General features: G+C 53.2%; 16 protein-coding genes, 1 long non-coding RNA gene and 1 pseudogene across 51 annotated transcripts; 6 read left to right on the top strand and 12 right to left on the bottom strand.

Moving 5' to 3' along the window:
- Positions 1–15547: 15547 nt before the first annotated feature.
- TSPAN16 (tetraspanin 16) lies at positions 15548–30631 on the top strand. Its single transcript, XM_045902232.1, is given in 10 exon segments — positions 15548–15613; positions 15833–15835; positions 18547–18744; positions 21293–21367; positions 23860–23894; positions 23896–23953; positions 26704–26817; positions 28227–28251; positions 28254–28297; positions 30536–30631. Coding segments are annotated over 10 exon segments (714 nt in total).
- Positions 30632–31567: 936 nt separating this feature from the next.
- RAB3D (RAB3D, member RAS oncogene family) lies at positions 31568–44589 on the bottom strand. Of its 2 annotated transcripts, none has more exons than XM_045862960.3 (5): positions 44391–44589; positions 42766–43041; positions 41979–42097; positions 41766–41890; positions 31568–32845 (listed from the first exon to the last, which is right to left on the bottom strand). In XM_045862960.3, the coding sequence occupies exons 2-5, from the start codon at positions 42991–42993 to the stop codon at positions 32691–32693; spliced, it is 627 nt and encodes a 208-aa protein (XP_045718916.1). In that variant the 5' UTR covers positions 42994–43041; positions 44391–44589; the 3' UTR covers positions 31568–32690. The 2 variants fall into 2 exon arrangements, with proteins under 2 accessions (XP_045718916.1, XP_045718915.1); XM_045862959.3 differs by lacking the exon at positions 31568–32845 and adding an exon at positions 34739–37633 and having other exon boundaries at positions 44391–44585.
- A 1048-nt stretch (positions 44590–45637) lies between these two features.
- TMEM205 (transmembrane protein 205) lies at positions 45638–48165 on the bottom strand. Of its 2 annotated transcripts, none has more exons than XM_045863882.3 (4): positions 47954–48165; positions 47282–47390; positions 47012–47175; positions 45638–46004 (listed from the first exon to the last, which is right to left on the bottom strand). In XM_045863882.3, exons 2-4 carry the CDS (start codon positions 47379–47381, stop codon positions 45699–45701), a joined length of 570 nt encoding a protein of 189 aa, XP_045719838.1. In that variant the 5' UTR covers positions 47382–47390; positions 47954–48165; the 3' UTR covers positions 45638–45698. The 2 variants fall into 2 exon arrangements, with proteins under 2 accessions (XP_045719838.1, XP_045719837.1); XM_045863881.3 differs by having other exon boundaries at positions 47855–47985.
- On the top strand, positions 48154–54638 carry CCDC159 (coiled-coil domain containing 159). Of its 3 annotated transcripts, none has more exons than XM_064570677.1 (13): positions 48154–48364; positions 49892–50010; positions 50132–50358; positions 51311–51344; positions 51647–51735; positions 51813–51894; positions 52086–52281; positions 52895–52980; positions 53057–53133; positions 53487–53608; positions 53842–53921; positions 54263–54370; positions 54542–54638. In XM_064570677.1, the coding sequence occupies exons 1-13, from the start codon at positions 48354–48356 to the stop codon at positions 54544–54546; spliced, it is 1236 nt and encodes a 411-aa protein (XP_064426747.1). In that variant the 5' UTR covers positions 48154–48353; the 3' UTR covers positions 54547–54638. The 3 variants fall into 3 exon arrangements, with proteins under 3 accessions (XP_064426747.1, XP_054360006.1, XP_064426740.1); XM_054504031.2 differs by lacking the exon at positions 48154–48364 and adding an exon at positions 48549–49306 and having other exon boundaries at positions 52913–52980; XM_064570670.1 differs by lacking the exon at positions 48154–48364 and adding an exon at positions 48549–49306.
- Positions 54639–55090: 452 nt separating this feature from the next.
- PLPPR2 (phospholipid phosphatase related 2) lies at positions 55091–63594 on the top strand. Of its 4 annotated transcripts, none has more exons than XM_064570662.1 (10): positions 55091–55276; positions 56537–56711; positions 57486–57565; positions 58269–58457; positions 58569–58704; positions 59565–59783; positions 60717–60893; positions 61679–61785; positions 62098–62149; positions 62283–63594. In XM_064570662.1, the coding sequence occupies exons 3-10, from the start codon at positions 57500–57502 to the stop codon at positions 62624–62626; spliced, it is 1290 nt and encodes a 429-aa protein (XP_064426732.1). In that variant the 5' UTR covers positions 55091–55276; positions 56537–56711; positions 57486–57499; the 3' UTR covers positions 62627–63594. The 4 variants fall into 4 exon arrangements, with proteins under 4 accessions (XP_064426732.1, XP_064426720.1, XP_064426724.1 ...); XM_064570650.1 differs by having other exon boundaries at positions 59512–59783; positions 61679–61801; XM_064570654.1 differs by having other exon boundaries at positions 57446–57565; positions 59512–59783; positions 61679–61801.
- A 2244-nt stretch (positions 63595–65838) lies between these two features.
- LOC135361583 (uncharacterized) lies at positions 65839–68228 on the bottom strand. The gene is made up of 3 exons (XR_010405047.1): positions 67783–68228; positions 67402–67484; positions 65839–66240 (listed from the first exon to the last, which is right to left on the bottom strand). It is a non-coding gene; the product is annotated as an uncharacterized LOC135361583 (long non-coding RNA).
- SWSAP1 (SWIM-type zinc finger 7 associated protein 1) lies at positions 68225–69936 on the top strand. The gene is made up of 2 exons (XM_045863875.3): positions 68225–68486; positions 69222–69936. Exons 1-2 carry the CDS (start codon positions 68229–68231, stop codon positions 69723–69725), a joined length of 762 nt encoding a protein of 253 aa, XP_045719831.3. The 5' UTR covers positions 68225–68228; the 3' UTR covers positions 69726–69936.
- Positions 69937–70918: 982 nt separating this feature from the next.
- On the bottom strand, positions 70919–76242 carry EPOR (erythropoietin receptor). Of its 2 annotated transcripts, none has more exons than XM_045863874.2 (8): positions 75990–76242; positions 75006–75141; positions 74427–74605; positions 74191–74348; positions 73533–73686; positions 73365–73452; positions 72038–72125; positions 70919–71944 (listed from the first exon to the last, which is right to left on the bottom strand). In XM_045863874.2, the coding sequence occupies exons 1-8, from the start codon at positions 76102–76104 to the stop codon at positions 71333–71335; spliced, it is 1530 nt and encodes a 509-aa protein (XP_045719830.1). In that variant the 5' UTR covers positions 76105–76242; the 3' UTR covers positions 70919–71332. The 2 variants fall into 2 exon arrangements, with proteins under 2 accessions (XP_045719830.1, XP_064426698.1); XM_064570628.1 differs by having other exon boundaries at positions 71420–71886.
- Positions 76243–77974: 1732 nt separating this feature from the next.
- On the bottom strand, positions 77975–91061 carry RGL3 (ral guanine nucleotide dissociation stimulator like 3). Of its 9 annotated transcripts, none has more exons than XM_064570534.1 (19): positions 90782–91058; positions 90205–90318; positions 89336–89559; positions 89152–89205; positions 88822–89030; positions 85428–85570; positions 85121–85177; positions 84286–84389; positions 84089–84173; positions 82952–83008; positions 82757–82843; positions 82522–82554; positions 82328–82449; positions 81490–81585; positions 81320–81388; positions 81135–81231; positions 80340–80492; positions 80136–80250; positions 77975–79118 (listed from the first exon to the last, which is right to left on the bottom strand). In XM_064570534.1, exons 1-19 carry the CDS (start codon positions 90812–90814, stop codon positions 79000–79002), a joined length of 1971 nt encoding a protein of 656 aa, XP_064426604.1. In that variant the 5' UTR covers positions 90815–91058; the 3' UTR covers positions 77975–78999. The 9 variants fall into 9 exon arrangements, with proteins under 9 accessions (XP_064426604.1, XP_045719829.1, XP_064426608.1 ...); XM_045863873.3 differs by having other exon boundaries at positions 85121–85336; positions 90782–91053; XM_064570538.1 differs by lacking the exon at positions 80340–80492 and having other exon boundaries at positions 81494–81585; positions 85121–85336; positions 90782–91059.
- A 488-nt stretch (positions 91062–91549) lies between these two features.
- Positions 91550–100291, bottom strand: ODAD3 (outer dynein arm docking complex subunit 3). Of its 3 annotated transcripts, XM_064570576.1 has the most exons (14): positions 100165–100291; positions 99307–99496; positions 98145–98266; positions 97947–98024; positions 95961–96131; positions 95764–95865; positions 95532–95657; positions 95201–95323; positions 94522–94674; positions 93412–93572; positions 93171–93327; positions 92446–92601; positions 91882–91966; positions 91550–91702 (listed from the first exon to the last, which is right to left on the bottom strand). In XM_064570576.1, exons 3-14 carry the CDS (start codon positions 98175–98177, stop codon positions 91584–91586), a joined length of 1464 nt encoding a protein of 487 aa, XP_064426646.1. In that variant the 5' UTR covers positions 98178–98266; positions 99307–99496; positions 100165–100291; the 3' UTR covers positions 91550–91583. The 3 variants fall into 3 exon arrangements, with proteins under 3 accessions (XP_064426646.1, XP_045718913.1, XP_064426637.1); XM_045862957.3 differs by having other exon boundaries at positions 99307–100274; XM_064570567.1 differs by lacking the exon at positions 91882–91966 and having other exon boundaries at positions 99307–100279.
- On the top strand, positions 98013–112049 carry PRKCSH (PRKCSH beta subunit of glucosidase II). Of its 3 annotated transcripts, none has more exons than XM_064570588.1 (18): positions 98013–98153; positions 100850–101002; positions 101207–101323; positions 101854–101949; positions 102044–102101; positions 103020–103137; positions 104610–104739; positions 107176–107260; positions 107875–107953; positions 108628–108714; positions 109006–109167; positions 109270–109369; positions 109861–109930; positions 110210–110299; positions 111107–111181; positions 111270–111369; positions 111456–111619; positions 111739–112049. In XM_064570588.1, exons 2-17 carry the CDS (start codon positions 100927–100929, stop codon positions 111600–111602), a joined length of 1590 nt encoding a protein of 529 aa, XP_064426658.1. In that variant the 5' UTR covers positions 98013–98153; positions 100850–100926; the 3' UTR covers positions 111603–111619; positions 111739–112049. The 3 variants fall into 3 exon arrangements, with proteins under 3 accessions (XP_064426658.1, XP_064426661.1, XP_064426655.1); XM_064570585.1 differs by lacking the exon at positions 98013–98153 and adding an exon at positions 100360–100469; XM_064570591.1 differs by lacking the exons at positions 98013–98153; positions 101207–101323 and adding an exon at positions 100359–100469.
- Positions 112050–115313: 3264 nt separating this feature from the next.
- Positions 115314–130660, bottom strand: ELAVL3 (ELAV like RNA binding protein 3). 4 transcript variants are annotated; one of them, XM_064570601.1, is made up of 8 exons: positions 130279–130660; positions 127086–127309; positions 123250–123573; positions 122819–122922; positions 119177–119330; positions 118807–119032; positions 117605–117643; positions 115314–116187 (listed from the first exon to the last, which is right to left on the bottom strand). In XM_064570601.1, the coding sequence occupies exons 3-8, from the start codon at positions 123452–123454 to the stop codon at positions 115836–115838; spliced, it is 1080 nt and encodes a 359-aa protein (XP_064426671.1). In that variant the 5' UTR covers positions 123455–123573; positions 127086–127309; positions 130279–130660; the 3' UTR covers positions 115314–115835. The 4 variants fall into 4 exon arrangements, with proteins under 4 accessions (XP_064426671.1, XP_064426679.1, XP_045719828.1 ...); XM_064570609.1 differs by lacking the exon at positions 127086–127309; XM_045863872.3 differs by lacking the exon at positions 127086–127309 and having other exon boundaries at positions 123250–123469.
- A 65-nt stretch (positions 130661–130725) lies between these two features.
- Positions 130726–149530, bottom strand: ZNF653 (zinc finger protein 653). 2 transcript variants are annotated; one of them, XM_045862956.3, is made up of 9 exons: positions 149220–149530; positions 142989–143032; positions 140743–140958; positions 136244–136849; positions 135914–136094; positions 135699–135810; positions 134485–134599; positions 133835–133934; positions 130726–133623 (listed from the first exon to the last, which is right to left on the bottom strand). In XM_045862956.3, the coding sequence occupies exons 1-9, from the start codon at positions 149516–149518 to the stop codon at positions 133446–133448; spliced, it is 1851 nt and encodes a 616-aa protein (XP_045718912.1). In that variant the 5' UTR covers positions 149519–149530; the 3' UTR covers positions 130726–133445. The 2 variants fall into 2 exon arrangements, with proteins under 2 accessions (XP_045718912.1, XP_064426573.1); XM_064570503.1 differs by lacking the exon at positions 130726–133623 and having other exon boundaries at positions 133925–134061.
- Positions 149531–149814: 284 nt separating this feature from the next.
- On the bottom strand, positions 149815–167500 carry ECSIT (ECSIT signaling integrator). Of its 5 annotated transcripts, none has more exons than XM_054504904.2 (9): positions 167360–167500; positions 167008–167148; positions 159114–159232; positions 154978–155395; positions 154365–154588; positions 151512–151611; positions 151247–151395; positions 150945–151050; positions 150010–150354 (listed from the first exon to the last, which is right to left on the bottom strand). In XM_054504904.2, the coding sequence occupies exons 3-9, from the start codon at positions 159207–159209 to the stop codon at positions 150098–150100; spliced, it is 1350 nt and encodes a 449-aa protein (XP_054360879.1). In that variant the 5' UTR covers positions 159210–159232; positions 167008–167148; positions 167360–167500; the 3' UTR covers positions 150010–150097. The 5 variants fall into 5 exon arrangements, with proteins under 5 accessions (XP_064426584.1, XP_064426587.1, XP_064426585.1 ...); XM_045862955.3 differs by having other exon boundaries at positions 151512–151569; XM_064570514.1 differs by lacking the exon at positions 151512–151611 and having other exon boundaries at positions 149815–150354.
- Positions 167501–181494: 13994 nt separating this feature from the next.
- Positions 181495–188258, top strand: CNN1 (calponin 1). 3 transcript variants are annotated; one of them, XM_045863869.3, is made up of 7 exons: positions 181499–181663; positions 183724–183845; positions 186168–186234; positions 186337–186474; positions 186650–186760; positions 187255–187401; positions 187484–188258. In XM_045863869.3, exons 1-7 carry the CDS (start codon positions 181601–181603, stop codon positions 187727–187729), a joined length of 894 nt encoding a protein of 297 aa, XP_045719825.1. In that variant the 5' UTR covers positions 181499–181600; the 3' UTR covers positions 187730–188258. The 3 variants fall into 3 exon arrangements, with proteins under 3 accessions (XP_064426564.1, XP_045719825.1, XP_064426567.1); XM_064570497.1 differs by lacking the exon at positions 181499–181663 and adding an exon at positions 182921–183065; XM_064570494.1 differs by lacking the exon at positions 186650–186760 and having other exon boundaries at positions 181495–181663.
- Positions 188259–191409: 3151 nt separating this feature from the next.
- ELOF1 (elongation factor 1) lies at positions 191410–196567 on the bottom strand. Of its 5 annotated transcripts, none has more exons than XM_045862953.3 (4): positions 196448–196567; positions 192573–192706; positions 192342–192412; positions 191410–192066 (listed from the first exon to the last, which is right to left on the bottom strand). In XM_045862953.3, exons 2-4 carry the CDS (start codon positions 192686–192688, stop codon positions 192002–192004), a joined length of 252 nt encoding a protein of 83 aa, XP_045718909.1. In that variant the 5' UTR covers positions 192689–192706; positions 196448–196567; the 3' UTR covers positions 191410–192001. The 5 variants fall into 5 exon arrangements, with proteins under 5 accessions (XP_045718909.1, XP_064426550.1, XP_064426548.1 ...); XM_064570480.1 differs by having other exon boundaries at positions 196444–196507; XM_064570478.1 differs by having other exon boundaries at positions 196195–196497.
- A 5621-nt stretch (positions 196568–202188) lies between these two features.
- ACP5 (acid phosphatase 5, tartrate resistant) lies at positions 202189–205775 on the bottom strand. Its single transcript, XM_045863868.3, has 6 exons — positions 205482–205775; positions 204494–204581; positions 203974–204234; positions 203642–203769; positions 203191–203536; positions 202189–202793 (listed from the first exon to the last, which is right to left on the bottom strand). Exons 3-6 carry the CDS (start codon positions 204232–204234, stop codon positions 202521–202523), a joined length of 1008 nt encoding a protein of 335 aa, XP_045719824.1. The 5' UTR covers positions 204494–204581; positions 205482–205775; the 3' UTR covers positions 202189–202520.
- A 22281-nt stretch (positions 205776–228056) lies between these two features.
- LOC123834839 (large ribosomal subunit protein eL39-like) lies at positions 228057–228212 on the bottom strand (annotated as a pseudogene).
- Between the last annotated feature and the right edge of the window lie 978 nt (positions 228213–229190).

Genomic DNA, 229190 nt, shown 5'->3' with positions numbered 1-229190 from the left:
ACACCTCCCCTGACCCTTCTCCATCCCGTAAATCTCAGCTTGGCCATCTCTGCCTCCTACAGCTGCTTGGGCATCCCCCGTTACAACTACAATCGCACTGTGTCTAACCAGCCAGTTATCCGTCTCCCCGAGGTCCCCAGCACCTGGCACATAGTTGGCCACTCCATGAATATCTATTTCCAGCCTCTCTCAACTCCGTTCCCTTGAGCTGCTGCTCAGTGCTTGTTCCAGAACCTCACTGTCCGCGTCCGTGCAGCATTATCGTGTGCTTGCCTGTCTATGTGGGGGCAGGGGGCGACTGCTCCAACCCTTGGCACAGGCTGTACCCTCGGCCCAGAACGCTGGTTCTCCTGCTCTTTACCCGAACAAACTTCTATTCGTTCTTAGGTCTCATGCTTCTTGGAAGCCTTCCTTGACCCCCTCCCTTCCCTGCTCAAGCCAGCTCAGGGGCTCCTCTGGGTCCTCCTGCCTCCAGCCCCTGGGGTTCCCCCATCACAGCCCCGATGACCCTCAGTTGTAACTGCCTGGTTCCCTGGTGTCCATCTCTCCCACTCAAATGTCAGCTCCATGAGGGCAAGGATTTTTCTCTGCCTTATTCACGGCTGTGTCCCCAATGCCCGGCATAGGGCTTTGCATATAATAGGTGCTCAATAAGAGAATGAATGATACCTCCCTGTCCCCTAGTGCCTACTACGTCCACCGTCAGTGTGGTGTGAGAAGCCAGCCTGACGGCAGGAGGATCAATGTCTCAGCTTCCCCACCTGAGTGAGGGGTGCTGGGGGCAGGTAGAGGAAAGCTGACTGGGCACCCACTGCCCCCTGGTGCCGATGCCAGGAATGGCAGGATCAGCCAGCTCAGGACCGCGCCCTGCCCTCAGCCCTCCTGCCCACAGGCAGGGAACCCTCCTGCCACAGGGAGAGGTAAGTGGGGTGAGGGTAGTGCGCAGGTAAGGTCGGGTGGTGGGAGCAGGATGCAAAGGCCATCTGTTCAACAGGCATCTTCTGAGCACCTGCTGTGTGTAAGCTCCAACTAACCCCACCCCCCCCACGGGGGCGGGGTGGTCTCATCACCCCAGGTCATCAACCTATGGGGGCAGGAAACTGAGGCTGAGGGAAGCAGCCACCCACCTCAAAGCACACATTTGAGTCGTAAAACACGAAACTGGGTCTGTTGCGTTTAGGGAAATCTCTCCCCTGGATCGTCAGATGATTTTGGCAACTTGGTGAATCACTTGATAAACGAATGAGGAATGAATGAATGAGTAGGTGTCTTGAGGTAGGTGGTGAACTCAGAGCAGGAATGGCCACAGGCAGGACTTAGCATCCAAAGAGACCCGAATTCCTGTCCCAGCTTGGCCACAGCCAGGCTGGGTGACCTGGGGCCTCTCTGGCCCTCTGTCTCTTCATCTCTGAAATGAGTTGTTACCCTCAGAGCTGGCCCTATGGGGCTGTGATTGGGGAACCATGAAGTGTTGTCAGGAGAGCACAGAACCTGGGTGACGCCGCCTTGTCAGGCTGTTTTTCCTGCTGCTTCCGGAGCTGGGAAGGAAGCTGGAAGCCGACTCACAGGCTCCTGGCCTGCCTTTGGAAGTTAAAGTCACAAAGACAAAGGCTGGGCCCAGAGAGGCCAGAGGGGCAGAGTGCAGTCTTCCTGTTTTTCTTTGAACAGATGGCCGAGCCGCCGGATGCTTGTCTGTCTGGATGCTTGTCCATCATCCCTGCAAATCACTCCTGTCCCTCTTAGTGACACCGCTGTGAAGTTTGCTCACCTTCCGGGTGCTCTTACCACATCCCAAGATCTGGGGGGTTTTCACCAGGGTCCCCAGACACCCAAGGGGTTTGCAAGCAGAATTTAGGAGCTCTTCCTTAGAAGGAAAAACTTGCATCACTCACGCTCCCCCTGCTTCTACTGATGACAGTCATTGGAGGTGCCCTGGGCCATCTTATTTAATGTATTAAGAAAGATGCCCACATTCCATCACAATTAAAACAGATTTTGGTAACAGTATCGAATGTAATGGGTTTCTAATGGGTTTCCTTCACCATCCTAGGTGTTTGATTTTATGAACTTACAAACTTCCGCTAATAAGGGCCCACGGCACAAAAAGGTGCCCCTGCAAATAAGAGAAATTTTTCAACATGCCTGTCCTCTGCTCAAAGCCTGCTCTGGCTCCCCATTGCCCCCGGAGGGAGCCATGCTCCTCCCTATGGCCTATAGACCCCCTCCCCTTTCCCACTTCATTCCTTCATCCATTCATTTGCTCCAGCAGCATTGCCAGGCCTGGGGGACTTCTGGAAGGAGGTGATGTCAGCTGGAAGGGATGTCAAGTGGGTGTTGGCCAGACTGAGTTAGGGAGGGAGGGGACCAGCAAAGCAGGGACTGAGGGGAGAAGTAGAAGTCACCTGTGTGGAGGGCAAGGGGGAGAGGGTGGTGGGTTTCCAAGGCCTCCCAGTGGGAGCCTGGGCATAGCCCTTTGGGCAGTGGGGAGCTACGGAGGGGCGCAGAGCATGGCAGGGACACCCTGGGGTTTATTTCAGGAAGAGCCAACTCTCCCGTCCATCACTGGCCCAGGTGTCTTTAAGTAAATGTCAAATGGAGGACAAATCGGCTGGGTATTTCAAAACTACAAACCTGCGAACCCTTAGACTCAGCAAGTCCCTTTCTAGAAATCCAGTCTTTACATGGAAAATGATGAAGACATTCGTGACAAACAGGGTTGACCGAACAGCCAAGGGTGGAAATAACGACCCACAAGGGGCTGGCTTCATTGCCCATGCGTAGCGGAATACTGCACAGCTGTGCAAAGAGGAAGAATTCTCTTTCAATAAAAGAAACAATGAGGACGGCATCTATGCAGTGCATGGAATGGCCTGGAATGAGAAAAGCAAGGTGCAGATCAGGGTGTATAGAAAGCCACGTTTGGTGTCAAATATTAAGGAAAAATGTATATATCCATCTTTACTTGATTTTCTAGATATTCTCTTCAAAAAATTCCAAGAAACAGCTGGGGCCGGGGTAGAGGGCAGGAAAGACACTTTCCTTTTTTTAAACTAATAGACTTATTTATTTATTTATTTATTTATTGGGGGGGGAGGGGCAGAGGGAGAGGGTGAGAGAGACTCACGCAGGCTCCAGCCCAGCGTAGAGCCCTACACGGGGCTCGATAATGACCTCAACCGTTTAACCGACTGAGCCACTCAGGCGCCTCAATAGATTTTATTTTTAAAATTGGTTTCAAGGGCGCCTGGGTGGCTCAGTTGGTTGGGCGACTGCCTTCGGCTCAGGTCGTGGTCCTGGAGTCTCGGGATCAAGTCCCCCTTCGGGCTCCCTGCTCGGTGGTGAGCCGGCTTCTCCCTCTGACCCTCCTCCCTCTCATGCTTTCTCTCATTCTCACTCTCTCAAAAAAATAAATAAATAAAATCTTAAAAAAAATAAAAAACAAAAGCGGTTTCAGTTCGCAGAAAACTGAGCGGATAGTACAGTTTCCGTATATTCCCCGCGCCCCATCTAGTTTCCTCTATTACTAACATCTCGCTTTAGTGACGGACGTTTCTTATAACCGGTAGGTCGTTATTCACTGAAGTCGGTAGTCCCCATGAGGACACACCCTGTGTGTTGTACAATCTCTGGGTCTGGATTGACAGAATGACACGTATCCACCATAACAGTATCATACGGAATGGTTCCACTGCCCTGAAAATCCTCTGTGCTCTGCAGCTCATCCCTCCCCACCCCCGCAATCACTGATCTTTTTAGCGTCTCCATAGTTTTGCCTTTTCCAGAATGTCACATGGCTGGAATCATAGAATACATGGTCTTTTCAGTCTGGCTTCTTCCACTTAGTCACATGCATTTAAGCCTCCTCCCTGTCTTTTTGTGGTTTGAGACCTCATTTCTTTTTCTTGCTAAATAATATTCCGGGGAGGTTATCAGAAAAAAAAAAAAATTCCAGGGAGGGACAATTTTGCATCATATCCATCATTATTCCAACTGCAGGATGGGCTCATATTCTCGATCCCTTTAGTAGTTGGGGACACTGAGGCTGAGTGAGCTGTCCCAAGTCCCCAGAGCCCTCAGGCTGTCTGGTTTTCCCTGGACTGGCCCCTAAAGGACTTTTTCTCCGCCCTAATTTCCTGTGCCATCTCTTCCACTATCGAAGCACAAGTGTGAGTCCCCTGTGGGGGACTCGTCCCCCTAGGACGAACTCTGCAGGAACTTTCTCCCTGACTGCCAGGGCTCCGGGGGACATCTCGCCTCTGTGACATGGGACCTCCGAGATGCATGCACCAGATGACACAACCAGGGCTCTGAGAGGTTCTGGCGACCCAGCTGACAAGTGGGAGACAATGGGTTTGAACCCAGAGCCCCCTCTTGCACCCAAACCTTGCTCCCCTACCTCATTAGCACATTTCCTCCTTAGCACAACCTCTTGAACAATGTTGGTGGCAATGACTCCGACAAAGCTCCGTCTTCTAGATGGACCAGATTGTCTCAGCCCAGACTTTTCCTTTATCTTTGAAAAACAGCTGTGCCAAGAAAAGGAGGTTAGACGCTCACACGCTCGGGTTCGAATCCTGCACTCCCACTCGGCGCCAGCCTTAAGAGACTTTTGTTTCATGCTTATGAGAACAACTAAACTAAGAATACCAACAATACCTGGGGCACCTGGGTGGCTCAGTCGTTAAGCGTCTGCCTTCGGCTCAGGTCATGATCCCAGGGTCCTGGGATCAAGCCCCGCATCGGGCTCCCTGCTCTGCGGGAAGCCTGCTTCTCCCTCTCCCACTCCCCCTGCTTGTGTTCCTGCTCTCGCTGTGTCTGTCTCTGTCAAATAAATAAATAAAATCTTAAAAAAAAAAAACTTTAAAAATACCAACAATACCAAATGCTGACAAGGATGCAGAGAAACTGGACGTCTCAGACTCTGCTGGTGACGACGCCAAATGGTGCAGCCATTCTGGAAAAGTCTGGTAGCTCTTAAACCATGAACCATGCTGCCACTATATGACCCAACAATCCCACTGCCACATATTTAAATTTAGAGGCACCTGGCTGGCTCAGTCGGTCAAGCATCCAGCTCTTGGTTTCAGCTCAAGTCATGATCTCAGGGTATGGGATCAAGCCCTGCATCGGGCTCCGAGCTCAGCATGGAGTCTGCTTGAGAGTCTCTCCCTCTTCCTCTCATCTCCCGCTCTGCCCCTCTCCCCACTCTCTCTCTCTCTTTCTCTCTCAAATAAATGAATTAAATCTTTAAAAAATATTTAAAAAGTAAAGGGTGCCTGGGTGGCTCAGTTGGTTAGGCGACTGCCTTCGGCTCAGGTCATGATCCTGGAGTCCCGGGATCGAGTCCCGCATCGGGCTCCCTGCTCGGCGGGGAGTCTGCTTCTCCCTCTGACCCTCCTCCCTCTCGTGCTCTCTGTCTCTCATTCTCTCTGTCTCAAATAAATAAATAAAATCTTTAAAAAAAAAAACTTTAAAAATACCAACAATACCAAATGCTGACAAGGATGCAGAGAAACGACGTCTCAGACTCTGCTGGTGACGATGCCAAATGGTGCAGCCATTCTGGAAAAGTCTGGTAGCTCTTAAAACATGAACCATGCTGCCACTATATGACCCAACAATCCCACTGCCACATATTTAAATTTAGAGGCACCTGGCTGGCTCAGTCGGTCAAGCATCCAGCTCTTGGTTTCAGCTCAAGTCACGATCTCAGGGTATGGGATCAAGCCCTGCATCGGGCTCCGAGCTCAGCATGGAGTCTGCTTGAGAGTCTCTCCCTCTTCCTCTCACCTCCCGCTCTGCCCCTCTCCTCACTCTCTCTCTCTCAAATAAATTAATTAAATCTTTAAAAAATATTTAAAAAGTAAAAAATAAAAATGAAAATTTGGGGAGCGCCTGGCTGGCTCTGTAAGTGGAGCACATGATTCTTGATCTTGGGGTTGTGGGTTCGAGCCCCATGTTGGGTGTAGATGACTTAAAAATAAAATCTTTAAAAATAATAAAATACAAGTGAAAATTTATGCTCACATAAAAACCTGTACATGATTATTTATAGAAGCTTTATTCATGATTACCAATAGCTGGCAACAACCCAATTGTTCTTCAATGGTTGAATGTGGAACAAACTGGCATCCGTGGGTACAATGGAATATTCTTCAGTAACAAAAAGGAACAAACTATTGATAGAGGCCACCAAGCTTTAGGCTCAAATGCTTTATGCTGCTCAGTGAAGGAGGCCAGACTCAAAAAGCTACATATTGTATGAGTCCATGTATAGAACAATCTCAGAAAGATAGAACTCTAGTGTGGGAGAGCCGATCAGCGTTGGGCTGGGGATGGGGGGAGGGGCTGACACAAAGGGGCAGCGGGAGGGAGTTTAGGGGTGTTGTGGAGTTTTGAGCCCACCAGCAGGACAGCAGATGATGACAACCCAGTAATCAGGCCATCATGGGGACTCCTGGGCACTGGGGGAGCCCTGAGGCCATGCCTGACCCAGCCAGAGGGCATCTCAGAGGAGCGGGCATTGAAGCTGAGACCTAAAAGCTGTGTTGGCAGCAGGCAGGTGAACAGCCTTGCAGGCAGTGGGAACAGAATGAGCAGAAGCCCAGTGGAGAGACACTCAGGAAACCAGGGCATTTATCTGACTGGAGTACACGGGGTGTTTTTTGTTTGGTTTTTGGTTTGGATTCATCCACTTTTGAGATGAAAACCGGGAACTCGGCAGCGGATGGCAGGATTGACTTGGGATCCCATGCAGGCAGCTCCAGGCCAGGTTCAGCCCTGTGCTGTGAACTTAGCCCAGCATCATTCTCTCACTGGTCTGGCATGCCCATTTTGCAGACCAGGAAACCGAGGCTTAGAGAAGAGTCCCTTTACTACTTGATGTGACCGTGAGGACAACGTTTGCACAGGATTAAGCACTCAGGCCTGGGTTTGATGAGCACATAAAAAGGGTGGGGAAATCAGGGAAGACTGCCTGTGGAGGTGACACTGAAGGCTGAGGGATGAATAGGAGCATGGTAGACGTGGACCTTGCTTTTGAGATCCTAGCAAACACTACTCCAACATCTAGATGCCTTTGTTGGAGAGTTTTCTCTGGAGGCTGCACAGAACCAGGGAGAAGTGTCTAAGAATTAACTCCCCCTGGGAGTAGCCTTCAGCCAATGGGGGTGGAAGATAAACACCCCAGCTCCCTTGCCTGCTTAAAGAGGTAATTAAGTTAAAAGAAGGTCACATTAAGACAAAACCATCTGAGGGTACAAAAGATGGCATGGGTGGAGAATTTTGGGCAACTGGGATGAATGGGCCCGCATCAGCCGGGCAGAGAGGAGACAGGGTCCTCTGCCGGTTGGGGCCAGAGCTCAGAAGCCACAGAAGCCACAGGGTTTGGCCCCAAAAACCCATGAGGAGAAGTTTCCGATGTGGGAGGGGAGATCTCACCACAGGAACCTCCTCTGCGGTTTCAGGCCACAAAGTAAGGTCGCAGCCCATTTCTTCTCGGCCACAAAATAAATGGTTACTAGGTCAGGGCTGGGCTGGCCCGATCTCAGCCATTTGGGCTGAGCTGCAGGCACTAAGCGCCTTGGGGCGTCTCCTCCTTCGTGGGTTTTTCTCATTTATTCCCACAGATGGACAGCTAGCTGACCTTGGCCGTCTTCAGCCTGCAGCCTCTCCTCACCTCCAGCTCAGAAGCAAAACCTTTTAAAAATAACTTGATTGAGGGGCGCCTGGGTGGCTTAGTTGGTTAAGCGTCTGCCTTTGGCTCAGGTCATGACCTCAGGGTCCTGGGATCGAGCCCCATGCCGGGCTCCCCCGTGCTCAGTGGGGATCTGCTTCTCCCTCTCCATCGGCCCCTCCCCACTGCTCGTGTTCTCTCTCTCAAAGAAATAAATAAAATCTTTTTAAAAATAGCCTTATTGAGATATAATTCACATACCATAAATGTCCATTTAAAGTGTACCATTCAGTGGTTTTTCATATATTCACAGATGCATGCAATCTTTGTCGTAGTCAATTGGCAAACATTTTCATGTTTGGAAAAATGCCCTGCACCCATTAGCTGTCATTCCCCTGTCCCCTATCCCCTGAGCCCTAAGCAACCACTAGCCCACTATTCTGGACTTTTGTATGACTAGAATCATGTAATACATGGTCTGACTCCTTTCACTTAGTGTAATGTTTTCAAGACTCAACATCACTGTACATGTGTTAGAGCTTCATTCCTTATTGTGGCTAAATCATGTTCCATCATATTTATCTACCACAATTTGTTTATTCGCTCATCCATGGAGGGACATTTGGGCTGTTTCCACCTTTTTATTTTTTTAAGATTTATTTATTAATTTATTTATTTGAGAGAGAGTTCGCGAGAGTGGAGGTGGGGGTGGGTGGGGGAGGAGCAGAGGGGGAGAATTTCAAGCAGACTCTCTGCTGAGCTCAGAGCCCAATGTGGGGCTCCATCTCATGACCCTGATACCATGACCAGAGCCAAAATCAAGAGTCGGACGCTTAACCCACTGAGCCACCCAGGCGCCCCTGGATTGTTTCCACCTTTGGCGATTATGAACAATGCTGCTCTGAATATTCAAGTACAAGTATTTGTGTGGATGTATGTTTCCATTTCTCTTGGGTGCATATCCAGATGGGTCCTATGGTATTTCTATGCTTAACCCTTTGAGGAACCACAGGACTGTTTTTCCCAGGGGCTGCCCCCTGCTACACTCCCGCCAGCAGTGAATGCAGGAATTTCTCCACACCCTCGTGTGAAAACACTTCTTGAACTCACTTTGCAGGTAAGACTCAGGTATCCTGAGGCCAAGCAATGGATCAGGGTCCCACAGCCAGCAAGGGGCAGAACCAGGGTAGGCACCAGCCTGCAAACACAAGGGTTTTTTCACTCCATGGATGCTCGAATAAACAGTCATTGGGTCTTTTTTGAGCTCCTACTGTGTACCAAGCACTGAACAAAGCAGACAGGAAAACTTGTGATTGTGGGTGGGGCATGGAGAGGACCCAGATTGGTCAAAATAATAAGTTATAAAGCTTAATGTAAGGTAGAAAAATCTGGAGGAATATGTGGGACATATTAACAGGGACTCTTACTAGGTTGCGATCAGTTTTTACAACATCTGGATGTTTTTACACTAAGCATGGTGACTTTTAATGCTCTTTTAAAATCGTGGTAAAATATATATAAAATAAAACTGGCCATTATGGGCGCCTGGGTGGCTCAGTTGGTTGGGCGACTGCCTTCGGCTCAGGTCATGATCCTGGAGTCCCGGGATCGAGTCCTGCATCGGGCTCCCTGCTCGGCAGGGAGCCTGCTTCTCCCTCTGACCCTCCCCACTCTCATGTGCTCTCTCTCTCATTCTCTCTCTGTCAAATAAATAAATAAAATCTTAAAAAAAAAATAAAACTGGCCATTTTAACTAATTTTAAGTGTGTGATTCAGCGGCGTTAAACATGTTCACAATGCCGTGCCACCACACCCCTATTTCCAAAATTTTTCATTGCCCTAAGCAGAAGTTCTGCTCCCCTGTAGCAGTGACTTCCCATTCTCTGTACTCCCCCCTACCCCGTAAACTCTATTCTATCCCCGTCTCTGTAAACCTGCCTCTTCTAGGTATTTCATATCAGTGACATCATAGCACAGCCTATTTCGTGATGAAAAATGGCCAGACTTCATTTTGTTTTTAAAATTCTTTTTCGGGCGCCTGGGTGGCTCAGTTGGTTGAGCGATTGCCTTCAGCTCAGGTCGTGATCCCAGGGTCCTGGGATCGAGTCCCGCGTCGGGCTCCCGGCTCAGTGGGAAGCCTGCTTCTCCCTCTCCCACTCCCCCTGCTTGTGTTCCTGCTCTCGCTGTCTCTGTCTCTGTCAAATAAAAATAAATAAAATCTTTGAAAAGAAAAAAAAATTTTTTTTTCTTTTTTAGAGAGAGAGTGCAAGCAAGCGGGGGAGGGGGAAAGGGAGAGGGAGAGAGAGAATCCCAAGCAGGTTCCACACTCAGCAGCATGGTGCCTGATGTGGGGCTCGATCCCTGGACCCCGAGATCATGACCTGAGCTGAGACCAAGAGTAGGACGCTTAACCGACTGAGCCACCCGGGCGCCCCTTCATTTTGTTTTTTAATAAGAGAAGCTGGGCATTGGTGCCAATTGCTACATCTGCCCACATTAAACACATAAAGGTGTCAGGTGGGGGCGCCTGGGTGGCTCAGTTGGTTATGCGTCTGCCTTCGGCTCAGGTCATGATCCCAGGGTCCTGGGATCAAGCCCCACATCTGGCTCCCTGCTCAGCGGGAAGCCTGCTTCTCCCTCTCCCTCTGCCCCTGCCCCTGCTTGTGCTCTCTCTCTCCCAAATACATAAATAAAATCTAACAACAAAAAAAAAAGTTGTCAGGTGATGCCTTGACTGTCTTCATGTGTTAGAAGGGCCGAGGATGAAGGTCAGAGGCCACCCCTGGCAGACTCCAGAAGCCAGGCCCAGGAGGAGGAGACAGCAATGCAGATAAAAGGCCAGACTTCCAAATGGGACAGCTGCAGGGTCTGAGTCCCCTTTGGCTCATGGACACCTGAGCACTTCCAGGCCCAAGGAATAAGGGGCTCACACTGGGGTCCACCAATAATGGACCAGGTTGCTTTGTCAGGTAGTGAGATCCCCCTCATCCCAGATCCAATGTTGTAATTGTCTGTTTACACATCTGGGTCCCTCGAGTATCTGAGTTTGTGATGGGAGGGACAGCGACTGTTTTGTTTGGTACAGCGGTTGGTATCCACTGGGCGCTCAATGGATGCTCATTGAATGAAAAGTTGCATGCATTAGTGAACAGGCAGATGCCACCCACACAAAGAAGCCCTGGATTCGGACTCAGAAGGCAGCATTCAAATCTCAGTAGTGTGACCTGAACACAAGGCTTCCCCCATCATGCCCCCAGATTGTTGACTGTAAAATGGGAAGAACAAGAGCTCCTACCTCCAGAGACGGAAGAGGAGATCCCAGACTGTTAAACACTGGCGCAGGGTAAGGGCGCCAAGAAACAGACACACCAACTCTCTTGGATCTTTTAAGAGAGAACAACAGAAAAACAGTTGGCATGCAGCCTGCAGAGGGAATTCCAACACTGGGTGGGATTGTTTTCCAGGATCCCTGAGATCATGGAGAAGTTTCGGGCCAGAGCTGTTTTTGTTTGTTTGTTTGTTTGTTTTGTGTTTGTTTCTGAACATTCTCTCTCATTCCTGTGGTCAAAGATGAGGTCGTGGTTTCCGATATCACGAAATCCCCACCAGACTCAGCAAGGAGCATCAGCTGAGATGGCAAGAAAACCCTTTCAAGCATGCAGAGGTCCTGGTTAAGACAGCACCTGTCATTCAGCCGGGGCACATGTCCTTGGGTCCTCTGGGTTCTCCTTTTACAATCACAGCATCCCTCCATTTTCTTAAAAACAGTTTTTTCCTGGGGCACCTGGGTGGTGCAGTCAGTCAAGTGACCAACTCTTGGTTTTGGCTCAGGTCTTGATCTCAGGGTTGTGGGGTTGAGCCCCAAGTTGCTCAAAAGCTCACCAACGCTGGTGTTTTTATGGCTTTCATTCTGGTCATTTTTCTCTACAGAATAGGTATCTGCTCTTTTTCAAAAGTTATGATTGTTCTGAAAACCCAGCTTGGAATCTGCTGTGTTGGGATAGTTTTTCCACACCATTGAATTTCCAAGGCTGTGATGGATTCTATATTTTAACATAAGAAAGACTATGTATATATACTCATGGGCAGAGAGCTGGACAGCTGTCCTGCAACCAAAACATCTATGTGGTGGGGCGCCTGGGTGGCTCAGTCGGTTAAGCGTCTGCCTTCGGCTCAGGTCATGATCCCGGGGTCCTGATCGAGCCCCGCATCAGGCTCCTTGCTCTGCGGGAAGCCTGCTTCTCCCTCTCCCTCTGCTGTTCCCCGTGCTTGTGTTCCCTCTCTCTCTCTCTGTCAAATAAATAAATAAAATCTTTAAAAAAAAAAATCTATGTGGTGATTAAGATTGAGACCCTGGGATCAAAGTCTGAGTTTCACCATCTTCTATCTGTGATGTCGGCCAGGTGTTTTAACTTTCATGCCTCAGTTTATCCACCTGTAAAATGGGGATTTATTATTTCATTTATCTCAAAACAACCCTGGGCCCCCCAGTGAATAAATAGCAGAGAAGAGATTTCCATGTCCTTCTTAAAAGATTTTATTTATTTATTTGAGCGAGAGAGCAAGCACTAGCGGGGGGAGGGGCAGAGGGAGAAGGAGAAGCAGACTCCCCGCTGAGCATGGGGCCCCACATGAGGCTGGATCCCAGGACCCTGGGATCATGATGGGGGGCAGCAGGGGGAGAGAATCTCAAGCAGACTCTCTGCTAAGCACGGAGTCCAACACGGGGCTCCATCTCCTGACCCTGATACCTGACAGGAGCCAAAATCAAGAGTCGGATGCTTAATCGACTGAGCCACCCAGGTACCCTGAGATTTCCATGTTCTTAAGGAACAAACCACACTGCCTTCCCAGCAAGTTATAAAAATCACACCTATGGCACTATATTTTTTATGTAAAGTTACAAAACATGCTTGCAGTGTTGTTTGCTTTGTCGTGATTCATTTGTCGCATTTAGCAGGCATATGTGTTTTACGTAGTTTTCTGCATTTGTGTTCTATTTCCTCATTTTAAAAAAGACTTAAAAAATAAATGTCAGATTGTGCAAATGAGTTTGGAGCAAAAAACAGATGCCACCACCAGTGTTTTCTTTTTTAAAAAATATTGTTTATGTATGTATTTATTTATTTATTTTGGGGGATAGGAGCAGAGGGAGAAGGAGAGAGAGAATCCCAAGCAGACTCCCTGCTGAGCATGGATCCAGGTGCAGGGCTCGATCTCACGACCCATGAGATCATGAACCAAGCCAAAATCACGAGTGAGACACTTAACTGACTGAGCTACCCTGGCACCCCTTCTTTTTTTTTTTTTAATTAATAGAGTTTTTTTTTTTAAGTTTTAGGCTTGAAGAATTGAATGTAAAGTACAGAGAGTTACCATATATCTCCTCTCCCTTCCACCTACAGCTTGCCCTATTATTAACATCTTGCATTTGTGATCAATTTGTTACAACTGATAGACCAATATTGATAAATGAAGGTAAAACGATGTCCCTGTGAATGGACCCTGATCCAACATGACTGGTGTCTTTATCAGAATGATTAAGAGGAGCCCGTGAATGGTTCAGTTGATTAGGTGTCTCACTTCGGTTCAGGTGATGATCTCAGGGTCTTGGGATCATGCCCCAAGTCCTGCTCTCCGCTCAGCAGGGAGTCTCCTGGTCCCTCTCCCTCTAACCCTCCCCCCACTCATGCTCTCTCCTTCTCTCTCAAATAAATAAATAAAATCTTAAAAACAACCCACCACACATCTTCTAAAATATAAGGAAGGAGACCAGGCAGGGGAGAAATGAATTAGGACTATCTTAACACACCCTAAGCTCTATTATTAGGCAAATATTGGAGTAGTTCTCCTATTTCTACAATAATATTTAAAAGTTTTCCTAATGGCTCTGTAGCTTCCCTTCAAGAGCGGCTTTTCACTGTTTTCTAGAACCTCTGAACTATTACTGATAGATTGCACGAGTTTTCTCTATTTTTGGGGGGGGGCAAATATCTGACATTTTTTTTTTTTAAGATTTTATTTATTTATTTGAGAGTGAGAGAGCATGAGAGGGGGAGGGTCAGAGGGAGAAGCAGGCTCCCCGCCGAGCAGGGAGCTCGATGCGGGACTCGATCCCGGGACTCCGGGATCATGACCTGAGCTGAAGGCAGTCGCTCAACCAACTGAGCCACCCAGGCGCCCCAAATATCTGACATTTTTAATTCGCCAGATGCCTGCACAATTCTATTTCTTCGCACCGATTCAGTCGGTGTGGGTTAGGGGGACTTGGAGGCTGCGTCACGGACCCACTCCATTTCCTCCCACTGACGGTCAGAGCGGCCGTCCCGGGCACCGAGGCTCAGTTGGCCTTGGCTGGCTGGGAAACTCGAATAGAGGCCCACGTAGGGCCGCGCTTCCACTGATGGCCGCCAGGGGGTGCGAGAGGCCGAGACCGTGCCTGGTCCCCGCAGAGAAGCCGGGACGGGGGCGGGGCTGCCGCGGGGCGGGGCTGCTGCGGGGGCGGGGCTTGGAGGAGGTACCTCACGCCTCAGTCAAAGGGTCCTGAGTTCCTCTGGCCATCATGGGGTGTGCTCTCCTTCAGCCTCCACTGGGCCTCCCATCCTCCCCGCCCTTGTTTGCCTTCATTTTCCCGCCCTCTTTGAGCCACACTTCCCCCGTCCTCCCTTGCGCCAACACTCTCCTGTCCACCTTTGCCCACATTTTCACACCCTCATTGGCATCCCTGCATTTTCCCATGCTCCCTTGCACCCCCATTTTCTCACCCTCCTGTGCTTCCCCATTGTGAGGCCCTCTGCCCCTGGCTCTTAGGCTCCTTACTTCAAATGACCTTTTGGAGAAAGTCATGGAAGGATACACTCCTGGATGTGAATGTGACCCGCAGTCCAGGGAGTAGATGGTCACTCCTATGTGAACATTTTTAGTTCCACATGTTTCAAGAAGCAATTTGACAAACATTCCTTAAATTAATTCAAATGTGTGTGTGGGGGGGGGTCTCTATGCCCTCGTGCACAATTTTTGCTCTGAAATGCCTGCTATGCCCGTCAAGCCTGCTGATCAGTGGCACATGGGCTCAAGGAAAATTCCTTCACCTGCTATGGCTGAGCAGACCTCAGAGGGAGAAAGAAAAGGTTTTGGTGGGAGTGGGAGTGGGGCTGGAGTGGGGAGGGTGGAGGGCTGTCAGAGGTTCCCACCTTCACGTCACTCTTGGAGCTTCAAAGCCCAGCCTCGACCTTGCTTCCTGTGTCACCCTGGGCAGTTACCTTGGCCTCTGAGCCCTGTGAGAAGGATGAGGATGAGTCAAATGAGCTAATGTGGAGGCAGAGGCTTGGGGGACCTGATGGCTTGTAGCTAGATCCTGCTTCCTGGAGCTTCTTCATTCATTCATTCCACATCAGTTTCTTGAGCACCTACTGTGTGCCAGGCTTTGGGAACAGGACGAGGACAGCCCAGGACCGTGCCCACTCGGAGCTCCCAGTCTAGCAGGGCCAGAGCGGTCAGTGCTGAACACTATGCCCAGAAGGCCCAGGTGTCATCTAGGGGTGTACCAGGGCAGGACATCATGCCTTCTCTCCATCCCTGGTGCAGCCTATTTGGAGGATGAGGAGCCAGCAGGGGTAGCTCGGGGCACCTGCTTCCTGGGCATGGGGAGCCTTGCTCCGGCATCCGATTGTGATGTGATGGAGGCTTATGATTGAGGAGGGGTGGCTGCTGGGGCCCCTCCCTGGCAGATATCAGACAGCCAGGAGAGAGAGGGGCAAGTCAGCCTTGGTGCCCCCGACCCTAGACCTATACCATCTGGGGAAACAGTAGCCCTGAAGTTTATTTAGGAAGATGCTGACTAAAACGTCCAGAGCACCCAGTCCGGCTGACATGGATGAAATGCACACTCCGTATTCTTCCCTGAAGAGACTGTTATCTTTCTTCAATGGCTTCGTGGTTGGAAGTATGTCACCACCCAGGCCCTGGGGCTTTGCAGCCCTTCCTCCATAGCTGGCTCCCTCAAAGACAGAAATAAGTTGATCCAAATTCACTGGCATCCAGATCGGTCGTCCCCAGGGAAGCAGGAAGGATGTAGGGCAGACTGACGAGGAGGAGGACACATTGGGAACAGGTGTAGGCTCTATCGACTCAGAGTAGGTGAAATCAAACACAGAGGCTGTGATGGGGGGGCTGGGGAGGGGGGGGTTGGGGCCTGGGTTGGTGGCGGAAGAGCTTGACTCTAAGTCAAATCCTGCAGAACACTAAGTTGTTTGGGAAGGATAAAAGGGAGTGGTTATTTTTCTGGGTCCTTTAAATTCTTCAAAACACTTTTTTTTCTTACTATAAAAGTGACCCAAAATGTGCATCTTTAAGAAGCAATTGTTTTGGGGCGCCTGGGTGGCGCAGTCGGTTAAGCAGCCAACTCTTGGCTTTGGCTTGATCTCCAGGTGGTGAGATTGAGCGCCCCCCTCCCCCCGTTGGGCTCAGTGCAGAGTCTGCCTGGGATTCTCTTTCTCTCCCTCTGCCCCTCCCCCTCTCTCAAAATAAAATAAATCTCTTTTTTTTCTTTTTAAAAGATTTTATTGGGGGGCGCCTGGATGGCTCAGACTGTTAAGCGTCTGCCTTCAGCTCAGGTCATAATCCCAGCGTCCTGGGATCCAGCCCCGCATCGGGCTCCCTGCTCAGTGGGAAACCTTCTTCTCCCTCTCCCACTCCCCCTGTTTGTGCCCTCTCCCTCGCTGTCTCTCTATCAAATAAATAAATAAAATCTTTTAAAAAATAAAAATAAAAAAATAAGCAATTGTTTTGATAGCCGAATGACATTAAGAAAAGGTTGCCAGGAAAAAGAAGGATATTAAATATCACTCCTCATCTTGTTATCTGTGTTGTAACATTTTCATGGAAATTAAATGATACAGAACATTTAAAGAGCTTATACCTATCATGGGAACATTGCTCAATAAATACCATCCCCATTTTTATATCCTTCCAGATTTTCCTGTTTACCTTTTAAAAACAGCAAAACAAACATAGAAAAGCTATTGCTTTACAATCCACTTTCCCCCTTTTTAAAAATGTAACTTCCCCTCCTTTTGGATAGACTATTATTATTTTTTAAAGATTTTATTTATTTATTTGACGGAGAGAGACACAGCAAGAGAAGGAATACAAGCAGGGGGAGCAGGAGAGGGAGAAGCAGGCTTCCTGCTGAGCAGGGAGCCCGATGTGGGGCTTGATCCCAGGACCCTGGGATCGTGACCTGAGCCGAAAGCAGACGCTTAACTGACTGAGCCACCCAGGTGCCCCGGATAGACTTTATTTTTTAGAGCAGTTTTAGGTTCACAGCAAAGTTGAGCAGAAGGTACTGAGATTTCCCATATACCCCTGCTCCACACACACACAGCGTTCCTCATCAGAACATTCCCAGCGGAGCAGTATATTTGCTACAATTGATGAATTTACATGGACATTATCATCACCCAGAATGCATAGTTTACATTAGGGTTCACTCTTGGTGTTGTACATTCTATGGCTTTTGACAATGTATCCACCATTTTAGTATTATTATAGGGAGTAGTTTCACCGCCCTAAAAATCCCTGTGCTCCACCTGTCTTCTCTACCTCCCCACTAACCCCTGGCGACCACTGGTCCTTCTACTGTCTCCATAGTTTTGCCTTTTACAGGATGACATATACTTGGAATCATACACTGTGTAGCCTTTTCAAATTGGCTTCTTTCACTCAGCAATATGATTGCGAGTTTCCTTCATATCTTTTCATGGCTTAATGGCTCATTTTTTTTTAGTGCTAATCTTCCATTGAATGTCCCACAGTTTATCCATTCACCTGCTGAAGGCTATCTTGGTTGCTTTCAAGTTTTGGCAACTATGAGCTTCTAGAAACATCCATGTGCAGAAAACATTAGTTTTCAGCTCAGTTGTATAAATACCAAAGAACATGACTGCCATATCAATAAACATTCTCCTCCTACAATAAGGATCAGCCAACTACAGCCTTGTAAATAGATAGATAGATATTATTTATTTGTAAATAAAATATATTTGTTTATGAATTGCACATGGCTGCTTTTGAGCTACACTGACAGAGCTGAATTGTTTCAGCAGGGGCCTTATGGCCTAACAAAGCTCACAATATCTGGGGCTTTTCACATACACAAAAATTGCCAACCCTTGTCCTAGAGCATTATTTAAAAGAACTGTCTAGAGTCCCATTGCATGGCTGTCCCATGATTTACCTACCCAATCTGTATTATTGATTGCTTCAGGTAGTGTCATCCCTGAGCATTCTGATATTGAGGTATGTATGTGCATGTCTATTAGGATATCAGATATTAGGCTGAATAACTACAAATGTAATTTCTAGGTAAAGGGTTTTACTGTAAAACCTTTAAGATTTTAAATATGGGGGCGCCTGGGTGGCTCAGATGGTTAAGCATCTGCCTTCGGCTCAGGTCATGATCCCAGCGTCCTGGGATCGAGCCCCGCATCAGGCTTCCTGCTCAGCGGGGAACCTGCTTCTCCCTCTCCCTCTGCCTCTCTCCCTGCTCATGCTCTCTCTCTCTCTCTCTCTCTCTGTATCTCTGTGTCTCAAATGAATAAATAAAAAAATCTTAAAAAAAAAGATTTTAAATATGAATTGCAAAGTGTCCTTCTGCACACCGTCCCCCTCAAAAAAGCTTGTTGCCTGGCAACAATATGTGAGAATGTCTCTCCACATCCTCACTAACTCTGGGTATTAACATTTTTAATGTTTTTGCTGATTTTATTTGCCTTTGCTCTTCCCCTCCCACCCCCATTCCCACCCCCAGCGAGAGTTCTATTTGTATACAACTAACAGACTTTTTTTCCTGTCTGATTTCTGTCCTAAAGATGTCTGGTGTGATCCCCATTGGCCTGAGCATCTATGTCAAGTTCAGAGGGGCTGTCCTCATAAGGGTCCTTGGGCTGGCCTCTGCATATCTCCTTCACATTGGCTACCTGTGCCTGGCAATGGGCTGCATCACAGTGCTGCTCAGCTTTGCTGGGTGGTATAGAGCAACCAAAGAAAGCAGAGGTACTCTCTTGTTTGTAAGTTGGATCTGCATACATCCCCCAAAACTCCCACCCCACCACCATGTGAATCCTTCCTTGCACATTTTACAAACCCCTGCCATCAGCACCCCCTATTTTTCAGTGTTTATGGTGTCTCATATGATGGCATGAGATGCATCTATCTTTTCCTTTATGATATATCTCCGTTAGAACTCCTCTCCTACCAGGCCATACATTCTAGTCTCCTAGGTTTTCTTCCCATCATTTTAAGTTCTTGAGTTCTCACTTTTAGCTCTTTGGCTTTTGGCAGTTGGATTAGGTGTGTGTGGTGTGAGGTAGGGGTCAGTCCTCTTCTGCCTACACTAATTGCCATTATGCCTGGGTCTTTCCTGGGCACACTGCTCTGTTCCATCAGCCCATGTGTATGTTCCCACTAACACAATACAGTTGTTATCCTCATGTCTGCACAAGTACATGTTCGAGTACATGAGGTGGGAAAGTTTTAAGCATGATCATGCATACGGCATGTTGTAGATTTTACATGTCTTGCTCATTCTCACATAGCCTTGGCCAACTCCCCAAAGGCCAGCTCCCATCTTCCCCACTCCCATTTCCCTTAGAATCTTGTCTGAGTGGATTATCCCACCTTAGGTAAAATTTGTCTCCAGCATTTTTTGTTTTCCTTCCTTCACTGTGTTGTTGCAAAACTCTGGTTATTTCAATTTGGGGGTTTCAGGGAGATCCTTAGTAGGGTCATCTTTCAGAGCATAAACAATCTCCATTGTCAAAAAGCACCCCGCCCCCACCCTCCTCCTCCCTGAAACTCTATTATCTCGTTTTCTTTCTTGATTACTACATTCAGCAAATATTTATTGGACAGGTCCTGTTCCTGAAATAGTCCATTTTATTTTCAGTATGATGTATATGCTATTTTATTCATAGCTTAGCTTGGAGGAATCAAAGAGCCCACACACCCTACATCCAACCCATCAGCAAATCAGATTAACTTTACCCTTCGCGTCTGTCCCTCCAAAGCCTCTGAGACCTCACTCAGAAAAGCAAAATCGTTTTTTATGGTGTTGGGAGCCACAGAGGATTCTGAGCAGAGGAAGGATGTGCCTTGACTCGGGTGCTCACAAGCGCCCTCTCGTGGTCATTAGGGGAACAGAGGGTGGGGGACGAGGGCCTGACTGAGAGACCAGGGTGAAGGGACTGTGCTGGTCCAGGTGGGAGACAGTGGGGGCTGGGCCGGGTGAGGGTGTGGAGGGGGGGAGAAGTGGGCAGATTAGGGATAGATCCTGAAGATGGAACCTGTAGGACGTACGGACGCCTGGATATCTATCCTCCAGCCACCTCAGTCACCCAGAGGCAGGGAGGTAGTAATATTAATATTAATCCTCACAATCCGTTACATGAGCCACTTGTCTGGGGTCCCACAACCACTAATCCCTGCTCCCGTGTTTGTCCTTGTGGGTTCTGGGGTCCCTGGGTGTGTATCCACTGCGTTTTCCTGACTTTCCATATCAGGACTAGATAAGCCCAGCCATGGGCCAGTCTGGCAACTCAAAGCCTCAGTTAGCAAACAGATTTTAGTAATCATAATCAAATAGATGAAAGGAGAGCCAGGAGCTGACCTACTTTGCCCCCATCTGGCTTCCAGAAGCTCTCCAGAACTTACAGCACCCCTTGAGCTGGTCCCATGCCCACATTGTATCTATGGGGAAACTGAGGCCTCGACTGAGCAGCAGTTTCTCCTTGATGGGTGACTTCAAGACATCCCCTCTGCTTGCTGTCTTTCTCATCGTTTTCCATTGGGCTTGTGAATTTTGTCACAAGGCCAAGGGCTGTCTGTGGCATCTCAGCCACAGGGGCCAGCATAGGCCAGCAAACATAAGCCCCCCACCACTACCACCGACCCCGCAGCCACCGACCTATCACCCTGCGTCTTCCCTACAGCCCCCTCCCCCCATTTGCAAGAGTTCTCAGCCTGCTTCTCCTCCCCGCCTCCTGCCTCCGTTCTGTGTTCTGTCCTTCCCACCATCCCTCCTGATTCCCCACAGGCTCCTGCTGTCGAGGCACAGAGCCTTTACTGACCTGGAGGTCCCCTCACAGGTCTCCCTGGTGCCCAGAAAGTGCTGGGCTCCAGCTACTAGCTCCAAGAATACCTCCGTGCCAACATCCTGGATGACATGCAAGAACACGCCACGTGGAAGAAAGAAGCCCTACACCCCACCCAAGGCTGAGTTCTTTCTTTCTTTCTTTCTTTCTTTTTTAAAGATTTTATTTATTTATTTGAGAGAGAGAGAATGAGAGAGAGAGAACACCTGAGAGGGGATAGGGTCAGAGGACAAAGCAGACTCCCCGCAGAGCAGGAAGCCCGATGTGGGACTCGATCCCGGGACTCCAGGATCATGACCCGAGCCGAAGGCAGTCGCTTAACCAACTGAGCCACCCAGGCGCCCCGGCTGAGTTCTTTCAAACTGAAGAGGTCCCATGGCCCGGGGGTTGGAGGGATAGTCCCCACCCCTGCAGGGACACGGCTGAGCAGGCTCCCAGCCCCCTCCGACCCCTCTGTGTCTTCCAGTGTTTCCTGTCCGCGGTTATCATCCTCATCGCTGAAATCATAGTCACCGCAGTGGTCCTTGCCTTATTCCACATTGTAAGTACTATGCTGTTGCTCCCACTCCACATTAGATTAGAAAGAAATTGAAATCGTGAGAAGCGGGCGCCTGGGTGGCTCAGTCGGTTGAGCGACTGCCTTCGGCTCAGGTCATGATCCCAGGGTCCTGGAATTGAGCCCTGGTACAGGGCTCCCTGCTCAGTGGGGAGCCTGCTTCTCCCTCTGCCTGCCTGTGCAAGCTCTCTCTCTCAAATAGATAAAATCTTTTTTTTTTTAAGATTTTATTTATTTATTTGACAGAACATAAGTAGGTAGAGTGGTAGGCAGAGGGAGAGGGAGAAGCAGGCTCTCCGCCGAGCAGGGAGCCGAATGTGGGGCTCGATCCCAGGACCCCAGGATCATGACCCGAGCTGAAGGCAGCCGCTTAACGGACTGAGCCACCCAGGCGCCCCTATAAAATCTTTTTTTTGTTGTTAAAAAGGAGAGAGAGATTGGGACACAGGCATGAGCAGAGCAAAGACCCTAGGAGGACCCAGGGAGAAGATGACCATCTACAAGCAAAGGAGAGGCCTCAGAAGAAAACTCTTGTGCGGCCAAGCCCTTTGTCTTGGACTCCTAGGTGCCCGAACTGTAAGAAAATAAATTTCTGGGGGCGCCTGGGTGGCTCAGCCAGTTAAGCGTCTGCCTTCAGCTCAGATCATGATCCCAGGGTCCTGGGATGGAGCCCCACATCGGGCTCCCTGCTCTGCGGGGAGCCTGCTTCTCCTTCTCCCACTCCCCCTGCTTGTGTTCCCTCTCTCGCTGTGTCTCTCTCTGTCAAATAAATAAATAAAATCTTAAAAAAAAAAAAAAGAAATCGTGAGAAGCAACGCCCCTCCCCCCGGGAGCCGCCCACGCGGTGATACACCTGGCCCATGGGTCCCTGGGGCTGGAGATGGGGTCTCCAGAAATGGAGTGAAGAGCCAAAAACCTCTGCCGTCCCCTCGAAGGCCTCAAGAGACTTGCCGAGTTAATTTCATTCACCATCTCCCTTGCGTTTTTGGTGGTGAGGTGTTAAGAAGTAATGGGCAAAGCTGCAAAAGCTGTTGGGGTTTTGAAATGTGTCAGAGACAGAGGGCTATTTAGCCAAATCCGTCAAAATGACAAAGCATGGATGCTTTGACCCAGCTATCCCATCCCTAGGAATCATCCAAGGATTTGCTTGCTCGGGTGCAGAAGGACGTATAGTATACACCGAGGTGTGCAAAAGATTGTAAGCATCAGTAGGAGGGTGGTTCATTTATAATAATGCTCACCGTTTATTTGAGAGGGGATCCCAAGAGGGACCTGGAGGGGACAGGGGGAAAGGGCGACCCTGCAGGCAGCTGGGCTCAGTCCTGGGGGGGGGGTGCATCTGGGAGCAGGATCAAATGTGTGTCTGTTTTTCCACTCGAGGGGCAAGGGAGCTGCGATATTGATCCCCCTCCCATCAATATTGCTTGAGGGCTGCTCGCAGGGCACATGTGGGCTGAGATGCCACAGAGAGCCCTCGGTTGCTGGCAGTGGGAAGCCAGGCCAGTGGACACAGAAATGACAAATGCCACTGGGATGTGCGCCGGGCACCAAGAGCAACTGTTACTCTTGCTAACAACAGCCATATGCAGAACAATGAGAATAGTATAAAGCAGGGAGAAGAATAATGAGACTATGCTTTGCTTTGACACACATCGAATATCTCTTTTGGGACACAGGAAACAGTCACCGTCACCGTAGCGGAGTGGGAGGAACTTGGCTGGGAGAAAAAGGTGGGAGGGAGACTTTTCATGGTCTACCCCTTCTGTGCTTTGTGAATTTTGAACCGTGTGACTATTTCACCTCAGCCAGAAAACTTTTTTATTTAGACCTTGATTTAAAAAATAGAAAATGAAATTTGCCCCTTTTGTGCAGTGATTGATTCAGTTGCTAAAGATGATATTCAAATCTTTAATCGAGTTCCAGCCAAATCGGGGGTGTAGCAGGCATGTGGGCTATTCAAAAGAGCAGATGATTCAAGTTTGTGGTGGGTACAACCAGATGCACTGAGCTCGAGACCCACGCTCTTCCTATGTCCCTCTCGGGGGTGATGGCAGCCAGAAATTGTCCTCCTCCAGTGCAGATGCATAGCTGGCCGGGGGGTGGGGTGGGGGTAGGGGGGGTTGGGGAGGGGTACTGTCAAGGAAGTAAAAGAAAGCAGAAAGGAGGGCGCCTGGGTGGCTCAGTTGGTTAAGCAGTTAAGTGTCCGCCTTTGGCTCAGGTCATGATCTCAGTGTCCTGGGATCCAGCTCCATGTTAGGCTCTCTGCTCAGCAGGGAGTCTGCTGGTCCCTCTCCCTCTGCCTCTCCCCCCCACTCATTCTCTCTCTCTCTCAAATAAATAAATAAATAAATAAACTCTTAAAAAAAAGAAAGAAAGCAGAAGGGGCGCCCCACCTCCCTGCTCTGTCCCCAGGAAACCTCCCCATGTGGGGCACTTTGCTGTTTTGTGTGCCTGTCACTTCCAGTTTCATCTTTGAGGTTCAAGAAGTGGCCTTGGAACACATCTTCATGACCCCGAGGTTACGATGAGCCAGATGACTATTCCACAGAATGGGACTTGGTCATGGAGAAGGTGAGCTCCACATCCTGGGTGTGTTATTGTGGTAGAAGACACATAACATAAACTTGTCATCTTAACCATTTTTAAGAGTCCAGTTCACGGGTATTAAGTACATTCATGTGGTTATGCAACCATCGCCACCATCCATCACCTGCCACCACACCATTCTACTTCCTGTCCCTGGGAATGTCACTCCTCTAAGGATCTCACGGAAGTGGAATCCTACAATATTTGTCCTCTTGTGATTGGCTTATCTCACTGAACATAATGTCCTCCAGGTTGTAAGCATGGGTCAGAATCTCCTTTCTTTTTAATGTGGAATCATCTGTACATCATCATTGTACAGATACACCACGTTTGATTTATTCATTCCCCTATCGATGGACACTTTGGTTACTCCCTCCTTTTATCTCTTGTGAATAATGTTGCATGAACATGGGCATATGCGTATCTCTTCAAGTCTCTGTGTTTAGTTCTTTTAGGTATATATACGGAAATGAAATTGCTGGATCATCTGCTAATTCTTTTTTTTTTTTTTTAAGATTGTATTTGACAGAAACACAGTGAGAGAGGGAACACAAGCAGAGGGCAGTGGGAGAGGGAGAAGCAGGCTTCCCACAGAGCAGGGAGCCCGATGCGGGGCTCGATCCCAGGACCCTGCGATCATGACCCGAACCGAAGGCAGACGCTTAACGACTGAGCCACCCAGGCACCCCTCATCTGCTAATTCTATGTTTAATTTTTTTGAGGAATTTCCATCCTGTTTTCCACCACAGCTGAACCATTTCACATTCTCATCAGCAATGCACAAGGGTATTAGTTTCTCTACAACTTTGCCAACATTTGTTATTTTCTCTCTCTCTTTTTTTTTTTTTTAAGATTTTATTTATTTATTTGACAGAGAGAGAGACAGCGAGAGCAGGAACACAAGCAGGGGGAGAGGGAGAGGGAGAAGCAGGCTTCCCGCTGAGCAGGGAGCCCGATGTGGGACTCGATCCCAGGACCCTGGGATCATGACCTGAGCCGAAGGCAGATGCTTAACGACTGAGCCACCCAGGCACCCAATTTTCTCTCTTTCTTAAAAACTAATCCCCCGGGGTGGGAGGCGGTGGCCTTTACTTCTTGAGTCTTGGTGTTTAAGGAGCAGGACCAGCCTGCGTAAGTCACCGGAAGATCTTGGGGCAGGTAGTTTAGAAGGGCCCCTGAAACCAGGGCGGGTTTGGAAGGAAAAAGCATTGCCTGTTTCTAGGAGTGTTTCACATCTGAGTTTTGGGCGCAGGAACTGCTGTGGGGTCACGTGCAGGCTTGGGGGGCAGCACATGATGGGTAGGGGGCTTCCTGCCTCCCAGTTTTGGCTGCTGAGGCTTGACGTGGTAGAGAACATCTCTCATTCATTCATGCAGCCCTTCTGTTAATCCTTATTGAGCACCTACTGTGTGCTGGGCACTGTTCAGGGCTCTGGGGACACAGCAGTGCACAAAACAAGATCCTTGCCCTGTGTTACTGACGCTTAAGTGGGGACATGGACAAGAAACCGCTAAGTAAATATTAGTGTCAGATGTATGAATGCTATGAAGGGAAACAATGCAGGGTAAGGGCACAGAGAGTAAGGGTTTGTTTACTCGAAGGTGCTATTTGTCACCTATTGTCACCACACAATGGGATGATCTGTCCTAGCCCCTTTGGGGGGGTGTCATGTGATGAGTTCTGCCTAATGAGCTATGAGAAGTCATGCGTGTTATTTCTGGTCCAAATTATTTCATTGCCAGCACAGGGCTCTCAAGAGCACTCTTTCCTCCTGCCACGATAGTGGAACCACCCGGATGGTGGCTGCTCCATCAGCTTGAGTCCTTGAGTGATTTCAAGAAACAGAGTCCCCCTGCCAAGCTGTGAGGGGCATGTAGTGTGAGTGAGAAATGAACTGCTGAGTTTGAGGGGTCCTTTGTTATGCAGATCCCTGAACCCAGCCTGACTGATACAGGTGCTGTGCCTAACTTGGAAGGAGGGGTCAGGGCAGGCCTTCCCAAGGAGGGACATTTGAATAGACACCTGAATGAAGTGAGTGAGGGAAGCGTGCAGATATTTGAGGGAACAGCATTCCAGAAGGAGGGAACAGCCTGCAGAAAGGCCTTGAGGCTGGAGCCTGTGAAGTGTGTTTGAGGAACAGTGAGGGGACCAGTGTGGCTGGAGCTGAGTGAATAAGAGGAAGAATGGGGGCAGATGAGGGCCCAGGGGTGACTGGGCAGATCATGCCAGGCTTTGGGGGCCGTGGTGAGGCGTTCAGCTTTTACCCCAAGTAAGATGAGAGCCACGGAGGGTTCTGAGCCACGATGGACTGGAGTAAGGGAGGCATTCAGCACAAGCCCCAGAATAGCATGACTGCTCTAGACAGTAGCCATGGTGACCGTGATTTCTTTTTTTTTTTTTAATTTTTTAATTTTTAATTTTTTTATTTTTTTTAAGTTTTTTTTTTTTTTAAAGATTTTATTTATTTATTTGAGAGAGAGAATGAGATAGAGAGCATGAGAGGGGGGAGGGTCAGAGAGAGAGGCAGACTCCCTGCTGAGCAGGGAGCCCGACGTGGGACTCGATCCTGGGACTCCAGGATCATGACCTGAGCCGAAGGCAGTCGCTCAACCAACTGAGCCACCCAGGCGCCCGGTGACCATGATTTCTATTGGGTTTTTTAAAATTATTATTTTGACATCTGAAAGGGAGTCTTCAAGTGATTATTCTCCTCTCTGCAGCTAAAGTGCTGTTAGGTGAAGAACTACACAGATTTTTCTGGTTACTGCTACCCCAGGAGCGGCTGTAAATCCATCGGGACCGCAGCCTGCAATGGGCGTGACGTGTCCACAGACATCATCCACCAGGGGGTAACTCGAGACTGTGTTGGGGGTCACCTACGTACACCCCAAGGGTGGGTGATTTTTAGAAAAGTTGTGTATTTGCCAGAACCCCAGTGAGAGTGGTCAAGGGCAAAAGAAAGCAACTGTCATTGGGTGTTCAGCTCATTTTGGCTACACAGCCTTGGGGGCTTAGGGTTCCCATCCTCATTTCTCATATGGGGAAACTGAGGTTCAGGGAGGGGACAGTTCAAGGTCAGTTCAAGTGGCTTTGGTGGAGCTGGGTTTGGCCTGAGTCCATTCCCTGGGCTACGTTGCCTACCTTACAGAGGGCTTACAATATAGCAGTAATGATGAACAATGATCATTCTAGGAGAGTGTCAGCTCCCCAGGGGGCCGGGCACTCACTTTGTGAATTCCGTCCTCATCCCACGCCATGATGAGGTGGGGAGTGCTTTTCTCCAATTTTATAGATGAGGAGACTGAGGCACAGAAAGTTGCCCAGCACTCACTCACCACCTGACAGTGTTATTGCTGTATTGATTACCTGTGTTCACCACTCAGATGTTGGCCCCACCAAGGCAGGAATTATGTCTGTTTTGTACATCGCTGGGTTCCCAGTGCTTAGCTCACAGTAGACACTTAATCACTGCATAGTGAGTAAAGGGGGCACTGAATCCTGTCAGGAGCAAGCTCAAGGCAACTCAAGCTTCTGGAAGCAAGAATTGCCAGGGGCCTAGAAAGGAGAGCATCTCCGTGACTGCAGGAGGGGAAGTGGGTAGCTACTCTACCCACACCCTGTGTCTGGTCTCTTAATTTCTCTGAACCTGCTTCTTCACCTACAAAACAGAAAAAAGAATAGTACCCACCTTTTGAGGTTACAGTGATAAATAAGTGAGAAAACACATGTAAATGGCTGAGAAGATGTTGGATACATGTTAGCCCTTCTGTTCACATGTAAAGAGCACCCAGAAATAACTAACAGTTACTGAATACTGGCTGTCAGGCCGCTGTTATGTACTTCATGTAGATTTTTTTTCTCTTAATCCTCACAAAAACTTGGGCAGCAGATCCAGTTGGTCCCATTTACAGTTGGGGAAACTGAGGCACAGAGTGGTGTGCGACTTCTCAGGGTCACACAACTAGCAAAATAACTTGGGACATCTGGTCATACTCTTATTCACCACACTTGGGGGTCACTACAGATAGATCCTGGGGGATATGTGGTATGTTCTGGGTGAGGTGAGGGAACAAGGAGGCCAGGGGAGACGCTGGGATAGGGGAAGCAGTCAAGTGAGGAGTCAAGGTCCTTGTGGCTTTGTCCCCTTCTCCTCCCTGAATCTGAGAGGAACATCATTGGCCCAAGGGGTGGGGCCAACGGGAACTTGGAGTCCAGAAGCCCTTAACGAGGTTCTTTGGTTTGATATTTGTATCCTCAGGGCTGTTTCCCCAAGCTCTTGAAAATAACTTCAACTTGAGTGGGGGCTTACTGGGGGCAGCAGTGATACAGGTAAGGCCTAGGCCCTATGGAACAGAGTGAGCTCTTTTATTGAGCACCTACTGTGTGCCAAGCACTGTTCTGGGCACTGGGGATCCCTGCTATGGTGGAGCTGACATTCAAGTGGGGGTGGGGGATGGATGATCATTTCAGTTAAAGATCCCTTCTAGGAAGGGAGTAAAGCAGGGTGACAGGATCGGGAAAGGAATCAGGGATGACTTCCCTGCAGAGGTGACATTTGACCAGTGACCCGAGGAGATGAGGGATAACCATGTGTGTGTATGGGAGAATCCGGAGGAAACAGCTGGTGCAAAGGCCATGAGGTAGCAATAGGCTTGGCTTATTCACAGACCAGCAGGGAGGCCACTGTGGCTGGAGCAGGGTGAGTGAGAAGAGGGGTAGGGAGAGATGCGGGCAGGGAACTGATGGTAGATCATACAAGACCTTGTAGGCTGCAGAGAGGGGTTTGACCTTTATTCTGAGAATGATGGAAAGCCATTAGAAGAGTTTTAATGTTCACTTTTTCAGTCCACAAAACTTACTGAGCACCTCTTTGGACCAGGCATTGTTGTAGGCACTGTGGATACAACAATGAACTCCACAGGCAAAAATCTCTGCCCTCGTGGGCATTCTAATCAGCAGCGGGAGACAAGAAGTATGATTTTTTCAATTGGACAATTTATTGTATGGTATTGATAAGTGCGTGGTTGTTTTTGTTTTTGTTTTGAGACAGTTAGAGAGCATGAGCAGGGGGAGGGGCAGAGGGAGAGGAAGAACCCCAAGCTGACTTCCACTGAGTGCAGAGCCCAAGGCGGGGCTTGATCCCAGGACTGAATTTTCTTTTCCTACCTCATTTAAAAGACAACTGCATGAGGCAATACCTATAAAACTGTGTTTACAGGCTGATATTAAGATGTAATTCATATGACAATAGTAGCACAAGGGAGGGTGGAAAGAAAAGAGATATATAGGAGTAGAGTTTTTGTATGCTACTGAAATTCATTTAGTGTTAATCCAAACTAGGTTGTAAACAGTTAAGATATTAATTGTAATCCCAAGGGCAACCGCTAAGAAAAGAACTTTAAAATACAACAAAAGAAACAAGGGAATTAAAATGCTGCACTAGAAAATATTTAACACCAAAGAAAGTTGAGGTGAGCAAATAGAACAAGGACAAAACACAAATGGAAAACAAATAGCGAAATGGCATATAGAAATCTTACCTTCTCAGTAGTAACATTAAAGATAAAGGGATTACACCACTTAACTGTACACTTTAGAAAAGTGAATTGTATGATATATGAATTTTCTCAATAAAGCTCTTATTTTAAAAAAAAAAATAGCCTCCATCCCTCTGGGCCCCCACGAAGTTTTTGTTTTTTTTCACTCAGGCGCTTCCCTCAGATTGATTTTCAAGATGCAGTAGTGTTTCTCTGCAGATCACTGCCAGTTGAGAGATGAATGAGTCTCATCCATCTGATCTGTATTTTAAAAATGGGTATTTTTTTTCATTGTACAAATTTATATCGAATATATGTTTGCAAACTATACCACACCCTCTTCCCCAGGGAGGTCATAATAGTCAAGATCCCAGCAGGAAACAGAATGCAGCCCCCAGGTGGTCCTTTTAAGAAATTTTCAGAGGCTTCCTTGCTGAGGTGTGGACAGGGTTAAGAAAAACGGAGGGATGAGGTGCTGAGGGGCGAGCAACACGGGAGCTTTTACTTCTGGGCCTGAAGGGGTGGGGAAAGCAAGAGTCAAGGAAGAGGCGCCATCTGCCCACAGCTGCAGTCTTGAAGAGCTCAGGGTGGGCCGGAGAGAGGAGGCAGTGGGGAAGAAATACTCCAACTTTTCCTCCAGCCTTCCCATCTCCTGCAGGTAGGTGTCTCCTATTGGGCGGTTGCGGTTCCATAACCGGAAGTGAAGGGCAGGAGGTTCTGGGAAATGTAGTTCGCAGGACCCAGGGTAGGGCCAAAAGAGGGTGGAGCTAAGATCTGTGGGAAACAAAGGGAAAATGACCCAGGTGCATCGCAAAAGGCCTCCATCTTCGGCTCACGACTGAGACTGATTGTGGAAACAGGTTCAAAGCGGCTCCAGACTGACCATCCGGGGCCTTCCGCTCTCTATAAAACCCTGCCCTTCACCTTACAGGAAGAAGATACTCCTCTCCCCCTGTCAGTGTATCCAATTTGCTTTGGGTTCCAGAGGTCCCTTAAGTTGGTTCAATATTTCTTTCTTCTCCCATTTCAGCTGCTAGGAATTCTTGCCACTTTGCTGCTATTCATCAAAGGAGACAGACGGAGCTGGGGGGAGGACAGGACATCTGATCCACCTGGCTGCTGGTGATTTTGTCTCATTATTTCTCTGTGGCCCTCACTGCTTTTGGAAGAGAGATTGGTAATAAAAGATTTTGGAAAGCACCGTTATCCTGATCCTTTTTCCTTCATTTTATTTTTTATGGCAGCTAGCAATGGTTTTAGCCCTAAGTACCTAAATGGGATGACATGGCCTCCCTTCTCATGCAGTTGTCTTGTTTTGTAAATTATTTTGTGAAAAAATAAATCTAAAATGTCCACAAAAAGAACCAAAAGAACTTTTCCAAAGAAACTCCTATATACCCATCACCCAGATTCAACAATCACCTCTAGTCTGACATGTTTGTTTCATGATCCCTTTTTCCCCTTGATGAAGTATTTAGAAACGAATCCCAGACAATGTCATTTCTCCCCTCATACTTCAGTACACAGAGATCTCTAAAAATGTATACATCTGCGTCAGCCCTAAGGCTATCATCACACCTGACTAAATGTTTGTGTGTCCGGCCCCCCCCCCCCCATTCCTATGTTGGAACCAAATTCCCAATGTGATGGTCTTGGGAGGTGGGGCCTCTGCGAGGTGACTAGGTCATGAAGGCTGAGCCCTCACGAATGGGATTAGTACCTTATAAAACAGACACCAGAGAGCTCCTTTGCTTCTTCCACAAGAGGACACACGAAAAAAAAAAAAAAATCCAGCCATCAATGACCAGGACACTGGTCTTCCTTCACCAGACACTGAATCTCCTGGCACCTTGATCTTGAACTTCCCAGCCTACAGAACTGGGAGAAAGAAATGTCTTTTGTTTATAAGCCACACAGTCTGTGGTATTCTGTTAGTAGCAGCCCAAATGGACCAAGGCAACATCTAAGACAATTAGCAACCATTCCTTGTTATCACTCAACACCCAGGCCACAATCGGAATTTTCCTGATTGGCTCAAAAATGTCTTTTTACATTGATTTCTTGGCATCTTGTTTGTTTTTTATTGAGATATAATTGACATGTAACATATTTGTTTCAGGTGTACAACATGATTTGATATTAGTATACACTGCAGAATGATGGCCACAGTAAGTCTAATGAACATTGCCATACATAGTTACAAACTTTTTTCTTGTGATGAGAACTTTTAAGATCTACTCTCTTAGTAACTTCCAAATATGTAATACAGTGTTATTAACTCTAGTCACCATGCTGTACTTTACATCCCCCAGCACTTACACATTTGGTTTCTTTGCAATGGATCCAAATAAGGTCCACATATCACGTTTACTTGTCATGTCTCCTAAATCCCTTTTATTCTAATCCAGCTGTTCTCAAATTAGAGCGTGCATTAGAATCCTCTGAATGTTCTGTTAAAGCACAAATGCTGGGGGAACCACTGCTCTGGGTTCGTCCTCCTCTTCTCCCACCCCACCAACCTTTGATTTGTTGCAGAAAGAGTATGGGGGCCCCTGGGTGGCTCCGACGGTTAAGTATCTGCCTTGGCTCAGGTCATGATCCTGGGGTTCTGGGATCGAGCCCTACATGGGGCTCCTTGCTCAGCCGGGAGTCTGCTTCTCCTTCCACTGCTGCTCCCCCGTTTTGTCCTCTCTCTCTCTCAAATAAATAAATAAATAAGATCTTAAAAAAAAAAAAGAGCATGATTTATTCCTTGCTTCTACTGTGAACCCTTGATCTTCTTCCTCCCTCCCCCATATTTTCCTGTAAGTCACTGGTTCTCAGCCCTCTGGGAACTTTCACAAAATACCCAAGCCTGCACCCCGACTTCCACCTTCTGATTTAATTGGATGGGGCCTGGGTGTGGGGACTCTGACATTCACCCAGAATCTAAGGGTGGGCCATGGTCACTGCTGAGAAATAATCCAAGGGCTTCATCCAATGACTGCAACTACCTGAATCAGTTCTTTCATTGGGGATTGCAGAATGGCGGTTTATCTGATCTTTCCATCTTTCTTTGGGGGGGCTGATTTTGAGGAAGCTAAAATGAGCACATGTTGTATTTGTTATTGCTGCAATCGCCTCCTGCTTCGGGAAAGAACACACCAGTTTCCTTTGGAGTCAGCCCACCTCTCCGAGGTCTGTCCCTAAGTAGGGCCGTCACGTGGTCTCAGCCAGCCAATCAGCACGTTCCATCTCTCGGCCCGACGTTCGGGTTCAGGTGGCCGCGGGTACTCGTTTGGGGGACTTGGGATAAGATGACCAGTTCCCCTGAAGCTCACCTCACCTCGCGAGGGCAAGGCTGCAGAGCAAAGGCACAGAGAGCAGTTGAGAAGCCTGGGACAGTATGTGAGTCCGTGGATCTAGCTCCCACTTGAGCTCTGCAGTTCATACATTCACTCAACAAACGTCTAGGGTGCGCCGGCTCTAAGTCATAAATGAACTATTTTTACTGACGACACTTCTGACATCAAATGTGTGTGTGTGTGTGTGTGTGTGTGTGTGTGGAGGGGTTTCACACCAAACGATTCTCTCCGGGCACCAACTGGGTGTCCTAGAGTTCAACTCTGACATTACCCGGTGTTTGAGGCAGATACCACAAACTTTAGGGCTCCGTCCGACTAGACGGCCCCCACTTCAGATGCCAGGGGACCCATACTTCTGACTGACTTGGCTCCAAAATCAGGGGGCCCCAACAAGTCTTGATAGATTGTCAGGCTTGATAATTAGAATCTCACAGAGCTCAGGAAGCACTTTAGTTACTATTATTAGTTGATTATGAAAGGATATATAAATCAGGAACAGCCAAACGTGCAGGTAAGGTATGGAGGAGGCGTGCAGAGCTTCCATGTCCTCTCCTGGCATGCCACCCTCCCAGCACCTTGATGTGTTTCTAATCCAGAAGCTCTCTGCCTTTTGAGCGGGGAGGGGGCAGGGAGCAGACTCCCGGCTGAGCAGGGAGCCAACGTGGGGCTGATCCCAGGACCCTGAGATCATGACCTGAGCCAAAGGCACTTAACCAACTGAGCCGGCCAGGTGCTCCTTGTTTTTTAGGCTTTTTATGGAAGTTTCATCACTCAGGTATGATGGATAAAATCATTGGCCATTGGTGATTAACTCCATCTCCAGCTTGTCTCCCCTCCACTTTAAGGTCAGGGGGCTGGGTTCATTGTTCCCACCCTCTAGTCGTGGTGTGGTCTTTCTGGAGACCAGCCCCCCTCCTGAAGCTACCTAGAGACTCCCCGCCACCAGGCCTCTCATTAGCATACAAAAGACGCTCTTATCACTCCAGAAATCCCAAGGGTTTTAGGAGCTGTGTGCCAGGAACCAGGGACAAAAACCAAATATTTCTTTTTTATTCTAACAAACAGGAACTGAGCTGGGTGTGGTGGTGAAAAATAAAACATCCCTGCATTTGAGGGACTGGTATTATATTGAAAGAGACACTTGTTTAAGTTAAACAAGTAAATATCTATATATCTATATAATATCTATATATAATTATATATATAAATATATAATAACAAGTATATAGTAGTTTTGATTCTAGGGGCTATGGGGAGGAGGACACAGGGAAGGGGACATCAGAAATGGCTGTGGAGAGGTTGCAGTACTAAACAGGGAGGGGAGAGGAGGGAAAGGGGGCCAATGGGAAGGTGAGATTTGCACAAAGACCTGAAAGAGGGGGTGAGTGAGAAGGCCATTTGACTTCAGGCAGATGGACCAGCCAGTGCAAAGGCCCTGAGGCAGGGGCCTGGTGTGTTCAAATAGCGGCAAGGTCAATGTGACTGCAGCAGAGCAAATGTGGGGGGCAAGTGGGGAGAATTGAGGGAAGTGACAGGTCAGATCACACAGGACCTTGTGAGCTGCAGGGAAGACTCAGGCATTTACTCTGAGTGGGAGCCACAGAGGGCTCTGAGCAGAGGAGCAATGGGAAGACTTGGGTATTCACAGGCTCCCTCTGGCTGTTGTGGGGAGGACAGATCATCCTCCCTACCACACAGCAAACTTTCCAGGGCCAAGGTGGTGGACATGAGGCCTGGCTAGAGGCAGCCCCAGACCTGAGCCTCCTCCCTAGCCTGATCCAGATTCTGCTGCATTACATAGCCCTCGACCAACCATCTACGTGGCTGTAAATCAACCACCCTCTTCCTGGAAACCACGTTTTACTAATGGCAATAAAAGAACAACTGCATCGGGGCATAACGGCTTTATTTTCTCTTGTGGATAAAAGTGCTCGTCTTTCCGAGTGGACATCAAGGAATCGCTTACACAGGAGAACCACATCCAGTACATAAATGACTGAGTCGAGAGCTCACTCCGTAGTGTTTTGGGATCGCAGGGGAGAAGCCAGTTCATGGAATTAGCGCTTCAACACCGAGACCAAATTTCACCCCTTACTTACAAGAACATGATCTCTGGGGAGGCCAAAGAAAGAAAGAAAAGGAAAAAGCAGAACCCCAAACCCCCAACCCCAAACCGTGGTCATGGCAGTGGAAAGATGAGCTGCTAAAAGCAAATGGTGAGAATATAGGACCCAGCCTCAGGCTCCCTTCCCAGACCCCGGTCTCCCTGGAGTTGAGAAGTGGTTTTCCCGCAACAAATCTCCATCCCTCTGACCAGGTACCACCACCCCCACCCACATGATCTCCCAGGACAGTGGTTTTGGTTCCCCAGAGACCATCATGAGTGAAGCCTCCCACCCAAAATTATAAAATAAAAACTTGCATTATTTTTAGAAAAAAAAACAACAAAAAACCCTCTCCTACATTATTCCCAATTTTGAGAAAACCCAGAGGCAAGCTACCTGTCCCAGTTGCTACTTAAAGCTCAACTGTTCAAAAATCATGTGTAAACACAAGGCTTACTTCACGTCAGGTACAGGGCACAGCCAAAGCTATTTTTTATCATGTGGGCTATGACAAGTTGGCTCATCCCTTAGGTAATGGCACTTTGAACCACCATTTTTTTTTTTTTTTTTTTTTTTTTGGCAAGCAGCTTAAGGAAAATGGGGTGGCCTACAGAATCTTGACAGCCTATGGTGCATCTTAACAGGTTTTGGGTTTTTTTTAATAGCTCCTTTAATTTCCCCTTTATGTTAAAGCAACTAACATTTTTGACTCCTGCCCCCAAACATTCCCCAAACTCACTGTATGTTTCCAGAAACTTGTCCATTTCACCAGTCATCTGTCTTGCTGGCTTACAGATACCCTCTCTTTGAAGCTCTAAGGGCAGCCCTTGGCAAGGGATGTATGGGGCCCTCTAGAAATAAATTCGAAGTAGAGCTTCTATAAAGGCTAAGAGTGAAGTTCCACTTGAACCAGATCTTCCTCACTTGCAGGAGGAGGAAGCTGAGATCTTTAAGGCTATAGCAAGTCATTTTGGTGGCAGGGGCCGGGGGCGTACACAAACCATCTGTTTAGACCATCTTCACAGTGTCTGTCAAATTATGGGATGTTAGTTGGTATTCCGGGGCAAAAATGGGTGCCATGCCACTGGAGTTTGGCCTTGGGTGGGCAGGAAGGACACTGAGCTGGGGTGGGGTCGGGGGGAGAGCAAGATGGAGATCCCCACACTGCACATAATCTCCCAGCAGGAGCCCCCACCAGCTAGGGAGCCCAGCCTTGTGGGCTCCCTGATCGTGTGTCAACCAGGGAGACTGGTTCCCAGCCCATCCCCATCAGCCTGCCACTCCCAAGCTGTGTCCGTGAAGCACATGTAGCAACAGTAATTACCCAATCCTGCCTTCTTGCTCCTTCAGCCCAACCCTATAGCCTCGCTTAGAGTCACTCCTCCATTAGTAGGAAACATCACCTCTCTGGGCCCCACCAATGACATGGCTCAGGAAATAGGACTCTGGGTCTTCAAGGGTCCTTGAGGGGGAGGAGCCCGAGTCCTTCTATCGGCAAGTCGCCAGCAAGAGCAGGTGATAGGAACATTGCTCAATTTCCTTTTCTAGCAGGATGGAAGATGTGGAAAGACCTTGCTTAAAACATCACCAGCTAAATGGGGCCTGGGAGAGGCAGGAAGGGGCGGGAGGTCCGGGGCTCCCGGCTCTGAGGTTAACTCCCTGCAAAAAGTCCCGAGCAGGAACGCCACAGCTTGGGCCATTCTCTGCCCAGTCTGATGCGGCCCATGGTTCCAGAATTCAATCCAGGGATCAGAGATGCTGCAGTGGATAAGCCAAAACAGTGGCGGGGGCGTGGGTGATGTGAAATCCTGGGGAAGCTCAGAAGGCACTTCTGGAGTCCCTGAAGCCGGTGGGGGGGTGGGCCTCTGACTTCCTGCCCCTTTACTAAGGGAAAACCTGCTTTAATACTGCTTTCATAGACAGAGGATCTGCAGGCCAGTAGGCAAGGGTCTGCAAGGGCTAAAATCACCTTCCCGCCTTGGAAGCTTGAGGTCCAAGGAGGTTCACGGGTGGGCCTGGGATCACACCAGGGGACCCTGAGAAAGGACTCACCTTCCACCTCCCCAGGAATGAACTCTGAGGACCCACACTGCAGGAGGAAGACGACGAAGCATCTTTGACCAGCTTGTGAATGCCAGGCAATAACCCCAACACAGAATGGATGAGGACAAGAGTTCTAACCCCAGAAGGCACTGTGGAGGCCCCTCCACCAGACGGGGTGGGACATGCTGCCCATGCTCCCTCCATTAGAATTCCTGAAAAGCGGCAAGCTCGTGCATGTCAACGCACCCAGACTCTGCCCACAGTGCAGAATCCCCAGGGTCTGGAGCTTGCGATAAGGCTGCTCGGGCAAGTCGGAGGTCATGCGGGAGCCGGGGCAGCTGACAGAGGGAAGGGGGCGCCCTGAGCTTGGAAACAGCCCTTGTGGCTCATGCCTCAGTCACAGTCCCTGCCAAGGCTGGAAGGGGTGGGCAGGGGTTGGGGACCATCTCTAGCAGCTGCAGCTGCTAGGCTCAGGGGGTGGGGCATCCCCCAAGGCCGGGCCTTTCCCATTGCTCCCCGGGCTGGAGCTGGGTTCTAGGGACTCATTCATCTTCTCACAGATGATGTCCACCAGGCGCTCAAAGACCTGCTTCACGTTCATGTTCTCCTTGGCGCTGGCCTCAAAGAACTCAAAACCTGGACGGACAAAAGGTGGGAACACTAGTGACCCCAGGAGGGCAGAGCCTGGGCATCACCCAAACCTGGTTTCCAAGCCCAGGTCTGCCCTTCATGCAGTTGTGGGACCTTGGCTGAGTGCCGAAGTCTCTCGAAGCCTCAGCTGGCTCATCTGTAAAAAGGGAATGAGGCTCATGCTGATAAAAATCTGCCCCGGTTTGGACTATTGCAGGAATCTCTGTCACAAAGCAATGGCTGCAAGAGTCCAGCAAGTAATGTTCTGGTGCCCAGCAGGCATTTAACAAACAGCGGTTTCCCAGCGTCTGTGGGGCATATGCGATGCCCACAGTCTTGACCTACAGAACATACTAAAGGTTGTAATAATGAGGGGCGCCTGGGTGGCTCAGTTGGTTAAGCATCTGCCTTTGGCTTAGGTCATGATCCCGAGGTCCTGGGATCGATCCCTGCATTGGGCTCCGTGCTCAGCAGGGAAGTCTGCTTCTCCCTCTCCCCCTGCCCCTCCTCCTCTGTCCCTCCCTTGTGTGCGCCCTCGCTCGCTCTCTCTAATAAATAGATAAAATCTTTTTCTTTTTTTAAGTGGTAATAATGATAGTAATAAATAAGAAGAAGCAAACACCCAGGCGGCCCTAACTTGTCTCTCATTTAAAAACAAAAAGCTTGTCCTGGGCGCCTGGGTGGCTCAGTTGGTTAAGCATCAGACTCTCAATTTTAGCTCAGGACATGATCTCAGGGTCCTAGGATCGAGCCCAGCTCCTTCTCCCTCCCCGCCCCCCCCGCCAAAACTAAAATTAAAAAATTAAAAAAAATTTTTCATTTAAAAAAGCTTGTCCTTCCAAAGGTGGAAGGTAGTACAAAGGCTTTGGGGACTTGCCCATGATCCCTCAGCTGCAGAAAGTGGGGGCTGTCGACCTAACAATAAGGGTGTACATGACAATCCTTCCTGCACCCCTAAAAGGTTGGCTCAGGCTCTCCCTACAGGGAGCTACCCCGAATGGTTCCTGATAGGTCCACCCCCACCACACCCACCAAGTTGGGCCAGAAATTCAGACAAACGCCCGCCATATTACACACAGCATACGGTAAAGAGGGCCCTATCCCAGCACTTGTCATGCTGTACTATAAAAATGTAATTACCCATTTACTCTCCATCTCTGCTCCTGGAATGCCAGCTCTGGGAGGGCAGGACTGCCGTCTGCCTTGTCTTGTGCCTGGCACAGAGTAGGTGCTCAGGAACTACTTGCTGAGTGATTGATTGATTGATTGATTGACTGAATGAATGATGGAGGCAGGCCATGAATTCAGATCTCTTACTCCGAGCCTAGTGCTCATCAATGTCACTCCACTGTCTTCCTAGGCAAGGCTGGCATATCCTTATCTGTGTGTGGCTCTGCCTCAATCTGAGTTCTTTTTATATTTTTTATTTTTTTTAAGATTTTATTTATTTATTTGACAGAGAGAGACACAGCGAGAGAGGGAACACAAGCAGGGGGAGTGGGAGAGGGAGAAGCAGGCTTCCTGCTGAGCAGGGAGCCCGATGCGGGGCTCGATCCCAGAACCCTGGGACCATGACCTGAGCCGAAGGAGGACGCTTAACCGACTGAGCCACCCAAGCGCCCCTGAGTTCTTTTTTTAATACTTTTTTCTCCTGATTATCAATATTCAGTGGAGAAATTCACTGAAGTTAGAAACTACTGAAAAATATCAAGACGGATATAAAAGCTATTTGTAAGCTCATCATCCAGAAACAACCACTATTGGTGTTTTGATATTTTGCTTTCCACTTTTTTTTTTAATATAAATACACAATTATTGGGGTTGGGTCTGTAGGGAGTATGTGCGTGTGTGCGCGCATGCATGCGTGTGTTGTTTTTTTCCTACAAAACTGGCGTCAAATTCTGTCTCCTGCTCTGTATGCCAGTATTTTAAACTTAATGACAGAGTAGGAAGCCCCCTCACCCCCATTCACTAGATGTTCTCTGCAAGGTGGGGGCAACATCCACAAGTATTCCAGCCCATGGCTGGAAACCATAGCTGATTTCGCCACTCTAGGCAAATTGGAGATCTAGGCCCCAGCTGCAAAGGCTGACTCCCCATCATACCTGGAAATGAGACCCAACCTGGAGTTCCCAGAAAACACAGGGAACAGAGGAACAGGTTAAATGACACCACCAGGGAGCAAAGAGCCAGATCTCAAATGGGAGATATTCCATCGAACAAAGACCCAGTTTGTCCAACAAATAGATGGTAAGAAAAAAAGAGAAAGAAGACTATGTATAGTCCAGGATCCCTGAACTTTCTCCGTAAAGGGCCAGATAATAAATATCTGAGGATTTGTGGGCCATTATGGGGTGCCTAGAGTTTCGTGGGCAAGCATCAACAACAGTTCACAATCATGCTCGCTAACACTTAGCTACAACTGCGTGTGTACCAGACGGTGTGATATGGGCCTCATATGTCATAACTCATTTAGGCCCCATGACAGCTTGATGAGCTGGGGCTGTTACAATCTTCATTTCACACAGGAGGAAGTGCAGGCCCAGACGGCTGAAGTTACCAATACAAGATCACAAAGTGATAGAGAAAGAATATGCGTTAATGTTCAATCAGGGCCAGTGTTGGCTTATTTCATCTTTCTAACAGCATTCTGAAGGAGACACGGTTTTCACTCTGTTTTCCAGATGGAGAAATGGAAGCACAGAGAGGGGAGGTGATGTGCCCACGGTCACACAGCTAATGGGTTGCAGAATGGGATTCGAGCTCCTGAGTCTGGGTCCTTAACCCACCCTCCCCTATGGTGGTGGTTACAATGCCTCCTGCAAGGAAAGTTCTATGGAGGGCTTAGAATACTAGAATACTCCAGGCAAGATTTCCTTTTAGCTTAGGGGTGCCTGGATGGCTCAGTCAGTTAAAGCGTCTGCCTTCAGTTCAGGTCATGATCCTGGGGTCCTGGGATGGAGCCCTGCTTTGGGCTCCCTGCTCAGTGGGGAGTCTGCTTCTGACTCCGCCCCTCCCCCCAACTTGTGCTCGTGCGCGCACTCTCTCTCTTTCTCAGATAAATAAATAAAATGTTAAAAAACAAAAAAAAAGATTTCCTTTTAGCCTAAATTTCCATTTATGTGATTCAAAAAGGTAGCCTGAAAACTCCTCCTCCCATCCCGGTGCCCTGGTCCCCAGTTCTCGGCCACACACACGGGTCACCACTGTTACTAGATCCTTCTGTATCCTTCCAGAGTTTTCTCGGGCACTCCTGCAGGGGCCAACAAACTTCGAGGCACAGGCCAGATCTCGCCTATTGCCTACTTTTGTAAACCAAGTTTACTGACAGTCACATTCATTCCTGTCAGCTCTCTGGCTGCTTTCAGGCAGAGCTAAGTGTGTGACAGAAATTCTATGACCTTCAATATTTCCTATCTGGGGGCACCTGGGTGGCTCAGTCCTTAAGCGTCTGCCTTCGGCTCAGGTCATGATCCCAGGGTCCTGGGATCGAGCCCCACATTGGGCTCCCTGCTCCGCGGGAAGCCTGCTTCTCCCTCTCCCACTTCCCCTGCTTGTGTTCCCTCTCTCGCTGTGTCTCTCTCTGTCAAATAAAAAATAAATAAATAAAAAATATTTCCGATCTGGCCCTTTAAGAAAACATTTGCTGAGCTACGGACTAAAGGAAGCAGTCAAGCCCACCTCTCTGCAATTTGCTTTTCCCACTTAGCCCTATATCCCACAGACCTTGCCATAGCAGAACATAAAGACCGTGTCCACCCCTTTTCACAGCTGTGTAGTATTCTACCGTGTGGCTGTGCTTTATGCTTCGAGGCTTCCCCCATGGTGAGATATTTAGTGCTGTGATTTGATACACTCGCCACTTCCCACGTGGGTGGGATGTTTGGAGGATACATTTCTGGCCATGTTTTTGCCCGATCTGGGTTCCCAGGGCAGCGGGGAGGCGGGCAGTATCTGTCACTGAGTTCTCTGAAATTAAATGCAGAAGGTGGCACACCTGTGGCTCTTTTCCTGAGTGGAGCCTCAAAGGGCAGAGGGTTGATGACTGCGGTTGGACCCGGGACCCAAGGGTGGGGGTAGGGGGATTGGGGTTTAGTTCTGGGAGGTCCAGGGCTCGGGGCCCAGGCTGGGCACTAACCAAGGTCATCGGCGAGCTTCCGGCCATCCTCAGTAGGCACGACCCGCTCATCTTCCAGGTCACACTTGTTCCCCACAAGGATCACCTGAGCATTGTCCCAGGAGTAGGTCTTGATCTGTGTGGCCCTGTGGAGTTTGAGGGCCATGAGGCTAGAAATGGAGAGTCAGGGGGAGAGGGCGATGGTCAGGGTGTCACTGGTCCACGAGCACTCACCAGTCCTGCACGGCGGCGAAGGACTCCTGGTTGGCAACGTCATACATGAGCAGGAAGCCCATGGCTCCGCGGTAGTAGGCCGTGGTGATCGTGCGGTAGCGCTCCTGGCCCGCCGTGTCCTAGGCACACCGCAGGGTCAGACCACCAGAAGCTACCCTGTTCCCCACCCAACCCCCGCAGGGCCCTAAGCGGGCCACCCCCCTGTGCTCACAGCCCCAGTCTGACGGGAGGCATGGCCCTGCCTCTGAGGAGTTCCCAGTCTCAGGGGTCAGTGGCCTCTCACAGACTTGTACCTCATCTCCAAGAACAGACTTAGTGACCCCATGCAAGAGCCACCTGGGCCAGAGAGTACCATCTCGGGGCGGACACCCTGGTGTGCAATACCATGATAATCGCTATCGGCGGCCATGTTGGGAGTGAGAGCCTCTGAGGAGCCCACAGGCTCTGTGGGGGATCCTGGGATGGTACCCAAACCTCTTCCCCACTGGTCACCAGGACTTCTAACCCGCCTCGGGTTAGCACTCTCTGCCCCTCAGACCCTATAGGGCAGGGCATATCCTCATCCTGATGAATTCACCTCATAGATAACTCCCCCCACCCCCTCTGCCACCTTTCACATCTACCCCAAGCCTCCTCCCTCACTTTGGCCCACTCTCGCTCACCCGGGGCCCCTCTGTACAGCCCTCCACCCTATCATGGACTTCCTTGGAGGAACCCCAGCCCCCTCCTGGGCCAGCACGCAGAGCCCTGTCCCTTGCCCCAGATCCACAGTCGCCGCCTGGCCCACCCAGATCTGCAGCTTGATCCTCTTGTCATGGCGATAGACCGTCTTGACCTTGAAGTCGATGCCCACGGTGCTGACGAAGGCAGGCGTGAAGGAGTCGTCCGCATAGCGGAACAGGAAGGACGTCTTGCCCACACTGCTGTTGCCAATGAGCAGCAGTTTGAACATGTAGTCGAAGTTCTGGTCGGCTGCATCCCGCGGGCCTGTTGGGGGGTCTCCGGCTGATGCCATCTTGGCACAGAGCCTCTGGGGGACGGGGGGGGGGGGGCAGCTGGAGCCCTGCAGAAAAATAAAACACCAGGAATGGCTCCAGTGCACACACCAGACCCAGATTCAAATCCTGACTCTGCCACTTGGAGGCCCAGTGACCTCAGAGGCATCACTTGCTCTCTCTGGCCTTCAGGGTCCTCCTCTGGAAAATGGGGAGGCTTATTCAATGCCAGGGCTCAAGTTGTGGGGGGCATATGGAGTGCCTCCTCTGGCCACTGAGGAGCCAGACCCTGCAAAACGTACAGGTGTGGACTTTGCCCCAGAGTGAGCGGCTGGCTTGGCCCAGGTGTGGGCCGAGGGGAGGGGGGCCTGCCAGCTGGATAGAGGCCCCCCTCAGGGCCTGGGTGTTGACTTTGGCAGGGACACCTGCCCTGACACCCCCCCGCCCCCGCCAACGCTGAGTTTAACTCCATCCCTGGCCTCCACGGGGAAGGGAGTTTTAGTGGATACGGCCCAGGTTTAAAGCCCAGCTCTAGCCCCAAATGGGTCCTGCCACCTTCTGTTTGTCAAAGGGGTGGGCCCCGTCTCCTTCGGGTTAGGGCTGACTCACCCCAGCCCCAGCCCAGAGGCTGCAGTGACAGTCCTCAACTCTAAGGAAGCCACATAATAAGAACCCCACCACCACCACTCCTCTCTACCCCGATCCTTCCTTTCTTGGCAATCTGTCCCCACAGCTGGGTTGCTTCATCTGGGCCCCGACACCCCCCTTAGGCTTCACGGCCTCCCGAGGCCTCAGTTTCCTCAGCTGCCTATGGCTACTCCTTGAGCTGCGCAGGGGGGCTCCAGGAGGCCTGGGTGAATGGAAGGCACGCAGGCAGAGGAACCCTTAGCAAAGCTATTTCTCAACCGCCTGTGGGGCTTTTTTCCATTTTAAAAGAGGACCGAACCTGCCCGCTTTCCTGCCCAGCCCTCGGCCCCACCCGGTGTTCCGGGAGAACGAGTTCGAGGAGGGGAAGACGAGAGGCAGGAAACCTTTCCCCATGCTGGGCAGGGCTGCCAGGCTGGAGCCCTTACCCCACCCGCAGCCCCAGCCCACCTGTCAGCCGGTCCCACCTCTTCCTGACCCTCAGCACCCCCTCCCTCATGCCTGGCACTAGATCAGGGTCCCCGGAGGGCTCGGCCCTGTTCCCCTGATGGATTTTGGGCGCCCCCGCCGGTGCAGGGGGGCTCAGGAGCTTCCTCCCATCACCATATGGTCCCATCTCCTGTTCCCAGCTGGGCTCTCTGCCCCGCCCGCGCCCCATTAACGCCGCTCGAGGAGCCCAGCTGGGTGGGGGCGAGGGAAGAGGCGTTTCCCCCACCGCCTGCCTTTGTTCCCCGGGCCCCGGGCCCTCCCTCTAGCCCCCGGCCCCCCAAACCTGCTGGGACGCGGAGGTGCGGGGCGGGGTGCGCTCCCTCGGAAGGGGTCACCTCGCGTCGGGGGGGGCGCTGCCCACGGGCGTTCCTCCTCCGAACTCGCTGCGGCCTGGCCTCAGCCGCGACGCCGACCCCGCAGCCGCCGCCGCTGCCACCGCCGCTGCCCGCAGCCGCCGGGATCCCGCGCCGGCTCCGCCCAGACGGGGGAGGAGGGGCCGCTCCCGGGAGAGGGCGGGGCGGGGCCGAGTCCGGGGCGGGGCTTGCGAAAGCCGGGGAGGGGGGAAGGGCTGGAAGCGGCACCAAGCTCCGAGCAGCCTAGGGCCCGCTCCCCAACAATAAACTTTTCACTTTTCCTAACTATATTGTCGAGCTCCTACTCTTTGCATGGAAGTGAAGCGCGTGGATTCTGGAGTCAGGTTCGAATCCCAGCTCCCTCACTTTCTAGCTCGGTTTAACTTTGGACGTGTTACTGAACCTCGCGGGCCTGTTGCGCCCGTCGTCCAGGGGTCCATAACAAGAATCCCTACCTCACAGGGCTGTGTGAGGGCTCTGATCTGAGCTAGTGCCTCGAGAAAGTGCGATGCCTGACCCTAAAGTGGGCTGGTCCCTGCGAAAGACTCTGAAGGGCCCTTAGAATCAAACCTTTTCCACATAAGGAAATGGGAGCCTCTGAGAAGGGTACCTCTGTGCCTGAGGCCACACAATGAGGAAACTTGGCATCCGGGCTCAGGTGAGGCCCCAGAATTTTCAAGCCATGAGAAGATCTGCAGGCTTTGCTGGAGTCAAATCCCAGCAACTACATCTGAAGCCACCTGCTGAACTTCTCTGAGTCCCCATTGCTTCGTGGGAACGATAATAGCTCCCACCAAGGGCCACGTGGATGAAGGAAAAATGTAGCTAATCATGCACTGCCTTGTACACATCTCTTTGCAAGTGACTCTCTTCACACGTCCTTGGCCAAAGCTAGTCATGTGGCCATCCCCAAAGTCGACGGGTTGGGAAATCTGATTGTCCCCTGGGGCTCGGAGTCAGCTATTGTTACAATAATACACGGTATGTGCGATGGTTAGTACCGCGCCTTGCACACAGCAGGTGCTCAATAAATGAGCACCATTATAGGAAGAGCTTCAGGCCAGTTAATAGCTAACACTCGAAATCCAGCCACATGAATGTGGTAATGAAGGCCCTCAGCTCTACCTTTGTCCACCCCTGCGCCTGCTTTCCAGTTGGAGAAAAATGACAGCAGGCATTTCCAAAGAAGTGTTTTATTAACATTTGGGGCCTCAGCAGGGCCAGAGCGGAAGTGGGTGCTAGAGGCTCCTGAGACCCAGGGCAAGGCCTGCAAGGCAGAGCCCATTGCTCAGGAGGCAGCCCAGATTGCAAATGGAGGACAGACCATGGTAGCGGAAAAAGGTCTGGCGGAGGACACTGTACTTGGGGTCCTGCTCCCGCAGCTGGCGGTAGGGGTCGGGGCCCTGGTGGCTTCCAGGCACCTCCCCGCCCAGACCCCGCTCCTTCTCCACCCTGTGCAGGGCCCACATGGCAGCTGTGGTGCGGGGCTCCAGCCAGCGGGCGTTGACGGTGGACAGCGTGAAGCTCAGAAGCAGTAGGCCGAGCTGGTAGGGTGGTGGAAGGAGGACAAGCTGAGTCACGCCTGGGCGGTGGGAGGGCTCCTAGGGAGGGTCCTCCTGCATCCTCAAAGCCCAGAGCGGGGTGGAAGACTGCATTCGGTCAAAGCTAGGCCTCCCTGTCCTTCCCAAACCCCGTCCAAACAGAGCTCCAGCTTTCATACCCTGAAACCAGCAGCTCCCAAGGAAAGGCTCCATCACTGTCTCCTCTGTTCACCTCCCCCCACCCCCAAAAAACCCTGAGCCTCTCCTCCTCTGATACCCAGACTGGAATTTCCACAACGCAGCCTTGTCTCCTCCCCACCCCCTGCTCCCCAGAAGTGGGGGTATCTCTGGGCAGAACCTCTCTTTCCCAAATTGGGACAAAGAACCGTAACTGTTCCCCCAAAAGAGAGCCTAAGACAGGGCCCATCTCCTCTATGGTCCCTGCCCAGACCCCAGAAGCTGAGATTGGGTCCACAGGGAGTGAACAGAAAGTCCTTGAAGTTCTAGTTACCCCAAATCCTCTCCTGTATCTTTGGGATTATTCTTGAAACCCTTGTCAGGCCTTACCTGCCCACATCTGAGGAACATAATGGGGGCAGGGGGAGGGCAGGATAGAGAAATACGAGATGCAGAGATGGTTCCCTTCCTCATGGGTGAGAAAATGTGTGGATAGGAGTGGGGGACTGTAAATTCCCAGTCAGGCTGGTTTTTAAACAATGAGCTGGGGTCACTACCCCAACCCAGCTGAGTCACCACAACTTGGCAGCAGGCCCAGTCAGGGGAAAGAGAGGGAGCAGGAGCCAGCAGGGAGACACTGAGGGATAGATAGGGCTGCTAGGGATGGTTGTGCAGGCTGTGCACTGCTCAAGGGTATTCAGAGCCCAGCTTCGTATCCACCAGGAAGGTGCAGTTGCTTGTTTGTTTTAATTCTCACGAAGGTGTAGCCATAGGTGCTCAGTGGGGTCCTGGGAACGAGTCTCCAGAGGACAGTGGAGCCCAAGCCCGCATACCTGGCTGGCCTCCCAGAATGTGAGCTGAGCCCAGGCATGTTGTGGAGCCAAGATGCAGAGGTTGATGAAAGCACAGCCCATGGAGATGTGAAAGTAGAAAGGGAAGAGTTTGCTCTGCACGAAGCCGAAGGTATGTCGGGGAAGGCTTCGGAAAAGCAGGAAGCCTGTGGGGTACAGGGGACCACACGCCTGTTAGGACACTTCCAGGCCCCCCTTCTCATTCTTGTCTCCGCCCTGGGTACCCATGATGTCCAGGTGGAGGGTCCCTACCTGAGATGAAGGTCACCCACATTTGCATGCCCCAGGCCCCCGACAAGACCAGTAGATGGACCATCTTAGTCAGGCTTCCTGGATTCCCACCTTCCTCCATCTTGCAGGCCTGGGAAAGAGGCACCGGGTGTTTCAGAGTTTTACCTTTGCCCCATGGTCTTCAGCCTGTGAGCCTGCTCAAGGCCAGGATCACGGCCAACCCATGAGAGAGAGAGATCAAGGGATACCAGCCCGGGATTGCGGGTGGGGGAAGACCCAGAACAATCCTGAGACAACCTCCAACCCCATCTCTCCAAATGTCAGCCCTCAAGATCTCATGCTCTCTGGACCCCAGCATCCACGCTGCCTCCGAGACCTGAAATTTCAGTTAGCCCCAGCAGCTCAAACTCGCAGCCCTGGGTATTCAGATATCCCCCCAGTGACTCCCAAGAATTAGCCGAGGACCTAATTCTAACAGTAAAGACTCCGGCTCTCATCTCAGGATCCCAAATATCACCAGGAAGAACCCCAAAGCACCCCCGGAAACCCCATCTAATCCCAGGAAACCCCAAATTTCATTCTGAGGACACCGACCCTATCATTGCACCCAGACCTCAACCCTTAGCACCCAGGAGTCCGAGAACAGTACTGCCGGGGCCAGATGTCGGGGCCCGGGTGGGCTGAGCTCGCTACCTCACTCCTGTGCTCCCAGGCGGCCCGCGGACCTCTTCAGTCACCTCCCAAGAATTCTCCCCGCCTCCCAACTAAACCCGAAGCCAATTGGATCGTAGATCTGCCGCCTTCCGTACCACCCTCTTAGATATTGACTAATCGATTAGCGGAAACCAGCTGGAATCCCGCCCCCTAGTCTGGCTTTTATCCAATTACACCGCGGCTCCTAAGATCTGCGGAGGCAGGAAGGCGCCAATAAGACCTTCGGCTGCATCGGCGGGGGCGGAGCTAAAATGTCAGCCCCACCCCTCTCTGTGACTCTGCCTTTAGGCTTTGCGCGTTTTAATGCGATGGTGTCCCCACGGGATCAAATTTCAGCGTCACAGCTGGGGACTGGCTTCGCGGTCCTTGAGGGGAGAGCATGAGCAGGTGGTATGTGGTAGGTGGGGGTGGAAGGGGGTCTGGAGCCCGGCGGGCGCAGGATTCTCGCCCCGGGGGGGCGGGGCTCAGGCTAATGACCCCGCCCCCTTCCTCCCAAGAATTCTCCCGGAGACAGCGGGAGAAACAGTTGATGTGGGAGGGGAAGGGGGAAGGTTAAGGGGAAGGGAGGGGGGCTCGACTGGGGACCTACCTGCAGTTGGCACTCAGAAATGCATCTTCTCTTTTCCCTTTCAAGCCTCACAGGGCTCCTTTGGTCCGGTTTCCCAGGTTCTCAGTGTGACGTTCGAGGACAGTGTCCCACTACTGTATGTCAGGCGCTGGCACAGATTAATTTACTTAATCACAACTACCCAGTAAGGTGGATAGTATGGCATCCCATTTTTATAGTTGGGGACACTGAGGCATGGTGAGGTTCGGTAACACTCCAACATCACACAGCCGGGAAGGGGCAGAGCTAGGATTCGAACCCAGGCCACCCAGCTGGAGAGTCCCCTGGCTTACTTATCATGCTGTACTGCCTCTGAAAGTGCGGGCCTCCTGAGACAGTGATTCTGGAAGGGGTAGCCCAGAACATTTCAGGCAGAAGAAAAGCTCCTATATCATAAAACGGGTGTGAAGTGAGTGCTTAGGATGGTCCCTAGCACTCAGTGAGGTGCTCAGAAAATATGAGCTTAAAAAAAGGATTAAGGATTTTTTACAGAGGAAATGTTGAGTAGAGTTTTGAAGGGTGTATAGCCGACTTCCAGGAGGACTGGGCCAGAGGAAGGACACCAGACAGCCCAGCAAGGGCAGAAGAGAAAGCCCTAGAGAGTGGGCTTTCTGGCTGAGTGTGACTCAGGACAAAATGCTCTTCACCTGGAAGTTTTTCCAGACAGACCTGCCCCAGGTCTCCATCTGGGCCAGCTCTGACAACACTGGAATGTTGAACAGTGGGTATGAATGTGAGACCCAGAGCTGAATTTTTCTCCCATTCCCAGCCTCACCTAGCACAGGCCTTCGGCCCCAATTCTGCTAACATCTACTGAATAGATATGCCCTGCCTCTCCTGCTCATACTCCATGGCTCCCACTTACCTTGGGAGCCAGATATAAACTTCCCTGCTTGGCTTGCAATGCCTTGCTTGAGCTGCCTTGCTAACCTCCTCCTGCTTCCTCTTGGACCCTACCTTCAGCCATCCTGAATTTACCAGCACAGAGCATGTGGTTCCACACCTCCAAGCTTTTGTCCATGCTGTTTCCTGCCAGGAATGCCCTTCCATTAGTGCCCAATGTTAAGATCCTTTCTTGCTTTTAGGCTCTTCTGAGGCTTCACTCTCTCCTGTGGGGGTCTTCTGGATTCTTCTCACTACCCAGCCCAATGCCTGGGGCTGGGATCATCTCTCATCCAGGTTCTGCTCCTGCCGTAACTGGGAGGCCCTGTGTTCGGGGCTGAGGCCTCTCTGGGCTATTAGGGAAGGTCTGGGCGTGTCAGGACATGGGCGCTGGTCTCAGTGCAGCCCCCTGTTCCCCCTTGTTGAAGCGACCCTCTTCTGGCTGGCCTACCCCAGGATCCTGACTACTCTGTGCCCTGCTACTGCTCATCTCCCTTGCCCTCCAACGGGTGTTTGCCTGCTAACGGGAAGTGTGACAAGTACTGGGGTTTGTTGAGGGGCTTCCCTGGGGCTGGGGAGCTGGGAGGGCTGGAGTGCTCTGGGTTGGTCCTCAGAAAGCCCTCACCCCTTCATTTCCCCAACCCCCCGTCCCCCCGCCCCCCGTTCAGGTTCTTCCTCAGACAAGACCTTGGATTATACGATTCACTGGTCCAGGGCCCCAGAGCCAGAGATCGTGGGGCCAGCTGCTTCTGAGAACACAGTGCCGATTATAGACTGGAGGCTAGAGAGGGACTTGGAGCCTCAGTCATATGGGTCTTCCATCTTCCTGAACCCAGACTCAGAGGAGCAGTGTAATGACCAGGACCTTCTGAAGAGGCATCATAACACTGCTAAGGTCACCCCCACCCGGGGAAACCCACACCACAATCTACTGCTGTGGGGCTTAGGGAGGGGGCCTTGGGGGGGTCTTTCTCAGGAACCTTCACATTGTGTGACTTCAGCACCCAGAACAGCACCCAATGCTCAGCCAACCCACACTAAAAATGTCTTAAATGAATGGATGAAGGGATGAATGGAGAGGATGTGTGATTGTGTTTCTTTCTTTTTTTTAAAGATTATTTATTTATTTATTTATTTATTTGACAGAGAGAGACACAGCGAGAGAGGGAACACAAGCAGGGGGAGTGGGGAGAAGGAGAAGCAGACTCCCCATTGAGCAGGAAGCCCGATGCGGGGCTCGATCCCAGGACCCTGGGATCATGACTTGAGCCGAATGACCTGAGCTGAAGGCGTCTAGACACTTAACCACTGAGCCACCAGGCGCCCCTGTGATTGTGTTTCTTAGTGAAGTCTTGTCTGTGATAGTTTCTGGGTATGACGGCCTGCGTGTCTGGTTGTGCTTGTGTGTCCGAGTTGGGTGTGAGTGGACGCCCTGAAGGTCTTAAGCACCTGGTGTGTGTGGCTGTGTCTGAGCTTGTGTGGCTGTAGTTATGTTTCAAAGATCGTGTGCGGTTGTGCTTCGGGGCTGTTGGAGCTCCCTGGAGACATTGTCTATGTCGTTTGCCCTTAAGGAGGAGGGCCATTACCTGAGCCCTGGACAGAGACAGGGCTCTGCAGGGGTGCTTTCGGGGACAGGGGACAAACCACACAAGTACGCTTCTGACCATATGTGGGCTGGTGGGGGAAGGGTGCACACACGCATGGAGGCAGCTTTGCCAGCACTCGGGGTCTGGTACACCCAGCACTCAGCTGACCCAACTCATACCCAACCCCCACACAATGGGTTGGGGTGTGCAAAGAGAAGCACAGGGATGAATTTCTACTACCCTCATGTCCCCCTTTCCTAGAAGCCCTTGGAGACCAACTCTTCCAAAGTCAAAGGTGAGAACCCTCCCTCCCGACAAGACTATGTGCGGAAGACCTGCCAGTTCTTACCTCTACCCTCTGCCCTAGCCTGAGAGGAACCACACCACCGCTACCCACTTAGCCCTGCCCCAGCCTCAGCTGAGTCTTGCCCCTGACCTTGTCCCCCACTCCTGCCTCTACCTCAGCCTCAACAGACCCCAGCTCTTTACTTGAGCCCCTGCCCCTTGCCCTCCCCTGAGCTTCTGCTGACCTCTGACCTGACCTTGCCCCTGCCCCCACTCCTCCTAGCCTCGTCTGACCCTTAACTCTGCTCATAGTTAAGTCCACCATGATGATTCCTGACTCCCAGAAGCTCCTGCACTGCGAACTGGAGTCACTCAAGAGCCAGCTACAGGCCCAGACCAAGGTGAGGCTCCTCTGCCCCGTCCTCGGAGACCTCTGGCCCTGTTCCCCTGCTCCCTGCTCCTGACCTCTTCCCCACAGGCTTTCGAGTTCCTAAACCACTCAGTGACCATGTTGGAGAAGGAGAGCTGCCTGCAGCAAATCAAGATCCAACAGCTTGAAGGTGAGGACTGGCCAAGGGTCAAAGTCAGGCTGGAGGCTGGTCCTGTTGGGGTCAGCTGGGTTAGCCCAGGGTGAAAGAAGTTGGGTGACTCTAGGGTCAGGGTCAGGGTCTGGCTAGGGTTGGGGCCAGCTGGATTCGAAGCTGGGCTCAGGTGTGGTTGGGGCTCAGTCATGATCCCATCTAATCTGCAGAGGTTCTGAGTCCTATGAGCCGCCAGACAGAGAAGGAGGGACACAAGTGGGGCATGGAGCAGGGACGGCAGGAGCTGTATGGGGCCCTAGCTCAAGGCCTGCAGGGACTACAGAAGACCCTGCGTGACAGCGAGGAGGTGCAGAGGGCCCGCACCACTCGCTGCCTGCAGCTGCTGGCCCAGGAGATCCGGGACAGGTGGGCATCACCAGGAGGGCAGCCTGGAAGCTGGGGGAGGGAAGGGAGGGAAGGGAGCGGGAGCCAGAGGTGGGATGTGGGATGAGGCAAATGGGAGAGGCCTGGATAAGGGGACCTAGGGGCCATGGAAGGTTTGAGGGACAAGATGGGGGGAGGAGGAGGCAGTGAGAAGGTGTGGGAAGCTGGGAGGCCAGAAGGCAGGAGGAAGGAAGAGGAAGACAGGAAGCTGGAGATGGGATGGGGAGGGAGGCCAGGAGATCAGGAAACTGGACATGATATGGGAAGCTGGAGGGAGGAGAGATTGAGAGTGGCAGAGGCTGGGGAGTATGGGAGGTCAGAGGGGCAGAAGGTGGGGAGACGGAGGCCAGGCAATGAGAGGCTGAGAGAATGGGAGGCTGGAGGTCAGGAGGAGGGCACAAGGGGCTGGGGGATTGGAGGTGGGGGAGTAGAGGTAGGAAGGGCAAGGTGGGCAGGGAGGTTGGGGGAGGGGACAGATCCTGGGGGGGATGGGAACATGAGAGTTGGAGGAGGCTTGAGGAGGCAGGTGGGCAAATGGGAGGCCAGAAGGCCAGGAAATAGGAGGTCAAAGGCTGAGCAGGGAATGTGGGTCTAGGCTGCACTGTCCCCTCAGCAAGAAGTTCCTGTGGGAGGAGCTGGAGCTGGTGCGGGAGGAGGTGACCTTCATCTATCAGAAGCTCCGTGAGTGCCTGGAGCCCACGGCCAGAAGGGGGGTCCTTCTGCTGCTCTGGCCCCCCTGAGTCCCCTCCCCCCACAGAGGCTCAGGAGGACGAGATCACAGAGAACCTGGTGAACATCCAGAAGATGCAGAAGACACAGGTGAAGTGCCGCAAGGTGAGCAAAGAGGGTGGGACCCTGTGTGAGATCTGGGGACGTGGGAATCTCTGCCGGCCTCCGCCGTCACACTGGGGTCCCCACAGAAGGAGCCAGAAGGACTGGGTTCAAATCTCAGCTCTGCCACTTAACTGCTGTGTGACTGTGGTCTAGTCAGTTGACCTCTCTGGGCCTCAGTGTCCTCATCCGTATAATGGGTATGACACGGTATCCCTACCTGAAGGAGCAGCTGCATGAACTGCATACTAAACACTTTGAGGGCAGCCTGACATATCATCAGTGAAGGGTCACTTTTCACCATTTCTGTTATTACCATTGTTGTCTCATACACACTTGCCACCCCCTGGCCTCAGGTCCTGACCAAGATGAAGCAGCAGGGGTATGAGACATCCAACTGGCCGGCCACTGAGGAGATGCCACCAGGAGGCAGAGGCTCCTGGAGGGATGACCTCCAAAAGGAGCTGAGTGACATATGGTGATGCCCTGCTCCCACCCTAACCTCTGACTCCTGACTTTCATCTGCCTTGCCCTCCCACCAATCAGTTCAAGCAGCGACTACCAGAACCTGGAACCCACCTGAGTCCAGGCCTCCCTCTCCTCCCAGGACGCACCTCTACCCCTGGCCCCTGGTCCCCACCGTGGCCCCCCTGCCCCAGCCCTGACCAATCGGGAGCCTCCCAGCGCCCCCAGGCCCCCATCTCCCCGCAGGTCTGCTGTGCACTTGCTGCAGAACTCCTTTGATGGCTTCACCATGTCCTCAGGCCTCCCCAGGGCCTTGAACCTCGGGGGTAAGGGGGGATGAGGTGCACTCTGGGGTGTGTGTGTGGGGGGGTCATTCTCCAGTTTCACACATGGAGGTCATGTTCAGAGGCCATATTTGGGGATCACCTCTTTTGGGGCTTCTTCTAGGGTCCCATTAAGGATTTCCATCCTGGGGTCACTCAAGGTCACTGGGATCTTTTTAAAGGATCCGTGGGGTATTCAAGGATCACTGAGGTCATACTTTGGTATCACGTTGGGTCACATTTAAGTGACAAAAGGAACACTGGCCCTGGATCACAATGTCACTCAAGGGTCACATTCAGGGTTTGTGGGTGAAAGGCCAGAATTGCACCTGTCGCTCCCGCAGGCAACAAAGGGCGCCGAGGCCTGAGCCCTCTGTTCCTCTCCTGGGACTCAGACTCAGACCAGGATCCTTCCCAGCCACCATTCAGCAAGAGCCGCTCCCTCCCATCTGGTACGGAAGCTCCCCTGCTCTACCCGACCCTTCCTCTCCTGGCCTGCCCTCCAGTGCCACAGTATGGACCCTCGCAGCTCACAACCTGGGCATCTGCTCCCTGATTTCCAGCCCTGAGGTCCTCTGGACTAAGCTGGGCCCTGACCGCCCTGACCCACTCTCTCTCCACAGCCTGAGCAGCCGGGACTGCTCTCCCTGAAGACCCCTCCAGAGAGAAAATAAACTAGCCAAGACCCTCTTCCACCTGTGGACTGTGTTGCTCCTGTTGCTTCCTGTGCCTGAGAATGACCGCACCCACACCCAGTTTACTTTCCAGTGTTGGGGAGGGTGTGGGGCAGAGGCTGTTCAGGATGTGCAGGCTTAGGATCAGGGGACATTGTGAGGCCAAATGTAATATATAACAAGGTCAGTCTGTCCAGATATGAGTATCCAGACAGGCTCTTTCACACTAGCCACCAGAGCTCCTTTCTGGGGGGCCCTGGCGCTCTAGTCTACTGCCCCAAAGGAGAAACTGAGGCACAGGGAGGGAGGGTCGAGGTCCAGGGTCACGCTCTCACCTTGCCCTCCTCTTCCCCTCAGCGCCCCCACCGCCTAGTTCTCCCTCAACCTGCATCCTTCATTCCCTCCCACATTTGTCTTAACCCTCTCGGGCCCCCAAGAGCAACAGAGGCCCCGCCCCGGACCATGCTAATGAGACGCCGCGAGTCCCCGCCCCGCGGGGTTATGCAAATAAAGCACCCGGAGGCCCCGCCCCTCGCCCCTTCGCTGAGCCTGCGCGGCGCTGCCAGGCCGCCGGCGTCTCCCGTCTCCGTGTCCCCCGCGGGGCCTGCCGTCCCGTTCGTTCGTCCTGCCGCCCTGGTGACGTCTAAGCGGAGCGGGGGCTCAGACCGTGACAGCCTCGACCCGGTGAGGGAGAGGGGCCTGGGGCGCTCCCGGCACCCCCTCTCGCGGGCTACCGACCCTCGGTCTGTCTGTCCGGCCAGGGTTCAGCTCCCGAGGGGTCGGGTCCCCTGTGGGTCCGGCGCAGGGAGGGGGAGGGGAGGCAGTGAGCTGGGGCTTGAGAACCGGGCTCCGGGAGGGGAGCGTGGAGAGGGGACCCCGGGCCGGAGAAGCCAAGCGGCAGGTGGTGAGGGTGACTGTGATTGTGCGGTTGTCTTTTTGTGTCAGCGTGTGGTTGTGTAACTGTAATTGTGTGGCTTTGGGGATGCCTGTGTGGTCTGTGTGGTGTATGTGTGACTCTCCTGTGGCTGTCATTGTGGGGCTGGCATCACGGGTGTCACGCTGAGGGTGTGTATGGCTGTGCTGTTGTGACGGCTATCACCGACTGTGCGGGCCGGCTCCGTGGCTGTACGGTTGTGTGCCTATGACTGCCATTGTGTGTTCCTTCTGAGGGTGTGGGGGCCCATTTTTATGTCTCAGTGTGGGGCTCTGATCATGCGCCTTTCTTGTGTGGCTCGGTGTGCAAGTCCGTGTCGTGGTCCATGTATGTGCCCTTGCGTGGCCATGTGGCTGAGCTTGTGGATGACATCGTCTTTCCTGTGAGTGTCGGTGTGGATGAGACAGAGACTGTTAATGTGTGTGGCTGTCACTGAGTGCCTGGTAATTGGGGGTGTGACGCCGTGACCGGTTTATGACCCCCAGTGTGTGTGGTGACTCTTTTTGATGTAACTCGCAGTGTGGTGGCAGCCCTGAGGCTATGTCCCTGATGCGGGTGGGGTGAGTGCTTGTGTGGGGCTGTGTGCGGGGCTGTGAAGTGGATGAAGGACCCCCCCCTTGTGTCCCTATGACTGTGTGTGCGTGTGGGGGGGGAGTGGTTTGATCTGCGTGGGTGTCTGTGACAGGCTGTGTGCACCCTGGGCCATGTGTGTGAGTGTGCAGTTGTGTGTAGTGGGTGCTGGGCACCTGTCTGAATGAGCAGGCCTGTCTTGTTCACCACAGGCAAAGTGCCTAGAACCCAGCAGGCACTGGATCCTTGTTGGTGGAATGGACAAGTGCTATACCGTGTGTGTGTGTGTGTGTGTGTGGTGTTTGGGCTGGAGGCTGTGGCTGAGTTGTGTACTCTAGGGATGCCAGCATGTGTGATTGTGTCTCTGGAAGGGTGAGGGGCCCTGGCCACATGGGCATCTGAGATCTCTGGTGACCCTCACCCCACATGTCACACTGCAGAGCAAGCTGCGTGGATGGGGCACTGGACCCAGAGTGCCTACCCTCACCTTCCTGGGCCTCAGTTTCCACATCTGTGCAATGGGGTTGACCATCCCTGCCCTGCTGGCCGCCAGGAGCGGCTGTGAGTCTGTGGGTGTGGCGGAGGCCTGTGGGAAGCCATAGGGCCCTTTCACAGGTGAGGTCAGCCTGGGAGAATGGGTCGAGCAGATGTGGCTCTGTTGGCCCCTCAGTGCTGGGGACCGAGGTTAGATTGGGGGGAGAGGGGGCTTGTTGGGAGAAGATAACCCCCTCACGACACAGACAGGCAGACAGGCTGGGAGGAGGGGAAAGGGGGAGGCAGCTGGGATAGAAGGAGGGCCTGGCCATCAGCCCGAGAATCAGTCAGGCACAGCCCATGGGGACAGGAGAGAGAGGCCCCTGTGGGCCATGGGGGAAGGGACTCAGAGGAGGAACCTGGTGGATGTGGGGGACACAGAGCATGGGGTCCATTATAAAGCACATGGGGAAAGAGAATGGGGTCTCCTAAAAACCAGTGGGGGTGAGGACCCTTCTCTGTGGGGGAGGGGTCCCGTTAAGCTGGAGAAGTCTCTTCCAAGGGCTATGGGGAGGTGACCTGTATGGTAAGGAGGAGAGACCCTCCTAAAAAGCTTGGGGTCCGAATCTCCTATGTGGGCTGTTGGGGGAGAAGACCACTATAGAATCTCTGGGATCCCTGGCAGAGGATGAGCTGGGCTGGTTGTGTCAGGGGAGGCCTCCAATGGGCAGAATCCTGGATATTCAGAGTCATGGCCAGAAGGCTCAGTGGGTGGAGCCAGGGCTCCTTTGTAGTAGTTCTGGGGTCTGGGGCCAGGGGGAGGGGGGTCATGGTGTGGCCAGAGACTCAGGCGGGTGACCAGAGCCTCCCCCTAGGCCCCACCCTGGCCGTCCCATTCCCTCCCCACCTCCACAGGGCCGGTATTCACCATGGCAGGAGGGAGACCCCAGTCGAAGAGGAGTTTCTCCATCATTCCTTGCTTTGTCTTCGTGGAGGTGAGGAACCCAGTAACTCTCACCCCGCCAGTCCACCCCCCCAGACTCGCTCCCAGACCCTCAGCGGGGAGGAGGGGTGTTCAAAAGTGACACTCCCAGAGTTCCAAGCCCACCCTTACCACAGAACTCTGGGTACCTCACATACCCTCTTGAGCTTCAGTTTCCTTGGCTGTCAAATAGGCGTAATCAGAGTCCCTTTCTCCTAGGGCAGTTATGAAGGTAAGATGTATTAATTCACGGAAGAGGTTCAGTATGATGTCCTGCCCCCAGTAACAGTTGTACTTCTGGAAGCTGCTAGAACTTCTACTAGCAGTTTTATCTTTTCCCCTCTTGGTCTATGTCCCCGGCCCCCACTGACCCCTCTCTCTGGTCTGAGCCCTGGCCCAGTCCTCACTCGCTCTCCCCCATCCTGTCTCCTCTCTCCTTTCCATTCTACTAGTCCCTTCTCTTTCTCTTCTCCTCCTCTGCCCTCCCCTCCCCTCCTGTCTTCTCTTTCTGTTTCTGTCCCTTTGTGTCTCCCAGGCCCCGACCATTCCCAGCTTCTCTCTGTGTCTCCTACCCTTTGTATCTCCCTCAGGCTTGATCTGTCTGTCTCTCCTCCCCATCTCGGTCTCTCTCCATCTCTGTGTCTCTCGGCATGGCCCCAGCTTGGACCTGACCCTGTCTCTTCTCTCTCTGTCTCCCTGCCATGACTGGGTGGCAGTCAGTGCTTCTGGGCATCGTGGTCCTGCTTGCTTACCGCCTGGAGTTCACGGACACCTTCCCCGTACACACCCAGGGGTTCTTCTGCTATGACAATACCTATGCCAAGCCTTACCCAGGGCCTGAGGCTGCCAGCCGAGTGCCTCCTGCACTGATCTATGCCCTGGTCACTGCTGGGCCCACCCTCACGGTGAGACTGGGGGTAGCCTTGGTCAGACCCAGGCGGCAGGAGGGGCAGGTGGAGGTGGGTGGAGGGTTGGATTTGAAGGCCAGGAAGACCCTGCCTTGATCTTGCCCACAGATCCTGCTGGGGGAGCTGGCGCGTGCCTTTTTCCCCGCGCCACCCTCAGCCATCCCCATCATCGGGGAGAGCACCATCGTGTCTGGGGCCTGCTGCCGCTTCAGCCCCCCACTGCGGAGGCTGGTCCGCTTCCTGGGTGAGTGATGTGGCCAGGGGGTCAGCTATGCAAAGGAGATCTGGGCCAGATTCAGCCATAATCATTTTATGGGGAAAGAGCCTAGAACTGCCATGATGGTGCCTCATGAGGTGAAGAGGGATGTGGCTAAGGCCAGGCACAACAGAGGTTCTAGGCACAATGGTGGGGCCTAATCCAACCATGGTGGCAATGGTCAGGGCCCCAGATTGCTACGAGGAGAGTCTCAATGCAGAAGAGGGGGACACAGGCCCAGGCCAAACACCAGTCCACCCCACCCACCCCAAGCAGGAAGATGAGACCCCACTGTGTGGTTCCAGCCACAGTCGGTGGCCATGGTATAGAAGGGCAGAGCTCATCCAAAATGGTGGTCCCTATGACAGAGGGCTGGAGAGATCTAGCTCTGGCTGACTGTTGAGCCAGGAAAAAAGTGATCAACTCAGTAACAGTGAGTCCAGGGCAGGTGTAAAGTGGCCCAGAAATGCCATCAGGCATGGGCCCAATCCTGATGTCATGCTGTTGAGGTGTCCTAGCCCAACTATTTTGGGGTTCCAGGGGAGGACCCGCTCCTGACATGGTAGTAATCCAAGGGGGACAGAAGCAAGAGGCTCAGAGTATCCTCATAGTGGTCCCAAGGGGAGAGAACCTTGGCCCAGCGATAATGGGATATGGCTTTAGGGGGATTCCCAGCTGTGCTTTAATGATGGTCACAGGAACAAGGCGCCCAGATGAGCCATAGGGGCTCACAGGAGGAGGGCCCCTGGGGTATCAGGGGCCCAGCATGAACTCCCTCTCCCACCCCACCGCCAGGGGTCTACTCCTTCGGCCTCTTCACCACCACCATCTTCGCTAATGCGGGGCAGGTGGTGACTGGCAACCCTACGCCGCACTTCCTGTCCGTGTGCCGCCCCAACTACACGGCCCTGGGCTGCCCACCGCCCTCGCCCGACAGGCCAGGACCCGACCGCTTCGTCACCGACCAGGGTGCTTGTGCCGGCAGCCCCAGCCTGGTGGCCGCTGCGCGCCGTGCCTTCCCCTGCAAGGATGCTGCCCTATGCGCCTATGCAGTCACCTACACAGCGGTGAGCCCCAGAAGAGAGGCACAAAGATGGGGGGCGGCCAGTGGGCAAGGAGGCCACTCTGGGCTGGAACCTCTGATTCCTTTCCGGGGTAAAGTCACACCCCGGTGCTGGGGCACTGTCCCTGGGGTGGCCCCACTCCTCGGGCCGGCGGGCCAGAGTTCATTGCCCTGTTCTTGACTGCCTCTTTTGGGTCTGGCCACGCCCCTGGCCCAGGAATGCCACACCCAAAGGAGGCTGTTGGCTCCACCCCGTGGGACCAAACACTGTTCCTGGAGCACTGCACTCCATTCCCTGGAGCCTCGCCATGTCCCCATGATGCTATAGGTCCCTAAATATTGGCTGGGACACTGGGTGGGTGGGCTTTCAACTCGGGTCCCCTGGAGCCTGGGAGGGAGGACCCCTCCCTTTGTCCTTGCCCTTTCTTGATCTGGCCACGTCCCCGACTTGACCCACTGGGACTTCCTCTGTCCCCAGCTTTTCCTTGGTTCCCACCTCCTGTTGCTTTGACTCCTTTATCTAACGTCCAGGACTAGTTTCTATTCTTGTCAGTGGATCCCTGGGGTTTGGGGATTCCACCTCCTGGAGTTCCCGGACCTGCCCCCTTGGGCCTTGACTCCACCCTCTGGTTCTGAAGCTGTGCACTAACCTAGCAAGGATCTTTCCCAATCTGTGATTGGTCCTGGGGAGACCTGGGCCCCAGACTCCGTCCACTGCTCTTTGGTGCCCTGGCCACGCCCCCATCCCTGCAAGGGCCTGCTGGGAGTTCACGACTCCATCCCTGAACTCCTGTCCCCCTTGCTCTGTTGCCTGGAGCCTCCGGCCCCAATGCCATTCCTAGGGATTCTGGCCACGCCCTCTGGCCCGGAAGGCAGGATCCACTTGGGTTCGGCAGCTGTGCTGCCATGCGTCCCCTGACTGCTCTGGCTCCCACAGATGTACGTGACTCTCGTGTTCCGCGTGAAGGGCTCCCGCCTGGTCAAACCCTCGCTCTGCCTGGCCCTGCTGTGCCCCGCCTTCCTGGTGGGCGTGGTCCGCGTGGCCGAGTACCGCAACCACTGGTCCGACGTGCTGGCGGGCTTCCTGACAGGCGCAGCCATCGCAACTTTTCTGGTGAGCCACCTTGCCAGCCATTCCAGTATGGGAGACCCTCTATCAGCTCTCTGACCCAAGAAGCTGGACCACACGATACTGAAGGGTGTGGACTCTGTGTGACCTTGGGCGAGTCCCTTACCTTACCCTGCCTGGATGTTCTCATCTGTGAAATGGGATGACAGGACCAGGACCAGGGTAAGTAGAGTGAGGTCCTTGCTTTGAGTGCAGAATTTAAAGGGCCACCAAGGCACTCAGTAATCAAGATAAGTAATGTTTTAATGAGATATCTTTAAAAACCAAAATTAATGCGGGGCGCCTGGGTGGCTCAGTTGGTTAAGCGACTGCCTTCGGCTCAGGTCATGATCCTGGAGTCCCTGGATCGAGTCCCGCATCGGGCTCCCTGCTCGGCGGGGAGTCTGCTTCTCCCTCTGACCCTCCTCCCTCTCATGCTCTCTGTCTCTCATTCTCTCTCTCTCAAATAAATAAATAAAATTTAAAAAAAAATTGATGCAAAAACATATGATGTCCAAAATATCAAAAACTTAGAAGACAGGATCAGATCCTGCCTTTGCACCACTCGGCTTTACTTGCCTCACCCTAGTCACGGCGCTTTGGAATAAATAATAATAGTACCTACCTCTTAGTAAGGTGGAAAGAATGGTGCCTGGCACATAAATGTACTGGAAAAATGTTAACTGAATACCTGAGCCTCAGTTTCCTTATCTGAAAAATGGGGATGGTATTTATGCCATTCTTATATTATTGGCTTCAGGCCTCAACATGCCCCTCTCACTCTGTCCCAGGTCACCTGTGTCGTACACAACTTCCAGAGCCGGCGGCCCTCTGGCCGAAGGCTCTCCCCCTGGGAGGACCTGGGCCAAGCCCCCACCATGGACAGCCCCCTCGAAAAGTTAAGTGTTGCCCAGGTAAGGGGGGCCGGGGGTCTGCTCCCGGCTGGAGAGGGTGGTGGGTGGAGGGGGACCAAGGAGGCAGGAAGTCAGGCAAGAGGTGGGGTCTCCAGGCCATGGGGAGGTAGAGGGATTGCTCGTCTCTGTAGACCTTGGTCCTGGGGGACAGTCACACAAAATAGAAGGGTGTGTTATGGTTATGTTGGGCCCTTCTAGTTGTCTTTTCCACTGGCTCTGCCTGATGAACCCCTCATGGCTGTGGCCAGCGGGGCCCAGGGGGCCGCTAGCCCCTTCCTTCTGCCTCTTTGTCTTAGGAACCTGAAGCCTGCAGGCCGCATTCGACACCGGCACGGCTCACCCCATCCAGTGAGTGTCGAGGGAGTGGGGGGAAAACCGGGGGGACTTCCAGGTCACAGTCACTGCCACAGAGGTCTCGCCTATGCTCTCGTGGCCCCCTCCCAAGCTTTCTGATCCCCTGACCTCTGACCCTGACCCCCAGAGTCGCAGAACTGTGCCCGCCGTGGCCACCTGATCCCCAGCTGCGTGTCCTCCAGGGCTCCAGCCATGTGTTCGTCGCCCCGTGTGCCCCGTCCTCGATTGAGGTCTGAGCCGACGCCCCTGCCCCTGCCCCTACCCCTGCCAGCACCAACCCCCAGCCAGGGCCCCTCACCCTCCTCCCCTGGGCCTGGGGGGCCGGGTGGGGGTGGCGGACGTGGTCGGAAGTTGCTCCTGCCCACGCCCCTGCTTCGGGACCTGTACACCCTTAGTGGACTCTATCCCTCCCCCTTCCACCGGGACAACTTCAGCCCTTACCTGTTTGCCAGCCGTGACCACCTGTTGTGAGGCCCCACCGCCCTCCCAGAATCTGCCAGGTCCCCATTCCTTCCCTGCCACACGTGTGTGTGCGTGTGCCATGTGAGTGCCAGAGCCCTCAGTGCACAAACCAGCCCGGCCTAGGCATTAGAGGCTGGCTGGGAGGACATTTGGGGAGCCCCCTGCCTCTCTTGCCCTCTGGGATACCCAAGTGGGCATAACTGGGAGGGCCCTTGCCCCTAGCATTGCTCTTTTAAGAGCCAAAACCTGACCCCATTGGCCATTGTTCAGCCAATGGGAGCCCCCAGTTCTAAAATTTCTACCTAAAAGGAGTTTACTCCAGCCAATGGGAGCCTCCCCTCATGTCTTTGACATCTCAGGCAAGAGGGTAACTCCAGTTAGTGTTCAGCGTCTGAACAACCAATAGAAGTCCTTGGTTTTCAGAATTTCTAGGATGGGTGGGTATGATTCCAGTCAATGGGGGACCGCCAATGTCTAAGAACGAGCAAGGGAGGAGAGGGAGATGGGGTCATCCCTTGTCATCGGGTCCTCTCTCAGATTCCAGAGAGTCCAGCTAGAGCATGGGGGGCAGGCTCCCCCATGGCAGGGTCCTTGGGGCACCCCTTCCTCTCTCAGGCCCTCCCCCATGTGCAATCCCTCACTCAGTCCCTCCTAACTCCCAACTTATGCAGGGCTTGCCCCAGTTCAGAGGTTTTGGGGTTCAGGGTGCTGTGTCTCCCCTTGTCTGTTCCCAGGTCACTCCAAACCCTCCTGTTATTAGGGCTATGGGAAGGGACTTTTTTTTGCCTTGGAATCTGCCCTTGTTCTTTCCAGTGCCCCCCATCCTGGGCCCCAGCCTCCTGCAGACGTGCCATCATGCGGGGGCATGAGTGGAGCAGAGAGGGCTCCCCTGCCCCAGGCAGCCAAAGGCAGTGGGCAGAGGAGACACTGCCCCCCTTTCCTGCCCCCTCCTTATCTTTAATAAAGACCTGTTTGTAACAGAAGTTTGGCCACCTGCCTTCCTCCTCCCCCAGGTGTTGGGGTGTGGAAGAATTTAATCACTGGTATGTGCGTTTATTGTCACAGTGGATCTGAGAGTGATTATGGAAAAGCAGTGTGGGGTCATTGAGCCAGCGACTTGGATTTAAATCCTGGCTCAGCATTTCCTGGTTGCATGACCTCAGGAAAGTTAACCTCTCTGTTCTGTTGTTTCTTCAGTCCCACAAGCTACATGTAAGGCACACAAACACATGGTGAGGGGCCTCACATGACTCCTCCAGACAGCTAGCCTGTTTCTGACTATGGCCAGGGTGCAGAGGACACAGGGAATAGGACGAGGGCACTAGGAACCTCCATGCCAACCCCCTGGCTGCGTTGATAGGGGCAAGGGTTCTGAATGATATTGTGCTGAGACCCAACCCTTGAGGACCCAGTGGAAACCAGGATAGGAAGGGCATGGAGGCACAGACCTCCCCACAGCCCACTGTGGCTCTGGCTTCAGACAGGCCATTCGGGGCATGGAGTCATTCAGGAACCAGCGAAGGGTTATCTGCTCCCCCCCTTCTATTCATTCATTCATTCATTCATTCATTCATTCATTCAACAAACACTGTGGATCACCTACTGTGTGCCAGGGGCTGTAGCAGTGAACAGGTCGGACACAAATCTCTGCCTCAGGGAGCTAACATTCTAATATGTGAGAGACAGACAACAAGATAAATAAGCTAGATACAGAGTCACAGTGCCAAATTCCAAAAAGGTCTGAAAACCAAAATTTTTTCATAACCCACTTGTGGCAAAACCTGACCTTTACTGACATAAGGTTATTATACCTTTTATTTATTGAACTTGATGTAAATATTGTTGTTTCATTGCAGATAAAGGAAAGTGTTTGATTTTGAGATGTCATCCCAGGCCCCACTAGGGATGTTATGCAATACATAGTCTTATACCATAGTACTTTTTAAAAATCTGAAAAGTTCTGAATTCCAAACTCTAGGATCAAGGGTTTAGGTCAGGGTTTGGGATCTCTGATATATTAGATATTGATAAGTGATAGGAGAAAATTAAAGCTAGAGAAGACAATGGGACAACTTTAGGATGGGGACACGGTTTGCAATTTAAAGAGGCATGAAGGAGGGAGGAGAGAGCTATGTAAATATGGCAGGGGGGAAGGAACGTTCGAGGCAGAGGGAAGAGCAAGCACGAAAGCCCTGAGGTGGGAACCAGTCTGCTGTGTTCAGGGAACAGTGAGGAGGCCTGTGTGGCTCAGGTGAGCCAGGGAAGAGGCAGATAGAGGGAGAGGAGGTGGCATAGGTGGTGGGGCTGATTGTGGGCCATGGGAAATGATATGAGAGCATGAGAGGGCTTAAGGCAGAGGAGGGATAGAATCACGGAGCCCCCTTCTTCACCAAACAGAGCTCCTATTTCCAGGGATCGCACCCCTGAGAGCCATGGTTCCTTCTGTCCCACAGCTACCTCCATGCGGGCCAGGACAGAAGCAAAACTTCAGCACAGCGGACAGCACTCCAGGCAAACCAGCTGGCGCTGTCCGCGGTTCTGAAATTAAGTGCTGGCCAAGAAAGGGTAAAGTGGGGATTGCCAGACACAAAGAAGCGTTCGGGCCTGCTAGAGAGGGTGGAGACAGCTGGTCTCGCTGTGTCCACACCCTCATCCCAGGATGGATAATTTTAGGTATAAAATCCAGACTAGGGCATATGTACATATTCAAAAGATTCCTCAACATGCCCCCGTAGGTCCCACAGAATTTCTAACTCAACTAAAACCTAGTTCTGGTTTATAATGTAAGTAAGACCACAACCATCCTCTGCTCAAAGCCTCTTGTGGCTGGCTCCCCATGCATGCTGGTAAAAGCCAAAGTTCTCCCAGTGCCTCAGAGCCTTTGCACTTAGAGGTGCCACCGCTTGGAATGCTCTTCCGCACCCCGCCTCCCCCCCTCCCCCCATATACATGGTTCACTCCCTCACCTCCTTCAGGCCTTTATTCAAATGTCACCTTCTCAGTGAAGCCTCCCCCTTCCACTCTATTTCAAATTGCAAAATCAAACAACTGGTCTTTCCAGCTCTTGTTTACCCTGTGCAAATTTTTTTGGCATACACTTGTCATCCACTCACAGACTACTTAAACTCCTCGTTATGCTTAGTGGCCATTATCTTCTCCCTCACTAGGATGTCAGCTCCACAAGGACAGAGACTTAGTTGTCTTTTTTTTTTTTTAAAGATTTTATTTATTTATTCATTTATTTGAGAGAGAGAGCATGAATGGGGAGAAGGGGCAAAGAGAGGGAGAAGCAGACTCCTTGCTGAGTAGGGAGCCTGACACAGGGCTTGATCCCAGGACCTCGAGATCACGACCTGAGCCGAAGGCAGATGCTCAACTGACTAAGCCACTCTTAATTGTCTTTTCACTGCTGAAGCCCTGGTGCCTAGAACAGTGCCTGGCACTAGGTGCTCAATAAAATTTTATTAAATGAATGAATTAATCACTTGATGCTGAAATATGAGGGAGAAACACAGACTGACTCTGGGCTGTCCACTCCCCTGTCCCTTCACACTTTGGTCCTCCCTCCTCCTGGGAGCTTCTTTACAGTAAGGGTCCTTCCACCAGGACATGAAGACAGGCATCTGAGAAGTGAGAGAAAGAAGTACTATGTGTACAAGAAATATGCCAAACATTTGCATCTCTGCCAACGTACTCAGTCTACATTTACAAGCACCTGCTGTGTTCTGGGTGCTGTTCTAGGAAGTGGGGGCCGAGCAATGAACAAAAGAAAGAACCTCCCTGGTGGAGTTGACATTCTAGTGACAAGAGAGGCAATAAGTAGATAACATTGGAAATGATAAGTTATTTGAAAAGAAAGATGGATAAAGAGTGTAGGGCATGCATTTTTACACAGGTGACCAGGGAAAGCCTCTCTGAGTAGGTGATATTTGACCAAGACCTTAATGGAGTGGGTGTGAGCCACAGGGATATTTGGGAGCTGAGTGCTCTCAGCAAGGGAATACGGAGTGCAGTGGGGCTGTGTTCGGCATGCTCCCGTGTATGTATGTAACTGCACGACTATGTGATACTGTGTGTCACCCAGTATGTCACTACTGGGTGCTTGTGCATTTGGAGGGTTGCAAAGTGAGGTGAATCATGGGTTGTGCATCTGTTGGGGGGGGGGTTGAGGTGGTACGTTTGACAAGGAGTGTAACAGTGTGCTTCGTGTGTTTGTGTGTAGAAAGAGCTGCAGGCACATTAACTGAAATGAAATGTATCTATGTGTGTGCACGTGTGTGTGTGTGTGTAATAGCAATAGTATGGTTGTATCAGAGTGTGTTTTAGTGTGTGTGCAAGGGAAATGGTGTGGGGACGTAAATGTGGGAGAAAGTGTATGGGATGGTTTGTGTCAGGATAGGGCTATGAACATGTGGGTGATGGGAGTTCTGGAAGTAGAATATATGCAGAGATGCCATGGTGTGTGTGTGTGTGTGTGTGTGTGTGAGCGCGTGTGTGTAGAGGGGTGTGGAGGTGACTGGCTGTGTGGGTGGGTGTATTGGGGGATGCTGTGGATCTGTTTTCTGGCCCCAGAGGGAGAGAAAAAGCCCAGGAAATATCAGTTCCGCCCCGCCCCTGGGTCTCCTGGCAACAGCACCACTTTGAAGTTACCAGGAGACAGAGTTGCCAGGGCAACAGGGGTGAGTGGCAGCTGTGGGGCGAAGTCTGGGTGAGGAGACCCAGCCAGCCATCACTTAGCCACTTATCTTGTTCCCCCTCCTTTCCCAGTTTCTCATCAATCCTACCTTCCTTTCTTCATTCATTCGTTTAACAAGCATATATTGGGAATTTACAATGATCCAGTCACTGTTCTGGGCGCTGGAGACACCTAAGTGAACAAGACAACGTCTCTGCCTTGGCTGTCCCTTAGTCTCCCACCCCGTGTGCGTCTTTGTCTCTCCTGGCACCTTCTTTGGTCTATGGTCATGCCCGCCCCCTCACCCCAAGAAAACCCAAGGAGCCCCCAGGACAAAGAGGAAGTCAGCTGAGACTCCTCTTCTCACAGATTCTCAGAGATGGCTGCTGCTTTTTGCCCACGAATGTTTCTGAGCCTGCAGCCTCCAACACAAGCTTGTGCCAATACTAAGGTGCGGAGAAAGAAGCACACAAGCTCCTCCATCACTCACCTTCTCAGCTGTCATTGGGTGACATCAGCAGAAACACACACAGACACATTCATCATAATATTCCTCTGATCATGAGCTCCATTTTACAGGTGAGCAGACTGAGGCTAGGAGACTTTAAGTAATGTGTCAGTGATTAGGACCTGTTTCCTTCAACTCTCGATCCTTATATTTGTCTGATTAGCTGATTAGTTCACAATAATAATATTCGTGCTGCTTTCCTAAGCCAACTTGCGCAAAGGAAGGGCCTTTTCTCCCTCAAACGCCTCCATTCCTGCTCCCTCAAACTTAAGTTATTTGCCCCTTCACCGGGGGGAGGAGCTAGTAAAGGCCAATCTAACTTTGATGGCAGATCCATGAACCAATGGAGAAGCTAATGCATTGTAACCAATGAGACCTCGGCTTGGGCGGGATTAAGGGCAGGAACGGGCCGCTGATTGGACAGAAGTATGTTGCGAATGGCGGAGGTGCTGAGGCGGGTGCTAAACCTGGGCAGCTCGGCAGAGTCCGAGGAGGAGAACACGGCTGAAGCTGGACCGCCCTTGCTGCTCCTCGGCGGTCCAGGGTCTGGAAAGACGGCGCTGCTATTCGCGGCGGCCCTGGAAGCGGCAGGAGAGGGCCGAGGCCCCGTCCTCTTCCTCACCCGGAGGCCTCTTCAAAGCCTGCCCCGCGGGAGAGGAGCAGCGCTCGACCCCCTGCGGCTACAGGTAACCGAGGGATGGGACCGAAGGCGGACTAGTTAGTACCTGAGTCTGTTGAGGATTGAATGACAGGTAGACAGGCCAATGGAGGGGACGGAGGGAGAGCGAGCCGGAGCGGCCATTGTGGGGCGGACTCATTAATGAGCGGAAGGGGGGGGCGGGACCATAGGAAGCTTTGTTACGATTGGGAAACTGTCCCGGGGGGGCGGAGTTAGCGAGAGGAGACGCCCAAAAGGTGGAGTCAAGGGGGTGGGTAAGAGGTGGGGCTAAACCAGCGTCTTGTTTGGACACCGGCTTTTCTTTCGGGACCAATCAGTAGGTCCCACTGAGAACCTACCTACCAGCGGGTTTTCCGTGGAAAGATTGACTTAGAGACCTGGCGAAAAAACTTACCTGTTCTCAGCTAATAGGGGCAGTGGTAAATGCAGGATAAAAAAAAGAAGGTGGGGGTGCCTGGCTGGCTCAGTTGGTAGAGCATGCGACTCTTAATCTCAGGTTTTTAAGTTCCATCCCCACCCACCTTCGGTGTAGAGATTACTTAAAAATAAAATATTTTTATATAAAAAAAGGGGAGGTGGGTACTAGTAGAAGAGTATTCGACCACTCTGAGCGGCTTCACTCTGGAACCAGTTGAGGCCTGAGAGCCTAGTGCAGGAAAGTATACAGGGCAGCAGGGCAGCTAAAGCTGGGAGCCTGGCTTCCTGAGCTGAATCTGGTCTTTTCCTTTTTTCCTCCCTCTAGAAGATCCGCTTTCAGTACCCACCGTCAACCCATGAACTCCTTCAGCTTCTGTGCTCTGCCCATGAGGCCCGAGGCCCAACGCCCTCCCTCGTGCTGCTGGATGGCCTGGAGGAGTACCTAGTGGAAGACTGGGGGCCCCAGGAAGCGGCTTACTTGGCTGCCCTGCTTCTAGACACAGCTGCCCACTTCAGCCACCAGATTGGGCCTGGCCAGGGCTGTGGGCTCATTGTGGCCCTCCAGATCCGGGGAGAGGGAGACAGTGGGGATGCCCTGCAGCTGTCGCTGCTCCAGCGGTATTTCCCTGCCCAGTGCTGGCTGCAGGTGGATGCACCAGGCCCCGGACAACGCTGCCTCCGAGCCTGCCTGGATCCAGGTGGGCTGGGCCCTAGAGCAGAGTGGTGGGTGGCTTTCCAACCAGATGGAGAGATGACAATCACGCCATGGCCTGCCCAGGCTGGTAACCCCAGCTCAGACAAAGGTTCAAGTTCTGAAGGCCAGCCTTGAGTTTTGGTGTGTGACAGTCTCTCTGCCTCAGTTTCCCATGGCTGGAATACTTACTTCAGGAACACGTGCAAGTTCAAAGACCTAAAGAATCTAAAGTGCTTTTTCTTTTTTGAAAAATAGCATTATCATGTACCTTTTATGCCCAATCAACATATTGTTTTGTTGTTTTGAACTTTATAAAAAGTTTCATGATAAATGTAATCTTCTGAGACTTCCTTCTTCTCCCACTCAACATTGTTATTAAGATTAAGCCAGGGGCACCGGAGTGGCTCAGTGGGTTAAGTGTCTGACTTCAGCTCAGGTCATGATCTCCAGGTCCTGGCATCAAGCCATGGGTCAGGCTCCCCTGCTGAGTGGGGAGTCTGCTTGTCCCTCTCCCTCTGCCTACAACCCCCCCCCCCCCCCCGCCTGCCTGGCTCCGGCTCGTGCTCTCTCTCTCTCTCAAATAACTAAATAAAATCTTAAAAAAGAAAAGATTAGGCCATATTGTTTAGTTCAGTCCTTTTTCCCTACTGCATATAATTCCATGGGTGACTATACCCCCATTTTATTCATCAGATTGACTTATTTACTGCTTATGAACATTCTTGCACACATATCCTGGTTCATGTCTGTGAGGCCTTTTAGGGTATATACCTCGAAGTGGAATTGGTAGAGTAGGTCTGCATATGTTCATCTTTCGTCGGTTATGTCAAACTTACAAAAAGTGGTTAAACCAGAACTCCCAATGAGCCACCTGATGACACTGGTCACATCAGAGTACTTTCTTAGAACAGGGCCTGATTTAAAACAAAGCCTTATGAAACAGTGTCATCATTATTAGTGGCAGAGGCTAGCTAGAGGCTCATTCAACAACCTTCCTCTCCCGGGGTGTACAGCTAAACTACATTTCCCCCCAGCTGTCTGTGGTTCTAGCTGGGGTCCTGTGACTATTTCTGGCCAATGGGATTTGTGAAGAAGAGATGATTACTACTTCTTAGGCTAACTCCCTAAAATGGCCCACCAAATCTTGTGCTGTTTGTTTTGCTTATTGGTTGGCAAGACGCAGAGGACCCATCTAAAGACCTCAGGGTGGCCCCAGGGGATGGGGAAGCTACAGACCAGAAGGGTCGGGGCTTCTGACTCATCCCAGAGATGACTGCTCACCTAAAGGTTTGCACTGAAATACGAGAGAGAAAGCATATTCATGTGTAAAGCCACTCATATTTAGGGGTTGTTTGTTACGGCACCTAGTATAACATATACTGACCAATTAGGTTTATTATGATTATTATTCAGGTTGCCAGATCCAGAATTTCAGATGGAGCTCAAGGCCTTTTTCTGCTGCCCCTATGGCCTGGGCCCAGGGAAAGATGGGGTTTACAGGATGTTTGTAGAAGTCATGATAGGAAAAAAAATACACACACATTCATGCATACACACACACACAACTCTACATTTTAAAATACTGCAAGGATGGGACTGAGCAGGATGGACTGGGCAGAAAGCCGAGGTTAGCAATGCCCCTAGTCCTGAGGGAAGGCCTCACCAGCCCTGCTCAATAAGTCTTAGGCCTGGACTAGCACTTGAGGTCATGCTGGATCTCCAAACATCTGAGGGCTGGAGTCCTAGGAGCAGGCCACATAGCTGGGAGGTGAAGGCTCAGGGGCTGGGATGAGGCTGTTCTCATAAGGGTTCGAGAAGGGGCCATTCGATGAGTCCCCCTGGGCTCCCTGGGAGCCCCCTGAGCTGTAGTCAGTTGAGATGCCAGAGTCAGACACCATGAGGTACAGGTACTTTATGTGGGGTGGGGTGGGGGGCAGCTCAGGGGGCAGTGCCCTTGGGCGCAAGAGCTGGGAGCTGGGATCCAGGATGGTATACTCAAAGCTGGTAGCCAAGGCCCCCTCTGGCCCAGGCTTCAGGGACAAAGCAGATGAGTAGGAGGATGCTTCTGAGCCTTTATCCATGGCTACTATGTCCAAACCGCCATCAGGCCGTGGGAGATCCTCACTGGGTGGGTTCCGGGGCAGCAACCACTTGTCCAGCACCAGGTAGGTGTCCTGGGTATGTTCACTGCCCACTGGCTCCAGCAGGGGTCCCTCATCCTCTGCCCCTGGCTCCACCGCCTGTGTCGCCCCCCAGCAGCGCTCAGAGAGGACTTCCAGGGGGGCGGGTGGGTCCTCTGCAAAGGGAGTGCAGGGGCTCCACCAAAGACAGCCCTCATTCTGGTAGAGCCACAGCTGGGGAAACAGCACCAGCCTGCTCAGAGACCTGGGGTTCAGCCGTAGGAGCAGGGAAGCCCCAGGCCCTGAGGAGACAACCATGCCACCTACCTGGAAGTTACCCTTGTGGGTGGTGAAGAGGCCCTCAAACTCACTCTCAGGGCTTGGGATGCCAGGCCAGATCTTCTGCTTCAGAGTCCTGGTGAAGCCAAAAGAACCAAGAACATGGGTATGTGTCACTGAATACCCACCACTACCCTGTTAGGAGCAGTCACAAGGGCACAGATAGTCCTGGCCCCTTGTGACCACAGTGGAGGCAGAAGAATGCATAGGGGCAGAGGAACAGAGGCTCTGGCTTGCACCTGCAAAGGTCTATAGGTGGTTGACTGGAACAGGGTTTTGAAGGATGCATAGGGGTTCAGCATGCACTGTTGTTACTTCCCTTCTCACTCCTTTCCATAATATTCCCCCAATGTACTCAGAATAAAATTCAAACTCCTCCCCACAGCCCTGCAGACAGCCTGGCATGTTCTGACCCCCTGTCACCTCCCTCACCTCATCATTTAACCACTCTCTCCTAACACATTCTGCTCTAGCCAGAGAGCCCTTCTTGGCAGCTGCTTCAATGTTCCAAGCTCATTCCCACCTCAGGGCTTTTGCACTTGCTGTTTCTTTTCAATTTTCATGTGACTGCCTTCTTCCAACCTTCAGGTTTCCATTCTGATGTCACCTCCCAGAGGTCTTTCCTGATCATCCTGTCATGTCCCCAGGCCCCACTTGTTTCTGTGATATCACAATGCATAATCAAATATCTGTTGGTTCCCTTGTTATTTGACTCAACTATGAGATCCACAAGGTGAGGGACATGTTTGTTTTCCACTTTCTCCCCAGTGCTTAGCACACAGTTGGCACTCCATACGTATTTTTCAACCAAGTAAATAAACAAGGCCTTGAAAGACACCTAGGAGACTGCTTGGCAGACAAGGCAGGAAGGGCATTCCGGGCAGACAGAATAGCATGTGCCTAGGCTTGAGGGTGTGAAACCACATGTTATGTGCTGGGAATTCCAAAAACCTCAGGATGGCTGGTCCTACCGTAAAGAATCTAAGGAGCTTCACCACAGAGGCAGGAGGCACTCAGGGTGTTAAATCTTTCCATTAAGCCCATCCAGGGATTTTACAAAAGTGGATAAAATTGGGAAAAGGAACGAGCAAAGGAATTCAAGAAGGAGCAGCCACTGAGGTTGAAGGAAAACCAGGTTAATGTTCCCAGGGAATTTTAACTAAGGGTCTGGGTCTGGTCTGGCTTGCTCCAGCCCTGCCACTGACCCCTCACTGTGTGTCCCTGGGCAAATGCCTGCCTGTCTCTGAGCCTAGCTTTCCACAGCAAAAGAACGGTGGGGAGGAGTCTGGGCTAGGTGCCCGAATGGGGCGCTCACCTGCGGTGGGAGAGCAGGGCGAGCACGGCCAGCAGTATCAGGATGAGCACGAGGATGAGGGAGAGCGTCAGGATGAGGGGGTCCAAGTCTGAGGAGCAGGAAGTCAGGGTGGTGGGAATGCCCCATGTTCCGCCCTAGCCCCTCCTACGCCCCTACCTGGGGCCTCACCACTAGCTGTCAGCAGCGACGCAGGCTCGGACCAGGCGCTCCAGAAGCCACCGAAGCTCGGCTCGGCCATACGCGCGCGTACCATGAAGGTGTAACGCGTTCCGCCCCGAAGGTTGCTCAGCACGCACTCAGTGCGGCCATCCAGGATCTCCACCTGGGGGCGGGGCCTGGGTGAGAGGCGTGGCCAGAGGGGGCGGGGCGAGCAAAGAAAAGCCTGGGTGGCGGCACTGAGCCAATCAAAGAAAGGAAGGACAGCTTCCCAAGCGCTGCCGTGAGGTGGAAGGGCACTGAAAGCAAGAAGCGGCTTCCAGGAAGGCTCGGGGCCAATCAGGACGGGGCCCCAGGGAGCAGAGGGCGGACTCGGGCTATTTAGGGGCGGGGCCAGAGCCCAGCGGGTCGGGACCTTGAAGGGGTCTAGTATTTGGGACACTGGGGTAAGTGGGATTGGGTCCAGGTGGGCTGGGGAGGCACTGGGAAAGAAGACATGTCAGTGGGCGTGGAGGTGTCTCGGGCAGGGAGATGACGGGCGTCAGAGGCGGGGCCTGGAGGGGCGCGGCCAGGGGGCGGGGCCGCGGTGACCATCTGGGCGGGGTTTGGAGGGAGGAGGCGGGGCTGTCCACCATGGAGCCTTTGGGGCTGGCGGTAGAGGCAGCCTCACCTTCTGTGCGCCCCCCGCGACGTTGCCAGAGGAGATGTTCACTTCGTAGCGGATGAGGCTGGCCACGGGGGCCCCGGGAGGCGGGAGCCAACGCAGTACCACGTGGCCGCCCTCGTCGGCCCGCCGCGCCAGCAGCCCCGCTGGGGGGTCCAGGAGCACTGAGGAGAGGGGTTGATCAGGCGGGCGGTGACCGTGACTCCCTCACCCGACAAGGTCCCCATTCCCTGCGCACTTACCTACTTCGTTGATGTGGATGATACGGTGGTAGCGTGGAGCGCCCGAGGATACCGCTGTGACGCGCAACTCTAAGGGCACGAAGCTCGACGTGTCGGCCGTGGGCAGCGAGCACCAGAAACGCACAGCGCCGCGAGCCGTGGGCGCCTGGTGCAGGCTGCATGGCTTCCATGGCTCACCCCTGTGCGCCAAGGGGCCAGAGAGGCGAGGGGGCAAGTTGGGGGTGGGGGTGCGACAGGTTGTTATTGCCTGGACCGTGCGCGCATTTTGGGCACCACCACCAAGGGGCGTCCCAGCCCCGACGCACGCGACGCCTTAGTCCTATCGGAGGGGTGCCGTCCCTGCCCTACAGTTTGGGATCGCCCTCCAACAGAGATCGCGGGAGTGTTCCAACCCCAGCCACTAGGGGGCCGTGTCAGCCCTGACCCCGCGGGCTTCCCACCAGTGACCAGCTGGGCAGGTGCCCTCCGGCCCCGATCCCAGCAGATGTCCCAAAGCGTGAGCTCCGGGGCGAGCTCTGTCCTGCCCACCCGCCCCGTCCTCAGAGCGTGGGGGCGCTCCACCTGCCCCGCTGCACTCACTCGAGCTGGTAGAAGAAGCTGTAGTTGTCGGGGCCGACCCCGGCGCTTGCCGCTTCCTCCCAGAAACACACCAGGTCCTCCAACCGTTCGGTGAAGCACAGGAGCTCTTCGGGCCCGCGGGCAGCCAGCAGGGCCGCTGCGGGTGGGAACAAGGGGAGGGGGTCGGGGGAACCCTGTCTTAGGGCCACCGCGTCCTCCCCCCTCCCTCCTGCCGCCTGTGCCAACCGATAAGAAAAAAGCCCCGCCTCGCTCTCTACCCCAAGCGGGGCCCCTCGAAGGGTCCCCAGAGGTGGTGCCCCCCGAACTCCCAAGCACAGGTTGCTCGCCTTACTGTTCCCACACACATCCCCGCCCACCGCACAACGCGCTGGACTGCGCGCACCTAGCCAGGCCTCCGCCTCCCGCTGCCGGCCCCGCCCCAGGCCAGGGCAGGCGTGCCGCTGGATGTGTGCGGAGGTGGCGGGCTCCCCTATCGGCCCCGGCAGGCTGCCAGCGGCCCGATAACGCCAACCGTGGCCCCCTCCCCCGCCCCTCCCCTCAAGCTGGCAGGCCGAGGGATCTGGCGCCCGCATACAAACCATGTTTACAGTCGCCAGCGGCCCCGGGCCCTCTGCCTCGACCCGGGCTTTGTCCTCCCTCCCTCCCTCCAGTGAAGGGTCGGCTAGGTCCCTCTCTCCTCAGGGACTCTAGACGTCGAGGCCTAGACCCAGCACCGCCCCTGTCCCATTAGGATATATCATGTCCCAGTCTCCCTGGAAAGATAAAACGGGAACCTTATGTCCCCCTCCAGACCCAGTCTGGAGTCTTAGAACCCAGTATGCTACACCAGGTCCCAGTCCAAGAGATTCAGAGACCAGCTTGGCCCTGAGGACCTAAACTGGAGGTTCGGAACGCGATATGGCCCCCAGGACCCAGGCTGGAAGTTCAGGCCTGAGCTTTGCCCCCAGGACCTGGTGCGGGGGTCCCACACCGATCCACCCTTACCTTTACTTTCAAACTTGGGGTCCAGGGGTTTGGGTGGGGAAGCCCAGGCGGCCCCAGCGAGCAAGAGACAGAGAGAGCGGACTCCAGGCCAGAGGTACGCCCAGAGGTGATCCATGATGCAACCCCCCGCGACGGGGGGCCCAGGGCCCCTGCCCCCCTTCCGCCCCTGGCACAATCCACAGCTGGGTCAGCAGCTGCCTCCGCCGGACACAGCTGACCAGGCCCTTCCCGGCCAGGCGCCTCCAAGTGGCAGCTCCCCCGAGGGGGCGGGACCACACGCAGCCTGGGCTGAGATAAGCGGGAGGAGGCCGCCCTGCTGGTCCCGCGGGAGGCCCCAGGGGCCCTCAGGCCCCCCACCCCACCCCGCGGCCACTTGGGGGTCAGGAACAGTGCCGGTTTCCGCGGCAGACACACTTTCTTACTGTGTGACCCTGGGCAGGTGACTTATCTGAGCTTCAGCCTTCTTGTCTGTAAAACCCGGCTTGGCACATAGCAAACATTCCCAAAATGTAAGATACTGGTATTATCGTGCTAATCAACATCTCTTCCCAGTCTGGGTGGGAATAAATAATCATAAGAGTGACTGGCGGTTGAGTGTTTGCACGGTGGTAGGCAGTGTGGCCAGACAGTATGTACCATATGATCCTGTATTGGTAAAATAACATACATTCTGGAGGTTGAGATTTGTGATTTCTTTGGAAAAGTTTTACTCTTGGGATATTTTTACTGTTGGGATTTTATTTTACGAGGAATGGGCAGCTCTTTTATTTTTTTTTAAGATTTTACTTATTTATTTGAGAGAGAAAGAGCACGAGAGGGGGGAGGGTCAATGGGAGAAGCAGACTCCCCGCCGAGCAAGGAGCCCGATGCGGGACTCGATCCCGGGACTCCAGGATCACGGCCCGAGCCGAAGGCAGTCGCTTAACCAACTGAGCCACCCAAGCGCCCGGGCAGCTCTTTTAATCTGTAAAGTAATTATAGTACACACGGTGAAAGCTATTCACTTGGGCTGAGCTTCTCAAACTAGGGTAAACACCCCCACAGGGGTACACCTGCCCGGGGCGCTTTGGCGCCTGCCCTCCCTCGACTAGCCAGTCAGAACACTCCATTTCCTGGAGTACCGTGATTGGCTCAGGGTGGGCATGTGACCCCAATGGATCCAATGAGCCTCCATCCTGGGGCTTTACCCCAAGTTCCTGGGGGAAAAGAATTTGCCCACATCCCATTGGCCAAGACTTAGTCACATGGCCACATTTTGCTGCAAGGGAGACTGGAAATGTTTTCTATTTTGGGTGGCCAGCTGAAAATCAGGGGTTGTTCTGTTGCCACAGAGGGTGATTGGATTTGGCAAGGTGTAGGGTGGGGGGTGGACACAGTCTCATTCTCAGGGCAAAGCAGAGCCCAGAGACCGCAACATAATCCTGGTGACATCTTTTGAATCCCTGGATCCAACTGTGATAGAAGCTGGGCCCCCTGAACTTTTCATTTACAAGAGCCATTTGTTTCCTTTTTTTTTTTTTTTAAGATTTTATTTATTTAACAAAGAGAGAGCGACAACGAGAGGGAACACAGCAGGGGGAGTGGGAGAGGGAGAAGCAGGCTTCCTGCTAAGCAGGGAGCCCGATATGGGGCTCGATCCCAGGACCCTGGGATCGTGGCCTGATTCAAAGGCAGACGCTTAACGACTGAGCCACCCGGGCGCCCCAGGACTGGGTTTTTGAACACCTGAAGCACAAAGACCCCTGATCAACAGTGAGATATAAAGATATAAAGGGGCACCTGCATGGCTTAGTCAGTTAAGCTGACTTTGGCTTGGGTCATGATCCCAGAGTCCTGGGAACGAGTCCCGCGACAGGCTCCCTGCTCAGTGGGGAGTCTGTTTCTCCCTCTCCCTCCCGCTTGTGCTCTCTCTCTCAAATAAACAGATAAAAATCTTTTAAATAATTTTTAAAAATTTAAAAAATAGTGAGCTTTTTTTTTTAAGATTTTATTTATTTATTTGAGAGAGAGAATGAGAGAGAGAGAGCAGGAGAGGGGGGAGGGTCAGAGGGAGAAGCAGACTCCCCACCGAGCAGGGAGCCCAATGCGGGACTCGATCCTGGGACTCCAGGATCATGACCTGAGCCGAAGGCAGTCGCTTAACCAACTGAGCCACCCAGGCGCCCAAAACAGTGAGCTATAAAGCTGCTAGTTGATGTTCGGCACAGAGTAGAAGTTCCTCAGTGAACACATTATTGTTGATTGTGGTTGTTGCTGGTTATGACTGGGTCCTAGGTGGCCCTATGGCTCCCTTTGTCTCTGCCTTCTCTGTTTCCTCTCCCTACCCCAGTATAGGGAGACCGTGCCCCCCTCTCCTTTCATCTTCACACCCTGTTGACTTATGGGTGATGGTATTTATCTCTGATCCCAATGGATTTTCATTTCTTCACTCTCCCATATACATGGCAGAAAAGAAGCATAACGCCCCCCAAATGCGGATAGTCCCCCGACCCTCCGCATCTGGTCGTGTCTCACCTGAACCCTTTCACAAGACTCTTAGATTTTTTTCAGTTTTTGGTTTTGGTTTTTAATTTCTATCAAGATAGAGAATATAAGGCCCAGGCTCAGAACAGACAAGACAGACCTGTTTCATAACTTCGGTCACTATTTTCATCCACTTCTGTCAGTTCTGATGTGTTTCCACCAGTTACAAGATTTCTCTGGGGAAGGGCCTGCCCCCCCCCCCACACACACACCCTACCAGCCTTCTATGTTTACGGGATGAAGCTCTTTACCCGGCTGCCCGTGGGCTGATGGCTCTGGAATAAGGATCTGGTGCCAAGAGGGTCAGAGAGATGGTGTCCAATGGGCTAAAGTTGGAGGTGGGGGGTCATGGGGTACAGAGTACAGTGGGCTTTACTGGAGAATGGGACCTCTCTGGGAGAGGAACCCTCTCCCTACTTCCATGGTGACAGAAGCTAGGCCTCAAGCTGCCCTGGGGCTTGTGACCCAGAGGGAGAAGGGGGCCCCCTCAGGTTGAGGAGACTGTGGTTGTGAGCCGGGCCCTCTCCTTCCGCCGCAGCACAAAGTCTCCAGGGATGGCTGGACTCATTGCGTAGAAGACATTGGCGTTGTCAGGAATCAGGAGCTCTGGCCAGGGCGGACATGATGGTCAAAGGCCTGCACAACCTCATACTTTCCCCACAAAAGACCTAGGTAACCTTTTGCCATTCACCTGTCTGTTCTGCAGAACCTTGGGTCCCTTCAGCCAGCACTAAGCCAACCTTATTCTCCTCTCACTGGGAACGCTGACAACTTCCCACTCAAAGCCTGCACAACCTCATGTCCCTCCCACCTTGCACCTGGGCAACCTCCTGCTATTTCCCTCTGGAGTCTAGACAACCCGCACTGCAAGGTGGGACAAACTCAGGTCACCCATCCCAAATGACTTCCTGCTCGCCCACCCTTCCCCCAGCTAATTCCGAGCCAAATTCATGCTGCTCCCACCACGAACCTGGACAACTTCTGACTTCCTACGTCCAGCCTATACAATCTGTGGCCCTCACTCTCGACAGCTGAAGCCAAACAGCCTCCTATATTCCTTCCTCATGTCCCACCAACCTCATGTCACCCTCTTGCCTCTCCTTCTTGAGAACGGGGTGACCTCCTACCTGTGTCTGTATTGAATGACATCGTGCTCCCCTACCCTGAATTTCAATACCATGTGGCCCTCTCCCATGACAAGTGCAGATAACTTCGGAGTCCCCATGCTGAGCCAGGGCAAGCTCATCTCCTCACAGATTCAAGCCCAGACCCCCTTTAGACTCCTACCCCACCAGGCTGAGCCTGAATGACCTCATGATCCTACAAATTTAAGCCAAGACAACCTCCTTTCCTCCCTCTCCCATTTGACCCTGGACAATTTCATTTCCCCATAAATCCTAAGAAGACACCTTTATTGCCCCTTTCACTCACACAGCCAGGGCAACCTCATGACCCTGCAAAATCGAGGCACAAATTTTTCCTGCCTCTTACCTGCACCCTGCTTCATCCTCCCCCTACTCTGTCAGAGCCACCTCCTGGCCCCATTAGGCCAGCCTTGACCCTAGTCAGTCTACTGCCCTCCGAGCTAACCCCCAGCCCAGCCTGCATGCAGTCCCTGCTCACCCCTGTCCCCAGGAAGAACTTGGAAGAGCTGGTAGTCCCGGGCCCAGGGCTGAGCCACATTGTGCTTTTCCAGGGCTCGTTGCACCACGCTGGGGGCCTTGTCCTGACTAGTGAGCTGGGAAAAGAAGGTGGGTGGTGAGGTGTGACCGCCAAGCCCCAAGGGGCAGGGCTGCCCCAGCAGGTTCCTGGCTCCGCCCCCCTCACCAAGATGCTCCGATACAGGTTCCCGTGGTCATTGTCAATGCTGACGCGGATGACTCGAGCCTCCGATCCCTGCTGCCCCGGTAAGGAGATGTGAGAGCTGCTCAGGGGCAAAGTCAAGGGCCGGGAGCCCGGCAGGTCCGGGCTCAAGGGCAGCTGTGGGCAGTGTGGGGGGGTGGGGGGGCTGAGTGGTGGGAGAGTTACATGTCCCCCTACAAAAGCAGAGCTTGGGGACAGGCAATTAGGGTGCACTCACAAGCCCGCATCTATGCAATCCCACCACATACAGACCTTCGTGCCCTGTGACGAAAACAAATTTACACATGACCGTAAACATAGCACAAAGCTGTGTTTACACACAAGAAATCCTGTGTGCACAGACAGCAGCGAGTATACACATACGCTTGTAACTGTTGTACACCCACAAGTCCGTGAACAGTCCCACTCAGGGTCCCATGGGTATTGTGGATATTTATGCCCATGTGTCCCCTTTAGGTATGCCAATTCCTGGGGACATGCATATCCTTGCAAAAGTATAATCACACCCTGGAGTGCCCTGTGGGTGAGCTGACTCATCCAGATCTGTGCATAAGCCAGACTGAGGGACAGTCCCTCAAATAGGGCCATGAGATGCACATGGTCTCCTGGACAGATACGCCGAGTGCTCAGCCAATCATGTGTACAGTCTCTTATGTACATGCCTGGCTGTGAAATCCCATGGACACACGCACACATGCGCACACACACACACAGCCCTGGGTGCCCACAGTCCCACATGCACCCAGGCAGGGCTAATACCTTGGTGCTGGGGCCCTGGGACCCTGGAGAGGCCGGGGGACTGCCAGGAGGAGGGTCTCTGGTTCTAGGACTAGATGGGGGGGACCCTGGGGACAGACTGGGGGAGATGCAGAGCCTGAGGTCGAGTGGCTGCCCTGACCTCTGACCCTGCCATCTCCAGTCCTTTTACTAACTGGGATGCTCACCTGGAGGTGGGGGAGGAGGGATCCCCAGGACTCCCACCAGGGGATGAGCCCCTCTCTCGGGACAGCTTTCTAAAGACAGAGACAAGGGATGAGGATGAGCCCAGACCCAGTCCCAGGAGCAGCCTCCCGTCTCTGCCCACATCACTCCCCAGGCACACCCCAAGACTCACGCACTGAGGCGCTTGGTGAGGCTAATTCGCCGCCGGATGCGTGGGGAGCTGGGACAGGAAGCAGCAGGTGGCTCAATGACACGGGAGACTCGGTAGCTGAGGAGTCAAAGTGCACATTGGGGTGGGTTGGGGCCAGGAAGCGGCAAGGAATGAGATGAAAGCTAGGATCAGTTGGGAGCTGCGTTGCGGGTATGGAGTGGGGAGCAGCGGAAGGTGGGCACCAAATGTCAGGGTCAAGGTAGCAAATGGGGGGTTATTATGGCATCAGGGTCTTATTAGGGATGAGACGGGATGGCTTGGTCGGCAGGTCACACAGGGATTCGCAGAGTGGGATTGAGGAGTAAAATTTGGTCAAAGATAGAGTTCAAGGTCAAGTAATCATTGGGGTCAATGATTAGGGTAAAGGATTCAACAGAATGAAAAGAAACAAATGGGACAGTGGAGTTGGATGGTCAAATATACATCTAGTTGGAGTCAGTTATTCAGAACTGGGGAAAAATGATTAGGCTCAGAGATTCAGACTGGGGTTACAAATGGGGTCATAGGACAAATAGGGTCAGGACCGGGGGAAGAGAACAGATGGGACGGGTGAGTGGAATGGCCAGCCATACATGAAAGACTGAAGTCAGAAAGTCAGATGGGGTCAGAATTTGAGGTCAGAGGTGAACTGGGGCCCTCACTTGCGCTGGAGAAAATGCAAGGTCATAGGATGGGGGTCAGGGCTCAGGAGGGTGTCTGAGGAGTTGGAGATGTACATGGGGTAAGTGGGTCCAGTGTGCCATCCGGAATCAGCCAGGGTGGGGGCTGGGCCGGGCCTTGGGGGGGCAGGGGGGGTCACCTCTGCTCCTCGCTGAGCTGGCGCTGGGTGCGCAGGGCAGCCAGGACAGGTGCACGGGGGCTCAAGCAGTAGCTCCGACATCGCTTCTGCAGTTGCTGGATGTGGGCCAGGATCTCCCACTCCTGAGGGGGCGGCCTCTCAGAACCTGCCCCTGTCCCACCCCCAGCCCCCATGCCCACCCCAGTGTCACTCACCTTCCTCCTCTTCTCAAAGTTGATGAGATCCCCCTGGGGGCAAACTCTGTCTGAACTGGAGCCTCCAGAATCAAGGACTGAGGGTCAAGGTCAGGGGCTAGATGTCAGGAGCCCCACTGCCCTAAGGGGGCTGGGGTAGGGAGTGCGGGCAGGGGTCAAGGGTGGGATGTCAGGAGGCCCACTGTGCTGAGGATAAGTGGTGCTGGGGTCAGGAGTCAAGGGTCAGGGGTCAGACCTCCAGCATGTCCGGCAGGGCTGTGTCCAGCATAACCAGGTCCGTGAGAAAGGTGCCAAGGTAGGGGACAAGGCCCGGGGGCAGTTTCTGTGGTCCCCAGAACTTCAGTCACTTTCAGCCGTCACTGACCCCATCACGTACCACCCCATTCTGTGAGGATCCTGCTTGGCCCCCATCCCAAACCACCTCACTCACTGGGGGCAGGCTTCCTGGGAGGGTGTCCTCCTCTTGGGAGCCCTCGGTGGCCTCCTCCTGTGGGGAGGGAAGAAGTGAGCAGTCCTGGAGTCTCTCTGACCCTTCCCTCAGGGAAGATGCCTCAAGACCCAGCATATTTGCCTGTTTTGCTTTCAGCAACTACCAGCGGCTTGTAAAGGCCAAACCCAAGGAATATTGAACAAGGCACAGGCCTGTCATCCATCCCCTGGAAATGCCCTGCACCTTGTCTTCATAACATCGCTCTGTCTGGTATTTAATTATATAATTGCTAGGCAGTTGTTAATGCACGGTGTGTTTCCCTATTTACAGCCTGATTTCCCGCCTGGGCAGGAACTCTGTCCGTCTGGTTCATGGTGGGGTCTCCTGGCACACAGTAGGTGCTGAATTCAAAGCTCCCTCTTCCTTGACCTCTTATCCTTACTTGAGACATTCATTCGTTCGCAGATATTTACTGAGCAGCTATTCTGGGCCAGGCACTGTTCTGAGTGCTGGGGAGACAGCAGTGAGCAAGAGACAAAAATCCTGGCCTCCTGGAGCCGACATTAGCGAGAGAGAGACAGCAACAACCAAGCTCCACATGTAGCAGGCAGAGGTAAGGGCAATGAAGGGGCAAGCGGAGTGAAACCTGCAGAAGGTCAATGTAAGGAACGTTCTGGGCCGAAGGAACAGGCTTCACATTCCATCTATTCTAGATTCACCCTAAGAACCAGCACCTAATTACAATTAGAATCTCAGTCTTGCCTACAATAAGTCCGACTTGTTGGCAGACAATTTTCAGTTTTGCTTATCAAAGTCGAGTCCTAGTGCTTTTTTTTTTTTTTTTTTTTTTACACTTTACTCTTTGCTGTGACTCTGGCCCTCTGGCCTCAAGTGACCTTTTCCATGTAACTTCTGGTATTTGTTGAATGAATAAATAAGGCAGTCACTGAGTGTGAGCTATCGTGAGGGCAAGATGAGGCAGTAAAAAGGGGTGCTGCCCACAAACAAGGGGAAGGTCATCACTGAGGTGGAGTGAAAGGACACTGAATGTTTTGACAATGACAAGCGGTGCCCGGCCCCACGTCTCCTTTTTCCCTTTTTGGGCCTGGGATCCTCGGGGTCCACACCCATCTTTACCTGGGAAAGAATCTCTCTACTACTGAGGTGGTTGTTCTCATCGGAGAAAATCTGCGAAAGTTTTCTGAAAGTGGATAAGCATTCCCTGGGGGGTCAGGACAGGGGTTGGTGTCAGGGACTGGGAAAGTCAGAGCTGCGCTGGGGAGGACTTCCGCCTCAGCGACAAGCCCCCTTCCCAGTCCCCCCCTCAACCTCACCTGCTGACAGCACCCCAGCTGCGCTTGAGCCTGTATATGGGGTTAGACTGTAGGGCAGACAGTATGGCCCGCAGCGAGGAAAAGTTCCGCAGTTCCCGGCAGCGCTGCGGGGGGTAGGGGGAGGGAAGCTGGTGACACCCCACGCCTGACCCCCAGCTATGATTCACCTTTGATCCGAGACTTCTGACCCCAGGTCAGACCCCTAGGACTGGCCGACAAGCTCCCAGGAATCAGTCTCGCCCCTCAGGACCCGGACCCTCCCCCACCTGCAGCCCCAGCCCCTCCCCCAGCTGCCCCTCCGTTCCCTACCTCTCACCCTGGCTTCCTTTGTCCCCACTCCTTACTTCTACTCGAGCCCTAGACGTGCCCACAGTATCCCTCCTGGACCCAGACCTCGTCTCCCCGACCCTGTTTCACCCTGGGTATCAACCATCTACCCCCTTCCCCTCCTCCCTTACCACTCCCCCACTCTCCTGGGCCCCCCCGTTTCTTTCTCTTCTTCAGCCTTGAGGCTCTTGACCCGCCCCCACCCAGTCTCTCTCGGGACCACCGCCACCTTCTCTGGGCATTGGTTCCTCCTCCAATCCACCCTCCCCATTACCCCCATCCCCCATCCCATCCTCTTATCCCTAGACCCACCCAGCGTCCCTCAGCACCTCGCCCCCAGCCCTGGGCCCCTCCTAGGCTTTCCCTTAGGGGCACCTCCTAACCCCAATCCTCCCCTCATTCCCAGACCCTTGTCTTCTGCCTTCCACCTCCTGTCCCCTGCCTCTCACCAGGCCTCGTCCCCACCCCCATGCCCCGCCCCCACGTCTCCTTCCTTGCTGAGGCGCACCTGGGCGACGCGGATCCACTTCTCCAGCCGCTGCGCCCTCTGTGGGGCTGCCAGGCCCTGCTCTCCCAGCACGGAGCCCAGCACGCAACCGATCACCATGTTGAACTGGGTCACGGTGGCGCGCACCGTGGGGGCAGCGCTTGTGGCCCCCGGACGGTCCCGCTGTGACCACACGGAGCCCAGGCACTCGCAGGGCCGCACGCGCGAAAAGAGCTCCTGGGTGGAGGGAGGTGGGGAGGGTGGGGAGGTGGGTAGGATGGTGCTCAACGGAATCTGCCCCACAACCGCGTCCCGCCCCAGTGCTCACCGCGTCCAGCAGCGTCAGCTGTTCGGCCACTTCATCTACACCGAAGTCTAGGAGCTCAGGGCCTTCACGCACCAGTCCTCCCTCCTCTTCTGAACAGCCTTCCGGGGAATCTGGGCGGGGGGTCTGGGTAGCTCCAGGAGGTCCTGAGGGAGTATTAGAGGGGGGTTAAAAACTCTCAAGTTTGAATCCAGGACTGGCTGTGTGACCTTGGACAGGTTCCTTAGTGTCTCTGAGTCTCACTTTCCTTATCTGCAAAACGGAAACTTCCCCGGGTATCTTTAAGGGTGTCAGAGCAATGGTAACGTTCATTTAGCACCTAAGGTGATAATCCACCCTAACCCAGTGAGGGAAGTACTATTATCCACCTCCCACGGATGGGGAAACTGGGGCAGGAACAGTTTACCCTAAGTCACACCTTCAGGAAATGGCAGGGCAGGGATTTGAAGCCAGGTGCTTAAAGGCTAGAGGAGAAATTAGGTGTTTTTGGTTTTGAACCTATATTAAAGTAAGCTCTGTCTGCCCTATTGCTGTGGTGAGAGGTGGTATAACTTTGTAGTTAAGGGAAGGCTATTGTCAGTTCCAGGTTCAAATCCAAACTTGTCCCCTGGGCTTGCTATGTGAACTAAAGCAAACTCTTTAACCACTGTGTGCCTTGATTTCTTCATCTGGGTTTTTTAAAAAATCAGAGATCATACATACTAGACAGCTATAAAGTACTCAGTAATAGGAATGATTTTTCCATAGTGGGATTCTATGGTGGCGCCCCCTAGGGGACATTTTGAAGTTGAAATCTGCCACAAGGGGGCCGACCTGCACAGTGAATTTGTGCCTCGCTCAGCCTCCAAGCGTCCCTCCAAGACACTTGTGTCCTTGGAAAACCTGTTTACCATAATCTGCACCTAGAACCCAACTATCTTGCTCATAAACACTCATTAGTTTGGCTCCAGGAATGCAAGAACTGCCAAAGTCTGGGCTCTGTTTTGTTTGGAAATTACGAGCGTTGTTCACCAACATGAAACGTGTCACCATGAGACAGCAAACAGGTAAACGGAGAAGGTGAGACACTCCTCTGGACAAATGATCCATTTTTTTTTCCCCTTAATGACATTAAACAAAAGACAAAGAGGGGCGCCTGGGTGGCTCAGTTGGTTGAGCGACTGCCTTCGGCTCAGGTCATGATCCTGGAGTCCCTAGATCGAGTCCCACATCGGGCTCCCTGCTCGGCAGGGAGTCTGCTTCTCCCTCTGACCCTCTTCCCTCTCATGCTCTCTGTATCTCATTCTCTCTGTCTCAAATAAATAAATAAAATCTTAAAAAAAAAAAAAAGACAAAGGGAGACTGTCATAGAATAAAAGAGACCTAAGAAATGAAAGACCAAGTGCCTTGAATAGATGTTTGGATTTCGAAGAAACCACTGTAAAAAAGACAATTTAGGGACAATGGGGGGATTTGAATCTGGATTGGGTTTTGGGTTTTTTTGTTTTTGTTTTTGTTTTTTTGAGAGAGAGCAGGGTGGAGAGGGGCAGAGGGAGAGGGAGAGAGAGAGAATCTTAAGTAGGCTCCACACCCAGTGTGCAGAGCCTGACTCGGGGCTCGATCTCATGACCCTGAGATCATGACCTGAGCCAAAATCAAGAGTTGGACGCTTAACTCACTGAGCCACCCAGGCACTCCAGGACTGGGTAATTTTTGATATTAAGTAATTATTGCTGATTTTTTGGAAATGATTGTGCACACGAGGTTATGTTAAAAAAAAAAGTTGTTAATTAAGGTGGGTAGCAAAGTATTTACATGTGAAGTGACGTAAGTTGGGGATTTGTCTTCAAATCATCCTGAAAAAAAATTTTTGTGTCAAATTCATAATTGTTGAAAATGAGCAATGGGTGTCTGAGTATTCTTTATACTATTCTCTCTACTTTTCTGTATGTCTGCAATTTTTCATAGTAAAAAGTAATCCCAAAATAAAGATGTTAAAATAAAAGTATATTCCAGAGCAGGGCACACAGTAGGTGTCCAGTGAATGTTCATGTACTCGTCTGACCTCAAGAACTCATATCCTAGGCTGGTACTTTCGACAGAATTTTCTGCAGTGGTGGAAATATTTTCTACCCGTGCTGTCCAATGTGGCTACTGAGCACTAGAAATGTGGCTAGTGTGACCAAGGAACTGAAATTTTTACTTTGAGTTCAATTTCAATAATGCGGCTAGCAGCTACCCCATTGGACTGAGTGGCTCTAGCGACTTGGAATCAGCTGGTGAAATCCTGCAGGCAGAGGAAGAAAGAACGTTAAAAACCAAGGGGGAAGACAGAGGGATAAAATATATATAAATAACTGAGATTTTGTCACCAGGGAGAAAGAAGTGGCTGCTGCTTTGTAAAGCAGAGAGGAATGTGGCCACTTTAATCTGAGGATTAAAGGATGGGGATTAGGGATTTAGATGCTTTTGAGATCGGGATCAGGTCAAACACAGATGGATGAAAGATGATACCTTATAAGCAGGATGCAATTATTCAATCAACAAATCTTGGTTTGTCCCTGGGGACAGAGTCAGGGACAAGGCCAATGAGTGCTATGCAGAAAAATAAGGCAGGCAAAGATGCAGAGTGGGAGGATTTATTTGCTTGGAGATCAGAGAAACGGATAAGTTGAACAGAGACCTGAATGAAGTACGTACATATTTTTCCCTCTCCCCAAAAGCTCTCTGCAACAGAGGTTGGCAAAGTCTATAAAGGACCAGATAGTTTGCTGATACTTTACAGGAAAATATCAGTATGGGTTCTTATGTCTTTTCACTTTAAGTGGTAGATTCGAATAAGTAAGAATCAGTGATAACAATGATGAAAATAATACTATTTGCCAAGCCCTCATTGTTTACTTATTTACTGGTTTACTGTCGTCTTCCCTAGGGAACTGGGAGCTCCTGTCCAGTTATATGCCAAGAGCCAATAGCTAACTATTTGTTGAATGAATAAAGAGGTCCATGAGGGAAATACTATTATCACCCCCAATTCACAGATAAGGAAACAGAGGCTCAGAGAGTGAAGTGACTTATCCAAGGTCACACAGTCAGCACAAATGGCAGAACTGGGATTTGAACCCAGGTCTCTGTGGCTCCTGAGGTAAGTAGCAATGGAATGAGTTGTAGCTAGAAACAGAGCATCCTGACCCAATGGCAGAGTATTTTTGTAGTTAGAATGGAGGTGTAGGGGGGAGTGCAAGACAAATGCTGATATGTTAGACAAAGGGTCAATACCCCCATTATACAGGTGGGGAAACTAAGGCTCAGATGGGGTTAAGAACTTTGCCCAAGCTCTGTCACTGTGTGAGGGGAGAAGGCCCCTGGAGGACAGATCAGGCAGGGAAAGGCCCGCTCCAGATCCCCTGCCCCTCACCTGCCCATGCCTCAGGCTGCTCCTCTTCCTGCTTTCGCTCAGCCTCCAGGAAATCTCCCAGCAGCTTCTCTGCTTCCTGGGCCTCGGGCCCTGCTGGGGCCGCCCAGCCCAGAAAGGTGCGGACGCTGCCTAGGTCCGAGTGGGCAGGGGGATCCCGGAAATCCTGAGGGTGATCCCGCAGCCAGGAGCCCAGCACGGACACCACAGCCCTGGCCAGAGTGGGGCGGGGGGCTCAGAGACCAGCCCGGAGCTCTGGACCTTGGGAGCCCCTACACCTCAGACGTGACCTTGGACCTCTAGGACCCCCAACCTCACCTATGGGAGACCAACCTTAAATTCTTGTTGACACGCAGACCTCCTCCCTCTGTCTTCTTGATCTCTATCCTGGGAAAAGCAACTCCCCCATCAGGTGAAGAGGGAGGCTAGGGGGGTGCTTAGGGGAAGGGAATGCCTGATCGAGCACCCAGGTGAGAGTCTGGGGGTGGGAACACGGAGATTTCCGGTGGGTACTGACCCTGGAGGCAGGGGCGGTGGTGGTGGTGGCAGGAGAAGGCCCAGCACACGGGCGGTGGACACAAAGGCCCTGTGGGTGGCCAGGAAGGCAGGCACAAAGCCCGGGTCCTGCTCGTGGTCTCCAGACACCAATTCCCGCACCAGCTGCTCCAGCCTCGCCGCCCTCAGCGCCCGCACCTTGCTCGTGCGGTAATGGAGGAAGGCATCTGCAGCGGGGCTGGGGGCCTGCCGGGCAAGGGGGCGGCAAAGAGACACCCGGAGCGGCCCCCAGAGCACCCCCTTTCCAATCACGCCCATCGCTAAGTACCGCTCTTGCATCTGATCTTGCCCATTTCTCTGAACCCCGCCTCCTGGATTCAAGATTCTGCTCCATACCCGAATGACCCTCGCAATCCGCCCTGGACACCGTTGTCCCCCCAGGCCCCGCCCCGTGCCCTCGCTCACTCGGCCCTCCCAGGCTGCTCCCAGCTCCCCAGCCGCGCTTCGCTAGTCACTCCCAGTCCCAGGTTGCTCCCAGCCCTCCACCCCAGCCGGCTCTCACCCGGCGGCTTCTAAAGACCACCCCTCCCCTCCAGCTCCGCCCCACTAAACCTGGCCGACCTGGGCCCTGCCGTCCAGTTTAGTCCCCAGGTCCCGCTGCGGAACCGGGCGGCCCGCGGGCAGCCTCATTCATCGACCCCCCATTCACCTGGCCGCCCCCAGGGGCTTTTCGACCCTTACCTGGGCGCTTGTAAGCCCCGCCCTTCCCTCGGGCCTCAGCTCCGCCCCTCGGCTTTGCCCTCTCCTCTTTACCTCCAGGCCCCTCCACTCCAGGCCCCGCCTTCACCTGGTCGCCTCCCGCCCCGCTCCACCCTCCAACCCTGGCCTCACCTGGCTGCCCCCGGGCCCTGCCCCGGGGCTCAAGCGCTGACTGAGCTGCCGACGCAGGGAGACGCTGTACACCGCTCCGTCCTCGGTCTCCTCGCCCCAGTCTTGCAGTGGCGCCTGGACGCGGAGACCGGCTCAGGGCGCCGCGGGGGGACGGGCCCCGGGACATCGGCCCCCCCTCTCCCGCACGGACTCAAGCCGGTCCTTCTAGCACTAGCCCCCCTTCCCAGACTCAGCGAGACTCGGGGCGGGGTCCCGGGCTAGGGCAGTCCCCTCGGCGCCGCGGGCACCTCCGCCCTGGTCCTGAGAGGATGGAAGGGCATTTGGGGACGTCCCAGGGTCCAGGCTCACGGAGTCTGTCTCTGTCCCCTCCCGTAGATGAGCTCAGAGACGCCCCCCATCCTTAAGCGGTATCAGCCACTTCATTGGGAGCAGGGGCCGGGAGGTCCAAGGTTGGGACTCCGGGGCCGGTAGGAAGGGTCCCATTTGCGGGGAGATAGGGTCCGGAAGGCGGGGACCTGGGGTTTTAGGACCTCAGGGTCGCTAGGGATGTGGGGTCCGGGACCCCTGGTCCCCTTACCAGGGCGAGCTCCTTGCCCGCTGTCCGATCCATGGCCTGTGCCCGTCCCGCTCCTCGGCGCGGCTGAGTGAGGCGGAAGGGCCAACGGGCGGCGGGCAGTGGCCGGGAGTTGGGGCCCGCGAGGCAGGGCGGGGCCACCGGGCCGTGCAGGGGCGGGGCGGGCCCCGTGGCTCTCGGACGCCCCCAGCTGGGGACCCCAGCGCCCAGCCCAGGCCCACGGAGGTGTATATCAATCTGTGCCCAGGAGAAAGGACACCTCTCTCCCCCAGGGAAGGGTTCTTTTCTGTGTCTCCAGGTGGAGGTGAGCTAGTGTGTGTAGCTAAGTGCGGGGCCAGTCTGCGTCCCCGGGGAGAAGAGTACCCTGTCCTCAAATGGGGAGGGCTGTTTCACTCCAGGTGTGGGAGTATCTCTTATTATCCTGGAGGTGGGGGTGTTCAATCTGTGTCCGCAGCTGATGGGGAGTCCTTACTCCCCAGGTCAGAGAAGGTGGAGTCTGGGCCCTGGAATTTAGGGGCAGCTGTCTTTGCAGAGGTGCAGGGTCAAGGAGAGGCAAATACCCAGGGGGCTGGTTGGTGACCTTTATTGCGCGATTCTGAGGCCAGCACAGGCTCGCCTTGGTAGATTTACCGTGGGAACATCCGGTGGCCTGGCCCCCTTCTCTACTCCGGGCGCCACCGCCCGTTCTGCTCCCTTGTCCCGCCTGCATTTAGCCCTTGAAGGGGCCCGTGGGCCTGAGGCTGGACCCAGAGAGGTTGGGAGCTCCGCAGCGGCCCGGAAGCGCCAGGTGGACGCAAGGGTGAGTCTAGGTCTTCTTCGAGCGACTGCGTTTCTTGCTGCGGGATTCGATTAATTTCTGGGAACGAATCTTAAGCGCCGCACGGCTCACCACGTCGTTGTCTTCGTCCTCACTCTCCTCTTCGTCTGCGCAGGGCAATGAGGGGATCCGGGTTCCCATTCTTGGCTCAGATTTCCCTTCCCAGCCTTTACCACCCTCCCAACTCGGCCCCACCCCCCAAATTGGCCCCATGCCAGGCCTCGGACCACTTTCTGTCGGTTGGCTTGGGCCCCCAGCCCCGCCTCTTCTCTCTGACCGTACTGACCGAAGAACTTGTCCTTGAGACTGGCAAGGGGCAGGGCGATGCGGGTGTTGTGCACGGGCAGCTTGCCCTCCAGGGTGGAGTAGAACTGAGGGAGGGAGTGAGGGAGCGGGAGACAAGAGAGTGGGTGGGGTAGAGGCTGCAGGGAAGTCCTGTATCCCCTCCTCCTTACCCCATTCTAGGATATACCCTGACTCCACATGACACCTCTGCCCACTCCTCCAGTTTAGTTTTTCTCGAGCCCAGCTGAATTACTCGTTCTTAGAGCGCACCCGGATACCCAACCCCGCCCCTCTGACCCGTAAGACCGCCCCTGATCTCTGGGGTCCCGCCCCTTGATTCCCCCCGCCCCCCACCCCCGCGCGCGCACACACACTCCCCAGCCCTGCCCACTGGCCTTGCGGACCGTCTGGAAGCTCTCCTGGCTCCTCAAACCTCACACGTTGTCCCAAAGCTCATTTCCCACCCATAGGCCGCCTCCCTGGTCTCCCAAGGGGTGCCCCCGGCTCCCCGGTTTTCTGCCCCAGCCCCTGCATCCTCAGCCCCGTCCTCTGGCTGTACTCGCACCTCCTGGTCGGCGAGATGGCGCAGCATCGCTGGCACGTCGTGGCTTTCGAGTTGTGCCTGCAGCTTCAGCAGCTTTTCTTCCACGAGGCCCAGCAGGTCTGGCAGATAGTCAGCTGCCTGGGGATCCAGCACCTTTCCGGCGAAGCGGCCGTCCACCTGCGGTGGGGGCGGAGCCGAGTCAGCCCGGAGGGGGCGGGCCCCTGGGGCGTGTTCCACTGGGGGCGGGACTTTACCCCCTCCCCCCTCCCGTGAGCTAGGCTTTTGAAGGTGAGGGACCATCAACAGGGTTGGTGCTATCCCCTGTGGGGCGGGGCCTCTGAACTCTAGAGACAAACGACACTGGGCGGAACGAAGGGTTTTAGTGGGGGAAGGGGATAATAACTCATTTCGGGGATTACTTTCGGAAGAAATGGGACTCTGAGGCGCTCAGGGTGGGGCTCCCCCTGTCTCAGGCTGCCCAAGTACTGCAGTGGGGTCTCTGAGGTTTGGAGTGGGGAGGCAAGGTGGGACTTTCCCGTGAAGATGGAAAAGGGTCTCTGAAGTCCTGAGCCTTTTGAGAAGTAACGGGGTTTCCCCGCAGGGACATGGGGTGGAGAGGAGTGTAGGCGGGCCTCTGACATCCTGGACAGGGCAGAGGGTCGGTCTCCTTGAGTTGGGCCAGGAACCCCCCACCCTCCTTGGGCTGCGGGAGGCTCTGGGCTCAGCTTCCTGGGGGTGAGGCCTACCAGTGTGACGTGGTTCAGCTTGCCCGCCAGGTGTTCAAGGCCCTCCTTGGTCATTTGTATCGCCCGCGTGGCACGTTCCAGCTGATCCTGTGCCTCAATACGCCGCTGCTCTTCCGCCTTAAGGCGCTCCTGCAACTCAGCTTGCAGCTTCTGCTGACTACAGGCAGTGGGGGGGGTCACCACTGGAGCGCCTCGGAGCAGGCGGTGGGCGGAATCTCTCCCTTGGGCACTGGGGCCTCACCTCACAATCGTGGCCTCCCCTGAGTACTTGAGGTCTTCCAGCTCTCGCTGCAACCGCTGCTTCTCTTGCTTCAGCCTGAGCAGCGACTGCTCGTTAGCGCTCTTGAGCGTCTCCAAATGCGTGAAGGTGTCGCCCTGTGCCAGGAACCGCCTCACCACCGCCTGCAGGCCCCCCAGCCCCAGTCAGAGGGAGGCCTGGGCAGGCCTGTGTGCACCCCCTCTTCCTTTCCCCTGGGCACGCGGGACAGATGGCCTAAGCTGGTTGGCTTCTGCGCAGCGATGATGTTTAGGGACGCTGTGAGTCAGACTCAGAGCTGCCTCAAGGATGTGCAGCCCCCGACTTAATTTTTGCAGGGCCCTTGTCCATATAAGGAATTTCAATCAGCCCAAATCGTCATGTGGTGCAGGGTAGCAGTGAGCATCGTTGCTTTCCGAAATCAACCTGCCCTCCACATTGTGACGGTGAATCTCGCCCAATCCACTGAGGAAATATGGCCAATCTCGGGAGCTATCTGCCCACCAGGCCAATTTCAGGAAAGGTGCTGGGCCACAGTGCCCCAGATGACCCCATAGCCCGGAGTCCCAGAACCCGTCCGGGGTTACCCTGTGGGAGAAGTAGCAGTGGGAGAGTGCCCAGAGGGGAGAAACTGGACTGGGGTCCAGTGGGATCAGCATCTGCCAGCGGGAAACATGAGGGTCTTAGCAAATTGCAAGGAAAATGCTGCAAAGCGCAGGACCCAGGGCAGGGGCCGCGCCTGTCAGGGTCTGAGAGCAGCACTGGGCAGTCCACTGTGCCCCAGACCATGTTACAGGGACTGGAGACACAGGAGAGACCAAACTCGCAGTTCTCACAGAGCTGACACGCCAAGGAAGTTAGCGCCCGCATAACAGCGAACAGGAGAGGGACTGACGGCGAGGGTAGACAGCTCGTGTGGGTTTTGCTGTGAGGAGCAGCAGAAAACCGGGGCAATAACTGGAGGAGGGAGGAGTGTCTTCTACGAATAGAGCAGGTTTGTGTGCTGAGGAACTGAGCCAGCAGAAAGGGGAGGCTGGGTGTGTTGGCTTCACTGGCCCGGACTCAGTTTGAGCGGAACTAGAGGGCAGCACTCACGTGGGTTTCGGCAACGCCGGTGGCGTCCTTGACCTTGCCAAAAAGCATCTCAGTCTGGTACATGCTCCAGCGCCGCCTCAGCTCCTCCTCTTTGGCGCGCAGGTTGTCCTGGGTCGAATCTTCGGACTGCAGCAGCACGTGCTCACGCTGGGTCTGCTCACAGGGTGAGGTCGGGGCGGGAGTCAGCTCTCAGGCAAGGATTTAGGGTAGAGGCCAGAGAAGGGTAACGGGACAGGGGGCCGGGAGGGGGCGGGGCCCGACTGGGGAGCCAGGGTAAAGGCTTGGGGTCAGGAGAGCAGGAAAGGGTTGGTCAGCGATGGGCAGCCTCAGAGGCGGGGGTCAAGGGAGGGGGCGGGGCCTCGAGTAAGGGGCGGGCTAGAGGCAGGATCAGATTTAGGAGGGGGGGTGGTCATCAGGTGGGGATGGATGGCGACGACCGGTGAGTGAGGGGCGGTCTGGAGGCTCCTCCAAACAAGGAAATCTGAGGGCGGGAGGGCGGGGTCAGGGAAGTGGGAGGAGCCCTGGGCCTCAAGTGGAGGTGGGGGCGGAGTCCAGAGAAATGTCAAAAGCGGGGAAGGTCTAGGGTATTGCTCGACGCAAGGGTGTGGCCGGACCGGCAGGGCCAGGTCTAGGCTGGGGCGGGCTGGAGTTGCACCCCGGCACCCCTGGGTACGCCCACCTTGCGCTCCATGCGTTCGTTCTGCAGCTTCCTCTCTTCCGCGCGCTTCTTGCACTCGGTTATGTAGCGCTCACGCTTCTTGCGCTCTCGGAACACGGTCTCCTCCAGATACTGCAGCTGGTTCTGGAGGAAGGGCCGGGAGGACAGCAGGACCAGCTGGTACCTACCGAGGCTCAGGGCCGGAGCGGCCAGCCCAACTTCAGACAGCTGGGCCAGGCTGCAGGGTCCTGGGAGATAGGCGGGAGGAGCTCGGGGACAGCTGGGGTTCAGATTCTGGGGCCAGGAGACCACGGCGTCTGGGCAGGAACCCCAGGGCCTGGCAGGCTGGCACCTTGGCGATATCCTGGGCGTTTAACGCCTCCTGGTTCACCACTTGCAGCTCCTCTAGCTCGCGTTTTGCCCTCACCACCTCAGCCTCCATGAAGTCCAGCCGGTTTTCCAAGTGAAGGCTCTCCTCCTGGGGGGTGGGGATGGGGGGTGGGACAGGCCTGTGACCGATGTCCCTCGGCAGGCTGGCGCTCCCACTTGCTTCCACCCCACCCCCAAGCCGCCCTGGTCCCTACCTGGAGATAGGCCTTGAGCTGCAGGTACACGTTGGTAATGTGTTCGGCCTCTTCCGCCTTCATCCGGGCCTTCTCCAGGCGGTTCTCCAGGTTCCGCATGGTCTAGAGGGAAGCAAGGCTGGGCTGGGTCCCCTCCCCTCTCAAATTCTCCCCAGGATCTCCACCCCCCAGCCCCCACCCCTCCTCAACGGCCTCACCTTGGCCACCTCTGTGTTGCCATTTCGCGCTTCGGCCATCTCCAGCTCGCGGAGGCTGTGCTGCAGCTGGAGCTCATCCAGCCACTTCCGCCGCACCCCCACCTGGTGCCGCAGCAAATTCAGCTGCTTCACCTTCTCACTCAGCCGGTGGTCCAGGTGCTGCAGGGCCTGCTGGAGGGAGGTGAGCCCAAGCGGCAGCCTGAACCCTCCCACCTAAGCCTTCCTCCCTTTCTTCTCCCATATCTTGTTTCTCATCTCCCTGGGCTCAGCAGCATCTGACCCGGCTGATCCCCTGCTCCTGCAGATCGTCAACTTTGGTAGCTTCCAGGACACCCCCCCCCCAGTCCCCAATTTTCCACCCTGGCTGCCCCTTCTCCATTTTCTTGGCCAGCCTCAGGCGCTTCTCACCTCTGTTCACACCCACCCCCTTGATGGACCTATCTAGGCTCAGGATTTGAAAACTCACCAGAGCTGAAAACATCCAAATTTACCCCCCCACCACCCCACCCCAACGCCCGGAACTACAGGCTCATATACCCATATCTACACCACCTTCCAGGCGTCTCCACAGGCACCACAAAACCATCATGTGCAAAACTGAGTACATGATCTTTCCCCAAGTCTGCCCTCCTTGAATCTTCTCCATGTCAGCGCACGGCAGCTTGGTCCTTCCTGATGCTCAAGTCCAAAAGCTCGATGTCCTCCTCACCTTCTCTTCTTCCATCCCACCTACATTCAATTCGTTAGCAATGCTTTGTTCTGTTTCAAAGTTTTTCCTGGAGCTACCTCGTTCTTCCTATTTCCACCACTTTTGTCTAAGTGCGGCCAACACCATCTTCACCTGGAGGACCTCCACCTGACTTCCCACTTCTTCCTCACACTTCACGTCATAAAATCTGAACTCTTCGTCTTGGCCAGTTAAGCCTGCTGGAAGGTTCAGCCGCTGCTGACCCTCTTTTTTTTTTTTTTAATTAAAGATTTTATTTTTTTATTTGAGAGAGAGAGCATGAGTGGGAGCGGCAGAGGGACAAGCAGACTCCAGGGCTCGACACAGAGCTCAACTCTAGGACCCCGAGATCCTGACCTGAACTGTAGTCAGAGGCTTAACCCACTGAGCCACCCAAGTGCCCCCTTGCTGACCCTCTTGACCTCATCTCCTACAGAGCCCCACTCATGCACTCCCATCCAGCCACACTGGCCAGGCTGTGTCTCCAATGCTCTACTCCCTTGTTTCTACCTCAGGGACTTTGCACTTGCTGTTCCCTCTGCCTGGATAGCTTTTCCCCAAATCATTTCCTGCCTGTCTCATTCTCAGCTCAAATATCAACTTTTTAGAGAGAGGGGGCTTTGCTGACTCCCCACTCCCACCCCAATCTAAAGTGCAAACTCCTTGGGGTGCCTGGGTGGCTCAGTTGGTTGAGTGTCTGCCTTCAGCTCAGGTCATGATCTCGGGGTCCTGGGATGGAGCCCCACATCGGGTTCCCTGCCCAGTGAGGTGTCTGCTTCCCCTCTCCCTCTGCACCTCCCCCCCCCCCCCGCTCGTGCTTGTGTACTCTCTCTCTCAAATAAGTTAATAAACCTTTAAAAAAAAATAAGGTGCAAACCTCTGCCCTTATCTACTTTATTCATTTCTTGTCACTACTGGAAATTACTTTGTTTCTGCATTTGTTCTTGGTGTTTTTGTTGTTTTGTTTTGTTTTGTTTTCCTGCATTCCCTTTTCCCCACTAGGATATGAAGTTTGGGCAGTGGAGATTGGTCTGTTTTTGTTTTTTTTTTTCTTTTCTTTTTTTGACTACATAGTCACCAATACCGAATACCATGCCTAACACAGTCAGTGTTTGATAAAGATTAGTTGAGTGAATAAGTGAATGCCAGCTGGTGGGGAGAAAGGATTGGAGACAGTGAGATGAGACAGGGAGTCCAGCGGGGAGCGGACACAAGCTGGAAATGAAAGGAGAGGGTCAGTGGAGTGGGGTGGTGCAAACCTGTCCTGTCCTGTTCTTCAGGTATGGCTTCTCTGACTTCCACTCCCGAATCACTGCCTGGACCACTTTCTCATCTCCCTGCAAGGAGAGGAGCCCAGTCACCGCTCACCCAGACCATCTGGACCTGAGGCAGCGCCCTGCCCCCTGGGGATGCTACCCTGACTCCTGGAAACCCTTCGCCCACTTCAGCACCCTCACCTGGAGCAGGTTTGTCAGCTGTACTTGCAGCATCCTGGTCTCCTCATGGAGCTGGTTGATGGTCTCCTGATTCTTCTTGATGTTCCACTGGGTGCTCTCGTAAAAGGCCTTCCGGTCACCCTCTGAGGTCATGCGAGGTACACAAGCAGAGTGTCAGGGGGTTGGGGGCTTTCCAGAGGGAAGCTGTTTTTGTTATCATTGACTTCATATTATAACAATACTTCAGTTTGAACATTTATTATATACTCGATGCTGGACAAAGAACTTTCCAGGTCTCAAATACCATATGTCAACAGGTACATATCCATATCATACCCATTTACAGATGAGAAGAATGAGGCTCAGGCTTATTAGATTGTTCAAGATCACAAGAAGTCTGATTCCTGAGCCCATACCTTCAACTACTGCGCAAGATTACCTTCTAGTAATAACGAAACAGTTCTCATAATGGTTCACATCAGAATTTCCCAACCTTGGCACGACTGATATTTGGGATGGATAATTATTTGTTTGGAGCTGTCCCATGAATTGTCAGATGTTGAGCAGCATCCCTGGCCTCTGCCCACTAGATGACCAGTATCACACCCCTCCCTCCCCAACAAGGTTACCATCAAAAATGTCTCCAGGCATTGCCAAATGTCCACTGGGGAGCAAAATGGCCCTCTTCCATTGAGAAACATCAGTTTGCACTTTATAGTGCTTTACTATGTGCCCGTCACTGTTCTAAGCACTTTATACATTTCAACTACCTATGGGGTTGTTCTCTTATTATCCCCATTTTACGAATAGAGAAACTGAGAGCAACTGGGCTACTCATAGTCCCCTAAGATCAAACAGTTTATGCAGAGCAGAGCCAAGATTTGAACCCAGAAAATCTGGCTCTAGAATCTATGCTCTTTACCACCCCCCCCCCCCCGCCCCCATGCGTGGTAGAAGAGTTGAAATTACACAAAAGTATGAAACACAGTTTAGTTGGTTCTGAGCCCAGGAAAGATTTCATAAGAGAGATGAGGAAAACCACAAACAAGTATGAGTTTTTGCCTCCAGAAACTGGTCACCTGGATGAAGGCCGGTGGAAGGCCCTTGTCACACCGTGCGTGGTCGGAGGGCTGGGTGGACACTGTTGACTCCTGATTCTTTGTGCCCTTTCAAGCCATCTTACCTAACAGTTGTATCTTCCTTTGTAACTCCGCCACCTGCGTGTGCACAGCGGACTTCCCCTTTTGAGCATGGAGGTGTCCAGCCTTGGAATGCAGTGGGAGCCAGGCCTGGGCCACACCCTTCACTTGGGAGTGGTGGTGCTGAGCCTTAGTCTGACTGCCTTTGACCTTGGCGGAGGTCGAAACCTGGTCCTGAGAAGTCGGGATGTTGGTGGAGGCCGCCCAGCACAGGGGAGAAGTCATGACTGGGTTGGGGCCTAGGGTCCCTGGGGATTAGGGTGTAAAATTGCTCCTGTCCTGGATCCTTCAGCGCGGGTTCCCCGGGTTCTGGGAGAATGCACTTTCCGACCGCTTGGCGGGGCCTCGCAGCATCTCCCGGTTGCTGGGTAACCTCTGCCCCCTCCTTCTTCCAGCGCTCCCATGGAAACCGCCCGCGTTCCACACCACCGCTCTCACTGGCTAACGCTGTGCAGAGGGGCGGCCCAATGGCGGGCTGGCCAAGCCTCTCTGCTGGATATTGGGAGGATGGCACTTTGGGGTCACGTGCTCATCTTTTAAAACCTTTTAAATTTTTAAATTTTTGAGTAACCTCTACACCCAAGGTGGGGTTGGAACCCACAATACTGAGATCAGGAGTCACACGGTCTAAGTCGGAACCAGCCAGGCGCCCCAACTTTTTTTTTTTAAGATTTTATTTTTTGAGTAACCTCTACACCCAATATGGGGCTCGAACCCACAACCCCAAGCTCAAGAGTCCGCTCCTGGACTGAGCCAGCCAGGCACCCCCTACTTTTTTTTTTTTAAAGCCCCCCCCAACACCACCACCACTCCGCTGGGTTTCCAGGGCATTTTTCAGGAACCTTCTTTTCCGGCGGCTGAAGCTGCCACTCCCAAGATGGAGGAACCGCGCGCCGCCATTAAGCGCGAACCCTCAGAACGATCCCCTCTAGGCGTCACAGTCCTATCCAAGATGGCCGTCTGGGTTCCAGCCCACCCCGCCCCCATTTGCCACTCCCAACATGGCACCCTCGGGTCGCCGCTCCGCACGCGCGGCGTGATGCCGGAAGTGACGGATCCCAAATAGTTCCGCTTTCTTTTTTCTGGAGGAGCGGTTGGCTGCTGGGCTTGGGGGCGCGGTGGATAGTGACCTTTGCCCCGGCCTCGTGTAGGTGGTGAATTAATGCGCGGGGGGGGTCACCCCAATTTCTTATTGGGGGCAGCTGAAGGGTGTTCGTCGGTAGAATGGGAGACTGTTAACCCCTTCGGCCAATTGGCGGGAATTGCATAGCTCACCACCCCACCCCCACCCCGGCAGGGAGCGGAGGTTTTGAGCTTCCCGCTATTGATATGAGCAGAGTGAGACTCCCTCTGGGCAAGCCTGGGGCGAGCCCCCCCATCCGCCGCCCACCCCCCCGGGGTCGGAAGCAGAGTGAGCCCCCATTGCCCGGAAGCGGTGGAGGAGTCCAGTTGGCTGGAGGAAGAGGTGACTTCCTTTGGCTGGAAGTAGCCCTCTCCCACTGACCCGCCGCCCCTTTCTTGGCGCAGCGTGGGTGCACAGCCCTTCTCCCCGCAGCCGGCTTCCTCCCCCCAGAACCTGTTTCCGGCCTGCGAGCTTCTGCGGGATGTTACTGTTCGCGGTGCTGCTGCCCCTGTGCTGGGCCGTGGAGGTCAAGAGGCCCCGGGGCGTCTCCCTCACCAGTGAGTCCGCCGCTGGAGGTGGCTGAAGGTGGGGGTAGGGTGTGGGAGGGGCCGACTTGGCCCCTGGGATAGGTACTTTGAGTCTTCGGCCTCAGGCTTCAGTTTCGGGGCCTCTGGGTAGGGAAGGTGGCAATGCACGGCTGCTGGGTGAGGGCTGCGAGGGTCTCTTCCTGCCTTGGGCTGAGCCCCTTACCTCCGTCCCAGACCATCACTTCTATGATGAGTCCAAGCCTTTCACTTGTCTGGACGGCTCTGCCACCATCCCTTTTGATCATGTCAATGATGACTACTGTGACTGCAAGGATGGCTCAGATGAGCCAGGTGAGTCTCGGTTCATTCATTCATTCATTCGAGGTTTTTTGAGTGCCTGGGAAATGCCAGCCCGTGTGGTGGTGGGTGACCAAGACAGACCCACTCCTGCCCTCACATGGCTCCCTGTTGAGTGGGGGGGAAGCCAGTGGTTTGGTGAGGAGGGCTCGCCAGCTGCTGGGGGAGCCCAGCCTGGGGGTCAGGAAGTGAGGGCTCCGCTGAACCCTGAAGTGTGCTGAAAATGGAGGTGCCCCCAGAGATGGGAGAGAAGGTGCGGTCGAAGGGCAGGCAAAGACAGAAGTGGAGGCAAGGGATGGAACAGTCAGCCGGGCCCTGTTCCGAGGGCCTGGGTGTGGAGAGGCAGGAGAGAACGTTGGAGAAATTTATTTCAGGCCCTGAGTGTGCAGCTGCCCTTCCTTCCCTTTCTCCGCATTGGTGGTCCTCACGGGCTGTCTATGTGCACGCGTGTCGGGGGGATCTGTCTATGGGTGAGTGTGTGTGATGGGTTAGCCTGAGGTCACCCCGAAAACTCCCTCCCGCAGGTACAGCCGCCTGTCCTAACGGCAGCTTCCACTGCACCAACACTGGCTACAAACCCCTATACATCTCCTCCAGATGGGTCAATGATGGAGTTTGTGGTGAGTGAGATCACACCGCGGGTGGCGAAGTAGGCGGTGGGGGGAGTAGGGAGGAGCCCCACCGGGTCTGATCCATCCCTGCTTCTGCTCTCAGACTGCTGTGATGGGACCGATGAGTACAACAGCGGGATCGTCTGTGAGAACACCTGCAAGTATGTGGCTGCCCACCGCCGCCCCGCTCCCCCCCCCCCCCCCCCGCGCCCCTGACCTTGCCTCTCCCCACCCAGTGAACCACGCCCCTCTCTTCTCTGCTTTTGTCCGTCGAGTGCGCTCACTCTGCCAGTGCCTTGTGAACAAACACCACATTGCCACTCCATCGCTGGCCCAGAAGCAGGCACCGTTGTTTCCCAATTCAGCAGACGAGGAAAGTCAAGTTTAGAATAAAAAGTGACTTTCCCCAAGGTTCCCCCAGCTAGGACAGAGCAGAGCCAGGGCTTGAACCCAGGCCCGTCTAATTTGAGACTCCGATCTTTGAATCGCTCCTATCTTTGAATCGCTCCGCCCTTGCAGCAGGACCTGAAAACTGAAATGCCCCCAGGCAGGTGGTATAAACAGGAGAAGGCAGCCGAGCGTGAGGCAGTAGGGAGTGGTGGGCACTGTGGCATCTAAAGGAACACCTGTCCCTTGACTCCAGGCAGTTGAAGACAAGTGGCCAAGCTAGATTTGTTTTTCAGAGAAACTGAAAATCCTAGTATTTTGTAAACTCACCTGATGGGAGATCTTTTAGGTACAGGGCGGGTCAAGGGCAACACAGTTATCCATCAGATGGCCTTCTCGTCTAGGAGTCTGTGATTTCTGTGCTTTTCTTTCTCCTTTGGGAGGCAACTTCTAGCCCCACGTCCGAGCATTCCCTAGCCCCTCTCCTAGATCCCTACAGTGAGTGAACTCTGACTGCTGCCCCTTCTCTCAGGGACAGGGATGAAGGGCTCTGAGGAAGTGGGGGGAGGGGGGTTTGCGCCATGCTTCCCCACATGGGGTGGGCAGCAGGTAGGTTGAGCCCTTTTGGAGGAGGCAGAGCTGTGAGCCCTAAGGGCTTCCCCGGTGGTGCTTGTGTGTTCCTTCCACCCCAGGGAGAAGGGCCGTAAGGAGAGAGAGACACTGCAGCAGATGGCAGAGGTCACGCGAGAGGGGTTCCGCCTAAAGAAGATCCTCATCGAGGACTGGAAGAAGGCTCGGGAGGAGAAGCAGGTGAGGGACCCCGTGGGGCCGGCCCCGGACAGTCTGGGCCCTGAGGCCTGGAGTCATAGGCTGGTGAGGCTGGGTGGGATTGACACCTGCCCCTGACTAGTGGAGTCCTGGGGCCAGTTACCATCTGTGTGTGCCTTGGTTCACCCATTCGTCAGCTGGCTGTTTGGTCATTGGTTAAGCCGTTACCAGCTGGTGGTCAGCACAGGTCTTGCACAAGGCCTTGGTGGCAGGCTGAAGTGGGCTTAGAGGAGTGTCCTCCTGCATCCCAGAACAGGAGGGACGCCTCTCTGCATCCTGGTGGCATCATCTGTAAGATGAGGCTGATGACCATGTGACCTCCCCGTTCTGGGGGCGGACTCAAGACATTGTCAGAGCAGCCGGGTTAGTTCCATAGGGTGAGTGCTGCAGGGGCTGGAAGAAATCGTGTGCCCAGGCATGTGTCTCTTCCTCCCCTGCCCACCACCCCCTTGGGCTGTTAGACGGGTCAGAGTCCTCAGCACTGCCCCTGGACTTCTGCCAGACTCTCCGCATGAGGGCTTCAGCTCTATGTTTCTGCCCAGGGAAGGTTCTGGGTCTCTCTCCCCTCCATGCCCTGGCTGGTGAGGCCCCTCTTGAGGTCGGTGGGGAGGGGCAGTGAAGTCCTTTCTGAATTCAGAAGATCGTGAGGGAGCCATGCAGCGAAGTTGGCTCCAAGTGAGTTTTGCCCTCCTGGGGGCGGTAGGAGGCTCCTGGGAGCAGGCCAGGCTGAGATGTGGGCCAGGGTCTTAGGAGGAAAATGATCCCGTGGCGGGCCTTGGTCTAAGACCCTTCAGCTGGGGGCCCCATCCACACAGCACACTCGTTCCTTCTTGAAATATCCACAGAGGCCCAGAATGTGCTGTGGTGTAGCGGGCATGAGACTGGAAACAGACCTGGAATTGCCTCAAGGGCGCACTGTCCACTGAGAGGGACAGATGCCAAAGGGACAGCCAGGGCCCCTGGAAAAAGGGTCATTTGGGTTGGGGCTATAAGGCAGAGAGGAGACTCGTGCCCAGTCTCCCTCCTCCTCCCACCTGTTGTGGGGGCAGGAAGCAGGGACGGCTTCTGGAGGAGAAGGCCTCTATCTAAGTTGAAATCTGTGGGCTAATTCGGAGTTAGCCATGCAGAGTGTTCTAGGCAGAGGGAAAGCATGTGTGAAGAACGGGAGGCAGAGAGCCTTTGGGGAATCTAAATGTTGTCGGGGTAGTTGGAGCCTACAGGTCAAGATAGTGGTGGGACAGCTGGGGCTGGAGCAGTGGGCCTGGTTATGCAGGACTGGGGGGGCTACATCGAGGTGTTCAGGGTTCTCTCTGGTGAGCTCCGGGGAACCACAGGGAAGGGTGTGCTTTGGGAAGGTCACCTGTGGCCACCCTGTGGCGTAGAGGCAGGGAGATGGCGCTCAGGAAGAAGGCAGAACAGAAGGAGAGGTGGCATCTTGCCTTTTGCCCACCCAGGAAAAGCTCGCTGAGCTACAGGCTGGAAAGAAGTCCCTGGAGGACCAGGTGGAGATGCTGCGCATGGTGAAGGAGGAGGCCGAGAAACCAGAGAAGGAGGCCAAAGAGCAGCACCAGAAGCGGTGGGAGGGTACGTCATGGGGTGGCCAGGGCTGGCCCTTGTCTTCTGGCTGGGCAGCGCCTGGCCCCGGGAGCGATGCTCATACCTGTTGGCTCTCGTGTCCGCTGACTTTCGATCGTGCTGCCTCAGTCCTCCGTGCGCCTCATTGTCTTCGCCTGTGCGTTGGTCATTGTATTCGAAAGTCATTCGTAGGAATAATCTGCAGCCTAGCAGAAGTGATTGTTTTTCTGAGAGGAGGTGCTGTTCTTTCTGCCAGCCACATGGAAACACTACCATTGGGGGATCCCCTGAATCCAGAATGAAGGCTGGAGGCCCCTCCAACCTGTCAGGCAGTGGGAGCGGAGGTGTGAGAACAGGCAGGGTGATTTCTGGTCCAGCTTCTCCTTAAGGGGGCCACCCTGGGGTGAGGTCACAGCTTAGTTGGGCGGGGGGTCTTTCCCATTCTCCCCACCTGGGGCTTTGATTCCCTCTCTGTTGTCTCACAAATTCTCATCAACACAGACCTCCGGATTTGCCGGGAGCTTCCATGTCCTTTAACCTTCCTGAATTGCTCTTTGGCCTGGCAATTTATGTCACTTTGGTTGGTTGAAGATGGTTTCTTATGCTCTGTCCAGCATTTTCTTGCTTTTGGCAGGTTGTGCTGCCATTCTGGAAAATCGGGAGCCTTGGCAGTCTGGCCGGTGGGGGTCACGCTGTGGAAGCAGGCTAGATGGGCGAGGTGGGGCAGAAATCTCCTCCAGACTAGTTAAAGGTCCAGGCATTGCAGGAAGGATTTGGAAGTGTGGCCCTGGCTACTCCCTGGGCTGGTGACCGGGAGTCGGGCAGCCTGTCTCCAAGTCCACCCTGCTGATCTCTTCCATCTCCCTGGGCCCCTGCTGCATTCTTTGTCCCTTTCTCTGTCTGCCTTGGTTTCTCATAAAATCGGTAATCCAGTAGCTCATGCAGCGCTCGTGGGGTTTCTGCTGTGTGCCAGGCACATCCCAGGTACCAGTGGTTCAGCACTGACCGAAGTGGAGATAGCCCCTGCCTGCTGAGAAAAGGAGGGAGCCAAGCAGAGGACACAGCTGCAAAGGCCCTGAGGCAGCCTCATGTCTGGTTTTTAAGGGCCAGCAAGGAGGCCGTGTGGCAGGAGGGAGGGAGTGAGGAGAATCGGAGGGGTGTGGGAGAGAGACCAGGGCAGGGCCTTGGGGACCGCGGGGAGGACTTAGGCTTTTACCCCTGGTGAGGTGGGAGCCATAGAGGATTCTGAACAGAGGAGGAACAGAAGCCAGGAAACCAGGGAGGAGCTGACCACATTGGTCCAGGCAAGCGATGGGCTGGGGGGGGACCAGGGTGGGGGGGGGCACAGGGATGGAGAGAAGTGGGCCTGAAGGCAGGCTGAAGCTGTTTGTGACCCCGGGGGCAGGTGAGCAGGAACCCCAGTGGCATCTGCAGCCTCCCCTCCTTCCCTCAGCAGAGACTGTTTCTGCCCCTAGACCCTGGCTTCCACCCTCCACTGCTTTTGGGAGACCCTGGACTTTGTTATCTTCCCCCTTTCTGGGGCGGCGTCCAGCTGGTACCTCTCCTCCACCGAGAAGCACACTCGGGCCCCACCACTCAGACAGCTGTCCCCAAGCTCTGCCTTCCCCCCCAGTGCTGGGAAATCGGGAGGTCTCTTCTCTCTGTTCATCCTGATGGAAGCCAGCTTCCTAACCCATCCTGTGGCTCTGCCCCTGGCCCTGCTCTTCGCCAGCCGGGGAACTGTGGGCAGGTCCCTTCGGCCAGCCAGCCTCACGCCCTCACCTGGGAGAGGGACGGTGCCAGCCTGGTCTGCTGGGGCGTGGCGGGCTCTCGGGGTGAAGCACAGCGTGGCAGAGGGAACCCTGCTTGTCCCATTGGAGACGGCTGAGCGGAGGCCCCGTGCACACCAGGAGCTCAGTCACTGTGGCTGCTTTCTCGTCCAGCCCGATGAGGTGGGGGTGAGGCCAGCGGAGGAGGCACCGCCCTGGGCCTCCAGGAAGCCTTCCTGGCTTGGCCACACCCCACCCCAGTCTCCATCCTGACCTTCGTGTTGGAGAGCGGGCCTGGGGTGCACGGGCTGCTTCACATGGGGGCCTCCCAGATGTGGCCGACCTCTGCGTGATCTCCCGCTCACCCTTGCACAGTTGCTGCGAGCCCCTGCTTGTTCAAACCCAAAGTCCCAGGGTGTCCTCAAGCCCCAGCCCCCATGTCTGCAGACCTCTCAACTCCCTGCTTCGGGGTCTCCCCACTATCTGGCACTTCTCACCTCCTCCTTGGCCCCCACCCTGGCCAGCCTTTGGCAGCTCCTGGCTCCCGTCCCTGGTCTGTGCTCTTCAGTGGCCCGACTCGGCACCCAGGGCAGGGCCAAGCACACGGTGGGACACATGGGGTGTTCGGGCAGGGCAGTTCTCAGGGTGGTGGGTGACGGAGCCGGGTCCTCCACAGAGCGGCAGGCCGCCTCCAAGGCCCAGCGGGAACAGGAGCTGGCGGCCAACGCCTTCCAGGAGCTGGACGACGATATGGATGGGGCGTGAGTCTACCCATCCTGCCCTGGGCCTGAGGTTCCCTCCTCCCACCTCCCCCTACCCTGTGCCTGAGCCCCACCTCCTCAGCATGGGTCCTTAGCTGGTCCCAAACCATATCTGGTTGGGACTAGCTTGCTGTCCCCTTACTGAGCCCCTGCTTACTCAGGTATAAAGTAGGTCCAGAAAAACCCTGAAGGTAGATGAGGGAACCCCCCACATGCAAGGAGTCAGGTGAGGTAGCTGGGGGGTTCCATTACCTTTCCCAAGCCTATTCTGTGGCTTGGGTCACTTTGACAAAAGCCAGACCCCTATTAATCCCACTGTGCCCCTGACCTTGCTGGCTGATCCAGGCTAATGGCCGAGTGGAGGGTGAGCTGTCGGGAACATGGAATCTCTGTTTCTCCTTCGAGCCCCTTCTGGGCTGTGGAGTCCTCAGGACAGGGGAGAAGATGGGACTGGGTCCCCTCTGACCCCAACCCCAGAGTTCACCTTCTCCCAACTTCTGCCTCCCCTCCCACTTTGAGTCTGGACAGGGGCCCTGACAAGGGGGGGGAGCAGGTAGCGGGCCCAGAGCCAGTGGGCTTCACCGCCCTGCTGGCCTCTCCCTATGCCCCTGCAGGGTCTCGGTCACCGAGCTGCAGACCCATCCGGAACTGGACACCGACGGTGACGGGGCACTATCAGAAGGGGAAGCTCAGGTACCCCATCCTTCTCCTTGCCCTGGGACTCGTAGAGGGCCAGGGGGCAGGGGACAGGCTGGCCCTGGGCTGCTGGGGTGCCCAGGATGGCTGATGCCACTGGGCCTTGCCTGGGTGAGGCGAGAGGGTAGCAGCCCAGCTCTCCTCCCTGCCCTTTGGGACCTGGGCACACCACACGGGTGCCGTGGGGGCACCTGGTTAGGAACGCGCCAGATTTCCCACCCACCTGGCCCCTCGTGCTCCCCCGAGTGTGGGCCCCCCACCCTGCTCTGGCCTCCTCGCGGGCGGCCTTGGCTCTCTGGCCTAGCTGCGGCTGGCTCCCTGCTGCTGGCTCCTTCCCTGTCCCGCCTGGGCCTCTGCCTCTTCCCAAGGGCCCAGCGACCTCTGGTGCTTGTGCTCTGGAGCTCCCTCTGCCTCTCTGTCTCTCCGTTTCTCTCCCTGGCCGCTCAGGCCCTCACCCCTACCTGCTCCCCTGCTTCTCCCCTCCTCTGGGGCCCGCCCTCTCTCCCACAGGCCTGTGCTGCCCGCTTCGGGCCGCTCCGCCTCAGCGCCCAGGCCTGGCTGGGGGGGGTCAGGGCACCCCCCGCTAGAGCGTGCCTGGGGCACACGGCCGGGGGGGAGGGCGGGGGGCGTGGAGGCCCCGATCTTGACACTGCTTGCCAACACGCACACAGGCCCTGCTCGGGGGAGATGTGCAGACTGACGCTCCCGCCTTCTATGACCGCGTGTGGGCCGCCATCAGGGACAAGTACCGCTCCGAGGTCAGCAGGGGTAGGAGAGGACATGCAGTACCCCTCCCTGCCCTCCCCCCGCCAGATGCCTCACAAAGAAACTGCCTTTGCTTCTGGCACAGGGCCATCCTGGCCAGCGGGGTCATCCAGGCCCCCTCCAGGGAGGGCCCCCCCATCAGCTGTCTGTCCCTCCAGGCCCTGTGGGAGGGGCCGAGACACTGAGGCTGCCCGCTGGGTGATGGTGTGAGCTTGGACTTGAGCCCCGGGGAGGTGGGGGTGGACCACCGGGCCTGTGGCACCGAGTGCCCGCACACCCACCAGGTGCTGCCCACCAGCCCTCCACCTGTGCCTTCTGAGCCTGACCTGACAGAGCCCAAGGAGGAGCAGTCTCCAGTGCCCTCGCCGCCCGTGGACGACGAGGAGGAGGAGGAGGAAGAGGAAGAGACGGAAGAGGAGGAGGAGGAGGAGGAAGAAGATTCCCAGGTGCAGGGGGAGCAGCCCAACGTGTGTGTTTGCAGGGGTGGGGGGGGGAAATGACTGGGTGGGGGCTGGGGCACTTGCTGACTCTGCCCCTCCACCCCCCAGGAGGCCCCGCCCCCACTGGCCCCCCCCCAGCCTGCCCCCAGCCCCACTGAAGAGGACAAAATGCCGCCCTACGATGAGCAGACTCAGGCCTTCATTGACGGTGAGGGCCAGGCGGAGGGGGGGGGACCCCGCCCGAATTCATGCTCCCCGTCATCCACACCTGCAGGGATCCTCGAAATGGGTCTCACTTGCTTCCCGAGATGGGCTTGCGTTGGCCCTGAGCGAGCCTGGGGAGTTGGGGCCGTCCCGGTGGGGGCGGTGGGTAGCATCTGAGGCCTGGAGAAACCATCACCACCCCGGTCGGCCCCCAGGGACCCTCCTGCCGCCTCCGGCTGCTGCTTGTTTGTGTCACCCCAGCAGGCGAGGAGCCCGCTAGGCCCCAAGAGTCCTGGTCCTCCTCCCTCCGGAGTGGAGAGCCTGGGCAGCTGGGCGGGGGTCTGCCCTGGGGCCTTCGGGGGCCTTTGGGGCCGGTCCTCACTCAGAGCAGGGGAGCCAGGGGAAGTGAGTGTATCCGTGGCGGCCCCTCCCTCTCCTTCCCGGATGGGGGTTGGGGCGCCTCTGACCTCCTCCCACCCTGCCCACCCCCTCCAGCCGCCCAGGAGGCCCGCAACAAGTTTGAGGAGGCTGAGCGATCCTTGAGGGACATGGAGGAGTCCATCAGGTAGGGGGGCGGGTATGCGGCCACAGCAGGGCCACGTTCCCACCTGCCACGCCGGCTGCCCGCTGCGGAGCTAGCTCCCTAGGGGAGGTGGTGACGGGGCATTGCCGAGGGGGCCCCTGTAAGGCAGGGTGGCTCCTGCAGGGAGGGGCCCCACATGGTGGGGAGCCTGAGCCCAGTCCCCGAGTGGCCCTCCGTGGCCGGAGTGGGCCTCCCTGTGTTGTCCTGAATGAGGCTGTGGCGTCCCCAGCTGCCCCTTCACGGCTCGGCCTCCCCTTCCAGGAACCTGGAGCAGGAGATTTCGTTTGACTTTGGCCCCGGCGGAGAGTTTGCCTATCTGTACAACCAGTGCTACGAGCTCACGACCAACGAGTGCGCGCGCAGCGGCCAGCAGGGCGGGGCCATGGAGGGGACGCGGGGCAGTGAGGGAGCGGGCTCAGGGGCCGCCAGCGCAGTTCCCGGGTGGGGAGGGGTCATGGGGCAGTGAGGGGGCGGGCTCACGGGCCGCCAGCGCAGTTCCCAGGCCGGGGAGGGGTCTTGGGGCGGGGAGGGGTCTTGGGGCAGTGAGGGGGCGGGCTCACGGGCAGCCAGCGCAGTTCCCGGGTGGGGGAGGGGTCTTGGGGCAGTGAGGGGGCGGGCTCACGGGCAGCCAGCGCAGTTCCCGGGTGGGGGAGGGGACGCGGGGCAGTGAGGGGGCGGGCTCACGGGCAGCCAGCGCAGTTCCCGGGCGGGGGAGGGGTCTTGGGGCAGTGAGGGGGCGGGCTCACGGGCAGCCAGCGCAGTTCCCGGGTGGGGGAGGGGACGCGGGGCAGTGAGGGGGCGGGCTCACGGGCAGCCAGCGCAGTTCCCGGGCGGGGGAGGGGTCTTGGGGCAGTGAGGGGGCGGGCTCACGGGCCGCCAGCGCAGTTCCCGGGCGGGGGAGGGGTCATGGGGCAGTGAGGGGGCGGGCTCACGGGCCGCCAGCGCAGTTCCCGGGCAGAGGAGGGGACGCGGGGAAGTGAGGGGGCGGGTTCACGGGCCGCCAGCGCAGTTCCCGGGTGGGGGAGGGGACGCGGGGCGGTGAGGGGGCGGGCTCACGGGCAGCCAGCGCAGTTCGAGGTGCCTGGGGGCCCTGTGTGTGGGCGCACGGGGGAGCCTGCGGTCCCGTGTCCCCTGCCCACCGTCTCCATCCTGTGACAGGTACATCTACCGGCTCTGCCCCTTCAAGCTCGTCTCTCAGAAACCCAAGCTCGGCGGCTCCCCCACCAGCCTTGGGTGAGTGGGCTCAGACTGAACCCCCCTCCCCCAGCTGCCCAGTCCCCGCCAGCACCGCCCCCCACCCTAAGCACCCTGTCTGCCGCAGCACCTGGGGTTCGTGGGCTGGCCCTGAGCACGACAAGTTCAGCGCCATGAAGTACGAGCAGGGAACGGGCTGCTGGCAGGGCCCGAACCGCTCCACCACCGTGAGTGCCAGGGGGTGCGGGGGGCAGGGGGTGCGGGGGCCCGGGCCCACCCGAGCCTGCCTGAGCCCCTGCCTTGCCCATCCCAGGTGCGCCTGCTGTGTGGCAAGGAGACCGTGGTGACCAGCACCACGGAGCCCAGTCGCTGCGAGTACCTCATGGAGCTGATGACGCCGGCCGCCTGCCCTGAGCCGCCGCCCGACGCGCCTGCCGACGGCGACCACGACGAGCTCTAGCCCGGCTGGGCGCCGAGGTGGGCAGGGGGCTGAGGCTGCCTCGACTCGGGGCTGCAGCGGGGTCTGCGGAACACTTCTGTCCCCACCCGTCCGCCTCCATCTCCGTCTTTCTCATGTGGTCTTTCTCTGGCTCCAGAACCTCAAGGCACGGAGATGTCCCCGGTGGGGCCGCCCGCCCGCCCGCCCGCCCCACCCTGTGGCCCGAGGCCCGCCCCCCCGGTGTGCTCAGCCTCCCCACAGGGGCAGGAGCCGTGTGGAGCCCCGTGCCCTGCCGGGGGTGGCGCGGCTGCGTCCCCAGGCCCCCGCGGTCTCCAAAGGTGGAACACAGGAGTTCGCCCGCCCCCGGCGCCCGGCCCCCCGCCCCCGCCCACGGTGTCTGCCTCCCTTCCTGGTGGGGATGAGTGACTTGATCTGTGACCTCAAAACAATAAACACCATCCCCCCCAACCAGGCTGTGTCTGCCTTGCTTTGCTCAGGTGTCCACGGGGCCAGGGATGGGCTGAGGGGGGAATTCAGGAGAAGCGGCTTTCTGCAGATGGTGCCCAGACCTTGTCCCCCATCAGGCTGGCTCCACAGCTGGGGTCTTACCAGAGCCTGATTCACATCTGAGCTGCCCCACGGGCGGTGGAGAGAAATCCAGCACCACAGGGCAGACGGACCCCAGGCCCCTTCCATCTGGGCTTCTGCCCGTACCAGTTGCCCACCCATCCTGAGTCCCAGGTGCGTTGTGGGGAGGCCCCGGGGCTCCAGATGAGAGCCAGGCCCAGGGAGGGACGGCAGCCTAGGCGTGGCCGCACAGCTCGGGTCAATGACACACACTCCCAACGCTCCCCACCTGCCGGCACGGACAGCGGAGACCATAAGATTCTGAACTTTTATTTTCTGGCATGAAAAGTACAAATAATTAAACAATTCCATGTAAAAGTCTGTTACCGCGGCCAGGCCTGTAATCCCGGTAATAAATAGTCTAAACGCAACGCAAAGTGTTCTTGTTGGGTTTTGGGTTTTTGTGATTTTTTTTGTCTTTTTCTTTCTTTTTTTTTTTTTCTTTTTTCTTTTTTTTTTTTTTACAGTTCTTTATCACCTCCAACATGGACTCTGTCGTGATTTGAAACCTTCTGAATAAATAACAGGATGAAGGGAGGGCTGGAGGGGCTGAGCCCCCATCCCACGGGCCCTGCCCCTGACCCCCAGGGATGTGGAAGACCCCAGGCCCTCCCCCGCAACCGGCCCCTGGGGTGAGGGGATGGCTTCTGGGGAGGGGGCCTGGCTGGGCTGAGTTCCGTGTTTTAGAAAAAGGAGTCCCCTCCCAGACTTGGGGGTGTCAGGGGCCTAGGCCTCAGTGGGGGGGAGGGTGTGTGTGGGGAGGTGCCCCCTCTGCAGAGCCCGGCTGCCCCAGGGTAGGGGACAAACCCAGCCCTTATTGCTCACAGACGCCTCCTGCACGCTGCCCACGTGTGCCCACGTGTCCCTGCGCTCGGAGGGCGGAGGGGAGAGAGCCCCAAGACACAGCAGAGGGAGAGGGGTGGACCCACTGGGGGTGCCTGCCCTGCTGGAGGGGAGCTGGGAGGTTGGGAAGGACTTAAAAACCACAAGAATAAATAGGTTCGTGTATCAAGAACAAGCTAGGGTTTTTCACCAGCTAAATAGGACTGAAAAAATTCTCAAGACGAGCAAAAAGAATCCCATTAAGACCCCGGACGTCGCTGGCCGCGGGGACCGCCCCACAGAGCACGCGCCCCCCGGGCGCCGCTCGGCTACCATTACTGTTATTAATAATTATTATTACTTTAATGATTCCATTTCCCCTTTTATAAATAAATTAGGCATAACCACGTCTCAGCAAAACTTAAAGAAACAAAGAGAACATCGTGGTTCCTTTAAACTTGCAAACTGGATGAAGTAACAGAAATATACACAAATGTCCTTACAGGGCAACAAGGAGAATAAATAGTTAACATAGCAATAAGTTAAAACTACAAGAAGCTAAATTCGGCAAAAAAGTACAAGAAAGTTAACTGGTGCCAGTTTATGTCTTTTTTTTTTTTCCTTTTTTTTTTAAATCTCTTCTGTGTGTTTTTTTTCTTCCTTTTTTTTGTCGCTTTTTTCTCTTCTGTTTGTGTTTTTTTGTCGCTTTTTTGATTTTTTTTTTTTTCTTTTTGTTCCTTGCAGCAGAAGCTCCACAGACGTTTACTAACAAACACCGGGAGGGGTGGGGGAGAGAGAGCTGGGCAGTCAGATGGGGCCATGGCCGGACACCAAACGCAGGGACACCGGAGGAAGGGCGACTGAAGCTGAACTCGGGGTTTGTAATTCTCAGTTCCTACTGGGCCCGCTGCGGGGGGTGGGGGGCTGCGAGGGCTCCCAGGGGCTCCGGCCTTCGGCTTCTGTTGGAATTTTTTCTTTCTTTTTCTTTTTACTTTTTTTCTTTTTTTCTTTTGTTTTTTTTTTTTTTTTTTTTACAAAGAATGAAAACTAGGGGAATGGAGAGCGTCTGGACTTTCCAGACAGAAGCCGGGGCTGGGGCTCGGGATGGGGGCTGCTTCCACGGCCCTCAGGAGTTTGGAAAGACAGAAAAACCCAACAAACTGAAAAGGGGTGACAAGTGGGGGGAGAAGGAATTTGGGGCTGGGCCTCTGGGCTCATCCACCCCAGGGTGCGGGGGGGGGGGGGCGGGCTGGAGGGAACAGCGGGTACTTCCTGCTGGGGAGGCCTTGGGGGAGGGGGAAAGCTCAGGGCCCAGCCTCCCCCCTCAGCCTCTGGGCCAGGGCCTCGGCCCAGGGAGGTTCAGCCCCGGGGACAGGGGGTCCTTTGGCCTCAAGTGTTGGGGGGGGCTGCCTCCAGCCCACCATGACGCCAAAAGTGAGACGAGGTATCGTGTGTTTGGATGCATGGATGCTCTGTGTGTGCACGCCTGTGTTCGTGGGCGGCAGGGACCACTCATGAGCCAGGAGAGAGCTCTGCAGAGAACCTGGGGCCGGGCTGAGTGGGGCCACGCATCCGCAGGAGACCCGGGCGGCCTAGCTGGAGGAAGTGGACTGGGCCAGGGTCTGGGCTACCACCTCTCGCCTGGGCCTAAGGGATGCTATGGGCATGTCGTTGTCTCCTGGGGTTGTCTCTCTGCTTCTCCATGACCGGGTGTCTATAGATTTGTGTGTCCAAATGTCTGTCTCTGCTCTGACGTGTCCACGTGGAAATGTTCACATTCCGCATCCACCTGCGGCTGCATCTGCCCACGTCGGTGTTTGCCCGTGGCCACATTTGCTAGCCCCCCTTGCTTCGGTCTCCTGTGATTATCCACGTGTGTGTCTGCATGTCTGGGTCTGGCCCACGAGCTCCTGAAGGTGTCCGGGGCATGTCTCTGGGTCTGTCAGTGCTTCTGTGTGTCCCTGTGGGTGTGTATGTGTGTGTGTGTGTGTGTGTATGCGCAGGTGCGCACATGCCCCCGCGTGTCTTCGCGTGGCTGTGTTTCTCTGTGTGGCCCCGTGGACCCCCGGCCCCCAAGCCCTGCTCCCTGCCCCTGCCCCAGTTGGTAAACATAACCTGCCAAAATATTTTCTTTTTTTTTTGTCTTTTTTTGTGTTTTTTTTTTCAAGTTCAAGAATCCCCAGTAAAAATTCTCCACGAGGTCTTTTTTCCCTTTTTACAAAAATAGAGTTTTTCTTCCCCTCCCACCCCCCCTTTTTTTTTCATTTTGTTTCTGTTTCCAGCCCCTCCCCCTGCTCCTCACACTCCATCCAGGGGCTCTGGGCCAGGGATGCCCACACCCCTCCTCCGTTTCGCTTTTTTGGGGATTTTTAAACCTGTTCCCCCTCCCCTCAGGCTTATCTAGGTGTTGGGGAGGCCTGGGCAAGGGGGTCTGGGAGGGCACCCCCAGTGTCCCCGCAAAGCCATCCCGTGGAGGGTGGTTGAAGGTGGGGTGGGGGCACATCTCTGCTTTCTTTTCAGCCGAAAAAAGAAACAAAAACCATCGCCATGAACAAAACCAAGACGAGAGAGTGAACAGCCCAGCCTGGGGTGGGGGCAGGAGGACGGGGTGGGGGACCCCCAGGCACCCCCCATTCCCTGCAGACTCTCCCACCCCGAGTGCTCACCCTGTGGCTTCCGCAGGGATGCGGGGCCCTCGTGCCGTCGGTGGTCTGCCTGCGCTGTCTCTCTCAGGGCCCCTCTCTCTCTCTTTCTCTCTCTCTCTGCTGCCCGGGGAGGGTGGGGAGGGCGGGCGGCGGCGGCGGCTCAGGCCTTGTGCTGTTTGCTGGTCTTGAAGGACACCTGCAGCACACGCTCGCCCAGGCGGTAGCCGTTGAGGCTGGCGATGGCCATGGCCGCTTCGTCGTAGTTGGTCATCGTGACGAAGCCAAAGCCCTTGCACTTGTTGGTGGTGAAGTCGCGGATGACCTTGACATTGGTGACCGCCCCGAAGGGCCCGAACAGCTGCCACAGCACGCTCTCGTCCGCCTCCGGCGACAGGTTGTACACGAAGATACACCAGCCGGCGCCCGCCGCACCCCCCGACAGGCCCACGCCCGCCAGGCCGCTCATGCCATCAATGGCGATGGGGGAGAACCTGGCGATGAGCGACAGGGGACTACTTTGGGGGTCACGCGGGCTCTGCCCTGACCCCCGGCACACCCCTGAGCCCCTGGGACCCCTGACGCCGGCCGTGCCGTGACCCCTGCGTTGTCCTGACCCTGCCATGGCCTCATGACCTCCGCCTCTGACCCCAACTGAATCTCCATCCCCACCTGTAGCCCTGGCCTGACTTCTGACCTGCCCTGAAGGTCAGGCCCTCCCCCACAAGGCCTGCTGGGAGCCCCCATCTACACCCTGACCCCCTAACCTCTGAGCCTACGGGAGCCTGGCTCCTTCCCCACTCCTGGCCAACTACCCCTCCCTTGGCATACTTTCCCCCCACCACCCCCACCCTGCCACTCCTCCTCGGCTAGAGGCCCACCAGGCGGGGAGTGCGGCTGGGGAAGCACCACCCTCCATGATAACGCAGTCCGCTGCCTTCCTCTGCCCCTTACCAGCTTTTTCCTGCTCGGATTGTGTATTTAGGATCCGCTCCCCTTTCCCTGCAAGGTTTGCTCCCTGCGGTGCCCCAGCCCAGAACAGCCCCCGAGCGCCACCGCGACCCGGAAGGTTTGTTGACTGACTGACGGAGGGACCGAGTGAATGAACAGGATTGGCTCCACCCTCGTTCCTCACTGCCTCCCTACCTTCCCAGGCCTCGTTCCGCTCAGGGCGAGCCTCAGTGGGGAGGAACGCTTGCTCACTGGCACCTTGGTCGTGTCAGCGGTCTCACCGGGGTCCCCGTCACCCCTTCCCCCTTCACAGCCCTGTTCGCTGTTCCTGTCTCCTTCCCCACTAGACTGAGATAATGAATAACAGTAACAATAATCACAAGAGTGGCTACCTTTTATTGAGCGCTCACTACGTGCCAAGCACTGTGCTCAATGTCCTTTCGTCTCCATGAGAGACCAAGTCTGGCTGAGCCACCTTGGGTCTCCAGCCCCGAGCCCAGCGCCCGGCACTCAGTGTGTGCTCAACAACTCTCGATGCAGTAAACACAGGGAGCCCTCCCAGGGTCAGGGGTGTGGACAACGTTGTGCGGGCCTCGAGATCCATCCCAGACCAGGGGCTAAAAGGGGGGGTACTCTGTGACCCTCAGCAAAGACCATCAACAGTGGCAGATGGAACGCAGACTTCGCGTGGGAACCCAGGAGCATGGCCGTGAGCAGACCCATGACTGTGACCCCTTCCCTGGGCTGGAGAGCGCCCCGGCCAGGCCCTCCCAGGCCCAAATTCCGTAGTAGCTCTTTCTAGGCACTTACTAGGCTCCATAGCCCCTCTCTTAATGGACACGCTACTCCCAGACACCAGACAGGGGGGCAGACGCAGCTAAGCTGGCTGTCCCGGGGGGAGGTGGGGGAGGGGAGCACTGGGGCAAGAGTCCAAGGAGGGACAGTGGGGAGCTGGGGGCAGCGGGGCGGGGGCACTGTTACCTCTTGACTCCGTAGGCCATGTTGAGCAAATTATCCAGCCTGTGGAAGCAAAAAGGGTGGTCACCCGTGGCCTCCGGGCACACCCCCAGCTGTGACGCTGGCCGGGCCCAGCCTGACTGCCCTCCCTGCCCCCACCCAGCAGGCCAGCAGCCCGGCCCTGCCCCCACCCGCCTGCTCCCCGCCCGGCTGGACACCGCCTGGCACGGAACCGTGCTCACTCGGGCACTGCCTCTCGCCTGCCCTGCCGCTGCCTGGCCTGCACCCGTGTCCTGTCCCGCCCAGCCCCACTCGCCTGCCCCCACCCTGCGGGGCTCAGGTCCCCAGAAGGGGAGGTTCAAGTCTCTTTGGGGCAGTGTCTCATCTGGGCAAGTACCTCAGGGTCCCTGTTCCTAAAATACAGGCAAGACAAGCTCCGTTCTCATGAGTATAGATACCTGGGGGCACACAGCACGGGAGGCCCATCCCCAAGAGAGGGGGGCCCCAATCAGGTGACTGTAAAATGCTTTTTTTGACTCAAAATTCTTTTTTTTTTTTTTTTAAGATTTTATTTATTTTTTTGACAGAGACACAGCGAGAGAGGGAACACAAGCAGGGGGAGTGGGACAGGGAGAAGCAGGCTTCCCACGGAGCAGGGAGCCCGATGTGGGGCTCGATCCCAGGACCCTGGGATCATGACCTGAGCTGAAGGCAGACGCTTAACGACTGAGCCACCCAGGCGCCCCGATTTTTGACTCTAAAATTCTTAACACCGAGGGTGCCTGCGTGGCTCAGTCGGTTAAGCATCTGCCTTCGGTTCAGGTCGTAATCCCGGGGTCCTGGGATCGACCCCCGCCATTGAGCGCCCTGCTCAGCTGGGAGTCTGCTTCTCCTTCTCCCTCTGCCTCTCCCCACTCCTGGCTTGCACTCTCTCCCTCTCTCTCTCTAATAGATCTTTACAAAAAATAAATAAAACTCTTCACACCGATAGTGCCCCTCATATGCCCTGCATACATTGAGTGCCTGCTGTGTACAAGGGCTTGGCCTCAGCATCTGACTGACCCACACATTTCCCCTTTGCTGCCCTCAGTGGCCCCAGCATGTGGACACCCTCCCAGCGTCCTTCTGCGCTGCAGGAATGGGGTTCAGGGAGGGTGGCTGCAGGCTTGGGCCCCCAGCATGGGGGGGGTCTAGGGTGCCTGGGGGCGGGGTTGCAGGGGGTTTACCGGAAGCGCTGCGTCTGATGGTGCAGGGGGCCTGCGTAGCGCCGGGCTGACGACTGGTAGAGGTGAGTGAGCAGGGCCTGCCCAGTCTTCTGACTCGGGTTATTGGCGAACTTGACCGTGATGGGCTCTGCCGCGCCCAGCGGCTTCTGCCCGTTCAGTCCTTTGATGGCCTCCTCAGCCTCAATCCTCTTGTCGAAGCGGATGAATCCCACACCCCGAGAGACGCCTGCCAGGGAGTGAGGGCGTCATGAGGACCCTGCCCCGTCCCGTGACCCCCTTGCCCGTTTCTCTCCCCGCCATCTCCATTTTGGTCCCACCTCCATGCCTTTGCCCAGGGCCCTGCCAAGTTAATCGTCCCCGGCGGCCTGACCTGTGACCTGGTCCACCAGGATGCGAGAAGTGATGATGCGGCCATACTGGGAGAAGAGCTGCTCCATTTCTTTCTGGCTCATGGTCTTGGGGAGTCCACTGACATACAGGTTAGCATCTCGGATGGATGCAGAACTGGGTCGGGCATAGGACACCTGGGGGGGACGGGCAGGTGGACAGAGGTGAGGGGAAGACCCATTTCACAGATGGGGAGAGTGAGGCCACGTCCTGACCACCAACGAGCGGCAGAAGTGCCTCATCTGTTCACTCAATAAATCTCTCTCAAGTAGTCTCCGTGGGTGGCGCCGGCCAGGGCTTGAGGGAGGGGACACGGCTGTGGCCGATAATGTGGCCCGGCCTACATAAAGGGGGGAGGGAAACCTGTCGCTGGGCCCCCGGGGGGCAGATGTCACCTTGAGGACCTTGAGTCCCTAGCTCCTGCTCTCACACCATACATTCCGTCAACATGACATTTCCCGCTCCTTTGGAAAGTGAGCTTGGGACTCTGGCCCTTCTCTTTCTGACCACATTGGGGCCCTCAGGGTCACTCAGGTCTTTAGCCGCCAGCTCGATGCTGATGACTCCCAAATGTCTGTCCCCAGTGTGGGCCTGAACCCCAAGCTGCATACCTGTGCGAAAGCTGCCTCTGGGTGCCCCCCGAGGTTTCACAGGGGATCACAGTGAAGCTGCATCCAGCTCCCAACTGTCCCCCAGCTTGCTCCAGTTCAGTAACAGTAGCTTCGTCCTCCTGGGTGCTCAGGTCCCCAGCCTCCGTTGTCCCTGATGCCCATCTTTCACACCCACATCTAATCCACCATGGATCCTTCCTCATTACCCGGAATCCACACACTTTCCCCCACTTCCACTGCTGCATCCTGGCCCACCTCCCACCCTTGCTCACCCAGACCAGTACAACAGCCTCTACCCCACTCCCACCCTAACCTCCCCAGGCTCTTTCCTCCATGGCTGCCAGAGGGCGCCTGTGAGCAACTGAGTCAGGGCACATCTTTCCTCTGCTCAGAACCTTCTGTGGCTCTCACCTTCCCCAGAGTAAAAGTCCTTCTCACAGCCCACAAGGCCCTGCACAACCTGCCCGTCACCCCACCCCCTCACCCTCCTCTCTGCCCAGAACTGCTCTGTTTCAGCCACACCAGTCTCCTCCGTGTTCCCCAGACACACCAGGCACACCCTAGCCTCAGGACCTTTGCTCTGGCTGTTCCCCTCAGCCTGGAACACCTTTCCTCTCCTTTCTTCTTCCAGTCGCAACTGAAATGTCCTCCCTGTCCTCTTCCATCTGAATTTGGTCCTCCGCCCCTACCCGCCCCCGACCCTCAATTCTCTCCAAGCACTTTTCTCAGTGGTGAATTAGACACGTTTTAGTACGATCATTGGATTTGTGTCATTAATTACGGTCCAGCCCAACAATGAAACTCTCTGCAGCTGTTTAAAAAATGGTGGACGTGTATATTTATTTCCCAGAAACAGTGGTGAGTATTGTAAACTGGGGGAAAGAAAAGTCCATTTACAGAGCACCCGGTTGTGTGACCCCATCTCATTGTGTGCTTATCCGTGTCCTGGAAACACAGTCTGGAGGGGCCGCCCCCAGATGCTAACAGGTTGACCTATAGCTGGTGAGGTACCGGGGGGCACGAGCTTCTCTTCCCACTCATTTCTGCTACGGTCTATTTTTAGTATCCTTCTAAATTAACCTCTGGGTAGATAAGGGTCATTGTCAAAGGTCTGTCTTTTGTTTGGTGTGGTGCGTTGTGGGGGCAGAGCACTTCATTAGAAACACTAATTAAAAAACTAACAAAAGGGGCGCCTGGGTGGCTCAGATGGTTGGGCGTCTGCCTTCGGCTCAGGTCATGATCCCGGGGTCCTGGGATCGAGTCCCGCATCGGGCTCCCTGCTCCTTGGGAGCCTGCTTCTCTCTCTCTCTGTCTCTCATGAATAAATAAATAAAAATCTAAAAAAAAAAAAAGATTAAAAAAAAAAAACTAACAAAAGGAGTACACGGGGCCAGGGGTGGCTCATGGTGAGGGCACTCCTGGGCCGGAGGTAGAGGGGTCCTAATTCATGCAATTGTGCGCACCTGGGGTCCTCCAAGGAAACAAACACAAACACAGCAGCTGCTCTTCTTCCCGGGTAATATTAATTCAAAATCATGGCCACATACTCCATGGTTTCCACTCTCCCACGGGGCTGTGAGTTTTGAGGGGTGAGGGCTTGTTGATGAATCAGAGTTAGGGGTGAGGGCAAAACAAGCCTCAGCTCCTGGGTGGGCGTTTGGGGTAATCGGGGGTCATTTGAGGCACTGAGTAGGTCTTTGGGGGTCTTTCCCATCTCCCCCAGGATGGGGGCTGACCCAGGTCCCTCAGCTGGCTGTGGGCTCGGCCACACGCCCTCACCGGGACACGACGTGGGCAAGGTCTGCCAGAGCACCCGGTTGGGACCAACCATACAACGGTGCCGCCCAGGCGGACACACAAACACAGCCACGAGGCCGCCCCGTGCCACCGACTGCACAGCCCGGGTGCCTACACCAGCCAAAGGGTGACTCAAGGCTGCGAAGACATTCCTAGAGGCTCTGGGGGTCTCGGATAATTACAGTGAGAGTCGCAGAGGCACACACCTGTCACCACCGCACAAGCCCCCATCCTGATTTGGGCACAGGTAGACCCACCCACACAGCCCCACCAGGTCACAGTTGTCACAAAGCACCAGTGCAATAAAAACAGCGTCCCACAAACACAATGGCTCACAGCCCAGGGTATCTCTCACACACACACACACACACACACACACACACACACACGGCATGCATACAGTGGCCCTCTGGATTTGTCACTCTCATGCCCCAGGGCTTCTGAGTCTAGTTGGCCATGGAGGGACCCATTAGGTCATGACCTCATCCTCCCCAACAACGCACAATGGGAAGAGGAAGAGATTCCTGCACCTCTGTTCCCAGAGAGAACGGGGGCCAGATGGGCACCCCTAGCTCAGCCTCCCCCAAGGTTCCAGAGCAGATTTGTGGGGCGGAGTCCAGACACCCCCAGGCGAACCTAGAGAGGGGGGTTTCCATGGCGATCCCCCCCAGGGAATCTGGGCTAGCAGAGTCCCAGCTGCAGCTGCTTAGAGGGGAGGTCATGGGGGGAGGGGCGTTGCACAAAGGTGGGGGAGGGCTCGCCCCTAATCCCGCCCTCCCAGACCCTAATTAGGCTCCAGATGGCAGATGGGCCCCCACCCCTCCCCCATTTCCATGACAAAGGCAAGGGGGACTGCCCACCAGACCCTGGTCACTCTTCTACTGCCAAAGGCATGGCTACCTCCCTGAGCCACCAGAGAATGCGGAGCTGATAGTCTCACTGACAAATAAGGAAACTGAGTTTCAGAGAGGCAGAGCCACTGGGCCCCGGGTGCCCAGCTAGGAACTCTTGGGGGAGAGTTTGAACCACTCAGGGGATGAGCCATGGAGAAGGACGGGTGGCAGTGGGGAAAAGGGTGTGTGGGAAGGGTGGGTGGCTGTAGGGTTTGAGTAGCCATGAAGGGGGCAGTCCAAGAGGGCGGTAATAAGGGAGATAGGGGACAGTTGCAGATGGGCAGCCATGGGGGACGGGCAGCAGAGGGAAATGAAGGCACTAACCTTGATGGTCTTCGTCTGCAGTTTGAGGCCGTTGAGGGTGTTGATGGCTTTGTCTGCATCGTTGGGATCAGAGTAGTTCACAAACCCATAACCGAGGCTCTGCCCTGTGGGCAGGACCAGGATGATGACCTCCCCAGACCTACCAGTGTCCTCCCAGACCCAGTCCTGAGAGGCTGATTGCCATCACTCAAGGTTATGAGAATCAAGAGCCTCACCTTACTGTTCCCCGAGAGTACTACCTTGTCCCCAGGACACCTCAGATCCCCCAGAGTCCTGCCTACCCCCCATCACCCCTGAGATACCCTACCAGGGGTCACACCTGTCTCCCCATCACACCTCAGATCCCCCAGGGTGCTACCTGCCCCCGTCACACCTGTACTCCTGGGACTACCACCTCTGTCCCCTCCCTCCCCACCTGCCAACAGCCACACCTGTGATCTTATCCCGAACCAACTTGCAGGATTCGATGTCACCAATGCTGCCGAAGAGACTCTTGAACTCGTCCTGGGTCATGTTCTGGGGCAGGTAGTTGACGATGAGGTTGGTCTTGCTGTCATCAGTGGCTCCGTTTGTACCAAGGAGTGGCCCGTTGGGCAGGGCCGGGCCGGCCGGGCCCCCCGCCACCTGAGACTCCATGGCCCCGAGTATCTGCTGGAGACAACAGGCCACACCTGCTCACGGCCCAGTCCCTACACAGGCATCAGTGGGAGTGAGGGGGCGCTCAGTGGTGATGGATTAGCCACGTCTGACATGGGCTTAAACATGGAGAGAGGACAAGTATTATTCTAATAATCCCTTCCACTCCTTCAGCATCAAGCAAGCACCTTATGTGTGATTTTACTGTGAAAAATTCCATATACAGATGCCATATATGTCTGTTCGCTATGTTTGCCTGTTTGTCTAAAATCAGTCTGTGCATTTGTAGAATAATAAGATGAACACTTTTGTCTTCAGAATAAGAAATGTAATATTTTTATTAGCTTTGAAGTCCTCATAAGCTCCTCCCTGACCATGTACTGCCCTTCTCCCACCAAAGGGAATTCCTATCCCAAATGTGTTAATATTTCTTTTGCTTTATGCATAATTTTCCCACTAGGCATTTACACCCCCCTCAGTTTTTCCACTGAGCTATTTTTTATTATTTTTCAAAAATGTATTTATTTGAGAGAGAGAGAAGAGGGGCAGAGGAAGAGGAAGAGAGAGAATCTCAAGCAGACTCCCCCCCACCCAGCACTGAGCCTGATGTGGGGCTCGATCCCATGACCCTGAGATCACAACCTGAGCTGAAATCAGGAGTTAGATGCCCAACCCACTGAGCCACCCAGGAGCCCCTATTATTTTTTTTTAAAGATTTTATTTTTAAGGGGCAACTGGGTGGCTCAGTTGGTTAAGCATCTTCCTTTGGCTCAGGTCATGGTCCTGGGGTCCTGGGATTGAGCCCCGCATCCGACACCCTGCTCAGCAGGGAGTATGCTTCTCCCTCTGCTTCTCCCCCAGCTTGTGCTCTCTCTCTCGAATAAAAAATAAGGGCGCCTGGGTGGTTCAGTTGGTTAAGCGTCTGCCTTCGGCTTGGGTCGTGGTCCCAGGGTCCTGGGATCGAGCCCCACGTTGGGGCTCCCTGCTCGGCGGGGAGTCTGCTTCTGCTTCTCCCTCTCCCTCTGCCCTTCCCCCTGCTTGTACTCTCTCTCTCTCTCTCTCCAATAAATGAATAGAATCTTTAAAAAATAACAATAACAATAACAATAAATAAAATCTTTAAAAAATATATTTTATGTTTAAGTTATCTCTACACCAAATGTGGGGCTCAACTCATAATACTGAGATCAAGAGGTGCATGCTCTACTGATGGAGCCAGCTAGGTGTCCCTGAGCTATTTAAATGTATAACATAATAACACCAGCAAATAATGACAGTTTTATTTGTCTCCAATCTATACCTGTTATTTATTTTTCTTGTCTTATTGCAGGGGATACAGTGTGATAGTGGCTTTTTTATTCATGATGTTAAAGGAAATGTTTTAAAATATTTCACAGCTAAATTTGATTCTTGCTGTGGGTTTTCACTTATGAATGTTTAATTTTATTCTTAGTATCCTAACAAGATTTTTTTTTTAAAGAATGGATGTTGAGTTTTATTTAACGTTTTTTTCCTACATCCATTTTTTAATAATTGACATATAATATTACATTAGCTTCAGGTGTATAACATAATGACTCAATATTTGTATATATTGCAAAATTATCTGCACAATAAGTCTAGTTAACAACCATTATCAAATATACTTATAATTTTTTTTCCTGTGATGAGAAATTCTAAGATCTACTTCCTTAGCAATTTTCAAATATATTCTACATCTATTTTATGTATAAGGACCACACAGAGAAGAATTTTAAAGCCACATCTGGGCTCAGCAGGAAACAGTGCTGGGATTATCTGTCATGGGCCTGGGAAGGTAAAGTAGCCAGCATTTCCTTCGGTATTCTTCAATGGCATGGTTGGCAGATGGGTTGCCCTCACTTGAACAATCAAATCGATTGGTAGGGTTTTCCAAAAGGGATGAATTAGGAAGGATTAGAAGCCATATTCAGTTTCAGCAGGAGAGATCACTGTGATTGATTAGCAATGTCTTTGAGGCTACAGCATTAGAAAGAGTCAGCAGTACACTTCATCTCAGCCATCCCTGACCCAAAATACGATACCATACTTGTTCCCAAATATTGGGCCTACTGTGTGCCAGGCACAGTGCAAAACCCACTACATGCAATGTTTTGTTTTGTTTTTTCTTATTCACAACCACCCTGAAAAGAGAGCTTAATTTCCCCTGCTTAACAGATGCTATGAACTGGATGCCTGTGTCCCCTCAAATTCATATGTTGAAAACTTAATCCCCAATGTGATGGTATTTGGATGTGGAGCCTTTGGGAGGTAATTAGGTCATGAGGATGGAGCCCTCATGAATGGGATTCATGTCCTTACAAAAAGGGACAAGAGAGGGGTGCCTGAGGGGCTCAGTCAGTTACGCGTCTGCCTTAGGCTCAGGTCATGATTCCAGGGTCCTGGGATGGAGTCCAACATCGGGCTCCTTGCTTCTCTCTCTTCCTCTGCCCCTCCCCCCAGCTCATTTTCTCTCTCTCTCTCTCAAATAAATAAAATAAAATCTTAAAAAAAAAAAGGGACAGGAGAGAGATGATCTCTCTTTCCACCATGTGAGGACACAGCAAGAAGACGTCCATCTGCAAAGCAGGGAGCAAGTCCTTACTAGGAACCAACTCAGCTGGCACCTTGATCTTGGACTTCCCAGCCTCCAGAAGATTTATGAGAAATAACTGTTGTTTAAGCCCCCCAGTTTATGGTATTTTGTTAGAGCAGCCCGAGCTGACTAAGACAGATGAGGAAAGTGAAGTTCAGCAATGTTTTAAAAATTACTAAAGCTCATGCAGCTTATAAACGGCAAAACGGATTTGCACAGGAGCTTTTCTGATCCAGAGTCTGTATTTTCAACTTCCACTGCCAACGGAAGAATAGTGCTAGCTCTAACATTTCTCAGCTGTGTGTCCTCGGGTAGGCTCCATAATGCTTCTGGGCCTCTGCTCCGCTTTGCTGCAAACTCCGAGTTATTGGCACAGTGACCCCAGGGAAGGATCTAAAGCCACACATGGGTGCAGCTGGAATGCATTCTGGGATCAGGTCTGCCATGGGCACGATCACAGGAAGCAGCTTGTCATGTCTGCCAAGCCTCGTAATACCTGCTATTAATACTGGTCCTGCCCCATTGACATCTTCTGTGTGCTTCCAGGCATCATTTCACTTATTTCTCCCAATCATCTTTAGAGACAGCAACACATTCTCCATTTTATAAGGGAGGCAACCGAGCTCAGAGATGTTGAGCAATATCAATAGGGAATTCGATTTCAAACCTGGCTATGTTGGACTTCAGAACTGCTTTTAATGACAGTGACCAATGCATGGGGGAGCTCTGCCACCTTATAGGTATGTGTCCTCAGGGATGATCTTAGCTCTTCTTTGAGCCTCTGTTTCCTTTCCATGTATTCTTATTATAGGGATGGCACGGAGGAGGGTCAACTCCCCTGCATTTCCAGTTGGCTGAGAGTGGATGTCCAGGGGCTTCCGGAAGAGTTATTCCGAAACCTCATCCAGACTGAGCAGGAACACTGGGTTGATTAACAATGTCTGCCTCAGGCACCTGCCATAAAGCGAGAATGCTCGCTACAGATCTGTATCCAGTTTCATAAGGTTAATACTTTACCGATGGCCATGTATCAAGGCCCTGCTGTGTGCCAGACAAAATCCTTTATGTGAAAATTTCCGGGCAATTCTTCCAACACTGAACATTATGGGACTCTTTTCTTCATTTACCAGAAGAGGAAACTGAACCTCAGTGAAGGGGTAGGGATTTACACAAGGCTGGATAGCATGCAAATGGTGGATCAAGAATTCAAATCCGGAGCTTGGACGTCAGAGCCCACTTTACTACGAAAAAAAGCCAATAATAGTAAAAAATAACAGCAAAGTGAAACTGAGCTCCTACTCTACACCTAGCCCAGGCATCACTACCTTTAAGCCTACTCTGTTGGCTGAGTCTACCCATTCAATTCAACAAACATTTACTGGGTGCCACCATGTGCTGGCTTCTGGCTCCAACCTCCTCACTGTGTATCCTCTAACACTCACACTGCCTCTCTGGGCCTCGGTCCCTCCACTAAAGATATGGCACCGAGGCTCCCCACGCGCAAAGATGGATTCTGAATTCCCTTCTGGGCTCGGAAAACTAGAGTTCTGTGACTGGTTGGTGATATCTGCAACAGGAGAGCCCCCCCAAATAATTAGCAGTACACAAAACATTGTTTCAGGACACAGCAGGTTTCAGCTTTGGAACCCCTACTATGTGCCAGGCCCTGTGCAGGTGCAAAGGTTTCACTGACTTCCCACAACTACACTGAAAGCTGGAGATCATCTTCTCCATTTCTCAGGTAAAGAAACTGAGGGTCAGAGGGACCTGTGATTTGCCTGGGAGTGACCGGTGGCAGAGGTGGTGATGAAGTCTGACTACTGATCTGATTATCCCAGAGACTACAGAGCCACCCCAAATGTCCTCAACTTGGATGGGGTTAAAAGGTAATTGGGATCTTGAGGCCCAGCCTACTAATCTCCCCAGCACCCCATCTCCCTCCCATCTGTGCCAGAGCTTAGCAGGATCAGTGTCGCGTTTCCTCTGCAGCTCAGCCGGCTGAGCCGCTAATAGGGATCGGATTGGTGGAGACCACACCCGCCCGGCCCCAGCCCACAGCAAATGCGTGGCCTGGGATGACTCACGGATCACAGGGACCTTGGAGGGCTGTCCCAGGTCAGGAGTGGAGGGGTGAAGTCAGAGGGGAGGAGGGTAGACCCAAGACGGGGAGGCAGAGACCAACTGGGAGCAATGGAACCTTCCCTCCCAGTCTCTCCAGTTCTTCCTCTGGATCTCTCTCTCTTTCTATTTCTCTCTTCCTCTTTTCCCTGCTTCTCTGTCCTTCTCTCCCCTCTGAACCCATCTGTCTCCCCCTCCTTCTCTCTGCCACTCTTTCTTCAACTCTTTTGCACCATTGCACATACATGACATGGATTTTGCAGGGAACACACCAGAGGTCACTTGCTCTGTAGACCCTCCTGTGACTGACCCCTTTGGCCCCAGTCACAGTGATAGATGCCTGGGTACTGGCCACAATAGGGCATTGAGTGGCTATGCGTGGTCAGGCTAGGCTACCACGTGGTGCTAACTAGGCCTCCCCCTTCTGGGCCCTTCTCCCTCCATGTAGGGCCCTCACAGTCTCAATTTATCCCCTCACTTCCTCCCAGCCTGTCCCCATGGTGGACTTCTGCCTGAGTGTCCTCCAGGGGAGTAACCAGGCCTTCCAGGGCTTCAAGGCCCTTGTGTGACCTCTGACCACACCCTCGCCCCTTTGTGCATCAGTTTCCTTCTTTCAAATGAAGGAACAGATCAGAGGAATGGATGCTGGACTGCTGTGGGGGTTCTGAGGGTCGTCAGGAGGCTGCACTCACGTTCCTGCCCCTGGGTTAGCAGCCTGAGGCCCAGAGAGGGGAGGGAGCCTGCCTAAGGTCACACAGCAGGGAAGCATGGCCTCTCCGGCCTCCTTTCTCCAAGCCAGGTGGGCGGGTCCCAGGGTCCCACGCAGGGAGGGAGTGCTGAGCATCCCTCCACCCACTGCGCTCGCCACGACTCCAAGAGAGACACCACTCCAAGAAGAGGCCCAGAAAGAGACACGGTGCACAGAGGCACACACATACACACACACAGACCGGAAAGACAGTAAGTACAGAAGAAGGAGGCCTGGGCGCTGGGACCAGACAAAGGACGCGCGGCGGCGCGGGGAACGGAGTCGCGCGGCGGGGGCGGGGGTGGAGCCGGGGTGGGGCTAGGACTGGCCAGCCCCGCCCCCGGGATACGCCCGGGTTGCCGAGTGGAAATCCGAGGGCTCGGGCGAGGCCGGGCCCTGGGGGCCCCAGGGGGCGGGGTCCAGATGGGCGGGGCAGGGGCGTGGTTATACAGGGCGTGGCCGGGCGTGGCCGCGGGCTCGGGAGCTGACCAGCTCAGTGGTTGCTGAAAGCACCGGGAGTGGGGCGAGCGGCGCGGGCGGGCGGGCGCTCTCAAGGTCACCCCGAGGCCCAGAGCCTTGGCGGGGTGGGGCGCCTGGACCTGGCCTAGGAGACATCCCTGAGCTCCTTACCCCATCCCCCGTGGGGCGGGGGCCCAGGAGTCAGGAAGCACCCCCCCCCTCGCGGGCCCTCCTTTCCCCTCCCCCTCCCCGAAGCCTGAGGCGCCCGCGCGAGGCTACGGCCCGCTAAGAAGCTCCGAGAAACAAAGGGACGCGGCAGCAGCGGCGGCGGGCCCGCGGGGCCTCCGGGCGCGCCCCCTCCTCTCCCCTCCCCGCTTGCCGCAAGGTCGACGGGCTCGAGGACGAGACGCCCGGCTCCCCGGGCGCGGTCAGGGCCCGGGGAGCGGATCCGACGCCACCCGATTTCCCGGGGTTCTCGGGGACGGCTTGCCGCCTTGTCCTGGCCCAGCACCAGTGATGGGGGCCCTGCGTTTGCCTGGGCGGCCTGCGGGGTCCGGGCCTGGATGGAGAAGGCATCCTCCGCTGCTGCGGCCCCTCCCCCATCAGGCCTGCTGGAGGGGGGCTATCCCGCCCCCAGGGCGCCATAGGACGCCTCCCCGAACCAGAGTTCGGCTCCCTAAGGCCTCTCAGGCCAGACTCTATGCGCCCCCAGCACTCTGGGTGCGGCCCAACCCACTCTCAGGCCCCGAGGCTCGGTCCTACTCCCCCACCGGGGCCTAGCTAGGCCTGGTCCTACCCCCCCACCCCCCAACCCGCCATCTCCGCGGAACCTGTGCCTAACCGCTCCCCAACCAGTTTCCATCTCAGCGATAAGGGAATACCTACAGTGACCATTCTTGTGTGCCCGGCGGGCGCGGTCCGTGTTGAGGGCGGCTCCGGGGGTCGTGCACTCCTTGGGGGGCGCTCGATGCTCACGCCGGGGTCCTGCCCGGGCGGCCTCTGACGCGGCCGCTGCAGAGGTGTAGATGAAGGCGGCGGCTCCCTCGAGGGCCGGGGACGGGCCCGAGCCCGAGGACGCGCGCGCGGATAGCCGGGCCCCGGGGTGGCCTGCGGGCGGCAGGGGATGGAAAGAGGGAACGGGCGCGGGATTGAGAACGCCCCCTGCGCGGCCCCGCGGGGCCCGGGGAGGTTGAGCTTCCTGACAGAGATCGCGGCGCTCTGCCTTTCGCGGCCTCCCCCCGGCCGGGCTTGTCCGGTCGTGGATGCTCAGTCCTCTCCCCTCGCCCGCCCTCCCTCCCACCCTCCAGCCCGCGCTGCGCGCTCCGCGCTCTGGGCCGCGACGCCGCCGCCCCCAGCCCTTTATAGGAGCAGCTGCCAGAGCCGGCGTCGCTTATTGGCTGCGGCAGCTGAGCCCCGCCTCCTCCCGGCGCCCGACGGCGCGGCAGGTGGAAGCGAGCACGCGCTGGCTGGGACTCCGCACCCCCAGAAAGCACGCCCTGGGGGCTCGGGTTGTCAGATTCGGGCCCCCTTCCCCCCGTGGACCCTGCTTCCTGCATTGCCGCCCCTTCTTGGGCGGGCTTTCTGCCGGAAAGACAGGGACGGCTCCCCTCCTGGGTCCAACACCCTGAGCTCTTAGAGCGAAGAGAGCGAGGAGATATCGGTGGCCTTCCGGAGTTGTTGACCACCAAGAAAACTGGAAAGGGACGAGGAACCAAGATTTCTATAAGCAGAGACCCAGGTCCCCAGATTTGGGGGCAGCAGGTGTAGCCTCCCAAGACCAATGGAGAAAGGTGGGGGTGGCAGGGCCTCTCGTCTGCCTGCAGAAGGAACTGGGACCGTGCGGCTTTTGAGTGGGCTAGGTTCAAAAGGTTCGTTAGAAAGGTGGGGACTGGCACCCCACAGTGCAAGCGCACTCAGCACTTATCCAAGGCGGGGGGTGAAGAAGTTTGGGGCTTAGAATTCCAGGCCAAACCCACTGGCGCCCTGCTGTTCCGGGAAACCACCGGGCCTTCTCAGACGCCATAAATTTTGGGTGGGTGGATCTGTTGTATAAATGTCCTGGCTTTCCAGGCTCGGGATTGGCCTGCCTGTGGAGTCACGCTTCTTCTCAGCTAGGGGGAATCTGGCTTCTCTCTTAGGCAATAGCGGTTGGTGCAGCCTCCTTTGGTGCGCGAGCTCAAGGGCACGTTTACGTCGGGACCGCTATCAGGCGGGAGGAAATGTTCTCACTAGGGCAGGGTCGCTTTCGACTGAGACTTCAGCACCACAGACAGCGGCCCGACGGTCTGGCCGAGGGCGCTGCAGGCTGGGTAGCACCGGGCCCTTCGTCCGGGAGTCGCAGCCTCCACCGTATCCTCGTCCCTGTACGCCCTTTTAGGTTCCAGACTGTCCGAGAATGCCATCAAACAGAGTGAGGAGAGCCTTATTTGACCAATCAGAGACTGCCCTCGAGAGAACCAATTGCGGGAGGATGCCCTCGAGATTGAGCCAATGAGAGAGCGCGCAGCAGATAGCGCTGCCACGCTGATGGAGAGAACAGGCCAATCACAGTGGCCCGCGCAATCAGGGCGGTGGCGTTGTAGGTCCCCGGGTGGCCCCTCTTGGGTTTGCCGGGGCGACCTGGCTGTCGAACCTAGAGACCCCGAGCGAGGGCTTCTTCCCCACCCCGTGTTCCTCCCGGCTCCTATCGGATTGCAAATTGTGCCTGTGCCGGGAGGGGAGCGCCTCCTGGGCGCGCAGACCCGGATGCGGTTTCCATGGAAACTGCTGGCTCTGGATGTGCGGGGATAGAGAAGGGGACTGAGCCCTGGGAGATTTAGGGAGCTCGCGTGGGTGGCCCCAGCGGCCGGACTTGCTCATCCTCGCCGACATGTCCGTCCCTGGTTGGGACAACCCCTGGTCCAAAGTGTAAAATGAAGCCTAGCTGCGGCCCCGCCCCCACGAGCTGGTGAGGAGCTAAGGGGCCAATCTGCGCGTGGCGCCACAGGGCTCCCTCGGGCACGTGCCCAGGCTCGCGGCTGCGGTCCCCAGGGTCACGTGGCTGCAGCCACCAGGGCCCACGCAGCTTGCGCGCCACCTGGCGGCCGACGGCCTTGTATCGCTCCCCGCCTCTCTTGCTGGCGGCCGGCAGGAGGCGGCGGCGACCTCAGCATCCTCCTCCGGGAAATGGGGCCAGGGCAGCCGCCCCATCGCTGCCAACTCCCCTCCCCACCGCGGCTTCCTGTTCCAGGAACACGCCGAGCCGTTCTACCTCTGGGCTTTGGCACTGGCTGTTCCTTCGGCCTGGGATTTGCCTCCTCCAGCTTTCTTCAGGGACGGAACCTCTTTGTCATTCTGGTCTATGTTCAAATGCCACCATCTCAGAGAGGACCTCCTTGACCACCGATTTAAACAGCCAGAAACTAACATCACTCTATTTCCTGCACGGGGCCTGTCACAGCTGTAAATGTCTTACTTAGGGCTCTACTGAACATCTCCCCAACCGGTCCCTGAGCTCTCTAACGGTGGGGAATGCGTGTTCTGTGAGGGATTTGGGAGCGGGCATCAGGATCCTGAGTCTTGGGAGATGTCCAGTGGCCTTCCAGGCTCCCAACCTCCCAACCCTGGGCCTGCGGCAAGGGAGTGTTCGGAGCTGCCAGGCCCAGATAGCTGAGGCAGCGCAGAGGCTGTGAGGGAAAGGGCAGTGTCCGGCATGTAGGGACACCACCGCCTGCCTTGACCTTGATCAGGAAGGGACCAGGATGGAGACAAAGAGGGGCCCGGCCCCCCAAATCATCCAGGCCTAGGGGGAGGGCGTCTCCTTTCTCACTCTTTAATCTCGCTCTGCTCTCTTGACACAGTTCTAGCAGTGCGGCCCCAGGCGCCACCTCCAGAGATAGGGCGGGGTTGGGGGGGACCAGCCCCGGGGGAGGGGGGCCCAGCCCTGGGGCAGGGCAGGGGCGCCTCCTTCCGGCCCGCGGTCCGGGAGGCCCCCGCGGCTGTCCGGGCCCCGGCAAGCCCGGGCGTCGTGTCCGAGCGGATGAATAAATAGGGGCGGTCAGTGGTTGGATGGGTCAGGCTGGCTTGTGGTCCGGGTGGCTTTTGAGCGTGTGGAACTTGACGCTGTCCAGCTTCTCGAAGCGCTTCCCACAGCGCTCGCACGTGAAGTTGTACTGCACCTCGGCCGTGTGCTTCTTCATGTGCCAGTTGAGCGACGCGCGCTGTCGGCACTGGTAGCCACAGATCTCGCACCTGCCGGGAGCCGGCGGGCGACACCAGGGGCGGGGTCAGACTGGGGTGGGGCCGCATTGGGGGCGGGGCCCAAGCTACGAGGACCCAGCCGCCCCTCCCCCCCGCCCCGGAACCCGAGGGGTGGACCCGCCCTCTGCCGGTCCAGGCCCAGCCACCCTCCCTCTCAGCCCCCCCCCCCGCCCCCAGGCCCGCGGGGAAGCCTGTCACTCACTGCAGGGGCGTCTCGCCGGTGTGCGTGCGTCGGTGTACCTCCAGATGGTTCTTCCTCTTGAAGGACTTGCCGCAGGTTTCGCAGGTAAATTCACGGACACCTGGGGGAGATGCGGGGCTGAGCACGCCGCCGTCGGGGGCGGGGGCTGTGGGACGTCTACCCCGCGGTCTCCCGGACCTCCGGGCGCAGGGACACCAGGTCCCGCAGCCTCTGGGAGCCACTGCTGACTATAATAACGAGGGCGGTTAATACCGAGGGCAGCTCACAGCCCCGTATGAGGCTCAGAGGCTGCCCGGGAAGGCGCTGGGGCAGAGCTGATATGTGAGCTCGGCTCCCCGGGAAGCACGGAGTACAAACTGTCAAGCCAAAGTGGGTCTGAATTTGACCCCAGTATTTCAACTTCGGGGCGATTTCACATAAGAATCCAAGGTTCCCGCCACTTGAAATATCTGAAGCCGTGCCCTCCCGCGGGACACAGCTCCACAGCTACCCACTGAGTCAGCAGCCCTGGGTGGCAGTCCAGGGCGCGGGGGCAGTCCTATGCCTGTGGACCCAGTGCTCCCTGGGGGTTTTCAGCCCGCCTGCCCCCGCCCTAGATCCAAGGCCCATGACCCTATGCCCCGCGCTGCCAGCCCCACCCTGGGCCTGACCTGAATGGATGATCATGTGCCGCCGCAGGTGGTTGGATAAATAGAACTTCTTGCCGCAGCCAGGGTGTGGACACACTTTGGTCTTCCCTTTCCGATGCACAAGATTGACATGGTTCTGTAGGCAAGAGGGGCAGGCGTGGGGGAGTGGGACTGTGGGTGTCATGGGCCCACCTCCAGGGCTCTCCACAGTGGGGACAGATAAGGGTAGCTGGGAGGCAGGCTGGGGCCAGCCTTTCTGGAGGAAGGAAGCAGGGTGTCCGTGCCCATGCCCTTGCCCTTGCGAGGGCCTCCCAGCTCCGAGCAAAGGCCCAGGGGCACAACTGGGATCAACCGCAGCTTTCCTGTGCACCCACGCCAGCCAGGGCCTGGGCTGGGGCATCAGTCAGCCTTGTCATAACCTTGTGGTGGGGCCTTGCTATTGGCCGTTTATGGATCGGGAGATGAGGCTCCAGAGGCTTAGGGTTTGGCCCATGTCTCACGGGTGGGCAGTGGCAGGGCTGGCCTGGATTCCAGGGCTCCAAGTCCCACAGCAGGCTTTGCCATGGAGCTGTGCTGCCCCCTCGGTCTGGAGCAGGCAGCCCCTCAGTCATTCCTTTGTGCTTTTAGTCTTTAACTCACCAGCACACCTGTAGCTCCAGGGCCCAGCACTAGGCCTGGCACCCGAAAGGTGCTCAACACACGCTGGAAAATGAGACTCGGCAAATTCAAAGGCCTACCGGTGCCGCCTCCTGCCACAGGTGGGAAGGTGACAGGACCCTGTCTCTGCCCTTGGGGCATCCCATCCAGGCTCCAGAGGACACACTACAGGGATGTCGGGGTGGTGCAGTAACCCGGGGCTCGCAGGCCCCACCAGCCCTGGGGAACTAGGGTGGGCTTCCTGGTGGAGGGGCATCCCGAGCCGAGCCTGGAGAAGAGGCATCTGGAGCCAAGAAGGTGGCCGGGGCAAAAAGCAGGCTGAGTTCAGGCCGACTGAGAAGGCAGGACAAGGGCACTGGAGAGCTGGAAGGGGAGGCAGCGCGAGGTGACGCCTGGTGTCCTGCGGCCGAGGCAGGGTCGGTGAGAAGCTACTGAGAGGTGGGCGTGTGGGAGGCAGGCCAGTGGCACCCAGTGGGGCCAAGTGGGGCCCTCCGTGAGCTGCACTGCGCAGAGGCCAGCACACAGGCGGCAGGAAACGGACGCAGGCCCCGCTCAGGCTGCTTGGGTGGTGGCCTCACCTGGAAACTGCTGAGGGCCACATAGACCTGGCTGCAGCCCTCGTAGGGGCAGTGGAACATCTCTAGCAGGCCATCGGCATCCGTCACCCGAGTCCGCTTGCTCCGCCGCCTCCTGGAGGGGAAGGGGCCCATGGCGTCGGGGCTCTCACACCAGGCCGGCTGTGGGCCCGTGGGCTGCTCCTTGTCCCAGCCCCCCCGGCTGCCCAGGCACCCACTTCTCGGGCTCCTTGGGGATCTCGTAGATGATGGCTGACATGTCACTGCCGTCCAGCTCCTCCCCGTCCGCCTCTGCTTCGGGCTCTGTGCTCTTGGGCCCTGTCGCTGCCAGCTCTGCCAGCTCTGGGGCCACGGGCTCCTCCTTCTCCTCCTTCTTAAGCAGGTACAGGTCCTCCTTCTCTACGGGGGTAGACACAGGGCGGGTGTCCGCAGGGGGACTCGTGTGGTTGAGGAGCTGGCTCCGGGGCCACCCTTCCACCCTCCCTCCTCCTCCCAGGTCCCGCCCCAACCCCTGCCAGCGACCACAGCAGCCCCCCCACCCCCCACACCTTTCTTGGTCTCGATGCCGGCCATGGCGGCGGGGTCCAGGGTGCTGGGCTGGCCGCCCTCGGGCTCCGTCTGGGTGTAGGCCGCTACACCCTCCATCATGGCGCAGGGCACCTCGTCCCCCAGGCCCCCAGCGGGGCCACCGCTGCCTGCTGCCACGTTGAGGTGGATGCCCTCGGCCGTGAGGGCATCGTAGCCGGGGCCGGCGATGATGATCACCTGCGAGCCAGGCACCATGCCCGGCATGGGACAGCTGGCCACCACCTCGCCCAGCGCCTCCTGGGGCATGTTCTCAAAGAGGGTGCTGGGGCCCGGGCCCACTTGCACGGGCATTGGCACGCACACCACCGTCTCCAGGGCCTCAGGCCCGCTGCCTGCCGGGTTGGGGCACAGTGGGGTGCCCTGCTCAGGCAGGCTCTCCATGTGGTGGACGTCGAAGGGGATGTGCATGCCCTCCTGCGTGATGAGCCCGCTGCTGCCCGCCGGGCTGCTGGGGGTAACCGCTGCCGCCGCTCCCTTGGCCGGCTGGCCCTCAGGGGGCTCCTCGGAGTCAGAGCCCGAGCCGGCGCTGGAAGAGTCGGAGCTGCCAGCCGCCAGGCCATTGCCCACTGCGGTGACAGAGGAAAGGGGACAGTCACAATAGCAACAGTGGCGGCAACGGTATCTGTCGAGGGCTCACGGGGGGCTGGGCACGGTAACCCCCTCAGTGCCACAAACATCGGTCATTTCTCGGTCCCCCTTGTGCCCCGACCACCCCTGCTCCTCAAGACGCTCTCCTCCCTCAGCTTCCAGACCCGAATTCTGCCTTTCTGGGCCCTCTCTGAGGGCCCCTTCTTAGCCTCGTTAGCCTTTACAGGTCTGGAAGGTTCTAGCCAGGGCTCTCAGTGCTCCACTCACCCCAGGGCCTCAGCTAGCCTGATGGTGGTAAATACAGCCCTCACTCTTGACACTAACTGGGTGTCTGACAAGTCAATTCAGATGCCATGGGGTAAGGGCTCAGGTCCCACAAGACTGCCTGCCCCCAACTTGGACACCGGCTACAAGACCCTGGCCGTTGTAATTCTGGTTATAAATTGTGGGTTTCTACGACGCTCTCTTCAGGTTTGATAATTTGCTAGAACAACTCGCAGAACTCAGGAGAGTGCTTTACTGATGACTACAGTTTTATCACAAAAGATGCAACTCAGGGGTGCCTGGGTGGCTCAGATGGTTAAGCATCTGCCTTCGGCTCAGGTCATGATCCCAGGGTCCTGGGATCGAGTCCCGCATCGGGCTCCCCGCTCAGCGGGGAGCCTGCCTCTCTCTCTCTCTGTCTCTTATGAATAAATAAATAAATAAATCTTTAAAAAAAAAACAAAAGATGCAACTCAGCGATAGTCAGATGGAAGACGTGCCCAGGGCAAGGTGTGGGGGCTGGGGCGGGAGCTGTCACGCCCGCTCCAGACGCGCCACCCTCCTAGCACCTCGAGGTGTTCACCAAGCCGCAAGCTCTCTGGACCTCCTTATTTAGAGAGTTTTTGCAACCCAGTCTCCAGCCCCAGTCTGCTCCTTGGGGGTCAGGGATGGGGTTGAGAGATTCCCCCATCTAATCATGTGTCTGGTCTTTGGTGACCAGCCCCCATCCTGAAGCTATCTAGGGGACCCTGCCTGAGTCACCCCGAATAGCACAGACTCGGGTGTGTTCCAAAGGGGCCCCTTATGAAAAGGGCGCATGATGAACAATGAAGAACATTCCCATCACTCAGGAAATTCCAAGGATTTTAGGAGCTCTGTGCCAGGAACCAGGGACAAAGACTGACTATTGGTTTTTATTATCCTGCCACCACCCATACTCCGATGCCTCTGTAGGGACAGCTCCCGCCTGGACCTCCTGTGGGCCTGGGGCTCTTACCTCCCACTGACTTCTCTGCTGCCCCCAGGGCGGGTCTCACAGGCACCTCAGAATCTGCTCAGCAATTCTGGGCTCTCAATCTTCCCTAAGAAAAAGCCCATACCCTCCCCAGACATCCCCGTCTCCGGGGATGATGGCAGCTCTGTCCTTCCAGTTGCTCAGGCCAAACAAAGTCCTAGGGCTGCCCCTGACTTCTCTTTCTCTCATACCCACTTCCAGTCTGTCAGCAAAACCCACTGGCACTACATCCACGTATTTAGGGATAGTGGGCGGGTTCCTGCCTCAGGGCCTTTGCATTTGCTGTTTGCTCTGCCTCAACACTCTTCTCTCAGATACCCACAGGGGCTCCCTCCCTCGTCTCCATCAGACCCTTTCCTAAAATGCTATTTATTCAGGGAAGCCTCTGACCACCTTATCTCAAATCGCATTCTTTTCTCTCCTTAATTTTCCTCCAAAATACTACCTTCCACTGTACTCTAGATACTGTTTATCCTGTTTCCTCTCTGCTTCCCCTCTAGATCATAATCTCCACAAGGATGGGGGACCCTGTGCACAGGTCCCAGTGCCCAGAAGGCCGCCTGGCACCCACTGAGCACACAGTTCTAAAGACAAATGAATCTCAGCCCAACGTTGTGATGAAAGTCAAGGAGACCAACATTTTGCCCAGGTATTTCGTGCTAAAGTCTACACACATAGGGAGAAATGGGGGACAGAAAAATCAAGAACTGACCCTCAGTTACACACTCATGACAGAGTTGGGGCGCACTGTCTGGGGACCATGTGTCTACCCTCCCATAAGGTCACATGGAGCACGCAGGCTCTGGAGCCAGACTTCGGGGTGGGATCTCGGTGCTCCCCGCTCCAGCTGTGTGAATGGGCGGGCCTTAAGTAACTTCTCTGGGCCTGGGGATAAATTGGCACCTACCCCAGGGGGTGTTTGGGATAATGAGGAAATCTATGTAAAGCGCCTCAGACAGTACCAGGCTCTGAGTAAGCACCCTATCAATGTTTTCTATGATCATTCTTATCATAATGCCCCATCCCTGACTCAATGCCCCCAGACAGCAGCAGGAGTGGGGTAGGGGGATCGGCCCCTCCTTGTAACACCCTGTAATCTGCAGGGTGAGCTGAGTCCCTGGGCTCCACCCTGAAGCAGGGGGCAGTCACCTAGTGAGTTGGGGGCATGGCCTGGGTGTGCGCCTGCCTCCCCAGCTGCAGCGTCTAGCTGTGAAGGCCAGACTGCGCTTCTTTCCAGGTGATCATAACATTAATCGCAGAAATGGCTGCGCATCCCCTGGCCTCTCACAGTCCCGGCAGGAGGTGCTCCTACTTAGTGAGAAGCAGCCCGGGCCACCCCAGGCAGAGAGCTGGTAAGGGAGCTGCTGAGGGAACAGGGCTGGGCTAGGGACACAGCCCCTCCCCGCTCCCTACAGCCACAGGCGACCCGCCAGCCCGTCATCTCAGCATTCATTCCTGAGAGCCAGATCGGGCAGCCACTGGTGTCAAAGTTGGGTGGGGGTGCGGACCCGTCACCAAAGGGGTCAGTCACAATTAGTTTCCTCCACTGCCAAGTGGGGCTAATGAAGAGCTGTAGGGTGGTTGGGTGGGGGTGCACCTGGAGCGGGGAGAGGACTGCCGAGGGGCCGGCTGCATGCTGGGATCTGGCTGGCGCACAGGGGACAGCCGTTGGCCAGGGGGCCCACCTGGAACACCTCTCGCCCACGGCTTCCCCTTGGCCAGCTGGGATGCCACCTGCTCTGAGGCCCCTGCCAGCGCGCACTCAGCCCTGGCGACTGACCTCACCCTCCGCCCTGGCAGGGCACCTGGCGGTGGGCCCTGGGCTCCTTCTCGCAGCTGAAGCTGAGCCCCTGAGGCTGGCAGGCAGGTGGGCAGCCCCTCGCCACCCACAGCGTCTCCTCTGCCCGCCCCCCCAACCAGGGCCAACTGGGCCTCGGTAATGGAGTCCCTCCCAGTCCTGCTGCGTGCTCACGACACGTGACCCACATGGGCCGGCAGAGGGGGGGCAGGGGCAGTGGGGGGAGAGACTGATGGGGGGAAGGGAGTGGGGGTGTGGGGGAGACAGGGAGAGACTGGGGGAGACAGGGAGAAGGCAGGAGACAGAAGGGAGAGGAAGAAACAGAAGAGTGAGAGAGGGAGGGGGAACGAGAGCTCAAGAACAGAGAATGGGGAGGAAGGAGGAGACCCGGGCAGAGAGGGCAAGAGGATGAGGCTGGGAGAGAGCCCAGAACGGAAAGGGAAAGGGCCAGGGAAAACAGAGGAGGAGGTAGAGGCCCGGAGAGCAGCCCAGCCTGAGGAGGCCCAGCACCCACCCCTCCCTCCAGCCGCTGAGCCAGGTTTCCCGACCCCCAGCCCAGTTGGCCTCGGGCACAGCTGTCCCTCTGGAAAATGGGGGCTGCCGCCTCTCAGCTCCAGGACTTGGAAGACTGCAGCTCAGCCTGCCGGGTCTGGGCGCCATCCCGGAGGCCAGCGCCAGCCTCCTTGCTCTGATGTTTCCAGTGCTGGCCCGAGGCCGACAAGACCCATGAGGGCAGGGAGTCCAGGGCGGCCCAGCCCATGAGGAGCCGTAGAGCCCTCAGCCCTCGGACCCACCTTTGTCGCTGTCGGGGTCTGAATCGCTGAGGGGCTTCAGGGGCGAGTGCAGGTCTTGGAAGTAGCGGTGGCCGGCCTCGCACTGCCACACGGCCGTGGTGTACAGACCGAAGGTGGGGTCCAGCTCAGCCAGGCGCGGCTCGTACGGGCAGCGGTGCTTGTGGTCCTCGTACCAGATGACCACATTCTTCAGGCAGTTCACGTTGCGCCGCCTCCCTACACACACAGGGCGGGGTCCGGAGTCAGGGGTAGTGCTCGCTCCCCAGGGCCCCAGGACGCCCCAGGCAGTGAGACACCTTCCTGCACCCTGTCCAGGCCCGTCCCCAGTTTGCAGATGAAGAAACAGGCTCTGAGAGGTGAGGCCCACGCTGGTGATAACGGACACCGGCCAGACTGTCCTCAATGAATAAGTTAAACCACATAAACTATGGAGCCTGGCACATGATAGGTGTGCAGTGGTTAGTAGCTGCTTGTTGTTAATGGACTCATCCTCATCAACATCTCAACGTCTCTGGCCTGGACCAGCTGAGTCCCCTCTGCCCTGGTCTCTCTGCTCCCACATTTGTCCCACTACAGTCTACTCGGCCTACAGCCAACAGACGGGGCCTGCTGCAAACACTTGAGTCAGGCCATGCCCCGCCTCTGCCCAGAATCCACCAGGGCTCCCACCTGGCTGGTGGTAAAAGCCAAAGTCCTTCCCAGAGCCACCAGGCCCTGCATGTTCTGCCCCATCACCAGCCCTTCTCCTTGATCACTTCATCCCAGCCTCATGGCCTCCTCCCTGTTCCTGAAATGAGCAGAGTATGGCCCTGCCTCAGGGCCTTTGCACAGACTGTGTCTCCTTCCAGATGACTACCGTGCCCTTCCCCCTTCACTCAGGTCTTTCCCTCAGTCTGCCACCCCCTCCCCACTGTCCTTCTAGCCGACCTGACTTGCTGTTCTTTCTCTCCAGGTAGCACCTAGATACCATTTGTGGTTATCTCTGTCCGTGTTTCTGTCTTCCCTACTACAATGCCAGCTCCCCAAGGGCAGGGACCCCTGTTTGCTGCTCCTCTTGTATCCCCAGTGCCTACACAGGGCCTGGCACATAGTACGCTTGCTGGATGAGTAGATGCTTTAAGGAGGTGGGCCCAGTGGAGCCAGCCTGTGGGATTCAAATCCCAACTGCCACTTTGTAGCTGGGTGGCTCCAGGCAAGTGACTTGGCTTCTCTGAACCTCTTCTGGGCCAGGGGAAAATGACAGTCCCCGTTCCTTGAGGGCTGCCAGAGAGGAGGGAGGGAAGACATTGACAGGGCACAGAACAGGGCTGGATACACTTTGAATGCCCAAGAAATGGAACCTGCCATATGTCTAATGATGCTGGTCCTGCAGCCAAGGGGGAGGAAACTGTCCTCCCGATCTTCCAGGCTGGGAGATGAGGAGGGTGCCCAGAAGGGTCTTGGGCCTAGGGATGTTGTCTGGAGCCTCCAACCCGGTGACGACCGTGGAGACAACAGGGACCCCACCCCTAGCCGCCCCTCCAGTCTGGCACTTGCCTCCTTATTTCCCTCCTCATCCCTTTGGGATTTGGAGGTCACAGACTTAGCTCGGCCCTTGCCTTTGACAACTGTGAGAAGGGGTGGGACTCGCCGCCACCAGACGGCTGTTCCTGGGCCAGTGGCCCTCACCCTGCTGGACAAGGCCCGAGACTCACAGTGCCAGGGCTCAGAGGTTCACGGCCGAGGGGTGGGAGGGACGCACTGCAGGCCTCCACTCCGACTGCTCCCCTCAGCTGTTCCCTCTGCCCTGTCAGCTCTCCCCTGGGTGACTCCCCTGCACCAGGCAGGACAGTGCAGGAGCTAAGGGGACTGCTCGGTGACATGGGTTTGTGGTCTGGCCTGGCCCCTTGCCAGCTTGCGGCGTGCGGTGGTGACTTGGCCTTTTATGTGTGAGATGGGGGTGGTGGGGGCACCCCCACTGGGCACAGCACAGGTGCCAGTCCCCTTTCTGCCCCCGCCCCCAGGCCCAGCTGGGTCAGACCCTTCCTCTGGGCCCCCACTCCCCTGCCACGGCCCTGCTGGGCCTGTCCCGTCTTCCCCTGAGACCATGGGCTCTGTGAGGGCAGGGCTGGATCTGTGCAGGTCCACACAGCCCCGGCCCGTGCAGGCCCTCCACAAATGGGGCCTGAGGATGAGTGAGGGAACGAACAGCAAAGCCACTTACTCCCAACACCCATCCCCTCCCCGCTGGCTGTAGCCCCACTTACTTTTCTTCCGCTTTGGCTTTTTGGGGACCTGCTCCCAAGGCTTCCTGTAACACAGAGAGGCAGGGGGAGTGAACACAGGGCCTGCTGATGCTGAGCTAGTGACAGCACGCTGCTGCAAGGCCTAACTGTAGCTGCTGTTCTATTTCCCAGGGGACTCTCTCCTCCACTGACACCAGCCCTGGGACCGTGGTCTAGCATCACCGCCCGTTTCACCAAGTGGGAAAATGAGGCTGAGGAGTGAGGCTGCCTGCCCAGGGGCCTGTGGCCAGGGAGTGGAGAACTCAGAAAAGGGGTAACAGAAAGTCAGTGTGGCAGGCAGAATTCTACACTGGCCCCACGATTCCCAACCCCGGGTCACACGCCCTCTATAATCCTCTCCCCATGAGTGGGGCGGCCTGAGAATATGATGGGATACCACGCCTGTGCCTAGGTGACTTGAATGAATCAGGAGGGAGCTTTCCAAGGTGGGCCTGGCCTAATCAGGGGAGCCCATAAGGCCGAGGATATGAGAGGCTTATGAGGGGACAGGACCTGAGAACGGCCTCTGGGAGCTGAGAGCAATCCCAGTTGACAGCCTCAAGGCTGTGGGGACCTCAGCTGTACAACCCAGGAGGGAATGAATTCTGCCAACGCTCCGAGGGAGTCTGGAAGCAGCTCCTTCCCTAGTCGAGCCTCCAGATGAAGACGCAGCCAGCTGAAACCCTTGTTTCAGCCCTGTGTGACCTTAAGCAGAAGACCCTGCCCCTGCCCCTACCTGCCTGCTCTATGTGGGCCCCAGCCCAAGGTGCTGCCCCTCCATCAGTCCTGCCCCTGCAGCCAGCTCGGGTCCACGTGCCCTGGCCATCATGCCCACCTGCCTCTGGGGCCTTCCCCACTTTGGCTGGAGCCCAACATTCTGACTGTGTGCCCCTGTGGCAAGGCCTCAGGGTGCCCAGGGCAAGGCTGGGCCCAAACACTGGGGCCCCCCAAGGCTTCCCAAACCCGGATGGCCACCAGAACTGCCAGGTGGGATCCTGACCCCATACAGGCCGCTCAGCTGTGACCAGTACTGACTGTACACGTGCTGAGGGCAGGTGCTTTGGAGTCACCTCTCCTGCACCCACTAGGGGCCTCCCTCTGCCTTCCTGATGCCATGCTTCTGGGTCTGCCTGCCCGCTCTGGCTGCTTCCTCATGCTTTTTTTTTTTTTTTTTTAATTTATTTATTTAAGTAATCTCTACACCCAGGGTACCTGGGTGGCTCAGTTGGTTAAGCATCTGACTCTTGATTTTGTCTCCAGTTTCAGGATTGTGAAATCAAGCCCTGAGTCGGGATCTGCACTCAGCGGGGAGTCTGCTTGAGATTCTCTTTCCTCTCCCTCTGCCCCTCCCCCCACTCGCACTCTCTTTCTCTCTCTCCCTCAAATAAATAGATAAATCTTAAAAAAAAAAAAAAAAAATCTCTACACCCAATGTGGGGCTTGAACTCATGACCCCAAGATGAAGAGCTGCATGCTCTTCTGAGTGAGCCAGCCAAGTGCCCCTCATCCTTCCTTTTCTACACTGCAGCAGAAGGCCCTGAGACTCTGGATGACCTTGACTCCCCATGCCTCAGTTCCCCATCTGTAGCATGGGATCATAACCATGCTTCCTTGTGGGACTGCTGCATAACCTTGAGGTTATGTGCATTGAAAGAGCTTGGTATGGCCCCTGGCACTTAGTAACCACTCAGCAAGTGGTAGATATGATCACTGTGATTATCAATGTTCTCACAGAGCCTGGCCCTGGAACCCTAGCCCCCCTGCTATGGCCCAGACCATGCTCTCACCACAAATTATCCAGAGGCAGTCCAGGTGTCTTGTCAGCTTCACCATCTACTCCACCTGACCCGTCCAGCCTGATAACAATTCACAGCCCCCACACCCCACGTCTGGTCCCAGGACAGCTCCCCCAGGTTCCTCTGCCTCTCCTGCCCCTGGCTCACCCCCTGTCCAGGTCTCTGCCCCCCCACCTCATTCCAGATGCCTCCATCCCCTCCCACGGCTCTCCCCTCCCCTCCAAGGGGGCAGGCTGGCTGCCCAGATCCTCGTCCAAATGCCCATGGCCACCTCTGCGCACTCACAGTGTTGCCATGACTGGGGTACTGGGAACACTACTTAGTGTTTGGTGCCAGTCAGATCCGAGTTCAAGTCTCCTCTGTACCACTGACTACCTGTGTGACCTCAAGCAGGTCTCGTCCCCTCTGAGCCTCAATGTCCTCATCTGGTAAGTGGGGAAAACAGTGCCCCCCACACAGCATCACTGTGGCGATTGAATGAGGCCAGACCTCAAACTGCCTTCCCTCCCCTTGCCCATTTCTCTGAGTTCCACCCCTTACACGTCGCCGTTTGAGGACAGCAGCTGCTGGGGCTTCTCTGCGGCTCGGCTTTCCTCGCAGTGGCCAGCCCCCAAACGGTGCCCAGCAGCTCTCCTTCGCTCTCCTCTGCCATTTGCTTTCAAGCTCAACTCCATCATCCCCTCCAACTGACCAACACACCATCAGTTCTTCTACCCTGGGTTTAAATAATCTGGAGCCCCTTCCCTGCCAACTCCCACCCATTCCTCTGCCCCCCCCCCTTTGAGCCATCTATATGCGTGTGCAGTCTTCCTGTCTTCTCCTCTGTCTCCCTTGAGGCCCTCAAGTCAGGGTTTTCTCTAGTATGCCACACACTGCCCCGTTCTGGGCCCCGGGGGTGGCCGCCTCACTCAGCCCAGCAGTGTTCATTGGCAGACCCTTCCCTTGGCCTCCAGGACGCCGCCCCGGCGGGTTCTCCACCAGCCTCCCGGCTGCTGCTGCTGCTTCATCTCCCTGACTCCTCTAAGCACAGACAGCGAGCGCCGGGCTCAGACCTGTGTGTCTACCCACGCCCCCCTGGCAACTTCCGGCACCATACCATCACTGGCCTGGTGACCCCCAAATCCGGGTCTCCCACCTGGCCCTCTCCTGACCACGCCTCCCCAACACTACATGTAGGGGTCTCGCAGACATCTCACACTTGAGTTGTCATATTGCCCCTTGACCTGTCCCTTCTCTGTTAACGGCACCTGCAACTTTCCAGGTGCTCAGGTCCAAACCTGGGGGCGTTTCTCATATCCATACCGATCAGCAAACCCTGTTGGCCCTAATTTGAACCACTTCTCCCCACTTCTGCACGGCCCCGCCTCACTCACCTGGACCAGTGCAGTCAGCTCCTTCCTGGTCTGCCATCTCTGGCCCTCCCCTCCCACAGCCTCAACATCGGAGTCCGTGTGCTTCTTTTCATTTTCTTGTTAACTTTTTAAGATGTAAAAAGAAAAATTCAAACACATACAAAGCTAGAGAGAAGAGTGAACCTCCTGGAGACCATCACCAGCATAAAAGACTGCCAACTCTTAGCCAACCTTGTTTCAGTGCATCCCCTGCCCAATCCTCCTGCCACACACACCCTGGAGAGTGCTTCTGTTAAAATATAAGCCAGGTATGGGACCTCTCTGTCCAAAATTCTGTACTTTAAAAAAGCAAAACAAAACAAAACCCAAAAGACCCTATCAGGCCTCCCATTTCACTGGGAGAAAAAAACAGAGCCCTCCATGCAGTCCACAAGGCCCTGTCACCTTCCTGTCCTTGCCTTTTCCCACTCTTCATCCTCATTGCGGTCCAGCCACATGGGTCTCCTCGCTACCCCATGTTCACACCAGGCTGGGTCCTGCCTCAGGGCCTTTGCTCCTGCCATTCCTTCTTCCTCAAACATTCTTCCCCCAGATATCTGCAGGGCTCTCCCTGGCCTCCTTCAGGTCTGTACCCCAGATGCTATCCTCACTGTGGCCCACCCTAACACCCTACCTAAACCTCCAGCACCCCCTCCTGATTCCTCTTTCCCTATCTCACTTTTTTTCTTTACATAGCCCCTATCAATCTCTCACACACTACATAATTTATTCATTATGGTAAATAATAGTAAATGTATAGTAATGCAGTAGACAAGCCTTTGCACAGTGGACAAGTCTCTGCCCTCTAAATGGCATCTCCATAAAGCATTTTGTCGTTCACTGCTGCACCATCAGCACGTATACGAGTGCCCAGCACATAAAAGGTGCTGATTAAGCGCTCCTTAAACAAATGGACACTGGAGACTCCACTATTGACCACTGTTTCCCTTTTCCCACTGGCTGCTAGGATGGCTCTGAGGCAAATTCATGGCCCATTCTCCATTCCCACTTCTTCATGTCTTTTGAACCCCTCTGGTCAGGTTTTTAACTCACCATGCCACAAAACTGCCCTTGTCATGTCCCCTGTGACTTATGCCTTAATCTAATAGCACCGATCCTGGCCCCGCTGTGCCCCTCCTTTTCCTTTCTCTTTGCTTTTTTTTTTTTTTTAATTTTATTTTATTTATTTATTTGAGAGAGAGAGCACACAAGTGGTGGGGAGGGGCAGAGGCAGAGGGAGAAGGAGACTCCCTGCGAAGCGGAGAGCTCGACGTGGGCATGATCCCGGGACCCCGAGATGAAAACCGGAGCCAAAGACAGATGCCCAACTTACTGAGCCACCCAGGCATCCCTCCTTTCTCTTTTCATCCCACTTTTCATTTCTGTCTTCTGGTCCATGTTGTGCATAGTCTTGAACTGAAATCTTTCCAGGTACAAGACAGTTACAAATAATTGAAGAGTTGAAATAAGTGACCCCCTATCTCTGGTCATGTCCATTTCCCACAGGAGATGCCTCACTCAGGGTAGTGTATTTTCCCAACTACCCATGTGTCCCGGGGCCTGGTTATTGCCATGCACGGCCTGGGTTGTCTCAGTGTCCTGGCCCCAGTTCTGCAGGACTACACAAACCAAGCTTCTGCAAATACCACTTTCAGCTTAGGGACCTCCAGGGGCTCCCTCTGGCCAGTGGTTCTCAACTCCAGCTGCATATATCTCCTGGTAGCTTTGTAGAAAAAAAGCACAAGGTCTGCAACTCTACCCAGATTAACTGAATCAGTAACTCCAATAAGGGGGGCGGGGGCCTCCTGGGTGGCTCAGTCAGTTAAGCGACAGTTAAGGTCGAGCTCCGTGATGGGTTGAGCTGTGCTGGGCATGGAGCCTGCTTAAGATTCTCTCTCCTTCTTACTTTGCTCCCCCTCCACCTCCACCCCCTGTCCCCACTTGTACTCTCTGTCTAAAAAATATATAATAAAGAAAGAAACTCCAATAATGGAACACTAGCTTGAGCATTTCCTGTTCCACTCGGGCATATAAGCCAGCCTGCCACCCCAGGGAGGCTGTGGGTGCAATTCCGAAGGATCTGGTTGATCCTTGACCCTTAGACTCTCACCCCAGAGAAACATGCCAATGTGTGCAAATAAAAACCAGGGCCCAGCAAGGATTCTGTCGCAGCATTGCTTGTGACAGAGAACAAATATCATCATTAACAACTAATACCTGGAGGGCTCACTATGTGCCAACCATGTTCTAAGCCTTTTGCTGTATTTTAACTCATTTAATTGTCACACCAACCTATTAGGCAGGAAGGGAAAAATTGCATCCACACTCCTCGTTCTCAAGACTGAGACTCTGCAAAGGCCTCTGCCCTCTACCTGAGCAGTTAACTTGGGACTTCCTCTTCACCCGAGTCTCCATGGGCTAAGGTGATCCCCAGGAGCCAACAAGAGGTTAAAGGGAATGCGATCTGGATTGTGAGGAGTCTTCCTGTGTCTGGGTCGAGGGTTGTGGGAATGGGGCCACATACAGCCCCAGATGGAGTGCCAGAACCTCACGAGGGACAGGGCTGGGTGGCCCAGTGTATCCAGCTCACAGCCCCAGGCTACACAGTAGGGGTTTTAGAGGATGAGGCATGTGAGATCCCAAGGACCAGCAAGGAAGGGGCATTAAGGCCTCCGGAGGCTGGGCCGCCCCTCCAGGGACTAGGCAGTTAGAACGCTTGGAAGTGGGGCCCGTGCTAGGATTGGGCAGCCAGAAATCTAGCGGGCGGGGCCAAGTGCTAAGAGGCGGGTCGAGAGGCTGGGCGCATCCTAGGATTGGGCAGTCGAAAAGACGGGAGGCGGGGCCGCGAGCCAGGCGCGTCCCAGGACCGGCGGCAGAAGACCCAGGCCAGCGGGCGGGCCACTGGGCGGGGCTCACAGGTGTCGGGGGCGGGGCCGTGGGCAGAGGGGCGGGGCCAGGCTCGGCGGGGAATGGGGGCGTCTCCTCCCTCGTTCGCTCCCTCCCTCCCTCGGGCCGGGCCCCCTCACCCGTGGCGGCCGCTACGCTGGCCGCGCTCCAGCGAGATGAGATAGGCTGCGAGCTTGGCGTCGCTCCAGCCGCTGCGGCGCCGCAGGTCCACCCAGGGCCCGTGCGCCTCGCCCAGGTACACACGCCGCACGTCGTACTTCTTCCGGGACTCGAGCCGCCGCCGGGCTCGGTCGGACTCCGTGAGCCGCGGCCGACCCCGCGCCTTGCGGCCCGCCGCGCCCTCCTCGGCCGCCGCCTCCCCGCCTGCGCCCGCCTCAGCCTCCGCCTCCGCCTCGGGCTCCGGCACCCGCTCCGCCATCCCCCCCTCCCTGGTTACCAACCTCCCCCGTTGTTAGGAGCCCGGCCGGAAGTGGCGCGCATATTCCGCGCCGACGGGAAATTTCTCACGGACTTTCACTGCCCCACGGCGCCAAGAGGAGACCGAGAGCAGAAACTGCGCATGCGCGCCACAAGCGCTAGCAACAACCCATTCTTCTCTTACTCCTTTTCTCTGTTAAACTTTCTAACTTCGCAGAGACCGAGGGAGGGGCTGAGTTGAGGCCAGCCGCGGGAAAAAAGACCTAGATGAGCCCGTAGACCCTGGGAGGTAGGGGCTCCTCCCTCCACGCCTCATCCTGAATGCATCCTGGAGATGACAAGGGAAGGGGACGAGCTGTCAGGTGAAGGGAGAGGGAAAGCCTGGAGTCCAATCTGTCCGTCCCGGATGCTGCAGATCCCTTGAAAAGCCAGGCCACCAAGCATTAAAGGGAAAGAAACGCCACACTGCCAGAGAAGAGAGAGGGCAGCCCCAAGACGCAAAACTTTTATTTGCTGTACACTCAAAAGGCATCTCACGCTATCACACCAGTCCACAGCTTGTGCGGGTGATCGCTCAAGCTCAGCTCTGGCCCTGCTGCTGTCGCTGCTGACTGTCCTCCTCTTCTTCCTGGCCCTCTGGTGGGGGCGGGGGTGGGGGCGGCTCCTCCAGCCCGGAGGAGGACGCCAGGAGCTCCCCGGTGGACCCCGCCAGGCGGAAGACCACGGGGATCTGGGCCAGGGCTGGGTTGGTCTCCTGCAAGCCCTGGATCCACCTGGCCAGTGTAGCTTGGTCGTGGGCACCCGCCATGCATATGGCGAAGACAGGGCCTTCCTCCACTGTTGGGGAAACAGGTGCTCAGAGTTTGTGCAGTGGGGACTGGAGGAGCACCTCCCATGCCTGCACCCCTTCCAGGCCACAGGTGGGATGTTTCTTGTGCACCCAAGCCTTTGCACAAGATAGCCCATCCACCTAGATTGCTAATCCCATGCTTCACCTGAGTGATGCCTCCTGGGTCTTCAACATTCCACCAGGAAGTCTCCCCACATCCCACCCATGCTAGATGGTGTGCTCCTCCCTTGAGACCCCAAGAATATAACTTAACTTGCCTGTTCCCCCACTGCCCAGAGCTGCTCAAGGGGAGGAGCTTGGCTTATCGGGGTCACACTCAGTAGCCAGCACAGAGATGCTCCATGACCAAGGGCTGACAGGCCTGGAGCCACTGGGAGTACGTGTGTGTGTGTGTGTGTGTGTACTTGGACATCCCCTGGGAGTGTGTGTGTGTGTGTGTGTGTGTGTGTGTGTGTACTTGGACATCTACTGGGTCTGCATGTGGGGTAACTGGGCTGGGTCTCAGCCTGAGTGCCACCCTTCCACCCCAGAGGCCTCATTATGTCGGTGTTTGGAAACCTGCCCATCCCAGTTTTACCTTTATGGATGTCAAACTCATAGTCATCCCAGCTGCTCCTCCCGTAATCCAGGTCCAGCTGCATCGGGTAGTGGAGATTCCATTCCTCTGGAATTTCTTCCACTTCCTACCCCAGGGAGGCGGGTACAGCAGGGTCAGAGGCCCAGAATCTTGCAGCCAGCTACAGCCTACCTCCCGAAACCAGGAGCTATCCCTTCCCCTTCTGCCTGCCCCTCTGAGACCTAACATGAGCCCTCAGGCTGGTGCCAACAACCCCCCAAACACACCCATACCCCCCCCCCACTCATGCTTTGGGTCCTTACCCTCTCCTCAGGGGGCAGCAAGTCAGCTCTGAGGATGTGATAATAGACACATTTGTCTCGGAGCCACAGGGAAAAGGGGCCCTCGACGAAGATAGGCCGGGCTGGGTTGTGGTGGGCCAAGGCAGCCTGCTGTTCAGGAGTCTGGATTCCTGGTGTGGAGACACACATGCCCAGGGGGCCCTGGCTGATGGACTCTGGCCAAAGGCCCAGGGAGCCCACCCAGCAGGCCTGGTGGGAATCCAGCACCCCCATGCCAGAGCCTTACCTACAATGTGGGGCTCGGTGGGATCTGCTGTACCTGTGGAGTCTTTGGAAGAAGGCATCTGCAAGGAGGAGTAGGGGTGGAAGCTTGTGGCCCCCAGCCCCTATAGAAGAGCTGGGGAGAAAAATGGGGGAAGGGGATCCCAGCGAATTCAGGGCTCCTCTTGGTCTACCCATCACTCAAGCCCATCCCTTCCTTACTTCTATCCAATTTGGCACTAGCTGCTGTCATTTAAAATGTGTACACAGAGGGAACCTTAGAGCCTGCCTGTGTTAAAATCTGGGATCTGCCACACAGGCTGTGTGACTGTGGTCAAGTCGATGTACCTGTGTGCCTCAGTTTCTCCAGATGCAAAATGGAGATAACACCACTTAATTCAGATGGTTCTAAAATGCCGAGAACAGTGCCTGGCACATAGTAAATGCTCTGTGCTTGTGAAGTTTTAAAAAGAAAAATAATTTCACGTGCACAGTATACTCCAAGAAGGAGACACAAGAAGCAAATCAGCAAACTCACGACCCTGAGATCAAGACCTGAGCTGAGATCAAGAGTCGTACACTTAACTGACTGAGCCACCCAGGCACCCCAATACTGATTTTTCATTTTAAATTTCACACTATGGATTTCTTTTACATCTGTTTGTATATTTTTCTCTCTCTTTTTCTCACACTAAAAATCTTGGTTCCTATCAATAGTAATACACTTACTCATCCATCAAACTATAGAAATAGTTTTGATATTACTGCTAACCATACTGCTATGGGATTAAGTTTAGGATTTCCCTACAGGTATGTTTGTTCTTAGAATAGATGCCACTAAGGATGGGCAGTTGGACAACTGACTCGGAAGAACTTTTTCTCTCACTGATTATACTATCAATTTGATATTTAGCCATATCCATTTGTTTCTGTTTGTTTTCAATTTTAGGGGAGTTACCCCCCCCTTTGAATTAAAAAATACATGTAAACATTTTCATAGTTTAAAAGTCAATCCATATTAAATAGCTGTCTCTCTTCCACTCCTGTTCTCTCTACCCCATCTCCTCCGCCTGCCCAGAGATAATCGTTTCTATCCATTTCAGATTCATCTTTGCATTATTTATTTTTGTGAAAATAGGCAAATAGGTACATGCACTTTTATTTCCCCTACTTCTCACACTGAAGGGAGCTTACTGTACCACTGAAAATACTTCAACTTTTCACTTGCCCCCCCCTTTTTTTAACCAATCTGACTGAAGTGTTAGAATCTACGTAGACAATGCCCTCTTGATGGAGTCTTGAATTGTTCTATTCTAAATCTAAGTAGTGTTGGTGATCATTTTACCATGTTTTCAACCTTTCTGTACGTACTTTTCATAATGAGGGGAAACAAGAATACATACAAAGGATATATCTGCTTGCAAATGCATAGGATCTCTTTGGAAGGAGACACAGATGTGGTCACCTCTGGGGAAGGAGCCTGGGGACTGAAGGGCCAGGCTAGGAGAGGAGAACTCTTCATTGTGTGTACTTGAGGACTATGTGGCTTCTAATGCTTTACTTTCCAAAATGAAGAAATGAGTTAAAGACTACCGTTCCTCTGCGATGTGCTCCAGGCCAAGTCTCTGTCCTTTCTCACCCGAACACCCCATTACCTACTGTCCTAACCCCTCGGTCCTCTGCCCGCCCGCATTCAGTACCATCCACATGGCCAACGGAGGGTGCTTTTGAAACAGAAACTCCCTCCAGAAACATGACTCCCACCCCATCCTTCCTCTTCTTAAAACTTCCTGGTGGCTCCCTCCCCACCAACCAGTTCAAACCACACTCTTTAGCTTGATGCCTCTGTGCCCCTTCTCCCCCAGCCTGACCCCCTGCACTGACCAGAAGCCCTTTCTGCATCTCCCAGCTGCCCTCTGAACCCCAGCCCATGCTGCTCCCTCTGTCTAGAATACTCTCCTTACCTGTCTTGTCCCACCTGAGTGCAGCTCACCCTCACCTCCTCCAGGAAGCCCTCCCTTCCTCTTGCCCCTTCTGGGCTCCCACAGCCCCCAGTGCTTCTCCATCTCAGAACCAGCAGCTCTGAGAGAAACTGTTACCTGGGGTCAGCCTCCAGGACCACAGGATCCTCCATGTGGTCTGGCATGAGTGGGCCCCTAGGACACCGGGGCGTGTGTGTGTGTGTGCGTGTGTGGACTGTTTCATTCAGTCATTCAACAAACAACTGCTGAGCTCAGCTTTGTGCCAGACCCTGTGCTGAACCTTGGGAGACACAGGGGAAACTGAGTCATGGTAAATAAGCAACCAAGCCAGGCACCCCGTGCCTGAGCCAGGGTGGTCAGGAAGGGGATCCTGAGGAAGGGACAGCATAGATGAGATCGGAAGAACATGAACTCCCAGGGAGGAGTGGTCCTGGCAGAGGGAGCAGTAAGCACAAAGGCCTTAGAAGTAAACTGGCATAGAATGCTTGGGAACTGGGGCACTTGGGTGGCTTAGCCGGCTGAGCGTCCAACTCTTGATTTCGGCTCAGGTCATGATCTCAGGGTCCGGGATCAAGCCCTGCATTGGGCTCTAAGCTCAGCGTGGAGTCTGCCTTGAGATTCTCCCTCTCCCTCTACCCCTCCCCCACCCCCTCAAATAAATAAATAAAATCTTAAAAAAAAAAAAAAAAGGAAGGCTCAAGCTCCAGAAAGGAAGACAAATCCCAGAATACAGTGTGGGGAGAGGGGCAGGAGGAGAGGTCAGAGGTCAAGCTGCAGTGAGGAGTGAGGGCCACGGGAACCTAGTGAGGGCTCAGCCTGTCTCAGCACAATCACTCAAGGTGAGTGAGGGGGCCCAGGCTGGGGTTGCAGCTGAGGGTGTGGACAGGGGTGGATACCTGGTAAATGGTGACCGTGGCGCTGAGGTTGGGCTCCATGTGCCGCAGGCCCAACTTGGCCAGGTCCACAGGGTCCTGGGGCAGGTCCCGGGGCACAGGGAAGGGGTTGATATTCTTGAAGCGGGAGAACCACAGCTTCATGCGCACGTACTTGAGCATGGGGTAACTTTTCCGTCCAAATATCTGAATCAGTAGGAACTCAGTCTCCTTGTTGGGCATCACGCCTATGTCAGGCAGAAGGAGGCAGAGCCTCAGGCAGGGGGCCGCAGGGGGAAGGGGAGACAGAGACATGGGAGACAGAGAGGGGCAGGGGAGCCGGGATCAAGAGGGAATCAGGAGGAGGCCCAGATGGAAAGAACCAGAGACAGGAAGAATTGAAGTCAGGGGATTGATGACAGAGAGGGAGAACAGAATTAGAACTGAAAGGAACAGTCCGAGGGAGAGAGGAAAGAGAAGGGAGACAGAGGAGAGATTGAGGTGGGTAGGGGAGCAAGCCAGCCAAACAGACAGACAGGCAGAGAAAAGACAAGTCAGAGCTGTGGAGCAGTGGAGGGGCCCAAGACCAGGGAGAAGGAAGAAACCCACTCCCCACCCCTGAGCCTGATGGCCTCACCGTGGCTCTCCATCTGTTCCAGGACGGCGATCCCACACTCCTGCTGCCGTGGGTAGTGGATGAACATGCTCTGGAAGATGCTTCGAGGCCGGAAGACCTCCTTGGGAAAGATGTCAAGCAGCAGGTTGTAGACAGCCAGGTCCCTCTCGACACCGTACTCCTGCATCTTGCGCAGGGCCAGGTAGATGAAGTCCACGTGGCCCCGCTTGTGCACATTGTGCTGCCCGAAGTTCTGCACCACGCGCACGAAGTTCGCCTTGTCCCGCGCCCCTTCCGGTGCCTGCTGGAACAGCTCCTCATGGAGGGTCAGGGCCTTCGTGGGTCCCTTCCGGGGCTCAGGCCCGGGCGGGACCAGCCACGAGTCAGAGTTATGGGCAGCTGCGCTGCAGTGGAGGCCCCGTGGGACCCGGAGAGGCACCTGGGGACAGAGAACCGTTACCGGAATCTGGCACCTCCCAGGGCCCCTGGGGGGACTGCTGGGCTGGCTCTTTCCTGGGAAAGGTGCCAGTGGGCATCCCAAAGGGCCCCTGAGGAGGTGTGGTGCTGTGGTGACAAGCCCAAGATCAGGCACCGTTACAAAGTGTGAGAACACAACAGTGAAACCCCCATGGAGGCTGCTTGGCCACATTCACCATGGCAAACACACCCTCTGATGGAGGGATCCTGTATCGGGTTTGCAAATCCAACAGCTATAAACAAAACCTGGGCCAAATGCTGTCTGCGTGTCCACTGTAGTGGTGGAAATGGCCACAATGTGCATCCGCAAGGAAATGGTTAAGCACCTGGCTGTGAACGTGAACTGGGAGCACCTGCATCTCTGAGAGCACTGAGGAGGGTCTTGTGTGACCCAGAACGAGCTCCCAGGTATATTATGAAGCGAAAAAAAGCAACGTGTGCAATGGTGTAGAGTAAGTTCCCAGAGGTGTAAAATAACCTCACCAACTCCTATATAATAGATCTTCATTATTTGTGGATTCCCTAGTTGCATATTTGCCTACTTGCTAAAACTGATTTGTAATCTCAAAGTCAATACTCTTAACACTTTCCTGATCATTCACAGACACATGCAGTGCGGTGAACAATTGGAGTCGTCCAAGTCTGTTCATTCCCAGCTGAGTTCGAACAAGGCGACACTCGGCCTTCTTGTTTCGGCTCGCACGCTGTCAACAAGTGTCCTCTTAGAGATGTTTTTTTAGTGCACGGTTTTCACATCTTTTTTTTTTTTTAAGATTTTATTTATTTGACAGAGAGAAACACAGCAAGAGAGGGAACACAAGCAGGGGGAGTGGGAGAGGGAGAAGCAGGCTTCCCACTGAGCAGGGAGCCTGATGCGGGGCTCAATCCCAGGACCCTGGAACCATGACCTGAGCCAAAGGCAGACGCTTAACGACTGAGCCACTCAGGTGCCCCATGGTTTTCACATCTTCTTATTGGTGATTTTGCTGTGGAAAATGGCCCCCAAGCATAGTGCTGAAGGGCTGTCTAGTGTTCCTCCCTGCAAGAAGGCTCTGCTGCTCCTTACAGAGAAAATAGCATGTGGTAGCGGAGCTTCATTCAGGCGTGAGTTATAGTGCTGGTGGCTGGGAGTTTAGTGTTCACGAATCAACAATATACAGCCAATAAGATGTCTTTAAACAGAAACACACATACAACAAGGTATGTATTGACTGGTTGATGAAAATGTGAGCAGAGGTTCACAGGAACCTACCCCATATTTCCCTGGAAGCGATGGTTTAGTATTCACTAACTAATTCGGTGTAGGCAGCCACTTTATAAAACGTAACTACTGTGGATAATGAGAATTGACTGTACGCATATACGTTTTTTGCTCCTGTAAAGTATGTCTGGGAAGAAATGCATTAAGTGGGTAACACCTCTTGCCTCTAGAGAGGGGAGCTAAGTGGTGGCCAAGCAAAAGAGGGACAGACCCTTGTCTGGTGTAGCCCCAGAACTATTTGAATTGCCCACTGGAACTAACAGTATTATCTGTTCAAAAGATACATCTCAACGACTGAGTTTAAAAAAGAAAATGCAGATTTTGGAATCAGAAGGAATCTTGGCTTGACTGTCCTCTGCTAGGTGATGCCCACATCCCACTTTACTGCTCAGGCCTCAGTTTCCCCATCTGTTATGATGGTGTTTCCCTTGGGTCAAGCAGACCTTGTTCCCCAGAGTGGGGAGTGGAGGCTGCTGGGGGCAAACCTGAGGGGCAACTATGGCCAGCTGTCTACTTTTGTCAATAAAGTCATATTCAAATATAGCCAGGCACATTCATGATGTCTAGTCTGGGGCTGTATTTGCATTACATTGGCAGAGGTGAGTAGTTGTAACTGAGATTGTGTGGGTTGCAAAGCCAAAAATACTTAGTATCTGACTCTTTACGAAAATGTTTGCTCACCCCTGTATGGATAGTATACTACCAAATTTCTTATTTTAAGTGAAACTGAATGTTTAAATTAGAATGGCTATATACAAGGCATCTTTAAAAATACATGGCGGGGGCGCCTGGGTGGCTCAGTCGTTAAGCGTCTGCCTTCGGCTCAGGTCGTGATCCCAGGACCCTGGGATCGAGCCCCACATTGGGCTCCCTGCTCTGCGGGAAGCCTGCTTCTCCCTTTCCCACTCCCCCTGCTTGTGTTCCCTCTCTCATTCTGTCAAATAAATAAATAAAATCTTTAAAAAATAAATAAATAAATAAATAAATAAATAAAAATACATGGTGAGGGGCTCCTGGCTGGCTCAGTTGGTAGAGCATGCGACTCTTGATCTCAGGGTCATGAGTTCAAGCCCCATATTGGGCATGGAGCCTACTTAAAAAAAAAAAAATATATATATATATATATATATATATATATATATATATATATATGTATGAGAGAGAGAGAGATGTATCTATCTATTTGGCATATAAGAGCTAATAGTTAAGTTACTCAATATTCTTCCAGGTATTGTTGACCACTTTCTGAGTGTGAAGCTCATTTAATCTTTCCAATTGCCCATTGAGAGAGAGTGTGCTCTTAGTGTACCCATTTTACAGAGGAGGAAACTGAGGCCCAGAGAGGTGAAATGGGATGTCTGGTGTCCCATAGCTGCAAAGTGACAGAGCTGAGATCAGAGTCCCTGCCCTTAGTCCCTCTGCTCTGCTGCCCCAACAGCCATCCCAATGTCCTATTTATGTAAGGTGACCTTAAAAAAAAAAGTGTCCATTTAAAGTGAAATCGTAGGCAACTAATTCTGCAGGTGGTATGTGCATAGGTCAAAAATCAGAAAGGAAGCTCTAGAATGCCCAAAAGAAGGGGAGACACCACAAAGGAGATAATGTAAACAAAAAGCATAGCACAGGGCCTGGCACAGAGGATGTGCTCAAAAAGGGAAGCACAGGCATACCCCCGAGATATTGAGGGTTCAGTTTCAGACCCCCACAGTAAAGCAGATGTCACAATAAAGTGTGCCAAATGAATTTTTGGCTTCCCAATGCATAGGAACGTTAGGTTTACATTATACTGTAGTCTATAAAGTGAAAAATAACATTATGTCTAAAGAAATGTACGTACCTTAATTAAAAAATACTTTCTTGTTAAAAATGCTAACCAGCATCTAAGCTTTCAGAGGGTCATAATCGCTGCTCACGGATCACCATAACATGCATGATAATAATGAGTAAGTTTGAAATATTGCAAGAATTACCAAAATGTGACACAGAGACAGGAAATGAGCAAATGTTGTTGGGAAATGGCACCACCAGACTTGCTCGACAGAGGGTTGCCACAAACCCTCAACTTGTAAAAACCAAAAAAACCCCGCATTATCTGTGAAGCACAATAAAACAAGGTATGCCTGATTATTATTATCATCACTGTTACTGCTGTCTGTGCCCGTTGATTGGCTTAGGCCATCTGGTCACTCTGGGAAGGGACAGAAGTTCAATGTTCTGCCCACATCTTTACAAATGGATGCAGGAGTTACCCACAAGTCACCACCCAAATCTACTTAGCTCCTCTATCCTCATTTCCAAATTCAACCCCCCTACCCACATGGACCGCAGTGCTTCTTAAAATGAGTAAGGCCCATTCAGCTGACCCTCAGAGCAGATAGGCCAGCTGGTGTGAGCGGACAACTGTTCGGCTGATGGTTACCTGAGAGAAGGGGCCTCCCATGAGGGCGGCCCCGCAGATGCCTCCCCAGCCCCGAGAGAGGCCCCGGGCCAGCAGGATGGCTTGGGCCCAGCTCATGCCGCGGCTCGTCAGATGACCACCTGGCCGAGAAAGAAAAAAAAGACAGCATCAGCCTGGCACCCCACCTGCTAACAGAGATGAGACCCCTCATGGGCAGAGACCATGTTCCCGGTTGGCATGGCTAACTGACCAGCCCCCCTGGTCTCCTCATCCACAGAATGGACTTAAAATGGGTGTTGCAACCAAGGATCCCTACGTTGTTGGGCTAAACCCTCCACTAACTGGAGGAATTTGCTCCTGCCATGGTCTCCCTCCCTACTGGATCTTTTTTTTTTTTTTCTTAAGATTTATTTATGGGGCGCCTCGGTGGCTCAGTTGGTTAAGCATCTGCCTTCGGCTCAGGTCATGGTCTCAGGGGCCTGGGATCAAGTCTCCCGTTGGGCTCCCTGCTCAGTGGGGATTCTGCTTCTCCCTCTGCCCCTCCCCCTGTTCTCTCTCTCTCTCTCAAATAAAAAATATGAGAGAGTACACATGAGAGGGGGAGGGGCAGAGGGAGAGAGAGAATCTTAAGCAGGTTCCATGCCCAGTGAGGAGCCCGACACAGGGCTCAATCTCACAACCCTGAGATCATAACCTGAACCGAAACCGAGTCAGATGCTTAACCAACTGAGCCACCCAGGCACTTCTGGATCTTTTTTTTTTTTTTAATCAATTTTATTCACATATCATATAGTTCACCCTTTTCAAGTGTAAAATTCAATGGTTTTTTAGTATATTCACAGTCGTGCAACCATCACTACAATCTTATTTTAGAACATTCTCGTCACCCCAAGAAGAAAACCTATACCCATCAGCAGTCCCTCTCATTTTCCCTCAGGCAATCACTAACCCACTGTCTCTATAATTTGCCTACTCTGGGTAGTTCGTATAAAAGGAGCCATACCACACGTACTCTTGTGCAACTAGCTTCTTTCGCTTAGCAGGTGTTTCAGGTTTATCCATATTGTAGCAGTGTCAGACTTCATTCATTTTAATTGCCAAAAAATTCCATTATACGGATATAACCATGCTTTGTTTATCCATTCATCAATTGATGGACATTTGGCATTACCACTTTCTGACTATTATGACTAACGCTGCAATGAACACTTATGTGAAGTTTTGTGTGAACAGGTGCTTACATGCCTCTTAGGTATATACATAGAAGTCAAATTGTTGAGACATATGGTAATTCTATGTCTAACATTTTGAGGAACTGCCAAACTGTTTTTTTTATTGTAAGTAGGCTCCATGCGCAACGTGGAGTTTGAACTCACGACCCCCAGATCAAGAGTCACATGCTCTACCAACTGACACAGCCCAGCGCCCTCTGCCAACTAAAGTGGCCACACCATTTTACATTCTCACCAGCAATATATAAGGGTTCCAATTTCTCCACATACTTGCCAATTCTTGTGGGCTTTTTGATTAGACACACTAGTGTATGTGAAGTGATATCTCATGGTTGGATTTGCACCTCCCTAAAAATTGATGCTGAGTATCTTCTCATGTCCTTAATGGCCATTGTGTATCTTTTTTGGAGAAATGTGTATTTAGATCCTTTGAACATTTAAAAAATTGGGCTACTTATCTTTTTATCACTGAGTTGTAAGGGTTCTTTATATATTCAGGATACTAACCCTTGTGATTTACAAATACTTTCTCCCATTCTTTGGGTCATCTTTTCACTTTCTTGATGTTACTGTTTGCAGCACAAGTCTTATTTTGATGACATCCAATTTATGTTTTTTATAGCTGTGAGGTTGATGTTGTATCTAAAAAACCACGGCCGAGGCCAAGGTCATAAAGATTTATTCCTATGTTGGGGCGCCTGGGTGGCGCAGTTTGTTAGGCATCTGACTCTTGGTTTCAGCTCAGGTCATGATCTCAGGGTTGTGAGACTGAGCCCCTGCATTGGGCTCTACGTTCAGCGTGGAGTCTGTTTGGGACTCCTCTCCCTCTCTCTCTCAAATAATATAAATCTTAAAAAAAAAAAAGAGAGAGATTTATTCCTATTTTCTTCTAAGAGTTTAATAGCTTTAGCTCTTACATTCAGTCCTATGATCCACCTTGAATTAATTTTTGTGTATGGTGTGAGAAAGGGATTCATTTCAAATGGATATCCAGTTGTCTTGGTACTATCTGTTGAAGAGACCATTCTTCCCCATTTGTCTTGGCATCCTTTTTTTTTTTTAATTAAGTTTTAAAATTTTAATTTCAGTATAGTTAACATAGTTATATTAGTTTCAGCTGTACAATAAAGTGATTCAACAGTTCTATATATTACTCAGTGCTCATCATGATAAGTGTACTCTTTTGTCTTGGCATTCTTCCTGAAAATCAACTGACCATAAATATAAGAGTTTAATTCTGGGCTCCCAATTCCATTGATCTATATGTTGGGTCTTATGCCAGTATCACACTGTTTTTGTTTTGCTTTCTTTTTAAATATTTTATTTATTTATCTGTCAGAGAGAAAGAACAAGCAGGTGGGAGTGGCAGGCAGAGGGAGAAGCAGACTCCTCTCTGAGCAAGAAGCCCGACGTGGGACTCGATCCCAGGGCCCTGGAATCATGACCTGAGCTGAAGGCAAACGCTTAACCGACTGAGCCACCCAGGCATCTCAGCACCACATTGTTGTGATTATTATAGTTTTTTAAATTTTAAAATCAGGAACTATAAGTCCTCCAACTTTGTTCTTTTTTTACAAAATTGTTTTGGCTATTCTGGGTCCCTTGCAATTACATATAGATTTTAGAATCAGCTGTCAATTTCTGCAAAAAGTCAGAGGGATTCTGATAGAGATTGTGTTGAGTCTATAGATCAATTTAGGGAATATTGGTATCTTAATAATATGAAGTCTTCTGATCCATGAACATGGGATACCTCTCCATTTATTTAGGTCATCTTTAATTTCTCTCAACAACGTTTTATAGTTTTCAGTGTATGAGTCTTTTACTCATTTTGTCAAATTTATTCATATTTCATTCTTTTTTTTTAAGATTTATTTTTAAGTAATCTCTACACCCAACACGGGGCTTGAATTCACAACCCCAAGATCAAGAGTCACATGCTCTACCAACTGGGCCAGCCAGGTGCCCCTGTTTATGTTTCATTCTTTATGGAGCTATTATATGTGGGATTATTTTCTTAATTTCATTTCTGCATTATTCAGGGCCAGGATATAGGAATACAATTTATATTCATATATTTAATCTTATATCCTGCAACCTTGCTGAACTCACTTATTAGTTCCAATAGCTTTTTATTATTATTATTTTTTAAAGTTTTATTTTATTTTATTTTTATTTTTTTAAAGATTTTATTTATTCATGAGAGAGAGAGAGAGGCAGAGGGAGGAGCAGGCTCCCAAGGAGCAGGGAGCCCAATGTGGGACTCGATCCCAGGACCCTGAGATCATGACCTGAGCCGAAGGCAGATGCTTAACCATCTGAGCCACCCAGACGCCCGCTTTTTTTATTCTTTAGGATTTTCTATATACAAGATTACATCACCTGCAAATAGAGTTTTACCTCTTTCTCTCCAAACTGGATGTCTTTTATTTATTTTTCTTTCCCAAGTGCCCTTGCTGGAACCATCAGTACAAAGTGGCAAGAGTTGATATCCTTTTTTGTTCTTGATCTTAGGGGAAAAGCATCATTAAGTATGATGTGAGCTGTGGGTTTTTCATAAATGGGCTTTATAAGGTTAAAGAAATTCCCTTCTAGGGGTGCCTGGGTGTCTTAGTTGGTTGAGTGTCCGACTCTTGATTTTGGCTCAAGTTGTGATCTCAGGGTTGTGAGACTGAGCCCCACATCAGGCTCCACCCTCAGCATGGGGTCTGCTTGTCCCTCTCCCTCACGCTCTCTCTCTAGAATAAATAAATAAAAATCTTAAAAAAATTCCTTTCTATATCCAGATGTTGAATGTTTTCATCAGAAACAGTACTGGGGGGCGCCGGGGTGGCTCAGTCGTTAAGCGTCTGCCTTCAGCTCAGGTCATGGTTCCAGGGTCCTGGGATCAAGCCCCATATCAGTCTCCCTGCTCTGCGGGAAGCCTGCTTCTCCCTCTCCCACTGCCCCTGCTTGTGTTCCCTCTCTCGCTGTGTCTCTCTCTGTCAAAAAAATAAATAAAATCTTTAAAAAAAAAAAAAAAAGAAAAGAAACAGTACTGGATTTTGTTAAGTACTTTTTGTTGCAACTACTGAAACAATCATGTCGTTTTTGTCTTTTATTCTATTAATACGGTATGTAACATTAACTGGTTTTCAGATTTTAAAGTAATTTTGCATTTCTGGGACAAATTCCACTTGGTCATGGTGTATAATCCTTTTTATATGTTGCTAAAATTTGGTTTGCTAGTTATTTTGTTGAGGATTTTTACATCCACATTCATAAGAGATAATGGTCTGTAGTTTTGAGTGTGTGTGATTTGGTATCAGGATAATAAATGAGCTGGGAAGTATCTGGATTATTATTACCATTTAAACTTTCTCTAGCATCTCCCATCTTGTCCCAAAGACTCCCTCCAGCGTCTGCTCCACATCTCTGCTCCCTTTACAGCAAAGCTTCTCCCAAGAGGTATATACACACTATGCTTCCTCATTCTCTCCAGCTTGGCTGCTGTCCCAACCACTCCACTGACACCATTTGTAAAGGCCCCTTTTGTTACCAAAGCCAATGATTATTTCTCAGGCCTCATTTTGCTCAATTTCTCAGAAGCATGCACCATGGGTGAGGCCCTCCTCCCACTTTCTTGGCATTCTAGATTTTCTTCCTAGAACCCAGGCTATTTCTCAGCCAATCAGCAAGACCCACTTCCTTCTTTAAAGTTTGCAATGTCTGCAAACTTGAATGTGCAGCTAAATCACCCAGGATCTTGTTAAAATGCAGATTTTGGGGGCACCTGGGTGGCGCAGTTGATTAAGCGCCTGCTTTTGGCTCAGGTCGTGATCCCGGGGTCCTGGGATCAAGCCCCGCGTCGGGCTCCCTGATCAGCGGGGAGTCTGCTTCTCCCTCTCCCTCTGCTGTTCCCCCCCTGCTTGTGCTTTCTCTCGCTCTCTCTCCTGCTCTCTGTCAAATAAATAAATAAAATCTTTTTAAAAGAATGCAGATTTTGATCCAGCAAGTCTGGGGTAGAGCTAAAGACCTTGTACATCCAACAAGCTTCCAAATGATACTGATGCTGCTGGTCTGGGGATCATACTTTGAGTAATAAAGCTGCAAAGTATCCCACATTCTGGATGTGTCTGTCTGCTACCCTGAGGTGTCTTTCAACTTGTTCCTCTCCTCTCTCTACTACTGTAGGCAGCACTAATGGTTCTCAAACCTTGTTCATATTAGAATCATCTAGAGAGCTTTTAAAAATCCCCATATCCAGGGGCGCCTGGGTGGCTCAGCCGTTAAGCGTCTGCCTTTGGCTCAGGTCGTGATCCCAGGAACCTGGGATCGAGCCCCACATCGGGCTCCCTGCTCTGCGGGGAAGCCTGCTTCTCCCTCTCCTACTCCCCCTGCTTGTGTTCCCTCTCTCACTATGTCTCTCTCTGTCAAATAAATAAATAAAATTAAAAAAAAAAAATCCCCATATCCAGGCCATACCCTGTATATAATAAATCAAAGTATCTAAATCTAGGGCCCAGGCATCAGCATTTTATTTATTTATTTTTTATTTATTTATTTTTTTAAAGATTTTATTTATTTATTTATTTGAGAAAGAGAGAGAGAGAGAGAAACAGCATGAGAGGGGATAGGGTCAGAGGGAGAAGCAGACTCCCCGCCGAGCAGGGAGCCCGATGCGGGACTCGATCCCGGGACTCCAGGATCATGACCTGAGCCGAAGGCAGTTGCTTAACCAACTGAGCCACCCAGGCGCCCAGGCATCAGCATTTTAAAGCACTCCAGCGGTGCCTGGGTGGCTCAGTGAGTTAAGCACCTGCCTTTGGCTCAGGGACTGAGCCCCATGTAGGGCTCCCTGCTCAGCAGGGAGTCTGCTTCTCCCTCTCCCTCTGCCCTCCACCCCCCACTTATGCTCTCAAATAAATAATCTTAAAAAAAAAAAAAAACACAACTCTAAGACACTCCAATGACTCTAATATGCAGCCCAAAGTAAGACCTTATCTGAATCTTCACTACTCAAAGTGTGTTCCAGGGACCAGCCATATCAACATTATCATTTAGGAGCTCGTTAGAAAAGTAGAATCTCAGCCCTAACCCAGACCTCCTGAATCAGAATCCACATTTGAAGAAGAGTCCAGGTTTCTCATATGTGTGTTAAAGTCTCAGAAATGATGATCTATGTGCTGATGGATTCCAAATAGTTATTTTTTTAAAAGATTTTATTTGGGCGCCTGGGTGGCTCAGATGGTTAAGCATCTGCCTTCGGCTCAGGTCATGATCCCAGGGTCCTGGGATCGAGTCCTGCATCGGGCTCTCTGCTCCTTGGGAGCCTGCTTCTCCCTCTGCCTCTCTCTCTCTGTCTCTCATGAATAAATAAATAAAATCTTAAAAAAAAAAGATTTTATTTATTTATTTGAAAGAGAGAGTGAGAGTGAGTGAAAGAGAGCACAAGCCAGTGGGGGGAGAGGCAGAGGGAGAGGGAGAAGCAGACTCCCCGCTGAGCAGGGAGCCCAATGCGGAGCTTGATCCCAGGCCCCTGGGACCATGACCTGAGCTGAAGGCAGACGCTTAATCGACTGAGCCACCCAGGAGCCCTGAATTCCAAATAGTTACTAACAGTCCTGAGCTCCAGCCTCCATACCTAACTGCCACTTTGGCATATACCTAGCCATCTCAAACTTAATTTGCTCCAGAATGATATCCCTGCTTAAACTTGTTCCTCCGAATCCTAGCCAATCATACCACCATTCCTAGTCATTCAGGCCACAAACCTAGGAGTCATTTCTGAGTCCACTATGTCCCTCATTCACCCATTCAATCCACTGAGTAGTCCTGATAAGTACTTCCAAATCCATCCCAAATACATCCATTTCTCTCCATCTGCAAGCCACCACCCCAATCCATGATCTCTTTAATACCTACCCAGCTTTCCCACCAGTCAATTCTCCCTGCCATGTCCGGAGGGAGCTTTTTAGAATGTAAACTAAATTCAGTGTTCTCTGCCTAAAAATCGCTAGTGTTTTATCACACTTAAAATATTCAGACAGGGTCTACCCCTCCAAACTCAACTTTTTTTTTTTTTTTTTAAGGATTTTATTTATTTATTCGAGAGAGACAGCACAAGCAAGGGGAAGGTAAGGGGCAGAAGGAGAAGCAGCCTCCCCAGGAGCATGAAGCCCTACTGCGGGCTCCATCCCAGGACCCCGGGGTCGTGACCTGAGCCAAAGGCAGACCCTTAACGGACTGAGCCACCCAGGCGCCCTTAGCTACACTGTTTCTTAAACAAGCTAAGTTTATTCTAGTCTCAGAGCCTTTGCACTTGCTTTTCCCTCTGTTTGGAAATTTCTTCCCCCAGATCAGTCCATAGCTGTCTCTGGTCATTCAGGTCTATATTCAAATGAGAGGCTTTCCCTGACCATAGCCCCACTCCCAATCTAAAGCCCCATCACCGTGATGAATGCATCGTTAGCAATTAACATCTGAAATCACCTGTTCCCTCTATTTCTGACTTGTTTAATGTCTGGCTCCCCCGGAAGATCGAAGGCTTTGTCTGTCTTCCTCATTGCCGTGTTTCCAGCACTTGGATAGTGCCTGGAATATGGTTGGTACCTAACAAGTATCAGTTGAATGGGGAGAAGAGCTAAATTTCTACAAAACGTCTATGATCTATAAGTCTGAACCCCATGGCGGGGTGTACCTACAGCAGCTCTGAGGCTGGCTGTCAGGATTCTGGGTTTCTTCGGAGAAACGGACCGACGCGGGTTCGAATTCCGGCCTAGAGGCCAACTTGCGGCGTGACTTCGGGAGAGGGCCTTAACCTCTCTGAGCCTCAGCTGTCTCATCTGCAAAATAGGAGATTAGGGACGTGGGGAGGGGAGTACACGGAGAGCGGCCTTTCCCAGCACGTCCCCGCCCCGCATTTCAAAAGGTCACGGTGCCCTAGCCCTGCAGCTAGGTCGCTCTGGGCCGCCCTCCCGCCCTGCCGGCCCAGAACCGGCCGCCCAGGACCCAGCAGTTCGAGCTCGCCTCCCCACGCGCGACCTACATACTCACGCGGCAAGCCGCGGACTCCGGGCCGGCTCGGTCTCATCTCTGGGCGCCGCCATTTTACCCAGATTGCTTCCAGGTCACGGGCCACCAGGGAGACAGCAAATCGAGAACGCCGGTTTAGGGAGGTCCCGCCCCAAGTGGAGCAGCACCAATAGGAAGGCAGAAAGACCTTGGTCCCGCCTCATACCGAGCCAGGTCCCACCTCTACTAAGGCCGAGAAAAGAGTGACTGGACCGATCCGGGCTGGGAGGCTGGACTTGAGGGGCGGGGCTTGTGACTCCACCTGGAGGCTCCAGTTTTTCCACCTGAAATGTGGGAATGAAATATTAAAGGTAGAAGTGACGTGATTCCTTCATTTGTTCAACTAACCTTTATTGAGCGCCTCCGTGTGCTAGGCGCAGTTTTAGGCGATGAGGATGCAGCACTGACAGCAGTGATGGAGACAATTTCTGCTCATCTAGCTCCGTAACTCTGGGCTAGTGACTAACTCATCTGTGCCTGGGTTTTCTCACCCTGGGCCAATTATAATAACCTCGTGGGATTTTCCTGAAGTTTGAGTTAATCTATGCAGAACAGCCATATGCGTGCTATTGTTTTGGGGAATTCACCCTAACACCTCCCTCCACCTCCCTCACTGGGAAGGCATGGAGTCTGGTTTGACACCTTGGGCCAACCTCACTGAGGGGCGAGGGTCCTGTGGGGTTGTGTGTTTGTGTTTGTGATTGAGTCCTGTGGCCGCAGGTGTATATGTATGTGTGTACTGTGATGTTGGGGTGTTAAGAGTGTGGAGGTTTTCATGAATTTTTGTAGTATTTCAGAACTTGAGCAAAGGTGTGTAGGTGTGAGTGTGGGTCAGGAATGGTCCCCGTGTATATCAGTGTGAGCTAGGCCAGTCTGGGCATTGGGGTACGTGGTCCTTGTGTGTCCACGTGTTGGCAGCTGTGCACACACCTGTAATTGTACAACCTTCAGGGTGTCTGTGATTCTGTGCGTGTGGGAGGGTGTGGAATTTGTCCCACGACTCTGAGGGGCTAGCAGTAGGTGTGGCAACGTTTCTGTGATCATTCACATGCCATAATGTATATGTGATCGCATTGGAACCCTGGTAGGCCACTGACTATGATGCGGTGTGTGTTCCCAACTAGTGGATGAATAATTGATTGTGTCCCACTGTCAAGACACATGTGAAGGTGTGACACCGAATATCTGTCTCTGTGTGTGACTGTATGAGTCTCTCTGTATGTGCATGACTGTGCTCATGACACCCTGTGTATCTCTCACTCTGTGTGACTCTGTCCCAGCAATGGTGTTATGGGTCTGGCTATGCCAAGTCTGGGACAGTCTCTGATGTCATGCGACTCCACATGTGTGGTTATGTCCAACGGTTGGTGTGTGTCTGTAACCCCCTGTGTGTCTCTAACTTGTAAAGGTGTGCTTGTCCCCCACCACTGGTATGTCAGTGACAGTATAAGACGCTGTCTGTGATTGTGCCTCAGTATTGGTCGATTCTGTGACTGTGCGGGGCTGTGTCTATGACAATGGTCTCTATGCCTCTCTCTATGACTGCACCCGCCATAGTGGGGGCTGTCACTGTGTTTGTAGCACCCCGTGTGTATCTTTGTGTGTGACTGTGTGCCCCTAACCCCCAGGGTCTTCCCTTGGCTGGCTGTACCCCCGAGTGTGTGTGAGAGATGCAGTGTCTGGGTCCCTGGATTTGGACTTCTCTTCCTCTGTGTGCCATACACCTGTGATCCCGGATAATGCCCTTGCCTTGTGTCACGGCCACGTTGGAGACAGTGCAGCTGGCATCCTCCCCACTGGCCGTGGGAACTGGGCAGTTGGGCAGGGGCGGTACCTGGGGTGCACGCTGGGCCACAGCACAATGATCACTCCAGCCCATCCCTATGACGCCCCCCTGCCATGGTTCAGCCTTTTTTTTTTTTTTTAAGATTTTATTTATCTGACAGAGAAATACAGCGAGAAAGGGAACACAAGCAGGGGGAGTGGGAGAGGGAGAAGCAGGCTTCCCGCGGTACAGGGAGCCCGATGTGGGGCTCGATCCCAGGACCCTGGGATCATGACCTGAGCCGAAGGCAGACGTTTAACGACTGAGCCACCCAGGCGCCCCCGTGGTTCAGCCTTCTGACTTCCATCTTGCACCAGATGAGCTCCTGGGTGCTCAGCCAGCGCGTATTGAGCAGGCTCTGGCTGGCCTAGGAGTGCTTTGGACTCAAACAAATGCCTGCAGTGGGACTTCCGGTAGTGCTGGGGCGTGGCAGAAGGGCCACGCAGAGAGAGGGGCGGAGCCTAACTTGCCCCTGTCCCCTCTCCGGGTGTGTATTCATCCTTCTCTCCATTGCCATCAGCGCTCTCAGCAGGTACAACCTGCTTTCCATGGAGACAATCGACATTGATCTTATTCTTACAGAGTCAGTGGGCCTTGGGCGGGGGTTGGGGGCAGGATGGGGGGATGAGAGGGACATTCTCCATTTCACTCCCACCTCTACTCTGCACTCCTGTGGGTGTGGGGAGCTGGCAGCATGGGGAAGTGGGGTGGACACTGCTGAGGGTGGCCACATGATGAAGGGATCTCTTCAGGAAGGTTCTCAGATTGAGGCTGGCCCAGCTAAGGGGTTCATTGGCCAGCCTGTGGTCTCTCTCTACCCTAGCCCAGGCAGAGATTGACCCAAGGCCTTGACCCCTCCATGCGAGGCCCCCAGCTGCCCTGTCCAGAGCTGTCCAGGGTTCAGTGGGCCGCCTGCTCACCTCACGGACTGTGGCTGCTGTCTCTGGTTACCTGCTCAATGTTAGATAGGATCCAGCTGGGTGGGACCCCGGGATCCCATTCACACAATCCCCTGCACCCTTCTGACCCCTGCTCCCTCCAGACCTGGTAGTCATTCTCCACACCTGGGACCAGATGTTCCCATGTTACTATAAGGTTTCTACTGCTTCGGTAAAGACCCCTGGACACACACACACACACACACACACATACACACACACACACGCCCTGCTCCATGCCCGCATGTATTGAACATCGCCTGTGGGCTCAGTTACCATAAGCTCCATGAGGACAGGGGGATTTTGTTTATGTGTGGTGTCCCCAGCTCTATGGACAGGGCCTAGATGTGTTAAGTACTCAATAGATGTTAGTTACAACAATGACTAAATTAATGCATGAATGGGCCTGATGCTCATCCCAATCTTGAAACCCTACCAACAGTCCCTTGTGACAGCCCCATGTGGCTTGCTTTCCGCATGCCTGACTAATTACCCTGCCACTACCTTTCCCCATCTTTCCCCAGCCCCAGGGCAGTCTGCTTTACCTTGCAGACTTCTATGCCAGTGTGTGTCTGCTCAAAGCCCTTCGTTAATCTTGGGTACTTGGGTTTGGGGACATGTGGGGGCCTTTCTGGTCTTCTCCTGCATCCCCCTCCCCCTCCTTCAGCCTCCGATCCTCCAACTCACCTGCCCACAGTTGGTTCCTGAGTACAGCGAGCTGCCCCTGAAACTCATTAGTGGCCTTGCTATAGTCTATGTAGCCGGCATCATTGTGATGCCATTCTCAAATGTGAGGGGTGTTGACCTTGGCTCTGCTGGCCCTGGACATCCTCGACATGCTGTGGAGGTACCACTTCACACTGTCCAAGGCCTGAGGCAGGGGAAATCTCATGACCCTGAGCGGAGAGTGGGAAGTTATTGAAAAGATCTAGAAGAGCTTCTTCAATCCTGCTGCAGACTGGGACCCTCGGCCAAAGGTGTGGGGAGCTGTGTATAGGAACCTGTGGCTTCTTCCCACCCCACCATGAGAGGACTCAGATTCACTCAACAGGAATTTGACTGCTGCCTTTGTAATAGATACTGTTCTAAGCATTGAGGAAGAACAGTGAGCACAGACAAGTCCTTGGGGGAGACAGACAAAAGACCCTTGTTCTATAGAAACATTTAATGACTACTTGCAGCTTGAAAAAAACTTAAGTGCAACTTCAAAACTGCTTAGGATATAATTGTGTCTATCATCTTGTTAACATTAATGGCTTCTTGGCCTTTTAGGTAAGATCAAGTGTATTATCTTGTTAATGTTAACCTATTTTGAACTTGGAACATTTACCTTTTGTTTGTTTTTTTAAAAGATTTTATTTATTTGACCGAGAGAGAGACAGCAAGAGAGGGAACACAAGCAGGGGAAGTGGGAGAGGGAGAAGCAGGCTTCCTGCTGAGCAGAGAGCCCTATGAGGGCTCGATCCCAGGATTCTGGGATCATGACCTGAGCTGAAGGCAGACGCTTAACAGCTGAGCCAGTCAGGTGCCCCAGAACATTTACCTTTTGTAATTAAAAAATATTTTAATCCCTTCTTGCTTGTGTGTAGAGGGGGATTCTCTGTCTCCTGTGTATAATTTAATTAGATTTATGCCTTCTGCCAATCTGCCATTTCAAACAAAGCATCAAAATACATTTATTAATTCAACAAATATTTATACATTTTAAAAAACAAATTCAGGGCACCTGAGTGGTTCAGTCGGTTAATGGCTGCCTTTGGCTCGGGGCGTGGTCCCAGGATCCTGGGATCAAGCCCCATGTTGGGCTCCTTGCTCAGCGGGAAGCCTGTTTCTCTCTCTGCCTGCTTGTGCTCTCTCTCGCTGTCAAATAAATAAATAAAATCTTAAAAAATAAAATTCAGGGGCGCCTGGGTGGCTCAGTCGTTAAGCATCTGCCTTAGGCTCAGGTCATGATCCCAGGATCCTGGGATCCAGCCCCACATCGGGCTCCCTGCTCCGCGGGAAGCCTGCTTCTCCCTCTCCCATTCCCCCTGCTTGTGTTCCCTCTCTCGCTGTGTCTCTGTCAAAGAAATAAATAAATCTTAAAAAAAAAAAAAATTCATGTTGTGTGCTAGATCCAGAAGGAAATGTAAAATTAATTTGAGAACAGGTAAAGAAACTTAAGTTCTCCAACTGGGGGTCTGGGTGGCTCAGCTGGTTAAGCATCTGACTCTTGGTTTTGGCTCAGGTCATGATCTCAGGGTCATGGGATTGAGCCCTGCATTGGGCTCTGTGCTCAGTGCAGAGTCTGCTTGAGATTCTCTCTCTCTGTCTCCCTCTGCCCCTCCCCCCACTGGCATGCACTCCCGAGATCTCTCTTTCTAAATAAATAAATAAAATCTTAAAAAAAAGAGAGAAACTTAAGTTCTCTAAGTACTTAGAATTTTCCAAGGAAGGACATCTTTTCATGAAGTAAAAATGTAAAATGCTACATGTGATTAACAAAATGTTGACATTAATAAAGAAATTTTAAAAAGAAATATTTAATGGCTTGAGCTATGTGATGATTACATGGGTGTATATGTATGTAAACATTCATCAAGCTCTCCATTAAGATTGTACATTTTACTTTAGGTAATAGCTGAATTTAAAAGTTTTAAAATATGGGGGCACCAGTGGCTCAGTCGTTAAGCAGCTGCCTTCGGCTCAGGTCATGATCCCAGGGTCCTGGAATCGAGCCCCGCATTGGGATCCCTGCTCCATGGGAAGGCTGCTTCTCCCTCTCCCTTTCCCTCTGGTTGTGTTCCCTCTCTCGCTATGTCTCTCTCTGTCAAACACATAAATAAAATCTTTAAAAAATAAAAATAAAAAAAGTTTTAAAATATAATAACTGATTCATTGAGCTATATTTACACACCTTTCTGTATGCATAATATATTTTAAAAGTCTAAACAAGTGTCACTGAGGATTTGAAGAAAGTGAAACACTTGTACACTGGCTTGTGGGAATATAAACTGGTTCAGCCACTAAGGAAAAATGTATGGTGGAGTTCCTCAAAAAATTAAAAATAGAACTACCATATGATTCAGCGATTCCATTTCTGGGTATATACCCAAAAGAACTGAAAGCAGGGACTCGAACAGATAGTTATACACCCATATTCATGGCAGTATGATTCACAATAGCAAAGGCAACTCAAGTGTGCATGGATGGCTGAATGGATAAACAAAATGTGGCATACACATACAATGGAATATTATTCAGCCTTAAAAATTAAGGAAATTCTGACACATGATACAACACGGATGAACCTTGGGGACATGGTCCTAAATGAAATAAACCAGCCACAAAAGGACAAATACTGTATTAGTCCATTTATATGAGGTCCCTAGAAAAGGCAAATGATAGAAAGTAGAATGGTGGTTGCTAGGAGCTGGAGGGAGGAGCGCATGAGGAGTTAGCATTTAATGGCAACAGTTTCAGTTTTATTTTATATTTTTAAAAGATTTTATTTATTTGACGGAGAGAGACACAGCAAGAGAAGGAACACAAGCAGGGGGAGTGGGAGAGGGAGAAGCAGGCTTCCCGCCGATCGGAGAGCCAGATGTGGAGTTTGAGCCCAGTACCCTGGGATCATGACCCGAGCGGAAGGCAGACGCTTAACGACTGAGCCACCCAGGCACCCCCAGTTTCAGTTTTAGAAGATTGAAATAAGTTCTGGTGATGGATGGTGGTGATGGTTGTGCAACAATGTGAATGTACTTAGTAACACAGAACTGGACACTTAAAATGGTATTTTATGTTATGTACATTTTACTACAATTTTTTAAAAGTCTACTTTAGGGCGCCTGAGTGGCTCAGTCGTTAAGCATCTGCCTTCCGCTCAGGTCATGATCCCAGAGTCCTGGGATCGAGTCCCACATCAGGCTCCTTGGTCGGCGGGAAGCCTGCTTCTCCTTCTCCCTCTCCCGCTGCTTGTGTTCCTGCTCTGTCTCTGTCAAATAAATAAAATCTTTTTTAAAAAATTAAAAAATAAATACAAATGGGAACAATGAGATGACATTTTAAAAAAAAGTCTACTTTAAAAAAAAAGTGATAAGAGGGCGCCTGGGTGGCTCAGTTGGTTGAGCCACTGCCTTCGGCTCAGGTCATGATCCTGACCAGAGTCCCTGGATCGAGTCCCGCGTCGGGCTCCCTGCTCGGCAGGGAGTCTGCTTCTCCCTCTCCCACTCCCCGTTTGTGTTCCCTCTCTCGCTGTGTCTTTCTCTGTCAAATAAATAAATAAAATCTTAAAAAAAAAAAAGTGATAAGAGATGAAGTCAGACTGGAGTTCGGGGCTCCTGGGCTGGGGGGCGGGGGAGCGGGGAGCGCCAGTTGAAGGCTATTAACCTAAGCGGATTAGCACATAAAACAGAGGCCTGACAGTAACAGAGGCTCCAGGCGAGGACACTTATCCACCTCCGAAAAGCCCTATCTGCAGTCCCTTGGCCTCCGCGACACAGGGCGCTGCCCCGGGGGACAGGAGGCTACTCAGCCACCGGTAGGATGCCTCAAAGACTGCGCAGCCGCCGCACTTCCGCCTCATCAAGATTCCTGTGATTGGCCAGGCTGAAAGGAGCTCCAGCCAATCAGCTGCCGGCCCAGGGGGGCTGGTGCGCCCCACTCCAGCACGTTGACAGCCACGTGGGCAGCTGCTGGGAGGGCTCCGGCCCTTGGCTCCAGTGCCCAGCTCTGCGCAGGCGCACTTCCGCTCTGCTCAACTGGGACGGACGTGGGTGAGGGCACGCGTGGGTGGTGGTGGTGGTGTCGCGGAACTGGCCACGGCCTTCCGAGCCACCAGTGTCCCTTCTCCTGTCGAGGCAGTTACAGCTCTCATTTTCTTATGCAGCCTTACAGAAGTAACGGATTCAAACACAGGCGTTTACATATTTCTTTTTTTGTATTTATTAACACAGAGAACGACAGTGTGTGTGGAGCCCCGATGTAGACCCTTTAACGCAGAGTCCTCAAAACAACCCTAGGAAAAATAGCAGCTTCACAGGGTTGGATCCTGGCAGACAGCTCCTTAACCAAGGGACGGAGGTTAAAATCACCAGCAGTGAGTCACCGTGACACCATAAGCCCCTGGTATGAGAAGAGAACATCACCTCTCTGGTATCCTTCCCAGTAATGTGAAAACCTCAATCTAATCAACATAAACCAAACTGAGAGATAGTCTACACAGATATTGGCCAACTCCCTTCAAGAGTGTCGGGTCATGAACGACTGAGGCTCTGTCACTGACTGGAGGAGTCTAAGGAGACATGACAACCTAATGCAATGAGAGATCTTGGATTGGGTCCTGGAACAGAAAAAGGATCAGTAGAAAACCTGGAGAAATCCAAATCAAGTCTGTAGTTTATTAATAGTATTGTACTAAGGTTAAGTTCTTAGTTTTAATAAATGTACTATGGTTATGTAAGATGTTAACAGTGGGAGCAGCAAGGTGAAGGGTATATGGGAATTCTCTGTGCTATTTTTGCAAATTTTCTGTATGTCTAAAATTATCTCAAAATAAAAAATTAGAAAATAAACCTACGAAGCGGGCACTATCAATATGCCCATTTTCCAGAGGAGGAAACCGAATTGCAGAGAGGTTAAGATACCTATCCAAGGTCACACAGCCAGAAAGCACCAGGGCATGCCCCAAACCCATGGAATATGGATCCAGAACCCCCCTTCCCCCTACTCTTAACCACAGCACCACAGGGTTGTTACGTCATTGACACAAAATGCTGCATACTCTGCCTTCATCTGTGTCTGTCTCACCTGTTCCCTGTTGATGGATCTACAGGGTAACCTGTTCTTAAAAGGCCCCTGCAATAAATGTTCTTTTCACACCTACACTTGTACTTCTTGTTATATTCTAAAAAAAGAGATTTTTCTGGATCAGAAGTTATATTAGATAGCAGGGTTCTCCCGAGAAATGGAACCAACAGAATAAAGAGCAGCAAAGACAGAGACAGTGTGTATGTGTGTTATTATAAGGAAATGACTCATATGATTATGGAGGCTGAGAAGTCCAATATCTGCAGTTGGCAAGCTGGAGACCCAGGAGAGCAGACGATGTCGTTCTAGTCTCAGTCGGAAGCCCCGAGAACCCAGGGAGCCAGTAAGTTCCAGTGTCACAGCTGGCAGGCTTGAGAACCAAGAAGAGCTGATGTTTCAATTCCAGTCCAAAGGCAGGAAAAGACCAACGTCCCATATGAGGAGTTTCTTCTTCTCTCTCTCTTTTTTAAAGATTTCATTTATTTTTTTAAAAAGATTTTATTTATTTTTGTGTGAGAGAGAGATCACAAGCAGGGGGGAGTGGGAGAGGGAGAAGCAGGCTCCCCGCTGAGCAGGGAGCCCATGCGGGGCTCGATCCCAGGACCCTGGGATCATGACCTGAGCCGAAGGCAGACACTCAATGACTGAGCCACCCAGGAGCCCTAAAGATTGGATTTTTAAGTAATTTCTACACCCAATGTGGGACTCAAACTCATAACCCCAAGATCAAGAGTCACATGCTCTACTGACTGAGCCAGCCAGGCATTCCATGAGTTTCTTCTTACCGGACAGAAAAGGACAGCCTTTGGGCACCTGGGTGGCTCAGTTGTTAAGCATCTGCCTTCGGCTCAGGTCAGGATCTCAGGGTCCTGGGATCGAGTCCCGCATTGGGCTCCCTCAGCAGGGAGCCTGTTTCTCCCTCTCCCATTCCCCCTGCTTGTGTTCCCTCTCTCTTTTTCTCTCTTTCTGTCAAATAAATAAAATCTTAAAAGAAAAGAAAAGGTCAGCCTTTCTGTTCTATTCAGGCCTCTGACTGATTGAGTGAGGCCCATCCATATTGGGGAAGGTAATCTGTTTTACTGGCTATAAATTCAAATATGAATCCCATCCCCCAATACCCTCACAGACACACCCAGAGTAATGTTTGACCAACTATCTGGGTACCCCATGGCCCAATCAACTTGATATATAAAATTAACCACCAGAAAAGGTAAGGACACTTGTCATTTTGAAAGCTATCCACAAATTTCCCACACCCACCCACCCCATTCTCACAGCTTCCCCAGCACCACCTGTTGTCAGGTGTTCTGAATTTTGCCCATCTGGCAGTCAGCGGGACACATCTGTAAAAAGGCTCCTCTTGTTCAACCATATGTTTTTCCTACAAAACATCTTGCAAAGCTCACGGCTGGACAAGGGAGCGGGCAGGTGTGGAATGACCTACATAACCCCAGCCCGGCCTGTGGCCCATCCTGCTATCCACCCTCCAACTGGTCTTTTAGGGGAAGGTTGGAATGGAAACACAAAGGAGACACCCAGCTCAACTGTCAGTCCAGGAAGTGCCTGCAAAGTAGGCCCTTCCTTTGTGCGTGGTTAAACACCAACATTTCGGGAAAGATGTGGTTCGAGTCCTGGCTCACCAACTTTAATTCCGTTTATCCGGGGAGGCTTTTTTTGAGCCCCTGTTGGGTGCAGGCACTGTTCTGGCCACTGGAGCTAGAGCACTGAACAAAACACACAAAGCCCAGCCTCTGTGGAGCTTTTATTCTCACAGGATGAGATAGATGTAAGCAAATAGGAGATGATAAGAAGAAGAAAGCCTGGAAAGGAGATAGAGAGTGGTGGGTGGGTTTTTTAAATTTATTTTATTTTGTCATTAAAATACACTTAACATACAATGTTATATTAGTTTCAGGTATAAATGGGGGCTTTAAAATGATATATTTTTAAAGATTTTATTCACTGATTTGACAGAGAGAGCGTGACAGAGCACAAGCAGGGGGAGCGGCAGAGGGAGAGGGAGAAGCGGGCTCCCTGCTGAGCAGATGCTTAACCAACTGAGCTACCCAGGTGCCCTACCTAAAAGTGATTTTTTCTTTTTTTTTTTTTGAAGATTTTATTTATTTATTTGAGAGAGAGAGAATGAGAGACAGAGAGCATGAGAGGGAGGAGGGTCAGAGGGAGAAGCAGACTCCCTGCCGAGCAGGGAGCCCGATGCGGGACTCGATCCCGGGACTCCAGGATCATGACCTGAGCCGAAGGCAGTCGCTTAACCAACTGAGCCACCCAGGCACCCCAAAAAGTGATTTTTTCAAAAAAGATTTTATTTATTTGACAGAGAGAGACACAGTGAGAGAGGGAACAGAAGCAGGGGGAGTGGGAGTGGAAGAGGGAGAAGCCGGCTTCCTGCTGATCAGGGAGCCTGATGTGGGGCTCGATCCCAGGACCCTGGGATCATGACCTGAGCCGAAGGCAGACGCTTAACAACTGAGCCACCCAGGCGCCCCTAAAAATGATTTTTTAAAGTGAAAGTTTTTATGGAGGCAGACATAGCCACTGTCAGGTGCAAACACTAAGTGAATAGTTCCCTCATGCCTATCCTCTCCCAGTCAGCCTGGGGGTGGGAGATGCTATCATCTTAGAGCAGGTCTGGGTCAGGGAGGGCCTCTCCAAAGCGGGTGACATTTGAGCAGAGGAAGTGAGGGAGAGGCCATGTAGGCATCTTTTGGAAATGTGTCCTTTGCTAGTGCCAAGGTCCTGAGGTGGGAGCATGTTTGGGTGCTCAGGAAATTCATGTGGAAGGATCTGGGGGCAGCGGGAGCAGCAGGGGCAGCGTAGCCCTGGGAGAGTGGCTTGGTCTCTCTGAACCTTGAGTTTCCTTATCTATAAAATGGGCCTGCATGTTTCCACCCCAAGAAGGTGGCAGTGAGGATTAAATGGTTGTGCTTGGCACAGTGCCTGGCATGGAATGAGCCCTCCAGACACAGAAGCCATTATGAACAACAGCTCCTGCTTATTTTCAGGAGGGGGAAGCTAAGTGAGAGGGGGCTGGCCGAGTGGGGCTGCCCAGACAGGCAGGTGCGGGGGGAAGGGGGTTGGGACTCTCTCCTGGAGACACACAAGTACAGAGTGTGTGTGAGTGTGTGTGTGTGTGTGTTTTAGATGGCCCTGAGAGGTACGAAGGTCTTAGGGGTTTCCAAAAAATAAGGTGGGGCAGCGTTTTTCTTTCATGATCTCCTGGACCTTTCGGGGAGACTCCATTTCTTACAAGATCCCACCTTTCATTTAGATGGGAAACTGAGGCACAGAGAGGCTGGGGCCTGGGAAACACCAGATAGGAGCTAAGTAGGGGACTGCGCACGGGGCAGCCAGTAATGGGGGGGTTTCCCAGGGGTTGGGACCTCCGGATGGGATCAGCCCTCTCCTTCTGCTTCCACCCCTATCAACCAGACAGAGACACAGAAAGACAGAAACGACGGAGAGACATCGAGTGAGAAAAACAACGACTTAGAGAGGTGAAACAGAGACCCAGAGATGGAGAGATAATGGAGAGAGACAGGGGAACAGAGATAGACAGTGAGACAGGCGGATTCATAGACAAAGTCAGAAAAAGACTAGGCAAGGCAGAGAGAGGCTTATTGCAACCAAGAGCCAGAGCAAGAGATGCAGACACAGACTTAGAATCCGAGGGACACGACAGACTCAGAAAGGGCCACCCCCTAGGGAGACCCCGGGCTGCCCCGTCGGGGGACGCGCCAAGAGCGCCCCCACCCCGCCCCCGTCGTGCCTGGGCCGTGACTTCAGAGTCCGCGCGGATTCTATAAATGGCCAAGCGGCCGCGGGCCGGGGGCGGAGCCGAGTGAGTCAGCGCTTCGCGTCACCGCCGGCCGGACCCCGCCAGGCCCCGCCTCCGCCCTCGCCCCTCCTGGGCCGCCAGGGGGCGCCAGCCGCCTACTCCGCCAAGGCGCGGGTTCTCACTTGCGCAGTAGCGACCTGTGGCCCCGCTGGGGGTTGGCGGGGGGCCGCTCAGCGTGGGCAGGATCCCGGAATCTGCGCGTTCGAGTCCTGACTGCGTCACTCTCGCGCTGTGTAACGCCAGGCCGTCGGCTGCACCTCTCTGTGCCTCATACAGACCCCATCTCAGAAGGCTGTTGTGAGGAATGAGTTAACAGACCCAGTGCACTTGGAATACAGTATAGCAGGAGCTAATTGTTAGCTCATTCTATGCATTTTAGTCACCTTGCCCGTAGCATATTGGTTGAACCCAGTGGTTCGCAAACCACCACTCCCCTCCCCAGGGACATTTGGCAATGTCTGGAGACATTTCTGTTTGGCGAGACTAAGGGAGTGCTTTGGGCACCTAGTAGATAGAGGCTGGACATGCTGCTTAAAGTCCGAGGAGGCCCAGCAGAGACTCCAGCCAGGAAGAATTATCCAGCCTTGATGTCGACAGTGCTGAGGGTGAGGAACCCTGACAGCCTGGTAGCATTAGGCACAGGGGCCTGGCTTTAAATTCCGCTCTGCCACTGACGCATGTGACAGTCGGAAAGGGATTCCACATCCCGTGCCTCAGTTTCCCCATCTGTAAAGTGTGTATAATAACAGCATCCGTTTCTGAGGTTGTTTTGAAGCATGAGTTGATACACGTACAGTACTTGTAACAGGGCCTGACATGAGGGGTGGCTGTCATATTAGCATGTCACAGCCGTGTCCTTAGCATGTAGCAGCAAATTGCATGTCCTTAAGGTATCATCAGTATATGGCAGGCTGCTGACATGTCATCCAAACGTCACTAACATCACCTTGACATATGTGGCATGATGTGGTCATGTCATCCAGGGGTGAGATCTGGCCGGATGGGGCTGTTTGCAGGTGTTTCCTCCAGGCCGCCTTGGCTGGAACAGGGAAACACAGGGGTGTCCATGGCCTGGAACCTGCTAACACAGCCGCTCCATGGCAAACACAGGTAGTGGAGAGGGTAACATCCAGGATCTCTGCTCCCCCAGATCCTTATGAGGGACTGGAGGGGACAGAAGTAGGGTGCCAGATGCTCATTGGAAATATTGCAATTATCCTGAGTCCTTCCCTGTGCCAGGCACTGCCCACTGGGCATGCACCATCCATTAGCCCATTTTACAGATGTGGCAACAGAGGCCCACTTAGAGACTGTTGGTGTCTGGAGTTAAACCCAGGGTGGTGCTCACTAAGCTACCATGGGCTGCAGAGAGATGACCTCAGAGACAAGGAGAGATGGCCTCAGTGACAGACACAAAGAAACCAGGAGGCCCAGCCAGAGGTCCAACGAACAGTGGAGGGCCGGCAAGGATGGGGAAATCTTCATCTCCCATGACCAAGCCCCCCCACCCCAAATAATAACCCAGGCCGCCCCCCTAGGTGGAAACAATGACACAATCAGCTCCCAATACCAAGGCCCTGACATCACGGGGGGGGGGGGGAGGGGGGAGGGGGGAGGATGGCCGAGGTGGGGGTGCCCCGCCCCTTGGCAGGCCCCTGCAGCCAATGGGACGACCTTGGAAGAGGCCCGGGCCGCCTCCAGAGCTTCAAAAACGTGTGAGGAGGGAAGAGTTTGCAGACGGAGCCTTAGCAGCTGCCTCGGTCGGGTCCTCAGAGGGTCCTCAGAGTTACTGCTACCGCGGCCCACCACCAGCCGGCATGTCCTCTGCTCACTTCAACCGGGGCCCCGCCTATGGCTTGTCGGCTGAGGTCAAGAACAAGGTAGGGCCCCCGCTTGGCCCACACACCCTGGCAGGTCAGAGGCTCCGCTCTTGGGGTTCTCTGGACCCCCTCTTGCCTAGCCCATGTGACTTGGAACCAGAGAGGGAAAAAGGACAGATACAGGGTAGGGACGGCCTTACTCCCCAACCAGAGCATCCCAGAGCCCTCAGCTACTGTTGGGGGGCGGGTAAAATGGAGGGCATGCAGGCAACCACAGGTAAACTGAGGTGGTCGGTCCCTTGTAAAGATCCCCCCTTGTTCAGAGTCTCCTGTTAACCTGCCCCCTGTTCCTTTTGTGTTCCTGGGGCGCTGGGAAAGGATTTGATTTTCCTCACACACACCCCCATCTCAAAAAGAAACTGGGGAGTGCTTGAGAGCTGGAATTCTGGGGAAGTGAGGCCCAGATAGTGTGGGAGATCCTGAAGGGAGAGGGAGACAGCTGGGGAGGTCAGAGAGTGAGCATTAGGGACATGGCAGGGATCTCCTAATTTTGAGCTGGGAAAACATCCAGATATCACCTTCATGCTATGGATGGGTAAACTGAGGTTCAGAGAGGAGAGGCGAGTAGCTTGGGTTCTATGTAAAGGAGCTGCAGAACTAGGATCCTGGCCTCATCCCCCTGAAACACACACACCCGGGAATGGGGTTCAGCTTCTCCAGGGCAGTGAACCTCTAACTCACTGGAATGCTCCCCTGAGCGTTGCCAGGGGTCCCAGCGCCCCATTTGACAGAGGAGAACATTGAGGCCCGGGGTGGCTTTTCCCAGCGTACAGCGAGGAAGTGGGGAGCTGGGATTGGATCCTGGGCCGGGGGATCCTCGCCGCTGGAGGAGGGGGCTGGCTGGGGGCGGGTTCTCGGGCCGGGCGGGATCCCAGCGCGGCCCCCCTCCCCCCCCGGCGCCGGCCCCAGAGCCGCGCGAAGCCGCAGCGCCATATAAGGCGGCCTCGGGGAGCCCGGCCCGCGGGGCCGCGCTATATAAGGGCCGGTTCGCTTTATAAAGCCGGGCTGGTGGGGAGGGGGGCGGCAGGGCCGGGGCCAGGTGAGGGGCCGCCCCCTCCCACCTCCCCCCCCCCCCCCAGGAGAAGGGGCAGCTCCGTCCCCCAGAGTCTTGGAAGCCTGACTGGGCTGGGGCGGAGGGTTCTGGAGAAACGGAGGAGGCAGGGTGGGGAGTGGGGAAAGAGGGCGAGAGTCGCAGACAGAGATTCTGGGAGCCCGAGACTTGAGAGGGATGGATGGGGAGGGTGAGCCAGGGGCCAGATAAGACGGAGACTGGGATGGAGAGGCCGGGAGAGGAGACAGATGAGCCCCCCCAACCACCACCAGAGGCAGAGAACCTGGAGTCGGAGACCAGAGCGACTGGGGAGGCAGAGATGGACGGGCCAGGAGCCCCACCCCCAACCAGGCACGGAGAGATGGGGACAGGAAGACAGGGCCAAGGAAAGACAGAGCTGGGGAGAGACAGAGGGCAAGGGGATGGGGAGAGAGAGAGAGAGAGAAATACAGCCGTGCATGCGTGGGGCCAGGAGTAAGACAAAGACAAGCCCCCGGAGCCTCCAGCCAGAGCCGGAGCCCAGGGGATAGGACCTGGAGAGACACTGAGGCAGAGGGACATGCAAGACAGAACAGTCCCCTGCAAGGCAGTACTCAGAGCCACCTCCTTAGGGTTCTTCCTCCCCTGCCTGAGGCGCCCAGGCTTCCAGCAGGGGGTTGGGGGGCAAGGCCAGGGGAAGCTAAGCCCCAAGTTTGGCCTGGAGGCGGGGACCAAGAGGCCAGGCACCGCCCCCCAGCTCTGAGTACCCTGCTCTCCAAACCCCCCTTGTCTGCATTCTCTGGTGCCAAACCTCAGAATGTCCGGAATGGCCCCCTGGGCAGGTGCCACCTCGGCCCTGGCCCTTGGCCCACTTCAGCCCCCCCCCCCCGCCCATGGATGCTGGGGCAGAATTGCCTTAGTTGGGAAGGGATGAGGAAGATCGGGCTTAGGGAACCTCCGACTGGGTCCGGAGAGTTAACTCTGCTCCCCACTGCATCCTTACCACCTTCTCTGTGTCCCCCACCCCCAGCTGGCCCAGAAGTATGACCACCAGCGGGAGCAGGAGCTTCGAGAGTGGATCGAGGGGGTGACAGGGCGCCGCATTGGGAACAACTTCATGGATGGCCTCAAAGATGGCATCATTCTTTGCGAGTGAGTGGAGCCTACACTGCCTTGGGCTGCCCCCCAACCTGGACATTAATCCCTACCCCCTCAACCCCTCAAACAACTATGAGCTCAGAGCTGGGTTAGGTACTTTATAGCTGAGATCTTGAAAGAGCGGTGGCAAAGAATCATTGTACCCATTTAACAGGAAAGAAAAAGGAGGCTCAGTTAAGTAAAACACATCGCCCAGAGTCCCAAGCTGTTCCAACAGAAATGACCAGAATCTAGGTTTAACCACCATGCAGACAGGGCAGGCCTATTTATGGCCTCCAGAGTTCCAAGAGAGAGAGGTTCCAAGAAAGAGTTCCAAGCATAGTGTGTTCAAGGAACAGTTAAAATCAATAGGCAACAATGGCTGTTCATCACTGGCTTGGTGACATGAGAGTTACGCCACAGTAATTTATTTTATTTATTTATTTATTTATTTTAAAGATTTTATTTATTTGACAGAGAGAGATACAGCGAGAGAGGGAACACAAGCAGCGGGAGTGGGAGAGGGAGAAGCAGGCTTCCCGCGGAGCAGGGAGCCCGATGCGGGGCTCGATCCCAGGACCCTGGGATCATGACCCGAGCCGAAGGCAGACGCTTAACGACTGAGCCACCCAGGCGCCCCACGCCACAGTAATTTAAGTAGGCCCTGATTTTCTACTCTTCTCAGAACTTAAATCACCAAGAGGAATGAAAATCCACGCAGCTCCCAAGCCCTGGTTCCAGATTCCACAGCGACACTAATGCTGGATAGGGCCCTGAGCCCAGTGGGGTCCTGTCTGTATCTCTGAGTCTCACCCAGGGCAGGGTGACTGTGATGGCCAAAGAGTGACCTTGGGAAGCTTCCCGAAGGTGCAGCCTTACCAAGGTTTAGGTGCTGGAAAGGTGGCATGGTGGGGGGATCTTATTCTACCATATCCAGTGGGAATAAGGAATAGGGGGACATTTTGGTGTCCCAGCTCAGACAGGGTTGCTCGGGCATTAAAGAGCGCAGAACCACCCACCCATTCAGTCATTCATGCGCCAAGAATTTATGGAACACCTACTGTGTGCCAGGTCTAGGCACTGGGGATAGTGAACAAAACAGACTTACCTCCGAGCTCACACAGAGCTTGAGTCCTAGTTGAGGAGATCAAATCAATGAAATAATCCCTTTGGGGGTTGCTGCTTTGTATAGAATGGTCTGGAGGTCTTTCAGAAGAGGTAGCATTTGAGCAGAATCTTGGATGAAGTGAGTGAGGGAGTTGGGAGGGCATCTGAGGAAAGAGTGGGCCAGGCAGGGGGTGGGGGGGTGGGGGAAACAGTGGTGCAAAGGCCCTGGGGTAGGAGCAAGCATAGTGTGTTGAAGGAACAGCGAGGAGAGATTATGGGAAGTGAAGTTAGCTGGGGGCCAGATGATGTAGGGCCATTTAGTTTTGCTAAAGGATTAGGATCTGTATTCTGAAGGGAAACCATGGGGCAGTTTTGAGCTGGGGAGTAACTGGAATTATTTTGAAAAGGCCATTCTAGCTACGAGGGTCTGCAGGGGACAAGGTGGAAGCTGGGTGCCACAGGAGGCCCCTGCAAGAGCCCAGGAGAGAGACAGGTGCAGCTCAGAGCAGGGCGGAGGTGGCAAGGAGCCACAGGCTTCTGAATGTCTCCAGAAGGCAGAGCCAGCGGACGTGCTGAGCGGTTGCGTTTGGGAATGGGAGAAAGGGATGGGAGAGTCAAGAGCAAATCTGAGGGCTTTGCCTGAGCACCTGGGAGGGTGTGTTTCCTGAGCCTGGGAGGATGGAGGGAGTTGAGTTGGGGGAAGTGGGTGTCTGGAGTCTGGGGTGGGGTGCATTTGATTCAAGATGCCAGGTAGGACGCTGGATTGGGGAGTGAGAGGCCTGGCTGCAGGGAAGTAGTGGGGAGTTTTTGGTGTACCAGTGGCATTGAAGGGCGAGAGACTGGAGGAGATCAAGGGGATGAGTGTGGCCAGAGAAGGGAAGTCGGAGGCCTGAGCTGCGGGCTCTCCACAGTGCAGGCTCCCCCTAAAGGCCAGGAGATGGAAATGTGGTCACCAGGGACGGCGGAGGTGGAGGGGGGGGGGCGCAGCAGGAGACCCCTGCATGGCGGGGATGAGGGGGCTTTCTGCTAGAGACCCGAGCCCAGCTCCTGAGAGGTTAGTTTGCCATCGCAGTCCTGCCTGGGTGTGCGGGGTGAATCAGCTGAGCTGGTTGTAGTAGGGAACGGCAAAATTGCCCACTGGCTGTCATCCTGACCCCTTTTCCCACTGGGTTGGGCATGGGTATGGAGGGGGGGCTCACCTTTCTCACTGCCCTCCCTGACCCCTTGTAGGTTCATCAATAAGCTCCAGCCAGGCTCCGTGAAGAAGGTCAATGAGTCGACCCAAAATTGGCACCAGGTGAGACCAGGCTCTGTTTTTAACTCTTTCAACCCCTGGCCCACAGCCCCTCAGCCCCCCACCCTGCTCATCCTCCACTGACCACCACCTGTTGCCCTCTAGCTGGAAAACATCGGCAACTTCATCAAGGCCATCACCAAGTATGGGGTGAAGCCCCACGACATTTTTGAGGCCAACGACCTGTTTGAGAACACCAACCACACCCAGGTGCAGTCCACCCTCCTGGCCCTGGCCAGCATGGTGAGTGTGGCCGAAGGGTCGGGGCGTGGGCCCATGGTGGGGGTGGCTTTGGAGGGTCTGGGCTGCGAGTGGGGCCCAGCCCAGTGTGGGTGGGAGGGGGAGAGCAGGTACCAGGAGGGGACAATGTGGCCCGGAGGCTCCCTTGTCAGCCCCCTGCTCCCTTTGCCCTCCCCAGGCCAAGACGAAAGGGAGTAAGGTGAACGTAGGGGTGAAGTATGCAGAGAAGCAGGAACGGAAATTTGAGCCAGAGAAGCTAAGAGAAGGGCGGAACATCATCGGGCTGCAGGTACTGGCCCTTCCTCACCTGGGGGTCTTGCTGCTGAGCTGAGCCGGGAGGTCGAGGAGGCCAGGAGGGCACCCAGGTCCCTGCGGGCTTTGGGGCACAGGATATTTGGCTTTAGCTCACATGTATGGCAGGCACTGTGCTTGCCATTTTCCATACCCTAACTCATTCCTCCAGCAGCCCTAAGGGGTTATCATTGCACCCTTTATGCAGATGAGGAAATGGGGCCCTGGAGAAGCTAGCTCACCTGCCGAGGCTGCCCAGGTGATAGGTGGCCTGGCTGGGGCTCGAACCCTGGAGGTCAGGCGCCAGTGGTCTGAGCCACTTACAGGTTATGGGACATGCCTTCTCTGGGCTTGTTTCCAGTCCGGAGCCCGAGAGTGGATGCAGTGGCTCGTTAGAGGTCCATGCAAGTGTGCGTTGACGTGCTGTGTCCCCTGCTGTGCCTGTGGAGAGGCTCTGTGACCCTTGGGATGATTCTCCTTCTGGCTTCCTAGATGGGCACCAACAAGTTTGCCAGCCAGCAGGGCATGACGGCCTATGGCACCCGGCGTCACCTCTACGACCCCAAGCTGGGCACGGACCAGCCCCTGGACCAGGCCACCATCAGCCTGCAGATGGGCACCAACAAGGGAGCCAGCCAGGTATGTGGGGGGTCGTGGGGTGGGGCCGGTGGGGCCCCTGCCCTCCGCCGTCCCCAGGGTCTGACCGCTGTGCCCTCTGCAGGCCGGCATGACTGCACCCGGGACCAAGCGACAGATCTTCGAGCCAGGGCTGGGCATGGAGCACTGCGACACACTCAACGTCAGCCTGCAGATGGGCAGCAACAAGGGGGCCTCACAGAGGGGCATGACAGTGTATGGGCTGCCACGCCAGGTCTATGACCCCAAGTACTGCCTGACGCCCGAGTACCCGGAGCTGGGCGAGCCCGCCCACAACCACCACGCGCACAACTACTACAACTCTGCCTAGGGCCCTGGGCCCCCCACCCTGCCTTCCCCCCCCCCAGGGAGGCTAGCTGCTGCTCTCGGCATGGCCGAGCTGGCCCCGCCGACCCCCTCCCCTGCATGGCGTCCTCCAGCCCCCTGGCACCTGCCTACAGGGTTAGCGTTGTGGGGGGGCAGACTGGGGGGGGCGTGTGTGTCGGGGGGAAGGGGGCCCTCCTCCCTGGAGCGCCGCAGGATCCAACATCGAGCCGGGTGTGCCCAACAGCACCCAAAGGACGCACTGAGCAAAGCTACCCCAGCTGTCCCCCCACTCCCTCACAGGTGGGTCCCCGCAGGGCAAGAAGTCCCCCCAAGCAAAGCCCCCAGAGCCCAGGCTCGGCCCGCCCCCACCCCATCCCCGCAGTGGGAGCAAACTGCATGCCCAGAGGCGCAGCGGACACACGCGGTTTGGTTTGCAGCGACTGGCATAAAATGTGGATGTGACAGCGGCGTTTGTAATGCAAGCACTTTCTTTTTCTATTTCACTGGAGCACAATAAACAGCTGTAAAATCATCGTCTCGGGGCTGCTCTGTCCCAGAGCCTGCGTGGCTCCGGCCCACGTGCCAAGAGCCTTGCTCGGATCTGCTCCATCTCCCACGGACACGGCGGCGCACACGCTCACACACGCCGTGAGACACACGCACGGAGCCCGCGGCCGCGCGGCTGGGCCCAGGACAGCCACGCGCTCGCACACAAAAGCCACACACCACGCACTACTGTGCGTGGATGGCGTGCGCATACCCTGCAGCCTTGGGCGCGTGCACGCACACACACACACTCCCCTTTCACAGATCTACACATGCGGTACACGCTCCCACTCAAGACACATCAACACACACCCTCGCCCGCATGCACAATACCCACACACATGCTCGGCCCTTGCTGCCTCTGGAAAGCCTGGGGTTGTGGTGAAAAAGCCCGAGCGCTGAGACGGGCTACATGGGGTGTGAATCACGGTTCTGCTTCGCACTGGCTGGGTGACCTGCGGCAACTCACTTGCCCTCCCTAGGCCTGTTTTCCCATCAGGAAGGTGAAGACACGTCCCTCCTGGGGACATGGGGAAGCTGACATGAAACCGTGCCTCTGGACGGGGGATGACATTTGGCACTGACGTATGAGAATGGACAAGCGGAGTCCTGGAGGCCCCCGTGGGCAGCTGGGCCCCTTCCGCCCTGGAGTGGATTGTGGGCAGGTGGGAGGGGACAAGGCAGTGGAGGAGGATGGGCACTTTGGGGGCCCAGAGCAATGGCCCTTTAAAGACTGGCACAGAGCCGGTGAGTAGCTGACTGCCCGGTGCGGTTGCCCTGTGCGCCCGGCTCACTCTCTGCCCTCTTCTTAGGGCTGATTCCCGAGCCTGGCCTGCCAGGCCAGAGCCCTAGGAATGTGTGGACAGCCTCAATCTCCCCACATTTCCGAGGGGACCCTGTCCTCTGAGTGATGCGGGCCCCAGCCGTCCTGCCTGGAAGCCACCACCTGCAGAGTTCCAAGGAGAGGACGGGGTGGTGGCGGTGGAGGTTAGAGAACAGTGTTCTCCCCTTCCTTCCCCGTAGCAGGGGAGATGCTGGAACATGGGGACTTGCGGAGACAGACACGGGAAGACCCGCATGCACAGACGCACACAGCCCCTGGGGCCTTGTAAAAGGGATTCCTGGCGCTCTTGGCCTGGCTAGTGTAGGTCCTGCTCCCCCAGTGCCGGCATGGGGAAGCTATGCTGAGGAGGATTCATGCCTGGCCCAGGGCCCTGCCTCCTCGGGAAAACAGCACCATATTAGCACTTGGCCTGTGTGACTGGGGTGGGCGGGCCCTGGAAGCCAGGGGAATGAGTCCCCTTTCTGCTGGACCCCCGAGGACACCCCCCACCCAGGCGCCTGTCTGAGGCTCTGCCCATACCCACTGGCTCCTGCCTGGGCCAGGGGACCTTGCCTAGGACTTTGGCGGGGGTGGGGTGGGGTGGGGGAACACCAGGGAGGGGCATGTCAGGGGCAGGGTGGGCCTGGGTGGGGGCACATGCTGGACCCAGCGGCTGGGCCTAGTGGCCCAGGCTCCCAGCCAGCTCAGCATCTCCCTCCCTTGGCTTTTCACACCCCTTACTGCCCTGCGTGGGTCCCAGAGTCACTCAAACCCAGGTACTCTGCTGGGCCCCTCCGGCCTCAGCATGGCCCCATAAGGTTCCATCATCCTTCCTGCTATATCAAGGAAGAACGCAAAGCACGGGTCACCCGGTGCCCAGGCTCAAGGCCGGGTACAGGTGCTGATCAGCCCCCAGGCTGTCAAGAGCATCGGGACCTCCGTAACTGCAAGACTGTCCGAGGGCACCATGCAATGTGCAGGTGTTCAGCATCAGCCAGGTTCAGAGGCATTTTTTCCAAAACCAGCAAGCAATTCACTCAATTCCGACACGACCTAGAGACAGCATCAGATCCCACAGGGTAAGGGCTCAGTCTCATGAGACTGTCCCTCCACTTTCAGGCCCATTGCCAAGTCCAGGTTGTCACCTGTGCTTCTGATAGACCAGCAATAGATCCGGGATTCCCCCCGACCACCTCCTCAGGTTTGATTCATTTACCAGAGTGGCTCACAGAACTCAGAGAAACATTGTATTTTATTGGATTACAGGTTTATTAGAAAAGAATTTAAATCAGCAACAGCCAGATGGAGAAGAGGTGCCCGGGGCCAAAGTGTGGGGACGGGGCGCGGAGCTCCCATGCCCTCCCCAGGTGCCCCCCTGTCCCAGCAGCTCCACGGGTTCACCATGCCCGAGCTCATCAAATCGTGTTGAAGTTTTTATACAGCTTAACCTGCAGCCCCCCTTTCTCTTCCTCAGAGGTTGTGGGTGTTCCTGAGGGTCCCACTCAGTGATCACGCCGTCTTTTGGTGACCAGCATCAACTCAGTTGTGATCAAAAGGGGCGCCTTTGAGCGACAAAAGACACCATCATTCAGGAAACTGCAAGGGTTTGAGGAACTCTGTGCCAGGAACTAGGGACAAAGGCCACTATTTATTGTATCACACGCATGCATCTGGCCCCACCTCCAGCCTTCAGTGACCCCTCATCACCCCTGGAAAAAGGTCCCTTTCATGGACCCTTCATCTTCTACAGTGTTCTCACTTCCTCCCCAAAAGAAGCCATGAGCTGGTCCCTTAGCCTGGACCCTGGACTCATAGGAAGGCAGACCCTGGGCTATGAAGCCAGGCCTCCTGGGTTCAAGGCCCTGCTCTGCAGCCTTTTGGCCCTGGGACCTCGGGCCAATGACCTCCCATCTCTGGCCCAATTCGTCACTGTAAGCCCGGGGCACCCGCCTCACAGGAGGGACAGGGGGGGCCTGGAATGTTACTTCTGTTAGGCTGCCCCCCCCACCCCCCAGGAAGCCTTCTCTAATTGCCCCAACCAACCCCCCATCCCACCCCAGGCTCCAGTGGCCCCATTTTGTTGTGCCTGTAAATGCCTGGCCAGACATCTGTGGGTTCACCCATGTTCCTTGGGCCCAGCGCTACCCTAGTTTCACCCTGAATGCCTGTTGCGTGGACAAAATGGACATTTTGGACTAACCAAACCCCATCTCCAACGGCCTGCCAGGCCACCTCCGAATGCCTCTGTCTCCCCCTCTCCCTCACTGAGCCCCTGGGCCTGACCCAGAACCCAGGACATCACAGAGAGGCAGGAGTCTGCATCGGCTGCTTTATTTAAGGGCTTGTGGCTGTGACAGATATCCCCGACCCAGCCCCTCCTCCTCTACAAAAGCAACTAAACATGAAAAGGGGCTGTTCTGCCAGGGCTCAGCCAAGGGAGCTACAGGACCGTGGCTCTGAATCTCAGGCCACAGGCCTTGGAAGGCAGGGAAGGAGGGAGGGCAGTCCAGTTCAAGTGGGCAAGGTGCTGGTGAGGTGGGTGAGGAGGCTGGAGGGTCCTGAGGCAGCCTCTGCTGGCCTTGTCCTTGCCCAGAATGTCAGGACACTGGCTCCGAGGAGGTGCAAGCAATTTAAAGGCTTTCAGAGCCAAGTGAAGCACTTCAGGCTCCCCCCTCCCGGGACGGGGGGGCAACAACCCCACCTCACCTCCAGTCCGCTCCCACAAGCACACTGCCACGGCCACGCTTGTGGCCGCACACACACTCACACCCACACCCACTCCATACACGCAGAGGGCTGTGAAGGCCCTGGACCCACACCCTGGACCCTGGAATGTCTCTGGACTGGTAGCCAGCGGGGCAGGTCCACGGCAGGCGGCACTGCCAGGGGAGTGGGTCCTCGGCATTGCTACTGATTGGCGGCCTCGCAGGCATCTATCCAGTCGCTGTACACGTCCACTGGTTCTGACAGATCTGGGCCGCTGAGGTCAAGGGCGACTGGTGGCACTGGACCCCTTCCCTGTACACACCTCTCACCGGCGTCAGCCAGGTCCCCGCCCGACACCCTACGTACGCCAGCAGGTGGCACCTCTCTTCCCCTGGGCAGTCACAGCCCTGCACCACGGCAAACAGCAGGACCAGAGGAGCAGAAACTGGAGGCCAGTCCCCCTGCCCCTGGCCAGGTGCCCCAAAGGAAGCACCCCCTTCCCACCCCACCTTCCGGAAAAAGCCCGGCTTCCCAAGGATACATGTGATGGGTGTCTGGAATTCCTCTAGGCACACGGTACAAGAGATGACTCCGGTGTTGCGCGCACGATCCCTGAAACAGGAGGAGGTGGGGGGACTGGTGAGTAAAGGAGTCTGTGTCTCTGGGTGAGGATCCCCCTACCTGGGAAGGCTGGGGCAGAAAGGAGGATGGTGGGGCAGGGAAGCTGGCTCCCGACTTTGGGAGGAGAGAGGAGGCCCCGTCCCCCACTCACATTTTTACGTCACAAGACTTCTCGTGGTTGCAGAATGGGCAGGTGAACTGGGTCTCTAGGGTGCCGGTCATCTTCTTTTTGGGGGGTGGCTTCCGTTTCGACTTTCTGCGCCCCATGTCTGTAGGAGGACAAACCTGGGGGGGCAGAAGTCAGCAACTCAAGGGGACCCACAGAGCCCTCTGGCTTGACGCTCTGGGAAGCAGGCTGGGGAAGAAGGCGGGGCTGGCACCTCAGGCTCCGCCCCTGAAGGAGGAGACTCCCAGGCCCCAGGCGGGCGGACAATCCAGGCCCACTGCGGGCAGCGGGGATGGCAGCACGCTCTGGCATCAGGTAACCTGAGCTCTAATCCTGGCCCTCCACTTACTGGGTGACCCCAGGCTGGTGACTTAAACTCTCTGTGCCTCGGTTTCCTATTAGTAAAACAGAGATGAAGCTGCTATTTCAGAGAGGTCTTGTGGGGCTGCCACTCCACATGGTAAGTAAAGTGCGGAGCACAGGACCCGGCCCGTCCATCATCGGCACCCACACAGGATGCCACTGTTCCTGATGAGGATGATACGAGAGACTCTGACAGACCCAGCTGCACAGGGCTGGGCAGGGCCTAAGTGCTCAGAAGCCGGTGATTTTAGGAGCAGCTGCTCCTCTTGTCAAAGGGCATGCAAGCGGCACCCAGGAGCAATGACACTCAAGGAATTTGACAGATCCTCCGGATGAGCCTCCTGGGCTGCCTCTCCACAAATAAAGAGCTGTTGGGCAGAGAAGAGGGGACAAGCATCTCCGTAGAGAAACGCCACATACCAAGCCTGAGGACAGGTGTCTGAGGGCCCCAGCCAGCATTTGGGGACTATACAGGCAGGGGTGTGGGGCACGCTAAGGAAGGAGCAGGGATGGTGGGAGGGGTTTGGATGGATCCTGGGGGCAGTGGGGAGAGGAAGGATGAAATCTCTGCCTTTCTAAGGCATCGAGGAGAACAGGTCAGAGGTCTGGATGCACATGAAGTCAGAACCAGGACCTGGAGGGATGGCAGTGGCCGAGAGACCGAGACAAATCAGAGGAGTGAGTGTGGCGAGAGAAGCAGGGGTCCAGGATGACTCCTAAGGTGGTGGGGGATGGAGAGGCTGGATGGGGAAGAAGGTGGCATCATTCTCTGATGTCTAATGCACAGGAAGAACAAGATGTTGGGGAAATGATGGGGTCAAGTACCAGAGGGACATCTTGGAAGCAGGGGCGACAACTGAGCATATCTCCCATGACAGGCACTGTGCTCAGGGCTCAACGATCACCAGACCTGGGAATGCCTTCCCAAGGCACTCTCCCCTCTCGCCGCTCCCCCTCTCCCCCACCTGTGTGGCTTTAGCATCATTCCGCCCTGACATGGGAGGCCAGCAGCCTGCCACAATAAACAGAATTTCACTCATATTTCGCAATTGCTCTCTACATACCATCCTCACTCTTAACTTGGGGTGTTCCCAATTCTCTGAGTAAACAGAAGTAGTCCATAGAGAACATCCACAAGCCCTCAGGCCCCCCCATTCTGCCTTCCCTCCTTTGCTATGGAAGAATGTCCATGCTCCCCTGGGTCCCATCAACACATTTTCTCTCTCCACTAGATCCACTAGATCATTAACAAACACAGTTATTAAATATATCCTTAAAAACAACCACCTTGTGGGGTGCCTGGGTGTCTCAGTGGGTTGAGCATCTAACTCTTGATTTCAGCTCAGGTTATGATCTCAGGGTCATGGGATCGAGTCCTGTGTAGGACTCCGCGCGCACTCAGCACAGAGTTGGCTTGGGATTCTCTTCCTCTCTCCCTCTGTCCCTCCTACCACTCAAGGCCTGGGGCTCTTTCTAAACAAAAACACAACCACCTTTTCATTCTGTGGGCTTTTCTAGTAGAGCTGTCTGCCCTCACTGCTTGGATTCATTTCCTCCCATTCTCCCTCTACCTCCCCACCATTCTGCTCACCCGCCCTCAGGGCACTGGACACACTGGTCCCTAGTCCCACCCTTCCCATGCAGCTCTCAGGACCCTGTACTCTGTCCCAGCCTCACTGGTGGTGCCTTTCAGTTTCTGCTGTTGCCCCCAGCCCCAGCCCCGAAGTCTCTTAATGGTACATGAGCCCACAAGCTCAATCTTTGGGCTCCATTTCATTTGCACTCACCTCCATGGAGATCTCGCCCTGCCTCAGGGCTTCAAGTGCCTCCTCCATACTGATGCCTCCCGATTTCACCATCCTCAGTGTCTCCTCTCAACTATAGACTGGCTCGTTTTACTGCCTCGGCTACACCCTCACCTGATGTTAACACACGTTTAAACATAACCCATCCCAAACCAAGCTGCTGACACCTCAGGAGGCTTTTCCGGCCTTCCCCATCTCAGCAGATAACAAATCCATCTATCCAAAAACCTTGGACTCACCCTAGATTCCTTTCTCTCCCTCTCACACCCCTTATCTGATCCTGATCCTGCTGCCCTCCCTCTAAAAGACATCCAGAATCTGCCCACTTCTTGCCAAGACCATGGTCTGAGTCCGGGAGTCCTGGTCATGCTCACACAGCCTCCTCACTGGTCTCCCTGCATCTCCTTCCCCACCCGCCTCCCTCCAAATGTAAATTCTATGGTGGCAGGGATTTGTCTTTTCTTTGGATCCCCAGAGCCTAGAACGGCTGGTGGCCCAGAGCTGGCGTGCAACAAATGTTTACCGAATGAATGAATGAACCAATGCCAGGCCCTTCGCTAACCACAGTAATGCTGCAACCAAGGCAGGCAAAGTGTCTGCTCTGATGGAGCCTCTACTCTAGTAGAAGCAGACAGACCCTCAACAACTAAATAAGGGAAAGAATTTCAATTATCAGTAAGTGCTGTGAGATTAATCAATCAGGGCCAAGTGAATACTTCCAGAGTGGGGCTACTTCAGATAAGAGTGGGGTGGGAAGTACCCTCTGGGTAAAAGTCATTTAAGCGGAGGCCTGAATGATGAGAGAAAGCAACCACGTGAAATAGTCCAGCTGACGGAACAGCAACTGCAAAGGCTCTGAGGCAGAAGCAGCTTTTTTTTTTCCAGAAAGAGAAAGATTGGTACAGCTGAAGCTCAGTGAGCAATGAGAAAGAGTACGAGATGGGGCAGCAGAGGAAAGCAGCCAGACCCCAAAGGAGTGGCCAGTTCTACAGCGCATGGTCTCGCCTGCTCAGGGCAGTGTTTTGTTTCCCCAAAGCCTGGCCCTGGGTACCACCTGTAACAGAATCACCTGGGTGGGGGGTGGTGCTCAAAAAAATGCAGATTTCTGAACCTCATCTCAGCCCTGCCCCCAGTGGAACGGGGTGGGAGGCACGATTTGCCCACTGCTGAATCCCCAGCTCGGGTAGAGCCTGGTATGCATTAAGCGCTCAGTAAATACCTGCTGAATGAATAAGTAAGTCTCTTGAATCAGAAGGTACGGATGGGCCCCAGAATCTCATTTTACCCGGCGTCTGCTGCATCCCCAACCCCACAGCAGAAAAGGGGTCTGGCCTCTACACAAAGCTCCGGGGGCCTTAGCCACTCCTGTGGCGACCTAAGTCCAAGCGCGCCAACGGGGCCCGGAAAAGGGATCGGTCCCCAACCCTGCCGTGACTCACGCGGCGGCGAGTGAGCCGTCCCTCCAAGCTCACCGAGGTTTCGGCGACGCCTCCCGCCGGCCGCCCGTGGGAGCCGCGCCACCGAGCAGCCGCGCTTAGCGGGCTGGGGTCCGGGGGAGCCAAGCTCCCCGGCAGGCCACCCCCCAAACCCGGGGTCCTCGACGCCTCCTCCTGGACCCCGTGAGCGTCTCCAAGTAGAAGATCGCCCACTCGCGCCAAGCCCCAACGCCCGCCGGTGCGAACCGTCACCTACACTCTTCCCCTCGTTGCGACGGCCTCGTTCACCCGGGAGACAGTGGCTTCCGTCTTCCGCCGGAAGCGGAAACCCCTCTCCTCTTCTCACCCGAGGCCGGGACCGCCCCGCAAGCGGGCCCCGCCTCCTCCAGTGCACCCGCGTACTCGCGTACCGGGCCGGGAGGCGGGGTCGTAGTGCGCCTGCGCGAGGGCGCGTGCGCTTTGGACTGTGGTAGTGCACACGCCGCTTCTGATGCGCTCCCGTGAGTGGCGGTTACCGCGTTTCGGGAGCCGTGGTGGCTGGGAGTTTCCAGCATTGGAAAGGCTGACTTGCCCTTGGCCGCAGCATCTGCACTTGTCTTTTCTCCCAGTTCAAGCCCCACCCCCTCGCAGCCCACCTGGATCTCCCCAACTGCGGACACATTCAAATATCTCAGTGCTAAGGAATTGCAAATACCAGTACGGCTGAATCGGTGATGGGGGAGCTTGTCGGACTCTCTTCTCAAACTTCAGTAGGAGCCTGCGGATCTTCTTAAAGTTCAAGTCTGATTCATTAGGTCAGGTGTGCGGTCTAAAAGTCTGCATTTCCCGGTGACGTCCATGCTGCTGGTCCGCGGACCACCCTGAATGCTGAAGTTATAATAGAAAAGGTTGAATGGGCATACACGGACCAGATCAGGTGGAGTTTTGTGGGCCATGTGAGGGACTGTTTTGGAGTTGGGGGAGGAAGGAATAAGGCTCTACGAATCCCACAATTTAGGGAAGAAGCTGGACATAAACATAAAGGATCAATTACTACACTCTTCAGTGCAGCAGAGGAATATGTGTGGATCTCAGAGCGTATGATGGTGGAGGGGACTGCCAAACTAGTCTGAGAGGTTAGGGAAGGCTTCTCTGGGAGGCTGACGCTGAGGTTGAAATCGAAGACTGAGCAAGAGTTACACAGAGATAGCACCTGCAGAACTTCTGATGGAGTGAAGGAGAGAAAGGGATCAAAGACAATTCCCACTGTCTGGAGCCCCTGGGTGCTGCCTCTCAGAGAGATGATTTGGAGGAGAAATCAAGGGTTGTGTTCTAGCCATGATTTTTGAGACAAGCAAAGAGAGGTATGGGGCAGGCCATTGGAAGTGGAGTCTGGGGTTCAGATTGAAGGATCTGGATGTGATTTTGAGAGTCATTCACCTATGGGGGTTATCTGAAGCCTTGGAGCCAGAGGAAGTCACCTCGTTTCAGGGTGGGGGGGGTAAAGTATAGCAAAAGAAGAGGACTAAGAAGGAGGCCAGGGCACCCCATCCTTAGATGGTAGGAGAAGGAGTCAGCAAGAGACTGAGCGGACTGGTGAGGTAGGGAGGAGAGAGAGGCGAGTGTCCTTTCCCAGAAGCCTCCAGAAGAAGGTATTTCAAGAGAGGGAGAGTGGTCAGCTATGTCACATGTGCTTGCAAGAGAATTAACTCCGTTGACTCTGCAAGTGTTTGGTCACTGGTGACCTTGATAAGAGCTGTTTCATTAGAGTGTTCAGGAAAATAATTTATAATGACATGTATTTTAAGTTGAGCTATCTTCAAGGTATCCCCTAGGGGGCAGTGTTACCCTTGGAACTGACTAGGGGACCCTTTCAGTGCTGATACAAACTTGTACACACACAGGATGGGATCATACTATATATTACCTTGCAACTTGCTATTTACACTGAATAGTCAAAACACATACAAGTAGCTTTTGTTTTTAGTAGCTACACAATTCATATTGCAACTTGGCCATAGGATATGGACAATCCTATATTTGCTCATGATTGCCAGGTTTGTTTCTTTTCTTTCTCATTCTATTTTTTTCTATTTCTCTCTCTCTCACTTCCTTCCTTCCTTCCTTCCTTCCTTCCTTCCTTCCTTCCTTCCTTCCTTCCTTCCTTCCGTCCTTCCTTCCCAGCTTTATTGAGATATAAGTGACAGACAATAAATCACTTGTAAACTATGAAATTTCATGTTTTGACCTATGTGTACACCCATGAAACCCTCACAATTAAGATAGTGAATATCTATCACTCCCAAAAAGTTTCCTTTTTTAAAAAAGATTTTATTTATTTATTTGAGAGAGAGAAAGACAGAGAATGAGCAGGGGGAGGTGCAGAGAGAGAGAGAGCAAGAGGAAGAAGCAGACTCCCCGCTGAGCAGGGAGCCTGACGTGGGGCTCGAACCCAGGACCCTGAGATCTTGATCTGAACCCTGAGATCGTGACCTGAACTAAAGGCAGACGCTTATCCGACTGAGCCACTTAGGTGCCCCAGCCCCCCGAAAAGTTTCTTCACGTTTCGTTGTAGTCAGTTCCTGCCCCTGCCCCTGCCCCTAGCCCCTGGCACCAACTGATCTGTTTTTAGTTCCTATAGCTTTGTATTTTTCAGAAAGTCCTATGAAGAGAATCATACATTATGTATAGTCTTTTGAGTTTAGCTTCTTTTGTTCAGCTTACTCGGTTTGAGACTTGTGCATGTTGTGTCTATCATTAGTTTACTTCATTTTATCACTGAGTTGCATTCCATTGTGTGGACGGACCACACTTTGTTTATCCTTGCACCTGTTGATGGACATGTGGGTTGTTTCCGGTTTGGGGCAGTTATGAGTAGAGCTAGTCTGAACCGTCTCATTCAGATCTTTGTGTGGATGTTCGTTTTCATCTCCTATGGTGTTTTATTTCTATACTAAAAATATGTGATCCCTCTGGGTTTTAATTTTTGTCAATGGTCTGAAGTAGGGCTCAGGCTCTGTCTTCTGGGAAAATTAACAAGGCAAATAACACCTTTCCGTGAAATTACAGCGCTGCCTTCAACCTGCATCACATTCTCATGTGTTCTTGAATTTGTTTCTGGATTTCCTCTGGATGTTTTCTCTGAGCTCGTGTCCTGTTGTTTTGATGACAGTGCATTTTGTAAGGCGGGTCTCTCACCTTATTATTTATGATTCTTGGCCTGCGAGGTTGTTGAGGGTGGGGCCTGACCTCCGGGACAAGCTGCTGACCCGGCACCTGGGGTGAGGAGTGGAGTGGAGTGCGGGAGATGAGAATATCCATGATGGTTGGATCACTAGAGGTTGCCTGGGGAGAGTGAGAGGAGATGAGAGCCTGTGAGTGGCCTTGAGGAGGTCTGCCATCTTGTTCTGGGACGTTTAGAAGGCATCTTTCTTTTTTTTTTTTTTTTAAGATTATTTATTTATTTATTTGACAGAGAGAGAGAGAGACAGCGAGAGGGGGAACACAAGCAGGGGGAGTGGGAGAGGGAGAAGCAGGCTTCCCACGGAGCAGGGAGCCTGACCGGGGCTGGATCCCAGGACCCTGGGATCATGACCTGAGCCGAAGGCAGACGCTTAGCGACTGAGCCACCCAGGCGCCCCTAGAAGGCATCTTTCTAACAGGGGCTGCGTGCTAGCTAGCACTGTCCCCTGAGCTGGACGGAAGCCTTCTGAGGGCGAGTGTCTGCCCTGCCTTCTTCTTTTTGGCTCTCCTTGGGTCCGCAGCTGCCTGGCACAAGGCTTGGTCATTGTGGAGAAGGGGGCCTGGCTGACAGTCCGGCTCCCTGCCCCTCATTCCCTGTGTCAGCTTGGATGTGTCACTTCTCCTTTCCACGTGCTGGGCCCTGTGAACAGGGACATTGGGCTAATTCCACGCTCTGGGCCCTGTGAACAGGGACATTGGGCTGACTTCTGATTCAGCTCCCTGCCTGCCCGGAGCCTCTGAGTCAGTGGGAAGAGGCTGGGTAGCTGTGAACCGCCTTGCTGTTGTGGTTAAGATAAAGGGTCTGCCACTTCCTTGGCATGACCTTGGGCACATCACTTAATCTGTCGAGCTTCTCGAAAGTCCTCAGAGAAGCAAGGATGATTCTGGCCCTTGCCTCATGGGTCAGGATTAGATGTGATGGTGTTTTTTTGGCATAGAGCTTGGCTGATAGTCATGCCAGGCAGGTAAACATCAGCTGGAAGGAACCCAGGGCTGGCATTTTTGGTAAGAAAGCTTTGCTTCCTGTTCACAGGAACCTGGGCATCTGTAACAAATGCAACAAGATCAACTTCTATCAAGTAGCAAATGGAAGGTGCCCCTTCCAGCCAGTTCCTCTCCCTGGAAGTAACTCAGTTGCATTTTGCCCAAGTTGTTACTTCATTTCACTCAGTGGGGCTGACTTCACTCAGTTGGAGGCACACAAGTGGGTCCCTGCCCTGTGGCAGCTGAAGTGACAGTTGGGGGCGGGCCAAGGGAGCAGTCTCTGTGACTTGCCTCTCCCTGGCTGGCTCAGGCGGTGTGTGGGTGGGTGTTACTCAACTCTCCCCGTAGGGGAACTGGGCTTCTCTGCAGCTTTCGACTCAGGATGCACGTTCTGCTTTCAGCATTTATTGTAAGAAACAGGCCCTGCCATAATTCTGCTTCTGAAAGTTTTCCTATGTACCTACTTGCACAGATGTACAAAAGCACATGGGCCCAGGGGTATCCACTGGAGGTGTGTGTGTGTTTAAAGATTTTGTTTATTTATTTGAGAGAAAGAGATTGAGAGAACGAGTGGGAGGAGGGGCAGAGGGAGAAGCAGACTCCCTGCAGAGCAGGGAGCCCAATGTGGAACTCCATCCCAGGACCCCAAGACCATGATCTGAGCCGAAGGCAGACACTTAACTGACTGAGCCACCCAGGCGCCCTAAAGCTCTGTTCAGGGAACACATAAGAGGGAAGGATTGGAAAAGATTTCAGCGGGCCCCAGCCAGGAGCCAGGGACATAAGGTGGAAGCTCCATGGCTGTCATAAAGAATTGCAGTCCTACTTGTGGGAATGTATCCAATTTATCCTACAAATGTATCTGTACAGGTAGGAAATGAACGCATAGAGCTACTTACTGCAGCAGTGTTTGAGGATAGCAAAATTATTGGAAGCAATTGAGACAACCCTCGGTAGATGGCTGGCTAGTTAGATAGACAGTGGGATCAGGCGGGGCCTCTGTAGCTGTAGAAAGAGCCAGAAGCTCCCCCTGAGAGCTGATGGGCAGATCTCCAGGTATAACACAGCAACAGCCAAGTGCAAAGTGAACCTTTGGGGCTGTGGGAAATGCTTTTATCTTGATGGTAGTGGTGCGTTTGTGGCTGGGTGGCTGTGTCGAAACAGCGAACTGCACCCTTTAAATGTGTCAATGACACGTCCATACGGTTGGTTTGAAAACAACAGATAAGGTGCAGATCCGTGGGAGAGGGGAGAAAACAAGTTCATGCATGCTCTTATTTGAATTAGAGAAACCCTGGAAGGAAACAAGGCGTTTACAAAAAGTTATTTCCTTCCAGGAGAGGGGGACAGAAGAACAGGGAGGGAAGGAGATATTTCACTTTTCTATAAACCTTAGATTTTCAACCCACATGACTGCATTGCCAATTCCATATGGAGATGAACAAAAAGGAATGTTCTGTATGGACAGTTGTGTTGTGGTTAGCAGAAAGAGCACGCACCGAACTGTGTGGTGTATATCATGTTGTGTAAGAAAGGGGGGGCATTGATTGTGGCAGGAAAGAAAATGAGGGACAGCGGGTGCCCCTGGGGAGCTGGGCGTGCAGGAGGAAGGCTTGATTGGAGTGGTAACCCTTCTTTCTGTTTGGTCTTTCCTTAAAATCGCATCCATGCCTGAGGCCAGGTGAGAGATGGAGGCTTAGAGCAGCGAGTGGGAGAGACCCGACCCTCTGGGACCCAGGTGATGGGACATGCCAGCAAAGGGAGTTTCGAAAGAGACACTCAGCTCATGCGTTCAGCCTCTGCAACTATTCTTTTATTGAATATTCAGCAGTGACAGAAAGATGCTTGATTCAGGAGAAGGCTTTCCCTCCCTGCCCCCCATTGCCCGGAACTCAGGTTGGACAAGCCCGGCTACTGGGCACAGCACTCCGGCTGGTACACGTGTCCCTGTGTCTTTCACATACGTGAGCATCCTTGTCACAAGGGCCACCTGGAACCACAGCTCCTCATCTGTGGTTCTCCCTCTGCTCTGCTGCGGCCCCGGCGGGCCCTTGAGAAAGCCTGCCCATGGGCACGGGTCCCAGCAGGGCCCACCCACCCCCTGGCAGGGAGGCCCCTCTGCCTCAGGCCTTAGACTGGTGTACTCGAGGGTGCTCGGGCCTGGCTCGCCTTGGCAGTCTGGTCTTGAAGAGGGACTTGCCCGAGGCTTCGATGTAAGTGACGCTCATCTCTTTGGGGCTGATCTCCACGTAGGCAAAGCCACCCAGCGAGTCTTCGGCCCCGTAGTGGAAGCGCAGATAGCCGTTGGGAACCTTGCGCAGATGCTTTTTCGAAGGGTCCATGAAGTTTCCGGCCCCGCTCAGCACGTAGCCCACGCCATTCTCATCCTGAAGGTACTGTGCACGGAGGGCGCTGGGTCAGTGGGGGCCCCAGCCCCTCGGTGAGGCTGACCACCGGCTTTGTGCCCGCCTGTCTGGAGTCCGGGGCCAGGTCTGTCCCTGACCACAGAGTCATCTTGGGAAAGGACCAGACCCCCTCGGGGCCTCAGTTTCCTTGCCTGTAGCAATGTATCCATCCTACTTCACAGCCTGAGAACTGAGTAAGCAATTGGCCCCTGGTGGCTAGTATGCTGACTTTCAGGAAACTTTGGGCTGTTTTCCTGGTTAGACAGCATACAGCTTAAGGGACACTTGGGAGATCTCCCCCCGCCTCCCCCCAAGCAGCAGGAGGATCCCCATGCGGCACCGTTGGCTGGGCTGGGGACCGCCCTCCCCTCCCCCGCAGACCCCTCACCTGCAGGTTGTGGTCATGGCCACACAGGTAGGCGGTGACCTTGTACGTGGCCAGAAGTGGCATCAGTTGCTTGACCAGGCAGCGGGTGGGCCCGTGCTCGGCAATGGACCACACGGGGTAGTGGCCGGCTACCAGCACGTAGTCCTCCTTGGCCGCCACCAGCTGCTTCTTGAGCCAGGCCAGCTGTGTGCGGGCCAGCGCCGGGTCACGGGGCCTTTCGGGCTGCTGGCTCAGGAAGTCATCTGAGTTGCCACACAGCGTCACCGTGTCCAGCATGAAGATGGCCACGGACACGTTGGACCGCGGGACTTTGAAGCGCAGACGGTAGTAAGGGCTGGGGAAGTTCCTGTGGGGGAGACGGAGGCAGATGAGCCCCAGGTTCGGCTCAGGCCCCGGGGGGCCTCTCTGTCCACCTGGGTGAGGCGTGGCGGAGGGCGTGGGGCAGGCTCACCAACGCTGAGAGATCCTGGAGTAGGCTATCTGTGCCGAGACGTTCCCCAAGTGGTCGTGGTTGCCAGCCAGCACGTACCAGGGCACGTTGCGGAGGGAGGAGGCAGAGAACACATCCTCGAAGGTCTCCTGCGGCACACAGAAGGGAGACGCCCCCCCCCAACCCCAGGGTCAAGCAGCTACCCTGATGCTCCCACCAAGTCCAGGGGTCCAGGGCCAAGGGAGACAAGGAGTGCTCTAGGTACCCACAAGTGTCAGCTTCCCTCTGCCCTCTCCAGAGTCCAAAGGTCGAATGGCTTTTCCACACGTGTCCCCCACCCCACTGGCACATACCCGAAACCTCTTGTCGTTGGCATCCTGCACGCCAGTGAAATAGAAATTGTCCCCCAGGGACAGGATGAAGTCCGCGCCAAGGATCTGCACGGTCCTGGCAATCTCCTTGGCATTGGCCGTCTCCCGGGCGGTATAGAACGGGGCATTGGGGACTCCTCCCCAGTCACCCAGAGCCACAAAGCGCAGGACGGGGTTGGCTCCGTCAGCCAGGGGGAGCACTAGCAAGGCTTGAAGGATAAGCAGCACAGTGTGTGTGTCCATCTGGGAGGGGGAGAGACAGGAGCTGGAGGGCCCGGGGCTGAGGCCTGGTTAGCGGGCCCTTGAGACCCCTGCCCTGAGAGAGGGGGAGACAGCCCCCTACAGGGCTGGCCCAGGGGGAAGCCCTGGGTGGGGCCCTCATTCCCAGGACTTCAGGGCAGGAGCCGGCTGGGAGGGTCAGAGGGTAGGCGGGGTCCAGGGGCAGGGAAGGGTGGCAGTGCAGGCCCCTTCTGGCCGCCCTCATCCCACACCCAGCACTCACCCTGGGGGAGGCACAAGCCAGTCAGCCAGGGGCTCAGAGAGGCAGGTTAGCTCCTGGGCAGAACTGGCAGTCACCGAGCCTTTATTCCCTGGGGCGGAAATGGATCATTAGTGAGGATGATGCAGTTTCTCCGCAAACTGTTCCAGAAGCCCTCCCCTTGGGTCATGTGAGCTTTGGAGTTCCCCAGTGCTGGACACGGGATTCGGGTGGGGGTCTGGCCCCTGAGCGAGTGCAGCCGTGCCTTCCCTCGCAGCCTGTGTTTGTCCACATGAGCTTGTTTGTGTCGTGGGCCCCAGGCACCCCGTTATCTGTGTGTGCCGTGTCTGTCGCTGTATCTGTGGGCCCCAGCCAGACACATCTTGTGTGTCCATGCGCCCCCAGGACGTGTTTGTCCGCCTGTGTCTGGGTGTGTCTGCACTGTTTCCTGTGTGTAGCCAAGCGTGCCTGCCTGGGTCACATGTCTGTTGTGTGCCCGGGAGTCCTTTGTCCCTGTAGATGCGCACATGGAGCCTGGCAAGGCCCGCGTGGCGTGTCGGTGACATCTGCCTGGGTTCTACAGTGGAACTGTGTGGGATATCGATTTGTGTCCCTGAGTTGTGGCCCGAGTCGTGTTGTGTCGCACGTGAGTTGTGTGTTTGACAACATCCGGGTTTGAGTCCCAGGGTCACCTCCCTCCCCCAAACACCAGGGTCTCCCTTTTCCAGGAAGTCCTGCCCACACCTTCCCCTCCTCCCCACCCCCCATTCCCCACAGGAGGAACCCAGGCGAGGGCAGCTGGTGACACCCACGTGACCACTGGTTTTTTACCCTCACACTGCCTGCAGGCCTCCCAGTGCCGGCTGCCCCTGGGAGTAGGTAGGCAGGTGGGCGCTTGGGCAGTGGGCAGTGGGCACCCCCCCCCCCCCCGCCCCCCGCACTGGTGCCCTGTCGGACCTGCCCCTGTCCCTGCTGCCCGCCCTGACTCCAAACTCGTTCCCTGCACACTCACGACGGGCCGATGGGGGGGCCCCTCTTTCAACGCGGAGGCTCCGCGAAGTGAGGTGACCTGCCCTGGGTCACCCAGCACAGGCTGGCTGTTTGTGCCTCCCGCCTCCGCAGCGCGGACAAACAGGAAGTGGGCCACCCCGGCAGGCGGAGCCCCCTCCCCCGGGGCCCCCGCGGCGTTCACACCCGCCGGACGGGTCTCACCAGCCGGCGGCGGGGCCGGCGGCGGCGTCGCGGGGCGGGGGGGGCGGCAGGAGCTGGGGCGCTGGCGGCGGCGGGCGGCTCGGCTTGCAGGCGGCCGCGGCCTTCCTGCCCGGTCCGCGGGCCGGGCCGGCCCAGGTGATCCCCGGCCGGGAGGGCGGGCGCCTCGGCCGCCCGGGGCCCCGGCCGCCACGCCCCTGAATCCGGCTGGGCCGCTGAGCGCCGCCACGCTTCCGGGGCGCGGGCGGCCCGTCTGTGAAATGGGGTTCAGCACCCGAGGGGCGGCCCAGGCCCGCCGATTGGGCTGCAGCTCAGGCCAGCGACCGGGCTCAGAGACCGGAGTTCCTCCCTCTGCCCCCACGCAGGCCGAGTGTCCCCATTCCTTCACACCTGGGACACCCACAGCCCGCGATGGCTGCGTAGGGCCTCACCCTGGGCCGGGCCACCCTCTACTGAGGAAGTATGTCGTCTTCAACCTCAGCTTCCTGGTCTTTAAAATGGGCGTGAGGGCAGAAAAGTCAAATCTTCTCTAGAAAGAATTCCAAGTAAGTGGAAAGGCCCCTCCAGGAGCTGGAACTCAACCCTTACTGCCTCCTTTTGAGTGTGGACTGGACTCAAAGGAGTGACTTTCATCCAAAGAAGAAAGTATGGAAAAACAAAAGACAGGGGCGCCTGGGTGGCTCAGTTGGTTAAGCGACTGCCTTCGGCTCAGGTCGTGATCCTGGAGTCCCGGGATCGAGTCCCGCATCGGGCTCCCTGCTCGGCAGGGAGTCTGCTTCTCCCTCTGACCCTCCCCCCTCTCATGAGCTCTCTCTCTCTCTCTCATTCTCTCTCTCAAATAAATAAAATCTTTAAAAAAAAAAAAAAAAAAGACAGGAACCGTCCAGGGGAGACACCTGGCAGACATCGCCTTAACCAAATGGTCCATGCTAACATTCCTGGGGATGTCTTACTAACGTCATGTCGTGAGAAGGGCACCTTGCCTCTGTGGGTTTCTTCCCAGGAACCTGTAACCACAAGCTGAGGGTGAGAAAAATAACACCCAGGAAACACCCAAATTGAGTGATATTCTATAAAATACCTGACCCGTATTTGCAAAAATGTCCCAGTCGTGAAGAAGAAGTTTGAGGAGCTGCCACAGATTGCAGGAGACCCAAGAGACTTGAGCACAAAATCAAATGTGGGATATTGGACCAGAAAAGGGGCAGTTGTAGAAAAACTGGTGACATCCAAATAAAGCCTGAATGATCCTGGAGTGCCCTGCACCATCTTTTGCCACTTTTCTGGAAATCTAAAATTACTCTAAAATTTAAAAAAAAAATTTATTCTGAAAAAAGGGAATGATCCAAGAAACCTAAAATTTTATTCAACACGTATTGAGCACCCACTGTATACCCAGTACCAGCTGACCCAGCAGTGAACAAGACAGACAGGAAAACCTGCTCTGTTGGGGCAGGGAAATTTAGACTCTAGCTTTTAATTACTTTCCTTTCTTTGGGGATGGGGTGGGGCATTCTCTTTCCATCTTATATTTTATGTACTGTTTGGATTTTGGCTTGAAAAGTCTTGTTCGTTATTTTGCCAGTCTTCCTCTTAACATATCTATATGTTAAAATGTAAACCCAGGACACAAAGACCTCATTTCCGATTCGGGGCAACAGATGTTTTCTGGGGAGACAGGGGCTGGGGACAAGGGGAGCTGGGAATGGGGCTTCTACTTTCTCCTTACTGTTTTCTTTCACCAAAAAAAAAAAAAAAAAGGAAAAAAAGTATCTTAAAGCATTTAGGAATGAGTGTTAACATTTGCTTCTTTATGTGGAGGGTGCCGGGGTGTTTTAGGGATTATCTTGTCTGCTTTTTGTGTTTTTTCATTTTTTATTTTTTTGAGATCCCACAAGATTATACTTATTATCTTTTTGTAGTACATGGTCTTCATAAAAAAGTTAGAAAATACTGAAAAACAGAAAGAAAACCATACACTCGCCTGTCATACCCCTGCCCGGAGAGTCACTATCCATTAAGTTTTTTTTCCTGTCAATTATTCTATGCCTACATTTGTGTTCAGAAAAGTGGGATGTCAGTGATACATACCATTTTATAGTTTTTTCAAGTGTTAACATTTTTCATTTTTTTTTAAAGATTTTATTTATTTATTCATGAGAGACAGAGAGAGAGAGAGAGAAGGAGAGGGAGAAGCAGGCTCCCAAGGAGCAGGGAGCCCGATGCAGGACTTGATCCCAGGACCCTGGGATCATGACCTGAGCCGAAGGCAGACGCTTAACCATCTGAGCCACCCAGGCGCCCATCATTTTTCATATTTTTTTAAATGAAAAAAGTGCAGGGGTGCCTGGGTGGCTCAGTTGGTTAAGCGTCTGACTCTCGGTTTTGGCTCAGGTCATGATCTCAGGGTTGTGAGATCAATCTCCATGTTGGGCTCTGCACTGAGCAGGAAGTCTGCTTGAGATTCTCTCTCTCCTTCTCCCTCTGCCCCACCTCAAATAAATAAATAAATCTAAAACAAAAAACGAAAAAATGCAAAAGCATGGGGCACATGATTAAAAGAAACCAGACTTTGTGCTGAGCATGTGGATTCCTGGCTTTATCTCTCTGGTCACCTCCTGGGTTCTGAATAAGCTCTTATCCTTCCATTTGCCCAGCGTAGCCCTGTTCTGCCCATTTTCTATGGAGGTGGATCAGGATTTGGCTCCCTCTTGCCTTGCTTCCCAACACCAACGTCAATCCTATGGTTGAGTTCCTCCTCTGGCTTCTGGAGGCCCTGCCCTCCCCACTTCCCCTCTTCTCTCGCAGTCACACTCCTGTGGCCTCTCACCCTTCCTGGAATAGAGCCTCACTCTGACCTCAGGGCCTTGGCTCTTGCCATTCCACTGGCCTAAAAGGCCCTTCCTTCCCCAGATACTCCGTGGCTCCTCCCCATTGTATTCAAGTTTCTGTAACGTATCAAAAATGCACCCCACCCCCATCTGACTCCCTCTCACCCTCCTCACCCTCTGTAGCCCTTATCGCTGCCTGACAAACCACACACCTGCTTATCTCGTTTTCTGTCTGTCTCCCCACCAGAATGAGCTCTTCGGGGACACGAACTCTCTTGGTCTGGTTCACTGCTGTCTTCTTTGGCATCTGGAAGCTGGAGCACAGAAGGGCCATTGCTGAGGAATCACTTGGGGGAGTGATGGAATGAAGGAACACCCTCAGGACACACACACTCTTCCCTCCTGTCTGAGTGTCCAGCCTCCCCCTACTCTCCTGGCTTCATCCCTTGAGTGAGTTCCATCAACTCCCTTATAGCTTGCTTTGGTTCTAACCTGGTTGTTGTTGTTGTTGTTGTTGTTGTTGTTGTTGATAATCTGCCCAGGACAAAACTCTTGGAGGTATTTCAATGACCCCTGATTAGATTCTGCATCTCTCTCATGTCCAGGTCACAGTGCTCAAGTCACACTAAAGGCAACTAATTCCTACCTCAGGGCCTTTGCATTGCTGTTCCCGCCACTGAGCCACTCTCCCTCATCTTCTTGTCAATGAGTATTTGGCTTAAATGCCACCTCCTCAGACTATCCTGACCTCTTGAGTCAATTAGCAGCACCCCCATCACAAATTCCCCAATCTCTACGTTGTCAAGCACCCCCCCACACACACCTCCCCGCTGGGAGTCCCCATGAAAGCAGGTCTGCATGGACAAGCAATGTACACTCAATGGGGCAGATGGGGGCACAGGGTTAACATGACTTCTGACAAGCGCAGGTCAGTGAAGGGTGCTGTGCACCAGACTGCCACATGTGGTGAGGATAGCCTCAGGTGGGAGGCAGGTAGGTAGGGATAAGGGGCTCACGGGGACACAGGAACAAGGGCCTGGAGCCATGGAGTTGGACTTGATCTGGAGGTGACCGGTTTGGAGGATGGGTTCTGAGCTGTGTTTTTACAAGATCAGTTTGGGAAAAAACAAGACAAAGACAGATCTGTATGCATATCCTCTATTTATCTATATCAGTTTTTTTTTAAGATTTTATTTATTTGAGAGAGAGAGAGTGAGAGAGAGAGGAAGTGCACGAGATGGGGAGGGTCAGAGGGAGAAACAGACTCCACACCGAGAAGGGAGCCCAATGTGGGACTCGATTCTGGGACCCCAGGATCATGACCTGAGCCGAAGGCAGCTGCTTAACCAACTGAGCCACCCAGGCACCCCTATCTATATCAGTTTTTTTCTATTTAGCTGTCTACCCATCCATTCATCCATCTTTATATCTATCTGTCTTTATATCTGTCTGTCTATCTATCCATCCATCTGTCACACTATATCGTGATCTAGAACTACAAGTCCTGGTTGCTATACACCAAAAAGAAATTCTGGTGCCAATAGGAATCCAATTAAAAGTGGTATCCCTGGAGCACCTAGGTGGCTCAGTCGGTTAAGCGTCTGACTCTTGATTTCGGCTCAGGTCTTTGATCTCAGGGTCAGGAGATCAAGCCCCAAGATGGGCTCCATGCACAGCGGGGAGTCTGCTTCTCTCCTCCCTCTGCCCCTCCCTCACTGTCTTTCTTGCTCTCTCAAATAAATAAATAAATCTTTATTTTTTAAAAGCTTTTATTTATTTGTCAGAGAGAGAGAGAGAGAGAGGGAGAGAGAGCACAAGCAGGGGGAAGGGTAGAGGGACAAGCAGGCTCCCCGGTGAGCAGGGAGCCCAACATGGGACTCAGCCCCAGGACCCTAGGATCATGACCCGAGCTGAAGGCAGACGCCTAACCAAACAAGCCACCCAGGTGCTCCAATAAAGAAATCTTAAAAAAAAAAAAAAAAGTAGTATCCCTGGGGAGGATTGCTATGGGAAATTATTACTTTCTACTTTATTTTTTTATTGCATTTGTCTTTAAAGATTATAAGCTGGTGATACATGGGTGATGGGGGAAACAATATTTACCTAAATAATCATTCTGATGAAAACACGGATGATTGGGTGAAAGCGCGGATGATTGGGTGGATTGAGGGTGAACCTACAGTGAGGGGAACCCCTAGGGGGTGGTGTGACTGAGTCAGTGCTCCAGCATGGCTATCCAAAGGTCGGTGAGCCTGAGGGCTCTGTGGCCATCTGCCTGGCTTCAGATGCCAGCACCTCTGCTGTGACTTAGCTATATGACTGCAGACTAGTGACCTTGCCTCTCTGTGCCTATTCCTTCATCTCTGACACAGATATTACAGTTGTTCACTACAGGGTGTTGTGTGCATCAGAGTCCTGCCACGGATGAATATGCAGAACCGCGCCTTGCTCATAACAAGCCCTTGAAAGAAGCAGTTACCACAGTGTATTGTCATCACTGTAATGTGTGTTATGAGTACAGACTAGGGCAGTGGTAATTTGGATAAACTGAACATGTTTAAGAGGCAAAAGTGGTAGGTTGGGGGCCCAACTCATCTCAGTTTGCTTGGGACTTCCCTGATTTTAGCACAGAATGTCCCACAGCCCAGGAACCCTCGGTCTTGGGTAAAACAGGAGGACAGCTGCTCGCCATAATATAAATCTTGGGACCCATTGGTGAGAAGGAGAAATCTCTGGCAACTCCCAGCTTTGGGGCCTGATGAGTGAGAAGCACCCCAAGGAAGAGACTCAGGGAGAAGAACCATTTGGGGGGAAGTGGACAAACCCGTGTGGCTGTACTGAGTTTGAGGGACTTCTTGCCTGTCTGGGTGAGAGAAGACAGGTTTTCCTGGGAAGCTCAGGACAGGGGTGCCCACATTTTGTTCTGAAATATTTCATACAGCGAAGTTAAAAGAATCGTGCAATTGGGGGCGCCTGGGTGGCTCAGTTGGTTAAGCGACTGCCTTCAGCTCAGGTCGTGATCCTGAAGTCCTGGGATCGAGTCCCGCGTCGGGCTCCCTGCTCGGCAGGGAGCCTGCTTCTCCCTCTGACCCTCCCCCCTCTCATGTGCTCTCTGTCTCTCTCATTCTCTCTGTCTCAAATAAATAAATAAAAAATCTTAAAAAAAAAAAAGAATCGTGCAATTGTACAGTGAATACCCACACACTCCTAGATACTGCAATTAACATTTGAATATATTGCTCTAATATCTATCCATTCATCCATCTTTTTACTTTTTTTTTTTTTGAGAGAGAGAGTGCACGTGGCGGGGGTTGGGGGAGCAGAGGGAGAGGGAGAGAATCCCAAGCAGACTCCCTACTCAGCATGGAGCCCAATGCGGGGCTCAATTTCACAACCCTGGGATCATGACCTGAGCCGAAATCAAAAGTCGGGTACTTAACCAACTGAGCCACCCAGGTGCCCCGCTCTTTACTCATTTTAATATGTCACGGACACCTACACACTTCCCTCCCAATACTTCAGTGCCTGTATCATTAACGAGTTCAATATTTGCTTACAGCTCTTTTCTTTGATGTAAAATTTGCATACAATGATGTGGACAGATCTTGTGTACAGGGCCTGAGTTCTCATAAACCTCAGCTATAGCCATTAAAGAAATAACTTATTCCCCCCAGTGAGATTCAAAACAAACAAAAATCAAAATAACCAGAGGCAGTTCAGGCTTTGCCACTTTGTAAGCTCTGTGACTTGGAGCAAATGACTTACCCTTTCTGGGCCTCAGCTTCTCATCTCTAAAATGGACTAGGAAGGGGACGTATCTGACATCAGACATGGTTATTGTGGGTATTAAACTACTTAATCTATGTAGAAATACCGAGGAGTGCCTGGCCCCTAGCAAGTGCCTTAAAAACACTCGCTTTTAGCATTACCCAGTTGGAACAAAGGAACTATAGTTTGTGGAAGAAGAAATAATGGGGTAAGTATGTTCCTGAAAAATTTCAGAGATGGCCAACAGAGGAACTACATGGGATCTAAACCTGTGTGGGGAGGCAGGGGGAGAGAGAGGGAAGCTGTGAGCTAAATCCTGATCCACCGCCACAGAAAACCAGCAGGTGAGGGCTCCATTCCCCTCTGGGTGATTAGAGGGAGCCAGCACATTGAGAAGGATGGAAATGACCAGAGAGAAAGCTACGATTCCACAGGTGTTTGCCGTTCATTACAAGCGCTGCAAAAGATCGCCTTTATTTTAATCATGTGCATGTGCTTTTGTATTTTTAATTTAAATTTAATCTGAAAAACACAGACAAGATTCTGACACCTGTTACAACATGGATGAACCTTGAGGACATTATGCTGAGTGAAATAAGCCAGTTACAAAAGGTCTGTATGATTCCACTCATAGGAAGGTCCTAGGGTGGTCAAATCTATAGAGATCAAAAGTAGATGGGTGGGTGCCTGGGATAGGGGAGAGGGAAGGGGGGTTAAGGTTTAATGGAGACAGAATTTCAGTTTTGTATGATGAAAAAAGTCCTAGAGGTGGATGGTGGTGATGGTTGCACGACCATGTGAAACGTACTTAATACCACTGAACTGTACAGCTAAAAAAGGTAAAAATGGTAAATTTTATGTTGCTTGTATTTTACCAAAAGTAAAAGTTGCAAACAAACAGAAAAGCACAGAAGATAATCCCCCAAACACCCCTGTACCTTCACATGAAGAAGCAAAAGTTAACATCTGGTGGTAATTGCTTCAGATATACATTTTCCTTTTATAAAAGAAAGAAAACAGGGTTGAAGTTGAACCCTCCCCCCACCCCATAATTTCAATTCAGAAAGTCCCTAACAGTTTACAATGAGAAGCCTCCCTCCCTCTCTGGTCCCTCAACTACCTCCTCCCAACACCCACACCCCCTTGGAAGGAACAAGAGTTACCAGATTTTTCTGTCTCCTTCCAGAGATGATTAATTGATTTCAGGCTGTTAACTTTAAGTTGGAAACAACATTGATAATTGGGCTAGGTTTAGAAGTACTATCAGAATGTTTAAAAGAACAGATTTCTCCTTATATTTAATTTTTAGATTTGTAGTAACTGCTAAGGATTTCAGAAGGGTTTGCTTGGTGGAGGCATTTAACAAGATTAAAGAATCAGATATATCACTTTTATAAATGCCATGTACAATGTTTAAGTGATTTCATCCCACAACATTTCTAAATGGATCCAAATGCGTACCCAGTGGCCTCTTTGCCAAGTGATGGTCCACTTACCCAGGTATATAAGTAACATAACAGCTGCGATTGGAACCAAAGGCTTAAGGGAAACTGCTTCTAAAACTATAATTTTAATTGACTATACATTTACAAAGTAACCACAATGATGCATTTTTCTAGGCACTAAAGCTGTCCCAAATCCAGGCACTGTTTGAGGAACCAATAGGCCAGTGTGGCTGGAGCAGAGGGAATGAGGGGCTAAGTGGGAGGAGATGAGGGCCAGGAGGTGAAGAGGGGATATGTGGGACAGTCAGGGGCTTTGGGGGGTTGCAAGGATGGGGGCTGAATCCGTAGTGAGGTGCTCACCATGGGGAGTTCTGAGCAGAGGGACTGATCTAACTTGGTTTTGCATAATTTCCACTAACTGTTGGATTTGGGGCTCGGGCACTGGGTGGGTTGGGCAGGTGGGGAAAAAAACTGGGTTGTACAGGTTTCCCCTCTACCCATTAAAAAAAAAAAAAAAAAAAAAAAGGCGGAGGTTTTGGCCTGGGAAGCTCAGGGGGCGTCCAGCAGGGACCAGATCGGCTAGGTGCCTTTCTCAGACCCTTGATCTGTGCACTGCTGCCCCCGCGTGGCTACATCCCGAACTGCAGCAGCACAGCGTTTCCGTTCTGGTGAGCAAGGCAGAGGCTTCTTCCAGTCCTCTTGTGCAGGGCATGGAGAGCCCCACGATGCATCGGTCCAAGGATTGCTCCAGAGAAACTCCGAATGACACACCTGGGGATTCAGATACTTTCAGGATAACCTGATGAGCAGTGGGCTTCTTGGGAAATTGCACACTACATCTGCTCCAGAGAGATTCTCTGAGGAGGGGTCTATGGCAGCATCTTCCGGGGCGAGTGGGAGCATCAGGAAGGCACAATAAGAAAAGACATCCTAGGCAGAAGGAAGGGCCTGAGCAAAGCAAGGTCAAAGCTGAATTCCTGATACATTCCCCCCCTCTCATCCCCTTCACTGCTCCTCTCAGCCTGGGTCATGGGGTCACCATTGAGACCCACACCTAGTCCTGAGCTCCTCTCTTGTTCTCACTCCTGTCATCCCCATGGCCAACACCCAGGGCCAGACACCCATCACTTGGGTGGCTGTCCCAGCCTTTAATTCCTAGTCATCTACTGCAATCCCAAAGGGACATTTCCTGTCTCTCCCCTGCTCAGCCCCCAGCCCCCAGCCCTGGCTCCCAGGTGCTCTGGAGAGCAAGTCCACACCCTTCATCTTGGTATATTGGGTAGTGGGAGACCCAGACCTGCCTGCTCCATCACATCATTAGCATGAAAAACTTCACGAGCAATAATAACAGTAATAAAAACAGCAGCTACCTATATTTACACGATGTCAAGTCTTGTGTTATGTGGTTTAAAGGTGGCTTCATGGTGGCTTTATCATCTTCATTTTATAAAAGGGCATGCTGAGGTTCAGAGAACTCAAGGTACTTGTCCAAGGTCAACAGTCTGGGTATGAACTCAGTTCTTTCCAACTCCAAAGCTCAGGCGTAACCCCAACACTCTCTCTCCATCATGTCACATCTCTGGTGTGATGAGTTTAACTTCTTTGCTGTTCCTCTGTCTTAGTCATTCAGCCTGCTCTAATAGAACACCATCAGCTGGGTGGTCTAAACCGCAGACATTTATTTCTCACAGTTCTGAAGGCTAGGAAGTCCAAGGTCAAGGTGCCAGCCAATTCAGTTCCTGATGAGGGCTCTCTTCCTGGCTTGCAAATGCTCACCATCTTGCTGGGTCCTCACATGGCAGAGGGAGACAGAGACAATATGGGGAAGGGAAACAAATGGGGGGCTCCCTGGTGTCTTTTCTTAGAAGGGCAATATCTCATCAACAGGGCCCCACTCTCATGACCTCAGTCAAACCTAATCACCTCCCAAAGGCCCCACCTCCAAATACCATCACACTGGGGGTTAGGGCTTCAACATGAATTTGCAGGGAACAAGCATTCAGTCCATAACATCCTCCTCTCAAATGATGGAGCCTAATTCCCCTTTGCTTGAGTGTGGGTCAGACTTTACTGACTCAGTTAAAAAAAAACAACAACCACTCTTTATTTTCCTATTATTGTAGGCACCTTCATTTCTTCCTATGGCTCAAGTTACTGTCTGATATCCTTTCATTTAAACCCAGAGGACTTTTTCAGCATTTCTTGTGGGGCAGGTCTAGTAGTAATGAATCTCATCAGCTTTTGTTTATCTGAGCATATCTTAATTTTTACCTCATTTTTTTTAAAGTTCCAGCAAAGCAGTTTTTTTTTTTTTTTTAGATTTTATTTATTTATTTGTCAGAGAGAGAGGGAGAGCACAAGCAGGGGAAGCAGCAGACAGAGGGAGAAGCAGACTCCCCGCCGGGCAAGGAGCCCGATGCGGGACTCGATCCCTGGACTCTGGGATCATGACCTCAGCCAAAGGCAGACACTTAACTGACTGAGCCACCCAGGCATCCCTTACTTCATTTTTTGAAGGACAGTTTTACTGGATATAGAATTCTGAGTTGACAGTCTGTTTAAAAAAATTTTTCCCCAGCACTTTTAATACATCAACCACTACCTTATGGCCTCCAAGATTTCTTCTTTTTTTTTTTTTAAAGGTTTTATTTATTTGACAGAGAGAAAGACAGCCAGAGAGGGAACACAAGCAGGGGGAGTGGGAGAGGGAGAAGCAGGCTTCCTGCGGAGCAGGGAGCCTGATGCGGGGCTCGATCCCAAGACCCTGGGATCATGACCTGAGCCGAAGGCAGACGCTTAACGACTGAGCCACCCAGGTGCCCTGGCCTCCAAGATTTCTGATGAAAAATCTGCTGGTATGGGTGCCTGGGTGGCTCAGTTGGTTAAGCGACTGCCTTCAGCTCAGGTCATGATCCTAGAGTCCCAGGATCGAGTCCCGCATCGGGCTCCCTGCTCAGCAGGGAGTCTGCTTCTCCCTCTGACCCTCCCCCCTCTCATGTGCTCTCTCCCTCATTCTCTCTCTCAAATAAATAAATAAAATCTTTTTTAAAAATCTGCTGGTAAAGAAGTGTGCTTCTCATACTCACCTACTTCAATTGTCCGTTTTTCAAGTTTGCCAATTCTTTCTTCTTCTTGCTTAAATCTATAAACCATGTAGTCGATTTTTTTTTTTTTCATTTCAGTTATTGTACTTTTTAGCTTCATAATTTCCCTTTGGTTCCTTCTTATAATTTCTATCTTCATTGATATTCTCGTTTTGTTTATACACCATTTTCCCATCTTTGCCCATGTTTTCCTTTCACTCTGTGGGCATATTTAAGATCATTGTTTTATAGTTTTTGTTTTATTTTCTAGTAAGTACAACATCTGTGTTTCCTCACACTGGTTTTTGTTCATTTTGTTTCTATGAATGGATCAGATCTGCCTGTTTCTTTGTCTGCCTCGTTGTGTTTTATTGAACCTGTTCATTGAACAATGTGATAACTCTGGAAATTTAATTCTCACTCTTTCTCCAGGGTTTTCTTTCCCTTTTTCTTTTTTTAATTGTTGTAGGGGGGTCTCTGTTCTGTAGATCAGCCTAAGGTGGAAGCTTAAGACCTTCAGAAGTCTTTTCTGAACCTGTGTTTTCCCTTGGGCATGTGCAGTGGCTTTCTAAATTCACCCATATATCTGGTTGCTTATGAGTGTCATCATCCTTAAATGCCTGGCTCCCAAAGGGAGAAAAGGTGGGGGGAGTTCCAAACAGACACTATTCATTAAAATGTCCTGGAAGCCAGGGTGCCTGGGTGGCTCAGTTGGTTAAGTGTCTGCCTTCAGCTCAGGTCATGATCTTGGAGTCCTGGGATCGAGCCCTGTGTCCGCTCCCTGTTCAGAGGGGGAGTCTGCTTTTCCCTCTCCCTCTGCCACTCGTGCTTACATGAGCATGGGCTATCTCTAGCTCAAGTAATTAAATAGTCTTAAAAAAAAATCTCCTGGAACCCACTGTAGTCGGTGGGGGTTGAAACAATGGCAGCCAGCCTTGGTGTCTGTACCCCAGTGATCAAAAGCAGTAAGCAGCAATCAGAACCTAGAACCCGGATAACTAGAAGACAATCTTTTTGTCCTACCTCGGTTCGAGCAAGACACACCTGGAATACAGGTCACTTTCTCCAAAGCTGTCTGCCATGGAGTGGGTGGTGGGTAATAGATAGGTCACTCCACTCCGGCACTAAAGGCTAAAATTGACTGAAATTAACTGCAGTTTACCAGCCACAAGTTCAAAGCCCTGAAAGTTAAAAAACTGGAACTGGAAGTGCAAGTTCAAATAGACTCCATAGTTTCAAAATAGTTAACTTCAGACAATTTGTAGCAGTATAATTGTCTAGGTGGGGAAAAAAAAGATTCCTGGTGCTCCCTACTCCACCATCCTCCCTGACATCACTTGCAACACAGCTGCTTTTAGATGTCCTGAAATCTCAAAGAAACTTTCTAGCTTCTCCTCTAGAATTTAGGCAGTCTACTATATGTCTTTACCCCCTAATCTCTTGCCTCGGGCATTGTGGGTCTTTATAAGGCCGTGCAGCTTTTATGAGCAGTGCCTACTGCTTTCCCACTTGAGATTTGAGTGAGGTTAAAGAGACAGTCCAGGAACAATTCCTTACATTTTTGGCTAATTTATTTATTGATTCATTTATTTTATTTTTATTTTTTAGGGGGGGTGTAGAAGGAGAGAATCTTAAACAGGCTCCCTGTCCAGTGCAGAGCTTGACATGGGGCTCGATCTCACAACCCTGAGATCATGACCTGAGTTGAAGTCAAGAGTTGGACACTTAACTAATTGAGCCACCCACATGCCCTGGTTAATCAGTTTTTTTAATTGCCTAAGACAATTCATTGGGGAAAGTCTACTCAATATGGTGCTGGGACAGTTACATATCAACCTGCAGAAAGATGACCTGAGACTCCCTACCTCACAGCATACAGTAAAGTTAACTTACATTGAAATAATGAAAAGTAAAAATATAAAAATATAAAGTTATCAGCAGGTGGAGGTTAATGTTTCTTGACCAAGTGGTAGGGAAGAAGGTTGTTTGTTTGTTTGTTTGTCTATTTTAAAGGAAGACCAAAAGGAAACATCCTAATGCAAAAGCACATGGTGATGTGTGTGTTTCAGTCCCCAAATTCCTTGCCAAAATGTGGTCTCTCAGGGCTCTCCTAAGGTTCTCTACCTATAGGTTTTCTGGATTTATTTTATAATTTTTCACAAGAATAATTATTCCTTTTTCCCACATCATGGTAACATGAAAGCTTATTTTTTCTGAAAGCTTTCATAAATATTTAAATCAATACAATAATCAACTATTTAATTGCTGTAATCTTTAAAAATGTACAAAACCCATAAATAAATACCCCCTTCCACTTAACTGGATACACTGCCCTTTCTCTAAACACCTCTCTGGGAACAAGTAAACATGACAGTTTATGGGGCAGTTATTGTGAGGAGTGAGGAGAGGAGCATCTTAGAGTATGGTATTTTATCCTTCAGGGATAGTACAGTGTCCTCTGATACTAGACTGTGTGTGTGTGTGTGTGTGCATGTAATTTTCTAAGGAAATGGGATCATTTATTCATTCATTTTACTCAGTCATCTTGTTCTCTTATCTTCCAAACATGCCCATCTGACGTGGCAGAAAATGTTACAACTATTATAAGTGGTTTAAAGATATTGTTCTAATTAATGACCTTTGGATGTTTTGTCTCATTTTCCACATGGTTTTCATCATCTGATTCATAAAGCTTTTATATCTGGTACTTATAATTCATAAAAAGATGGGAAACCTTAATGTTTAAAAATTCAAAGTCCAGGGGTGCCTGACTGGCTCAGTTGGTTAAGCATCTGACTCTTGATCTTAGCTCATATGTTATTATGAGGGTCAAGAGTTCAAGCCCTGCATGGGCTCCATGGAGCCCACTTAAAAAAAATTCAAAGTCCAATCTCTGTCTTTTGGTTAGAGCATTTAACCCATTTACATGTAAAATAAGTACTGATAAGGAGGGACTTCTATCATTTTGCTATTTGTTTTGTAAATGCCTTGCAACTTGTTTCTCCCTTGCTTTTGAAGGATAATTTTGCTGGGTATAGGATTCTTGATTGATAGTTTTGTTTTGTTTTATCATTTTGAATATATCAGCCCACTGTCTTCTGGCTTCCAAAGTTTCTGATGAGAAACTTGCAAATATTTTTTTTGAGAATCCCTATATTCACTCTTCTCTTGTTGCTTTCAAAATTCTTTATGCCCTTGGTTTTGACAGTTTGATTATAATGTGTCATGGTGTGAGTCTCTTTGAGTTCATCTCACTTGGAGTCCATTCAGCTTCTTGTATGTTTTTTATGTTTGTGTCTTTCATCAAATTTGGGAAGTTTTCAGCCATTATTTCTTCAAATACTCTTTCTTCCCCTTTTCTCTCTCTTCTTCTATGCCTCCCATAATGTATATGTTGGCCCATTCAATAGTGTCCCTTAGGCTCTTTTCATGTTTTTCAATTTTCTTTCTGTCTCTCAGACTCAATAATTTCCATTTTCCTATCTCCAAGTCTGCTGATTCTTTCTTCTGTCTGCTCAAATGTGCCTTTGAACCCCTCTTGAAATTTTCATTTCAGTTATTGGACTTTTCAGCTCCAGATGAAATAGGTTTATTTTTTAATGTTTTCCCATCTTTATTGATGTACAATTGACAAATAAAAATTGTAACCAGACTTTTTAAATGTTTTCTATTTCTTTTTTTAATTTGTTAAATTTATTTATTTTTAGAGAGAGAGGGAGAAAGCAGAGGGGAGGGACAGAGGGAGAGGGAGAAAGAGTCTCAAGCAGACTCCTCATTGAGCACAGAGCCCAACACAGGGCTCAATCTCATGACCCTGAGATCATGATCTGAGTCAACACCAAGAGTTAGATACTTAACTGACTGCACCTCCCAGGTGCCCCAATTTTGTTTCCTATTTCTTGTTGACATATCCACTTAGTTCATACATGGTTTTCTTTTCCACATCTTTCTTTAGTTCTCTGAGCAACCTTAAAACAGTTGTTTTAAAGTATTTGTCTAGTAGATCTGCCATCAGGTTTTTTTTCAGGGGCAGTTTTTGTTGGTTTATTTTTTCTTTTGAAATGGCTGTACTTTCTCATTTCTTTGTATGCCTTGTGATGTCTTTGTTGAAATCTGGACAATTGAATCTAAAAATGTTGTAATGCTGGGAATCAGATTCTCCCCTTTCTCCAGGGTTTGCTTTATAATTTTTTTGTTGTTGTTATTTTAGGGATGCTTGGCTAGCTCAGTTGGTAGAGTGTGTGACTCTTGATCTCAGGGTTGTAAGTTCAAGCCCCACATTGGGTATAGCACTTACTTAATTTAAAAAATTAAAATTTGGGGTACCTGGGTGGCTCAGTTGGTTAAGCGACTGCCTTTGGCTCAGGTCATGATCCTGGAGTCCCAGGATCAAGTCCTGCACCGGGCTTCCTGCACAGCAGGGAGTCTGCTTCTCCCTTTGACCCTCCCCCATCTCATGCTCTCTCTCTCTCATTCTCTCTCTCAAATAAATAAACTCTTTAAAAAAATTAAAAATTAAAAATTAAAATTTTTTGTTATTTTATTGTTGTAGGTTTTCTCTGTGCCAAAGATCAGCATGATGTGTAAATTTAGGTCTTTTCTGAGTGTGTGCCTTTCCTTGGGCATGCACAGGTGACTTTCTAATTTTTCCTTATACGTAGTTGATTTTTAATATTCTAGGCTGGCTCCTAAAAGAAGGGGAAGAAATGAAAGAGGACAAAAGGGCACCAACCCTTCAAATACCTTGGAAATGATTTCACTTGTAGAGGGAAGGGCTTACAACAGTGCAGGGATTTGCAGCAACAGTGGCAACTGCTTCTTTGTTTGCACCTCTGTGATCAGAAGCAGTAATCAACCATCAGAGCACAAATCCCTGATATTTGGGGAACAAGGTCCTTTTTTGTCCACCCTTTCTCCCACAAGCTGTGTGTAAGCTGCTCCAGGAACACATGCACAGATTACTGCCAGCAGGCTAGGGTGGGGATGGGTGGCTGCTACTGTGCAAAGAGCTGAGATTAATTGTAGTTTACCTCAGTTTACCTTTCAAACCATCCCCTGGAATTTGCAAGCCTTCAATAGACTACAGAGTGCAAATGCTTATGTCAGACAGATTTTACCAGTGCAATTGTTGTCTAAGTAGGGAGACATTCCTGGTGCATCCTACTCTGCCATCTTCCCAGTATCCTCTGCTTTTCTTATACTAATCAATTACATCAGGTCTCTTCCCTAATGTGAGCTCCTCCAAGAGTGTCTGTCCTCCTACCTCAATTATTCCTACTACTTTCCAAGTGTGGATTTTTTTCATCACACTTTTCAGAATTAAGGAAATCAAGATTCACAGGGTTTATTGCCTTCTTAAGAAGTTACAAAAAATTGGGGCGCCTGGGTGGCTCAGTCGTTGGGTGTCTGCCTTTGGCTCAGGTCATGGTCCCAGGGTCCTGGGATTGAGCCCCGCATCGGGCTCCCTGCTCTGCGGGAGGCCAGCTTCTCCCTCTCCCACTCCCCCTGCTTGTGTTCCCTCTCTCACTGTGTCTCTCTCTGTCAAATAAATAAAATCTTTAAAAAAAAAAAAGAAGTTACAAAAAATTAAACCATGTAGATGGGATTAAGTTTAACAGTGTTACTTTTACTTCTATTAACTGTATTATCTTATATAAAAAGTCCTCCAGGAGACTGCTTTAAACCATTTTCCAGAAATGGAAAGGCAGTGGTGCTCCCTTTTGTGGTGAGGGCAGCATTAATATCCACACACTGTTATAGCAGATGATAGTCAGTTTAAAATATTCTCTGTGTGGCCTCAATGAGCAGGTGGTGTTACAGGTTAGGGAGAACAGAAGCAAATAAAATGGCTGTGGCACTTACCCAAGACATTACAATCTATCTTGGAAGACCATTTCAAATTAATAATTTAAATCGAGGAAGGGGCATTTGGCTGGCTCAGTCAGTAGAGCATGTGACTCTTGATCTGGGGATCAAGAGTTCAAGCCCCACGTTGGGCATAAAGCTTACTATAAACAAACAAACAAATAAAATTAAGGGAAATCAGAGAGGCAGAGGTGGATTCAACCTGGAGCCAATCAGATTGCTTGAAAGAGAAAGCTATTTATGCGATGGTTAGGACTTAGCTACAGAAATGATTGGATGGATCAGTGGGGGTGAGAGTGGGGTTTAGAGAGAGTTTCAAATTGGTAAATTGGACATGTGTATCCTCAGGCATGGAGCACCTGGTGACAACCACGAACTGATGAAGGTCGGACAGCTCTGAAGCAGAGATAAAAGTTCAGATTTGATTAGTTGTTTTACATAGCAATTTGTTAATGTGAAAATGATAGTGTATGGGCATCTTTGTAGTCTCAAAGAAATAGTTATTTGCCAGTATTTTTATCCATAAACAGTATCTTAGAATTTTTCTTCTCTACCATATGCAAAAATATGTTTATGATGTTTCGATACATGTATATATTGTAAAATGATGGCCACAATCAAGCTAATTAACATACGCATCACCTCACACAGTTACCGTTTCTTATGTGTGATGAGAACATTTAAGATCTACTCTCTTGGGGCGCCTAGGTGGCTCAGATGGTTAAGCGTCTGCCTTTGGCTCAGGTCATGATCCCAGAGTCCTGGGATCGAGTCCCACATCGGACTCCCTGCTCCTTGGGAGCCTGCTTCTCCCCCTCTGCCTCTCTCTCTCTCTCTCTGTGTCTCTCATGAATAAATAAATAAAATCTAAAAAAAAAAAAAAATCAAAAGTTAAAAAAAAAAAAGAAAGATCTACTCTCTTAGCAAATTTTAAGTATACAATTCAATATTATTAACTATATCTCCAGAACTTATTCATCCTGCATAACAGAAACTTGTTACCACCCTTTGACTAGCATCTCGCCATTTCCCCATCCTTCAACCTTTGGTAACTATCATCTTACTCTCTGCTTCTGTGAATTTGACGTTGTTAGATTCCACATATAAGTAAGATCATGCAGTGACACCTGGGTGGCTCAGTCGGTTGAGTGCATCCAACTCTTGATTTTGGCTCAGGTCATGATCTCAGAGTTGTGAGATTGAGCTCCACACCCAGGGTGGAGCCTGCTTGGAATTCTTTCTCTCCCTCTCTCTCTGCCCCTGCCTGCCCCCGCCCCCACTCTCTCTCTCTCAAAAAATAAATGAGATCATGCAGTATTTGTATTTCTATGTCTGGCTTATTTCACTTAGCTAATGTCCTCTCGGTTCATCCATATTGTTGCAAATGGCAGGATTTCCTTCTTTTTAAAGGAAGAACTATATTCTAGTGTGTGTCTATATCTATAGGCATATAATTTCTTCATTCATCTGTTGAGACACTTAAGTTGTTTCAATATCTTGACTATTGAAAATAATGCTGCAGTAAACATGGGAGTGCAGATAGGTCTTTGAGATACTAAAGTGGGGTTGCTGGATCAAATGGTAGTTTTATTTTTAATTTTTTGAGGAACCTCTATGCCATTTTCCATTATGGCTCTACCAATTTACATTCCCAACAGTGTACAGAGGTACTCTTTTCTCCACATCCTTGCCAACTCTTGATCTTTTGTCTTGTCACAATTAGCCATGTGAGATGGTATCTCATTGTGGTTTTGATTTGCATTTCTCTGATGATTAGTGATGTTGAACATCTTTCCATAGACTTATTGGCCATTTGTATGTTGTTGTTGTTATTTTGAGAAATGTCTATTCAGATCCTTTGCCTACTGTTTTTTGTTGGTTTTGCTATTGAGTTGAGTTCCTTTTATTTTTTAGATGTTAACTCCTTATTGGTTTGCAAATATTTTCTCCTATTCTTTAGTTTATCTCTTCACTCTGCTGATTGTTTTGTTGTGCAGAAGATTTTTTTTTTTAAAGATTTTATTTATTTATTTGAGAGAGAGAGAGCATGAGAGGGAGGAGGATCAGAGGGAGAAGCAGACTCCCTGCCGAGCAGGGCGCCCGATGCGGGACTCCAGGATCATGACCTGAGCCAAAGGCAGTCGCCCAACCAACTGAGCCACCCAGGCGCCCCTTAAGTTGATTTTTTAAAAAAGATTTTATTTACTTTTTTGACAGAGAGAGAGAGCACAAGCAAGGGGGAGCAGCAGGCAGAGGGAGAAGCAGGCTCCCCACTGTGCAAGGAGCCTGATGTGGGACAGCTCATGACCTGAGCTGAAGGAAAATGTTTAATTGACTGAGCCACCCAGGCATCCCTTAAGTTGATTTTTGTATATGGTGTGAGACAGGGATCCAAGTTCATTCTTCTGTACATGGGTATCCAGTTTTCCTGACACTGTTTATTGACGAGACTTTCCCTGTGTCTGTTCTTGGCATCCTTGTAGAAGATCCGTTGACTGTAAATGTTTAGATCTGTTTCTGGGCTCTCTGTTCTATTCCATTGGTCTATATGGCTATTTTTATTCCAGTACAATACTGTTTTGATTATTATAGCTTTGTAGTACATTTTGAAGTCAGGCAGTATGATTCCTCCAGCTTTTTTCTTTTTATTCAAGATTGCTTTGGTTAGTCTGGGTCTTTTGTGGTTCCATCTGAATTTTAGGAATTTTTTTTTTTCAATTTCTGTAAAGAATGACATTGCCCACTTCTTCTAGATTATCTGACTTGTTGGCATTTAATCGTACATAAAAGTCTATTATGATCCTTTTTATTTTTGAAGCCTCATTACAATGTTTCCTCTTTCTGGGTTTATTGGAGTCTCTCTCTCTCCCTTTTTTTTTTTTTTTTAGTCTAGCTAAGGGTTTGTTGATTTTACTTTTTAAAAAACCCAACTCTTAGATTTGATTTTTTTCTTTCTTTCTTTCTTTATTTATTCATTTGTCAGAGAAAGAGAGAGAGCATGAGCACAAGCAGGGGGAGTGACAGGCAGAGGGAAAGGCAGGCTTCCCCCGCAGAGCAGGGAGCCCGATGTGGGGCTCGATCCCGGGACCCTGAGATCATGACCTGAGCCGAAGGCAGATGCTTAACGACTGAGCCACCCAGGCGCCCCTGTTGATTTTTTTTCTACTGTTTCTCTACTCTCTATTTCATTTGTTTCTGCTCTAATCTTTATTATTATTTCCTTCCTTTTGATAACTTTGGGCTTAGTTTGTTCTTTTTATAGTTTCTTGAGGTATAAAGTTAGATTGTTTGAGATCTTTCTTCTTTTTTAGTGTTGGCGTTTATTGCTATAAAATTCCCTCTTAGAACTGCTTCTGCTGCATCACAAGTTTTTTTTTTTTTTTAAGATTTTATTTATTTATTTGACAGAGAGACAGTGAGAGAGGAAACACAAGCAGGGGCAGAGGCAGAGGGAGAAGCAGGCTTCCCACTGAGCAGGGAGCCCTATGCGGGGCTCAATCCCAGAGTCCTGGGATCATGACCTGAGCCGAAGGCAGACGCTCAACGACTGAGCCACCCAGGCGCCCCTCATCACATGAGTTTTGTTAGGTTGTATTTTTATTTTTATTTGTCTTGAGATATTTAGAAAAATCCCTTTTTGATTTCCTCTTTGAACCAATGGTTGTTCAAGAGTGTTGTGACTAGTTTCCTCATATTTGTGAATTTTCTTGCTGTTAATTCATTTCTAGTTTCATCACATCTCATACTGTGTGAAAGGATACTTGGGATGATTTTTACCTTCTTAAATGTACTAAGTCTTGTTTTGTGACCTAACCTGTGATCCTGTGATCTATCCTGGAGAATGTTCTGTGAGTATTTGAGAAGAATGTGTATTCTTCTGCTTTGGGTGGAAAGTTCTCTCTCTCTCTCTCTGTGTATAATCTGTTAGTTCCATTTGATATATAGCATAGTTCAAGGTAGCTGTTTCTTTATTGATATTCTGTTTGGATGTTCTGTCCATTAATGAAAGCAGGTTATCGAAGTCTCATACTATCGAAGTCTCATACTATTATGATATTATGATCATACTATTATGATATTGTCAATTTCTCCCTTCACATGTAAATACTTGCCTTATGTACTTAGATGTATTTATGTGGTGGGTGCACATATAAAATTGTTATATCTTCCTGTTCAATTGACTTTTTTAACTTTATATGGTGACCTTCATCTATTTATCATGAAGCAGAGTTCTGCCTCTTTTGGATTAATACGTTAATATTACCATTAATATATCATTCATATTATGCTGAAAAGGCTTTTTTGTGGTTTCTTTGCCTCAGTCTGTTTCACACATACTGCTTTGCGAAGCTGTGGGTCACCCAGTTTACTTACACTACCTCACTGCTTATGGGACAGAGTTGATTGAGGTTTTGTTGGTTTTTTTTCAAACTTGTTGATAATGTTATTCTTCTTTTTGTCTTCAAGTGCTAGTGCATTATTAAATTTTTTAAACATTGGGAAAAAATTGCTGGGCTATAGATTATGGATAAATTCAAATTTACTAGGAAATGCTGATAGAAGATATGAATTAACTATCTGACCATTCATGCACGTGCATTTATTTATTCTTTGCAATTGGCCAACACCTTTTATTTTTGCCTGTATGGTGTTAAACAGAATCTCCATGTGATTATATATTGTTTTTGTTAATTACCATTGGTGTTGAGCATTTTTCCTATATGGTCTTTCATCTTCTGATGAAAGTTTCAGTCATTTTCTCATATTTAATTTATTTGTACATTTATTGATTTCTTACATTTTTTTTTTACTGTTCTGCACACTAATCCTTTATCATCTTAGGTATTAAAATATTTTCTCCCAAATTCACTTTCTCCCAAATTTTCACTCAATTTTACATTTTGATGGACTGTTCTTAATTTTATTTTATTTTATTTTTAAAGATTTTATTTATTTGACAGAGAGAGACACAGTGAGAGAGGGAACACAAACAGGGGAGTGGGAGAGGGAAAAGCAGGCCTCCCGCAGAGCAGGGAGCCCAATGCAGTGCTCGATCCCAGGACCCTGGGATCATGACCTGAGCCAAAGGCAGACACCCAACGACTGAGCCACCCAGGCGCCCCTGGACTGTTCTTAATTTTAATAGCGTTGAATTTGTCCATCTCACTTTCTTCTCTTCCTTTTTTTCCCCCAAACTAAAGATCTCACATATTTATTTCTGAACCAACCTGCTAGTGCAGAAGCATAGAAACAAAGAGAAAAATGATTTCCCCAATAAAACATGCCCAACTATTCAGAGATTGTGGTGATGTTTTCACTGTGGCCTGGTAAGATGTTGGTTACCACAGTGGAGCATAAATATGTGGGCCATCTGATGTGTGATTCCTTATAGACCCAGCTTGGTTTTTCTCCAGTGTCTCTTCTTGGAGATGTACCTGATTTTATTACCAGTTTTCATCTGAATCCATTGGGGAATGGGACAATTCTGCTTTTCTTTCTTGGCCAAGAATCACTTGATTCTAAAAGTCTTGTGAGAAAACATGGTGAGTCAACCACACACTCCACAAAGGTAGAGAAAGGGCCTCCTTTATTTTATTATATAAGAAAGCTCTCCCTATTGTGAAGCTATAAAAAAACATTTGCCTGTAACTTTGAAAGTGTTCTATTTTTGTCTTTCAGAGGTAGCTCTACAATAATGTTTGTATATGGATATGATAGGCAGGTGATTCATTATTTTACTGTAGGTAACCACTTGTCATTTCTCTGTGTTAAAATGTCCATCATTTTTATATTACCTGTTCTGTCATAGGTTCATGTATTTTAAATTGATGCCCTTGTTCCAGAAATTCCTATTTTCCATTTGTCTACTTGTACATATCTCTACTGATACCATATTGTCCTGATTACTATAGATTTAAAAGCCTTGATGTATGCTAGGGAAAGTGCCTCCCTATCTTAGTCCATTTGGGCTTCTATCACAAATTACCATAGACTGGGTCACTTAAACAACAAACATTTGTTTCTTACAGTTCTGGAGGCTGGGAAGTCCAAGTTTAAGATGCTAGAAGATCTGGTGTCTGGTAAAGATCTGCCTCCTGGCTTGCAGATGGCTGTGATTTCATTGTATCCTCACATGATAGAGTGCAGAGGGAATAAACAAACTCTCTTGTGTCTCTTCATATAACCCCATTCATGAGGTTTCTATCCTTATGACCTAATTACTTCCCAAAGGCTCCACCTCCTAATACCATCACAACGCAGGGCAGGATTTCAACATGTGAATTTTGGAGGATACAAACATTCAGTCCCATGACACTCTCAAAGTGTTCTATAGAAAATCTGGCTATTCTTAGACATTTGTCTTCTGTTTTGGTATGTATGTATGTATGTATGTATGTATGTATGTATTTGACAGAGAGAGACAGTGAGAGAGGGAACACAAGCAGCAGGCAGAGAGGGAGAAGCAGGATTCTCGCCAAGCAGGGGCCCTGACATGGGACTCAATCCCAGGACCCTGGGA

Source organism: Mirounga angustirostris, unplaced genomic scaffold (genome assembly GCF_029215605.1).
Source record: "Mirounga angustirostris isolate CCGP_5_RB_7025 unplaced genomic scaffold, mMirAng1.0.hap1 SCAF_1, whole genome shotgun sequence".
NCBI classification, from domain to species: domain Eukaryota; kingdom Metazoa; phylum Chordata; class Mammalia; order Carnivora; family Phocidae; genus Mirounga; species Mirounga angustirostris.
The sequence above is the reverse complement of the archived record's forward strand: the minus strand, read 5'-3'. Positions and strand labels throughout refer to the sequence as shown.

Coding starts and splice junctions, on each gene's coding strand:
- RGL3 (XM_045863873.3), bottom strand. CDS start 90,814: ATGGATCGGACAGCGGGCAAGGAGCTCGCCCTG. Junction 89,031..89,151: donor CGTGTCAACAAGAATTTAAG/GTTGGTCTCCCA, acceptor CACTCTGGCCAG/GGCTGTGGTGTCCGTGCTGG. Junction 82,555..82,756: donor CCCTGCCGGACATGCTGGAG/GTCTGACCCCTG, acceptor GTTTGCCCCCAG/GGGGATCTCATCAACTTTGA.
- SWSAP1 (XM_045863875.3), top strand. CDS start 68,229: ATGTTGCGAATGGCGGAGGTGCTGAGGCGGGTGCTAAACCTGGGCAGC. Junction 68,487..69,221: donor TCGACCCCCTGCGGCTACAG/GTAACCGAGGGA, acceptor TCCTCCCTCTAG/AAGATCCGCTTTCAGTACCC.
- CNN1 (XM_045863869.3), top strand. CDS start 181,601: ATGTCCTCTGCTCACTTCAACCGGGGCCCCGCCTATGGCTTGTCGGCT. Junction 183,846..186,167: donor GATGGCATCATTCTTTGCGA/GTGAGTGGAGCC, acceptor GACCCCTTGTAG/GTTCATCAATAAGCTCCAGC. Junction 186,235..186,336: donor CGACCCAAAATTGGCACCAG/GTGAGACCAGGC, acceptor GTTGCCCTCTAG/CTGGAAAACATCGGCAACTT.
- ELAVL3 (XM_045863872.3), bottom strand. Junction 122,923..123,249: donor GGTTCGGGATAAGATCACAG/GTGTGGCTGTTG, acceptor TCCTGCCCACAG/GGCAGAGCCTCGGTTATGGG. Junction 117,644..118,806: donor CATCAGACGCAGCGCTTCCG/GTAAACCCCCTG, acceptor TTGCTTCCACAG/GCTGGATAATTTGCTCAACA.
- EPOR (XM_045863874.2), bottom strand. CDS start 76,104: ATGGATCACCTCTGGGCGTACCTCTGGCCTGGAGTCCGCTCTCTCTGT. Junction 75,142..75,989: donor CCCCAAGTTTGAAAGTAAAG/GTAAGGGTGGAT, acceptor TCCCACCCGCAG/CGGCCCTGCTGGCTGCCCGC. Junction 74,606..75,005: donor AGCTTCTTCTACCAGCTCGA/GTGAGTGCAGCG, acceptor CTTGGCGCACAG/GGGTGAGCCATGGAAGCCAT.
- PRKCSH (XM_064570588.1), top strand. CDS start 100,927: ATGTTACTGTTCGCGGTGCTGCTGCCCCTGTGCTGGGCCGTGGAGGTC. Junction 109,931..110,209: donor GACATGGAGGAGTCCATCAG/GTAGGGGGGCGG, acceptor CTCCCCTTCCAG/GAACCTGGAGCAGGAGATTT. Junction 111,370..111,455: donor GCCCGAACCGCTCCACCACC/GTGAGTGCCAGG, acceptor TGCCCATCCCAG/GTGCGCCTGCTGTGTGGCAA.
- RAB3D (XM_045862959.3), bottom strand. CDS start 42,993: ATGGCATCAGCCGGAGACCCCCCAACAGGCCCGCGGGATGCAGCCGAC. Junction 42,098..42,765: donor GGATCAAGCTGCAGATCTGG/GTGGGCCAGGCG, acceptor CGGTGTGCCTAG/GACACGGCGGGCCAGGAGCG. Junction 37,634..41,765: donor GAAGCTCGCCGATGACCTTG/GTTAGTGCCCAG, acceptor TTGTCCGTCCAG/GTTTTGAGTTCTTTGAGGCC.
- ODAD3 (XM_045862957.3), bottom strand. CDS start 99,547: ATGACTTCTCCCCTGTGCTGGGCGGCCTCCACCAACATCCCGACTTCT. Junction 95,866..95,960: donor GCAACACAGAGGTGGCCAAG/GTGAGGCCGTTG, acceptor GCTTCCCTCTAG/ACCATGCGGAACCTGGAGAA. Junction 95,658..95,763: donor AGCTCAAGGCCTATCTCCAG/GTAGGGACCAGG, acceptor CCCACCCCCCAG/GAGGAGAGCCTTCACTTGGA.
- ZNF653 (XM_045862956.3), bottom strand. CDS start 149,518: ATGGCGGAGCGGGTGCCGGAGCCCGAGGCGGAGGCGGAGGCTGAGGCG. Junction 140,959..142,988: donor AAAGCCAAAGCGGAAGAAAA/GTAAGTGGGGCT, acceptor CTGTGTGTGTAG/GGAGGCGGCGCAACGTGAAC. Junction 133,624..133,834: donor ACCGGCGAGACGCCCCTGCA/GTGAGTGACAGG, acceptor GGCTCCCGGCAG/GTGCGAGATCTGTGGCTACC.
- TMEM205 (XM_045863882.3), bottom strand. CDS start 47,381: ATGGAGGAAGGTGGGAATCCAGGAAGCCTGACTAAGATGGTCCATCTA. Junction 47,176..47,281: donor GTGGGTGACCTTCATCTCAG/GTAGGGACCCTC, acceptor TGTACCCCACAG/GCTTCCTGCTTTTCCGAAGC. Junction 46,005..47,011: donor CATTCTGGGAGGCCAGCCAG/GTATGCGGGCTT, acceptor CCACCCTACCAG/CTCGGCCTACTGCTTCTGAG.
- PLPPR2 (XM_064570650.1), top strand. CDS start 57,500: ATGGCAGGAGGGAGACCCCAGTCGAAGAGGAGTTTCTCCATCATTCCT. Junction 58,705..59,511: donor GAGGCTGGTCCGCTTCCTGG/GTGAGTGATGTG, acceptor CCCCACCGCCAG/GGGTCTACTCCTTCGGCCTC. Junction 60,894..61,678: donor CAGCCATCGCAACTTTTCTG/GTGAGCCACCTT, acceptor ACTCTGTCCCAG/GTCACCTGTGTCGTACACAA.
- ECSIT (XM_064570514.1), bottom strand. CDS start 159,209: ATGAGCTGGGCCCAAGCCATCCTGCTGGCCCGGGGCCTCTCTCGGGGC. Junction 155,396..159,113: donor TGGGAGGCCCCTTCTCTCAG/GTAACCATCAGC, acceptor CTCTGTCCCCAG/GTGCCTCTCCGGGTCCCACG. Junction 154,589..154,977: donor GGAACAGATGGAGAGCCACG/GTGAGGCCATCA, acceptor TGCCTGACATAG/GCGTGATGCCCAACAAGGAG.
- ELOF1 (XM_045862952.3), bottom strand. CDS start 194,809: ATGGTGAAATCGGGAGGCATCAGTATGGAGGAGGCACTTGAAGCCCTG. Junction 192,413..192,572: donor AAGTCTTGTGACGTAAAAAT/GTGAGTGGGGGA, acceptor CTCCTGTTTCAG/GGATCGTGCGCGCAACACCG. Junction 192,067..192,341: donor ATTCCAGACACCCATCACAT/GTATCCTTGGGA, acceptor TCAGCGGCCCAG/ATCTGTCAGAACCAGTGGAC.
- ACP5 (XM_045863868.3), bottom strand. CDS start 204,234: ATGGACACACACACTGTGCTGCTTATCCTTCAAGCCTTGCTAGTGCTC. Junction 203,770..203,973: donor CCAACGACAAGAGGTTTCGG/GTATGTGCCAGT, acceptor TGTGTGCCGCAG/GAGACCTTCGAGGATGTGTT. Junction 202,794..203,190: donor GCCATGACCACAACCTGCAG/GTGAGGGGTCTG, acceptor CTCCGTGCACAG/TACCTTCAGGATGAGAATGG.
- CCDC159 (XM_064570670.1), top strand. CDS start 49,218: ATGCTCTTCACCTGGAAGTTTTTCCAGACAGACCTGCCCCAGGTCTCC. Junction 51,345..51,646: donor CAACTCTTCCAAAGTCAAAG/GTGAGAACCCTC, acceptor CTCTGCTCATAG/TTAAGTCCACCATGATGATT. Junction 52,981..53,056: donor CTTCATCTATCAGAAGCTCC/GTGAGTGCCTGG, acceptor CTCCCCCCACAG/AGGCTCAGGAGGACGAGATC.